Genomic DNA, 288,358 nt, shown 5'->3' with positions numbered 1-288,358 from the left:
CTCTGCACACACTACCCCGCACCATATTATCCTGCCCCATTACTCTGCACACACTACACTACCCTGCAAAATATTATCCTGCCCCCATTACTATACACACACTACACTACCCTGCACCATATTATCCTGCCCCCATTACTCTGTACACACTACACTACCCTGCACCATATTATCCTGCCCCCATTACTATGCACACACTACACTACCCTGAACCATATTATCCTGCCCCATTACTCTGCACACACTACACTACCCTGCACCATATTATACTGCCCCCATTACTCTGCACACACTACACTACGTAGCACCATATTATCCTGCCCCCATTACTCTGCACACACTACCCCACACCATATTATCCTGCCCCATTACTCTGCACACACTACACTACCCTGCAAAATATTATCCTTCCCCCATTACTATACACACACTACACTACCCTGCACCATATTATCCTGCCCCCATTACTCTGTACACACTACACTACCCTGCACCATATTATCCTGCCCCCATTACTATGCACACACTACACTACCCTGCACCATATTATCCTGCCCCATTACTCTGCACACACTACACTACCCTGCACCATATTATACTGCCCCCATTACTCTGCACACACTACACTACCTAGCACCATATTATCCTGCCCCCATTACTCTGCACACACTACACTACCCTGCAACATATTAACCTGCCCCCATTACTCGGAACACACTACACTACCCTGCACCATATTATCCTGCCCCCTTTACTATTCACACACTACACTACCCTGCACCATATTATCCTGCCCCCATTACTATGCACACACTACACTACCCTGCACCATATTATCCTGCCCCATTACTCTGCACACACTACACAGCACCATATTATCCTGCCCCCATTACTCTGCACACACTACACAGCAACATATTATCCTGCCCCATTACTCTGCACACACTACACTACCCCGCACCATATTATCCTAACCCCATTACTCTGCACACACTACACTACCCTGCACCATATTATCCTGTCCCCATTACTCTGTACACACTACACCACAACATATTATCCTGCCCCATTACTCTGCACACACTACACTACCCTGCAAAATATTATCCTTCCCCCATTACTATACACACACTACACTACCCTGCACCATATTATCCTGCCCCCATTACTCTGTACACACTACACTACCCTGCACCATATTATCCTGCCCCCATTACTATGCACACACTACACTACCCTGCACCATATTATCCTGCCCCATTACTCTGCACACACTACACTACCCTGCACCATATTATACTGCCCCCATTACTCTGCACACACTACACTACCTAGCACCATATTATCCTGCCCCCATTACTCTGCACACACTACACTACCCTGCAACATATTAACCTGCCCCCATTACTCGGAACACACTACACTACCCTGCACCATATTATCCTGCCCCCTTTACTATTCACACACTACACTACCCTGCACCATATTGTCCTGCCCCCATTACTATGCACACACTACACTACCCTGCACCATATTATCCTGCCCCATTACTCTGCACACACTACACAGCACCATATTATCCTACCCCCATTACTCTGCACACACTACACAGCACCATATTATCCTGCCCCATTACTCTGCACACACTACACTACCCCGCACCATATTATCCTAACCCCATTACTCTGCACACACTACACTACCCTGCACCATATTATCCTGTCCCCATTACTCTGTACACACTACACTACCCCGCACCATATTATCGTGCTCCCATTACTCTGCACACACTACACTACCCTGCACCATATTATCCTGTCCCCTTTACTCTGCACAAACTACACTACCCCGCACCATATTATCCTGCCCCCATTACTCTGCACACACTACACTACCCCGCACCATATTATCCTGCCCCCATTACTCTGCACACACTACACTACCCCGCACCATATTATCCTGCCCCCATTACTCTGCACACACTACACTACCCCGCACCATATTATCCTGCCCCCATTACTCTGCACACACTACACTACCCCGCACCATATCCTGCCCCCATTACTCTGCACACACTACACTACCCCGCACCATATTATCCTGCCCCCATTACTCTGCACACACTACCCCGCACCATATTATCCTGCCCCATTACTCTGCACACACTACACTACCCTGCAAAATATTATCCTGCTCCCATTACTCTGCACACACTACACTACCCTGCACCATATTATCCTGCCCCCATTACTCTGTACACACTACACTACCCAGCACCATATTATCCTGCCCCATTACTCTGCACACACTACACTAGCCCGCACCATATTATCCTGCCCCATTACTCTACACACACTACACTACCCTGCAAAATATTATCCTGCTCCCATTACTCTGCACACACTACACTACCCTGCACCATATTATCCTGCCCCCATTACTCTGTACACAGTACCCAGCACCAAATTATCCTGCCCCCATTACTCTGTACACAGGCTACACTAGCCCGCACCATATTATCCTGCCCCATTACTCTGCACACACTACACTACCCTGCAAAATATTATCCTGCTCCCATTACTCTGCACACACTACACTACCCTGCACCATATTATCCTGCCCCCATTACTCTGCACACACTACACTAACCAGCACCATATTATCCTGCCCCCATTACTCTGCACACACTACACTACCCTGCACCATATTATCCTGCCCCCATTACTCTGCACACAGGCTACACTACCCTGCACCATATTATCCTGCCCCCATTACTCTGCACACACTACACTACCCAGCACCATATTATCCTGCCCCCAATTCTCTGCACACACTACACTACCCAGCACCATATTATCCTGCCCCCATTACTCTGCACACAGGCTACACTACCCTGCACCATATTATCCTGCCCCCATTACTCTGCACACAGGCTACACTACCCTGCACCATATTATCCTGCCCCCATTACTCTGCACACACTACACTACCCAGCACAATATTATCCTGCCCCCATTACTCTGCACACAATACACTACCCAGCACCATATTATCCTGCCCCCATTACTCTGCACACACTAACTACCCAGCACCATATTATCCTGCCCCCATTACTCTGTACACACTACACTACCCAGCATCATATTATCCTGCCCCCATTACTCTGCACACACTACACAGCACCATATTATCCTGCCCCCATTACTCTGTACACACTACACTACCCTGCACCATATTATCCTGCCCCATTTACTCTGCACACATTACACTACCCCGCACCATATTATCCTGCCCCCATTACTCTGCACACACTGCACTACCTGCCCCCATTACGCTGCACACACTACACTACCCCGCACCATATTATCCTGCCCCCATTACTCTGCACACACTACACTACCCTGCACCATATTCTCCTGCCCCCATTACTCTGTACACACTACACTACCCCGCACCATATTATCCTAACCCCATTACTCTGCACACACTACACTACCCTGCACCATATTATCGTGCTCCCATTACTCTGCACACACTACACTACCCTGCACCATATTATCCTGTCCCCATTACTCTGCACACACTACACTACCCCGCACCATATTATCCTGCCCCCATTACTCTGCACACACTACACTACCCCGCACCATATTATCCTGCCCCCATTACTCTGCACACACTACACTACTCCGCACCATATTATCCTGCCCCCATTACTCTGCACACACTACACTACCCCGCACCATATTATCCTGCCCCATTACTCTGCACACACTATACTACCCCGCACCATATTATCCTGCCCCCATTACTCTGCACACACTACCCCGCACCATATTATCCTGCCCTCAATACTCTGCACACACTACACAGCACCATATTATCCTGCCCCCATTACTCTGCACACACTACACAGCACCATATTATCCTGCCCCCATTACTCTGCACACACTACACAGCACCATATTATCCTGCCCCCATTACTCTGCACACACTACCCAGCATCATATTATCCTGCCCCCATTACTCTGTACACACTACACTACCCTGCACCATATTATCCTGCCCTCATTACTCTGCACACACTACACAGCACCATATTATCCTGCCCCCATTACTCTGCACACACTACACAGCACCATATTATCCTGCCCCATTACTCTGCACACACTACACTACCCTGCACCATATTATCCTGCCCCCATTACTCTGCACACACTACACTACCCTGCACCATATTATCCTGCCCTCATTACTCTGCACACACTATACTACCCCGCACCATATTATCCTGCCCCCATTACTCTGCACACACTACACTACCCAGCACCATATTATCCTGCCCCCATTACTCTGTACACACTACACTACCCTGCACCATATTATCCTGCCCCCATTACTCTGTACACACACTACACTACCCTGCACCATATTATCCTGCCCCCATTACTCTGCACACAGGCTACACTACCCAGCACCATATTATCCTGCCCCCATTACTGTGCACACACTACACTACCCTGCACCATATTATACTGCACCCATTACTCTGCACACACTAAGCTACCCTGCACCATATTATCCTGCCCCCATTACTCTGCACACACTATACTACCCTGCACCATATTATCCAGCCCCCATTACTCTGCACACACTACACTTCCCTGTGCCATATTATCCTGCCCCCATTACTCTGTACACACTACACTACCCTGCACCATATTATCCTGCCCCCATTACTCTGTACACACTACACTACCCTGCACCATATTATCCTGCCCCCATTACTCTGCACACACTACACTACCCCGCACCATATTATCCTGCCCCCATTACTCTGCACACACTACACTACCCCGCACCATATTATCCTGCCCCCATTACTCTGCACACACTACACTACCCCGCACCATATTATCCTGCCCCCATTACTCTGCACACACTACACTACCCCGCACCATATCCTGCCCCCATTACTCTGCACACACTACACTACCCCGCACCATATTATCCTGCCCCCATTACTCTGCACACACTACCCCGCACCATATTATCCTGCCCCATTACCCTGCACACACTACACTACCCTGCAAAATATTATCCTGCTCCCATTACTCTGCACACACTACACTACCCTGCACCATATTATCCTGCCCCCATTACTCTGTACACACTACACTACCCAGCACCATATTATCCTGCCCCATTACTCTGCACACACTACAATACCCTGCAAAATATTATCCTGCTCCCATTACTCTGCACACACTACACTACCCAGCACCATATTATCCTGCCCCCATTACTCTGTACACAGGCTACACTAGCCCGCACCATATTATCCTGCCCCATTACTCTGCAGACACTACACTACCCTGTAAAATATTATCCTGCTCCCATTACTCTGCACACACTACACTACCCTGCACCATATTATCCTGCCCCCATTACTCTGCACACACTACACTAACCAGTACCATATTATCCTGCCCCCATTACTCTGCACACACTACACTACCCTGCACCATATTATCCTGCCCCCATTACTCTGCACACAGGCTACACTACCCTGCACCATATTATCCTGCCCCCATTACTCTGCACACACTACACTACCCAGCACCATATTATCCTGCCCCCAATTCTCTGCACACACTACACTACCCAGCACCATATTATCCTGCCCCCATTACTCTGCACACAGGCTACACTACCCTGCACCATATTATCCTGCCCCCATTACTCTGCACACACTAACTACCCAGCACCATATTATCCTGCCCCCATTACTCTGTACACACTACACTACCCAGCATCATATTATCCTGCCCCCATTACTCTGCACACACTACACAGCACCATATTATCCTGCCCCCATTACTCTGTACACACTACACTACCCTGCACCATATTATCCTGCCCCCATTACTCTGCACACATTACACTACCCCGCACCATATTATCCTGCCCCCATTACTCTGTACACACTACACTACCCTGCACCATATTATCCTGTCCCCTTTACTCTGCACACACTACACTACCCCGCACCATATCCTGCCCCCATTACTCTGCACACACTACACTAACCAGCACCATATTATCCTGCCCCCATTACTCTGCACACACTACACTACCCTGCACCATATTATCCTGCCCCCATTACTCTGCACACAGGCTACACTACCCTGCACCATATTATCCTGCCCCCATTACTCTGCACACACTACACTACCCAGCACCATATTATCCTGCCCCCAATTCTCTGCACACACTACACTACCCAGCACCATATTATCCTGCCCCCATTACTCTGCACACAGGCTACACTACCCTGCACCATATTATCCTGCCCCCATTACTCTGCACACACTACATTACCCAGCATCATATTATCCTGCCCCCATTACTCTGCACACACTACACAGCACCATATTATCCTGCCCCCATTACTCTGTACACACTACACTACCCTGCACCATATTATCCTGCCCCCATTACTCTGCACACATTACACTACCCCGCACCATATTATCCTGCCCCCATTACTCTGCACACACTACACTACCTGCCCCCATTACGCTGCACACACTACACTACCCCGCACCATATTATCCTGCCCCCATTACTCTGCACACACTACACTACCCTGCACCATATTATCCTGCCCCCATTACTCTGCACACACTACACTACCCCGCACCATATTATCCTGCCCCCATTACTCTGCACACACTACACTACCCCGCACCATATCCTGCCCCCATTACTCTGCACACACTACACTACCCCGCACCATATTATCCTGCCCCCATTACTCTGCACACACTACCCCGCACCATATTATCCTGCCCCATTACTCTGCACACACTACACTACCCTGCAAAATATTATCCTGCTCCCATTACTCTGCACACACTACACTACCCTGCACCATATTATCCTGCCCCCATTACTCTGTACACACTACACTACCCAGCACCATATTATCCTGCCCCATTACTCTGCACACACTACACTAGCCCGCACCATATTATCCTGCCCCATTACTCTACACACACTACACTACCCTGCAAAATATTATCCTGCTCCCATTACTCTGCACACACTACACTACCCTGCAACATATTATCCTGCCCCCATTACTCTGTACACACTACACTACCCAGCACCATATTATCCTGCCCCCTTTACTCTGTACACAGGCTACACTAGTCCGCACCATATTATCCTGCCCCATTACTCTGCACACACTACACTACCCTGCAAAATATTATCCTGCTCCCATTACTCTGCACACACTACACTACCCTGCACCATATTATCCTGCCCCCATTACTCTGCACACACTACACTAACCAGCACCATATTATCCTGCCCCCATTACTCTGCACACACTACACTACCCTGCACCATATTATCCTGCCCCCATTACTCTGCACACAGGCTACACTACCCTGCACCATATTATCCTGCCCCCATTACTCTGCACACACTACACTACCCAGCACCATATTATCCTGCCCCCAATTCTCTGCACACACTACACTACCCAGCACCATATTATCCTGCCCCCATTACTCTGCACACAGGCTACACTACCCTGCACCATATTATCCTGCCCCCATTACTCTGCACACACTAACTACCAAGCACCATATTATAATGCCCCCATTACTCTGTACACACTACACTACCCAGCATCATATTATCCTGCCCCCATTACTCTGCACACACTACACAGCACCATATTATCCTGCCCCCATTACTCTGTACACACTACACTACCCTGCACCATATTATCCTGCCCCCATTACTCTGCACACATTACACTACCCCGCACCATATTATCCTGCCCCCATTACTCTGCACACACTACACTACCTGCCCCCATTACGCTGCACACACTACACTACCCCGCACCATATTATCCTGCCCCCATTACTCTGAACACACTACACTACCCTGCACCATATTCTCCTGCCCCCATTACTCTGTACACACTACACTACCCCGCACCATATTACCCTAACCCCATTACTCTGCACACACTACACTACCCTGCACCATATTATCGTGCTCCCATTACTCTGCACACACTACACTACCCTGCACCATATTATCCTGTCCCCATTACTCTGCACACACTACACTACCCCGCACCATATTATCCTGCCCCCATTACTCTGCACAAACTACACTACCCCGCACCATATTATCCTGCCCCCATTACTCTGCACACACTACACTACTCCGCACCATATTATCCTGCCCCCATTACTCTGCACACACTACACTACCCCGCACCATATTATCCTGCCCCCATTACTCTGCACACACTACACTACCCCGCACCATATCCTGCCCCCATTACTCTGCACACACTACACTACCCCGCACCATATTATCCTGACCCCATTACTCTGCACACACTACCCCGCACCATATTATCCTGCCCTCATTACTCTGCACACACTACACAGCACCATATTATCCTGCCCCCATTACTCTGCACACACTACACAGCACCATATTATCCTGCCCCCATTACTCTGCACACACTACCCAGCATCATATTATCCTGCCCCCATTACTCTGTACACACTACACTACCCTGCACCATATTATCCTGCCCTCATTACTCTGCACACACTACACAGCACCATATTATCCTGCCCCCATTACTCTGCACACTCTACACAGCACCATATTATCCTGCCCCATTACTCTGCACACACTACACTACCCTGCACCATATTATCCTGCCCTCATTACTCTGCACACACTATACTACCCCGCACCATATTATCCTGCCCCCATTACTCTGCACACACTACACTACCCAGCACCATATTATCCTGCCCCCATTACTCTGTACACACTACACTACCCTGCACCATATTATCCAGCCCCCATTACTCTGTACACACACTACACTACCCTGCACCATATTATCCTGCCCCCATTACTCTGCACACAGGCTACACTTCCCAGCACCATATTATCCTGCCCCCATTACTCTGCACACACTACACTACCCTGCACCATATTATACTGCACCCATTACTCTGCACACACTACGCTACCCTGCACCATATTATCCTGCCCCCATTACTCTGCACACACTACACTACCCTGCACCATATTATCCTGCCCCCATTATTCTGCACACACTACACTACCCTGTGCCATATTATCCTGCCCCCATTACTCTGTACACACTACACTACCCTGGACCATATTATCCTGCCCCCATTACTCTGAACACACTACACTACCCTGCACCATATTATCCTGCCCCCATTACTCTGCACACACTACACTACCCCGCACCATATTATCCTGCCCCCATTACTCTGCACACACTACCCTGCACCATATTATCCTACCCCCATTACTCTGTACACACAACACTACCCTGAACCATATTATCCTGCCCCCATTACTCTGCACACACTACACTACCCCGCACCATATTATCCTGCCCCCATTACTCTGCACACACTACACAGCACCATATTATCCTGCCCCCTTTACTCTGTACACACAACACTACCCTGAACCATATTATCCTGCCCCCATTACTCTGCACACACTACACTACCCAGCACCATATTATCCTGCCCCCATTACTCTGCACACACTACGCTACCCTGCACCATATTATCCTGCCCCCATTACTCTGCACACACTACACAGCACCATATTATCCTGCCCCCATTACTCTGTACACAGGCTACACTACCCTGCACCATATTATTCTGCTCCCATTACCCCGCACCATATTATCCTGCCCCCATTACTCTGTACACACTACACTACCCAGCACCATATTATCCTGCACCCATTACTCTGTACACACTACACTACCCCGCACCATATTATCCTACCCCCATTACTCTGCACACAGTACACTACCCTGCACCATATTCTGCCCCCATTACTCTGTTCACAGGCTACACTACACAGCTCCATATTATACTGCTCCCATTACCCCGCAACATATTATCCTGCCCTCATTACTCTGTACACACTACACTACCCTCCACCATATTATCCTGCCCCCATTACTCTGCACACACTAACCTGCACCATATTATCCTGCCCCCATTACTCTGTACACAGGCTACTCTACCCTGAACCATATTATCCTGGCCCCATTACTCTGTACACAGGCTACTCTACCCTGAACCATATTATCCTGCCCCCATTACTCTGCACACACTACACTACCCTGCACCATATTATCCTGCCCCCATTACTCTGTACACAGGCTACTCTACCCTGAACCATATTATCCTGCCCCCATTACTCTGCACACACTACACTACCCTGCACCATATTATCTTTCTCCCATTACTCTGCACACAGGTTACACTACCCCGCACGATATTATCCTGCCCCCATTACTCTGCACACACTACCCTGCACCATATTATCCTGCCCCCATTACTCTGCACACACTACACTACCCTGCACCATATTATCCTGCCCCCATTACTCTGCACACACTACACTAGCCAGCACCATATTATCCTGTCCCCATTACTCTGCACACAGGCTACACTACCCAGCACCATATTATCCTGCCCCCATAACTTTGCACACAGGCTACACTACCCTGCACCATATTAGTCTGCCCCCATTACTCTGTACACACTACACTACCCAGCACCATATTATCCTGCCCCATTATTCTGCACAGAATACTCTACCCCGCACCATATTATCCTGCCCCCATTACGCTGCACACACTACACTACCCCGCACCATATTATCCTGCCCCCTTTACTCTGCACACACTACACTATCCTGCACCATATTATCCTGCCCTCATTACTCTGCACACATTACACTACCCCACACCATATTATCCTGCCCCCATTACTCTGCACACACTACCCCGCACCATATTATCCTGCCCCCATTACTCTGCACACATTACACTACCCCGCACCATATTATCCTGCCCCCATTACTCTGCACACATTACACTACCCCGCACCATATTATCCTGCCCCCATTACTCTGCACACACTACACTATCCTGCACCATATTATCCTAACCCCATTACTCTGCACACACTACACTACCCTGCACCATATTATCCTGTCCCCATTACTCTGCACACACTACACTACCCCGCACCATATTATCCTGCCCCCATTACTCTGCACACACTACACTACCCCGCACCATATTATCCTGCCCCCATTACTCTGCACACACTGCACTACCCCGCACCATATTATCCTGCCCACATTACTCTGCACACACTACCCAGCATCATATTATCCTGCCCCCATTACTCTGTACACACTATACTACCCTGCACCATATTATCCTGCCCTCATTACTCTGCACACACTACACAGCACCATATTATCCTGCCCCCATTACTCTGCACACACTACACAGCACCATATTATCCTGCCCCATTACTCTGCACACACTACACTACCCTGCACCATATTATCCTCCCCTCATTACTCTGCACACACTATACTACCCCGCACCATATTATCCGGCCCCCATTACTCTGCACACACTACACTACCCAGCACCATATTATCCTGCCCCCATTACTCTGTACACACTACACTACCCTGCACCATATTATCCTGCCCCCATTACTCTGTACACTCACTACACTACCCTGCACCATATTATCCTGCCCCCATTACTCTGCACACAGACTACACTACCCAGCACCATATTATCCTGCCCCCATTACTCTGCACACACTACACTACCCTGCACCATATTATACTGCACCCATTACTCGGCACACACTACGCTACCCTGCACCATATTATCCTGCCCCCATTACTCTGCACACACTACACTACCCTGTACCATATTATCCTGCCCCCATTACTCTGCACACACTACACTACCCTGTGCCATATTATCCTGCCCCCATTACTCTGTACACACTACACTACCCTGCACCATATTATCCTGCCCCCATTACTCTGTACACACTACACTGCCCTGCACCATATTATCCTGCCCCCATTACTCTGCACACACTACACTACCCCGCACCATATTATCCTGCCCCCATTACTCTGCACACACTACCCTGCACCACATTATCCTGCCCCCATTACTCTGTACACACTACACTACCCTGAACCATATTATCCTGCCCCCATTACTCTGCACACACTACACTACCCTGCACCATATTATCCTGCCCCCATTACTCTGCACACACTACACAGCACCATATTATCCTGCCCCCATTACTCTGTACACACAACACTACCCTGAACCATATTATCCTGCCCCCATTACTCTGCACACACTACACTACCCAGCACCATATTATCCTGCCCCCATTACTCTGTACACAGGCCACACTACCCCACACCATATTATCCTGCCCCCATTACTCTGCACACACTACACAGCACCATATGATCCTGCCCCCATTACTCTGTACACAGGCTACACTACCCCGCACCATATTATTCTGCTCCCATTACCCCGCACCATATTATCCTGCCCCCATTACTCTGTACACACTACACTACCCAGCACCATATTATCCTGCACCCATTACTCTGTACACACTACACTACCCCGCACCATATTATCCTACCCCCATTACTCTGCACACACTACACTACCCTGCACCATATTCTGCCCCCATTACTCTGTACACAGGCTACACTACCCAGCACCATATTATACTGCTCCCATTACCCCGCACCATATTATCCTGCCCTCATTACTCTGTACACACTACACTACCCTGCACCATATTATCCTGCCCCCATTACTCTGCACACACTACCCTGCACCATATTATCCTGCCCCCATTACTCTGTACACAGGCTACTCTACCCTGAACCATATTATCCTGCCCCCATTACTCTGTACCCAGGCTACTCTACCCTGAACCATATTATCCTGCCCCCATTACTCTGCACACACTACACTACCCTGCACCATATTATCTTGCCCCCATTACTCTGTACACAGGCTACTCTACCCTGAACCATATTATCCTGCCCCCATTACTCTGCACACACTACACTACCCTGCACCATATTATCTTTCTCCCATTACTCTGCACACACTACACTACCCTGCACCATATTATCCTGCCCCCATTATTCTGCACACACTACACTACCCTGCACCATATTATCCTGCCCCCATTACTCTGCACACAGGTTACACTACCCCGCACCATATTATCCTGCCCCCATTACTCTGCACACACTACCCTGCACCATATTATCCTGCCCCCATTACTCTGCACACACTACACTACCCTGCACCATATTATCCTGCCCCCATTACTCTGCACACACTACACTAGCCAGCACCATATTATCCTGCCCCCATTACTCTGCACACAGGCTACACTACCCAGCACCATATTATCCTGCCCCCATTACTTTGCACACAGGCTACACTACCCTGCACCATATTATCCTGCCCCCATTACTCTGTACACACTACACTACCCAGCACCATATTATCCTGCCCTATTATTCTGCACAGAATACACTACCCCGCACCATATTATCCTGCCCCCATTACGCTGCACACACTACACTACCCCGCACCATTTTATCCTGCCCCCTTTACTCTGCACACACTACACTATCCTGCACCATATTATCCTAACCCCATTACTCTGCACACACTACACTACCTCGCACCATATTATCCTGCCCCCATTACTATGCACACATTACACTACCCCGCACCATATTATCCTGCTCCCATTACTCTGCACACACTACACTATCCTGCACCATATTATCCTGCCCTCATTACTCTGCACACATTACACTACCCCACACCATATTATCCTGCCCCCATTACTCTGCACACACTACCCCGCACCATATTATCCTGCCCCCATTACTCTGCACACATTACACTACCCCGCACCATATTATCCTGCCCCCATTATTCTGCACACACTACACTATCCTGCACCATATTATGCTAACCCCATTACTCTGCACACACTACACTACCCTGCACCATATTATCCTGTCCCCATTACTCTGCACACACTACACTACCCCGCACCATATTATCCTGCCCCCATTACTCTGCACACACTACACTACCCCGCACCATATTATCCTGCCCCCATTACTCTGCACACACTGCACTACCCCGCACCATATTATCCTGCCCCCATTACTCTGCACACACTACACTACCCCGCACCATATTATCCTGCCCCCATTACTCTGCACACACTACCCCGCACCATATTATCCTGCCCCATTACTCTGCACACACTACCCTGCACCATATTATCCTGCCCCCATTACTCTGTACACAGGCTACTCTACCCTGCACCATATTATCCTGCCCCATTACTCTGCACTCACTACACTACCCTGCACCATATTATCCTGCCCCCATTACTCTGCACACACTACACTACCTAGCACCATAATATCGTGCCCCCATTACTCTGCACACACTACACTACCCTGCAACATATTATCCTGCCCCCATTACTCTGCACACACTACACTACCCTGCACCATATTATCCTGCCCCCATTACTATGCACACACTACACTACCCTGCACCATATTATCCTGCCCCCATTACTATGCACACACTACACTACCCTGCACCATATTATCCTGCCCCATTACTCTGCACACACTACACAGCACCATATTATCCTGCCCCATTACTCTGCACACACTACCCTGCACCATATTATCCTGCCCCCATTACTCTGTACACAGGCTACTCTACCCTGCACCATATTATCCTGCCCCATTACTCTGCACTCACTACACTACCCTGCACCATATTATCCTGCCCCCATTACTCTGCACACACTACACTACCTAGCACCATATTATCGTGCCCCCATTACTCTGCACACACTACACTACCCTGCAACATATTATCCTGCCCCCATTACTCTGCACACACTACACTACCCTGCACCATATTATCCTGCCCCCATTACTATGCACACACTACACTACCCTGCACCATATTATCCTGCCCCCATTACTATGCACACACTACACTACCCTGCACCATATTATCCTGCCCCATTACTCTGCACACACTACACAGCACCATATTATCCTGCCCCCATTACTCTGCACTCACTACACAGCACCATATTATCCTGCCCCATTACTCTGCACACACTACACTACCCTGCACCATATTATCCTGCCCTCATTATTCTGCACACACTACACTACCCTGCACCATATTATCCTGCCCCCATTACTATGCACACACTACACTACCCTGCACCATATTATCCTGCCCCATTACTCTGCACACACTACACAGCACCATATTATCCTGCCCCCATTACTCTGCACACACTACACAGCACCATATTATCCTGCCCCATTACTCTGCACACACTACACTACCCTGCACCATATTATCCTGCCCCCATTACTCTGCACACACTACACTACCCTGCAACATATTATCTTGCCCCTATTACTATGCACACACTGCACTACCCCGCACCATATTATCCTGCCCCCATTACTCTGCACACACTACACTACCCAGCACCATATTACATAGTTGCCGACTTTCTGGCTGCTCCTTCCGGGAGGGAGCAGCGAAATCGGCAGGACAGCGGGGGCGTGGCCGAAAAAGGGGGCGTGTCCGGATGGGTGCCTGCCGTTTGTAGGCGTCACGGGGGCGGGGTAACGCGATCGCGTCATTTTGGCCCCGCCCCCGTCCACACAATGCCGATAATACAGGCATTGTGAGGCAGGGGGCGGGGTCAAAATGACGTGAATCGCGTCACTGGCTGCCCTCAAAGCGGGGGTTAAGAGTAAGTTGCGGGGGATGTCGGGGGGATCGCCGGCTCCAGGGAGGCTTGCCTGCCTTTCCGGGGGGGCGGGAGCTGCACCCGATTATCGGGAGGCTCCCGCCCAAATCGGGAGGGTAGGCAACCCTGCCATATTATCCTGCACCCATTACTCTGCACACACTACACTACCCTGCACCATATTATCCTGCCCCCATTACTATGCACACAATACACTACCCTGCACCATATTATCCTGCCCCCATTACTATGCACACACTACACTACCCTGCACCATATTATCCTGCCCCATTACTCTGCACACACTAAACAGCACCATATTATCCTGCCCCCATTACTCTGCACACACTACACAGCACCATATTATCCTGCCCCCATTACTCTGCACATGGACTACACTACCCAGCACTATATTATCCTGCCCCATTACTCTGCACACATTACACTACCCCGCACCATATTATCCTGCCCCCATTACTCTGCACACATTACACTACCCCGCACCATATTATCCTGCCCCCATTACTCTGCACACACTACACTACCCTGCACCATATTATCCTGCCCCCATTATTCTGCACACAGGCTACACTACCCAGCACCATATTATCCTGCCCCCATTACTCTGCACACAGGCTACACTACCCAGCACCATATTATCCTGCCCCCATTACTCTGTACACACTACACTACCCTGCACCATATTATCCTGCCCCCATTACTCTGTACACACACTACACTACCCTGCACCATATTATCCTGCCCCCATTACTCTGCACACAGGCTACACTACCCAGCACCATATTATCCTGCCCCCATTACTCTGCACACACTACACTACCCCGCACCATATTATCCTGCCCCCATTACTCTGCACACACTACCCCGCACCATATTATCCTGCCCCATTACTCTGCACACACTACACTACCCTGCAAAATATTATCCTGCTCCCATTACTCTGCACACACTACACTACCCTGCACCATATTATCCTGCCCCCATTATTCTGCACACACTACACTACTCCGCACCATATTATCCTGCCCCCATTACTCTGCACACACTACACTACCCCGCACCATATTATCCTGCCCCCATTACTCTGCACACACTACACTACCCCGCACCATATCCTGCCCCATTACTCTGCACACACTACACTACCCCGCACCATATTATCCTGCCCCCATTACTCTGCACACACTACCCCACACCATATTACCCTGCCCTCATTACTCTGCACACACTACACAGCACCATATTATCCTGCCCCCATTACTCTGCACACCACTACACAGCACCATATTATCCTGCCCCCATTACTCTGCACACCACTACCCAAGCATCATATTATCCTGCCCCCATTACTCTGTACACACTACACTACCCTGCACATATTATCCTGCCCTCATTACTCTGCACACACTACACAGCAACCATATTATCCTGCCCCCATTACTCTGCACACACTACACAGCACCATATTATCCTGCCCCATTACTCTGCACACACTACACTACCCTGCACCATATTATCCTGCCTCATTACTCTGCACACACTATACTACCCGCACCATATTATCCTGCCCCCCATTACTCTGCACACACTACACTACCCAGCACCATATTATCCTGCCCCCCATTACTCTGTACACACTACACTACCCTGCACCATATTATCCTGCCCCCATTACTCTGTACACACACTACACTACCCTGCACCATATTATCCTGCCCCCATTACTCTGCACACAGGCCTACACTACCCAGCACCATATTATCCTGCCCCCATTACTCTGCACAAACTACTCTACCCTGCACCATATTATACTGCACCCATTACTCTGCACACACTACGCTACCCTGCACCATATTATCCTGCCCCCATTACTCTGCACACACTACACTACCCCGCACCATATCCTGCCCCCCATTACTCTGCACACACTACCACTACCCCGCACCATATTAATCCTGCCCCCATTACTCTGCACACACTACCCCGCACCATATTATCCTGCCCTCATTACTCTGCACACACTTACCCCGCACCATATTATCCTGCCCCCATTACTCTGTACACACTACACTACCCTGCACCATATTATCCTGCCCTCATTACTCTGCACACACTACACAGCACCATATTATCCTGCCCCCATTACTCTGCACACACTACCCCGCACCATATTATCCTGCCCTCATTACTCTGCACACACTACACAGCACCATATTATCCTGCCCCCATTACTCTGCACACACTACACAGCACCATATTATCCTGCCCCCATTACTCTGCACACACTACCCAGCATCATATTATCCTGCCCTCATTACTCTGCACACACTATACTACCCCGCACCATATTATCCTGCCCCCATTACTCTGCACACACTACACTACCGTGCACCATATTATCCTGCCCCCATTACTCTGTACACACACTACACTACCCTGCACCATATTATCCTGCCCCCATTACTCTGCACACAGGCTACACTACCCAGCCCCATATTATCCTGCCCCCCATTACTCTGCACACACTACACTACCCTGCACCATATTATACTGCACCCATTACTCTGCACACACTACGCTACCCTGCACCATATTATCCTGCCCCCATTACTCTGCACACACTACACTACCCTGCACCATATTATCCTGCCCCCATTACTCTGCACACACTACACTACCCTGTGCCATATTATCCTGCCCCCATTACTCTGTACACACTACACTACCCTGCACCATATTATCCTGCCCCCATTACTCTGAACACACTACACTACCCTGCACCATATTATCCTGCCCCCATTACTCTGCACACACTACACTACCCCGCACCATATTATCCTGCCCCCAATACTCTGCACACACTACCCTGCACCATATTATCCTGCCCCCATTACTCTGTACACACTACACTACCCTGAACCATATTATCCTGCCCCCATTACTCTGCACACACTACCCAGCACCATATTATCCTGCCCCCTTTACTCTGTACACACAACACTACCCCACACCATATTTTCCTGCCCCCATTACTCTGCACACACTACACAGCACCATATTATCCTGCCCCCATTACTCTGTACACAGGCTACACTACCCCGCACCATATTATTCTGCTCCCATTACCCCGCACCATATTATCCTGCCCCAATTACTCTGTATACACTACACTACCCAGCACCATATTATCCTGCACCCATTACTCTGTACACACTACACTACCCTGCACCATATTATCCTGCCCCCATTACTCTGCACACACTACACTACCCTGCACCATATTCTGCCCCCATTACTCTGTACACAGGCTACACTACCCAGCACCATATTATACAGCTCCCATTACCCCGCACCATATTATCCTGCCCTCATTACTCTGCACACACTAACCTGCACCATATTATCCTGCCCCCATTACTCTGTACACAGGCTACTCTACCCTGAACCATATTATCCTGCCCCCATTACTCTGTACACAGGCTACTCTACCCTGAACCATATTATCCTGCCCCCATTACTCTGCACACACTACACTACCCTGCACCATATTATCTTTCTCCCATTACTCTGCACACACTACACTGCCCTGCACCATATTATCCTGCCCCCATTACTCTGAACACACTACACTACCCTGCACCATATTATCCTGCCCCCATTACTCTGCACACACTAACCTGCACCATATTATCCTGCCCCCATTACTCTGCACACACTACACTACCCTGCACCATATTATCCTGCCCCCATTACTCTGTACACAGGCTACTCTACCCTGAACCATATTATCCTGCCCCCATTACTCTGCACACACTACACTACCCTGCACCATATTATCTTTCTCCCATTACTCTGCACACACTACACTGCCCTGCACCATATTATCCTGCCCCCATTACTCTGCACACACTACACTACCCTGCACCATATTATCCTGCCCCCATTACTCTGCACACAGGTTACACTACCCCGCACCATATTATCCTGCCCCCATTACTCTGCACACACTACCCTGCACCATATTATCCTGCCCCCATTACTCTGCACACACTACACTACCCTGCACCATATTATCCTGCCCCCATTATTCTGCACACACTACACTAGCCAGCACCATATTATCCTGTCCCCATTACTCTGCACACAGGCTACACTACCCAGCACCATATTATCCTGCCCCCATAACTTTGCACACAGGCTACACTACCCTGCACCATATTAGCCTGCCCCCATTACTCTGTACACACTACACTACCCAGCACCATATTATCCTGCCCCATTATTCTGCACAGAATACACTACCCCGCACCATATTATCCTGCCCCCATTACGTTGCACACACTACACTATCCTGCACCATATTATCCTAACCCCATTACTCTGCACACACTACACTACCTCGCACCATATTATCCTGCCCCCATTACTATGCACACATTACACTACCCCGCACCATATTATCCTGCTCCCATTACTCTGCACACACTACACTATCCTGCACCATATTATCCTGCCCTCATTACTCTGCACACATTACACTACCCCACACCATATTATCCTGCCCCCATTACTCTGCACACACTACCCCGCACCATATTATCCTGCCCCCATTACTCTGCACACATTACACTACCCCGCACCATATTATCCTGCCCCCATTACTCTGCACACATTACACTACCCCGCACCATATTATCCTGCCCCCATTACTCTGCACACACTACACTATCCTGCACCATATTATCCTAACCCCATTACTCTGCACACACTACACTACCCTGCACCATATTATCCTGTCCCCATTACTCTGCACACACTACACTACCCCGCACCATATTATCCTGCCCCCATTACTCTGCACACACTACACTACCCCGCACCATATTATCCTGGCCCCATTACTCTGCACACACTGCACTACCCCGCACCATATTATCCTGCCCCCATTACTCTGCACACACTACCCAGCATCATATTATCCTGCCCCCATTACTCTGTACACACTACACTACCCTGCACCATATTATCCTGCCCTCATTACTCTGCACACACTACACAGCACCATATTATCCTGCCCCCATTACTCTGCACACACTACACAGCACCATATTATCCTGCCCCATTACTCTGCACACACTACACTACCCTGCACCATATTATCCTGCCCTCATTACTCTGCACACACTATACTACCCCGCACCATATTATCCGGCCCCCATTACTCTGCACACACTACACTACCCAGCACCATATTATCCTGCCCCCATTACTCTGTACACACTACACTACCCTGCACCATATTATCCTGCCCCCATTACTCTGTACACTCACTACACTACCCTGCACCATATTATCCTGCCCCCATTACTCTGCACACAGACTACACTACCCAGCACCATATTATCCTGCCCCCATTACTCTGCACACACTACACTACCCTGCACCATATTATACTGCAACCATTACTCTGCACACACTACGCTACCCTGCACCATATTATCCTGCCCCCATTACTCTGCACACACTACACTACCCTGCACCATATTATCCTGCCCCCATTACTCTGCACACACTACACTACCCTGCACCATATTATCCTGCCCCCATTACTCTGCACACACTACACTACCCCGCACCATATTATCCTGCCCCCATTACTCTGCACACACTACCCTGCACCACATTATCCTGCCCCCATTACTCTGTACACACTACACTACCCTGAACCATATTATCCTGCCCCCATTACTCTGCACACACTACACTACCCTGCACCATATTATCCTGCCCCCATTACTCTGCACACACTACACAGCACCATATTATCCTGCCCCCATTACTCTGTCACTACCCTGAACCATATTATCCTGCCCCCATTACTCTGCACACACTACACTACCCAGCACCATATTATCCTGCCCCCATTACTCTGTACACAGGCTACACTACCCCACACCATATTATCCTGCCCCCATTACTCTGCACACACTACACAGCACCATATGATCCTGCCCCCATTACTCTGTACACAGGCTACACTACCCCGCACCATATTATTCTGCTCCCATTACCCCGCACCATATTATCCTGCCCCCATTACTCTGTACACACTACACTACCCAGCACCATATTATCCTGCACCCATTACTCTGTACACACTACACTACCCCGCACCATATTATCCCTACCCCCATTACTCTGCACACACTACACTACCCTGCACCATATTCTGCCCCCATTACTCTGTACACAGGCTACACTACCCAGCACCATATTATACTGCTCCCATTACCCCGCACCATATTATCCTGCCCTCATTACTCTGTACACACTACACTACCCTGCACCATATTATCCTGCCCCCATTACTCTGCACACACTACCCTGCACCATATTATCCTGCCCCCATTACTCTGTACCCAGGCTACTCTACCCTGAACCATATTATCCTGCCCCCCATTACTCTGCACACACTACACTACCCTGCACCATATTATCCTGCCCCCATTACTCTGTACACAGGCTACTCTACCCTGAATCATATTATCCTGCCCCCATTACTCTGCATACACTACACTACCCTGCACCATATTATCTTTCTCCCATTACTCTGCACACACTACACTACCCTGCACCATATTATCCTGCCCCCATTACTCTGCACACACTACACTACCCTGCACCATATTATCCTGCCCCCATTACTCTGCACACAGGTTACACTACCCCGCACCATATTATCCTGCCCCCATTACTCTGCACACACTACCCTGCACCATATTATCCTGCCCCCATTACTCTGCACACACTACACTACCCTGCACCATATTATCCTGCCCCCATTACTCTGCACACACTACACTAGCCAGCACCATATTATCCTGCCCCCATTACTCTGCACACAGGCTACACTACCCAGCACCATATTATCCTGCCCCCATTACTTTGCACACAGGCTACACTACCCTGCACCATATTATCCTGCCCCCATTACTCTGTACACACTACACTACCCAGCACCATATTATCCTGCCCCATTATTCTGCACAGAATACACTACCCCGCACCATATTATCCTGCCCCCATTACGCTGCACACACTACACTACCCCGCACCATTTTATCCTGCCCCCTTTAATCTGCACACACTACACTATCCTGCACCATATTATCCTAACCCCATTACTCTGCACACACTACACTACCTCGCACCATATTATCCTGCCCCCATTACTATGCACACATTACACTACCCCGCACCATATTATCCTGCTCCCATTACTCTGCACACACTACACTATCCTGCACCATATTATCCTGCCCTCATTACTCTGCACACATTACACTACCCCACACCATATTATCCTGCCCCCATTACTCTGCACACACTACCCCGCACCATATTATCCTTCCCCCATTACTCTGCACACATTACACTACCCCCGCACCATATTATCCTGCCCCCATTACTCTGCACACATTACACTACCCCGCACCATATTATCCTGCCCCCATTACTCTGCACACACTACACTATCCTGCACCATATTATCCTAACCCCATTACTCTGCACACACTACACTACCCTGCACCATATTATCCTGTTCCCATTACTCTGCACACACTACACTACCCCGCACCATATTATCCTGCCCCCATTACTCTGCACACACTACACTACCCCGCACCATATTATCCTGCCCCCATTACTCTGCACACACTGCACTACCCCGCACCATATTATCCTGCCCCCATTACTCTGCACACACTACACTACCCCGCACCATATTAGCCTGCCCCCATTACTCTGCACACACTACCCCGCACCATATTATCCTGCCCCATTACTCTGCACACACTACACTACCCTGCAAAATATTATCCTGCCCCCATTACTATACACACACTACACTACCCTGCACCATATTATCCTGCCCCCATTACTCTGTACACACTACACTACCCTGCACCATATTATCCTGCCCCCATTACTCTGTACACACTACACTACCCTGCACCAAATTATCCTGCCCCCATTACTATGCACACACTACACTACCCTGCACCATATTATCCTGCCCCATTACTCTGCACACACTACACTACCCTGCACCATATTATCCTGCCCCCATTACTCTGCACACACTACACTACCCAGAACCATATTATCCTGCCCCCATTACTCTGTACACAGGCTACACTACCCCACACCATATTATCCTGCCCCCATTACTCTGCACACACTACACAGCACCATATGATCCTGCCCCCATTACTCTGTACACAGGCTACACTACCCCGCACCATATTATTCTGCTCCCATTACCCCGCACCATATTATCCTGCCCCCATTACTCTGTACACACTACACTACCCAGCACCATATTATCCTGCACCCATTACTCTGTACACACTACACTACCCCGCACCATATTATCCTACCCCCATTACTCTGCACACACTACACTACCCTGCACCATATTCTGCCCCCATTACTCTGTACACAGGCTACACTACCCAGCACCATATTATACTGCTCCCATTACCCCGCACCATATTATCCTGCCCTCATTACTCTGTACACACTACACTACCCTGCACCATATTATCCTGCCCCCATTACTCTGCACACACTACCATGCACCATATTATCCTGCCCCCATTACTCTGTACACAGGCTACTCTACCCTGAACCATATTATCCTGCCCCCATTACTCTGTACCCAGGCTACTCTACCCTGAACCATATTATCCTGCCCCCATTACTCTGCACACACTACACTACCCTGCACCATATTATCCTGCCCCCATTACTCTGTACACAGGCTACTCTACCCTGAATCATATTATCCTGCCCCCATTACTCTGCATACACTACACTACCCTGCACCATATTATCTTTCTCCCATTACTCTGCACACACTACACTACCCTGCACCATATTATCCTGCCCCCATTACTCTGCACACACTACACTACCCTGCACCATATTATCCTGCCCCCATTACTCTGCACACAGGTTACACTACCCCGCACCATATTATCCTGCCCCCATTACTCTGCACACACTACCCTGCACCATATTATCCTGCCCCCATTACTCTGCACACACTACACTACCCTGCACCATATTATCCTGCCCCCATTACTCTGCACACACTACACTAGCCAGCACCATATTATCCTGCCCCCATTACTCTGCACACAGGCTACACTACCCTGCACCATATTATCCTGCCCCCATTACGCTGCACACACTACACTACCCCGCACCATTTTATCCTGCCCCCTTTAATCTGCACACACTACACTATCCTGCACCATATTATCCTAACCCCATTACTCTGCACACACTACACTACCTCGCACCATATTATCCTGCCCCCATTACTATGCACACATTACACTACCCCGCACCATATTATCCTGCTCCCATTACTCTGCACACACTACACTATCCTGCACCATATTATCCTGCCCTCATTACTCTGCACACATTACACTACCCCACACCATATTATCCTGCCCCCATTACTCTGCACACACTACCCCGCACCATATTATCCTTCCCCCATTACTCTGCACACATTACACTACCCCGCACCATATTATCCTGCCCCCATTACTCTGCACACATTACACTACCCCGCACCATATTATCCTGCCCCCATTACTCTGCACACATTACACTACCCCGCACCATATTATCCTGCCCCCATTACTCTGCACACACTACACTATCCTGCACCATATTATCCTAACCCCATTTCTCTGCACACACTACACTACCCTGCACCATATTATCCTGTCCCCATTACTCTGCACACACTACACTACCCCGCACCATATTATCCTGCCCCCATTACTCTGCACACACTACACTACCCCGCACCATATTATCCTGCCCCCATTACTCTGCACACACTGCACTACCCCGCACCATATTATCCTGCCCCCATTACTCTGCACACACTACACTACCCTGCACCATATTAGCCTGCCCCCATTACTCTGCACACACTACCCCGCACCATATTATCCTGCCCCATTACTCTGCACACACTACACTACCCTGCAAAATATTATCCTGCCCCCATTACTATACACACACTACACTACCCTGCACCATATTATCCTGCCCCCATTACTCTGTACACACTACACTACCCTGCACCATATTATCCTGCCCCCATTACTCTGTACACACTACACTACCCTGCACCAAATTATCCTGCCCCCATTACTATGCACACACTACACTACCCTGCACCATATTATCCTGCCCCATTACTCTGCACACACTACACTACCCTGCACCATATTATCCTGCCCCCATTACTCTGCACACACTACACTACCTAGCACCATATTATCGTGCCCCCATTACTCTGCACACACTACACTACCCTGCAACATATTATCCTGCCCCCATTACTCTGCACACACTACACTACCCTGCACCATATTATCCTGCCCCCATTACTATGCACACACTACACTACCCTGCACCATATTATCCTGCCCCCATTACTATGCACACACTACACTACCCTGCACCATATTATCCTGCCCCATTACTCTGCACACACTACACAGCACCATATTATCCTGCCCCATTACTCTGCACACACTACACTACCCTGCACCATATTATCCTGCCCTCATTACTCTGCACACACTACACTACCCTGCACCATATTATCCTGCCCCCATTACTATGCACACACTACACTACCCTGCACCATATTATCCTGCCCCATTACTCTGCACACACTACACAGCACCATATTATCCTGCCCCCATTACTCTGCACACACTACACAGCACCATATTATCCTGCCCCATTACTCTGCACACACTACACTACCCTGCACCATATTATCCTGCCCCCATTACTCTGCACACACTACACTACCCTGCAACATATTATCTTGCCCCTATTACTATGCACCCACTGCACTACCCCGCACCATATTATCCTGCCCCCATTACTCTGCACACACTACACTACCCAGCACCATATTACATAGTTGCCGACTTTCTGGCTGCTCCTTCCGGGAGGGAGCAGCGAGATCGGCAGGGCAGCGGGGGCGTGGCCGAAAAAGGGGGCGTGTCCGGATGGGTGCCTGCCGTTTGTAGGCGTCACGGGGGCGGGGTAACGCGATCGCGTCATTTTGGCCCCGCCCCCTCCACACAATGCCGATAATACAGGCATTGTGAGGCAGGGGGCGGGGTCAAAATGACGTGAATCGCGTCACTGGCTGCCCTCAAAGCGGGGGTTAAGAGTAAGTTGCGGGGGATGTCGGGGGGATCGCCGGCTCCAGGGAGGCTTGCCTGCCTTTCCGGGGGGGCGGGAGCTGCACCCGATTATCGGGAGGCTCCCGCCCAAATCGGGAGGGTAGGCAACCCTGCCATATTATCCTGCACCCATTACTCTGCACACACTACACTACCCTGCACCATATTATCCTGCCCCCATTACTATGCACACACTACACTACCCTGCACCATATTATCCTGCCCCCATTACTATGCACACACTACACTACCCTGCACCATATTATCCTGCCCCCATTACTCTGCACACACTACACAGCACCATATTATCCTGCCCCCATTACTCTGCACACACTACACAGCACCATATTATCCTGCCCCCATTACTCTGCACATGGACTACACTACCCAGCACTATATTATCCTGCCCCATTACTCTGCACACATTACACTACCCCGCACCATATTATCCTGCCCCCATTACTCTGCACACATTACACTACCCCGCACCATATTATCCTGCCCCCATTACTCTGCACATACTACACTACCTGCCCCCATTACGCTGCACACACTACACTACCCCGCACCATATTATCCTGCCCCCATTACTCTGCATACACTACACTACCCTGCACCATTTTATCCTAACCCCATTACTCTGCACACACTACACTACCCCGCACCATATTATCCTGCCCCCATTACTCTGCACACACTACACTACCCTGCACCATATTATCCTGCCCCCATTACTCTGTACACACTACACTACCCCACACCATATTATCCTAACCCCATTACTCTGCACACACTACACTACCCTGCACCATATTATCGTGCTCCCATTACTCTGCACACACTACACTACCCTGCACCATATTATCCTGTTCCCATTACTCTGCACACACTACACTACCCCGCACCATATTATCCTGCCCCTATTACTCTGCACACACTACACTACCCCGCACCATATTATCCTGCCCCCATTACTCTGCACACACTACACTACCCTGCACCATATTATCCTGCCCCCATTACTCTGCACACACTACACTACCCCGCACCATATCCTGCCCCCATTACTCTGCACACACTACACTACCCCGCACCATATTATCCTGCCCCCATTACTCTGCACACACTACCCCGCACCATATTATCCTGCCCCATTACTCTGCACACACTACACTACCCTGCAAAATATTATCCTGCTCCCATTACTCTGCACACACTACACTACCCTGCACCATATTATCCTGCCCCCATTACTCTGTACACACTACACTACCCAGCACCATATTATCCTTCCCCATTACTTTGCACACACTACACTAGCCCGCACCATATTATCCTGCCCCATTACTCTGCACACACTACACTACCCTGCAAAATATTATCCTGCTCCCATTACTCTGCACACACTACACTACCCTGCACCATATTATCCTGCCCCCATTACTCTGTACACACTACACTACCCAGCACCATATTATCCTGCCCCCATTACTCTGTACACAGGCTACACTAGCCCGCACCATATTATCCTGCCCCATTACTCTGCACGCACTACCCTGCAAAATATTATCCTGCTCCCATTACTCTGCACACACTACACTACCCTGCACCATATTATCCTGCCCCCATTACTCTGCACACACTACAGTACCCTGCACCATATTATCCTGCCCCCATTACTCTGCACACAGGCTACACTACCCTGCACCTTATTATCCTGCCCCCTTTACTCTGCACACACTACACTACCCAGCACCATATTATCCTGCCCCCATTACTCTGCACACACTACACTACCCAGCACCATATTATCCTGCCCCCATTACTATGCACACAGGCTACACTACCCTGCACCATATTATCCTGCCCCCATTACTCTGCACACACTAACTACCCAGCACCATATTATCCTGCCCCCATTACTCTGCACACAGGCTACACTACCCTGTACCTTATTATCCTGCCCCCTTTACTCTGCACATACTACACTACCCAGCACCATATTATCCTGCCCCCATTACTCTGCACACACTACACTACCCAGCACCATATTATCCTGCCCCCATTACTATGCACACAGGCTACACTACCCTGCACCATATTATCCTGCCCCCATTACTCTGCACACACTACCCCGCACCATATTATCCTGCCCCATTACTCTGCACACACTACACTACCCTGCACCATATTATCCTGCCCCCATTACTCTGTACACAGGCTACACTAGCCCGCACCATATTATCCTGCCCCATTACTCTGCACACACTACACTACCCTGCAAAATATTATCCTGCTCCCATTACTCTGCACACACTACACTACCCTGCACCATATTATCCTGCCCCCATTACTCTGTACACACTACACTACCCAGCACCATATTATCCTTCCCCATTACTCTGTACACACTACACTACCCAGCATCATATTATCCTGCCCCCATTACTCTGCACACACTACACAGCACCATATTATCCTGCCCCCATTACTCTGTACACACTACACTACCTGCACCATATTATACTGCCCCCATTACTCTGTACACACTACACTACCCTGCACCATATTATCCTGCCCTTAATACTCTGCACACACTACACAGCACCATATTATCCTGCCCCCATTACTCTGCACACACTACACAGCACCATATTATCCTGCCCCCATTACTCTGCACACACTACCCAGCATCATATTATCCTGCCCCCATTACTCTGTACACACTACACTACCCTGCACCATATTATCCTGCCCTCATTACTCTGCACACACTACACAGCACCATATTATCCTGCCCCCATTACTCTGCACACACTACACAGCACCATATTATCCTGCCCCATTACTCTGCACACACTACACTACCCTGCACCATATTATCCTGCCCTCATTACTCTGCACACACTATACTACCCCGCACCATATTATCCTGCCCCCATTACTCTGCACACACTACACTACCCAGCACCATATTATCCTGCCCCCATTACTCTGTACACACTACACTACCCTGCACCATATTATCCTGCCCCCATTACTCTGTACACACACTACACTACCCTGCACCATATTATCCTGCCCCCTTTACTCTGCACACAGGCTACACTACCCAGCACCATATTATCCTGCCCCCATTACTCTGCACACACTACACTACCCTGCACCATATTATACTGCACCCATTACTCTGCACACACTACGCTACCCTGCACCATATTATCCTGCCCCCATTACTCTGCACACATTACACTACCCTGCACCATATTATCCTGCCCCCATTACTCTGCACACACTACACTACCCTGTGCCATATTATCCTGCCCCCATTACTCTGTACACACTACTCTACCCAGCACCATATTATCCTGCCCCCATTACTCTGCACACACTACACTACCCTGCACCATATTATCCTGCCCCCATTACTCTGCACACACTACACTACCCCGCACCAAATTATCCTGCCCCCATTACTCTGCACACACTACACAGCACCATATTATCCTGCCCCCATTACTCTGTACACACTACACTACCCTGAACCATATTATCCTGCCCCCATTACTCTGCACACACTACACTACCCCGCACCATATTATCCTGCCCCCATTACTCTGCACACACTACACAGCACCATATTATCCTGCCCCCATTACTCTGTACACACTACACTACCCTGAACCATATTATCCTGCCCAAATTACTCTGCACACACTACACTACCCAGCACCATATTATCCTGCCCCCATTACTCTGTACACAGGCTACACTACCCCACACCATATTATCCTGCCCCCATTACTCTGCACACACTACACAGCACCATATTATCCTGCCCCCATTACTCTGTACACAGGCTACACTACCCCGCACCATATTATTCTGCTCCCATTACCCCGCACCATATTATCCTTCCCCCATTACTCTGTACACACTACACTACCCAGCACCATATTATCCTGCACCCATTACTCTGTACACACTACACTACCCCGCACCATATTATCCTACCCCCTTTACTCTGCACACACTACACTACCCTGCACCATATTCTGCCCCCATTACTCTGTACACAGGCTACACTACCCAGCACCATATTATACTGCTCCCATAACCCCGCACCATATTATCCTGCCCTCATTACTCTGTACACACTACACTACCCTGCACCATATTATCCTGCCCCCATTACTCTCCACACACTACCCTGCACCATATTATCCTGCCCCCATTACTCTGCACACACTACACTACCCCGCACCATATTATCCTGCCCCCATTACTCTGTACACACTACACTACCCTGTACCATATTATATTGCCCCCATTACTCTGCACACACTACCCTGCACCATAATATCCTGCCCCCATTACTCTGCACACACTACACTACCCTGCACCATATTATCCTGCCCCCATTACTCTGCACACACTACACTAGCCAGCACCATATTATCCTGCCCCCATTACTCTGCACACAGGCTACACTACCCTGCACCATATTATCCTGCCCCCATTACTCTGTACACACTACACTACCCAGCACCATATTATCCTGCCCCATTATTCTGCACAGAATACACTACCCCGCACCATATTATCCTGCCCCCATTACTCTGCACACACTACACTACCCCGCACCATATTATCCTGCCCCCATTACTCTGTACACACTACACTACCCAGCACCATATTATCCTGTCTCCATTACTCTGCACACACTACACTACCCAGCACCATATTATACTGCCTCCATTACTCTGCACCATATTATCCTGCCCCCATTACTCTGCACACACTACACTACACAGCACCATATTATCCTGCCCCCATTACTCTGCACACACTACACTACCCTGCACCATATTATCCTGCCCCCATTACTCTGCACACACTACACTAACCCACGCCATATTATCCTGCCCCCATTACTCTGTACACAGACTACACTACCCCGCACCATATTATCCTGCCCCCATTACTCTGTACATAGGCTACACCACCCAGCACCATATTATCCTGCCCCCATTACTCTGTTCACACTACACTACCCCGCACCATATTATCCTGCCCCCATTACTCTGCACACACTACACTACCCTGCACCATAATTCTCCTGCCCCCATTACTCTGCACACACTACACTACCCCGCACCATATTATCCTGCCCCCATTACTCTGTACACACTACACTACCCTGTACCATATTATCCTGCCCCCATTACTCTGCACACACTACACTACCCTGCACCATATTATCCTGCCCCCATTACTCTGCACACACTACACTACCCAGTACCATATTATCCTGCCCCCATTACTCTGCACACACTACACTACCCTGCACCATATTATCCTGCCCCCGTTACATTGCACACACTACACTACCCTGCACCATATTGTCCTGCCCCCATTACTCTGCACACAGGCTACACTACCCTGCACCATATTATCCTGCCCCCATTACTCTGCACACACTACACTACCCCGCACCATATTATCCTGCCCCCATTACTCTGCACACACTACACTACCCTGCACCATATTATCCTGCCCCCATTACTCTGCACACACTACACTACCCTGCACCATATTATCCTGCCCCCATTACTCTGTACACGCTACACTACCAAGCACCATATTATCCTGCCCCCATTACTCTGCACACACTACACTACCCAGCACCATATTATCCTGCCCCCATTACTCTGCACACACTACACTACCCCGCACCATATTATCCTGCCCCCATTACTCTGCACACACTACACTACCCTGCACCATATTATCCTGCCACCATTACTCTACACACATTACACTACACAGCACCATATTATCCTGCCCCCATTGCTCTGCACACACTACACTACCCAGCACATATTATCCTGCCCCCATTACTTTGCTCGCACTACACTACCCAGCACCATATTATCCTGCCCCCATTACTTTGCACACACTACACTACCGCGCACCATATTATCCTGCCCCCATTACTCTGCACACACTACACAGCACCATATTATCCTGCCCCCATTACTCTGTACACACTACACTACCCTGAACCATATTATCCTGCCCCCATTACTCTGTACACACTACACTACCCCGCACCATATTACCCTGCCCCCATTATTCTGCACACACTACACTACCCCGCACCATATTATCCTGCCCCCATTATTCTGCACACACTACAGTACCCCGCACCATATTTCCCTGCCCCCATTACTCTGCACACACTACACAACCCCGCACTATATTATCTTGCCCCCATTATTCTGCACACACTACGCTACCCCGCACCATATTATCCTGCCCCCATTATTCTGCACACACTACAGTACCCCGCACCATATTCCCCTGCCCCCATTACTCTGCACACATTACACTAGCCCGCACCATATTATCCTGCCCCCATTACACTTCCCCGCACCATATTATCCTGCCCCCATTACTCTGTACATAGGCTACACCACCCAGCACCATATTATCCTGCCCCCATTACTCTGTTCACACTACACTACCCCGCACCATATTATCCTGCCCCCATTACTCTGCACACACTACACTACCCTGCACCATAATTCTCCTGCCCCCATTACTCTGCACACACTACACTACCCCGCACCATATTATCCTGCCCCCATTACTCTGTACACACTACACTACCCTGTACCATATTATCCTGCCCCCATTACTCTGCACACACTACACTACCCTGCACCATATTATCCTGCCCCCATTACTCTGCACACACTACACTACCCAGTACCATATTATCCTGCCCCCATTACTCTGCACACACTACACTACCCTGCACCATATTATCCTGCCCCCGTTACTCTGCACACACTACACTACCCTGCACCATATTGTCCTGCCCCCATTACTCTGCACACAGGCTACACTACCCTGCACCATATTATCCTGCCCCCATTACTCTGCACACACTACACTACCCCGCACCATATTATCCTGCCCCCATTACTCTGCACACACTACACTACCCTGCACCATATTATCCTGCCCCCATTACTCTGCACACACTACACTACCCTGCACCATATTATCCTGCCCCCATTACTCTGTACACGCTACACTACCAAGCACCATATTATCCTGCCCCCATTACTCTGCACACACTACACTACCCAGCACCATATTATCCTGCCCCCATTACTCTGCACACACTACACTACCCCGCACCATATTATCCTGCCCCCATTACTCTGCACAAACTACACTACCCTGCACCATATTATCCTGCCACCATTACTCTACACACATTACACTACACAGCACCATATTATCCTGCCCCCATTGCTCTGCACACACTACACTACCCAGCACCATATTATCCTGCCCCCATTACTTTGCTCGCACTACACTACCCAGCACCATATTATCCTGCCCCCATTACTTTGCACACACTACACTACCGCGCACCATATTATCCTGCCCCCATTACTCTGCACACACTACACAGCACCATATTATCCTGCCCCCATTACTCTGTACACACTACACTACCCTGAACCATATTATCCTGCCCCCATTACTCTGTACACACTACACTACCCCGCACCATATTACCCTGCCCCCATTATTCTGCACACACTACACTACCCCGCACCATATTATCCTGCCCCCATTATTCTGCACACACTACAGTACCCCGCACCATATTACCCTGCCCCCATTACTCTGCACACACTACACAACCCCGCACTATATTATCTTGCCCCCATTATTCTGCACACACTACGCTACCCCGCACCATATTATCCTGCCCCCATTATTCTGCACACACTACAGTACCCCGCACCATATTACCCTGCCCCCATTACTCTGCACACATTACACTAGCCCGCACCATATTATCCTGCCCCCATTACACTACCCCGCACCATATTATCCTGCCCCCATTACTTTGCAAACACTACACTACCCCGCATCATATTATCCTGCCCCCATTACTTTGCAAACACTACACTACTCCGCACCATATTATCCTGCCCCCATTACTCTGAACACACTACACTACCCGGCACCATATTATCCTGCCCCCATTACTCTGCACACACTATACTACTCCGCACCATATTACCCTGCCCCCATTATTCTGCACACACTACACTACCCTGCACCATATTACCCTGCCCCCATTACTATGTACACACTACACTACCCAGCACCATATTATACTGCCCCCATTACTCTGTACACACTACACTACCCAGCACCATATTATCCTGCCCCCATTACTCTGCACACACTACACTACCCTGCACCATATTATACTGCCCCCATTACTCTGCACACACTACGCTACCCTGCACCATATTATCCTGCCCCCATTACTCTGCACACACTACACTACCCAGCACCATATTATACTGCCTCCATTACTCTGCACACACTACACTACCCTGCACCATATTATCCTGCCCCCATTACTCTGCACACACTACACTACCCTGTGCCATATTATCCTGCCCCCATTACTCTGTACACACTACACTACCCCGCACTATATTATCCTGCCCCCATTATTCTGCACACACTACGCTACCCCGCACCATATTATCCTGCCCCCATTATTCTGCACACACTACAGTACCCCGCACCATATTACCATGCCCCCATTACTCTGCACACACTACACTAGCCCGCACCATATTATCCTGCCTCCAATACTCTGTACACACTACACTACCCTGCACCATATTATCCTGCCCCCATTACTCTGCACACACTACACTACCCCGCACCATATTATCCTGCCCCCATTACTCTGCACACACTACACTACCCCGCACCATATTATCCTGCCCCCATTACTCTGCACACACTACACAACCCCGCACTATATTATCTTGCCCCCATTATTCTGCACACACTACGCTACCCCGCACCATATTATCCTGCCCCCATTATTCTGCACACACTACAGTACCCCGCACCATATTACCCTGCCCCCATTACTCTGCACACATTACACTAGCCCGCACCATATTATCCTGCCCCCATTACACTACCCCGCACCATATTATCCTGCCCCCATTACTTTGCAAACACTACACTACCCCGCATCATATTATCCTGCCCCCATTACTTTGCAAACACTACACTACTCCGCACCATATTATCCTGCCCCCATTACTCTGAACACACTACACTACCCGGCACCATATTATCCTGCCCCCATTACTCTGCACACACTACACTACCCAGCACCATATTATCCTTCCCCCATTACTCTGTACACAGGCTACACTACCCCACACCATATTATCCTGCCCCCATTACTCTGCACAGCACCATATTATCCTGCCCCCATTACTCTGTACACAGGCTACACTACCCCGCACCATATTATTCTGCTCCCATTACCCCGCACCATATTATCCTGCCCCCATTACTCTGCACACACTACACTACCCCACACCATATTATCCTAACCCCATTACTCTGCACACACTACACTACCCTGCACCATATTATCGTGCTCCCATTACTCTGCACACACTACACTACCCTGCACCATATTATCCTGTTCCCATTACTCTGCACACACTACACTACCCCGCACCATATTATCCTGCCCCTATTACTCTGCACACACTACACTACCCCGCACCATATTATCCTGCCCCCATTACTCTGCACACACTACACTACCCTGCACCATATTATCCTGCCCCCATTACTCTGCACACACTACCCCGCACCATATCCTGCCCCCATTACTCTGCACACACTACACTACCCCGCACCATATTATCCTGCCCCCATTACTCTGCACACACTACCCCGCACCATATTATCCTGCCCCATTACTCTGCACACACTACACTACCCTGCAAAATATTATCCTGCTCCCATTACTCTGCACACACTACACTACCCTGCACCATATTATCCTGCCCCCATTACTCTGTACACACTACACTACCCAGCACCATATTATCCTTCCCCATTACTCTGCACACACTACACTAGCCCGCACCATATTATCCTGCCCCATTACTCTGCACACACTACACTACCCTGCAAAATATTATCCTGCTCCCATTACTCTGCACACACTACACTACCCTGCACCATATTATCCTGCCCCCATTACTCTGTACACACTACACTACCCAGCACCATATTATCCTGCCCCCATTACTCTGTACACAGGCTACACTAGCCCGCACCATATTATCCTGCCCCATTACTCTGCACACACTGCACTACCCTGCAAAATATTATCCTGCTCCCATTACTCTGCACACACTACACTACCCTGCACCATATTATCCTGCCCCCATTACTCTGCACACACTACAGTACCCTGCACCATATTATCCTGCCCCCATTACTCTGCACACAGGCTACACTACCCTGCACCTTATTATCCTGCCCCCTTTACTCTGCACACACTACACTACCCAGCACCATATTATCCTGCCCCCATTACTCTGCACACACTACACTACCCAGCACCATATTATCCTGCCCCCATTACTATGCACACAGGCTACACTACCCTGCACCATATTATCCTGCCCCCATTACTCTGCACACACTAACTACCCAGCACCATATTATCCTGCCCCCATTACTCTGCACACAGGCTACACTACCCTGTACCTTATTATCCTGCCCCCTTTACTCTGCACACACTACACTACCCAGCACCATATTATCCTGCCCCCATTACTCTGCACACACTACACTACCCAGCACCATATTATCCTGCCCCCATTACTATGCACACAGGCTACACTACCCTGCACCATATTATCCTGCCCCCATTACTCTGCACACACTACCCCGCACCATATTATCCTGCCCCATTACTCTGCACACACTACACTACCCTGCACCATATTATCCTGCCCCCATTACTCTGTACACAGGCTACACTAGCCCGCACCATATTATCCTGCCCCATTACTCTGCACACACTACACTACCCTGCAAAATATTATCCTGCTCCCATTACTCTGCACACACTACACTACCCTGCACCATATTATCCTGCCCCCATTACTCTGTACACACTACACTACCCAGCACCATATTATCCTTCCCCATTACTCTGTACACACTACACTACCCAGCATCATATTATCCTGCCCCCATTACTCTGCACACACTACACAGCACCATATTATCCTGCCCCCATTACTCTGTACACACTACACTACCTGCACCATATTATACTGCCCCCATTACTCTGTACACACTACACTACCCTGCACCATATTATCCTGCCCTTAATACTCTGCACACACTACACAGCACCATATTATCCTGCCCCCATTACTCTGCACACACTACACAGCACCATATTATCCTGCCCCCATTACTCTGCACACACTACCCAGCATCATATTATCCTGCCCCCATTACTCTGTACACACTACACTACCCTGCACCATATTATCCTGCCCTCATTACTCTGCACACACTACACAGCACCATATTATCCTGCCCCCATTACTCTGCACACACTACACAGCACCATATTATCCTGCCCCATTACTCTGCACACACTACACTACCCTGCACCATATTATCCTGCCCTCATTACTCTGCACACACTATACTACCCCGCACCATATTATCCTGCCCCCATTACTCTGCACACACTACACTACCCAGCACCATATTATCCTGCCCCCATTACTCTGTACACACTACACTACCCTGCACCATATTATCCTGCCCCCATTACTCTGTACACACACTACACTACCCTGCACCATATTATCCTGCCCCCTTTACTCTGCACACAGGCTACACTACCCAGCACCATATTATCCTGCCCCCATTACTCTGCACACACTACACTACCCTGCACCATATTATACTGCACCCATTACTCTGCACACACTACGCTACCCTGCACCATATTATCCTGCCCCCATTACTCTGCACACATTACACTACCCTGCACCATATTATCCTGCCCCCATTACTCTGCACACACTACACTACCCTGTGCCATATTATCCTGCCCCCATTACTCTGTACACACTACTCTACCCAGCACCATATTATCCTGCCCCCATTACTCTGCACACACTACACTACCCTGCACCATATTATCCTGCCCCCATTACTCTGTACACACTACACTACCCCGCACCAAATTATCCTGCCCCCATTACTCTGCACACACTACACAGCACCATATTATCCTGCCCCCATTACTCTGTACACACTACACTACCCTGAACCATATTATCCTGCCCCCATTACTCTGCACACACTACACTACCCCGCACCATATTATCCTGCCCCCATTACTCTGCACACACTACACAGCACCATATTATCCTGCCCCCATTACTCTGTACACACTACACTACCCTGAACCATATTATCCTGCCCAAATTACTCTGCACACACTACACTACCCAGCACCATATTATCCTGCCCCCATTACTCTGTACACAGGCTACACTACCCCACACCATATTATCCTGCCCCCATTACTCTGCACACACTACACAGCACCATATTATCCTGCCCCCATTACTCTGTACACAGGCTACACTACCCCGCACCATATTATTCTGCTCCCATTACCCCGCACCATATTATCCTTCCCCCATTACTCTGTACACACTACACTACCCAGCACCATATTATCCTGCACCCATTACTCTGTACACACTACACTACCCCGCACCATATTATCCTACCCCCTTTACTCTGCACACACTACACTACCCTGCACCATATTCTGCCCCCATTACTCTGTACACAGGCTACACTACCCAGCACCATATTATACTGCTCCCATAACCCCGCACCATATTATCCTGCCCTCATTACTCTGTACACACTACACTACCCTGCACCATATTATCCTGCCCCCATTACTCTCCACACACTACCCTGCACCATATTATCCTGCCCCCATTACTCTGCACACACTACACTACCCCGCACCATATTATCCTGCCCCCATTACTCTGTACACACTACACTACCCTGTACCATATTATATTGCCCCCATTACTCTGCACACACTACCCTGCACCATAATATCCTGCCCCCATTACTCTGCACACACTACACTACCCTGCACCATATTATCCTGCCCCCATTACTCTACACACTACACTAGCCAGCACCATATTATCCTGCCCCCATTACTCTGCACACAGGCTACACTACCCTGCACCATATTATCCTGCCCCCATTACTCTGTACACACTACACTACCCAGCACCATATTATCCTGCCCCATTATTCTGCACAGAATACACTACCCCGCACCATATTATCCTGCCCCCATTACTCTGCACACACTACACTACCCCGCACCATATTATCCTGCCCCCATTACTCTGTACACACTACACTACCCAGCACCATATTATCCTGTCTCCATTACTCTGCACACACTACACTACCCAGCACCATATTATACTGCCTCCATTACTCTGCACACACTACACTACACAGCACCATATTATCCTGCCCCCATTACTCTGCACACACTACACTACACAGCACCATATTATCCTGCCCCCATTACTCTGCACACACTACACTACCCTGCACCATATTATCCTGCCCCCATTACTCTGCACACACTACACTAACCCACGCCATATTATCCTGCCCCCATTACTCTGTACACAGACTACACTACCCCGCACCATATTATCCTGCCCCCATTACTCTGTACATAGGCTACACCACCCAGCACCATATTATCCTGCCCCCATTACTCTGTTCACACTACACTACCCCGCACCATATTATCCTGCCCCCATTACTCTGCACACACTACACTACCCTGCACCATAATTCTCCTGCCCCCATTACTCTGCACACACTACACTACCCCGCACCATATTATCCTGCCCCCATTACTCTGTACACACTACACTACCCTGTACCATATTATCCTGCCCCCATTACTCTGCACACACTACACTACCCTGCACCATATTATCCTGCCCCCATTACTCTGCACACACTACACTACCCAGTACCATATTATCCTGCCCCCATTACTCTGCACACACTACACTACCCTGCACCATATTATCCTGCCCCCGTTACATTGCACACACTACACTACCCTGCACCATATTGTCCTGCCCCCATTACTCTGCACACAGGCTACACTACCCTGCACCATATTATCCTGCCCCCATTACTCTGCACACACTACACTACCCCGCACCATATTATCCTGCCCCCATTACTCTGCACACACTACACTACCCTGCACCATATTATCCTGCCCCCATTACTCTGCACACACTACACTACCCTGCACCATATTATCCTGCCCCCATTACTCTGTACACGCTACACTACCAAGCACCATATTATCCTGCCCCCATTACTCTGCACACACTACACTACCCAGCACCATATTATCCTGCCCCCATTACTCTGCACACACTACACTACCCCGCACCATATTATCCTGCCCCCATTACTCTGCACACACTACACTACCCTGCACCATATTATCCTGCCACCATTACTCTACACACATTACACTACACAGCACCATATTATCCTGCCCCCATTGCTCTGCACACACTACACTACCCAGCACATATTATCCTGCCCCCATTACTTTGCTCGCACTACACTACCCAGCACCATATTATCCTGCCCCCATTACTTTGCACACACTACACTACCGCGCACCATATTATCCTGCCCCCATTACTCTGCACACACTACACAGCACCATATTATCCTGCCCCCATTACTCTGTACACACTACACTACCCTGAACCATATTATCCTGCCCCCATTACTCTGTACACACTACACTACCCCGCACCATATTACCCTGCCCCCATTATTCTGCACACACTACACTACCCCGCACCATATTATCCTGCCCCCATTATTCTGCACACACTACAGTACCCCGCACCATATTTCCCTGCCCCCATTACTCTGCACACACTACACAACCCCGCACTATATTATCTTGCCCCCATTATTCTGCACACACTACGCTACCCCGCACCATATTATCCTGCCCCCATTATTCTGCACACACTACAGTACCCCGCACCATATTCCCCTGCCCCCATTACTCTGCACACATTACACTAGCCCGCACCATATTATCCTGCCCCCATTACACTTCCCCGCACCATATTATCCTGCCCCCATTACTCTGTACATAGGCTACACCACCCAGCACCATATTATCCTGCCCCCATTACTCTGTTCACACTACACTACCCCGCACCATATTATCCTGCCCCCATTACTCTGCACACACTACACTACCCTGCACCATAATTCTCCTGCCCCCATTACTCTGCACACACTACACTACCCCGCACCATATTATCCTGCCCCCATTACTCTGTACACACTACACTACCCTGTACCATATTATCCTGCCCCCATTACTCTGCACACACTACACTACCCTGCACCATATTATCCTGCCCCCATTACTCTGCACACACTACACTACCCAGTACCATATTATCCTGCCCCCATTACTCTGCACACACTACACTACCCTGCACCATATTATCCTGCCCCCGTTACTCTGCACACACTACACTACCCTGCACCATATTGTCCTGCCCCCATTACTCTGCACACAGGCTACACTACCCTGCACCATATTATCCTGCCCCCATTACTCTGCACACACTACACTACCCCGCACCATATTATCCTGCCCCCATTACTCTGCACACACTACACTACCCTGCACCATATTATCCTGCCCCCATTACTCTGCACACACTACACTACCCTGCACCATATTATCCTGCCCCCATTACTCTGTACACGCTACACTACCAAGCACCATATTATCCTGCCCCCATTACTCTGCACACACTACACTACCCAGCACCATATTATCCTGCCCCCATTACTCTGCACACACTACACTACCCCGCACCATATTATCCTGCCCCCATTACTCTGCACAAACTACACTACCCTGCACCATATTATCCTGCCACCATTACTCTACACACATTACACTACACAGCACCATATTATCCTGCCCCCATTGCTCTGCACACACTACACTACCCAGCACCATATTATCCTGCCCCCATTACTTTGCTCGCACTACACTACCCAGCACCATATTATCCTGCCCCCATTACTTTGCACACACTACACTACCGCGCACCATATTATCCTGCCCCCATTACTCTGCACACACTACACAGCACCATATTATCCTGCCCCCATTACTCTGTACACACTACACTACCCTGAACCATATTATCCTGCCCCCATTACTCTGTACACACTACACTACCCCGCACCATATTACCCTGCCCCCATTATTCTGCACACACTACACTACCCCGCACCATATTATCCTGCCCCCATTATTCTGCACACACTACAGTACCCCGCACCATATTACCCTGCCCCCATTACTCTGCACACACTACACAACCCCGCACTATATTATCTTGCCCCCATTATTCTGCACACACTACGCTACCCCGCACCATATTATCCTGCCCCCATTATTCTGCACACACTACAGTACCCCGCACCATATTACCCTGCCCCCATTACTCTGCACACATTACACTAGCCCGCACCATATTATCCTGCCCCCATTACACTACCCCGCACCATATTATCCTGCCCCCATTACTTTGCAAACACTACACTACCCCGCATCATATTATCCTGCCCCCATTACTTTGCAAACACTACACTACTCCGCACCATATTATCCTGCCCCCATTACTCTGAACACACTACACTACCCGGCACCATATTATCCTGCCCCCATTACTCTGCACACACTATACTACTCCGCACCATATTACCCTGCCCCCATTATTCTGCACACACTACACTACCCTGCACCATATTACCCTGCCCCCATTACTATGTACACACTACACTACCCAGCACCATATTATACTGCCCCCATTACTCTGTACACACTACACTACCCAGCACCATATTATCCTGCCCCCATTACTCTGCACACACTACACTACCCTGCACCATATTATACTGCCCCCATTACTCTGCACACACTACGCTACCCTGCACCATATTATCCTGCCCCCATTACTCTGCACACACTACACTACCCAGCACCATATTATACTGCCTCCATTACTCTGCACACACTACACTACCCTGCACCATATTATCCTGCCCCCATTACTCTGCACACACTACACTACCCTGTGCCATATTATCCTGCCCCCATTACTCTGTACACACTACACTACCCCGCACTATATTATCCTGCCCCCATTATTCTGCACACACTACGCTACCCCGCACCATATTATCCTGCCCCCATTATTCTGCACACACTACAGTACCCCGCACCATATTACCATGCCCCCATTACTCTGCACACACTACACTAGCCCGCACCATATTATCCTGCCCCCAATACTCTGTACACACTACACTACCCTGCACCATATTATCCTGCCCCCATTACTCTGCACACACTACACTACCCCGCACCATATTATCCTGCCCCCATTACTCTGCACACACTACACTACCCCGCACCATATTATCCTGCCCCCATTACTCTGCACACACTACACAACCCCGCACTATATTATCTTGCCCCCATTATTCTGCACACACTACGCTACCCCGCACCATATTATCCTGCCCCCATTATTCTGCACACACTACGCTACCCAGCACCATATTATCCTGCCCCCATTACTCTGCACACACTACACTACCCTGCACCATATTATACTGCCCCCATTACTCTGCACACACTACGCTACCCTGCACCATATTATCCTGCCCCCATTACTCTGCACACACTACACTACCCAGCACCATATTATACTGCCTCCATTACTCTGCACACACTACACTACCCTGCACCATATTATCCTGCCCCCATTACTCTGCACACACTACACTACCCTGTGCCATATTATCCTGCCCCCATTACTCTGTACACACTACACTACCCCGCACTATATTATCCTGCCCCCATTATTCTGCACACACTACGCTACCCCGCACCATATTATCCTGCCCCCATTATTCTGCACACACTACAGTACCCCGCACCATATTACCATGCCCCCATTACTCTGCACACACTACACTAGCCCGCACCATATTATCCTGCCTCCAATACTCTGTACACACTACACTACCCTGCACCATATTATCCTGCCCCCATTACTCTGCACACACTACACTACCCCGCACCATATTATCCTGCCCCCATTACTCTGCACACACTACACTACCCCGCACCATATTATCCTGCCCCCATTACTCTGCACACACTACACAACCCCGCACTATATTATCTTGCCCCCATTATTCTGCACACACTACGCTACCCCGCACCATATTATCCTGCCCCCATTATTCTGCACACACTACAGTACCCCGCACCATATTACCCTGCCCCCATTACTCTGCACACATTACACTAGCCCGCACCATATTATCCTGCCCCCATTACACTACCCCGCACCATATTATCCTGCCCCCATTACTTTGCAAACACTACACTACCCCGCATCATATTATCCTGCCCCCATTACTTTGCAAACACTACACTACTCCGCACCATATTATCCTGCCCCCATTACTCTGAACACACTACACTACCCGGCACCATATTATCCTGCCCCCATTACTCTGCACACACTACACTACCCAGCACCATATTATCCTTCCCCCATTACTCTGTACACAGGCTACACTACCCCACACCATATTATCCTGCCCCCATTACTCTGCACAGCACCATATAATCCTGCCCCCATTACTCTGTACACAGGCTACACTACCCCGCACCATATTATTCTGCTCCCATTACCCCGCACCATATTATCCTGCCCCCATTACTCTGCACACACTACACTACCCCACACCATATTATCCTAACCCCATTACTCTGCACACACTACACTACCCTGCACCATATTATCGTGCTCCCATTACTCTGCACACACTACACTACCCTGCACCATATTATCCTGTTCCCATTACTCTGCACACACTACACTACCCCGCACCATATTATCCTGCCCCTATTACTCTGCACACACTACACTACCCCGCACCATATTATCCTGCCCCCATTACTCTGCACACACTACACTACCCTGCACCATATTATCCTGCCCCCATTACTCTGCACACACTACCCCGCACCATATCCTGCCCCCATTACTCTGCACACACTACACTACCCCGCACCATATTATCCTGCCCCCATTACTCTGCACACACTACCCCGCACCATATTATCCTGCCCCATTACTCTGCACACACTACACTACCCTGCAAAATATTATCCTGCTCCCATTACTCTGCACACACTACACTACCCTGCACCATATTATCCTGCCCCCATTACTCTGTACACACTACACTACCCAGCACCATATTATCCTTCCCCATTACTCTGCACACACTACACTAGCCCGCACCATATTATCCTGCCCCATTACTCTGCACACACTACACTACCCTGCAAAATATTATCCTGCTCCCATTACTCTGCACACACTACACTACCCTGCACCATATTATCCTGCCCCCATTACTCTGTACACACTACACTACCCAGCACCATATTATCCTGCCCCCATTACTCTGTACACAGGCTACACTAGCCCGCACCATATTATCCTGCCCCATTACTCTGCACACACTGCACTACCCTGCAAAATATTATCCTGCTCCCATTACTCTGCACACACTACACTACCCTGCACCATATTATCCTGCCCCCATTACTCTGCACACACTACAGTACCCTGCACCATATTATCCTGCCCCCATTACTCTGCACACAGGCTACACTACCCTGCACCTTATTATCCTGCCCCCTTTACTCTGCACACACTACACTACCCAGCACCATATTATCCTGCCCCCATTACTCTGCACACACTACACTACCCAGCACCATATTATCCTGCCCCCATTACTATGCACACAGGCTACACTACCCTGCACCATATTATCCTGCCCCCATTACTCTGCACACACTAACTACCCAGCACCATATTATCCTGCCCCCATTACTCTGCACACAGGCTACACTACCCTGTACCTTATTATCCTGCCCCCTTTACTCTGCACACACTACACTACCCAGCACCATATTATCCTGCCCCCATTACTCTGCACACACTACACTACCCAGCACCATATTATCCTGCCCCCATTACTATGCACACAGGCTACACTACCCTGCACCATATTATCCTGCCCCCATTACTCTGCACACACTACCCCGCACCATATTATCCTGCCCCATTACTCTGCACACACTACACTACCCTGCACCATATTATCCTGCCCCCATTACTCTGTACACAGGCTACACTAGCCCGCACCATATTATCCTGCCCCATTACTCTGCACACACTACACTACCCTGCAAAATATTATCCTGCTCCCATTACTCTGCACACACTACACTACCCTGCACCATATTATCCTGCCCCCATTACTCTGTACACACTACACTACCCAGCACCATATTATCCTTCCCCATTACTCTGTACACACTACACTACCCAGCATCATATTATCCTGCCCCCATTACTCTGCACACACTACACAGCACCATATTATCCTGCCCCCATTACTCTGTACACACTACACTACCTGCACCATATTATACTGCCCCCATTACTCTGTACACACTACACTACCCTGCACCATATTATCCTGCCCTTAATACTCTGCACACACTACACAGCACCATATTATCCTGCCCCCATTACTCTGCACACACTACACAGCACCATATTATCCTGCCCCCATTACTCTGCACACACTACCCAGCATCATATTATCCTGCCCCCATTACTCTGTACACACTACACTACCCTGCACCATATTATCCTGCCCTCATTACTCTGCACACACTACACAGCACCATATTATCCTGCCCCCATTACTCTGCACACACTACACAGCACCATATTATCCTGCCCCATTACTCTGCACACACTACACTACCCTGCACCATATTATCCTGCCCTCATTACTCTGCACACACTATACTACCCCGCACCATATTATCCTGCCCCCATTACTCTGCACACACTACACTACCCAGCACCATATTATCCTGCCCCCATTACTCTGTACACACTACACTACCCTGCACCATATTATCCTGCCCCCATTACTCTGTACACACACTACACTACCCTGCACCATATTATCCTGCCCCCTTTACTCTGCACACAGGCTACACTACCCAGCACCATATTATCCTGCCCCCATTACTCTGCACACACTACACTACCCTGCACCATATTATACTGCACCCATTACTCTGCACACACTACGCTACCCTGCACCATATTATCCTGCCCCCATTACTCTGCACACATTACACTACCCTGCACCATATTATCCTGCCCCCATTACTCTGCACACACTACACTACCCTGTGCCATATTATCCTGCCCCCATTACTCTGTACACCCTACTCTACCCAGCACCATATTATCCTGCCCCCATTACTCTGCACACACTACACTACCCTGCACCATATTATCCTGCCCCCATTACTCTGCACACACTACACTACCCCGCACCAAATTATCCTGCCCCCATTACTCTGCACACACTACACAGCACCATATTATCCTGCCCCCATTACTCTGTACACACTACACTACCCTGAACCATATTATCCTGCCCCCATTACTCTGCACACACTACACTACCCCGCACCATATTATCCTGCCCCCATTACTCTGCACACACTACACAGCACCATATTATCCTGCCCCCATTACTCTGTACACACTACACTACCCTGAACCATATTATCCTGCCCAAATTACTCTGCACACACTACACTACCCAGCACCATATTATCCTGCCCCCATTAGTCTGTACACAGGCTACACTACCCCACACCATATTATCCTGCCCCCATTACTCTGCACACACTACACAGCACCATATTATCCTGCCCCCATTACTCTGTACACAGGCTACACTACCCCGCACCATATTATTCTGCTCCCATTACCCCGCACCATATTATCCTTCCCCCATTACTCTGTACACACTACACTACCCAGCACCATATTATCCTGCACCCATTACTCTGTACACACTACACTACCCCGCACCATATTATCCTACCCCCTTTACTCTGCACACACTACACTACCCTGCACCATATTCTGCCCCCATTACTCTGTACACAGGCTACACTACCCAGCACCATATTATACTGCTCCCATAACCCCGCACCATATTATCCTGCCCTCATTACTCTGTACACACTACACTACCCTGCACCATATTATCCTGCCCCCATTACTCTCCACACACTACCCTGCACCATATTATCCTGCCCCCATTACTCTGCACACACTACACTACCCCGCACCATATTATCCTGCCCCCATTACTCTGTACACACTACACTACCCTGTACCATATTATATTGCCCCCATTACTCTGCACACACTACCCTGCACCATAATATCCTGCCCCCATTACTCTGCACACACTACACTACCCTGCACCATATTATCCTGCCCCCATTACTCTGCACACACTACACTAGCCAGCACCATATTATCCTGCCCCCATTACTCTGCACACAGGCTACACTACCCTGCACCATATTATCCTGCCCCCATTACTCTGTACACACTACACTACCCAGCACCATATTATCCTGCCCCATTATTCTGCACAGAATACACTACCCCGCACCATATTATCCTGCCCCCATTACTCTGCACACACTACACTACCCCGCACCATATTATCCTGCCCCCATTACTCTGTACACACTACACTACCCAGCACCATATTATCCTGTCTCCATTACTCTGCACACACTACACTACCCAGCACCATATTATACTGCCTCCATTACTCTGCACCATATTATCCTGCCCCCATTACTCTGCACACACTACACTACACAGCACCATATTATCCTGCCCCCATTACTCTGCACACACTACACTACCCTGCACCATATTATCCTGCCCCCATTACTCTGCACACACTACACTAACCCACGCCATATTATCCTGCCCCCATTACTCTGTACACAGACTACACTACCCCGCACCATATTATCCTGCCCCCATTACTCTGTACATAGGCTACACCACCCAGCACCATATTATCCTGCCCCCATTACTCTGTTCACACTACACTACCCCGCACCATATTATCCTGCCCCCATTACTCTGCACACACTACACTACCCTGCACCATAATTCTCCTGCCCCCATTACTCTGCACACACTACACTACCCTGCACCATATTATCCTGCCCCCATTACTCTGTACACACTACACTACCCTGTACCATATTATCCTGCCCCCATTACTCTGCACACACTACACTACCCTGCACCATATTATCCTGCCCCCATTACTCTGCACACACTACACTACCCAGTACCATATTATCCTGCCCCCATTACTCTGCACACACTACACTACCCTGCACCATATTATCCTGCCCCCGTTACATTGCACACACTACACTACCCTGCACCATATTGTCCTGCCCCCATTACTCTGCACACAGGCTACACTACCCTGCACCATATTATCCTGCCCCCATTACTCTGCACACACTACACTACCCCGCACCATATTATCCTGCCCCCATTACTCTGCACACACTACACTACCCTGCACCATATTATCCTGCCCCCATTACTCTGCACACACTACACTACCCTGCACCATATTATCCTGCCCCCATTACTCTGTACACGCTACACTACCAAGCACCATATTATCCTGCCCCCATTACTCTGCACACACTACACTACCCAGCACCATATTATCCTGCCCCCATTACTCTGCACACACTACACTACCCCGCACCATATTATCCTGCCCCCATTACTCTGCACACACTACACTACCCTGCACCATATTATCCTGCCACCATTACTCTACACACATTACACTACACAGCACCATATTATCCTGCCCCCATTGCTCTGCACACACTACACTACCCAGCACATATTATCCTGCCCCCATTACTTTGCTCGCACTACACTACCCAGCACCATATTATCCTGCCCCCATTACTTTGCACACACTACACTACCGCGCACCATATTATCCTGCCCCCATTACTCTGCACACACTACACAGCACCATATTATCCTGCCCCCATTACTCTGTACACACTACACTACCCTGAACCATATTATCCTGCCCCCATTACTCTGTACACACTACACTACCCCGCACCATATTACCCTGCCCCCATTATTCTGCACACACTACACTACCCCGCACCATATTGTCCTGCCCCCATTACTCTGCACACACTACACTACCCTGCACCATATTATCCTTCCCCATTACTCTGCACACACTACACTAGCCCGCACCATATTATCCTGCCCCATTACTCTGCACACACTACACTACCCTGCAAAATATTATCCTGCTCCCATTACTCTGCACACACTACACTACCCTGCACCATATTATCCTGCCCCCATTACTCTGTACACACTACACTACCCAGCACCATATTATCCTGCCCCCATTACTCTGTACACAGGCTACACTAGCCCGCACCATATTATCCTGCCCCATTACTCTGCACACACTACACTACCCTGCACCATATTATCCTGCCCCCATTACTCTGCTCACACTACAGTACCCTGCACCATATTATCCTGCCCCCATTACTCTGCACACAGGCTACACTACCCTGCACCTTATTATCCTGCCCCCTTTACTCTGCACACACTACACTACCCAGCACCATATTATCCTGCCCCCATTACTCTGCACACACTACACTACCCAGCACCATATTATCCTGCCCCCATTACTATGCACACAGGCTACACTACCCTGCACCATATTATCCTGCCCCCATTACTCTGCACACACTAACTACCCAGCACCATATTATCCTGCCCCCATTACTCTGCACACAGGCTACACTACCCTGTACCTTATTATCCTGCCCCCTTTACTCTGCACACACTACACTACCCAGCACCATATTATCCTGCCCCCATTACTCTGCACACACTACACTACCCAGCACCATATTATCCTGCCCCCATTACTATGCACACAGGCTACACTACCCTGCACCATATTATCCTGCCCCCATTACTCTGCACACACTACCCCGCACCATATTATCCTGCCCCATTACTCTGCACACACTACACTACCCTGCACCATATTATCCTGCCCCCATTACTCTGTACACAGGCTACACTAGCCCGCACCATATTATCCTGCCCCATTACTCTGCACACACTACACTACCCTGCAAAATATTATCCTGCTCCCATTACTCTGCACACACTACACTACCCTGTACCATATTATCCTGCCCCCATTACTCTGTACACACTACACTACCCAGCACCATATTATCCTTCCCCATTACTCTGTACACACTACACTACCCTGCACCATATTATCCTGCCCTCATTACTCTGCACACACTACACAGCACCATATTATCCTGCCCTTAATACTCTGCACACACTACACAGCACCATATTATCCTGCCCCCATTACTCTGCACACACTACACAGCACCATATTATCCTGCCCCCATTACTCTGCACACACTACCCAGCATCATATTATCCTGCCCCCATTACTCTGTACACACTACACTACCCTGCACCATATTATCCTGCCCTCATTACTCTGCACACACTACACAGCACCATATTATCCTGCCCCCATTACTCTGCACACACTACACAGCACCATATTATCCTGCCCCATTACTCTGCACACACTACACTACCCTGCACCATATTATCCTGCCCTCATTACTCTGCACACACTATACTACCCCGCACCATATTATCCTGCCCCCATTACTCTGCACACACTACACTACCCAGCACCATATTATCCTGCCCCCATTACTCTGTACACACTACACTACCCTGCACCATATTATCCTGCCCCCATTACTCTGTACACACACTACACTACCCTGCACCATATTATCCTGCCCCCTTTACTCTGCACACAGGCTACACTACCCAGCACCATATTATCCTGCCCCCATTACTCTGCACACACTACACTACCCTGCACCATATTATACTGCACCCATTACTCTGCACACACTACGCTACCCTGCACCATATTATCCTGCCCCCATTACTCTGCACACATTACACTACCCTGCACCATATTATCCTGCCCCCATTACTCTGCACACACTACACTACCCTGTGCCATATTATCCTGCCCCCATTACTCTGTACACACTACTCTACCCAGCACCATATTATCCTGCCCCCATTACTCTGCACACACTACACTACCCTGCACCATATTATCCTGCCCCCATTACTCTGCACACACTACACTACCCCGCACCAAATTATCCTGCCCCCATTACTCTGCACACACTACACAGCACCATATTATCCTGCCCCCATTACTCTGTACACACTACACTACCCTGAACCATATTATCCTGCCCCCATTACTCTGCACACACTACACTACCCCGCACCATATTATCCTGCCCCCATTACTCTGCACACACTACACAGCACCATATTATCCTGCCCCCATTACTCTGTACACACTACACTACCCTGAACCATATTATCCTGCCCAAATTACTCTGCACACACTACACTACCCAGCACCATATTATCCTGCCCCCATTACTCTGTACACAGGCTACACTACCCCACACCATATTATCCTGCCCCCATTACTCTGCACACACTACACAGCACCATATTATCCTGCCCCCATTACTCTGTACACAGGCTACACTACCCCGCACCATATTATTCTGCTCCCATTACCCCGCACCATATTATCCTTCCCCCATTACTCTGTACACACTACACTACCCAGCACCATATTATCCTGCACCCATTACTCTGTACACACTACACTACCCCGCACCATATTATCCTACCCCCTTTACTCTGCACACACTACACTACCCTGCACCATATTCTGCCCCCATTACTCTGTACACAGGCTACACTACCCAGCACCATATTATACTGCTCCCATAACCCCGCACCATATTATCCTGCCCTCATTACTCTGTACACACTACACTACCCTGCACCATATTATCCTGCCCCCATTACTCTCCACACACTACCCTGCACCATATTATCCTGCCCCCATTACTCTGCACACACTACACTACCCCGCACCATATTATCCTGCCCCCATTACTCTGTACACACTACACTACCCTGTACCATATTATATTGCCCCCATTACTCTGCACACACTACCCTGCACCATAATATCCTGCCCCCATTACTCTGCACACACTACACTACCCTGCACCATATTATCCTGCCCCCATTACTCTGCACACACTACACTAGCCAGCACCATATTATCCTGCCCCCATTACTCTGCACACAGGCTACACTACCCTGCACCATATTATCCTGCCCCCATTACTCTGTACACACTACACTACCCAGCACCATATTATCCTGCCCCATTATTCTGCACAGAATACACTACCCCGCACCATATTATCCTGCCCCCATTACTCTGCACACACTACACTACCCCGCACCATATTATCCTGCCCCCATTACTCTGTACACACTACACTACCCAGCACCATATTATCCTGTCTCCATTACTCTGCACACACTACACTACCCAGCACCATATTATACTGCCTCCATTACTCTGCACCATATTATCCTGCCCCCATTACTCTGCACACACTACACTACACAGCACCATATTATCCTGCCCCCATTACTCTGCACACACTACACTACCCTGCACCATATTATCCTGCCCCCATTACTCTGCACACACTACACTAACCCACGCCATATTATCCTGCCCCCATTACTCTGTACACAGACTACACTACCCCGCACCATATTATCCTGCCCCCATTACTCTGTACATAGGCTACACCACCCAGCACCATATTATCCTGCCCCCATTACTCTGTTCACACTACACTACCCCGCACCATATTATCCTGCCCCCATTACTCTGCACACACTACACTACCCTGCACCATAATTCTCCTGCCCCCATTACTCTGCACACACTACACTACCCTGCACCATATTATCCTGCCCCCATTACTCTGTACACACTACACTACCCTGTACCATATTATCCTGCCCCCATTACTCTGCACACACTACACTACCCTGCACCATATTATCCTGCCCCCATTACTCTGCACACACTACACTACCCAGTACCATATTATCCTGCCCCCATTACTCTGCACACACTACACTACCCTGCACCATATTATCCTGCCCCCGTTACATTGCACACACTACACTACCCTGCACCATATTGTCCTGCCCCCATTACTCTGCACACAGGCTACACTACCCTGCACCATATTATCCTGCCCCCATTACTCTGCACACACTACACTACCCCGCACCATATTATCCTGCCCCCATTACTCTGCACACACTACACTACCCTGCACCATATTATCCTGCCCCCATTACTCTGCACACACTACACTACCCTGCACCATATTATCCTGCCCCCATTACTCTGTACACGCTACACTACCAAGCACCATATTATCCTGCCCCCATTACTCTGCACACACTACACTACCCAGCACCATATTATCCTGCCCCCATTACTCTGCACACACTACACTACCCCGCACCATATTATCCTGCCCCCATTACTCTGCACACACTACACTACCCTGCACCATATTATCCTGCCACCATTACTCTACACACATTACACTACACAGCACCATATTATCCTGCCCCCATTGCTCTGCACACACTACACTACCCAGCACATATTATCCTGCCCCCATTACTTTGCTCGCACTACACTACCCAGCACCATATTATCCTGCCCCCATTACTTTGCACACACTACACTACCGCGCACCATATTATCCTGCCCCCATTACTCTGCACACACTACACAGCACCATATTATCCTGCCCCCATTACTCTGTACACACTACACTACCCTGAACCATATTATCCTGCCCCCATTACTCTGTACACACTACACTACCCCGCACCATATTACCCTGCCCCCATTATTCTGCACACACTACACTACCCCGCACCATATTATCCTGCCCCCATTATTCTGCACACACTACAGTACCCCGCACCATATTTCCCTGCCCCCATTACTCTGCACACACTACACAACCCCGCACTATATTATCTTGCCCCCATTATTCTGCACACACTACGCTACCCCGCACCATATTATCCTGCCCCCATTATTCTGCACACACTACAGTACCCCGCACCATATTCCCCTGCCCCCATTACTCTGCACACATTACACTAGCCCGCACCATATTATCCTGCCCCCATTACACTTCCCCGCACCATATTATCCTGCCCCCATTACTCTGTACATAGGCTACACCACCCAGCACCATATTATCCTGCCCCCATTACTCTGTTCACACTACACTACCCCGCACCATATTATCCTGCCCCCATTACTCTGCACACACTACACTACCCTGCACCATAATTCTCCTGCCCCCATTACTCTGCACACACTACACTACCCCGCACCATATTATCCTGCCCCCATTACTCTGTACACACTACACTACCCTGTACCATATTATCCTGCCCCCATTACTCTGCACACACTACACTACCCTGCACCATATTATCCTGCCCCCATTACTCTGCACACACTACACTACCCAGTACCATATTATCCTGCCCCCATTACTCTGCACACACTACACTACCCTGCACCATATTATCCTGCCCCCGTTACTCTGCACACACTACACTACCCTGCACCATATTGTCCTGCCCCCATTACTCTGCACACAGGCTACACTACCCTGCACCATATTATCCTGCCCCCATTACTCTGCACACACTACACTACCCCGCACCATATTATCCTGCCCCCATTACTCTGCACACACTACACTACCCTGCACCATATTATCCTGCCCCCATTACTCTGCACACACTACACTACCCTGCACCATATTATCCTGCCCCCATTACTCTGTACACGCTACACTACCAAGCACCATATTATCCTGCCCCCATTACTCTGCACACACTACACTACCCAGCACCATATTATCCTGCCCCCATTACTCTGCACACACTACACTACCCCGCACCATATTATCCTGCCCCCATTACTCTGCACAAACTACACTACCCTGCACCATATTATCCTGCCACCATTACTCTACACACATTACACTACACAGCACCATATTATCCTGCCCCCATTGCTCTGCACACACTACACTACCCAGCACCATATTATCCTGCCCCCATTACTTTGCTCGCACTACACTACCCAGCACCATATTATCCTGCCCCCATTACTTTGCACACACTACACTACCGCGCACCATATTATCCTGCCCCCATTACTCTGCACACACTACACAGCACCATATTATCCTGCCCCCATTACTCTGTACACACTACACTACCCTGAACCATATTATCCTGCCCCCATTACTCTGTACACACTACACTACCCCGCACCATATTACCCTGCCCCCATTATTCTGCACACACTACACTACCCCGCACCATATTATCCTGCCCCCATTATTCTGCACACACTACAGTACCCCGCACCATATTACCCTGCCCCCATTACTCTGCACACACTACACAACCCCGCACTATATTATCTTGCCCCCATTATTCTGCACACACTACGCTACCCCGCACCATATTATCCTGCCCCCAATATTCTGCACACACTACAGTACCCCGCACCATATTACCCTGCCCCCATTACTCTGCACACATTACACTAGCCCGCACCATATTATCCTGCCCCCATTACACTACCCCGCACCATATTATCCTGCCCCCATTACTTTGCAAACACTACACTACCCCGCATCATATTATCCTGCCCCCATTACTTTGCAAACACTACACTACTCCGCACCATATTATCCTGCCCCCATTACTCTGAACACACTACACTACCCGGCACCATATTATCCTGCCCCCATTACTCTGCACACACTATACTACTCCGCACCATATTACCCTGCCCCCATTATTCTGCACACACTACACTACCCTGCACCATATTACCCTGCCCCCATTACTATGTACACACTACACTACCCAGCACCATATTATACTGCCCCCATTACTCTGTACACACTACACTACCCAGCACCATATTATCCTGCCCCCATTACTCTGCACACACTACACTACCCTGCACCATATTATACTGCCCCCATTACTCTGCACACACTACGCTACCCTGCACCATATTATCCTGCCCCCATTACTCTGCACACACTACACTACCCAGCACCATATTATACTGCCTCCATTACTCTGCACACACTACACTACCCTGCACCATATTATCCTGCCCCCATTACTCTGCACACACTACACTACCCTGTGCCATATTATCCTGCCCCCATTACTCTGTACACACTACACTACCCCGCACTATATTATCCTGCCCCCATTATTCTGCACACACTACGCTACCCCGCACCATATTATCCTGCCCCCATTATTCTGCACACACTACAGTACCCCGCACCATATTACCATGCCCCCATTACTCTGCACACACTACACTAGCCCGCACCATATTATCCTGCCCCCAATACTCTGTACACACTACACTACCCTGCACCATATTATCCTGCCCCCATTACTCTGCACACACTACACTACCCCGCACCATATTATCCTGCCCCCATTACTCTGCACACACTACACTACCCCGCACCATATTATCCTGCCCCCATTACTCTGCACACACTACACAACCCCGCACTATATTATCTTGCCCCCATTATTCTGCACACACTACGCTACCCCGCACCATATTATCCTGCCCCCATTATTCTGCACACACTACAGTACCCCGCACCATATTACCCTGCCCCCATTACTCTGCACACATTACACTAGCCCGCACCATATTATCCTGCCCCCATTACACTACCCCGCACCATATTATCCTGCCCCCATTACTTTGCAAACACTACACTACCCCGCATCATATTATCCTGCCCCCATTACTTTGCAAACACTACACTACTCCGCACCATATTATCCTGCCCCCATTACTCTGAACACACTACACTACCCGGCACCATATTATCCTGCCCCCATTACTCTGCACACACTACACTACCCAGCACCATATTATCCTTCCCCCATTACTCTGTACACAGGCTACACTACCCCACACCATATTATCCTGCCCCCATTACTCTGCACAGCACCATATTATCCTGCCCCCATTACTCTGTACACAGGCTACACTACCCCGCACCATATTATTCTGCTCCCATTACCCCGCACCATATTATCCTGCCCCCATTACTCTGCACACACTACACTAGCCCGCACCATATTATCCTGCCCCCATTACTCTGTACACACTACACAGCACCATATTATCCTGCCCCCATTACTCTATACACACTACACTACCCTGAACCATATTATCCTGCCCCCATTACTCTGCACACACTACACTACCCAGCACCATATTATCCTTCCCCCATTACTCTGTACACAGGCTACACTACCCCACACCATATTATCCTGCCCCCATTACTCTGCACACACTACACAGCACCATATTATCCTGCCCCCATTACTCTGTACACAGGCTAAACTACCCCGCACCATATTATTCTGCTCCCATTACCCCGCACCATATTATCCTAACCCCATTACTCTGCACACACTACACTACCTCGCACCATATTATCCTGCCCCCATTACTATGCACACATTACACTACCCCGCACCATATTATCCTGCTCCCATTACTCTGCACACACTACACTATCCTGCACCATATTATCCTGCCCTCATTACTCTGCACACATTACACTACCCCACACCATATTATCCTGCCCCCATTACTCTGCACACACTACCCCGCACCATATTATCCTGCCCCCATTACTCTGCACACATTACACTACCCCGCACCATATTATCCTGCCCCCATTACTCTGCACACATTACACTACCCCGCACCATATTATCCTGCCCCCATTACTCTGCACACACTACACTATCCTGCACCATATTATCCTAACCCCATTACTCTGCACACACTACACTACCCTGCACCATATTATCCTGTCCCCATTACTCTGCACACACTACACTACCCCGCACCATATTGTCCTGCCCCCATTACTCTGCACACACTACACTACCCCGCACCATATTATCCTGCCCCCATTACTCTGCACACACTGCACTACCCCGCACCATATTATCCTGCCCCCATTACTCTGCACACACTACCCAGCATCATATTATCCTGCCCCCATTACTCTGTACACACTACACTACCCTGCACCATATTATCCTGCCCTCATTACTCTGCACACACTACACAGCACCATATTATCCTGCCCCCATTACTCTGCACACACTACACAGCACCATATTATCCTGCCCCATTACTCTGCACACACTACACTACCCTGCACCATATTATCCTGCCCTCATTACTCTGCACACACTATACTACCCCGCACCATATTATCCGGCCCCCATTACTCTGCACACACTACACTACCCAGCACCATATTATCCTGCCCCCATTACTCTGTACACACTACACTACCCTGCACCATATTATCCTGCCCCCATTACTCTGTACACTCACTACACTACCCTGCACCATATTATCCTGCCCCCATTACTCTGCACACAGACTACACTACCCAGCACCATATTATCCTGCCCCCATTACTCTGCACACACTACACTACCCTGCACCATATTATACTGCACCCATTACTCTGCACACACTACGCTACCCTGCACCATATTATCCTGCCCCCATTACTCTGCACACACTACACTACCCTGCACCATATTATCCTGCCCCCATTACTCTGCACACACTACACTACCCTGTGCCATATTATCCTGCCCCCATTACTCTGTACACACTACACTACCCTGCACCATATTATTCTGCCCCCATTACTCTGTACACACTACACTACCCTGCACCATATTATCCTGCCCCCATTACTCTGCACACACTACACTACCCCGCACCATATTATCCTGCCCCCATTACTCTGCACACACTACCATGCACCACATTATCCTGCCCCCATTACTCTGTACACACTACACTACCCTGAACCATATTATCCTGCCCCCATTACTCTGCACACACTACACAGCACCATATTATCCTGCCCCCATTACTCTGTACACACAACACTACCCTGAACCATATTATCCTGCCCCCATTACTCTGCACACACTACACTACCCAGCACCATATTATCCTGCCCCCATTACTCTGTACACAGGCTACACTACACCACACCATATTATCCTGCCCCCATTACTCTGCACACACTACACAGCACCATATGATCCTGCCCCCATTACTCTGTACACAGGCTACACTACCCCGCACCATATTATTCTGCTCCCATTACCCCGCACCATATTATCCTGCCCCCATTACTCTGTACACACTACACTACCCAGCACCATATTATCCTGCACCCATTACTCTGTACACACTACACTACCCCGCACCATATTATCCTACCCCCATTACTCTGCACACACTACACTACCCTGCACCATATTCTGCCCCCATTACTCTGCACACACTACCCTGCACCATATTATCCTGCCCCCATTACTCTGTACACAGGCTACTCTACCCTGAACCATATTATCCTGCCCCCATTACTCTGTACCCAGGCTACTCTACCCTGAACCATATTATCCTGCCCCCATTACTCTGCACACACTACACTACCCCATTACTCTGTACACAGGCTACTCTACCCTGAACCATATTATCCTGCCCCCATTACTCTGTACCCAGGCTACTCTACCCTGAACCATATTATCCTGCCCCCATTACTCTGCACACACTACACTACCCTGCACCATATTATCCTGCCCCCATTACTCTGTACACAGGCTACTCTACCCTGAACCATATTATCCTGCCCCCATTACTCTGCACACACTACACTACCCTGCACCATATTATCTTTCTCCCATTACTCTGCACACACTACACTACCCTGCACCATGTTATCCTGCCCCCATTACTCTGCACACACTACACTACCCTGCACCATATTATCCTGCCCCCATTACTCTGCACACAGGTTACACTACCCCGCACCATATTATCCTGCCCCCATTACTCTGCACACACTACCCTGCACCATATTATCCTGCCCCCATCACTCTGCACACACTACACTACCCTGCACCATATTATCCTGCCCCCATTACTCTGCACACACTACACTAGCCAGCACCATATTATCCTGCCCCCATTACTCTGCACACAGGCTACACTACCCAGCACCATATTATCCTGCCCCCATTACTTTGCACACAGGCTACACTACCCTGCACCATATTATCCTGCCCCCATTACTCTGTACACACTACACTACCCAGCACCATATTATCCTGCCCCATTATTCTGCACAGAATACACTACCCCGCACCATATTATCCTGCCCCCATTACGCTGCACACACTACACTACCCCGCACCATTTTATCCTGCCCCCTTTAATCTGCACACACTACACTATCCTGCACCATATTATCCTAACCCCATTACTCTGCACACACTACACTACCTTGCACCATATTATCCTGCCCCCATTACTATGCACACACTACACTACCCCGCACCATATTATCCTGCCCCCATTACTCTGCACACACTGCACTACCCCGCACCATATTATCCTGCCCCCATTACTCTGCACACACTACACTACCCCGCACCATATTATCCTGCCCCCATTACTCTGCACACACTACCCCGCACCATATTATCCTGCCCCATTACTCTGCACACACTACACTACCCTGCAAAATATTATCCTGCCCCCATTACTATACACACACTACACTACCCTGCACCATATTATCCTGCCCCCATTACTCTGTACACACTACACTACCCTGCACCATATTATCCTGCCCCCATTACTCTGTACACACTACACTACCCTGCACCAAATTATCCTGCCCCCATTACTATGCACACACTACACTACCCTGCACCATATTATCCTGCCCCATTACTCTGCACACACTACACTACCCTGCACCATATTATCCAGCCCCCATTACTCTGCACACACTACACTACCTAGCACCATATTATCGTGCCCCCATTACTCTGCACACACTACACTACCCTGCAACATATTATCCTGCCCGCATTACTCTGCACACACTACACTACCCTGCACCATATTATCCTGCCCCCATTACTATGCACACACTACACTGCCCTGCACCATATTATCCTGCCCCATTACTCTGCACACACTACACAGCACCATATTATCCTGCCCCATTACTCTGCACACACTACACTACCCTGCACCATATTATCCTGCCCTCATTACTCTGCACACACTACACTACCCTGCACCATATTATCCTGCCCCCATTACTATGCACACACTACACTACCCTGCACCATATTATCCTGCCCCATTACTCTGCACACACTACACAGCACCATATTATCCTGCCCCCATTACTCTGCACACACTACACAGCACCATATTATCCTGCCCCATTACTCTGCACACACTACACTACCCTGCACCATATTATCCTGCCCCCATTACTCTGCACACACTACACTACCCTGCAACATATTATCTTGCCCCTATTACTATGCACCCATTGCACTACCCCGCACCATATTATCCTGCCCCCATTACTCTGCACACACTACACTACCCAGCACCATATTACATAGTTGCCGACTTTCTGGCTGCTCCTTCCGGGAGGGAGCAGCGAGATCGGCAGGGCAGCGGGGGCGTGGCCGAAAAAGGGGGCGTGTCCGGATGGGTGCCTGCTGTTTGTAGGCGTCACGGGGGCGGGGTAACGCGATCGCGTCATTTTGGCCATGCCCCCTCCACACAATGCCGATAATACAGGCATTGTGAGGCAGGGGGCGGGGTCAAAATGACGTGAATCGCGTCACTGGCTGCCCTCAAAGCGGGGGTTAAGAGTAAGTTGCGGGGGATGTCGGGGGGATCGCCGGATCCAGGGAGGCTTGCCTGCCTTTCCGGGGGGGCGGGAGCTGCACCCGATTATCGGGAGGCTCCCGCCCAAATCGGGAGGGTAGGCAACCCTGCCATATTATCCTGCACCCATTACTCTGCACACACTACACTACCCTGCACCATATTATCCTGCCCCCATTACTATGCACACACTACACTACCCTGCACCATATTATCCTGCCCCCATTACTATGCACACACTACACTACCCTGCACCATATTATCCTGCCCCATTACTCTGCACACACTACACAGCACCATATTATCCTGCCCCCATTACTCTGCACACACTACACAGCACCATATTATCCTGCCCCCATTACTCTGCACATGGACTACACTACCCAGCACTATATTATCCTGCCCCATTACTCTGCACACATTACACTACCCCGCACCATATTATCCTGCCCCCATTACTCTGCACACACTACACTACCCCGCACCATATTATCCTGCCCCCATTACTCTGCACACACTACACTACCCTGCACCATATTATCCTGCCCCCATTACTCTGCACACACTACACTACACAGCACCATATTATCCTGCCCCCATTACTCTGCACATGGACTACACTACCCAGCACTATATTATCCTGCCCCATTACTCTGCACACATTACACTACCCCGCACCATATTATCCTGCCCCCATTACTCTGCACACACTACACTACCCCGCACCATATTATCCTGCCCCCATTACTCTGCACACACTACACTACCCTGCACCATATTATCCTAACCCCATTACTCTGCACACACTACACTACCCCGCACCATATTAACCTGCCCCCATTACTCTGCACACACTACACTACCCTGCACCATATTATCCTGCCCCCATTACTCTGTACACACTACACTACCCCACACCATATTATCCTAACCCCATTACTCTGCACACACTACACTACCCTGCACCATATTATCGTGCTCCCATTACTCTGCACACACTACACTACCCTGCACCATATTATCCTGTTCCCATTACTCTGCACACACTACACTACCCCGCACCATATTATCCTGCCCCCATTAGTCTGCACACACTACACTACCCCGCACCATATTATCCTGCCCCCATTACTCTGCACACACTACACTACCCTGCACCATATTATCCTGCCCCCATTACTCTGCACACACTACACTACCCCGCACCATATCCTGCCCCCATTACTCTGCACACACTACACTACCCCGCACCATATTATCCTGCCCCCATTACTCTGCACACACTACCCCGCACCATATTATCCTGCCCCATTACTCTGCACACACTACACTACCCTGCAAAATATTATCCTGCTCCCATTACTCTGCACACACTACACTACCCTGCACCATATTATCCTGCCCCCATTACTCTGTACACACTACACTACCCAGCACCATATTATCCTTCCCCATTACTCTGCACACACTACACTAGCCCGCACCATATTATCCTGCCCCATTACTCTGCACACACTACACTACCCTGCAAACTATTATCCTGCTCCCATTACTCTGCACACACTACACTACCCTGCACCATATTATCCTGCCCCCATTACTCTGTACACACTACACAACCCAGCACCATATTATCCTGCCCCCATTACTCTGTACACAGGCTACACTAGCCCGCACCATATTATCCTGCCCCATTACTCTGCACACACTGCACTACCCTGCAAAATATTATCCTGCTCCCATTACTCTGCACACACTACACTACCCTGCACCATATTATCCTGCCCCCATTACTCTGCACACACTACACTACCCTGCACCATATTATCCTGCCCCCATTACTCTGCACACAGGCTACACTACCCTGCACCTTATTATCCTGCCCCCTTTACTCTGCACACACTACACTACCCAGCACCATATTATCCTGCCCCCATTACTCTGCACACACTACACTACCCAGCACCATATTATCCTGCCCCCATTACTCTGTACACACTACACAACCCAGCACCATATTATCCTGCCCCCATTACTCTGTACACAGGCTACACTAGCCCGCACCATATTATCCTGCCCCATTACTCTGCACACACTACACTACCCTGCAAAATATTATCCTGCTCCCATTACTCTGCACACACTACACTACCCTGCACCATATTATCCTGCCCCCATTACTCTGCACACACTACACTACCCTGCACCATATTATCCTGCCCCCATTACTCTGCACACAGGCTACACTACCCTGTACCTTATTATCCTGCCCCCTTTACTCTGCACACACTACACTACCCAGCACCATATTATCCTGCCCCCATTACTCTGCACACACTACACTACCCAGCACCATATTATCCTGCCCCCATTACTATGCACACAGGCTACACTACCCTGCACCATATTATCCTGCCCCCATTACTCTGCACACACTACCCCGCACCATATTATCCTGCCCCATTACTCTGCACACACTACACTACCCTGCACCATATTATCCTGCCCCCATTACTCTGTACACAGGCTACACTAGCCCGCACCATATTATCCTGCCCCATTACTCTGCACACACTACACTACCCTGCAAAATATTATCCTGCTCCCATTACTCTGCACACACTACACTACCCTGCACCATATTATCCTGCCCCCATTACTCTGTACACACTACACTACCCAGCACCATATTATCCTTCCCCATTACTCTGTACACACTACACTACCCAGCATCATATTATCCTGCCCCCATTACTCTGCACACACTACACAGCACCATATTATCCTGCCCCCATTACTCTGTACACACTACACTACCTGCACCATATTATACTGCCCCCATTACTCTGTACACACTACACTACCCTGCACCATATTATCCTGCCCTCAATACTCTGCACACACTACACAGCACCATATTATCCTGCCCCCATTACTCTGCACACACTACACAGCACCATATTATCCTGCCACCATTACTCTGCACACACTACCCAGCATCATATTATCCTGCCCCCATTACTCTGCACACACTATACTACCCCGCACCATATTATCCTGCCCCCATTACTCTGCACACACTACACTACCCAGCACCATATTATCCTGCCCCCATTACTCTGTATACACTACACTACCCTGCACCATATTATCCTGCCCCCATTACTCTGTACACAGGCTACACTACCCAGCACCATATTATCCTGCCCCCATTACTCTGCACACACTACACTACCCTGCACCATATTATACTGCACCCATTACTCTGCACACACTACGCTACCCTGCACCATATTATCCTGCCCCCATTACTCTGCACACACTACACTACCCTGCACCATATTATCCTGCCCCCATTACTCTGCACACACTACACTACCCTGTGCCATATTATCCTGCCCCCATTACTCTGTACACACTACACTACCCAGCACCATATTATCCTGCCCCCATTACTCTGCACACACTACACTACCCTGCACCATATTATCCTGCCCCCATTACTCTGCACACACTACACTACCCCGCACCAAATTATCCTGCCCCCATTACTCTGCACACACTACACAGCACCATATTATCCTGCCCCCATTACTCTGTACACACTACACTACCCTGAACCATATTATCCTGCCCCCATTACTCTGCACACACTACACTACCCCGCACCATATTATCCTGCCCCCATTACTCTGCACACACTACACAGCACCATATTATCCTGCCCCCATTACTCTGTACACACTACACTACCCTGAACCATATTATCCTGCCCAAATTACTCTGCACACACTACACTACCCAGCACCATATTATCCTGCCCCCATTACTCTGTACACAGGCTACACTACCCCACACCATATTATCCTGCCCCCATTACTCTGCACACACTACACAGCACCATATTATCCTGCCCCCATTACTCTGTACACAGGCTACACTACCCCGCACCATATTATTCTGCTCCCATTACCCCGCACCATATTATCCTGCCCCCATTACTCTGTACACACTACACTACCCAGCACCATATTATCCTGCACCCATTACTCTGTACACACTACACTACCCCGCACCATATTATCCTACCCCCTTTACTCTGCACACACTACACTACCCTGCACCATATTCTGCCCCCATTACTCTGTACACAGGCTACACTACCCAGCACCATATTATACTGCTCCCATAACCCCGCACCATATTATCCTGCCCTCATTACTCTGTACACACTACACTACCCTGCACCATATTATCCTGCCCCCATTACTCTGCACACACTACCCTGCACCATATTATCCTGCCCCCATTACTCTGCACACACTACACTACCCCGCACCATATTATCCTGCCCCCATTACTCTGTACACACTACACTACCCTGTACCATATTATATTGCCCCCATTACTCTGCACACACTACCCTGCACCATAATATCCTGCCCCCATTACTCTGCACACACTACACTACCCTGCACCATATTATCCTGCCCCCATTACTCTGCACACACTACACTAGCCAGCACCATATTATCCTGCCCCCATTACTCTGCACACAGGCTACACTACCCTGCACCATATTATCCTGCCCCCATTACTCTGTACACACTACACTACCCAGCATCATATTATCCTGCCCCCATTACTCTGCACACACTACACAGCACCATATTATCCTGCCCCCATTACTCTGTACACACTACACTACCTGCACCATATTATACTGCCCCCATTACTCTGTACACACTACACTACCCTGCACCATATTATCCTGCCCTCAATACTCTGCACACACTACACAGCACCATATTATCCTGCCCCCATTACTCTGCACACACTACACAGCACCATATTATCCTGCCCCCATTACTCTGCACACACTACCCAGCATCATATTATCCTGCCCCCATTACTCTGCACACACTATACTACCCCGCACCATATTATCCTGCCCCCATTACTCTGCACACACTACACTACCCAGCACCATATTATCCTGCCCCCATTACTCTGTACACACTACACTAGCCTGCACCATATTATCCTGCCCCCATTACTCTGTACACACACTACACTACCCTGCACCATATTATCCTGCCCCCATTACTCTGCACACAGGCTACACTACCCAGCACCATATTATCCTGCCCCCATTACTCTGCACACACTACACTACCCTGCACCATATTATACTGCACCCATTACTCTGCACACACTACGCTACCCTGCACCATATTATCCTGCCCCCATTACTCTGCACACACTACACTACCCTGCACCATATTATCCTGCCCCCATTACTCTGCACACACTACACTACCCTGTGCCATATTATCCTGCCCCCATTACTCTGTACACACTACACTACCCAGCACCATATTATCCTGCCCCCATTACTCTGCACACACTACACTACCCTGCACCATATTATCCTGCCCCCATTACTCTGCACACACTACACTACCCCGCACCAAATTATCCTGCCCCCATTACTCTGCACACACTACACAGCACCATATTATCCTGCCCCCATTACTCTGTACACACTACACTACCCTGAACCATATTATCCTGCACCCATTACTCTGCACACACTACACTACCCAGCACCATATAATCCTGCACCCATTACTCTGTACACACTACACTACCCCGCACCATATTATCCTACCCCCTTTACTCTGCACACACTACACTACCCTGCACCATATTCTGCCCCCATTACTCTGTACACAGGCTACACTACCCAGCACCATATTATACTGCTCCCATAACCCCGCACCATATTATCCTGCCCTCATTACTCTGTACACACTACACTACCCTGCACCATATTATCCTGCCCCCATTACTCTGCACACACTACCCTGCACCATATTATCCTGCCCCCATTACTCTGCACACACTACACTACCCCGCACCATATTATCCTGCCCCCATTACTCTGTACACACTACACTACCCTGTACCATATTATATTGCCCCCATTACTCTGCACACACTACCCTGCACCATAATATCCTGCCCCCATTACTCTGCACACACTACACTACCCTGCACCATATTATCCTGCCCCCATTACTCTGCACACACTACACTAGCCAGCACCATATTATCCTGCCCCCATTACTCTGCACACAGGCTACACTACCCTGCACCATATTATCCTGCCCCCATTACTCTGTACACACTACACTACCCAGCACCATATTATCCTGCCCCATTATTCTGCACAGAATACACTACCCCGCACCATATTATCCTGCCCCCATTACTCTGCACACACTACACTACCCCGCACCATATTATCCTGCCCCCATTACTCTGTACACACTACACTACCGAGCACCATATTATCCTGTCTCCATTACTCTGCACACACTACACTACCCAGCACCATATTATACTGCCTCCATTACTCTGCACCATATTATCCTGCCCCCATTACTCTGCACACACTACACTACACAGCACCATATTATCCTGCCCCCATTACTCTGCACACACTACACTACCCTGCACCATATTATCCTGCCCCCATTACTCTGCACACACTACACTACCCCACACCATATTATCCTGCCCCCATTACTCTGTACACAGACTACACTACCCAGCACCATATTATCCTGCCCCCATTACTCTGTACATAGGCTACACCACCCAGCACCATATTATCCTGCCCCCATTACTCTGTTCACACTACACTACCCCGCACCATATTATCCTGCCCCCATTACTCTGCACACACTACACTACCCTGCACCATAATTCTCCTGCCCCCATTACTCTGCACACACTACACTACCCCGCACCATATTATCCTGCCCCCATTACTCTGTACACACTACACTACCCTGTACCATATTATCCTGCCCCCATTACTCTGCACACACTACACTACCCTGCACCATATTATCCTGCCCCCATTACTCTGCACACACTACACTACCCAGTACCATATTATCCTGCCCCCATTACTCTGCACACACTACACTACCCTGCACCATATTATCCTGCCCCCGTTACTCTGCACACACTACACTACCCTGCACCATATTGTCCTGCCCCCATTACTCTGCACACAGGCTACACTACCCTGCACCATATTATCCTGCCCCCATTACTCTGCACACACTACACTACCCCGCACCATATTATCCTGCCCCCATTACTCTGCATACACTACACTACCCTGCACCATATTATCCTGCCCCCATTACTCTGCACACACTACACTACCCTGCACCATATTACCTTGCCCCCATTACTCTGTACACGCTACACTACCAAGCACCATATTATCCTGCCCCCATTACTCTGCACACACTACACTACCCAGCACCATATTATCCTGCCCCCATTACTCTGCACACACTACACTACCCCGCACCATATTATCCTGCCCCCATTACTCTGCACACACTACACTACCCTGCACCATATTATCCTGCCACCATTACTCTACACAGCACCATATTATCCTGCCCCCATTGCTCTGCACACACTACACTACCCAGCACCATATTATCCTGCCCCAATTACTTTGCTCGCACTACACTACCCAGCACCATATTATCCTGCCCCCATTACTCTGCACACACTACACAGCACCATATTATCCTGCCCCCATTACTCTGTACACACTACACTACCCTGAACCATATTATCCTGCCCCCATTACTCTGTACACACTACACTACCCCGCACCATATTACCCTGCCCCCATTATTCTGCACACACTACACTACCCCGCACCATATTATCCTGCCCCCATTATTCTGCACACACTACAGTACCCCGCAACATATTACCCTGCCCCCATTACTCTGCACACACTACACAACCCCGCACTATATTATCTTGCCCCCATTATTCTGCACACACTACGCTACCCCGCACCATATTATCCTGCCCCCATTATTCTGCACACACTACAGTACCCCGCACCATATTACCCTGCCCCCATTACTCTGCACACATTACACTAGCCCGCACCATATTATCCTGCCCCCATTACACTACCCCGCACCATATTATCCTGCCCCCATTACTTTGCAAACACTACACTACCCCGCATCATATTATCCTGCCCCCATTACTTTGCAAACACTACACTACTCCGCACCATATTATCCTGCCCCCATTACTCTGAACACACTACACTACCCGGCACCATATTATCCTGCCCCCATTACTCTGCACACACTATACTACTCCGCACCATATTACCCTGCCCCCATTATTCTGCACACACTACACTACCCTGCACCATATTACCCTGCCCCCATTACTATGTACACACTACACTACCCAGCACCATATTATACTGCCCCCATTACTCTGTACACACTACACTACCCAGCACCATATTATCCTGCCCCCATTACTCTGCACACACTACACTACCCTGCACCATATTATACTGCCCCCATTACTCTGCACACACTACGCTACCCTGCACCATATTATCCTGCCCCCATTACTCTGCACACACTACACTACCCAGCACCATATTATACTGCCTCCATTACTCTGCACACACTACACTACCCTGCACCATATTATCCTGCCCCCATTACTCTGCACACACTACACTACCCTGTGCCATATTATCCTGCCCCCATTACTCTGTACACACTACACTACCCCGCACTATATTATCCTGCCCCCATTATTCTGCACACACTACGCTACCCCGCACCATATTATCCTGCCCCCATTATTCTGCACACACTACAGTACCCCGCACCATATTACCATGCCCCCATTACTCTGCACACACTACACTAGCCTGCACCATATTATCCTGCCCCCATTACTCTGTACACACTACACTACCCTGCACCATATTATCCTGCCCCCATTACTCTGCACACACTACACTACCCCGCACCATATTATCCTGCCCCCATTACTCTGCACACACTACACTACCCCGCACCATATTATCCTGCCCCCATTACTCTGCACACACTACACAGCACCATATTATCCTGCCCCCATTACTCTGCACACACTACACAGCACCATATTATCCTGCCCCCATTACTCTGCACATGGACTACACTACCCAGCACTATATTATCCTGCCCCATTACTCTGCACACATTACACTACCCCGCACCATATTATCCTGCCCCCATTACTCTGCACACATTACACTACCCCGCACCATATTATCCTGCCCCCATTACTCTGCACACACTACACTACCTGCCCCCATTACGCTGCACACACTACACTACCCCGCACCATATTATCCTGCCCCCATTACTCTGCATACACTACACTACCCTGCACCATTTTATCCTAACCCCATTACTCTGCACACACTACACTACCCCGCACCATATTATCCTGCCCCCATTACTCTGCACACACACTACACTACCCTGCACCATATTATCCTGCCCCCATTACTCTGTACACACTACACTACCCCACACCATATTATCCTAACCCCATTACTCTGCACACACTACACTACCCTGCACCATATTATCGTGCTCCCATTACTCTGCACACACTACACTACCCTGCACCATATTATCCTGTTCCCATTACTCTGCACACACTACACTACCCCGCACCATATTATCCTGCCCCTATTACTCTGCACACACTACACTACCCCGCACCATATTATCCTGCCCCCATTACTCTGCACACACTACACTACCCTGCACCATATTATCCTGCCCCCATTACTCTGCACACACTACCCCGCACCATATCCTGCCCCCATTACTCTGCACACACTACACTACCCCGCACCATATTATCCTGCCCCCATTACTCTGCACACACTACCCCCGCACCATATTATCCTGCCCCATTACTCTGCACACACTACACTACCCTGCAAAATATTATCCTGCTCCCATTACTCTGCACACACTACACTACCCTGCACCATATTATCCTGCCCCCATTACTCTGTACACACTACACTACCCAGCACCATATTATCCTTCCCCATTACTCTGCACACACTACACTAGCCCGCACCATATTATCCTGCCCCATTACTCTGCACACACTACACTACCCTGCAAAATATTATCCTGCTCCCATTACTCTGCACACACTACACTACCCTGCACCATATTATCCTGCCCCCATTACTCTGTACACACTACACTACCCAGCACCATATTATCCTGCCCCCATTACTCTGTACACAGGCTACACTAGCCCGCACCATATTATCCTGCCCCATTACTCTGCACACACTGCACTACCCTGCAAAATATTATCCTGCTCCCATTACTCTGCACACACTACACTACCCTGCACCATATTATCCTGCCCCCATTACTCTGCACACACTACAGTACCCTGCACCATATTATCCTGCCCCCATTACTCTGCACACAGGCTACACTACCCTGCACCTTATTATCCTGCCCCCTTTACTCTGCACACACTACACTACCCAGCACCATATTATCCTGCCCCCATTACTCTGCACACACTACACTACCCAGCACCATATTATCCTGCCCCCATTACTATGCACACAGGCTACACTACCCTGCACCATATTATCCTGCCCCCATTACTCTGCACACACTAACTACCCAGCACCATATTATCCTGCCCCCATTACTCTGCACACAGGCTACACTACCCTGTACCTTATTATCCTGCCCCCTTTACTCTGCACACACTACACTACCCAGCACCATATTATCCTGCCCCCATTACTCTGCACACACTACACTACCCAGCACCATATTATCCTGCCCCCATTACTATGCACACAGGCTACACTACCCTGCACCATATTATCCTGCCCCCATTACTCTGCACACACTACCCCGCACCATATTATCCTGCCCCATTACTCTGCACACACTACACTACCCTGCACCATATTATCCTGCCCCCATTACTCTGTACACAGGCTACACTAGCCCGCACCATATTATCCTGCCCCATTACTCTGCACACACTACACTACCCTGCAAAATATTATCCTGCTCCCATTACTCTGCACACACTACACTACCCTGCACCATATTATCCTGCCCCCATTACTCTGTACACACTACACTACCCAGCACCATATTATCCTTCCCCATTACTCTGTACACACTACACTACCCAACATCATATTATCCTGCCCCCATTACTCTGCACACACTACACAGCACCATATTATCCTGCCCCCATTACTCTGTACACACTACACTACCTGCACCATATTATACTGCCCCCATTACTCTGTACACACTACACTACCCTGCACCATATTATCCTGCCCTTAATACTCTGCACACACTACACAGCACCATATTATCCTGCCCCCATTACTCTGCACACACTACACAGCACCATATTATCCTGCCCCCATTACTCTGCACACACTACCCAGCATCATATTATCCTGCCCCCATTACTCTGTACACACTACACTACCCTGCACCATATTATCCTGCCCTCATTACTCTGCACACACTACACAGCACCATATTATCCTGCCCCCATTACTCTGCACACACTACACAGCACCATATTATCCTGCCCCATTACTCTGCACACACTATACTACCCCGCACCATATTATCCTGCCCCCATTACTCTGCACACACTACACTACCCAGCACCATATTATCCTGCCCCCATTACTCTGTACACACTACACTACCCTGCACCATATTATCCTGCCCCCATTACTCTGTACACACACTACACTACCCTGCACCATATTATCCTGCCCCCTTTACTCTGCACACAGGCTACACTACCCAGCACCATATTATCCTGCCCCCATTACTCTGCACACACTACACTACCCTGCACCATATTATACTGCACCCATTACTCTGCACACACTACGCTACCCTGCACCATATTATCCTGCCCCCATTACTCTGCACACACTACACTACCCTGCACCATATTATCCTGCCCCCATTACTCTGCACACACTACACTACCCTGTGCCATATTATCCTGCCCCCATTACTCTGTACACACTACACTACCCAGCACCATATTATCCTGCCCCCATTACTCTGCACACACTACACTACCCTGCACCATATTATCCTGCCCCCATTACTCTGCACACACTACACTACCCCGCACCAAATTATCCTGCCCCCATTACTCTGCACACACTACACAGCACCATATTATCCTGCCCCCATTACTCTGTACACACTACACTACCCTGAACCATATTATCCTGCCCAAATTACTCTGCACACACTACACTACCCAGCACCATATTATCCTGCCCCCATTACTCTGTACACAGGCTACACTACCCCACACCATATTATCCTGCCCCCATTACTCTGCACACACTACACAGCACCATATTATCCTGCCCCCATTACTCTGTACACAGGCTACACTACCCCGCACCATATTATTCTGCTCCCATTACCCCGCACCATATTATCCTTCCCCCATTACTCTGTACACACTACACTACCCAGCACCATATTATCCTGCACCCATTACTCTGTACACACTACACTACCCCGCACCATATTATCCTACCCCCTTTACTCTGCACACACTACACTACCCTGCACCATATTCTGCCCCCATTACTCTGTACACAGGCTACACTACCCAGCACCATATTATACTGCTCCCATAACCCCGCACCATATTATCCTGCCCTCATTACTCTGTACACACTACACTACCCTGCACCATATTATCCTGCCCCCATTACTCTCCACACACTACCCTGCACCATATTATCCTGCCCCCATTACTCTGCACACACTACACTACCCCGCACCATATTATCCTGCCCCCATTACTCTGTACACACTACACTACCCTGTACCATATTATATTGCCCCCATTACTCTGCACACACTACCCTGCACCATAATATCCTGCCCCCATTACTCTGCACACACTACACTACCCTGCACCATATTATCCTGCCCCCATTACTCTGCACACACTACACTAGCCAGCACCATATTATCCTGCCCCCATTACTCTGCACACAGGCTACACTACCCTGCACCATATTATCCTGCCCCCATTACTCTGTACACACTACACTACCCAGCACCATATTATCCTGCCCCATTATTCTGCACAGAATACACTACCCCGCACCATATTATCCTGCCCCCATTACTCTGCACACACTACACTACCCCGCACCATATTATCCTGCCCCCATTACTCTGTACACACTACACTACCCAGCACCATATTATCCTGTCTCCATTACTCTGCACACACTACACTACCCAGCACCATATTATACTGCCTCCATTACTCTGCACCATATTATCCTGCCCCCATTACTCTGCACACACTACACTACACAGCACCATATTATCCTGCCCCCATTACTCTGCACACACTACACTACCCTGCACCATATTATCCTGCCCCCATTACTGTGCACACACTACACTAACCCACGCCATATTATCCTGCCCCCATTACTCTGTACACAGACTACACTACCCCGCACCATATTATCCTGCCCCCATTACTCTGTACATAGGCTACACCACCCAGCACCATATTATCCTGCCCCCATTACTCTGTTCACACTACACTACCCCGCACCATATTATCCTGCCCCCATTACTCTGCACACACTACACTACCCTGCACCATAATTCTCCTGCCCCCATTACTCTGCACACACTACACTACCCCGCACCATATTATCCTGCCCCCATTACTCTGTACACACTACACTACCCTGTACCATATTATCCTGCCCCCATTACTCTGCACACACTACACTACCCTGCACCATATTATCCTGCCCCCATTACTCTGCACACACTACACTACCCAGTACCATATTATCCTGCCCCCATTACTCTGCACACACTACACTACCCTGCACCATATTATCCTGCCCCCGTTACATTGCACACACTACACTACCCTGCACCATATTGTCCTGCCCCCATTACTCTGCACACAGGCTACACTACCCTGCACCATATTATCCTGCCCCCATTACTCTGCACACACTACCCCGCACCATATTATCCTGCCCCCATTACTCTGCACACACTACACTACCCTGCACCATATTATCCTGCCCCCATTACTCTGCACACACTACACTACCCTGCACCATATTATCCTGCCCCCATTACTCTGTACACGCTACACTACCAAGCACCATATTATCCTGCCCCCATTACTCTGCACACACTACACTACCCAGCACCATATTATCCTGCCACCATTACTCTACACACATTACACTACACAGCACCATATTATCCTGCCCCCATTGCTCTGCACACACTACACTACCCAGCACCATATTATCCTGCCCCCATTACTTTGCTCGCACTACACTACCCAGCACCATATTATCCTGCCCCCATTACTTTGCACACACTACACTACCGCGCACCATATTATCCTGCCCCCATTACTCTGCACACACTACACAGCACCATATTATCCTGCCCCCATTACTCTGTACACACTACACTACCCTGCACCATATTATCCTGCCCCCATTACTTTGCTCGCACTACACTACCCAGCACCATATTATCCTGCCCCCATTACTTTGCACACACTACACTACCGCGCACCATATTATCCTGCCCCCATTACTCTGCACACACTACACAGCACCATATTATCCTGCCCCCATTACTCTGTACACACTACACTACCCTGAACCATATTATCCTGCCCCCATTACTCTGTACACACTACACTACCCCGCACCATATTACCCTGCCCCCATTATTCTGCACACACTACACTACCCCGCACCATATTATCCTGCCCCCATTATTCTGCACACACTACAGTACCCCGCACCATATTACCCTGCCCCCATTACTCTGCACACACTACACAACCCCGCACTATATTATCTTGCCCCCATTATTCTGCACACACTACGCTATCCCGCACCATATTATCCTGCCCCCATTATTCTGCACACACTACAGTACCCCGCACCATATTACCCTGCCCCCATTACTCTGCACACATTACACTAGCCCGCACCATATTATCCTGCCCCCATTACACTACCCCGCACCATATTATCCTGCCCCCATTACTCTGTACATAGGCTACACCACCCAGCACCATATTATCCTGCCCCCATTACTCTGTTCACACTACACTACCCCGCACCATATTATCCTGCCCTCATTACTCTGCACACACTACACTACCCTGCACCATAATTCTCCTGCCCCCATTACTCTGCACACACTACACTACCCCGCACCATATTATCCTGCCCCCATTACTCTGTACACACTACACTACCCTGTACCATATTATCCTGCCCCCATTACTCTGCACACACTACACTACCCTGCACCATATTATCCTGCCCCCATTACTCTGCACACACTACACTACCCAGTACCATATTATCCTGCCCCCATTACTCTGCACACACTACACTACCCTGCACCATATTATCCTGCCCCCGTTACTCTGCACACACTACACTACCCTGCACCATATTGTCCTGCCCCCATTACTCTGCACACAGGCTACACTACCCTGCACCATATTATCCTGCCCCCATTACTCTGCACACACTACACTACCCCGCACCATATTATCCTGCCCCCATTACTCTGCACACACTACACTACCCTGCACCATATTATCCTGCCCCCATTACTCTGCACACACTACACTACCCTGCACCATATTATCCTGCCCCCATTACTCTGTACACGCTACACTACCAAGCACCATATTATCCTGCCCCCATTACTCTGCACACACTACACTACCCAGCACCATATTATCCTGCCCCCATTACTCTGCACACACTACACTACCCCGCACCATATTATCCTGCCCCCATTACTCTGCACAAACTACACTACCCTGCACCATATTATCCTGCCACCATTACTCTACACACATTACACTACACAGCACCATATTATCCTGCCCCCATTGCTCTGCACACACTACACTACCCAGCACCATATTATCCTGCCCCCATTACTTTGCTCGCACTACACTACCCAGCACCATATTATCCTGCCCCCATTACTTTGCACACACTACACTACCGCGCACCATATTATCCTGCCCCCATTACTCTGCACACACTACACAGCACCATATTATCCTGCCCCCATTACTCTGTACACACTACACTACCCTGAACCATTTTATCCTGCCCCCATTACTCTGTACACACTACACTACCCCGCACCATATTACCCTGCCCCCATTATTCTGCACACACTACACTACCCCGCACCATATTATCCTGCCCCCATTATTCTGCACACACTACAGTACCCCGCACCATATTACCCTGCCCCCATTACTCTGCACACACTACACAACCCCGCACTATATTATCTTGCCCCCATTATTCTGCACACACTACGCTACCCCGCACCATATTATCCTGCCCCCATTATTCTGCACACACTACAGTACCCCGCACCATATTACCCTGCCCCCATTACTCTGCACACATTACACTAGCCCGCACCATATTATCCTGCCCCCATTACACTACCCCGCACCATATTATCCTGCCCCCATTACTTTGCAAACACTACACTACCCCGCATCATATTATCCTGCCCCCATTACTTTGCAAACACTACACTACTCCGCACCATATTATCCTGCCCCCATTACTCTGAACACACTACACTACCCGGCACCATATTATCCTGCCCCCATTACTCTGCACACACTATACTACTCCGCACCATATTACCCTGCCCCCATTATTCTGCACACACTACACTACCCTGCACCATATTACCCTGCCCCCATTACTATGTACACACTACACTACCCAGCACCATATTATACTGCCCCCATTACTCTGTACACACTACACTACCCAGCACCATATTATCCTGCCCCCATTACTCTGCACACACTACACTACCCTGCACCATATTATACTGCCCCCATTACTCTGCACACACTACGCTACCCTGCACCATATTATCCTGCCCCCATTACTCTGCACACACTACACTACCCAGCACCATATTATACTGCCTCCATTACTCTGCACACACTACACTACCCTGCACCATATTATCCTGCCCCCATTACTCTGCACACACTACACTACCCTGTGCCATATTATCCTGCCCCCATTACTCTGTACACACTACACTACCCCGCACTATATTATCCTGCCCCCATTATTCTGCACACACTACGCTACCCCGCACCATATTATCCTGCCCCCATTATTCTGCACACACTACAGTACCCCGCACCATATTACCATGCCCCCATTACTCTGCACACACTACACTAGCCCGCACCATATTATCCTGCCCCCAATACTCTGTACACACTACACTACCCTGCACCATATTATCCTGCCCCCATTACTCTGCACACACTACACTACCCCGCACCATATTATCCTGCCCCCATTACTCTGCACACACTACACTACCCCGCACCATATTATCCTGCCCCCATTACTCTGCACACACTACACAACCCCGCACTATATTATCTTGCCCCCATTATTCTGCACACACTACGCTACCCCGCACCATATTATCCTGCCCCCATTATTCTGCACACACTACAGTACCCCGCACCATATTACCCTGCCCCCATTACTCTGCACACATTACACTAGCCCGCCCCCATTACACTACCCCGCACCATATTATCCTTCCCCCATTACTTTGCAAACACTACACTACCCCGCATCATATTATCCTGCCCCCATTACTTTGCAAACACTACACTACTCCGCACCATATTATCCTGCCCCCATTACTCTGAACACACTACACTACCCGGCACCATATTATCCTGCCCCCATTACTCTGCACACACTACACTACCCAGCACCATATTATCCTTCCCCCATTACTCTGTACACAGGCTACACTACCCCACACCATATTATCCTGCCCCCATTACTCTGCACAGCACCATATTATCCTGCCCCCATTACTCTGTACACAGGCTACACTACCCCGCACCATATTATTCTGCTCCCATTACCCCGCACCATATTATCCTGCCCCCATTACTCTGCACACACTACACTAGCCCGCACCATATTATCCTGCCCCCATTACTCTGTACACACTACACTACCCTGCACCATATTATCCTGCCCCTATTACTCTGCACACACTACACTACCCCGCACCATATTATCCTGCCCCCATTACTCTGCACACACTACACAGCACCATATTATCCTGCCCCCATTACTCTATACACACTACACTACCCTGAACCATATTATCCTGCCCCCATTACTCTGCACACACTACACTACCCAGCACCATATTATCCTTCCCCCATTACTCTGTACACAGGCTACACTACCCCACACCATATTATCCTGCCCCCATTACTCTGCACACACTACACAGCACCATATTATCCTGCCCCCATTACTCTGTACACAGGCTAAACTACCCCGCACCATATTATTCTGCTCCCATTACCCCGCACCATATTATCCTAACCCCATTACTCTGCACACACTACACTACCTCGCACCATATTATCCTGCCCCCATTACTATGCACACATTACACTACCCCGCACCATATTATCCTGCTCCCATTACTCTGCACACACTACACTATCCTGCACCATATTATCCTGCCCTCATTACTCTGCACACATTACACTACCCCACACCATATTATCCTGCCCCCATTACTCTGCACACACTACCCCGCACCATATTATCCTGCCCCCATTACTCTGCACACATTACACTACCCCGCACCATATTATCCTGCCCCCATTACTCTGCACACATTACACTACCCCGCACCATATTATCCTGCCCCCATTACTCTGCACACACTACACTATCCTGCACCATATTATCCTAACCCCATTACTCTGCACACACTACACTACCCTGCACCATATTATCCTGTCCCCATAACTCTGCACACACTACACTACCCCGCACCATATTGTCCTGCCCCCATTACTCTGCACACACTACACTACCCCGCACCATATTATCCTGCCCCCATTACTCTGCACACACTGCACTACCCCGCACCATATTATCCTGCCCCCATTACTCTGCACACACTACCCAGCATCATATTATCCTGCCCCCATTACTCTGTACACACTACACTACCCTGCACCATATTATCCTGCCCTCATTACTCTGCACACACTACACAGCACCATATTATCCTGCCCCCATTACTCTGCACACACTACACAGCACCATATTATCCTGCCCCATTACTCTGCACACACTACACTACCCTGCACCATATTATCCTGCCCTCATTACTCTGCACACACTATACTACCCCGCACCATATTATCCGGCCCCCATTACTCTGCACACACTACACTACCCAGCACCATATTATCCTGCCCCCATTACTCTGTACACACTACACTACCCTGCACAATATTATCCTGCCCCCATTACTCTGTACACTCACTACACTACCCTGCACCATATTATCCTGCCCCCATTACTCTGCACACAGACTACACTACCCAGCACCATATTATCCTGCCCCCATTACTCTGCACACACTACACTACCCTGCACCATATTATACTGCACCCATTACTCTGCACACACTACGCTACCCTGCACCATATTATCCTGCCCCCATTACTCTGCACACACTACACTACCCTGCACCATATTATCCTGTCCCCATTACTCTGCACACACTACACTACCCTGTGCCATATTATCCTGCCCCCATTACTCTGTACACACTACACTACCCTGCACCATATTATTCTGCCCCCATTACTCTGTACACACTACACTACCCTGCACCATATTATCCTGCCCCCATTACTCTGCACACACTACACTACCCCGCACCATATTATCCTGCCCCCATTACTCTGCACACACTACCCTGCACCACATTATCCTGCCCCCATTACTCTGTACACACTACACTACCCTGAACCATATTATCCTGCCCCCATTACTCTGCACACACTACACAGCACCATATTATCCTGCCCCCATTACTCTGTACACACAACACTACCCTGAACCATATTATCCTGCCCCCATTACTCTGCACACACTACACTACCCAGCACCATATTATCCTGCCCCCATTACTCTGTACACAGGCTACACTACCCCACACCATATTATCCTGCCCCCATTACTCTGCACACACTACACAGCACCATATGATCCTGCCCCCATTACTCTGTACACAGGCTACACTACCCCGCACCATATTATTCTGCTCCCATTACCCCGCACCATATTATCCTGCCCCCATTACTCTGTACACACTACACTACCCAGCACCATATTATCCTGCACCCATTACTCTGTACACACTACACTACCCCGCACCATATTATCCTACCCCCATTACTCTGCACACACTACACTACCCTGCACCATATTCTGCCCCCATTACTCTGTACACAGGCTACACTACCCAGCACCATATTATACTGCTCCCATTACCCCGCACCATATTATCCTGCCCTCATTACTCTGTACACACTACACTACCCTGCACCATATTATCCTGCCCCCATTACTCTGCACACACTACCCTGCACCATATTATCCTGCCCCCATTACTCTGTACACAGGCTACTCTACCCTGAACCATATTATCCTGCCCCCATTACTCTGTACCCAGGCTACTCTACCCTGAACCATATTATCCTGCCCCCATTACTCTGCACACACTACACTACCCTGCACCATATTATCCTGCCCCCATTACTCTGTACACAGGCTACTCTACCCTGAACCATATTATCCTGCCCCCATTACTCTGCACACACTACACTACCCTGCACCATATTATCTTTCTCCCATTACTCTGCACACACTACACTACCCTGCACCATGTTATCCTGCCCCCATTACTCTGCACACACTACAATACCCTGCACCATATTATCCTGCCCCCATTACTCTGCACACAGGTTACACTACCCCGCACCATATTATCCTGCCCCCATTACTCTGCACACACTACCCTGCACCATATTATCCTGCCCCCATTACTCTGCACACACTACACTACCCTGCACCATATTATCCTGCCCCCATTACTTTGCACACACTACACTAGCCAGCACCATATTATCCTGCCCCCATTACTCTGCACACAGGCTACACTACCCAGCACCATATTATCCTGCCCCCATTACTTTGCACACAGGCTACACTACCCTGCACCATATTATCCTGCCCCCATTACTCTGTACACACTACACTACCCAGCACCATATTATCCTGCCCCATTATTCTGCACAGAATACACTACCCCGCACCATATTATCCTGCCCCCATTACGCTGCACACACTACACTACCCCGCACCATTTTATCCTGCCCCCTTTAATCTGCACACACTACACTATCCTGCACCATATTATCCTAACCCCATTACTCTGCACACACTACACTACCTTGCACCATATTATCCTGCCCCCATTACTATGCACACACTACACTACCCCGCACCATATTATCCTGCCCCCATTACTCTACACACTGCACTACCCCGCACCATATTATCCTGCCCCCATTACTCTGCACACACTACACTACCCCGCACCATATTATCCTGCCCCCATTACTCTGCACACACTACCCCGCACCATATTATCCTGCCCCATTACTCTGCACACACTACACTACCCTGCAAAATATTATCCTGCCCCCATTACTATACACACACTACACTACCCTGCACCATATTATCCTGCCCCCATTACTCTGTACACACTACACTACCCTGCACCATATTATCCTGCCCCCATTACTCTGTACACACTACACTACCCTGCACCAAATTATCCTGCCCCCATTACTATGCACACACTACACTACCCTGCACCATATTATCCTGCCCCATTACTCTGCACACACTACACTACCCTGCACCATATTATCCAGCCCCCATTACTCTGCACACACTACACTACCTAGCACCATATTATCGTGCCCCCATTACTCTGCACACACTACACTACCCTGCAACATATTATCCTGCCCCCATTACTCTGCACACACTACACTACCCTGCACCATATTATCCTGCCCCCATTACTATGCACACACTACACTACCCTGCACCATATTATCCTGCCCCATTACTCTGCACACACTACACAGCACCATATTATCCTGCCCCATTACTCTGCACACACTACACTACCCTGCACCATATTATCCTGCCCTCATTACTCTGCACACACTACACTACCCTGCACCATATTATCCTGCCCCCATTACTCTGCACACATTACACTACCCCGCACCATATTATCCTGCCCCCATTACTATGCACACACTACACTACCCTGCACCATATTATCCTGCCCCATTACTCTGCACACACTACACAGCACCATATTATCCTGCCCCCATTACTCTGCACACACTACACAGCACCATATTATCCTGCCCCATTACTCTGCACACACTACACTACCCTGCACCATATTATCCTGCCCCCATTACTCTGCACACACTACACTACCCTGCAACATATTATCTTGCCCCTATTACTATGCACCCACTGCACTACCCCGCACCATATTATCCTGCCCCCATTACTCTGCACACACTACACTACCCAGCACCATATTACATAGTTGCCGACTTTCTGGCTGCTCCTTCCGGGAGGGAGCAGCGAGATCGGCAGGGCAGCGGGGGCGTGGCCGAAAAAGGGGGCGTGTCCGGATGGGTGCCTGCTGTTTGTAGGCGTCACGGGGGCGGGGTAACGCGATCGCGTCATTTTGGCCCCGCCCCCTCCACACAATGCCGATAATACAGGCATTGTGAGGCAGGGGGCGGGGTCAAAATGACGTGAATCGCGTCACTGGCTGCCCTCAAAGCGGGGGTTAAGAGTAAGTTGCGGGGGATGTCGGGGGGATCGCCGGATCCAGGGAGGCTTGCCTGCCTTTCCGGGGGGGCGGGAGCTGCACCCGATTATCGGGAGGCTCCCGCCCAAATCGGGAGGGTAGGCAACCCTGCCATATTATCCTGCACCCATTACTCTGCACACACTACACTACCCTGCACCATATTATCCTGCCCCCATTACTATGCACACACTACTCTACCCTGCACCATATTATCCTGCCCCCATTACTATGCACACACTACACTACCCTGCACCATATTATCCTGCCCCATTACTCTGCACACACTACACAGCACCATATTATCCTGCCCCCATTACTCTGCACACACTACACAGCACCATATTATCCTGCCCCCATTACTCTGCACATGGACTACACTACCCAGCACTATATTATCCTGCCCCATTACTCTGCACACATTACACTACCCCGCACCATATTATCCTGCCCCCATTACTCTGCACACACTACACTACCCCGCACCATATTATCCTGCCCCCATTACTCTGCACACACTACACTACCCTGCACCATATTATCCTGACCCCATTACTCTGCACACACTACACTACACAGCACCATATTATCCTGCCCCCATTACTCTGCACATGGACTACACTACCCAGCACTATATTATCCTGCCCCATTACTCTGCACACATTACACTACCCCGCACCATATTATCCTGCCCCCATTACTCTGCACACACTACACTACCCCGCACCATATTATCCTGCCCCCATTACTCTGCACACACTACACTACCCTGCACCATATTATCCTAACCCCATTACTCTGCACACACTACACTACCCCGCACCATATTAACCTGCCCCCATTACTCTGCACACACTACACTACCCTGCACCATATTATCCTGCCCCCATTACTCTGTACACACTACACTACCCCACACCATATTATCCTAACCCCATTACTCTGCACACACTACACTACCCTGCACCATATTATCGTGCTCCCATTACTCTGCACACACTACACTACCCTGCACCATATTATCCTGTTCCCATTACTCTGCACACACTACACTACCCCGCACCATATTATCCTGCCCCCATTACTCTGCACACACTACACTACCCCGCACCATATTATCCTGCCCCCATTACTCTGCACACACTACACTACCCTGCACCATATTATCCTGCCCCCATTACTCTGCACACACTACACTACCCCGCACCATATCCTGCCCACATTACTCTGCACACACTACACTACCCCGCACCATATTATCCTGCCCCCATTACTCTGCACACACTACCCCGCACCATATTAACCTGCCCCATTACTCTGCACACACTACACTACCCTGCAAAATATTATCCTGCTCCCATTACTCTGCACACACTACACTACCCTGCACCATATTATCCTGCCCCCATTACTCTGTACACACTACACTACCCAGCACCATATTATCCTTCCCCATTACTCTGCACACACTACACTAGCCCGCACCATATTATCCTGCCCCATTACTCTGCACACACTACACTACCCTGCAAACTATTATCCTGCTCCCATTACTCTGCACACACTACACTACCCTGCACCATATTATCCTGCCCCCATTACTCTGTACACACTACACAACCCAGCACCATATTATCCTGCCCCCATTACTCTGTACACAGGCTACACTAGCCCGCACCATATTATCCTGCCCCATTACTCTGCACACACTGCACTACCCTGCAAAATATTATCCTGCTCCCATTACTCTGCACACACTACACTACCCTGCACCATATTATCCTGCCCCCATTACTCTGCACACACTACACTACCCTGCACCATATTATCCTGCCCCCATTACTCTGCACACAGGCTACACTACCCTGCACCTTATTATCCTGCCCCCTTTACTCTGCACACACTACACTACCCAGCACCATATTATCCTGCCCCCATTACTCTGCACACACTACACTACCCAGCACCATATTATCCTGCCCCCATTACTCTGTACACACTACACAACCCAGCACCATATTATCCTGCCCCCATTACTCTGTACACAGGCTACACTAGCCCGCACCATATTATCCTGCCCCATTACTCTGCACACACTACACTACCCTGCAAAATATTATCCTGCTCCCATTACTCTGCACACACTACACTACCCTGCACCATATTATCCTGCCCCCATTACTCTGCACACACTACACTACCCTGCACCATATTATCCTGCCCCCATTACTCTGCACACAGGCTACACTACCCTGTACCTTATTATCCTGCCCCCTTTACTCTGCACACACTACACTACCCAGCACCATATTATCCTGCCCCCATTACTCTGCACACACTACACTACCCAGCACCATATTATCCTGCCCCCATTACTATGCACACAGGCTACACTACCCTGCACCATATTATCCTGCCCCCATTACTCTGCACACACTACCCCGCACCATATTATCCTGCCCCATTACTCTGCACACACTACACTACCCTGCACCATATTATCCTGCCCCCATTACTCTGTACACAGGCTACACTAGCCCGCACCATATTATCCTGCCCCATTACTCTGCACACACTACACTACCCTGCAAAATATTATCCTGCTCCCATTACTCTGCACACACTACACTACCCTGCACCATATTATCCTGCCCCCATTACTCTGTACACACTACACTACCCAGCACCATATTATCCTTCCCCATTACTCTGTACACACTACACTACCCAGCATCATATTATCCTGCCCCCATTACTCTGCACACACTACACAGCACCATATTATCCTGCCCCCATTACTCTGTACACACTACACTACCTGCACCATATTATACTGCCCCCATTACTCTGTACACACTACACTACATTGCACCATATTATCCTGCCCTCAATACTCTGCACACACTACACAGCACCATATTATCCTGCCCCCATTACTCTGCACACACTACCCAGCATCATATTATCCTGCCCCCATTACTCTGCACACACTATACTACCCCGCACCATATTATCCTGCCCCCATTACTCTGCACACACTACACTACCCAGCACCATATTATCCTGCCCCCATTACTCTGTATACACTACACTACCCTGCACCATATTATCCTGCCCCCATTACTCTGTACACAGGCTACACTACCCAGCACCATATTATCCTGCCCCCATTACTCTGCACACACTACACTACCCTGCACCATATTATACTGCACCCATTACTCTGCACACAATACGCTACCCTGCACCATATTATCCTGCCCCCATTACTCTGCACACACTACAGTACCCTGCACCATATTATCCTGCCCCCATTACTCTGCACACACTACACTACCCTGTGCCATATTATCCTGCCCCCATTACTCTGTACACACTACACTACCCAGCACCATATTATCCTGCCCCCATTACTCTGCACACACTACACTACCCTGCACCATATTATCCTGCCCCCATTACTCTGCACACACTACACTACCCCGCACCAAATTATCCTGCCCCCATTACTCTGCACACACTACACAGCACCATATTATCCTGCCCCCATTACTCTGTACACACTACACTACCCTGAACCATATTATCCTGCCCCCATTACTCTGCACACACTACACTACCCCGCACCATATTATCCTGCCCCCATTACTCTGCACACACTACACAGCACCATATTATCCTGCCCCCATTACTCTGTACACACTACACTACCCTGAACCATATTATCCTGCCCAAATTACTCTGCACACACTACACTACCCAGCACCATATTATCCTGCCCCCATTACTCTGTACACAGGCTACACTACCCCACACCATATTATCCTGCCCCCATTACTCTGCACACACTACACAGCACCATATTATCCTGCCCCCATTACTCTGTACACAGGCTACACTACCCCGCACCATATTATTCTGCTCCCATTACCCCGCACCATATTATCCTGCCCCCATTACTCTGTACACACTACACTACCCAGCACCATATTATCCTGCACCCATTACTCTGTACACACTACACTACCCCGCACCATATTATCCTACCCCCTTTACTCTGCACACACTACACTACCCTGCACCATATTCTGCCCCCATTACTCTGTACACAGGCTACACTACCCAGCACCATATTATACTGCTCCCATAACCCCGCACCATATTATCCTGCCCTCATTACTCTGTACACACTACACTACCCTGCACCATATTATCCTGCCCCCATTACTCTGCACACACTACCCTGCACCATATTATCCTGCCCCCATTACTCTGCACACACTACACTACCCCGCACCATATTATCCTGCCCCCATTACTCTGTACACACTACACTACCCTGTACCATATTATATTGCCCCCATTACTCTGCACACACTACCCTGCACCATAATATCCTGCCCCCATTACTCTGCACACACTACACTACCCTGCACCATATTATCCTGCCCCCATTACTCTGTACACAGGCTACACTACCCAGCACCATATTATCCTGCCCCCATTACTCTGCACACACTACACTACCCTGCACCATATTATACTGCACCCATTACTCTGCACACAATACGCTACCCTGCACCATATTATCCTGCCCCCATTACTCTGCACACACTACAGTACCCTGCACCATATTATCCTGCCCCCATTACTCTGCACACACTACACTACCCTGTGCCATATTATCCTGCCCCCATTACTCTGTACACACTACACTACCCAGCACCATATTATCCTGCCCCCATTACTCTGCACACACTACACTACCCTGCACCATATTATCCTGCCCCCATTACTCTGCACACACTACACTACCCCGCACCAAATTATCCTGCCCCCATTACTCTGCACACACTACACAGCACCATATTATCCTGCCCCCATTACTCTGTACACACTACACTACCCTGAACCATATTATCCTGCCCCCATTACTCTGCACACACTACACTACCCCGCACCATATTATCCTGCCCCCATTACTCTGCACACACTACACAGCACCATATTATCCTGCCCCCATTACTCTGTACACACTACACTACCCTGAACCATATTATCCTGCCCAAATTACTCTGCACACACTACACTACCCAGCACCATATTATCCTGCCCCCATTACTCTGTACACAGGCTACACTACCCCACACCATATTATCCTGCCCCCATTACTCTGCACACACTACACAGCACCATATTATCCTGCCCCCATTACTCTGTACACAGGCTACACTACCCCGCACCATATTATTCTGCTCCCATTACCCCGCACCATATTATCCTGCCCCCATTACTCTGTACACACTACACTACCCAGCACCATATTATCCTGCACCCATTACTCTGTACACACTACACTACCCCGCACCATATTATCCTACCCCCTTTACTCTGCACACACTACACTACCCTGCACCATATTCTGCCCCCATTACTCTGTACACAGGCTACACTACCCAGCACCATATTATACTGCTCCCATAACCCCGCACCATATTATCCTGCCCTCATTACTCTGTACACACTACACTACCCTGCACCATATTATCCTGCCCCCATTACTCTGCACACACTACCCTGCACCATATTATCCTGCCCCCATTACTCTGCACACACTACACTACCCCGCACCATATTATCCTGCCCCCATTACTCTGTACACACTACACTACCCTGTACCATATTATATTGCCCCCATTACTCTGCACACACTACCCTGCACCATAATATCCTGCCCCCATTACTCTGCACACACTACACTACCCTGCACCATATTATCCTGCCCCCATTACTCTGCACACACTACACTAGCCAGCACCATATTATCCTGCCCCCATTACTCTGCACACAGGCTACACTACCCTGCACCATATTATCCTGCCCCCATTACTCTGTACACACTACACTACCCAGCATCATATTATCCTGCCCCCATTACTCTGCACACACTACACAGCACCATATTATCCTGCCCCCATTACTCTGTACACACTACACTACCTGCACCATATTATACTGCCCCCATTACTCTGTACACACTACACTACCCTGCACCATATTATCCTGCCCTCAATACTCTGCACACACTACACAGCACCATATTATCCTGCCCCCATTACTCTGCACACACTACACAGCACCATATTATCCTGCCCCCATTACTCTGCACACACTACCAAGCATCATATTATCCTGCCCCCATTACTCTGCACACACTATACTACCCCGCACCATATTATCCTGCCCCCATTACTCTGCACACACTACACTACCCAGCACCATATTATCCTGCCCCCATTACTCTGTACACACTACACTACCCTGCACCATATTATCCTGCCCCCATTACTCTGTACACACACTACACTACCCTGCACCATATTATCCTGCCCCCATTACTCTGCACACAGGCTACACTACCCAGCACCATATTATCCTGCCCCCATTACTCTGCACACACTACACTACCCTGCACCATATTATACTGCACCCATTACTCTGCACACACTACGCTACCCTGCACCATATTATCCTGCCCCCATTACTCTGCACACACTACACTACCCTGCACCATATTATCCTGCCCCCATTACTCTGCACACACTACACTACCCTGTGCCATATTATCCTGCCCCCATTACTCTGCACACACTACACTACCCAGCACCATATTATCCTGCCCCCATTACTCTGCACACACTACACTACCCTGCACCATATTATCCTGCCCCCATTACTCTGCACACACTACACTACCCCGCACCAAATTATCCTGCCCCCATTACTCTGCACACACTACACAGCACCATATTATCCTGCCCCCATTACTCTGTACACACTACACTACCCTGAACCATATTATCCTGCCCCCATTACTCTGCACACACTACACTACCCCGCACCATATTATCCTGCCCCCATTACTCTGCACACACTACACTACCCTGAACCATATTATCCTGCCCAAATTACTCTGCACACACTACACTACCCAGCACCATATTATCCTGCCCCCATTACTCTGTACACAGGCTACACTACCCCACACCATATTATCCTGCCCCCATTACTCTGCACACACTACACAGCACCATATTATCCTGGCCCCATTACTCTGTACACAGGCTACACTACCCCGCACCATATTATTCTGCTCCCATTACCCCGCACAATATTATCCTGCCCCCATTACTCTGTACACACTACACTACCCAGCACCATATAATCCTGCACCCATTACTCTGTACACACTACACTACCCCGCACCATATTATCCTACCCCCTTTACTCTGCACACACTACACTACCCTGCACCATATTCTGCCCCCATTACTCTGTACACAGGCTACACTACCCAGCACCATATTATACTGCTCCCATAACCCCGCACCATATTATCCTGCCCTCATTACTCTGTACACACTACACTACCCTGCACCATATTATCCTGCCCCCATTACTCTGCACACACTACCCTGCACCATATTATCCTGCCCCCATTACTCTGCACACACTACACTACCCCGCACCATATTATCCTGCCCCCATTACTCTGTACACACTACACTACCCTGTACCATATTATATTGCCCCCATTACTCTGCACACACTACCCTGCACCATAATATCCTGCCCCCATTACTCTGCACACACTACACTACCCTGCACCATATTATCCTGCCCCCATTACTCTGCACACACTACACTAGCCAGCACCATATTATCCTGCCCCCATTACTCTGCACACAGGCTACACTACCCTGCACCATATTATCCTGCCCCCATTACTCTGTACACACTACACTACCCAGCACCATATTATCCTGCCCCATTATTCTGCACAGAATACACTACCCCGCATCATATTATCCTGCCCCCATTACTCTGCACACACTACACTACCCCGCACCATATTATCCTGCCCCCATTACTCTGTACACACTACACTACCGAGCACCATATTATCCTGTCTCCATTACTCTGCACACACTACACTACCCAGCACCATATTATACTGCCTCCATTACTCTGCACCATATTATCCTGCCCCCATTACTCTGCACACACTACACTACACAGCACCATATTATCCTGCCCCCATTACTCTGCACACACTACACTACCCTGCACCATATTATCCTGCCCCCATTACTCTGCACACACTACACTACCCCACACCATATTATCCTGCCCCCATTACTCTGTACACAGACTACACTACCCAGCACCATATTATCCTGCCCCCATTACTCTGTACATAGGCTACACCACCCAGCACCATATTATCCTGCCCCCATTACTCTGTTCACACTACACTACCCCGCACCATATTATCCTGCCCCCATTACTCTGCACACACTACACTACCCTGCACCATAATTCTCCTGCCCCCATTACTCTGCACACACTACACTACCCCGCACCATATTATCCTGCCCCCATTACTCTGTACACACTACACTACCCTGTACCATATTATCCTGCCCCCATTACTCTGCACACATTACACTACCCTGCACCATATTATCCTGCCCCCATTACTCTGCACACACTACACTACCCAGTACCATATTATCCTGCCCCCATTACTCTGCACACACTACACTACCCTGCACCATATTATCCTGCCCCCGTTATTCTGCACACACTACACTACCCTGCACCATATTGTCCTGCCCCCATTACTCTGCACACAGGCTACACTACCCTGCACCATATTATCCTGCCCCCATTACTCTGCACACACTACACTACCCCGCACCATATTATCCTGCCCCCATTACTCTGCACACACTACACTACCCTGCACCATATTATCCTGCCCCCATTACTCTGCACACACTACACTACCCTGCACCATATTATCCTGCCCCCATTACTCTGTACACGCTACACTACCAAGCACCATATTATCCTGCCCCCATTACTCTGCACACACTACACTACCCAGCACCATATTATCCTGCCCCCATTACTCTGCACACACTACCCCGCACCATATTATCCTGCCCCCATTACTCTGCACACACTACACTACCCTGCACCATATTATCCTGCCACCATTACTCTACACAGCACCATATTATCCTGCCCCCATTGCTCTGCACACACTACACTACCCAGCACCATATTATCCTGCCCCAATTACTTTGCTCGCACTACACTACCCAGCACCATATTATCCTGCCCCCATTACTTTGCACACACTACACTACCGCGCACCATATTATCCTGCCCCCATTACTCTGCACACACTACACAGCACCATATTATCCTGCCCCCATTACTCTGTACACACTACACTACCCTGAACCATATTATCCTGCCCCCATTACTCTGTACACACTACACTACCCCGCACCATATTACCCTGCCCCCATTATTCTGCACACACTACACTACCCCGCACCATATTATCCTGCCCCCATTATTCTGCACACACTACAGTACCCCGCAACATATTACCCTGCCCCCATTACTCTGCACACACTACACAACCCCGCACTATATTATCTTGCCCCCATTATTCTGCACACACTACGCTACCCCGCACCATATTATCCTGCCCCCATTATTCTGCACACACTACAGTACCCCGCACCATATTACCCTGCCCCCATTACTCTGCACACATTACACTAGCCCGCACCATATTATCCTGCCCCCATTACACTACCCCGCACCATATTATCCTGCCCCCATTACTTTGCAAACACTACACTACCCCGCATCATATTATCCTGCCCCCATTACTTTGCAAACACTACACTACTCCGCACCATATTATCCTGCCCCCATTACTCTGAACACACTACACTACCCGGCACCATATTATCCTGCCCCCATTACTCTGCACACACTATACTACTCCGCACCATATTACCCTGCCCCCATTATTCTGCACACACTACACTACCCTGCACCATATTACCCTGCCCCCATTACTATGTACACACTACACTACCCAGCACCATATTATACTGCCCCCATTACTCTGTACACACTACACTACCCAGCACCATATTATCCTGCCCCCATTACTCTGCACACACTACACTACCCTGCACCATATTATACTGCCCCCATTACTCTGCACACACTACGCTACCCTGCACCATATTATCCTGCCCCCATTACTCTGCACACACTACACTACCCAGCACCATATTATACTGCCTCCATTACTCTGCACACACTACACTACCCTGCACCATATTATCCTGCCCCCATTACTCTGCACACACTACACTACCCTGTGCCATATTATCCTGCCCCCATTACTCTGTACACACTACACTACCCCGCACTATATTATCCTGCCCCCATTATTCTGCACACACTACGCTACCCCGCACCATATTATCCTGCCCCCATTATTCTGCACACACTACAGTACCCCGCACCATATTACCATGCCCCCATTACTCTGCACACACTACACTAGCCCGCACGATATTATCCTGCCCCCATTACTCTGTACACACTACACTACCCTGCACCATATTATCCTGCCCCCATTACTCTGCACACACTACACTACCCCGCACCATATTATCCTGCCCCCATTACTCTGCACACACTACACTACCCCGCACCATATTATCCTGCCCCCATTACTCTGCACACACTACACAGCACCATATTATCCTGCCCCCATTCCTCTGTACACACTACACTACCCTGAACCATATTATCCTGCTCCCATTACTCTGCACACACTACACTACCCAGCACCATATTATCCTTCCCCCATTACTCTGTACACAGGCTACACTACCCCACACCATATTATCCTGCCCCCATTACTCTGCACAGCACCATATTATCCTGCCCCCATTACTCTGTACACAGGCTACACTACCCCGCACCATATTATTCTGCTCCCATTACCCCGCACCATATTATCCTGCCCCCATTACTCTGCACACACTACACTAGCCCGCACCATATTATCCTGCCCCCATTACTCTGTACACACTACACTACCCTGCACCATATTATCCTGCCCCTATTATTCTGCACACACTACACTACCCCGCACCATATTATCCTGCCCCCATTACTCTGCACACACTACACTACCCCGCACCATATTATCCTGCCCCCATTACTCTGCACACACTACACAGCACCATATTATCCTGCCCCCATTACTCTGCACACACTACCCTGAACCATATTATCCTGCCCCCATTACTCTGCACACACTACACTACCCAGCACCATATTATCCTTCCCCCATTACTCTGTACACAGGCTACACTACCCCACACCATATTATCCTGCCCCCATTACTCTGCACACACTACACAGCACCATATTATCCTGCCCCCATTACTCTGTACACAGGCTTAACTACCCCGCACCATATTATTCTGCTCCCAATACCCCGCACCATATTATCCAGCCCCCATTACTCTGTACACACTACACTACCCTGCACCATATTATCCTGCCCCTATTACTCTGCACACACTACACTACCCCGCACCATATTATCCTGCCCCCATTACTCTGCACACACTACACTACCCCGCACCATATTATCCTGCCCCCATTACTCTGCACACACTACACAGCACCATATTATCCTGCCCCCATTACTCTATACACACTACACTACCCTGAACCATATTATCCTGCCCCCATTACTCTGCACACACTACACTACCCAGCACCATATTATCCTTCCCCCATTACTCTGTACACAGGCTACACTACCCCACACCATATTATCCTGCCCCCATTACTCTGCACACACTACACAGCACCATATTATCCTGCCCCCATTACTCTGTACACAGGCTAAACTACCCCGCACCATATTTTTCTGCTCCCATTACCCCGCACCATATTATCCTGCCCCCATTACTCTGTACACACTACACTACCCAGCACCATATTATCCTGCCCCCATTACTCTGTACACAGGCTACTCTAGCCCGCACCATATTATCCTGCCCCATTACTCTGCACACACTACACTACCCTGCAAAATATTATCCTGCTCCCATTACTCTGCACACACTACACTACCCTGCACCATATTATCCTGCTCCCATTACTCTGCACACACTACACTACCCAGCACCATATTATCCTGCCCCCATTACTCTGCACACACTACACTACCCTGCACCATATTATCCTGCCCCCATTACTCTGCACACAGGCTACACTACCCTGCACCATATTATCCTGCCCCCATTACTCTGCACACACTACACTACCCAGCACCATATTATCCTGCCCCCATTACTCTGCACACACTACATTACCCAGCACCATATTATCCTGCCCCCATTACTCTGCACACAGGCTACACTACCCTGCACCATATTATCCTGCCCCCATTACTCTGCACACACTAACTACCCAGCACCATATTATCCTGCCCCCATTACTCTGTACACACTACACTACCCAGCATCATATTATCCTGCCCCCATTACTCTGCACACACTACACAGCACCATATTATCCTGCCCCCATTACTCTGTACACACTACACTACCCTGCACCATATTATACTGCCCCCATTACTCTGTACACACTACACTACCCTGCACCATATTATCCTGCCCTCATTACTCTGCACACACTACACTGCACCATATTATCCTGCCCCCATTACTCTGCACACACTACACAGCACAATATTATCCTGCCCCCATTACTCTGCACACACTACCCAGCATCATATTATCCTGCCCCCATTACTCTGTACAAACTATACTACCCTGCACCATATTATCCTGCCCTCATTACTCTGCACACACTACCCTGCACCATATTATCCTACCCCCATTACTCTGCACACACTACACTACCCTGCACCATATTCTGCCCCCATTACTCTGTACACAGGCTACACTACCCAGCACCATATTATACTGCTCCCATTACCGCGCACCATATTATCCTGCCCTCATTACTCTGTACACACTACACTCCCAGCACCATATTATCCTGCCCCCATTACTCTGCACACACTACCCTGCACCATATTATCCTGCCCCCAATTACTCTGTACACAGGCTACTCTACCCTGAACCATATTATCCTGCCCCCATTACTCTGTACACAGGCTACTCTACCCTGAACCATATTATCCTGCCCCCATTACTCTGCACACACTACACTACCCTGCACCATATTATCTTTCTCCCATTACTCTGCACACACTACACTACCCTGCACCATATTATCCTGCCCCCATTACTCTGCACACACTACACTACCCTGCACCATATTATCCTGCCACCATTACTCTGCACACAGGTTACACTACCCCGCACCATATTATCCTGCCCCCATTACTCTGCACACACTACACTACCCTGCACCATATTATCCTGCCCCCATTACTCTGCACACACTACACTACCCTGCACCATATTATCCTGCCCCCATTACTCTGCACACACTACACTAGCCCGCACCATATTATCCTGCCCCCATTACTCTGTACACACTACACTACCCTGCACCATATTATCCTGCCCCCATTACTCTGCACACACTACACTACCCTGCACCATATTATACTGCCCCCATTACTCTGCACACACTACGCTACCCTGCACCATATTATCCTGCCCCCATTACTCTGCACACACTACACTACCCTGCACCATATTATACTGCCCCCATTACTCTGTACACACTACACTACCCTGCACCATATTATCCTGCCCCCATTACTCTGCACACACTACACTACCCTGCACCATATTATACTGCCCCCATTACTCTGCACACACTACACTACCCTGCACCATATTATCCTGCCCCCATTATTCTGCACACACTACACTACCCTGAACCATATTATCCTGCCCCCATTACTCTGTACACACTACACTACCCTGAACCATATTATCCTGCCCCCATTACTCTGTACACACTACACTACCCCGCACCATATTACCCTGCCCCCATTATTCTGCACACACTACACTACCCCGCACCATATTATCCTGCCCCCATTACTCTGCACACACTACACTACCCAGTACCATATTATCCTGCCCCCATTACTCTGTACACAGACTACACTACCCCGCACCATATTATCCTGCCCCCATTACTCTTTACACAGGCTACACAGCACCATATTATCCTGCCCCCATTACTCTGTACACAGGCTACACTACCCCGAACCATATTATTCTGCTCCCATTACCCCGCACCATATTATCCTGACCCCATTACTCTGTACACACTACACTACCCAGCAGCATATTATCCTGCACCCATTACTCTGTACACACTACACTACCCCGCACCATATTATCCTGCTCCCATTACTCTGCACACACTACACTACCCAGCACCATATTATCCTGCCCCCATTACTCTGCACACACTACACTACCCTGCACCATATTATCCTGCCCCCATTACTCTGTACACACTACACTACCCAGCACCATATTATCCTGCCCCATTATTGTGCACAGAATACACTACCCCGCACCATATTATCCTGCCCCCATTACTCTGCACACACTACACTACCCCGCACCATATTATCCTGCCCCCATTACGCTGTACACACTACACTACCCTGTACCATATTATATTGCCCCCATTACTCTGCACACACTACCCTGCACCATAATATCCTGCCCCCATTACTCTGCACACACTACACTACCCTGCACCATATTATCCTGCCCCCATTACTCTGCACACACTACACTAGCCAGCACCATATTATCCTGCCCCCATTACTCTGCACACAGGCTACACTCCCCAGCACCATATTATCCTGCCCCCATTACTCTGCACACACTACACTACCCCACACCATATTATCCTGCCCCCATTACTCTGTACACAGGCTACACTACCCCGCACCATATTATCCTGCCCCCATTACTCTGTACACAGGCTACACCACCCAGCACCATATTATCCTGCCCCCATTACTCTGTTCACACTACACTACCCCGCACCATATTATCCTGCCCCCATTACTCTGCACACACTACACTACCCTGCACCATAATTCTCCTGCCCCCATTAATCTGCACACACTACACTACCCCGCACCATATTATCCTGCCCCCATTACTCTGTACACACTACACTACCCTGTACCATATTATCCTGCCCCCATTACTCTGCACACACTACACTACCCTGCACCATATTATCCTGCCCCCATTACTCTGCACACACTACACTACCCAGTACCATATTATCCTGCCCCCATTACTCTGCACACACTACACTACCCTGCACCATATTATCCTGCCCCCGTTACTCTGCACACACTACACTACCCTGCACCATATTGTCCTGCCCCCATTACTCTGCACACAGGCTACACTACCCTGCACCATATTATCCTGCCCCCATTACTCTGCACACACTACACTACCCCGCACCATATTATCCTGCCCCCATTACTCTGCACACACTACACTACCCCGCACCATATTATCCTGCCCCTATTACTCTGCACACACTACACTGCCCTGCACCATATTATCCTGCCCCCATTACTCTGCACACACTACACTACCCTGCACCATATTATCCTGCCCCCATTACTCTGTACACGCTACACTACCAAGCACCATATTATCCTGCCCCCATTACTCTGCACACACTACACTACCCAGCACCATATTATCCTGCCCCCATTACTCTGCACACACTACACTACCCCGCACCATATTATCCTGCCCCCATTACTCTGCACACACTACACTACCCTGCACCATATTATCCTGCCACCATTACTCTACACACATTACACTACACAGCACCATATTATCCTGCCCCATTTGCTCTGCACACACTACACTACCCAGCACCATATTATCCTGCCCCCATTACTTTGCACGCACTACACTACCCAGCACCATATTATCCTGCCCCCATTACTTTGCACACACTACACTACCCCGCACCATATTATCCTGCCCCCATTACTCTGCTCACTCTACACAGCACCATATTATCCTGCCCCCATTACTCTGTACACACTACACTACCCTGAACCATATTATCCTGCCCCCATTACTCTGTACACACTACCCCGCACCATATTACCCTGCCCCCATTATTCTGCACACACTACACTACCCCGCACCATATTATCCTGCCCCCATTATTCTGCACACACTACAGTACCCCGCACCATATTACCCTGCCCCCATTACTCTGCACACACTACACTACCCCGCACTAAATTATCTTGCCCCCATTATTCTGCACACACTACGCTACCCCGCACCATATTATCCTGCCCCCATTATTCAGCACACACTACAGTACCCCGCACCATATTACCCTGCCCCCAATACTCTGCACACACTACACTAGCCCGCACCATATTATCCTGCCCCCATTACTTTGCACACACTACACTACCCCGCACCATATTATCCTGCCCCCATTACTTTGCAAACACTACACTACCCCGCATCATATTATCCTGCCCCCATTACTTTACAAACACTACACTACCCCGCACCATATTATCCTGCCCCCATTACTCTGAACACACTACACTACCCGGCACCATATTATCCTGCCCCCATTACTCTGCACACACTACACTACCCCGCACCATATTACCCTGCCCCCATTATTCTGCACACACTACACTACCCTGCACCATATTACCCTGCCCCCATTACTCTGTACACACTACACTACCCAGCACCATATTATACTGCCCCCATTACTCTGTACACACTACACTACCCTGCACCATATTATCCTGCCCCCATTACTCTGCACACACTACACTACCCTGCACCATATTATACTGCCCCCATTACTCTGCACACACTACGCTACCCTGCACCATATTATCCTGCCCCCATTACTCTGCACACACTACACTACCCAGCACCATATTATACTGCCTCCATTACTCTGCACACACTACACTACCCTGCACCATATTATCCTGCCCCCATTACTCTGCACACACTACACTACCCTGTGCCATATTATCCTGCCCCCATTACTCTGTACACACAACACTACCCCGCACTATATTATCCTGCCCCCATTATTCTGCACACACTACGCTACCCCCGCACCATATGATCCTGCCCCCATTATTCTGCACACACTACAGTACCCAGCACCATATTACCCTGCCCCCATTACTATGCACACACTACACTAGCCCGCACCATATTATCCTGCCCCCATTACTCTGTACACACTACACTACCCTGCACCATATTATCCTTCCCCCATTACTCTGCACACACTACACTACCCCGCACCATATCATCCTGCCCCCATTATTCTGCACACACTACACTACCCCGCACCATATTATCCTGCCCCCATTACTCTGCACACACTACACAGCACCATATTATCCTGCCCCCATTACTCTGTACACACTACACTACCCTGAACCATATTATCCTGCCCCCATTACTCTGCACACACTACACTACCCAGCACCATATTATCCTTCCCCCATTACTCTGTACACAGGCTACACTACCCCACACCATATTATCCTGCCCCCATTACTCTGCACACACTACACAGCACCATATTATCCTGCCCCCATTACTCTGTACACAGGCTACACTACCCCGCACCATATTATTCTGCTCCCATTACCCCGCACCATATTATCCTCCCCCCATTACTCTGCACACACTACACTAGCCCGCACCATATTATCCTGCCCCCATTACTCTGTACACACTACACTACCCTGCACCATATTATCCTGCCCCCATTACTCTGCACACACTACACTACCCCGCACCATATTATCCTGCCCCCATTACTCTGCACACACTACACTACCCCGCACCATATTATCCTGCCCCCATTACTCTGCACACACTACACAGCACCATATTATCCTGCCCCCATTACTCTGTACACACTACACTACCCTGAACCATATTATCCTGCCCCCATTACTCTGCACACACTACACTACCCAGCACCATATTATCGATCCCCCATTACTCTGTACACAGGCTACACTACCCCACACCATATTATCCTGCCCCCATTACTCTGCACACACTACCCAGCACCATATTATCCTTCCCCCATTACTCTGTACACAGGCTACACTACCCCGCACCATATTATTCTGCTCCCATTACCCCGCACCATATTATCCTGCCCCCATTACTCTGCACACACTACACTACCCTGCAAAATATTATCCTGCTCCCATTACTCTGCACACACTACACTACCCTGCACCATATTATCCTGCTCCCATTACTCTGCACACACTACACTACCCAGCACCATATTATCCTGCCCCTATTACTCTGCACACACTACACTACCCTGCACCATATTATCCTGCCCCCATTACTCTGCACACAGGCTACACTACCCTGCACCATATTATCCTGCCCCCATTACTCTGCACACACTACACTACCCAGTACCATATTATCCTGCCCCCATTACTCTGCACACACTACACTACCCAGCACCATATTATCCTGCCCCCATTACTCTGCACACAGGCTACACTACCCTGCACCATATTATCCTGCCCCCATTACTCTGCACACACTAACTACCCAGCACCATATTATCCTGCCCCCATTACTCTGTACACACTACACTACCCAGCATCATATTATTCTGCCCCCATTACTCTGCACACACTACACAGCACCATATTATCCTGCCCCCATTACTCTGTACACACTACACTACCCTGCACCATATTATACTGCCCCCATTACTCTGTACACACTACACTACCCTGCACCATATTATCCTGCCCTCATTACTCTGCACACACTACACAGCACCATATTATCCTGCCCCCATTACTCTGCACACACTACACAGCACCATATTATCCTGCCCCCATTACTCTGCACACACTACCCAGCATCATATTATCCTGCCCCCATTACTCTGTACACACTACACTACCCTGCACCATATTATCCTGCCCTCATTACTCTGCACACACTACACAGCACCATTTTATCCTGCCCCCATTACTCTGCACACACTACACAGCACCATATTATCCTGCCCCATTACTCTGCACACACTACACTACCCTGCACCATATTATCCTGCCCTCATTACTCTGCACACACTATACTACCCCACACCATATTATCCTGCCCCCATTACTCTGCACACACTACACTACCCAGCACCATATTATCCTGCCCCCATTACTCTGTACACACTACACTACCCTGCACCATATTATCCTGCCCCCATTACTCTGTACACACAGTACACTACCCTGCACCATATTATCCTGCCCCCATTACTCTGCACACAGGCTACACTACCCAGCACCATATTATCCTGCCCCCATTACTCTGCACACACTACACTACCCTGCACCATATTATACTGCACCCATTACTCTGCACACACTACGCTACCCTGCACCATATTATCCTGCCCCCATTACTCTGCACACACTACACTACCCTGCACCATATTTTCCTGCCCCCATTACTCTGCACACACTACACTACCCTGTGCCATATTATCCTGCCCCCATTACTCTGCACACACTACACAGCACCATATTATCCTGCCCCCATTACTCTGTACACACTACACTACCCTGAACCATATTATCCTGCCCCCATTACTCTGCACACACTACACTACCCCGCACCATATTATCCTGCCCCCATTACTCTGCACACACTACACAGCACCATATTATCCTGCCCCCATTACTCTGTACACAGGCTACACTACCCCGCACCATATTATTCAGCTCCCATTACCCCGCACCATATTATCCTGACCCCATTACTCTGTACACACTACACTACCCAGCACCATATTGTCCTGCACCCATTACTCTGTACACACTACACTACCCCGCACCATATTATCCTACCCCCATTACTCTGCACACACTAACTACCCTGCACCATATTCTGCCCCCATTACTCTGCACACACTACCATGCACCTTATTATCCTGCCCCCATTACTCTGTACACAGGCTACTCTACCCTGAACCATATTATCCTGCCCCCATTACTCTGTACACAGGCTACTCTACCCTGAACCATATTATCCTGCCCCCATTACTCTGCACACACTACACTACCCTGCACCATATTATCCTGCCCCCATTACTCTGCACACACTACACTACCCAGCACGATATTATCCTGCCCCCATTACTCTGTACACAGGCTACACCACCCAGCACCATATTATCCTGCCCCCATTACTCTGCACACACTACACTACCCCGCACCATATTATCCTGCCCCCATTACTCTGCACACACTACACTACCCCGCACCATATTATCCTGCCCCTATTACTCTGCACACAGGCTACACTACCCTGCACCATATTATCCTGCCCCCATTACTCTGCACACACTACACTACCCTGCACCATATTATCCTGCCCCCATTACTCTGCGCACACTACACTACCCTGCACCATATTATCCTGCCCCCATTACTCTGTACACACTACACTACCCAGCACCATATTATCCTGCCCCATTATTGTGCACAGAATACACTACCCCGCAACATATTATCCTGCCCCCTTTACTCTGCACACACTACACTACCCCGCACCATATTATCCTGCCCCCATTACTCTGTACACACTACACTACCCTGTACCATATTATATTGCCCCCATTGCTCTGCACACACTACCGTGCACCATAATATCCTGCCCCCATTACTCTGCACACACTACACTACCCTGCACCATATTATCCTGCCCCCATTACTCTGCACACACTACACTAGCCAGCACCATATTATCCTGCCCCCATTACTCTGCACACAGGCTACACTACCCAGCACCATATTATCCTGCCCCCATTACTTTGCACACAGGCTACACTACCGTGCACCATATTATCCTGCCCCCATTACTCTGTACACACTACACTACCCAGCACCATATTATCCTGCCCCATTATTCTGCACAGAATACACTACCCCGCACCATATTATCCTACCCCCATTACTCTGCACACACTACACTACCCCGCACCATATTATCCTGCCCCCATTACTCTGTACACACTACACTACCCAGCACCATATTATCCTGTCTCCATTACTCTGCACACACTACACTACCCAGCACCATATTATACTGCCTCCATTACTCTGCACACACTACACTACCCTGCACCATATTATCCTGCCCCCATTACTCTGCACACACTACACTACACAGCACCATATTATCCTGCCCCCATTACTCTGCACACACTACACTACCCTGCACCATATTATCCTGCCCCCATTACTCTGCACACACTACACTACCCGACACCATATTATCCTGCCCCCATTACTCTGTACACAGGCTACACTACCCCGCACCATATTATCCTGCCCCCATTAATCTGTACACAGGCTACACCACCCAGCACCATATTATCCTGCGCCCATTACTCTGTTCACACTACACTACCCCGCACCATATTATCCTGCCCCCATTACTCTGCACACACTACACTACCCTGCACCATAATTCTCCTGCCCCCATTACTCTGCACACACTACACTACCCCGCACCATATTATCCTGCCCCCATTACTCTGTACACACTACACTACCCTGTACCATATTATCCTGCCCCCATTACTCTGCACACACTACACTACCCTGCACCATATTATCCTGCCCTCATTACTCTGCACACACTACACTACCCTGCACCATATTGTCCTGCCCCCATTACTCTGCACACAGGCTACACTACCCCGCACCATATTATCCTGCCCCCATTACTCTGCACACACTACACTACCCCGCACCATATTATCCTGCCCCCATTACTCTGCACACACTACACTACCCCGCACCATATTATCCTGCCCCCATTACTCTGCACACACTACACTACCCTGCACCATATTATCCTGCCCCCATTACTCTGTACACACTACACTACCCAGCACCATATTATCCTGCCCCCATTACTCTGCACACACTACACTACCCCGCACCATATTATCCTGCCCCCATTACTCTGCACACACTACACTACCCTGCACCATATTATCCTGCCACCATTACTCTACACACATTACACTACACAGCACCATATTATCCTGCCCCCATTGCTCTGCACACACTACACTACCCAGCACCATATTATCCTGCCCCCATTACTTTGCACGCACTACACTACCCAGCACCATATTATCCTGCCCCCATTACTCTGTACACAGGCTACACTAGCCCGCACCTTATTATCCTGCCCCCATTACTCTGCACACACTACACTACCCTGCAAAATATTATCCTGCTCCCATTACTCTGCACACACTACACTACCCTGCACCATATTATCCTGCCCCCATTACTCTGCACACACTACACTAACCAGCACCATATTATCCTGCCCCCATTACTCTGCACACACTACACTACCCTGCACCATATTATCCTGCCCCCATTACTCTGCACACAGGCTACACTACCCTGCACCATATTATCCTGCCCCCATTACTCTGCACACACTACACTACCCAGCACCATATTATCCTGCTCCCATTACTCTGCACACAGGCTACACTACCCTGCACCATATTATCCTGCCCCCATTACTCTGCACACACTAACTACCCAGCACCATATTATCCTGCCCCCATTACTCTGTACACACTACACTACCCAGCATCATATTATCCTGCCCCCATTACTCTGCACACACTACACAGCACCATATTATCCTGCCCCCATTACTCTGTACACACTACACTACCTGCACCATATTATACTGCCCCCATTACTCTGTACACACTACACTACCCTGCACCATATTATCCTGCCCTCAATACTCTGCACACACTACACAGCACCATATTATCCTGCCCTCATTACTCTGCACACACTACACAGCACCATATTATCCTGCCCCCATTACTCTGCACACACTACCCAGCATCATATTATCCTGCCCCCATTACTCTGTACACACTACACTACCCTGCACCATATTATCCTGCCCTCATTACTCTGCACACACTACACAGCACCATATTATCCTGCCCCCATTACTCTGCACACACTACACAGCACCATATTATCCTGCCCCATTACTCTGCACACACTATACTACCCCGCACCATATTATCCTGCCCCCATTACTCTGCACACACTACACTACCCAGCACCATATTATCCTACCCCCATTACTCTGCACACACTACACAGCACCATAATATCCTGCTCCCATTACTCTGTACACACTACACTACTCTGAACCATATTATCCTGCCCCCATTACTCTGTACACACACTAGACTACCCTGCACCATATTATCCTGCCCCCATTACTCTGCACACAGGCTACACTACCCAGCACCATATTATCCTGCCCCCATTACTCTGCACACACTACACTACCCTGCACCATATTATACTGCACCCATTACTCTGCACACACTACGCTACCCTGCACCATATTATCCTGCCACCATTACTCTGCACACACTACACTACCCTGCACCATATTATCCTGCCCCGATTACTCTGCGCACACTCCACTACCCTGTGCCATATTATCCTGCCCCCATTACTCTGTACACACTACACTACCCTGCACCATATTATCCTGCCCCCATTACTCTGTTCACACTACACTACCCTGCACCATATTATCCTGCCCCCATTACTCTGCACACACTACACTACCGCGCACCATATTATCCTGCCCCCATTACTCTGCACACACTACACAGCACCATAATATCCTGCTCCCATTACTCTGTACACACTACACTACTCTGAACCATATTATCCTGCCCCCATTACTCTGCACACACTACACTACCCCGCACCATATTATCCTGCCCCCATTACTCTGCACACACTACACAGCACCATATTATCCTGCCCCCATTACTCTGTACACACTACACTACCCTGAACCATATTATCCTGCCCCCATTTCTCTGCACACACTACACTACCCAGCACCATATTATCCTGCCCCCATTACTCTGTACACAGGCTACACTACCCCACACCATATTATCCTGCCCCCATTACTCTGCACACACTACACAGCACCATATTATCCTGCCCCCATTACTCTGTACACAGGCTACACTACCCCGCACCATATTATTCTGCTCCCATTACCCCGCACCATATTATCCTGCCCCCATTACTCTGCACACACTACACTACCCTGCAAAATATTATCCTGCTCCCATTACTCTGCACACACTACACTACCCTGCACCATATTATCCTGCCCCCATTACTCTGCACACACTACACTAACCAGCACCATATTATCCTGCCCCCATTACTCTGCACACACTACACTACCCTGCACCATATTATCCTGCCCCCATTACTCTGCACACAGGCTACACTACCCTGCACCATATTATCCTGCCCCCATTACTCTGCACACACTACACTACCCAGCACCATATTATCCTGCCCCCATTACTCTGCACACAGGCTACACTACCCTGCACCATATTATCCTGCCCCCATTACTCTGCACACACTACACTACCCTGCACCATATTATCTTTCTCCCATTACTCTGCACACACTACACTACCCAGCACCATATTATCCTGCCCCCATTACTCTGCACACAGGCTACACTACCCTGCACCATATTATCCTGCCCCCATTACTCTGCACACACTAACTACCCAGCACCATATTATCCTGCCCCCATTACACTGTACACACTACACTACCCAGCATCATATTATCCTGCCCCCATTACTCTGCACACACTACACAGCACCATATTATCCTGCCCCCATTACTCTGTACACACTACACTACCCTGCACCATATTATCCTGCCCTCAATACTCTGCACACACTACACAGCACCATATTATCCTGCCCCCATTACTCTGCACACACTACACAGCACCATATTATCCTGCCCCCATTACTCTGCACACACTACACTACCCAGCACGATATTATCCTGCCCCCATTACTCTGTACACAGGCTACACCACCCAGCACCATATTATCCTGCCCCCATTACTCTGCACACACTACACTACCCCGCACCATATTATCCTGCCCCCATTACTCTGCACACACTACACTACCCCGCACCATATTATCCTGCCCCTATTACTCTGCACACAGGCTACACTACCCTGCACCATATTATCCTGCCCCCATTACTCTGCACACACTACACTACCCTGCACCATATTATCCTGCCCCCATTACTCTGCGCACACTACACTACCCTGCACCATATTATCCTGCCCCCATTACTCTGTACACACTACACTACCCAGCACCATATTATCCTGCCCCATTATTGTGCACAGAATACACTACCCCGCAACATATTATCCTGCCCCCTTTACTCTGCACACACTACACTACCCCGCACCATATTATCCTGCCCCCATTACTCTGTACACACTACACTACCCTGTACCATATTATATTGCCCCCATTGCTCTGCACACACTACCGTGCACCATAATATCCTGCCCCCATTACTCTGCACACACTACACTACCCTGCACCATATTATCCTGCCCCCATTACTCTGCACACACTACACTAGCCAGCACCATATTATCCTGCCCCCATTACTCTGCACACAGGCTACACTACCCAGCACCATATTATCCTGCCCCCATTACTTTGCACACAGGCTACACTACCGTGCACCATATTATCCTGCCCCCATTACTCTGTACACACTACACTACCCAGCACCATATTATCCTGCCCCATTATTCTGCACAGAATACACTACCCCGCACCATATTATCCTACCCCCATTACTCTGCACACACTACACTACCCCGCACCATATTATCCTGCCCCCATTACTCTGTACACACTACACTACCCAGCACCATATTATCCTGTCTCCATTACTCTGCACACACTACACTACCCAGCACCATATTATACTGCCTCCATTACTCTGCACACACTACACTACCCTGCACCATATTATCCTGCCCCCATTACTCTGCACACACTACACTACACAGCACCATATTATCCTGCCCCCATTACTCTGCACACACTACACTACCCTGCACCATATTATCCTGCCCCCATTACTCTGCACACACTACACTACCCGACACCATATTATCCTGCCCCCATTACTCTGTACACAGGCTACACTACCCCGCACCATATTATCCTGCCCCCATTAATCTGTACACAGGCTACACCACCCAGCACCATATTATCCTGCGCCCATTACTCTGTTCACACTACACTACCCCGCACCATATTATCCTGCCCCCATTACTCTGCACACACTACACTACCCTGCACCATAATTCTCCTGCCCCCATTACTCTGCACACACTACACTACCCCGCACCATATTATCCTGCCCCCATTACTCTGTACACACTACACTACCCTGTACCATATTATCCTGCCCCCATTACTCTGCACACACTACACTACCCTGCACCATATTATCCTGCCCTCATTACTCTGCACACACTACACTACCCTGCACCATATTGTCCTGCCCCCATTACTCTGCACACAGGCTACACTACCCAGCACCATATTATCCTGCCCCCATTACTCTGCACACACTACACTACCCCGCACCATATTATCCTGCCCCCATTACTCTGCACACACTACACTACCCCGCACCATATTATCCTGCCCCCATTACTCTGCACACACTACACTACCCTGCACCATATTATCCTGCCCCCATTACTCTGTACACACTACACTACCCAGCACCATATTATCCTGCCCCCATTACTCTGCACACACTACACTACCCCGCACCATATTATCCTGCCCCCATTACTCTGCACACACTACACTACCCTGCACCATATTATCCTGCCACCATTACTCTACACACATTACACTACACAGCACCATATTATCCTGCCCCCATTGCTCTGCACACACTACACTACCCAGCACCATATTATCCTGCCCCCATTACTTTGCACGCACTACACTACCCAGCACCATATTATCCTGCCCCCATTACTCTGTACACAGGCTACACTAGCCCGCACCTTATTATCCTGCCCCCATTACTCTGCACACACTACACTACCCTGCAAAATATTATCCTGCTCCCATTACTCTGCACACACTACACTACCCTGCACCATATTATCCTGCCCCCATTACTCTGCACACACTACACTAACCAGCACCATATTATCCTGCCCCCATTACTCTGCACACACTACACTACCCTGCACCATATTATCCTGCCCCCATTACTCTGCACACAGGCTACACTACCCTGCACCATATTATCCTGCCCCCATTACTCTGCACACACTACACTACCCAGCACCATATTATCCTGCTCCCATTACTCTGCACACAGGCTACACTACCCTGCACCATATTATCCTGCCCCCATTACTCTGCACACACTAACTACCCAGCACCATATTATCCTGCCCCCATTACTCTGTACACACTACACTACCCAGCATCATATTATCCTGCCCCCATTACTCTGCACACACTACACAGCACCATATTATCCTGCCCCCATTACTCTGTACACACTACACTACCTGCACCATATTATACTGCCCCCATTACTCTGTACACACTACACTACCCTGCACCATATTATCCTGCCCTCAATACTCTGCACACACTACACAGCACCATATTATCCTGCCCTCATTACTCTGCACACACTACACAGCACCATATTATCCTGCCCCCATTACTCTGCACACACTACCCAGCATCATATTATCCTGCCCCCATTACTCTGTACACACTACACTACCCTGCACCATATTATCCTGCCCTCATTACTCTGCACACACTACACAGCACCATATTATCCTGCCCCCATTACTCTGCACACACTACACAGCACCATATTATCCTGCCCCATTACTCTGCACACACTATACTACCCCGCACCATATTATCCTGCCCCCATTACTCTGCACACACTACACTACCCAGCACCATATTATCCTACCCCCATTACTCTGCACACACTACACAGCACCATAATATCCTGCTCCCATTACTCTGTACACACTACACTACTCTGAACCATATTATCCTGCCCCCATTACTCTGTACACACACTAGACTACCCTGCACCATATTATCCTGCCCCCATTACTCTGCACACAGGCTACACTACCCAGCACCATATTATCCTGCCCCCATTACTCTGCACACACTACACTACCCTGCACCATATTATACTGCACCCATTACTCTGCACACACTACGCTACCCTGCACCATATTATCCTGCCACCATTACTCTGCACACACTACACTACCCTGCACCATATTATCCTGCCCCGATTACTCTGCGCACACTCCACTACCCTGTGCCATATTATCCTGCCCCCATTACTCTGTACACACTACACTACCCTGCACCATATTATCCTGCCCCCATTACTCTGTTCACACTACACTACCCTGCACCATATTATCCTGCCCCCATTACTCTGCACACACTACACTACCGCGCACCATATTATCCTGCCCCCATTACTCTGCACACACTACACAGCACCATAATATCCTGCTCCCATTACTCTGTACACACTACACTACTCTGAACCATATTATCCTGCCCCCATTACTCTGCACACACTACACTACCCCGCACCATATTATCCTGCCCCCATTACTCTGCACACACTACACAGCACCATATTATCCTGCCCCCATTACTCTGTACACACTACACTACCCTGAACCATATTATCCTGCCCCCATTTCTCTGCACACACTACACTACCCAGCACCATATTATCCTGCCCCCATTACTCTGTACACAGGCTACACTACCCCACACCATATTATCCTGCCCCCATTACTCTGCACACACTACACAGCACCATATTATCCTGCCCCCATTACTCTGTACACAGGCTACACTACCCCGCACCATATTATTCTGCTCCCATTACCCCGCACCATATTATCCTGCCCCCATTACTCTGCACACACTACACTACCCTGCAAAATATTATCCTGCTCCCATTACTCTGCACACACTACACTACCCTGCACCATATTATCCTGCCCCCATTACTCTGCACACACTACACTAACCAGCACCATATTATCCTGCCCCCATTACTCTGCACACACTACACTACCCTGCACCATATTATCCTGCCCCCATTACTCTGCACACAGGCTACACTACCCTGCACCATATTATCCTGCCCCCATTACTCTGCACACACTACACTACCCAGCACCATATTATCCTGCCCCCATTACTCTGCACACAGGCTACACTACCCTGCACCATATTATCCTGCCCCCATTACTCTGCACACACTACACTACCCTGCACCATATTATCTTTCTCCCATTACTCTGCACACACTACACTACCCAGCACCATATTATCCTGCCCCCATTACTCTGCACACAGGCTACACTACCCTGCACCATATTATCCTGCCCCCATTACTCTGCACACACTAACTACCCAGCACCATATTATCCTGCCCCCATTACACTGTACACACTACACTACCCAGCATCATATTATCCTGCCCCCATTACTCTGCACACACTACACAGCACCATATTATCCTGCCCCCATTACTCTGTACACACTACACTACCCTGCACCATATTATCCTGCCCTCAATACTCTGCACACACTACACAGCACCATATTATCCTGCCCCCATTACTCTGCACACACTACACAGCACCATATTATCCTGCCCCCATTAATCTGCACACACTACCCAGCATCATATTATCCTGCCCCCATTACTCTGTACACACTACACTACCCTGCACCATATTATCCTGCCCTCATTTCTCTGCACACACTACACAGCACCATATTATCCTGCCCCCATTACTCTGCACACACTACACTACCCTGCACCATATTATCCTGCCCTCATTACTCTGCACACACTATACTACCCCGCACCATATTATCCTGCCCCCATTACTCTGCACACACTACACTACCCAGCACCATATTATCCTGCCCCCATTACTCTGTACACACTACACTACCCTGCACCATATTATCCTGCCCCCATTACTCTGTACACACACTATACTACCCTGCACCATATTATCCTGCCCCCATTACTCTGCACACAGGCTACACTACCCAGCACCATATTATCCTGCCCCCATTACTCTGCACACACTACACTACCCTGCACCATATTATACTGCACCCATTACTCTGCACACACTACGCTACCCTGCACCATATTATCCTGCCCCCATTACTCTGCACACACTACACTACCCTGCACCATATTATCCTGCCCCCATTACTCTGCGCACACTCCACTACCCTGTGCCATATTATCCTGCCCCCATTACTCTGTACACACTACACTACCCTGCACCATATTATCCTGCCCCCATTACTCTGTACACACTACACTACCCTGCACCATATTATCCTGCCCCCATTACTCTGCACACACTACACAGCACCATATTATCCTGCTCCCATTACTCTGTACACACTACACTACCCTGAACCATATTATCCTGCCCCCATTACTCTGCACACACTACACTACCCCGCACCATATTATCCTGCCCCCATTACTCTGCACACACTACACAGCACCATATTATCCTGCTCCCATTACTCTGTACACACTACACTACCCTGAACCATATTATCCTGCCCCCATTACTCTGCACACACTACACTACCCAGCACCATATTATCCTGCCCCCATTACTCTGTACACAGGCTACACTACCCCACACCATATTATCCTGCCCCCATTACTCTGCACACACTACACAGCACCATATTATCCTGCACCCATTACTCTGTACACACTACACTACCCCGCACCATATTATCCTACCCCCATTACTCTGCACACACTACACTACCCTGCACCATATTCTGCCCCCATTACTCTGAACACAGGCTACACTACCCAGCACCATATTATACTGCTCCCATTACCCCGCACCATATTATCCTGCCCTCATTACTCTGTACACACTACACTACCCTGCACCATATTATCCTGCCCCCATTACTCTGTACACACTACACTACCCCGCACCATATTATCCTGCCCCCATTACTCTGCACACACTACACTACCCTGCACCACATTATCCTGCCACCATTACTCTACACACATTACACTACACAGCACCATATTATCCTGCCCCCATTGCTCTGCACACACTACACTACCCAGCACCATATTATCCTGCCCCCATTACTTTGCACGCACTACACTACCCAGCACCATATTATCCTGCCCCCATTACTCTGTACACAGGCTACACTAGCCCGCACCTTATTATCCTGCCCCCATTACTCTGCACACACTACACTACCCTGCAAAATATTATCCAGCTCCCATTACTCTGCACACACTACACTACCCTGCACCATATTATCCTGCCCCCATTACTCTGCACACACTACACTAACCAGCACCATATTATCCTGCCCCCATTACTCTGCACACACTACACTACCCTGCACCATATTATCCTGCCCCCATTACTCTGCACACAGGCTACACTACCCTGCACCATATTATCCTGCCCCCATTACTCTGCACACACTACACTACCCAGCACCATATTATCCTGCTCCCATTACTCTGCACACAGGCTACACTACCCTGCACCATATTATCCTGCCCCCATTACTCTGCACACACTAACTACCCAGCACCATATTATCCTGCCCCCATTACTCTGTACACACTACACTACCTGCACCATATTATACTGCCCCCATTACTCTGTACACACTACACTACCCTGCACCATATTATCCTGCCCTCAATACTCTGCACACACTACACAGCACCATATTATCCTGCCCCCATTACTCTGCACACACTACACAGCACCATATTATCCTGCCCCCATTACTCTGCACACACTACCCAGCATCATATTATCCTGCCCCCATTACTCTGTACACACTACACTACCCTGCACCATATTATCCTGCCCTCATTACTCTGCACACACTACACAGCACCATATTATCCTGCCCCCATTACTCTGCACACACTACACAGCACCATATTATCCTGCCCCATTACTCTGCACACACTATACTACCCCGCACCATATTATCCTGCCCCCATTACTCTGCACACACTACACTACCCAGCACCATATTATCCTGCCCCCATTACTCTGTACACAGGCTACACTACCCAGCACCATATTATCCTGCCCCCATTACTCTGCACACACTACACTACCCTGCACCATATTATACTGCACCCATTACTCTGCACACACTACGCTACCCTGCATCATATTATCCTGCCACCATTACTCTGCACACACTACACTACCCTGCACCATATTATCCTGCCCCGATTACTCTGCGCACACTCCACTACCCTGTGCCATATTATCCTGCCCCCATTACTCTGTACACACTACACTACCCTGCACCATATTATCCTGCCCCCATTACTCTGTTCACACTACACTACCCTGCACCATATTATCCTGCCCCCATTACTCTGCACACACTACACTACCGCGCACCATATTATCCTGCCCCCATTACTCTGCACACACTACACAGCACCATAATATCCTGCTCCCATTACTCTGTACACACTACACTACTCTGAACCATATTATCCTGCCCCCATTACTCTGCACACACTACACTACCCCGCACCATATTATCCTGCCCCCATTACTCTGCACACACTACACAGCACCATATTATCCTGCCCCCATTACTCTGTACACACTACACTACCCTGAACCATATTATCCTGCCCCCATTACTCTGCACACACTACACTACCCAGCACCATATTATCCTGCCCCCATTACTCTGTACACAGGCTACACTACCCCACACCATATTATCCTGCCCCCATTACTCTGCACACACTACACAGCACCATATTATCCTGCCCCCATTACTCTGTACACAGGCTACACTACCCCGCACCATATTATTCTGCTCCCATTACCCCGCACCATATTATCCTGCCCCCATTACTCTGCACACACTACACTACCCTGCAAAATATTATCCTGCTCCCATTACTCTGCACACACTACACTACCCTGCACCATATTATCCTGCCCCCATTACTCTGCACACAGGCTACACTACCCTGCACCATATTATCCTGCCCCCATTACTCTGCACACACTACACTACCCAGCACCATATTATCCTGCCCCCATTACTCTGCACACAGGCTACACTACCCTGCACCATATTATCCTGCCCCCATTACTCTGCACACACTACACTACCCTGCACCATATTATCTTTATCCCATTACTCTGCACACACTACACTACCCAGCACCATATTATCCTGCCCCCATTACTCTGCACACACTACCCAGCATCATATTATCCTGCCCCCATTACTCTGCACACACTACACTACCGCGCACCATATTATCCTGCCCCCATTACTCTGCACACACTACACAGCACCATAATATCCTGCTCCCATTACTCTGTACACACTACACTACTCTGAACCATATTATCCTGCCCCCATTACTCTGCACACACTACACTACCCCGCACCATATTATCCTGCCCCCATTACTCTGCACACACTACACAGCACCATATTATCCTGCCCCCATTACTCTGTACACACTACACTACCCTGAACCATATTATCCTGCCCCCATTACTCTGCACACACTACACTACCCAGCACCATATTATCCTGCCCCCATTACTCTGTACACAGGCTACACTACCCCACACCATATTATCCTGCCCCCATTACTCTGCACACACTACACAGCACCATATTATCCTGCCCCCATTACTCTGTACACAGGCTACACTACCCCGCACCATATTATTCTGCTCCCATTACCCCGCACCATATTATCCTGCCCCCATTACTCTGCACACACTACACTACCCTGCAAAATATTATCCTGCTCCCATTACTCTGCACACACTACACTACCCTGCACCATATTATCCTGCCCCCATTACTCTGCACACAGGCTACACTACCCTGCACCATATTATCCTGCCCCCATTACTCTGCACACACTACACTACCCAGCACCATATTATCCTGCCCCCATTACTCTGCACACAGGCTACACTACCCTGCACCATATTATCCTGCCCCCATTACTCTGCACACACTACACTACCCTGCACCATATTATCTTTATCCCATTACTCTGCACACACTACACTACCCAGCACCATATTATCCTGCCCCCATTACTCTGCACACACTACCCAGCATCATATTATCCTGCCCCCATTACTCTGTACACACTACACTACCCTGCACCATATTTTCCTGCCCTCATTTCTCTGCACACACTACACAGCACCATATTATCCTGCCCCCATTACTCTGCACACACTACACTACCCTGCACCATATTATCCTGCCCTCATTACTCTGCACACACTATACTACCCCGCACCATATTATCCTGCCCCCATTACTCTGCACACACTACACTACCCAGCACCATATTATCCTGCCCCCATTACTCTGTACACACTACACTACCCTGCACCATATTATCCTGCCCCCATTACTCTGTACACACACTATACTACCCTGCACCATATTATCCTGCCCCCATTACTCTGCACACAGGCTACACTACCCAGCACCATATTATCCTGCCCCCATTACTCTGCACACACTACACTACCCTGCACCATATTATACTGCACCCATTACTCTGCACACACTACGCTACCCTGCACCATATTATCCTGCCCCCATTACTCTGCACACACTACACTACCCTGCACCATATTATCCTGCCCCCATTACTCTGCGCACACTCCACTACCCTGTGCCATATTATCCTGCCCCCATTACTCTGTACACACTACACTACCCTGCACCATATTATCCTGCCCCCATTACTCTGTACACACTACACTACCCTGCACCATATTATCCTGCCCCCATTACTCTGCACACACTACACAGCACCATATTATCCTGCTCCCATTACTCTGTACACACTACACTACCCTGAACCATATTATCCTGCCCCCATTACTCTGCACACACTACACTACCCCGCACCATATTATCCTGCCCCCATTACTCTGCACACACTACACAGCACCATATTATCCTGCTCCCATTACTCTGTACACACTACACTACCCTGAACCATATTATCCTGCCCCCATTACTCTGCACACACTACACTACCCAGCACCATATTATCCTGCCCCCATTACTCTGTACACAGGCTACACTACCCCACACCATATTATCCTGCCCCCATTACTCTGCACACACTACACAGCACCATATTATCCTGCACCCATTACTCTGTACACACTACACTACCCCGCACCATATTATCCTACCCCCATTACTCTGCACACACTACACTACCCTGCACCATATTCTGCCCCCATTACTCTGTACACAGGCTACACTACCCAGCACCATATTATACTGCTCCCATTACCCCGCACCATATTATCCTGCCCTCATTACTCTGTACACACTACACTACCCTGCACCATATTATCCTGCCCCCATTACTCTGTACACACTACACTACCCCGCACCATATTATCCTGCCCCCATTACTCTGCACACACTACACTACCCTGCACCACATTATCCTGCCACCATTACTCTACACACATTACACTACACAGCACCATATTATCCTGCCCCCATTGCTCTGCACACACTACACTACCCAGCACCATATTATCCTGCCCCCATTACTTTGCACGCACTACACTACCCAGCACCATATTATCCTGCCCCCATTACTCTGTACACAGGCTACACTAGCCCGCACCTTATTATCCTGCCCCCATTACTCTGCACACACTACACTACCCTGCAAAATATTATCCAGCTCCCATTACTCTGCACACACTACACTACCCTGCACCATATTATCCTGCCCCCATTACTCTGCACACACTACACTAACCAGCACCATATTATCCTGCCCCCATTACTCTGCACACACTACACTACCCTGCACCATATTATCCTGCCCCCATTACTCTGCACACAGGCTACACTACCCTGCACCATATTATCCTGCCCCCATTACTCTGCACACACTACACTACCCAGCACCATATTATCCTGCCCCCATTACTCTGCACACAGGCTACACTACCCTGCACCATATTATCCTGCCCCCATTACTCTGCACACACTACACTACCCTGCACCATATTATCTTTATCCCATTACTCTGCACACACTACACTACCCAGCACCATATTATCCTGCCCCCATTACTCTGCACACACTACCCAGCATCATATTATCCTGCCCCCATTACTCTGTACACACTACACTACCCTGCACCATATTATCCTGCCCTCATTTCTCTGCACACACTACACAGCACCATATTATCCTGCCCCCATTACTCTGCACACACTACACTACCCTGCACCATATTATCCTGCCCTCATTACTCTGCACACACTATACTACCCCGCACCATATTATCCTGCCCCCATTACTCTGCACACACTACACTACCCAGCACCATATTATCCTGCCCCCATTACTCTGCACACACTACACAGCACCATATTATCCTGCTCCCATTACTCTGTACACACTACACTACCCTGAACCATATTATCCTGCCCCCATTACTCTGCACACACTACACTACCCAGCACCATATTATCCTGCCCCCATTACTCTGTACACAGGCTACACTACCCCACACCATATTATCCTGCCCCCATTACTCTGCACACACTACACAGCACCATATTATCCTGCACCCATTACTCTGTACACACTACACTACCCCGCACCATATTATCCTACCCCCATTACTCTGCACACACTACACTACCCTGCACCATATTCTGCCCCCATTACTCTGTACACAGGCTACACTACCCAGCACCATATTATACTGCTCCCATTACCCCGCACCATATTATCCTGCCCTCATTACTCTGTACACACTACACTACCCTGCACCATATTATCCTGCCCCCATTACTCTGTACACACTACACTACCCCGCACCATATTATCCTGCCCCCATTACTCTGCACACACTACACTACCCTGCACCACATTATCCTGCCACCATTACTCTACACACATTACACTACACAGCACCATATTATCCTGCCCCCATTGCTCTGCACACACTACACTACCCAGCACCATATTATCCTGCCCCCATTACTTTGCACGCACTACACTACCCAGCACCATATTATCCTGCCCCCATTACTCTGTACACAGGCTACACTAGCCCGCACCTTATTATCCTGCCCCCATTACTCTGCACACACTACACTACCCTGCAAAATATTATCCAGCTCCCATTACTCTGCACACACTACACTACCCTGCACCATATTATCCTGCCCCCATTACTCTGCACACACTACACTAACCAGCACCATATTATCCTGCCCCCATTACTCTGCACACACTACACTACCCTGCACCATATTATCCTGCCCCCATTACTCTGCACACAGGCTACACTACCCTGCACCATATTATCCTGCCCCCATTACTCTGCACACACTACACTACCCAGCACCATATTATCCTGCCCCCATTACTCTGCACACAGGCTACACTACCCTGCACCATATTATCCTGCCCCCATTACTCTGCACACACTACACTACCCTGCACCATATTATCTTTATCCCATTACTCTGCACACACTACACTACCCAGCACCATATTATCCTGCCCCCATTACTCTGCACACACTACCCAGCATCATATTATCCTGCCCCCATTACTCTGTACACACTACACTACCCTGCACCATATTATCCTGCCCTCATTTCTCTGCACACACTACACAGCACCATATTATCCTGCCCCCATTACTCTGCACACACTACACTACCCTGCACCATATTATCCTGCCCTCATTACTCTGCACACACTATACTACCCCGCACCATATTATCCTGCCCCCATTACTCTGCACACACTACACTACCCAGCACCATATTATCCTGCCCCCATTACTCTGTACACACTACACTACCCTGCACCATATTATCCTGCCCCCATTACTCTGTACACACACTATACTACCCTGCACCATATTATCCTGCCCCCATTACTCTGCACACAGGCTACACTACCCAGCACCATATTATCCTGCCCCCATTACTCTGCACACACTACACTACCCTGCACCATATTATACTGCACCCATTACTCTGCACACACTACGCTACCCTGCACCATATTATCCTGCCCCCATTACTCTGCGCACACTCCACTACCCTGTGCCATATTATCCTGCCCCCATTACTCTGTACACACTACACTACCCTGCACCATATTATCCTGCCCCCATTACTCTGTACACACTACACTACCCTGCACCATATTATCCTGCCCCCATTACTCTGCACACACTACACAGCACCATATTATCCTGCTCCCATTACTCTGTACACACTACACTACCCTGAACCATATTATCCTGCCCCCATTACTCTGCACACACTACACTACCCCGCACCATATTATCCTGCCCCCATTACTCTGCACACACTACACAGCACCATATTATCCTGCTCCCATTACTCTGTACACACTACACTACCCTGAACCATATTATCCTGCCCCCATTACTCTGCACACACTACACTACCCAGCACCATATTATCCTGCCCCCATTACTCTGTACACAGGCTACACTACCCCACACCATATTATCCTGCCCCCATTACTCTGCACACACTACACAGCACCATATTATCCTGCACCCATTACTCTGTACACACTACACTACCCCGCACCATATTATCCTACCCCCATTACTCTGCACACACTACACTACCCTGCACCATATTCTGCCCCCATTACTCTGTACACAGGCTACACTACCCAGCACCATATTATACTGCTCCCATTACCCCGCACCATATTATCCTGCCCTCATTACTCTGTACACACTACACTACCCTGCACCATATTATCCTGCCCCCATTACTCTGTACACACTACACTACCCCGCACCATATTATCCTGCCCCCATTACTCTGCACACACTACACTACCCTGCACCACATTATCCTGCCACCATTACTCTACACACATTACACTACACAGCACCATATTATCCTGCCCCCATTGCTCTGCACACACTACACTACCCAGCACCATATTATCCTGCCCCCATTACTTTGCACGCACTACACTACCCAGCACCATATTATCCTGCCCCCATTACTCTGTACACAGGCTACACTAGCCCGCACCTTATTATCCTGCCCCCATTACTCTGCACACACTACACTACCCTGCAAAATATTATCCAGCTCCCATTACTCTGCACACACTACACTACCCTGCACCATATTATCCTGCCCCCATTACTCTGCACACACTACACTAACCAGCACCATATTATCCTGCCCCCATTACTCTGCACACACTACACTACCCTGCACCATATTATCCTGCCCCCATTACTCTGCACACAGGCTACACTACCCTGCACCATATTATCCTGCCCCCATTACTCTGCACACACTACACTACCCAGCACCATATTATCCTGCTCCCATTACTCTGCACACAGGCTACACTACCCTGCACCATATTATCCTGCCCCCATTACTCTGCACACACTAACTACCCAGCACCATATTATCCTGCCCCCATTACTCTGTACACACTACACTACCCAGCATCATATTATCCTGCCCCCATTACTCTGCACACACTACACAGCACCATATTATCCTGCCCCCATTACTCTGTACACACTACACTACCTGCACCATATTATACTGCCCCCATTACTCTGTACACACTACACTACCCTGCACCATATTATCCTGCCCTCAATACTCTGCACACACTACACAGCACCATATTATCCTGCCCCCATTACTCTGCACACACTACCCAGCACCATATTATCCTGCCCCCATTACTCTGCACACACTACCCAGCATCATATTATCCTGCCCCCATTACTCTGTACACACTACACTACCCTGCACCATATTATCCTGCCCTCATTACTCTGCACACACTACACAGCACCATATTATCCTGCCCCCATTACTCTGCACACACTACACAGCACCATATTATCCTGCCCCATTACTCTGCACACACTATACTACCCCGCACCATATTATCCTGCCCCCATTACTCTGCACACACTACACTACCCAGCACCATATTATCCTGCCCCCATTACTCTGTACACAGGCTACACTACCCAGCACCATATTATCCTGCCCCCATTACTCTGCACACACTACACTACCCTGCACCATATTATACTGCACCCATTACTCTGCACACACTACGCTACCCTGCATCATATTATCCTGCCACCATTACTCTGCACACACTACACTACCCTGCACCATATTATCCTGCCCCGATTACTCTGCGCACACTCCACTACCCTGTGCCATATTATCCTGCCCCCATTACTCTGTACACACTACACTACCCTGCACCATATTATCCTGCCCCCATTACTCTGTTCACACTACACTACCCTGCACCATATTATCCTGCCCCCATTACTCTGCACACACTACACTACCGCGCACCATATTATCCTGCCCCCATTACTCTGCACACACTACACAGCACCATAATATCCTGCTCCCATTACTCTGTACACACTACACTACTCTGAACCATATTATCCTGCCCCCATTACTCTGCACACACTACACTACCCCGCACCATATTATCCTGCCCCCATTACTCTGCACACACTACACAGCACCATATTATCCTGCCCCCATTACTCTGTACACACTACACTACCCTGAACCATATTATCCTGCCCCCATTACTCTGCACACACTACACTACCCAGCACCATATTATCCTGCCCCCATTACTCTGTACACAGGCTACACTACCCCACACCATATTATCCTGCCCCCATTACTCTGCACACACTACACAGCACCATATTATCCTGCCCCCATTACTCTGTACACAGGCTACACTACCCCGCACCATATTATTCTGCTCCCATTACCCCGCACCATATTATCCTGCCCCCATTACTCTGCACACACTACACTACCCTGCAAAATATTGTCCTGCTCCCATTACTCTGCACACACTACACTACCCTGCACCATATTATCCTGCCCCCATTACTCTGCACACACTACACTAACCAGCACCATATTATCCTGCCCCCATTACTCTGCACACACTACACTACCCTGCACCATATTATCCTGCCCCCATTACTCTGCACACAGGCTACACTACCCTGCACCATATTATCCTGCCCCCATTACTCTGCACACACTACACTACCCAGCACCATATTATCCTGCCCCCATTACTCTGCACACAGGCTACACTACCCTGCACCATATTATCCTGCCCCCATTACTCTGCACACACTACACTACCCTGCACCATATTATCTTTATCCCATTACTCTGCACACACTACACTACCCAGCACCATATTATCCTGCCCCCATTACTCTGCACACAGGCTACACTACCCTGCACCATATTATCCTGCCCCCATTACTCTGCACACACTAACTACCCAGCACCATATTATCCTGCCCCCATTACACTGTACACACTACACTACCCAGCATCATATTATCCTGCCCCCATTACTCGGTACACACTACACTACCTGCACCATATTATACTGCCCCCATTACTCTGTACACACTACACTACCCTGCACCATATTATCCTGCCCTCAATACTCTGCACACACTACACAGCACCATATTATCCTGCCCCCATTACTCTGCACACACTACACAGCACCATATTATCCTGCCCCCATTACTCTGCACACACTACCCAGCATCATATTATCCTGCCCCCATTACTCTGCACACAGGCTACACTACCCTGCACCATATTATCCTGCCCCCATTACTCTGCACACACTACACTACCCAGCACCATATTATCCTGCTCCCATTACTCTGCACACAGGCTACACTACCCTGCACCATATTATCCTGCCCCCATTACTCTGCACACACTAACTACCCAGCACCATATTATCCTGCCCCCATTACTCTGTACACACTACACTACCCAGCATCATATTATCCTGCCCCCATTACTCTGCACACACTACACAGCACCATATTATCCTGCCCCCATTACTCTGTACACACTACACTACCTGCACCATATTATACTGCCCCCATTACTCTGTACACACTACACTACCCTGCACCATATTATCCTGCCCTCAATACTCTGCACACACTACACAGCACCATATTATCCTGCCCCCATTACTCTGCACACACTACCCTGCACCATATTATCCTGCCCCCATTACTCTGCACACACTACCCAGCATCATATTATCCTGCCCCCATTACTCTGTACACACTACACTACCCTGCACCATATTATCCTGCCCTCATTACTCTGCACACACTACACAGCACCATATTATCCTGCCCCCATTACTCTGCACACACTACACAGCACCATATTATCCTGCCCCATTACTCTGCACACACTATACTACCCCGCACCATATTATCCTGCCCCCATTACTCTGCACACACTACACTACCCAGCACCATATTATCCTGCCCCCATTACTCTGTACACACTACACTACCCTGCACCATATTATCCTGCCCCCATTACTCTGTACACACACTAGACTACCCTGCACCATATTATCCTGCCCCCATTACTCTGCACACAGGCTACACTACCCAGCACCATATTATCCTGCCCCCTTTACTCTGCACACACTACACTACCCTGCACCATATTATACTGCACCCATTACTCTGCACACACTACGCTACCCTGCATCATATTATCCTGCCACCATTACTCTGCACACACTACACTACCCTGCACCATATTATCCTGCCCCGATTACTCTGCGCACACTCCACTACCCTGTGCCATATTATCCTGCCCCCATTACTCTGTACACACTACACTACCCTGCACCATATTATCCTGCCCCCATTACTCTGTTCACACTACACTACCCTGCACCATATTATCCTGCCCCCATTACTCTGCACACACTACACTACCGCGCACCATATTATCCTGCCCCCATTACTCTGCACACACTACACAGCACCATAATATCCTGCTCCCATTACTCTGTACACACTACACTACTCTGAACCATATTATCCTGCCCCCATTACTCTGCACACACTACACTACCCCGCACCATATTATCCTGCCCCCATTACTCTGCACACACTACACAGCACCATATTATCCTGCCCCCATTACTCTGTACACACTACACTACCCTGAACCATATTATCCTGCCCCCATTACTCTGCACACACTACACTACCCAGCACCATATTATCCTGCCCCCATTACTCTGTACACAGGCTACACTACCCCACACCATATTATCCTGCCCCCATTACTCTGCACACACTACACAGCACCATATTATCCTGCCCCCATTACTCTGTACACAGGCTACACTACCCCGCACCATATTATTCTGCTCCCATTACCCCGCACCATATTATCCTGCCCCCATTACTCTGCACACACTACACTACACTGCAAAATATTATCCTGCTCCCATTACTCTGCACACACTACACTACCCTGCACCATATTATCCTGCCCCCATTACTCTGCACACACTACACTAACCAGCACCATATTATCCTGCCCCCATTACTCTGCACACAGTACACTACCCTGCACCATATTATCCTGCCCCCATTACTCTGCACACAGGCTACACTACCCTGCACCATATTATCCTGCCCCCATTACTCTGCACACACTACACTACCCAGCACCATATTATCCTGCCCCCATTACTCTGCACACAGGCTACACTACCCTGCACCATATTATCCTGCCCCCATTACTCTGCACACACTACACTACCCTGCACCATATTATCTTTATCCCATTACTCTGCACACACTACACTACCCAGCACCATATTATCCTGCCCCCATTACTCTGCACACAGGCTACACTACCCTGCACCATATTATCCTGCCCCCATTACTCTGCACACACTAACTACCCAGCACCATATTATCCTGCCCCCATTACACTGTACACACTACACTACCCAGCATCATATTATCCTGCCCCCATTACTCTGCACACACTACACAGCACCATATTATCCTGCCCCCATTACTCGGTACACACTACACTACCTGCACCATATTATACTGCCCCCATTACTCTGTACACACTACACTACCCTGCACCATATTATCCTGCCCTCAATACTCTGCACACACTACACAGCACCATATTATCCTGCCCCCATTACTCTGCACACACTACACAGCACCATATTATCCTGCCCCCATTACTCTGCACACACTACCCAGCATCATATTATCCTGCCCCCATTACTCTGTACACACTACAATACCCTGCACCATATTAACCTGCCCTCATTACTCTGCACACACTATACTACCCCGCACCATATTATCCTGCCCCATTACTCTGTACACACTACACTACCCTGCACCATATTATCCTGCCCCCAGTACTCTGTACACACACTATACTACCCTGCACCATATTATCCTGCCCCCATTACTCTGCACACAGGCTACACTACCCAGCACCATATTATCCTGCCCCCATTACTCTGCACACACTACACAACCCTGCACCATATTATACTGCACCCATTACTCTGCACACACTACGCTACCCTGCACCATATTATCCTGCCCCCATTACTCTGCACACACTACACTACCCTGCACCATATTATCCTGCCCCCATTACTCTGCGCACACTCCACTACCCTGTGCCATATTATCCTGCCCCCATTACTCTGTACACACTACACTACTCTGCACCATATTATCCTGCCCCCATTACTCTGTACACACTACACTACCCTGCACCATATTATCCTGCCCCCATTACTCTGCACACACTACACTACCGCGCACCATATTATCCTGCCCCCATTACTCTGCACACACTACACAGCACCATATTATCCTGCTCCCATTACTCTGTACACACTACACTACCCTGAACCATATTATCCTGCCCCCATTACTCTGCACACACTACACTACCCCGCACCATATTATCCTGCCCCCATTACTCTGCACACACTACACAGCACCATATTATCCTGCCCCCATTACTCTGTACACACTACACTACCCTGAACCATATTATCCTGCCCCCATTACTCTGCACACACTACACTACCCAGCACCATATTATCCTGCCCCCATTACTCTGTACACAGGCTACACTACCCCACACCATATTATCCTGCCCCCATTACTCTGCACACACTACACAGCACCATATTATCCTGCACCCATTACTCTGTACACACTACACTACCCCGCACCATATTATCCTACCCCCATTACTCTGCACACACTACACTACCCTGCACCATATTCTGCCCCCATTACTCTGTACACAGGCTACACTACCCAGCACCTTATTATACTGCTCCCATTACCCCGCACCATATTATCCTGCCCTCATTACTCTGTACACACTACACTACCCTGCACCATATTATCCTGCCCCCATTACTCTGCACACACTACCCTGCACCATATTATCCTGCCCCCATTAATCTGTACACAGGCTACTCTACCCTGAACCATATTATCCTGCCCCCATTACTCTGTACACAGGCTACTCTACCCTGAACCTTATTATCCTGCCCCCATTACTCTGCACACACTACACTACCCTGCACCATATTATCTTTCTACCCATTACTCTGCACACACTACACTACCCAGCACCATATTATCCTGCCCCCATTACTCTGCACACAGGCTACACTACCCAGCACCATATTATCCTGCCCCCATTACTTTGCACACACTACACTACCCAGCACCATATTATCCTGCCCCATTATTCTGCACAGAATACACTACCCCGCACCATATTATCCTGCCCCCATTACTCTGCACACACTACACTACCCCGCACCATATTATCCTGCCCCCATTACTCTGTACACACTACACTACCCAGCACCATATTATCCTGTCTCCATTACTCTGCACACACTACACTACCCAGCACCATATTATACTGCCTCCATTACTCTGCACACACTACACAGCACCATATTATCCTTCCCCCATTACTCGGTACACACTACACTACCTGCACCATATTATACTGCCCCCATTACTCTGTACACACTACACTAAACTGCACCATATTATCCTGCCCCCATTACTCTGCACACACTACACTACCCCGCACCATATTATCCTGCCCCCATTACTCTGTACACACTACACTACCCTGTACCATATTATCCTGCCCCCATTACTCTGCACACACTACACTACCCTGCACCATATTATCCTGCCCCCATTACTCTGCACACACTACACTACCCTGCACCATATTGTCCTGCCCCCATTACTCTGCACACAGGCTACACTACCCCGCACCATATTATCCTGCCCCCATTACTCTGCACACACTACACTACCCCGCACCATATTATCCTGCCCCCATTACTCTGCACACACTACACTACCCTGCACCATATTATCCTGCCCCCATTACTCTGCACACACTACACTACCCTGCACCATATTATCCTGCCCCCATTACTCTGTACACGCTACACTACCAAGCACCATATTATCCTGCCCCCATTACGCTGCACACACTACACTACCCAGCACCATATTATCCTGCCCCCATTACTCTGCACACACTACACTACCCCGCACCATATTATCCTGCCCCCATTACTCTGCACACACTACACTACCCTGCACCATATTATCCTGCCACCATTACTCTGCACACACTACACTACCCTGCACCATATTATCCTGCCCCCATTGCTCTGCACACACTACACTACCCAGCACCATATTATCCTGCCCCCATTACTTTGCACGCACTACACTACCCAGCACCATATTATCCTGCCCCCATTACTTTGCACACACTACACTACCCCGCACCCTATTATCCTGCCCCCATTACTCTGCACACACTACACAGCACCAAATTATCCTGCCCCCATTACTCTGTACACACTACACTACCCTGAACCATATTATCCTGCCCCCATTACTCTGTACACACTACACTACCCCGCACCATATTACCCTGCCCCCATTATTCTGCACACACTACACTACCCCGCACCATATTATCCTGCCCCCATTATTCTGCACACACTACAGTACCCCGCACCATATTACCCTGCGCCCATTACTCTGCCCACACTACACTACCCCGCACTATATTATCTTGCCCCCATTATTCTGCACACACTACGCTACCCCGCACCATATTATCCTGCCCCCATTATTCTGCACACACTACAGTACCCCGCACCATATTACCCTGCCCCCATTACTCTGCACACACTACACTAGCCCGCACCATATTATCCTGCCCCCATTTCTTTGAACACACTACCCCGCACCATATTATCCTGCCCCCATTACTTTGCAAACACTACACTACCCCGCATCATATTATCCTGCCCCCATTACTTTGCAAACACTACACTACCCCGCACCATATTATCCTGCCCCCATTACTCTGTACACACTACACTACCCGGCACCATATTATCCTGCCCCCATTACTCTGCACACACTACACTACCGCGCACCATATTACCCTGCCACCATTATTCTGCACACACTACACTACCCTGCACCATATTACCCTGCCCCCATTACTCTGCACACACTACACTACCCAGCACCATATTATACTGCCCCCATTACTCTGTACACACTACCCTACCCAGCACCATATTATCCTGCCCCCATTACTCTGCACACACTACACTACCCAGCACCATATTATACTGCCTCCATTACTCTGCACACACTACACTACCCTGCACCATATTATCCTGCCCCCATTACTCTGCACACACTACACTACCCTGTGCCATATTATCCTGCCCCCATTACTCTGCACACACTACACAGAACCATATTATCCTGCCCCCATTACTCTGTACACACTACACTACCCTGAACCATATTATCCTGCCCCCATTACTCTGCACACACTACACTACCCAGCACCATATTATCCTTCCCCCATTACTCTGTACACAGGCTACACTACCCCACACCATATAATCCTGCCCTCATTACTCTGCACACACTACACAGCACCATATTATCCTGCCCCCATTACTCTGTACACAGGCTACACTACCCCGCACCATATTATTCTGCTCCCATTACCCCGCACCATATTATCCTGCCCCCATTACTCTGCACACACTACACTAGCCCGCACCATATTATCCTGCCCCCATTACTCTGTACACACTACACTACCCTGCACCATATTATTCTGCTCCCATTACCCCGCACCATATTATCCTGCCCCATTACTCTGCACACACTACACTACCCAGCACCATATTATCCTGCCCCCATTACTCTGTACACACTACACTACCCTGCACCATATTATCCTGCCCCCATTACTCTGTACACACACTACACTACCCTGCACCATATTATCCTGCCCCCATTACTCTGTACACACTACACTACCCTGAACCATATTATCCTGCCCCCATTACTCTGCACACACTACACAGCACCATATTATCCTGCCCCCATTACTCTGTACACAGGCTACACTACCCCGCACCATATTATTCTGCTCCCATTACCCCGCACCATATTATCCTGCCCCCATTACTCTGTACACACTACACTACCCAGCACCATATTATCCTGCCCCCATTACTCTGCACACACTACACTACCCTGCAAAATATTATCCTGCTACCATTACTCTGCACACACTACACTACCCTGCACCATATTATCCTGCCCCCATTACTCTGCACACACTACAGTACCCCGCACCATATTATCCTGCCCTCATTACTCTGCACACACTACACTACCCTGCACCATATTATCCTGCCCCCTTTACTCTGCACACACTACAGTACCCCGCACCATATTATCCTGCCCTCATTACTCTGCACACACTACACTACCCTGCACCATATTATCCTGCCCCCATTACTCTGCACACAGGCTACATTACCCTGCACCATATTATCCTGCCCCCATTACTCTGCACACACTACACTACCCAGCACCATATTATCCTGCCCCCATTACTCTGCACACACTACACTACCCAGCACCATATTATCCTGCCCCCATTACTCTGCACACAGGCTACACTACCCTGCACCATATTATCCTGCCCCCATTACTCTGCACACACTAACTACCCAGCACCATATTATCCTGCCCCCATTACTCTGTACACACTACACTACCCAGCATCATATTATCCTGCCCCCATTACTCTGCACACACTACACAGCACCATATTATCCTGCCCCCATTACTCTGTACACACTACACTACCCTGCACCATATTATACTGCCCCCATTACTCTGTACACACTACACTACCCTGCACCATATTATCCTGCCCTGATTACTCTGCACACACTACACAGCACCATATTATCCTGCCCCCATTACTCTGCACACACTACACAGCACCATATTATCCTGCCCCCATTACTCTGCACACACTACCCAGCATCATATTATCCTGCCCCCATTACTCTGTACACACTACACAGCACCATATTATCCTGCCCCATTACTCTGCACACACTACACTACCCAGCACCATATTATCCTGCCCCCATTACTCTGTACACACTACACTACCCTGCACCATATTATCCTGCCCCCATTACTCTGTACACACACTACAGTACCCTGCACCATATTATCCTGCCCCCATTACTCTGCACACAGGCTATACTACCCAGCACCATATTATCCTGCCCCCATTACTCTGCACACACTACACTACCCTGCACCATATTATACTGCACCCATTACTCTGTACACACTACACTACCCTGCACCATATTATCCTGCCCCCATTACTCTGCACACACTACACTACCCTGCACCATATTATCCTGCCCCCATTACTCTGCACACACTACACTACCCTGTGCCATATTATCCTGCCCCAATTACTCTGTACACACTACACTACCCTGCACCATATTATCCTGCCCCCATTACTCTGTACACACTACACTACCCTGCACCATATTATCCTGCCCCCATTACTCTGCACACACTACACTACCCCGCACCATATTATCCTGCCCCCATTACTCTGCACACACTACACAGCACCATATTATCCTGCCCCCATTACTCTGTACACACTACACTACCCTGAACCATATTATCCTGCCCCCTGTACTCTGCACACACTACACTACCCCGCACCATATTATCCTGCCCCCATTACTCTGCACACACTACACAGCACCATATTATCCTGCCCCCATTACTCTGCACACACAACACAGCACCATATTATCCTGCCCCCATTACTCTGTACACAGGCTACACTACCACGCACCATATTATTCTGCTCCCATTACCCCGCACCATATTACCCTGCCCCCATGACTCTGTACACACTACACTACCCAGCACCATATTATCCTGCACCCATTACTCTGTACACACTACACTACCCAGCACCATATTATCCTACCCCCATTACTCTGCACACACTACACTACCCTGCACCATATTCTGCCCCCATTACTCTGTACACAGGCTACACTACCCAGCACCATATTATACTGCTCCCATTACCCCGCACCATATTATCCTGCCCTCATTACTCTGTACACACTACACTACCCTGCACCATATTATCCTGCCCCCATTACTCTGCACACACTACCCTGCACCATATTATCCTGCCCCCATTAGTCTGTACACAGGCTACTCTACCCTGAACCATATTATCCTGCCCCCATTACTCTGTACACAGGCTACTCTACCCTGAACCATATTATCCTGCCCCTATTACTCTGCACACACTACACTACCCTGCACCATATTATATTTCTCCCATTACTCTGCACACACTACACTACCCTGCACCATATTATCCTGCCCCCATTACTCTGCACACACTACACTACCAAGCACCATATTATCCTGCCCCCATTACTCTGCACACAGGTTACACTACCCAGCACGATATTATCCTGCCCCCATTACTCTGTACACAGGCTACACCACCCAGCACCATATTATCCTGCCCCCATTACTCTGTACACACTACACTAGCCAGCACCATATTATCCTGCCCCCATTACTCTGCACACAGGCTACACTACCCAGCACCATATTATCCTGCCCCCATTACTTTGCACACAGGCTACAGTACCCTGCACCATATTATCCTGCCCCCATTACTCTGTACACACTACACTACCCAGCACCATATTATCCTGCCCCATTATTCTGCACAGAATACACTACCCCGCACCATATTATCCTGCTCCCATTACTCTGCACACACTACACTACCCCGCACCATATTATCCTGCCCCCATTACTCTGTACACACTACACTACCCAGCACCATATTATCCTGTCTCCATTACTCTGCACACACTACACTACCCAGCACCATATTATACTGCCTCCATTACTCTGCACACACTACCCTGCACCATATTATCCTGCCCCCATTACTCTGCACACACTACACTACACAGCACCATATAATCCTGCCCCCATTACTCTGCACACACTACACTACCCTGCACCATATTATCCTGCCCCCATTACTCTGCACACACTACACTACCCCACACCATATTATCCTGCCCCCATTACTCTGTACACAGGCTACACTACCCCGCACCATATTATCCTGCCCCCATTACTCTGTACACAGGCTACACCACCCAGCACCATATTATCCTGCTCCCATTACTCTGTTCACACTACACTACCCCGCACCATATTATCCTGCCCCCATTACTCTGCACACACTACGCTACCCTGCACCATATTATCCTGCCCCCATTACTCTGCACACACTACACTACCCAGCACCATATTATACTGCCTCCATTACTCTGCACACACTACACTACCCTGCACCATATTATCCTGCCCCCATTACTCTGCACACACTACACTACCCTGTGCCATATTATCCTGCCCCCATTACTCTGTACACACTACACTACCGCGCACCATATTATCCTGCCCCCATTGCTATGCACACACTACGCTACCCCGCACCATATTATCCTGCCCCCATTATTCTGCACACACTACAGTACCCCGCACCATGTTACCCTGCCCCCATTACTCTGCACACACTACACAGCACCATATTATCCTGCCCCCATTACTCTGCACACACTACACAGCACCATATTATCCTGCCCCATTACTCTGCACACACTACACTACCCTGCACCATATTATCCTGCCCTCATTACTCTGCACACACTACACTACCCAGCACCATATTATCCTGCCCCCATTACTCTGTACACACTACACTACCCTGCACCATATTATCCTGCCCCATTATTCTGCACACACTACGCTACCCTGCACCATATTATCCTGCCCCCATTACTCTGCACACACTACACTACCCTGCACCATATTATCCTGCCCCCATTACTCTGTACACACTACACTACCCCGCACCATATTATCCTGCCCCCATTACTCTGCACACACTACACTACCCTGAACCATATTATCCTGCCCCCATTACTCTGCACACACTACACTACCCCGCACCATATTATCCTGCCCCCATTACTCTGCACACACTACACAGCACCATATTATCCTGCCCCCATTACTCTGTACACACTACACTACCCTGAACCATATTATCCTGCCCCCATTACTCTGCACACACTACACTACCCAGCACCATATTATCCTGCCCCCATTACTCTGCACACACTACACAGCACCATATTATCCTGCCCCCATTACTCTGTACACAGGCTACACTACCCCGCACCATATTATTCTGCTCCCATTACCCCGCACCATATTATCCTGCCCCCATTACTCTGTACACACTACACTACCCAGCACCATATTATCCTGCACCCATTACTCTGTACACACTACACTACCCCGCACCATATTATCCTACCACCATTACTCTGCACATAGGCTACTCTACCCTGAACCATATTATCCTGCCCCCATTACCCCGCACACAGGCTACTCTACCCTGAACCATAATATCCTGCCCCCATTACTCTGCACACACTACACTACCCTGCACCATATTATCTTTCTCCCATTACTCTGCACACACTACACTACCCTGCACCATATTATCCTGCCCCCATTACTCTGCACACACTACACTACCCTGCACCATATTATCCTGCCCCAATTACTCTGCACACAGGTTACACTACCCCGCACCATATTATCCTGCCCCCATTACTCTGCACACACTACACTACCCTGCACCATATTATCCTGCCCCCATTACTCTGCACACACTACACTACCCTGCACCATATTATCCTGCCCCCATTACTCTGCACACACTACACTACCCAGCACGATATTATCCTGCCCCCATTACTCTGTACACAGGCTACACCACCCAGCACCATATTATCCTGCCCCCATTACTCTGTACACACTACACTACCCAGCACCATATTATCCTGCCCCATTATTTTGCACAGAATACACTACCCCGCACCATATTATCCTGCCCCCATTACTCTGCACACACTACACTACCCCGCACCATATTATCCTGCCCCCATTACTCTGCACACACTACACTACCCCGCACCATATTATCCTGCCCCCATTACTCTGTACACACTACACTACCCTGTACCATATTATATTGCCCCCATTACTCTGCACATACTACCCTGCACCATAATATCCTGCCCCCATTACTCTGCACACACTACACTACCCTGCACCTTATTATCCTGCCCCCATTACTCTGCACACACTACACTAGCCAGCACCATATTATCCTGCCCCCATTACTCTGCACACAGGCTACACTACCCAGCACCATATTATCCTGCCCCCATTACTTTGCACACAGGCTACACTACCCTGCACCATATTATCCTGCCCCCATTACTCTGTACACACTACACTACCCAGCACCATATTATCCTGCCCCATTATTCTGCACAGAATACACTACCCCGCACCATATTATCCTGCCCCCATTACTCTGTACACACTACTCTACCCAGCACCATATTATCCTGTCTCCATTACTCTGCACACACTACACTACCCAGCACCATATTTTACTGCCTCCATTATTCTGCACACACTACACTACCCTGCACCATATTATGCTGCCCCCATTACTCTGCACACACTACACTACACAGCACCATATTATCCTGCCCCCATTACTCTGCACACACTACACTACCCTGCACCATATTATCCTGCCCCCATTACTCTGCACACAATACACTACCCCACACCATATTATCCTGCCCCCATTACTCTGTACACAGGCTACACTACCCCGCACCATATTATCCTGCCCCTATTACTCTGTACACAGGCTACACCACCCAGCACCATATTATCCTGCCCCCATTACTCTGTTCACACTACACTACCCCGCACCATATTATCCTGCCCCCATTACTCTGCACACACTACACTACCCTGCACCATAATTCTCCTGCCCCCATTACTCTGCACACACTACACTACCCCGCACCATATTATCCTGCCCCCATTACTCTGTACACACTACACTACCCTGCACCATATTATCCTGCCCCCATTACTCTGCACACACTACACTACCCAGCACGATATTATCCTGCCCCCATTACTCTGTACACAGGCTACACCACCCAGCACCATATTATCCTGCCCCCATTACTCTGTACACACTACACTACCCAGCACCATATTATCCTGCCCCCATTACTCTGCACACACTACGCTACCCTGCACCATAATTCTCCTGCCCCCATTACTCTGCACACACTACACTACCCCGCACCATATTATCCTGCCCCCATTACTCTGTACACACTACACTACCCCGCACCATATTATCCTGCCCCCATTACTCTGCACACACTACACTACCCAGCACCATATTATCCTGCACCCATTACTCTGTACACACTACACTACCCCGCACAATATTATCCTGCCCCCATTACTCTGCACACACTACACTACCCTGCACCATATACTGCCCCCATTACTCTGTACACAGGCTACACTACCCAGCACCATATTATACTGCTCCCATTACCCCGCACCATATTATCCTGCCCACATTACTCTGTACACACTACACAGCACCATATTATCCTGCCCCCATTACTCTGTACACACTACACTACCCTGAACCATATTATCCTGCCCCCATTACTCTGCACACACTACACTACCCCGCACCATATTATCCTGCCCCCATTACTCTGCACACACTACACAGCACCATATTATCCTGCCCCCATTACTCTGTACACACTACACTACCCTGCACCATATTATCCTGCCACCATTACTCTGCACACACTACACTACCCTGCACCATATTGTCCTGCCCCCATTACTCTGCACACAGGCTACACTACCCCGCACCATATTATCCTGCCCCCATTAATCTGCACACACTACACTACCCTGTGCCATATTATCCTGCCCCCATTACTCTGTACACAATACACTACCCCGCACTATATTATCCTGCCCCCATTATTCTGCACACACTTCGCTACCCCGCACCATATTATCCTGCCCCCATTATTCTGCACACACTACAGTACCCCGCACCATATTACCCTGCCCCCATTACTCTGCACACACTACACTAGCCTGCACCATATTATCCTGCCTCCATTACTCTGTACACACTACACTACCCTGCACCATATTATCCTGCCCCCATTACTCTGCACACACTACACTACCCCGCACCATATTATCCTGCCCCCATTACTCTGCACACACTACACTACCCCGCACCATATTATCCTGCCCCCATTACTCTGCACACACTACACAGCACCATATTATCCTGCCCCCATTACTCTGTACACACTACACTACCCTGAACCATATTATCCTGCCCCCATTACTCTGCACACACTACACTACCCAGCACCATATTATCCTTCCCCCATTACTCTGTACACAGGCTACACTACCCAGCACCATATTATACTGCTCCCATTACTCCGCACCATATTATCCTGCCCCCATTACTCTGTACACACTACACAGCACCATATTATCCTGCCCCCATTAATCTGTACACACTACACTACCCTGAACCATATTATCCTGCCCCCATTACTCTGCACACACTACACTACCCCGCACCATATTATCCTGCCCCCATTACTCTGCACACTACACAGCACCATATTATCCTGCCCCCATTACTCTGTACACACTACACTACCCTGAACCATATTATCCTGCCCCCATTACTCTGCACACACTACACTACCCAGCACCATATTATCCTGCCCCCATTACTCTGCACACACTACCCTGCACCATATTATCCTGCCCCCATTACTCTGTACACAGGCTACACTACCCAGCACCATATTATACTGCTCCCATTACCCCGCACCATATTATCCTGCCCTCATTACTCTGTACACACTACACTACCCTGCACCATATTATCCTGCCCCCATTACTCTGCACACACTACCCTGCACCATATTATCCTGCCCCCATTAGTCTGTACACAGGCTACTCTACCCTGAACCATATTATCCTGCCCCCATTACTCTGCACACAGGCTACTCTACCCTGAACCATAATATCCTGCCCCCATTACTCTGCACACACTACACTACCCTGCACCATATTATCTTTCTCCCATTACTCTGCACACAATACACTACCCTGCACCATATTATCCTGCCCCCATTACTCTACACACACTACACTACCCTGCACCATATTATCCTGCCCCAATTACTCTGCACACAGGTTACACTACCCCGCACCATATTATCCTGCCCCCATTACTCTGCACACACTACACTACCCTGCACCATATTATCCTGCCCCCATTACTCTGCACACACTACACTACCCTGCACCATATTATCCTGCCCCCATTACTCTGCACACACTACACTACCCAGCACCATATTATCCTGCCCCCATTACTCTGTACACACTACACTACCCAGCACGATATTATCCTGCCCCCATTACTCTGTACACACTACACTACCCAGCACCATATTATCCTGTCACCTTTACTCTGCACACACTACACTACCCAGCACCATATTATACTGCCTCCATTACTCTGCACACACTACACTACCCTGCACCATATTATCCTGCCCCCATTACTCTGCACACACTACACTACACAGCACCATATTATCCTGCCCCCATTACTCTGCACACACTACACTACCCCGCACCATATTATCCTGCCCCCATTACTCTGTACACACTACACTACCCTGTACCATATTATATTGCCCCCATTACTCTGCACATACTACCCTGCACCATAATATCCTGCCCCCATTACTCTGCACACACTACACTACCCTGCACCTTATTATCCTGCCCCCATTACTCTGCACACACTACACTAGCCAGCACCATATTATCCTGCCCCCATTACTCTGCACACAGGCTACACTACCCAGCACCATATTATCCTGCCCCCATTACTTTGCACACAGGCTACACTCCCCTGCACCATATTATCCTGCCCCCATTACTCTGTACACACTACACTACCCAGCACCATATTATCCTGCCCCATTATTCTGCACAGAATACACTACCCCGCACCATATTATCCTGCCCCCATTACTCTGCACACACTACACTACCCCGCACCATATTATCCTGCCCCCATTACTCTGTACACACTACACTACCCAGCACCATATTATCCTGTCACCTTTACTCTGCACACACTACACTACCCAGCACCATATTATACTGCCTCCATTACTCTGCACACACTACACTACCCTGCGCCATATTATCCTGCCCCCATTACTCTGCACACACTACACTACACAGCACCATATTATCCTGCCCCCATTAATCTGCACACACTACACTACCCTGTGCCATATTATCCTGCCCCCATTACTCTGTACACAATACACTACCCCGCACTATATTATCCTGCCCCCATTATTCTGCACACACTACGCTACCCCGCACCATATTATCCTGCCCCCATTATTCTGCACACACTACAGTACCCCGCACCATATTACCCTGCCCCCATTACTCTGCACACACTACACTAGCCTGCACCATATTATCCTGCCCCCATTACTCTGTACACACTACACTACCCTGCACCATATTATCCTGCCCCCATTACTCTGCACACACTACACTACCCCGCACCATATTATCCTGCCCCCATTACTCTGCACACACTACACTACCCCGCACCATATTATCCTGCCCCCATTACTCTGCACACACTACACAGCACCATATTATCCTGCCCCCATTACTCTGTATACACTACACTACCCTGAACCATATTATCCTGCCCCCATTACTCTGCACACACTACACTACCCAGCACCATATTATCCTTCCCCCATTACTCTGTACACAGGCTACACTACCCCACACCATATTATCCTGCCCCCATTACTCTGCACACACTACACTACCCTGCACCATATACTGCCCCCATTACTCTGTACACAGGCTACACTACCCAGCACCATATTATACTGCTCCCATTACCCCGCACCATATTATCCTGCCCCCATTACTCTGTACACACTACACTACCCTGCACCATATTATCCTGCCCCCATTACTCTGCACACACTACCCTGCACCATATTATCCTGCCCCCATTACTCTGTACACAGGCTACTCTACCCTGAACCATATTATCCTGCCCCCATTACTCTGTACACAGGCTACTCTACCCTGCACCATATTATCCTGCCCCCATTACTCTGCACACACTACACTACCCTGCACCATATTATCCTGCCCCTATTACTCTGCACACAGGTTACACTACCCCGCACCATATTATCCTGCCCCCATTACTCTGCACACACTACACTACCCTGCACCATATTATCCTGCCCCCATTACTCTGTACACACACTACACTACCCTGCACCATATTATCCTGCCCCCATTACTCTGCACACACTACACTACCCAGCACCATATTATCCTGTCACCTTTACTCTGCACACACTACACTACCCAGCACCATATTATACTGCCTCCATTACTCTGCACACACTACACTACCCTGCACCATATTATCCTGCCCCCATTACTCTGCACACACTACACTACACAGCACCATATTATCCTGCCCCCATTACTCTGCACACACTACACTACCCCGCACCATATTATCCTGCCCCCATTACTCTGTACACACTACACTACCCTGTACCATATTATATTGCCCCCATTACTCTGCACATACTACCCTGCACCATAATATCCTGCCCCCATTACTCTGCACACACTACACTACCCTGCACCTTATTATCCTGCCCCCATTACTCTGCACACACTACACTAGCCAGCACCATATTATCCTGCCCCCATTACTCTGCACACAGGCTACACTACCCAGCACCATATTATCCTGCCCCCATTACTTTGCACACAGGCTACACTCCCCTGCACCATATTATCCTGCCCCCATTACTCTGTACACACTACACTACCCAGCACCATATTATCCTGCCCCATTATTCTGCACAGAATACACTACCCCGCACCATATTATCCTGCCCCCATTACTCTGCACACACTACACTACCCCGCACCATATTATCCTGCCCCCATTACTCTGCACACACTACACTACCCTGCACCATATTATCCTGTCACCTTTACTCTGCACACACTACACTACCCAGCACCATATTATACTGCCTCCATTACTCTGCACACACTACACTACCCTGCGCCATATTATCCTGCCCCCATTACTCTGCACACACTACACTACACAGCACCATATTATCCTGCCCCCATTAATCTGCACACACTACACTACCCTGTGCCATATTATCCTGCCCCCATTACTCTGTACACAATACACTACCCCGCACTATATTATCCTGCCCCCATTATTCTGCACACACTACGCTACCCCGCACCATATTATCCTGCCCCCATTATTCTGCACACACTACAGTACCCCGCACCATATTACCCTGCCCCCATTACTCTGCACACACTACACTAGCCTGCACCATATTATCCTGCCCCCATTACTCTGTACACACTACACTACCCTGCACCATATTATCCTGCCCCCATTACTCTGTACACAGGCTACACTACCCAGCACCATATTATACTGCTCCCATTACCCCGCACCATATTATCCTGCCCCCATTACTCTGTACACACTACACTACCCTGCACCATATTATCCTGCCCCCATTACTCTGCACACACTACCCTGCACCATATTATCCTGCCCCCATTACTCTGTACACAGGCTACTCTACCCTGCACCATATTATCCTGCCCCCATTACTCTGCACACACTACACTACCCTGCACCATATTATCCTGCCCCTATTACTCTGCACACAGGTTACACTACCCCGCACCATATTATCCTGCCCCCATTACTCTGCACACACTACACTACCCTGCACCATATTATCCTGCCCCCATTACTCTGTACACACACTACACTACCCTGCACCATATTATCCTGCCCCCATTACTCTGCACACACTACACTACCCAGCACCATATTATCCTGCCCCCATTACTCTGTACACACTACACTACCCAGCACCATATTATCCTGCCCCCATTACTCTGCACACACTACACTACCCAGCACCATATTATCCTGCCCCCATTACTCTGTACACACTACACTACCGAGCACCATATTATCCTGCCCCATTATTCTGCACACATTACACTACACAGCACCATATTTTCTACTTCAGGGTCCATAGGTGGTCCACAGGGTTGACCTTGGGGTATAGGTTGGGAACCAAATCCGGGCTCCACGCAGTTAAAGCTTTTAGCTCCCAGGATGCACTTGGGTCCACTCTCCCTATAACCCCACCCCCCAGCCAGAGGCACCTCAGTTGAAGTTGGTGCCTAGCCGGAGTCGGGTCACCGTTACTGCAGGGGGGCTGCTTTGCAGCCCCTAAGCTTAATATTTATTTTAAAAATAGTTTTATTTTATTAATTTTTACTACTCTTCAGAGCGGCAGCATCAGACTGTCCAATGGACGTCTAAGCTGCCGCTCCTACACCCCGCCGGCGCTGCGAGGCCAGTACAGATCTGGGGATCACAGCGGGACCCCAGAGTCTGTACTAGCCGGCTCTGGAGGAATCCCTGGGCTGCTGCCTGATCGACGGGGACAGGTAAGTCGCGTGGTCACCGCTTGCGGTGATCCACATGTGTATGCAGCCTTATGCCTCCGGTCTCTGGGGACAGACCAGAGGCGCTAGCGGTGGCGGCAGGCTCCCCCTCCATGGAGGCATACCCCACGTGTCCACTAGCCCACAAGGGATTATAGCGGCAGCGGGAGCCAGCATCCCGGGGGGTTAATTGCTAGCCAGGGGAGGAAGCCTTCCCTGTCTAGCGGCTCCTCCCCTCAGCTCAGCGCGCCTTTCAATGCTACAGTCTGGCGTCGCTGAGCTGCTTCCTCCGCGGGCCACGCTTCTTCTGAGGTCTCCAGCGGCCATTATCTGTCTGTGGTGCTGCAGAACTCTTAGGATAGTAGTGAGCCCAGTCCCCCTGCGTACCTGGCCATTTGGGTGAGTGTACACAGCGCTATAGCCTTCCCAGACACTGAATCTGGGCAGTTGAATGTAGCGACATTGTGCAGTATATTATATGTCATGGAAATGTATGTATATATATTTTTCTGCATTGTATGTGACATATTCTAGTGCTGACTGTCTGCTTTTTCTCTCACCTGTCAGTGTATATCTATCCCTTTTCTTTATCTGCCCTAATACAGGTGTACCTAGGGTGGTTCTGAGACCTCACATATATATACTTGTTAATATTTGTGAGGTTTGTCACATACTGTTGCGTCCTGCACGTTGCCATATTTTAGATGGAACTGTGTGTTGCATACGCTGATAATGGGTCCCTGCAGCTAATCTTAGCGTCAGTCAGGACCGGTATGGCGCTGCTTAATATTTCCGTGAAGATAGTCAAATATATCTGACCAGGAGATTGCACACGATACTGCACCCATTATTGCTATCCTGCAGGTCATGTGCTGCAGGTGTTAGTGCGGAGGATTTGACTCAGAAAGGTTTATGTATGCGGCGCCATCTGGTGCCGGGCCCCTTGCACGACCCCCTTGGGCGGTGTATTTCTCAGGATCCTCTCCTTTGAGGATCGCCGGGCGGGCCTCATTGTCGTAACTCGCTTGTGGTTACTTCACCATACTGCCCTTTTCAACTCGGGGTATGTCGCAATTTCTTGCACTTTACCCCTGTGCAACAGACTATCGCTCCCCGCCGGGGTTTTTCACAGTACATGAATTACCTCCGGTACCACATCGGTCTGTCATTCCCCTTGCAGGGATTACCACAACGGCCACCCTGGTGGATGTCGTTTTCTACGAAATACTAAATGGCGTGATATACGCCCTGTGGTTACTTCCCAGTGGCTCTGCCCGTGAACTGGATGGTGTATTTGTCTCTTTCCCCCTCACATGGGGGGAGCCGATTTCAAGTATTATTATTCCTGCTTTGGGGCTGGTAGCCAGGTTCATTCTGGATATAGAGAATGTCGATCCTGCACCTGTATCATACATTTCCCGTTTCTGCCCAGCGGGTGGATCTCAGGGCGGGAGTCTGGCTGTCGCCAGATACGAGGGGTCACAAAGGCCTCCTGTTTTCCCATTCCCTGAGAGTCCTCACGAGTAATAGAAATCTCCTTCTGAGGTGGATTTAATAATCGTCGGGTTACAGGCATTAATATGCCTCCCATCCCGGCCTGGACGGTTTTTACGGATCCGTAGGTGGTAACTTTGCCTGAAATCAATGTACTCGTTTTCAGGGCCTGTTGCCCGTCCTACCATGGCCATCGCATGGTTGGTTAATACTGTTGCATACTGGGCTGATGCATTTGTAACGTTTTTCCCCTCCAACACGTCATGGGGTTCAAATATCTTTTGCCGCTCACATAAAATATGCAGTTGTCATATGTGGGATTACCTACATTGGATGCCGGGCTTCTAACTTTCAGGTTTTCAGCTGCGACTATATCCGCCGCAATACCCTATGGCTGCGTTATGGGAAAGCAGAGGTGCAGACTCCTTTCATGGGGAAGATCTTGTTTGGTCCTGACCTTGACAAGATTGTTGCATCATTGGCAGTATCACTTTTGGAGAGATACCGTCTTTAGCTACTCCCACTACATTCGGACTAACTCTGTTAAGTCTTTTTGTCCTCAGGGTCAGCCTAAAGGCCTGTTTTTTCCTAGGCTGTAGGCCTCCACGGGGGCCACCATATCCAGTACCGAGCAGTCCTGGACTTCCGGACGACCCTGCTTCTACGCCTGAGGATAAACCTTCAGCCTGACGGGACAGGTCTACATCTGGGGGATTCCAGAGAGAGATACTGATTCTCAACGGCCTCTCAACGCCTGTGAGGAGGCCGCCTGAGCAATGTTACATGGGCCCTTCTTCAGACCCGATCAGGGCCTTACAAACCCAGAAAGCTATACAGTCTTTGCGGTAAGCAGAGCTATTTTGGCCAGCCTCACTATCTTAGCGAGGGACTGGTTGTTCTACTTTCTTTCTGGGGCAGTGACTGACTGGTCCCCATTTGCCTATACTCTCTCAAATCCCTGAATCAGATTCCAAGGGTGCCTGAACTCAGGTGGAATCCTCCATGCTCCATCATCCGAGGTTTGGAGCCTGGGGACTTTACGGTATATCTGAGTATTCAGGATACGTACCTACCTCTCATCTGCATGGGTTCAGGTTTGCTGTGCCACAGCAACACTTGCAAGTTTCGGGCTCTGCCTTTTGGGACTGTCCTCAACGCCACCGGGGTCTACCAGCTTTATGGATTTTCTGACAGTTCACCTGTTCAGTGTATCCGAATGCTCCTTTATCTGGGCGGCCTCCTGCTTTTAGCAGGATCACCGAGGTACTTTACCGCCAGGTCAGGATAACCGTGGCTTCTTCTCGGCACAGATAAATAGTCAACGGAGAAAAAGTCCTCCCTGCCACCACTAACAGGGTATTCTTCATCTGGGAGCACTGCTGGATTCTCAGAATCTGAGAATTTTTCTGGCGTAATACAAGATCTCAGCTCTTCAACTTGGAGTGTGCGGATGTCTACGCAGTCGACATATGTCATTACTCTTGGTGATGCGCGGCCTACCAGAGTGTCTACCTTTTGGTAGGGTGGAATGTGCTCAGTTCCATTCCAGGCCTTGCCATAATAGACTCCTCTCCGGTTGGATCGAGTTTTTTCTATGGGATCGCTGTTCGTACGATGATGCTCTCTCTGGAGGCGAGTCAGTCTCTGTCCGGGTGGCTATGGCCATCTCGTCCAGGGTATTCTTTGCTACAGACAGTGTCTGGTCCGCATTTGTTTCGGGGCAGCTGGACGTCTGTCGCTTCCGCCCTGCCACTTAACTTGTTGGAACTTTAATCTGTCTTGGGCCTTCACTCTGGCCTAACCCATATGTCACGGTAAACCTGAATAGGTTCAATCCGACAGTGTCACCACAGTGGCTTCCATCTAGGCAACACTGTTAGTTGGGTGGCAATGACAGGAATGTCATACATTCTGACATGGTCCAAGGTTCTTCTCCTGGCCAACTCTGCAGTGTTCATTCCCCGAGCTCTCCATTGGGAAGCGGGCTTCCTCAGCCGTCACGACGTGCATCCCGGGGACTAGTCTCTTCTCCAAGAGAGGTTTCAACTCCTGGTGAGCAGAGGGGGCCTCCCTGAGGTGATTGATCTTCATGGCCTTCTGACTCTTTGTCAGTGAAGTGGTCCTTCCACTTTGTGTACCTGTGTCCTCCGGTCTCCCTTCTTCCTCAAGGTCTTCGGAAGTTTAATTTGAGACGGAGGGGCTTTCCTTCTGGGGGCTCCAGTTCGTCCCAGACATCACTGGTACTAAGATTTTCGGAGTCTCCTCATCGATGCTCCGTTCCTACTGCTTCACTATCTGGACCTGTTGTCTCAGGGTCCTTGTTTTTCCCTGGACCTGGATCGTTTGTCTTTGACTGCGCCCCTACTGTGGTCCTAGGGCTTCCCTGGCTCTGTCTTCATTGAGATGTTTAGAGCAGATAGGCCAGACTTTGCTGGGATCTGCCATGGACTGTGGCATACATAATTCTTATGGTATCGTACCTATCGATACGATCCTCCAGTGTCCAGGATTTCCAGATATTCTGGCATTCCTTCCGGCTGGCTTGGGTTTCACCCTCAGCCTGGCCTTCCTGACAGTGCGGATCTCTACACTGTCTGTATGGTTAAAATATGGAATCGCTCCACTCTGGTATCCGGTTCATCCTTTGGAGTGTTTTCTGTATTATGCCTCCATTTGTCCTCCTTAGGGACTCCTTGGGAGTTAGTAGTGGTTCTTTGTTCCCTCCGGGGACAGTCAATGGAACCGCTGGTTGTGATAGCCATTACATGGTCTATTGTTTAAGCTCTCTCTCTCTCAGGGTGTTTATATTAACCAGGAGTGTCTGAATTGGGAGCGTTCTCATGTGCCTCGTTCTTCTGGAGGGCATCATGTCAGGGTGTGAGTTGCTCTCGCCCTGTGTTTCTTCTTAGAGTGGTTTTTAGGTTCCATATTATTCTGGAACTTATGGTACGACCATTCAGTCCCCAATCCTCTCGGCTGGTGTGGTCTCATTGACTGTGGTCCGGCCTCTTTGGCTTTATGTGATCCGTTCAAGTTCCTTATGGAAATCGGACTCCTTATCGGTGGTCTGCGGTTTCTGGTTTTCACAGGAACGGATGGCCGGCCTATAATGAAGTGTTGGCTGGATGGCCTCGTATGACTTCCTCAGGGGCCTACCCATGGGTGGGTATTTCTGTCGTTGAGACTTGTTTTTTCTCGGGCCAGGTAACCCTCGTGTGCGGCTCGCTGTGGCGCCTCGGCTGTTTTGCCTTACTAGGTGACCACGTGGTCTTCTGTCCACACCTTTTTAAGGTTCTAGGCATTGGTTTCCTTTGCCTCTCAGGATGCTTCCTTTTTGGCGACGGATTCTCCTCTCAGCACAGGAGCGTCCCCACCCTTGGTTGAACTGCTTTGGGACATCCCCAAGGTCAACCCTATGGACCCTGAAGTAGAAAACAAGAGATATGGTAAGAACTTACCTTTGTTATCTCTGTTTCTATGACGTCCATAGGGTCCAAAGGGCGCCCGCCCTGATGCACCTGGCTTCATATGGGCTGTGTTACTGGTCACCGGTTTCCAGTCTCCTTTTCTGTGAGTATGGTTCGTGAGTGATCCAGTTTTCTTTCTCTTTTTCTCTCCTCCTCCGGCCTTTGGCTACTTACAAACTGAGGTGCCTCTGGCTGGGGGGCGGGGCTATAGGGAGAGTGGACCCAAGTGCATCCTGGGAGCTAAAAGCTTTAACTGCGTGATGCCCGGATTTGGTTCCCAACCTATACCCCAAGGTCAACCCTGTGGACCCTATGGACTTCGTAGAAAGAGATAACAAAGGTAAGTTCTTACCATATCTCTTGTTATCCTGCCCCCATTACTTTGCACACACTACACTACCCAGCACCATATTATCCTACCCCCGTTACTCTGCACACACTACACTACCCTGCACCATATTATCCTACCCCCGTTACTCTGCACACACTACACTACCCTGCACCATATTATCCTGCCCCTATTACTCTGCACACACTACCCCGCACCATATTATCCTGCCCCCATTACTCTGCACACACTATACTACCCCGCACCATATTATCCTGCCTCCATTACTCTGCACACACTATACTACCCCACACCATATTATCCTGCCCATTACTCTGTACACACTACCCTGCACCATATTATCCTGCCCCCATTACTCTGCACACAGGCTACACTACCCCGCACCATATTATCCTGCCCCCATTACTCTGCACACACTACACTACCCCACCCCAAATTAAACTGCCCCCATTACTCTGTACACAGGCTCCACTACCCAGCACCATATTATCCTGCCCCCATTACTCTGCACCAGGCTACACTACCCTGCACCATATTATCCAATCCCCATTACTCTGCACACAGGCTACACTACCCAGCACCATATTATCCGGGATCTTCACTGCCGGTCTTCCAGCGTCGGGATTCAAACTGCCGATCCCTGAGTTACTGAGTCATGTGTGGAATCTATAAATCTACATAGAAGAATTAAAAAATGGTTTATCTATTTAGTGAAAACAAATAAGGACACTATGGGGTGCATATGTCCCTGTGGTAATAGATCCCCAGTGGCATCACTGAGGGGTTGCGGGAGAAAAAGGAAATCTGTTCTGCACATAGGATGCAACCACGTCAGAGAAAGCCCATCTGACTGCAGTCTCATTCCATGCAACCAGAGAAAACCCACCTGGCTGCAGTCTCATCCCATGCAACCACGTCATTGAAAGCCCACCTGGCTGCAGTCTCATCCCATGCAACCACGCCAAAGAAAGCCCATCTGGCAGCAGTCTCATCCCATGCAACTAGTCAGAAAGCCCATATGGCTGCAATCTCATCCCACGCAACCACGTTAGAGAAAACCCATCTGGCTGCAGTCTCATCCCATGCAACTTCATGAGTTATGTTTAATAAATAGCATTGATTGCACTTCTGGTAGTCTGCCATGCCTGGTCTTGGGACCGTGCTGCATCTTCATGAACGAATGGTCAATCCCCTGCTGTATAGTATCAGTGTTTTTATAGCCTGTGTTCTCTCTGTGTATCAAACCATTTTTACCAACTACCCCACAAAATATTTAATCCAGTGATTGGACCCCTGATTAAGAACTTAGATACAGATGTCACAGGAAAGGTTGTCCTATCTCTGTGAGTGTGGTGCTTTGCTCCACAAACCATCCCCTCCCAATGGGACAGCCATGTGTCTGCCTCTGTTCCTTATGTGACTTACAATGTTCTGTGTATAGGTCTCCAGCGGGCCACTGTGACCTCAGAGCACTATATATGTACCAGATATGTTCCTGTATAATAGTGGGAGAGACCGGGTGTGCTGGTTGTACTCTGATACCATAGCGATAGATGGACAAGTTCTAAGTCACCTTCAGTGGAGGATTCTATAGCAAGATAGAGGTCTGGAGAATGGAGGCCAGGTTGCCTCAGTGGTTTCTTCACTGGAGGCCATAAGAGAACTGCAATACCCCAGTATTGTTCCTTCTCCTCTAACATCTCCCTAGGTAGAACCATACAGACTAAATACAGAAAAGTTACTGGGCCCCGTGTTACTGGTCTGATCAAAGGGAAGACTGGATCCCGAGTCCCTTGTGTAGCGTACACACACACACAACATGAAAAATAAACTGTTTAATAAAGCAAATCACACAAAAAAAACAAAACACAATTGTCCTTAGAAGTCAAACAGTTCGTCCAGAAATATTAATATATCCACCATGTCCCATTGTGGCGGACTCTCCAAATCTTCTACCAACTCCTCTGAAATTGAGAGAGAAAGACAGATGGTTATATTACCTGTGTACATCTGTATGAGGGATGGTGTATGCTGGTTACCTTACCTGAGCACATGTGTATGAGGGATGGTGTATGCTGGTTATATTACCTGAGCACATGTGTATGAGGGATGGTGTATGCTGGTTATATTACCTGAGCACATGTGCATGAGGGATGGTGTATGCTGGTTATATTACCTGTGTATGAGGGATGGTGTATGCTGGTTACATTACCTGAGCATGAGGGATGGTGTATGCTGGCTATATTAACCTGTGTATGAGGGATGGTGTATGCCGGTTACATTACCTGTGTATGAGGGATAGTGTATGCTGGTTATATTACCTGTGTATGAGGGATGGTGTATGCCAGTTATATTACCTGAGCACATGTGTATGAGGAATGGTGTATGCTGGTTATATTACCTGAGCACATGTGTATGAGGGATGGTGTATGCCGGTTATATTACCTGTGTATGAGGGATGGTGCATGCTGGTTACATTACCTGTGTACATGTGTATAAGGGATGGTGTATGCTGGTTATATTACCTGAGCACATGTGTATGAAGGATGGTGTATGCTGGTTATATTACCTGGGTATATGAGGGATGATGTATGCTGGTTATATTACCTGAGCACATGTGTATGAGGGATGGTGTATGCTGGTTACATTACCTGAGCACATGTGTATGAGGGATGGTGTATGCTGGTTATATTACCTGTGTATGAGGGATGGTGTATACTGGTTATATTAACTGAGCACATGTGTATGAGGGATGATGTATGCTGGTTACCTTACCTGAGCACATGTGTATGAGGGATGGTGTATGCCGGTTACATTACCTGAGCACATGTGTATGAGGGATAGTGCATGCTGGTTATATTACTTGAGCACGTGTGTATGAGGGATGGTGTTATGCTGGTTATATTACCTGTGTATGAGGGATGGTGTATGCTGGTTACATTACCTAAGCACATGTGTATGAGGGATGGTGTATGCTGGTTACATTACCTGAGCACATGTGTATGAGGGATGGTGTATGCTGGTTATATTACCTGTGTATGAGGGATGGTGTATACTGGTTATATTACCTGTGTATGAGGGATGGTGTATGCCGGTTATATTACCTGTGTATGAGGGATGGTGTATGCTGGTTATATTACCTGTGTATGAGGGATGGTGTTTGCCGGTTATATTACCTGTGTACATGTGTATGAGGGATAGTGCATGCTGGTTATATTACTTGAGCACGTGTGTATGAGGGATGGTGTATGCTGGTTACAATACCTGAGTACATGTGTATAAGGGATGGTGTATGCTGGTTATATTACCTGAGCACATGTGTATGAAGGATGGTGTATGCTGGTTATATTACCTGGGTATATGAGGGATGATGTATGCTGGTTACCTTACCTGAGCACATGTGTATGAGGGATGGTGTATGCCGGTTACATTACCTGAGCACATGTGTATGAGGGATGGTGTATGCTGGTTATATTACCTGTGTATGAGGGATGGTGTATGCTGGTTATATTACCTGTGTATGAGGGATGGTGTATGCTGGTTATATTACCTGAGCACATGTGTATGAGGGATGGTGTATGCTGGTTACATTACCTGTGTATGAGGGATGGTGTATGCTGGTCATATTACCTGTGTATGAGGGATGGTGTATGCTGGTTATATTACCTGAGCACATGTGTATGAGGGATGGTGTATGCCGGTTATATTACCTGAGCACATGTGTATGAGGGATGGTGTATGCCGGTTACATTACCTGAGCACATGTATATGAGGGATGGTGTATGCTGGTTATAATACCTGTGTATGAGGGATGGTGTATGCCGGTTATATTACCTGTGTATGAGGGATGGTGTATGCTGGTTATATTACCTGAGCACATGTGTATGAGGGATGGTGTATGCTGATTATATTACCTGTGTACATGTGTATGAGGGATAGTGCATGCTGGTTATATTACTTGAGCACGTGTGTATGAGGGATGGTGTATGCTGGTTAGATTACCTGTGTACATGTGTGTAAGGGATGGTGTATGCTGGTTATATTACCTGAGCATGTGTGTATGAGGGATGGTGTATGCTGGTTATATTACCTGTGTATGAGGGATGGTGTTTGCCGGTTATATTACCTGAGCACATGTGTATGAGGGATAGTGCATGCTGGTTATATTACTTGAGCACGTGTGTATGAGGGATGGTGTTATGCTGGTTATATTACCTGTGTATGAGGGATGGTGTATGCTGGTTATATTACCTGGGTATATGAGGGATGATGTATGCTGGTTAGAATACCTGAGCACATGTGTATGAGGAATGGTGTATGCTGGTTATATTACCTGTGTATGAGGGATGGTGTATGCTGGTTACATTATCTGTGTACATGTGTATAAGGGATGGTGTATGCTGGTTATATTACCTGAGCACATGTGTATGAAGGATGGTGTATTCTGGTTATATTACCTGGGTATATGAGGGATGATGTATGCTGGTTATATTACCTGAGCACATGTGTGTATGAGGGATGGTGTATCCTGGTTATATTACCTGTGTACATGTGTATGAGGGATGGGGAATTGGTATGAAATACAGCCGGCCGCATGGTTCGATTCCCATCAGCGGCAGCCCGACAGGAGCAGAGTGCGACGCAGAAGAAGCCCGACAGCGCTGGAAATCCCGATCGTGGATAGGTAAGTATTTACTAAACTAACCCCCCCCTAACCCTAACCCTCCTTAGGGGTGCCTAACCCTAACTTCCCCCCCCAAGTGCCTAACCCTAACCACCCCCTTCCCCGCTGCCTAAACCTAAGTCCCCCGGGGGGGGGGGGGGGGTGCCTAACCCTAATTCCCCCCCGGGGGTGCCTAACCCTAACCCTCCCTCCCCCTAACCTAACCCTCCCGAGGGGGTGCCTAACCCTAAGTCCCCCCCGGGAGCCCTAAACCTAACCCTCCCCCCCGCGGCTGTCCGCTCGCGGCGCCCGGCATCCCTACGATCGGGATGCCTACAGTCGGGATGCCGGGCGCCGGTTTCCCGGCGTCGGGGAAATGCGGGCGTCTACATCTAGATGCCCGGCATTTCACCCTTGCCGGGAAATGGCAGTCGGGAAGCCGGCTGCCGGTATTTAGGCAGTCGGATTCCCGATTGCCTCCCAGGGATGGTGTATGCTGGTTATATTACCTGTGTATGAGGGATGGTGTATGCTGGTTATATTACCTGTGTACATGTGTATGAGGGATGGTGTATGCTGGTTATATTACCTGTGTATGAGGGATGGTGTATGCTGGTTATATTACCTGTGTATGAGGGATGGTGTATGCTGGTTATATTACCTGAGCACATGTGTATGAGGGATGATGTATGCTGGTTATATTACCTGAGCATGTGTGTATGAGGGATGGTGTATGCTGGTTACATTACCTGTGTACATGTGTATGAGGGATGGTGTATGCCGGTTATATTACCTGTGTATGAGGGATGGTGTTATGCTGGTTATATTACCTGTGTATGAGGGATGATGTATACTGGTTACATTACCTGAGCACATGTGTATGAGGGATGGTGTATGCTGGTTATATTACCTGTGTATGAGGGATGGTGTATGCTGGTTATATTACCTGTGTACATGTGTATGAGGGATGGTGTATGCCGGTTATATTACCTGAGCACATGTGTATGAGGGATGGTGTATGCTGGTTATATTACCTGTGTACATGTGTAATAGGGATGGTGTATGCTGGTTATATTACCTGTGTATGAGGGATAATGTATGCTGGTTATATTACCTGTGTATGAGGGATGGTGTATGCCGGTTATATTACCTGAGCACATGTGTATGAGGGATGGTGTATGCTGGTTACATTACCTGTGTATGAGGGATGGTGTATACTGGTTATATTACCTGAGCACATGTGTATGAGGGATGGTGTATGCTGGTTACATTAACTGTGTATGAGGGATGGTGTATGCCGGTTATATTACCTGAGCACATGTGTATGAGGGATGGTGTATGCTGGTTATATTACCTGAGCACATGTGTATGAGGGATGATGTATGCTGGTTATATTACCTGAGCATGTGTGTATGAGGGATGGTGTATGCTGGTTATATTACCTGTGTATGAGGGATGGTGTGTGCTGGTTATATTACCTGAGCACATGTGTATGAGGGATGGTGTATGCCGGTTATATTACCTGTGTATGAGGGATGGTGTATGCCGGTTATATTACCTGTGTATGAGGGATGGTGTATGCTGGTTATTTTACCTGTGTATGAGGGATGGTGTATGCCGGTTATATTACCTGAGCACATGTGTATGAGGGATGGTGTATGCCGATTATATTACCTGTGTACATGTGTATAAGGGATGGTGTATGCTGGTTACATTACCTGAGCACATGTGTATGAGGGATGGTGTATGCTGGTTATATTACCTGAGCACATGTGTATGAGGGATGGTGCATGCTGGTTATATTACCTGTGTATGAGGGATGGTGTATGCCGGTTATATTACCTGAGCACATGTGTATGAGGAATGGTGTATGCTGGATATATTACCTGTATATGAGGGATGGTGTATGCCGGTTATATTACCTGTGTATGAGGGATGGTGTATGCCGGTTATATTACCTGTGTATGAGGGATGATGTATGCTGGTTATATTACCTGAGCACATGTGTATGAGGGATGGTGTATGCCGATTATATTACCTGTGTACATGTGTATAAGGGATGGTGTATGCTGGTTACATTACCTGAGCACATGTGTATGAGGGATGGTGTATGCTGGTTATATTACCTGAGCACATGTGTATGAGGGATGGTGTATGCTGGTTATATTACCTGTGTATGAGGGATGGTGTATGCCGGTTATATTACCTGAGCACATGTGTATGAGGAATGGTGTATGCTGGTTATATTACCTGAGCACATGTGTATGAGGGATGGTGTATGCTGGTTACATTACCTGAGCACATGTGTATGAGGGATGGTGTATGCTGGTTATATTACCTGTGTATGAGGGATGGTTTATGCCGGTTATATTATCTGAGCACATGTGTATGAGGAATGGTGTATGCTGGATATATTACCTGTATATGAGGGATGGTGTATGCCGGTTATATTACCTGTGTATGAGGGATGGTGTATGCCGGTTATATTACCTGTGTATGAGGGATGGTGTATGCCGGTTATATTACCTGAGCACATGTGTATGAGGGATGGTGTATGCCGGTTATATTACCTGAGCACATGTGTATGAGGGATGGTGTATACTGGTTATATTACCTATGCACATGTGTATGAGGGATGGTGTATGCTGGTTATATTACCTGTGTATGAGGGATGGTGTATACTGGTTATATTACCTGAGCACATGTGTATGAGGGATGGTGCATGCTGGTTATATTACCTGTGTATGAGGGATGGTGTATGCCGGTTATATTACCTGAGCACATGTGTATGAGGAATGGTGTATGCTGGATATATTACCTGTATATGAGGGATGGTGTATGCCGGTTATATTACCTGTGTATGAGGGATGGTGTATGCCGGTTATATTACCTGTGTATGAGGGATGATGTATGCTGGTTATATTACCTGAGCACATGTGTATGAGGGATGGTGTATGCTGGTTACATTACCTGAGCACATGTGTATGAGGGATGGTGTATGCTGGTTATATTACCTGTGTATGAGGGATGGTGTATACTGGTTATATTACCTGAGCACATGTGTATGAGGGATGGTGTATGCCGGTTATATTACCTGTGTATGAGGGATGGTGTTATGCTGGTTATATTACCTGTGTATGAGGGATGATGTATGCTGGTTATATTACCTGAGCACATGTGTATGAGGGATGGTGTATGCTGGTTACATTACCTGAGCACATGTGTATGAGGGATGGTGTATGCTGGTTATATTACCTGTGTATGAGGGATGGTGTATACTGGTTATATTACCTGAGCACATGTGTATGAGGGATGATGTATGCTGGTTACATTACCTGTGTATGAGGGATGGTGTATACTGGTTATATTACCTGAGCACATGTGTATGAGGGATGGTGTATGCTGGTTACATTACCTGTGTATGAGGGATGGTGTATGCTGGTTATATTACCTGTGTATGAGGGATGGTTTATGCCGGTTATATTATCTGAGCACATGTGTATGAGGAATGGTGTATGCTGGATATATTACCTGTATATGAGGGATGGTGTATGCCGGTTATATTACCTGTGTATGAGGGATGGTGTATGCCGGTTATATTACCTGTGTATGAGGGATGGTGTATGCCGGTTATATTACCTGAGCACATGTGTATGAGGGATGGTGTATGCTGGTTATATTACCTGAGCACATGTGTATGAGGAATGGTGTATGCTGGTTATATTACCTGAGCACATGTGTATGAGGGATGGTGTATGCCGGTTATATTACCTGTGTATGAGGGATAGTGTATGCTGGTTATATTACATGTGTATGAGGGATGGTGTATGCCGGTTATATTACCTGAGCACATGTGTATGAGGAATGGTGTATGCTGGTTATATTACCTGAGCACATGTGTATGACGGATGGTGTATGCCGGTTATATTACCTGTGTATGAGGGATGGTGTATGCTGGTTACATTACCTGTGTACATGTGTATGAGGGATGGTGTATGCTGGTTATATTACCTGTGTATGAGGGATGGTGTATGCTGGTTATATTACCTGTGTATGAGGGATGGTGTATGCTGGTTACATTACCTGAGCAAATGTGTATGAGGGATGGTGCATGCTGGTTATATTACCTGTGTATGAGGGATGGTGTATGCCGGTTACATTACCTGTGTATGAGGGATGGTTTATGCCGGTTATATTATCTGAGCACATGTGTATGAGGAATGGTGTATGCTGGATATATTACCTGAGCACATGTGTATGAGGGATGGTGTATGCCGGTTATATTACCTGAGCACATGTGTATGAGGAATGGTGTATGCTGGTTATATTACCTGAGCACATGTGTATGAGGGATGGTGTATGCTGGTTATATTACCTGTGTATGAGGGATGGTGTATGCCGGTTATATTACCTGAGCACATGTGTATGAGGGATGGTGTATGCTGGTTATATTACCTGAGCACATGTGTATGAGGGATGGTGTATGCTGGTTATATTACCTGTGTATGAGGGATGGTGTATACTGGTTATATTACCTGAGCACATGTGTATGAGGGATGGTGTATACTGGTTATATTACCTGAGCACATGTGTATGAGGGATGGTGTATGCTGGTTACATTAACTGTGTATGAGGGATGGTGTATGCCGGTTATATTACCTGAGCACATGTGTATGAGGAATGGTGTATGCTGGTTAAATTACCTGAGCACATGTGTATGAGGGATGGTGTATGCTGGTTATATTACCTGTGTATGAGGGATGGTGTATGCCGGTTATATTACCTGTGTATGAGGGATGGTGTATGCCGGTTATATTACCTGTGTATGAGGGATGGTGTATGTCGGTTATATTACCTGTGTATGAGGGATGGTGTATGCCGGTTATATTACCTGTGTATGAGGGATGGTGTATGCCGGTTATATTACCTGAGCACATGTGTATGAGGGATGGTGTATGCCGGTTATATTACCTGAGCACATGTGTATGAGGGATGGTGTATACTGGTTATATTACCTATGCACATGTGTATGAGGGATGGTGTATGCTGGTTATATTACCTGTGTATGAGGGATGGTGTATGCTGGTTATATTACCTGAGCACATGTGTATGAGGAATGGTGTATGCTGGTTATATTACCTGAGCACATGTGTATGAGGGATGGTGTATGCCGGTTATATTACCTGTGTATGAGGGATGGTGTATGCTGGTTATATTACCTGTGTATGAGGGATGGTGTATACTGGTTATATTACCTGAGCACATGTGTATGAGGGATGATGTATGCTGGTTACCTTACCTGAGCACATGTGTATGAGGGATGGTGTATGCTGGTTACATTACCTGTGTATGAGGGATGGTGTATGCTGGTTATATTACCTGTGTATGAGGGATGGTTTATGCCGGTTATATTATCTGAGCACATGTGTATGAGGAATGGTGTATGCTGGATATATTACCTGAGCACATGTGTATGAGGGATGGTGTATGCCGGTTATATTACTTGAGCACATGTGTATGAGGGATGGTGTATGCTGGTTATATTACCTGTGTATGAGGGATGGTGTATGCCGGTTATATTACCTGAGCACATGTGTATGAGGAATGGTGTATGCTGGTTATATTACCTGCGCACATGTGTATGAGGGATGGTGTATGCCGGTTATATTACCTGTGTATGAGGGATAGTGTATGCTGGTTATATTACATGTGTATGAGGGATGGTGTATGCCGGTTATATTACCTGAGCACATGTGTATGAGGGATGGTGTATACTGGTTATATTACCTATGCACATGTGTATGAGGGATGGTGTATGCTGGTTATATTACCTGTGTATGAGGGATGGTGTATGCTGGTTATATTACCTGAGCACATGTGTATGAGGAATGGTGTATGCTGGTTATATTACCTGAGCACATGTGTATGACGGATGGTGTATGCCGGTTATATTACCTGTGTATGAGGGATGGTGTATGCTGGTTACATTACCTGTGTACATGTGTATGAGGGATGGTGTATGCTGGTTACATTACCTGTGTATGAGGGATGGTGTATGCTGGTTATATTACCTGTGTATGAGGGATGGTGTATGCTGGTTACATTACCTGAGCAAATGTGTATGAGGGATGGTGCATGCTGGTTATATTACCTGTGTATGAGGGATGGTGTATGCCGGTTACATTACCTGTGTATGAGGGATGGTTTATGCCGGTTATATTATCTGAGCACATGTGTATGAGGAATGGTGTATGCCGGTTATATTACCTGAGCACATGTGTATGAGGAATGGTGTATGCTGGTTATATTACCTGAGCACATGTGTATGAGGGATGGTGTATGCTGGTTATATTACCTGTGTATGAGGGATGGTGTATGCCGGTTATATTACCTGAGCACATGTGTATGAGGAATGGTGTATGCTGGTTATATTACCTGAGCACATGTGTATGAGGGATGGTGTATGCTGGTTATATTACCCGTGTATGAGGGATGGTGTATACTGGTTATATTACCTGAGCACATGTGTATGAGGGATGGTGTATGCTGGTTACATTAACTGTGTATGAGGGATGGTGTATGCCGGTTATATTACCTGAGCACATGTGTATGAGGGATGGTGTATGCTGGTTATATTACCTGAGCACATGTGTATGAGGGATGGTGTATGCTGGTTATATTACCTGTGTATGAGGGATGGTGTATGCCGGTTATATTACCTGTGTATGAGGGATGGTGTATGCCGGTTATATTACCTGTGTATGAGGGATGGTGTATGTCGGTTATATTACCTGTGTATGAGGGATGGTGTGTGCTGGTTATATTACCTGAGTATGAGGGATGGTGTGTGCTGGTTATATTACCTGAGCACATGTGTATGAGGGATGGTGTATGCCGGTTATATTACCTGTGTATGAGGGATGGTGTATGCCGGTTATATTACCTGTGTATGAGGGATGGTGTATGCCGGTTATATTACCTGAGCACATGTGTATGAGGGATGGTGTATGCCGGTTATATTACCTGAGCACATGTGTATGAGGGATGGTGTATACTGGTTATATTACCTGAGCACATGTGTATGAGGGATGGTGTATACTGGTTATATTACCTGAGCACATGTGTATGAGGGATGGTGTATACTGGTTATATTACCTATGCACATGTGTATGAGGGATGGTGCATGCTGGTTATATTACCTGTGTATGAGGGATGGTGTGTGCTGGTTATATTACCTGAGCACATGTGTATGAGGGATGGTGTATGCCGGTTATATTATCTGTGTATGAGGGATGGTGTATGCCGGTTATATTACCTGTGTATGAGGGATGGTGTATGCTGGTTATTTTACCTGTGTATGAGGGATGGTGTATGCCGGTTATATTACCTGAGCACATGTGTATGAGGGATGGTGTATGCCGATTATATTACCTGTGTACATGTGTATAAGGGATGGTGTATGCTGGTTACATTACCTGAGCACATGTGTATGAGGGATGGTGTATGCTGGTTATATTACCTGAGCACATGTGTATGAGGGATGGTGTATGCTGGTTATATTACCTGTGTATGAGGGATGGTGTATGCCGGTTATATTACCTGAGCACATGTGTATGAGGAATGGTGTATGCTGGTTCTATTACCTGAGCACATGTGTATGAGGGATGGTGTATGCCGGTTATATTACCTGTGTATGAGGGATGGTGTATGCTGGTTACATTACCTGTGTACATGTGTATAAGGGATGGTGTATGCTGGTTATATTACCTGAGCACATGTGTATGAAGGAAGGTGTATGCTGGTTATATTACCTGGGTATATGAGGGATGATGTATGCTGGTTATATTACCTGAGCACATGTGTATGAGGGATGGTGTATGCTGGTTACATTACCTGAGCACATGTGTATGAGGGATGGTGTATGCTGGTTACATTACCTGTGTACATGTGTATAAGGGATGGTGTATACTGGTTATATTACCTGAGCACATGTGTATGAGGGATGGTGTATGCCGGTTACATTACCTGAGCACATGTGTATGAGGGATGGTGTATGCTGGTTATATTACCTGTATATGAGGGATGGTGTAAGCTGGTTATATTACCTGTGTATGAGGGATGGTGTATGCCGGTTATATTACCTGTGTATGAGGGATGGTGTTATGCTGGTTACATTACCTGTGTATGAGGGATGGTGTATGCTGGTTACATTACCTAAGCACATGTGTATGAGGTATAGTGCATGCTGGTTATATTACTTGAGCACGTGTGTATGAGGGATGGTGTTATGCTGGTTACATTACCTGTGTATGAGGGATGGTGTATGCTGGTTATATTACCTGTGTATGAGGGATGGTGTATACTGGTTATATTACCTGAGCACATGTGTATGAGGGATGGTGTATGCCGGTTATATTACCTGTGTATGAGGGATGGTGTTATGCTGGTTATATTACCTGTGTATGAGGGATGGTTTATGCCGATTATATTACCTGTGTACATGTGTATAAGGGATGGTGTATGCTGGTTACATTACCTGAGCACATGTGTATGAGGGATGGTGTATGCTGGTTATATTACCTGTGTACATGTGTATAAGGGATGGTGTATGCTGGTTACATTACCTAAGCACATGTGTATGAGAGATGGTGCATGCTGGTTACATTACCTGTGTATGAGGGATGGTGTATGCTGGTTACATTACCTGTGTACATGTGTATAAGGGATGGTGTATGCTGGTTATATTACCTGAGCATGTGTGTATGCTGGTTATATTACCTGAGCACATGTGTATGAGGGATGGTGTATGCTGGTTATATTACCTGTATATGAGGGATGGTGTATGCTGGTTATATTACCTGAGCACATGTGTATGAGCGATGGTGTATGCCGGTTATATTACCTGTGTATGAGGGATGGTGTATACTGGTTACATTACCTGTGTACATGTGTATAAGGGATGGTGTATGCTGGTTATATTACCTGAGCACATGTGTATGGAGGATGGTGTATGCTGGTTATATTACCTGGGTATATGAGCGATGATGTATGCTGGTTATATTACCTGAGCACATGTGTATGAGGGATGGTGTATGCTGGTTACATTACCTGAGCACATGTGTATGAGGGATGGTGTATGCTGGTTATATTACCTGTGTATGAGGGATGGTGTAAACTGGTTATATTACCTGAGCACATGTGTATGAGGGATGATGTATGCTGGTTACCTTACCTGAGCACATGTGTATGAGGGAAGGTGTATGCCGGTTACATTACCTGAGCACATGTGTATGAGGGATGGTGTATGCTGGTTACATTACCTGAGCACATGTGTATGAGGGATGGTGTATGCTGGTTATAATACCTGTGTATGAGGGATGGTGTATGCCGGTTATATTACCTGTGTATGAGGGATGGTGTATGCTGATTACATTACCTGTGTACATGTGTTTAAGGGATGGTGTATGCTGGTTATATTACCTGAGCACATGTGTATGAGGAATGGTGTATGCCGGTTATATTACCTGAGCACATGTGTATGAGAGATGGTGTATGCTGGTTATATTACCTGAGCACATGTGTATGAGGGATGGTGTATGCTGGTTACATTACCTGTGTACATGTGTATAAGGGATGGTGTATGCTGTTTATATTACCTGAGCACATGTGTATGAGGGATGGTGTATGCCGGTTAAATTACCTGAGCACATGTGTATGAGGGATGGTGTATGCTGATTATATTACCTGAGCACATGTGTATGAGGGATGGTGTATGCCGGTTATATTACCTGTTTACGTGTGTATGAGGGATGGTGTATGCTGGTTACATTACCTGAGCACATGTGTATGAGGGATGGTGTATGCTGGTTATATTACCTGTGTATGAGGGATGGTGTATGCCGGTTATATTACCTGTGTATGAGGGATGGTGTTTGCCGGTTATATTACCTGAGCACATGTGTATGAGGGATGGTGTATGCCGGTTATATTACCTGTGTCCATGTGTATGAGGGATAGTGCATGCTGGTTATATTACTTGAGCACGTGTGTATGAGGGATGGTGTATGCTGGTTACATTACCTGTGTACATGTGTATAAGGGATGGTGTATGCTGGTTATATTACCTGGGTATATGTGTATGAGGGATGATGTATGCTGGTTATTATACCTGAGCACATGTGTATGAGGAATGGTGTATGCTGGTTATAATACCTGTGTATGAGGGATGGTGTATGCTGGTTACATTACCTGTGTACATGTGTATAAGGGATGGTGTATTCTGGTTATATTACCTGGGTATATGAGGGATGATGTATGCTGGTTATATTACCTGAGCACATGTGTGTATGAGGGATGGTGTATGCCGGTTATATTACCTGAGCACATGTGTATGAGGGATGGTGTATGCTGGTTATATTACCTGTGTACATGTGTATGAGGGATGGTGTATGAAGGTTATATTACCTGTGTATGAGGGATAATGTATGCTGGTTATATTACCTGTGTATGAGGGATGGTGTATGCCGGTTATATTACCTGAGCACATGTGTATGAGGGATGGTGTATGCTGGTTACATTACCTGTGTATGAGGGATGGTGTATACTGGTTATATTACCTGAGCACATGTGTATGAGGGATGGTGTATACTGCTTATATTACCTGAGCACATGTGTATGAGGGATGGTGTATGCTGGTTACATTAACTGTGTATGAGGGATGGTGTATGCCGGTTATATTACCTGAGCACATGTGTATGAGGGATGGTGTATGCTGGTTATATTACCTGAGCACATGTGTATGAGGGATGGTGTATGCTGGTTATATTACCTGTGTATGAGGGATGGTGTATGCCGGTTATATTACCTGTGTATGAGGGATGGTGTATGCCGGTTATATTACCTGTGTATGAGGGATGGTGTATGCTGGTTATATTACCTGTGTATGAGGGATGATGTATGCTGGTTACATTACCTGAGCACATGTGTATGAGGGATGGTGTATGCTGGTTACATTACCTGAGCACATATGTATGAGGGATGGTGTATGCCGGTTACATTACCTGAGCACATGTATATGAGGGATGGTGTATGCTGGTTATATTACATGTGTATGAGGGATGGTGTATGCCGGTTATATTACCTGAGCACATGTGTATGAGGGATGGTGTATGCTGGTTATATTACCTGTGTATGAGGGATGGTGTATACTGGTTATATTACCTGAGCACATGTGTATGAGGGATGGTGTATGCTGGTTACATTACCTGTATATGAGGGATGGTGTATACTGGTTATATTACCTGAGCACATGTGTATGAGGGATGGTGTATACTGGTTATATTACCTGAGCACATGTGTATGAGGGATGGTGTATGCTGGTTACATTAACTGTGTATGAGGGATGGTGTATGCCGGTTATATTACCTGAGCACATGTGTATGAGGGATGGTGTATGCTGGTTATATTACCTGAGCACATGTGTATGAGGGATGGTGTATGCTGGTTATATTACCTGTGTATGAGGGATGGTGTATGCCGGTTATATTACCTGTGTATGAGGGATGGTGTATGCCGGTTATATTACCTGTGTATGAGGGATGGTGTATGCCGGTTATATTACCTGTGTATGAGGGATGGTGTATGTCGGTTATATTACCTGTGTATGAGGGATGGTGTGTGCTGGTTATATTACCTGAGAATGAGGGATGGTGTGTGCTGGTTATATTACCTGAGCACATGTGTATGAAGGAAGGTGTATGCTGGTTATATTACCTGGGTATATGAGGGATGATGTATGCTGGTTATATTACCTGAGCACATGTGTATGAGGGATGGTGTATGCTGGTTACATTACCTGAGCACATGTGTATGAGGGATGGTGTATGCCGGTTATATTACCTGTGTATGAGGGATGGTGTATGCCGGTTATATTACCTGAGCACATGTGTATGAGGGATGGTGTATGCCGGTTATATTACCTGAGCACATGTGTATGAGGGATGGTGTATACTGGTTATATTACCTGAGCACATGTGTATGAGGGATGGTGTATACTGGTTATATTACCTGAGCACATGTGTATGAGGGATGGTGCATGCTGGTTATATTACCTGTGTATGAGGGATGGTGTGTGCTGGTTATATTACCTGAGCACATGTGTATGAGGGATGGTGTATGCCGGTTATATTACCTGTGTATGAGGGATGGTGTATGCCGGTTATATTACCTGTGTATGAGGGATGGTGTATGCTGGTTATTTTACCTGTGTATGAGGGATGGTGTATGCCGGTTATATTACCTGAGCACATGTGTATGAGGGATGGTGTATGCCGATTATATTATCTGTGTACATGTGTATAAGGGATGGTGTATGCTGGTTACATTACCTGAGCACATGTGTATGAGGGATGGTGTATGCTGGTTATATTACCTGAGCACATGTGTATGAGGGATGGTGTATGCTGGTTATATTACCTGTGTATGAGGGATGGTGTATGCCGGTTATATTACCTGAGCACATGTGTATGAGGAATGGTGTATGCTGGTTATATTACCTGAGCACATGTGTATAAGGGATGGTGTATGCTGGTTATATTACCTGAGCACATGTGTATGAAGGAAGGTGTATGCTGGTTATATTACCTGGGTATATGAGGGATGATGTATGCTGGTTATATTACCTGAGCACATGTGTATGAGGGATGGTGTATGCTGGTTACATTACCTGAGCACATGTGTATGAGGGATGGTGTATGCTGGTTATATTACCTGTGTATGAGGGATGGTGTATACTGGTTATATTACCTGAGCACATGTGTATGAGGGATGGTGTATGCCGGTTACATTACCTGAGCACATGTGTATGAGGGATGGTGTATGCTGGTTATATTACCTGTATATGAGGGATGGTGTATGCTGGTTATATTACCTGAGCACATGTGTATGAGCGATGGTGTATGCCGGTTATATTACCTGTGTATGAGGGATGGTGTATGCCGGTTATATTACCTGTGTATGAGGGATGGTGTATGCTGGTTATATTACCTGTGTACATGTGTATAAGGGATGGTGTATGCTGGTTATATTACCTGAGCACATGTGTATGAAGGAAGGTGTATGCTGGTTATATTACCTGGGTATATGAGGGATGATGTATGCTGGTTATATTACCTGAGCACATGTGTATGAGGGATGGTGTATGCTGGTTACATTACCTGAGCACATGTGTATGAGGGATGGTGTATGCTGGTTATATTACCTGTATATGAGGGATGGTGTATGCTGGTTATTTTACCTGTGTATGAGGGATGGTGTATGCTGGTTACATTACCTAAGCACATGTGTATGAGGGATGGTGCATGCTGGTTACATTACCTGTGTATGAGGGATGGTGTATGCTGGTTACATTACCTGTGTACATGTGTATAAGGGATGGTGTATGCTGGTTATATTACCTGAGCATGTGTGTATGCTGGTTATATTACCTGAGCACATGTGTATGAGGGATGGTGTATGCTGGTTATATTACCTGTATATGAGGGATGGTGTATGCTGGTTATATTACCTGAGCACATGTGTATGAGCGATGGTGTATGCCGGTTATATTACCTGTGTATGAGGGATGGTGTATGCCGGTTATATTACCTGTGTATGAGGGATGGTGTATGCCGGTTATATTACCTGTGTATGAGGGATGGTGTAAACTGGTTATATTACCTGAGCACATGTGTATGAGGGATGATGTATGCTGGTTACCTTACCTGAGCACATGTGTATGAGGGAAGGTGTATGCCGGTTACATTACCTGAGCACATGTGTATGAGGGATGGTGTATGCTGGTTATATTACCTGAGCACATGTGTATGACGGATGGTGTATGCCGGTTATATTACCTGTGTATGAGGGATGGTGTATGCTGGTTACATTACCTGTGTACATGTGTATGAGGGATGGTGTATGCTGGTTATATTACCTGTGTATGAGGGATGGTGTATGCTGGTTATATTACCTGAGCACATGTGTATGGAGGATGGTGTATGCTGGTTATATTACCTGGGTATATGAGGGATGATGTATGCTGGTTATATTACCTGAGCACATGTGTATGAGGGATGGTGTATGCTGGTTACATTACCTGAGCACATGTGTATGAGGGATGGTGTATGCTGGTTATATTACCTGAGCACATGTGTATGACGGATGGTGTATGCCGGTTATATTACCTGTGTATGAGGGATGGTGTATGCTGGTTACATTACCTGTGTACATGTGTATGAGGGATGGTGTATGCTGGTTATATTACCTGTGTATAAGGGATGGTGTATGCTGGTTATATTACCTGAGCACATGTGTATGGAGGATGGTGTATGCTGGTTATATTACCTGGGTATATGAGGGATGATGTATGCTGGTTATATTACCTGAGCACATGTGTATGAGGGATGGTGTATGCTGGTTACATTACCTGAGCACATGTGTATGAGGGATGGTGTATGCTGGTTATATTACCTGTGTATGAGGGATGGTGTAAACTGGTTATATTACCTGAGCACATGTGTATGAGGGATGATGTATGCTGGTTACCTTACCTGAGCACATGTGTATGAGGGAAGGTGTATGCCGGTTACATTACCTGAGCACATGTGCATGAGGGATGGTGTATGCTGGTTATATTACCTGTATATGAGGGATGGTGTAAGCTGGTTATATTACCTGAGCACATGTGTATGAGGGATGGTGTATGCTGGTTACATTACCTGTGTATGAGGGATGGTGTATGCTGGTTATATTACCTGTGTATGAGGGATTGTGTATGCTGGTTACATTACCTAAGCACATGTGTATGAGGGATAGTGCATGCTGGTTATATTACTTGAGCAGGTGTGCATGAGGGATGGTGTTATGCTGGTTACATTACCTGTGTATGAGGGACGGTGTATGCTGGTTATATTACCTGTGTATGAGGGATGGTGTATACTGGTTATATTACCTGAGCACATGTGTATGAGGGATGATGTATGCTGGTTATATTACCTGAGCATGTGTGTATGAGGGATGGTGTATGCTGGTTATATTACCTGAGCACATGTGTATGAGGGATGGTGCATGCTGGTTATATTACCTGTGTATGAGGGATGGTGTATGCCGGTTATATTACCTGTGTATGAGGGATGGTGTATGCTGGTTACATTAACTGTGTATGAGGGATGGTGTATGCCGGTTATATTACCTGAGCACCTGTGTATGAGGGATGGTGTATGCTGGTTATATTACCTGAGCACCTGTGTATGAGGGATGGTGTATGCTGGTTATATTACCTGTGTATGAGGGATGGTGTATACTGGTTATATTACCTGAGCACATGTGTATGAGGGATGATGTATGCTGGTTATATTACCTGAGCATGTGTGTATGAGGGATGGTGTATGCTGGTTATATTACCTGAGCACATGTGTATGAGGGATGGTGCATGCTGGTTATATTACCTGTGTATGAGGGATGGTGTATGCCGGTTATATTACCTGTGTATGAGGGATGGTGTATGCTGGTTACATTAACTGTGTATGAGGGATGGTGTATGCCGGTTATATTACCTGAGCACCTGTGTATGAGGGATGGTGTATGCTGGTTATATTACCTGAGCACATGTGTATGAGGGATGATGTATGCTGGTTATATTACCTGTGTATGAGGGATGGTGTATACTGGTTATATTACCTGTGTATGAGGGATGGTTTATGCCGGTTATATTACCTGAGCACCTGTGTATGAGGGATGGTGTATGCTGGTTATATTACCTGTGTATGAGGGATGGTGTATACTGGTTATATTACCTGAGCACATGTGTATGAGGGATGATGTATGCTGGTTATATTACCTGAGCATGTGTGTATGAGGGATGGTGTATGCTGGTTATATTACCTGAGCACATGTGTATGAGGGATGGTGTATGCTGGTTATATTACCTGTATATGAGGGATGGTGTATGCTGGTTATATTACCTGAGCACATGTGTATGAGCGATGGTGTATGCCGGTTATATTACCTGTGTATGAGGGATGGTGTATACTGGTTACATTACCTGTGTACATGTGTATAAGGGATGGTGTATGCTGGTTATATTACCTGAGCACATGTGTATGAAGGATGGTGTATGCTGGTTATATTACCTGAGCACATGTGTATGAGCGATGGTGTATGCCGGTTATATTACCTGTGTATGAGGGATGGTGTATGCCGGTTATATTACCTGTGTATGAGGGATGGTGTATGCCGGTTATATTACCTGTGTATGAGGGATGGTGTAAACTGGTTATATTACATGAGCACATGTGTATGAGGGATGATGTATGCTGGTTACCTTACCTGAGCACATGTGTATGAGGGAAGGTGTATGCCGGTTACATTACCTGAGCACATGTGTATGAGGGATGGTGTATGCTGGTTATATTACCTGAGCACATGTGTATGACGGATGGTGTATGCCGGTTATATTACCTGTGTATGAGGGATGGTGTATGCTGGTTACATTACCTGTGTACATGTGTATGAGGGATGGTGTATGCTGGTTATATTACCTGTGTATGAGGGATGGTGTATGCTGGTTATATTACCTGTGTACATGTGTATAAGGGATGGTGTATGCTGGTTATATTACCTGAGCACATGTGTATGGAGGATGGTGTATGCTGGTTATATTACCTGGGTATATGAGGGATGATGTATGCTGGTTATATTACCTGAGCACATGTGTATGAGGGATGGTGTATGCTGGTTACATTACCTGAGCACATGTGTATGAGGGATGGTGTATGCTGGTTATATTACCTGTGTATGAGGGATGGTGTAAACTGGTTATATTACCTGAGCACATGTGTATGAGGGATGATGTATGCTGGTTACCTTACCTGAGCACATGTGTATGAGGGAAGGTGTATGCCGGTTACATTACCTGAGCACATGTGCATGAGGGATGGTGTATGCTGGTTATATTACCTGTATATGAGGGATGGTGTAAGCTGGTTATATTACCTGAGCACATGTGTATGAGGGATGGTGTATGCTGGTTACATTACCTGTGTATGAGGGATGGTGTATGCTGGTTATATTACCTGTGTATGAGGGATTGTGTATGCTGGTTACATTACCTAAGCACATGTGTATGAGGGATAGTGCATGCTGGTTATATTACTTGAGCAGGTGTGCATGAGGGATGGTGTTATGCTGGTTACATTACCTGTGTATGAGGGACGGTGTATGCTGGTTATATTACCTGTGTATGAGGGATGGTGTATACTGGTTATATTACCTGAGCACATGTGTATGAGGGATGATGTATGCTGGTTATATTACCTGAGCATGTGTGTATGAGGGATGGTGTATGCTGGTTATATTACCTGAGCACATGTGTATGAGGGATGGTGCATGCTGGTTATATTACCTGTGTATGAGGGATGGTGTATGCCGGTTATATTACCTGTGTATGAGGGATGGTGTATGCTGGTTACATTAACTGTGTATGAGGGATGGTGTATGCCGGTTATATTACCTGAGCACCTGTGTATGAGGGATGGTGTATGCTGGTTATATTACCTGAGCACCTGTGTATGAGGGATGGTGTATGCTGGTTATATTACCTGTGTATGAGGGATGGTGTATACTGGTTATATTACCTGAGCACATGTGTATGAGGGATGATGTATGCTGGTTATATTACCTGAGCATGTGTGTATGAGGGATGGTGTATGCTGGTTATATTACCTGAGCACATGTGTATGAGGGATGATGTATGCTGGTTATATTACCTGAGCATGTGTGTATGAGGGATGGTGTATGCTGGTTATATTACCTGAGCACATGTGTATGAGGGATGGTGCATGCTGGTTATATTACCTGTGTATGAGGGATGGTGTATGCCGGTTATATTACCTGTGTATGAGGGATGGTGTATGCCGGTTATATTACCTGAGCACCTGTGTATGAGGGATGGTGTATGCTGGTTATATTACCTGAGCACATGTGTATGAGGGATGATGTATGCTGGTTATATTACCTGTGTATGAGGGATGGTGTATACTGGTTATATTACCTGTGTATGAGGGATGGTTTATGCCGGTTATATTACCTGAGCACCTGTGTATGAGGGATGGTGTATGCTGGTTATATTACCTGTGTATGAGGGATGGTGTATACTGGTTATATTACCTGAGCACATGTGTATGAGGGATGATGTATGCTGGTTATATTACCTGAGCATGTGTGTATGAGGGATGGTGTATGCTGGTTATATTACCTGAGCACATGTGTATGAGGGATGGTGTATGCTGGTTATATTACCTGTATATGAGGGATGGTGTATGCTGGTTATATTACCTGAGCACATGTGTATGAGCGATGGTGTATGCCGGTTATATTACCTGTGTATGAGGGATGGTGTATACTGGTTACATTACCTGTGTACATGTGTATAAGGGATGGTGTATGCTGGTTATATTACCTGAGCACATGTGTATGAAGGATGGTGTATGCTGGTTATATTACCTGGGTATATGAGGGATGATGTATGCTGGTTATATTACCTGAGCACATGTGTATGAGGGATGGTGTATGCTGGTTACATTACCTGAGCACATGTGTATGAGGGATGGTGTATGCTGGTTATATTACCTGTGTATGAGGGATGGTGTATACTGGTTATATTACCTGAGCACATGTGTATGAGGGATGGTGTATGCTGGTTATATTACCTGTGTATGAGGGATGGTGTATGCTGGTTATATTACCTGTGTACATGTGTATGAGGGATGGTGTATGCTGGTTATATTACCTGTGTACATGTGTATGAGGGATAGTGTATGCTGGTTATATTACCTGTGTATGAGGGATAATGTATGCTGGTTATATTACCTGTGTATGAGGGATGGTGTATGCCGGTTATATTACCTGTGTATGAGGGATGGTGTATGCTGGTTACATTAACTGTGTATGAGGGATGGTGTATGCCGGTTATATTACCTGAGCACCTGTGTATGAGGGATGGTGTATGCTGGTTATATTACCTGAGCACATGTGTATGAGGGATGATGTATGCTGGTTATATTACCTGTGTATGAGGGATGGTGTATACTGGTTATATTACCTGTGTATGAGGGATGGTTTATGCCGGTTATATTACCTGAGCACCTGTGTATGAGGGATGGTGTATGCTGGTTATATTACCTGTGTATGAGGGATGGTGTATACTGGTTATATTACCTGAGCACATGTGTATGAGGGATGATGTATGCTGGTTATATTACCTGAGCATGTGTGTATGAGGGATGGTGTATGCTGGTTATATTACCTGAGCACATGTGTATGAGGGATGGTGTATGCTGGTTATATTACCTGTATATGAGGGATGGTGTATGCTGGTTATATTACCTGAGCACATGTGTATGAGCGATGGTGTATGCCGGTTATATTACCTGTGTATGAGGGATGGTGTATACTGGTTACATTACCTGTGTACATGTGTATAAGGGATGGTGTATGCTGGTTATATTACCTGAGCACATGTGTATGAAGGATGGTGTATGCTGGTTATATTACCTGGGTATATGAGGGATGATGTATGCTGGTTATATTACCTGAGCACATGTGTATGAGGGATGGTGTATGCTGGTTACATTACCTGAGCACATGTGTATGAGGGATGGTGTATGCTGGTTATATTACCTGTGTATGAGGGATGGTGTATACTGGTTATATTACCTGAGCACATGTGTATGAGGGATGGTGTATGCTGGTTATATTACCTGTGTATGAGGGATGGTGTATGCTGGTTATATTACCTGTGTACATGTGTATGAGGGATGGTGTATGCTGGTTATATTACCTGTGTACATGTGTATGAGGGATAGTGTATGCTGGTTATATTACCTGTGTATGAGGGATAATGTATGCTGGTTATATTACCTGTGTATGAGGGATGGTGTATGCCGGTTATATTACCTGAGCACATGTGTATGAGGGATGGTGTATGCTGGTTACATTAACTGTGTATGAGGGATGGTGTATGCCGGTTATATTACCTGAGCACATGTGTATGAGGGATGGTGTATGCTGGTTATATTACCTGAGCACATGTGTATGAGGGATGATGTATGCTGGTTATATTACCTGAGCATGTGTGTATGAGGGATGGTGTATGCTGGTTATATTACCTGTGTATGAGGGATGGTGTATACTGGTTATATTACCTGAGCACATGTGTATGAGGGATGGTGTATGCTGGTTATATTACCTGTGTATGAGGGATGGTGTATGCTGGTTATATTACCTGTGTATGAGGGATGGTTTATGCCGGTTATATTACCTGAGCACATGTGTATGAGGGATGGTGTATGCTGGTTATATTACCTGTATATGAGGGATGGTGTATGCTGGTTATATTACCTGAGCACATGTGTATGAGCGATGGTGTATGCCGGTTATATTACCTGTGTATGAGGGATGGTGTATACTGGTTACATTACCTGTGTACATGTGTTTAAGGGATGGTGTATGCTGGTTATATTACCTGAGCACATGTGTATGAAGGATGGTGTATGCTGGTTATATTACCTGGGTATATGAGGGATGGTGTATGCTGGTTACATTACCTGAGCACATGTGTATGAGGGATGGTGTATGCTGGTTATATTACCTGTGTATGAGGGATGGTGTATGCTGGTTATATTAACTGTGTACATGTGTATGAGGGATGGTGTATGCTGGTTACATTACCTGTGTATGAGGGATGGTGTATGCTGGTTACATTACCTGTGTACATGTGTATGAGGGATGGTGTATGCTGGTTATATTACCTGTGTATGAGGGATGGTGTATGCTGGTTACCTTACCTGAGCACATGTGTATGAGGGATGGTGTATGCTGGTTATATTACCTGAGCACATGTGTATGAGGAATGGTGTATGCTGGTTATATTACCTGAGCACATGTGCATGAGGGATGGTGTATGCTGGTTATATTACCTGTGTATGAGGGATGGTGTATGCTGGTTACATTACCTGAGCATGAGGGATGGTGTATGCTGGCTATATTAACCTGTGTATGAGGGATGGTGTATGCCGGTTACATTACCTGTGTATGAGGGATAGTGTATGCTGGTTATATTACCTGTGTATGAGGGATGGTGTATGCCAGTTATATTACCTGAGCACATGTGTATGAGGAATGGTGTATGCTGGTTATATTACCTGAGCACATGTGTATGAGGGATGGTGTATGCCGGTTATATTACCTGTGTATGAGGGATGGTGCATGCTGGTTACATTACCTGTGTACATGTGTATAAGGGATGGTGTATGCTGGTTATATTACCTGAGCACATGTGTATGAAGGATGGTGTATGCTGGTTATATTACCTGGGTATATGAGGGATGATGTATGCTGGTTATATTACCTGAGCACATGTGTATGAGGGATGGTGTATGCTGGTTACATTACCTGAGCACATGTGTATGAGGGATGGTGTATGCTGGTTATATTACCTGTGTATGAGGGATGGTGTATACTGGTTATATTAACTGAGCACATGTGTATGAGGGATGATGTATGCTGGTTACCTTACCTGAGCACATGTGTATGAGGGATGGTGTATGCCGGTTACATTACCTGAGCACATGTGTATGAGGGATGGTGTATGCTGGTTATATTACCTGTGTATGAGGGATGGTGTATGCTGGTTATATTACCTGTGTATGAGGGATGGTGTATGCCGGTTATATTACCTGTGTATGAGGGATGGTGTTATGCTGGTTACATTACCTGTGTATGAGGGATGGTGTTATGCTGGTTACATTACCTGTGTATGAGGGATGGTGTTATGCTGGTTACATTACCTGTGTATGAGGGATGGTGTATGCTGGTTACATTACCTAAGCACATGTGTATGAGGGATAGTGCATGCTGGTTATATTACTTGAGCACGTGTGTATGAGGGATGGTGTTATGCTGGTTATATTACCTGTGTATGAGGGATGGTGTATGCTGGTTACATTACCTAAGCACATGTGTATGAGGGATGGTGTATGCTGGTTACATTACCTGAGCACATGTGTATGAGGGATGGTGTATGCTGGTTATATTACCTGTGTATGAGGGATGGTGTATGCTGGTTACATTACCTGTGTACATGTGTATGAGGGATGGTGTATGCTGGTTATATTACCTGTGTATGAGGGATGGTGTATGCTGGTTACCTTACCTGAGCACATGTGTATGAGGGATGGTGTATGCTGGTTATATTACCTGAGCACATGTGTATGAGGAATGGTGTATGCTGGTTATATTACCTGAGCACATGTGCATGAGGGATGGTGTATGCTGGTTATATTACCTGTGTATGAGGGATGGTGTATACTGGTTATATTACCTGAGCACATGTGTATGAGGGATGGTGTATGCTGGTTATATTACCTGTGTATGAGGGATGGTGTATGCTGGTTATATTACCTGTGTACATGTGTATGAGGGATGGTGTATGCTGGTTATATTACCTGAGCACATGTGTATGAGGGATGGTGTATGCTGGTTATATTACCTGTGTATGAGGGATGGTGTATGCTGGTTACATTACCTGTGTACATGTGTATGAGGGATGGTGTATGCTGGTTATATTACCTGTGTATGAGGGATGGTGTATGCTGGTTACCTTACCTGAGCACATGTGTATGAGGGATGGTGTATGCTGGTTATATTACCTGAGCACATGTGTATGAGGAATGGTGTATGCTGGTTACATTACCTGTGTATGAGGGATGGTGTATGCTGGTTATATTACCTGTGTATGAGGGATGGTGTATACTGGTTATATTACCTGAGCACATGTGTATGAGGGATGGTGTATGCTGGTTATATTACCTGTGTATGAGGGATGGTGTATGCTGGTTATATTACCTGTGTATGAGGGATGGTTTATGCCGGTTATATTACCTGAGCACATGTGTATGAGGGATGGTGTATGCTGGTTATATTACCTGTATATGAGGGATGGTGTATGCTGGTTATATTAACCTGTGTATGAGGGATGGTGTATGCCGGTTACATTACCTGTGTATGAGGGATAGTGTATGCTGGTTATATTACCTGTGTATGAGGGATGGTGTATGCCAGTTATATTACCTGAGCACATGTGTATGAGGAATGGTGTATGCTGGTTATATTACCTGAGCACATGTGTATGAGGGATGGTGTATGCCGGTTATATTACCTGTGTATGAGGGATGGTGCATGCTGGTTACATTACCTGTGTACATGTGTATAAGGGATGGTGTATGCTGGTTATATTACCTGAGCACATGTGTATGAAGGATGGTGTATGCTGGTTATATTACCTGGGTATATGAGGGATGATGTATGCTGGTTATATTACCTGAGCACATGTGTATGAGGGATGGTGTATGCTGGTTACATTACCTGAGCACATGTGTATGAGGGATGGTGTATGCTGGTTATATTACCTGTGTATGAGGGATGGTGTATACTGGTTATATTAACTGAGCACATGTGTATGAGGGATGATGTATGCTGGTTACCTTACCTGAGCACATGTGTATGAGGGATGGTGTATGCCGGTTACATTACCTGAGCACATGTGTATGAGGGATGGTGTATGCTGGTTATATTACCTGTGTATGAGGGATGGTGTATGCTGGTTATATTACCTGTGTATGAGGGATGGTGTATGCTGGTTATATTACCTGAGCACATGTGTATGAGGGATGGTGTATGCTGGTTACATTACCTGTGTATGAGGGATGGTGTATGCTGGTCATATTACCTGTGTATGAGGGATGGTGTATGCTGGTTATATTACCTGAGCACATGTGTATGAGGGATGGTGTATGCCGGTTATATTACCTGAGCACATGTGTATGAGGGATGGTGTATGCCGGTTACATTACCTGAGCACATGTATATGAGGGATGGTGTATGCTGGTTATAATACCTGTGTATGAGGGATGGTGTATGCCGGTTATATTACCTGTGTATGAGGGATGGTGTATGCTGGTTATATTACCTGAGCACATGTGTATGAGGGATGGTGTATGCTGATTATATTACCTGTGTACATGTGTATGAGGGATAGTGCATGCTGGTTATATTACTTGAGCACGTGTGTATGAGGGATGGTGTATGCTGGTTAGATTACCTGTGTACATGTGTATAAGGGATGGTGTATGCTGGTTATATTACCTGAGCATGTGTGTATGAGGGATGGTGTATGCTGGTTATATTACCTGTGTATGAGGGATGGTGTTTGCCGGTTATATTACCTGAGCACATGTGTATGAGGGATAGTGCATGCTGGTTATATTACTTGAGCACGTGTGTATGAAGGATGGTGTATGCTGGTTATATTACCTGGGTATATGAGGGATGATGTATGCTGGTTAGAATACCTGAGCACATGTGTATGAGGAATGGTGTATGCTGGTTATATTACCTGTGTATGAGGGATGGTGTATGCTGGTTACATTATCTGTGTACATGTGTATAAGGGATGGTGTATGCTGGTTATATTACCTGAGCACATGTGTATGAAGGATGGTGTATTCTGGTTATATTACCTGGGTATATGAAGGATGATGTATGCTGGTTATATTACCTGAGCACATGTGTGTATGAGGGATGGTGTATCCTGGTTATATTACCTGTGTACATGTGTATGAGGGATGGGGAATTGGTATGAAATACAGCCGGCCGCATGGTTCGATTCCCATCAGCGGCAGCCCGACAGGAGCAGAGTGCGACGCAGAAGAAGCCCGACAGCGCTGGAAATCCCGATCGTGGATAGGTAAGTATTTACTAAACTAACCCCCCCCTAACCCTAACCCTCCTTAGGGGTGCCTAACCCTAACTTCCCCCCCCAAGTGCCTAACCCTAACCACCCCCTTCCCCGCTGCCTAAACCTAAGTCCCCCGGGGGGGGGGGGGGTGCCTAACCCTAATTCCCCCCCGGGGGTGCCTAACCCTAACCCTCCCTCCCCCTAACCTAACCCTCCCGAGGGGGTGCCTAACCCTAAGTCCCCCCCGGGAGCCCTAAACCTAACCCTCCCCCCCGCGGCTGTCCGCTCGCGGCGCCCGGCATCCCTACGATCGGGATGCCTACAGTCGGGATGCCGGGCGCCGGTTTCCCGGCGTCGGGGAAATGCGGGCGTCTACATCTAGATGCCCGGCATTTCACCCTTGCCGGGAAATGGCAGTCGGGAAGCCGGCTGCCGGTATTTAGGCAGTCGGATTCCCGATTGCCTCCCAGGGATGGTGTATGCTGGTTATATTACCTGTGTATGAGGGATGGTGTATGCTGGTTATATTACCTGTGTACATGTGTATGAGGGATGGTGTATGCCGGTTATATTACCTGTGTATGAGGGATGGTGTATGTCGGTTATATTACCTGTGTATGAGGGATGGTGTATGCTGGTTATATTACCTGTGTACATGTGTAATAGGGATGGTGTATGCTGGTTATATTACCTGTGTATGAGGGATAATGTATGCTGGTTATATTACCTGTGTATGAGGGATGGTGTATGCCGGTTATATTACCTGAGCACATGTGTATGAGGGATGGTGTATGCTGGTTACATTACCTGTGTATGAGGGATGGTGTATACTGGTTATATTACCTGAGCACATGTGTATGAGGGATGGTGTATGCTGGTTACATTAACTGTGTATGAGGGATGGTGTATGCCGGTTATATTACCTGAGCACATGTGTATGAGGGATGGTGTATGCTGGTTATATTACCTGAGCACATGTGTATGAGGGATGATGTATGCTGGTTATATTACCTGAGCATGTGTGTATGAGGGATGGTGTATGCTGGTTACATTACCTGTGTATGAGGGATGGTGTGTGCTGGTTATATTACCTGAGCACATGTGTATGAGGGATGGTGTATGCCGGTTATATTACCTGTGTATGAGGGATGGTGTATGCCGGTTATATTACCTGTGTATGAGGGATGGTGTATGCTGGTTATTTTACCTGTGTATGAGGGATGGTGTATGCCGGTTATATTACCTGAGCACATGTGTATGAGGGATGGTGTATGCCGATTATATTACCTGTGTACATGTGTATAAGGGATGGTGTATGCTGGTTACATTACCTGAGCACATGTGTATGAGGGATGGTGTATGCTGGTTATATTACCTGAGCACATGTGTATGAGGGATGGTGCATGCTGGTTATATTACCTGTGTATGAGGGATGGTGTATGCCGGTTATATTACCTGAGCACATGTGTATGAGGAATGGTGTATGCTGGATATATTACCTGTATATGAGGGATGGTGTATGCCGGTTATATTACCTGTGTATGAGGGATGGTGTATGCCGGTTATATTACCTGTGTATGAGGGATGATGTATGCTGGTTATATTACCTGAGCACATGTGTATGAGGGATGGTGTATGCCGATTATATTACCTGTGTACATGTGTATAAGGGATGGTGTATGCTGGTTACATTACCTGAGCACATGTGTATGAGGGATGGTGTATGCTGGTTATATTACCTGAGCACATGTGTATGAGGGATGGTGTATGCTGGTTATATTACCTGTGTATGAGGGATGGTGTATGCCGGTTATATTACCTGAGCACATGTGTATGAGGAATGGTGTATGCTGGTTATATTACCTGAGCACATGTGTATGAGGGATGGTGTATGCTGGTTACATTACCTGAGCACATGTGTATGAGGGATGGTGTATGCTGGTTATATTACCTGTGTATGAGGGATGGTTTATGCCGGTTATATTATCTGAGCACATGTGTATGAGGAATGGTGTATGCTGGATATATTACCTGTATATGAGGGATGGTGTATGCCGGTTATATTACCTGTGTATGAGGGATGGTGTATGCCGGTTATATTACCTGTGTATGAGGGATGGTGTATGCCGGTTATATTACCTGAGCACATGTGTATGAGGGATGGTGTATGCCGGTTATATTACCTGAGCACATGTGTATGAGGGATGGTGTATACTGGTTATATTACCTATGCACATGTGTATGAGGGATGGTGTATGCTGGTTATATTACCTGTGTATGAGGGATGGTGTATACTGGTTATATTACCTGAGCACATGTGTATGAGGGATGGTGCATGCTGGTTATATTACCTGTGTATGAGGGATGGTGTATGCCGGTTATATTACCTGAGCACATGTGTATGAGGAATGGTGTATGCTGGATATATTACCTGTATATGAGGGATGGTGTATGCCGGTTATATTACCTGTGTATGAGGGATGGTGTATGCCGGTTATATTACCTGTGTATGAGGGATGATGTATGCTGGTTATATTACCTGAGCACATGTGTATGAGGGATGGTGTATGCTGGTTACATTACCTGAGCACATGTGTATGAGGGATGGTGTATGCTGGTTATATTACCTGTGTATGAGGGATGGTGTATACTGGTTATATTACCTGAGCACATGTGTATGAGGGAGTGTGTATGCCGGTTATATTACCTGTGTATGAGGGATGGTGTTATGCTGGTTATATTACCTGTGTATGAGGGATGATGTATGCTGGTTATATTACCTGAGCACATGTGTATGAGGGATGGTGTATGCTGGTTACATTACCTGAGCACATGTGTATGAGGGATGGTGTATGCTGGTTATATTACCTGTGTATGAGGGATGGTGTATACTGGTTATATTACCTGAGCACATGTGTATGAGGGATGATGTATGCTGGTTACATTACCTGTGTATGAGGGATGGTGTATACTGGTTATATTACCTGAGCACATGTGTATGAGGGATGGTGTATGCTGGTTACATTACCTGTGTATGAGGGATGGTGTATGCTGGTTATATTACCTGTGTATGAGGGATGGTTTATGCCGGTTATATTATCTGAGCACATGTGTATGAGGAATGGTGTATGCTGGATATATTACCTGTATATGAGGGATGGTGTATGCCGGTTATATTACCTGTGTATGAGGGATGGTGTATGCCGGTTATATTACCTGTGTATGAGGGATGGTGTATGCCGGTTATATTACCTGAGCACATGTGTATGAGGGATGGTGTATGCCGGTTATATTACCTGAGCACATGTGTATGAGGGATGGTGTATACTGGTTATATTACCTATGCACATGTGTATGAGGGATGGTGTATGCTGGTTATATTACCTGTGTATGAGGGATGGTGTATACTGGTTATATTACCTGAGCACATGTGTATGAGGGATGGTGCATGCTGGTTATATTACCTGTGTATGAGGGATGGTGTATGCCGGTTATATTACCTGAGCACATGTGTATGAGGAATGGTGTATGCTGGTTATATTACCTTAGCACATGTGTATGAGGGATGGTGTATGCTGGTTATATTACCTGTGTATGAGGGATGGTGTATGCCGGTTATATTACCTGAGCACATGTGTATGAGGAATGGTGTATGCTGGTTATATTACCTGAGCACATGTGTATGAGGGATGGTGTATGCTGGTTATATTACCTGTGTATGAGGGATGGTGTATGCCGGTTATATTACCTGAGCACATGTGTATGAGGAATGGTGTATGCTGGTTATATTACCTGAGCACATGTGTATGAGGAATGGTGTATGCTGGTTATATTACCTGAGCACATGTGTATGAGGGATGGTGTATGCCGGTTATATTACCTGTGTATGAGGGATAGTGTATGCTGGTTATATTACATGTGTATGAGGGATGGTGTATGCCGGTTATATTACCTGAGCACATGTGTATGAGGAATGGTGTATGCTGGTTATATTACCTGAGCACATGTGTATGACGGATGGTGTATGCCGGTTATATTACCTGTGTATGAGGGATGGTGTATGCTGGTTACATTACCTGTGTACATGTGTATGAGGGATGGTGTATGCTGGTTATATTACCTGTGTATGAGGGATGGTGTATGCTGGTTATATTACCTGTGTATGAGGGATGGTGTATGCTGGTTACATTACCTGAGCAAATGTGTATGAGGGATGGTGCATGCTGGTTATATTACCTGTGTATGAGGGATGGTGTATGCCGGTTACATTACCTGTGTATGAGGGATGGTTTATGCCGGTTATATTATCTGAGCACATGTGTATGAGGAATGGTGTATGCTGGATATATTACCTGAGCACATGTGTATGAGGGATGGTGTATGCCGGTTATATTACCTGAGCACATGTGTATGAGGAATGGTGTATGCTGGTTATATTACCTGAGCACATGTGTATGAGGGATGGTGTATGCTGGTTATATTACCTGTGTATGAGGGATGGTGTATGCCGGTTATATTACCTGAGCACATGTGTATGAGGGATGGTGTATGCTGGTTATATTACCTGAGCACATGTGTATGAGGGATGGTGTATGCTGGTTATATTACCTGTGTATGAGGGATGGTGTATACTGGTTATATTACCTGAGCACATGTGTATGAGGGATGGTGTATACTGGTTATATTACCTGAGCACATGTGTATGAGGGATGGTGTATGCTGGTTACATTAACTGTGTATGAGGGATGGTGTATGCCGGTTATATTACCTGAGCACATGTGTATGAGGAATGGTGTATGCTGGTTAAATTACCTGAGCACATGTGTATGAGGGATGGTGTATGCTGGTTATATTACCTGTGTATGAGGGATGGTGTATGCCGGTTATATTACCTGTGTATGAGGGATGGTGTATGCCGGTTATATTACCTGTGTATGAGGGATGGTGTATGTCGGTTATATTACCTGTGTATGAGGGATGGTGTATGCCGGTTATATTACCTGTGTATGAGGGATGGTGTATGCCGGTTATATTACCTGAGCACATGTGTATGAGGGATGGTGTATGCCGGTTATATTACCTGAGCACATGTGTATGAGGGATGGTGTATACTGGTTATATTACCTATGCACATGTGTATGAGGGATGGTGTATGCTGGTTATATTACCTGTGTATGAGGGATGGTGTATGCTGGTTATATTACCTGAGCACATGTGTATGAGGAATGGTGTATGCTGGTTATATTACCTGAGCACATGTGTATGAGGGATGGTGTATGCCGGTTATATTACCTGTGTATGAGGGATGGTGTATGCTGGTTATATTACCTGTGTATGAGGGATGGTGTATACTGGTTATATTACCTGAGCACATGTGTATGAGGGATGATGTATGCTGGTTACCTTACCTGAGCACATGTGTATGAGGGATGGTGTATGCTGGTTACATTACCTGTGTATGAGGGATGGTGTATGCTGGTTATATTACCTGTGTATGAGGGATGGTTTATGCCGGTTATATTATCTGAGCACATGTGTATGAGGAATGGTGTATGCTGGATATATTACCTGAGCACATGTGTATGAGGGATGGTGTATGCCGGTTATATTACTTGAGCACATGTGTATGAGGGATGGTGTATGCTGGTTATATTACCTGTGTATGAGGGATGGTGTATGCCGGTTATATTACCTGAGCACATGTGTATGAGGAATGGTGTATGCTGGTTATATTACCTGCGCACATGTGTATGAGGGATGGTGTATGCCGGTTATATTACCTGTGTATGAGGGATAGTGTATGCTGGTTATATTACATGTGTATGAGGGATGGTGTATGCCGGTTATATTACCTGAGCACATGTGTATGAGGGATGGTGTATACTGGTTATATTACCTATGCACATGTGTATGAGGGATGGTGTATGCTGGTTATATTACCTGTGTATGAGGGATGGTGTATGCTGGTTATATTACCTGAGCACATGTGTATGAGGAATGGTGTATGCTGGTTATATTACCTGAGCACATGTGTATGACGGATGGTGTATGCCGGTTATATTACCTGTGTATGAGGGATGGTGTATGCTGGTTACATTACCTGTGTACATGTGTATGAGGGATGGTGTATGCTGGTTATATTACCTGTGTATGAGGGATGGTGTATGCTGGTTATATTACCTGTGTATGAGGGATGGTGTATGCTGGTTACATTACCTGAGCAAATGTGTATGAGGGATGGTGCATGCTGGTTATATTACCTGTGTATGAGGGATGGTGTATGCCGGTTACATTACCTGTGTATGAGGGATGGTTTATGCCGGTTATATTATCTGAGCACATGTGTATGAGGAATGGTGTATGCCGGTTATATTACCTGAGCACATGTGTATGAGGAATGGTGTATGCTGGTTATATTACCTGAGCACATGTGTATGAGGGATGGTGTATGCTGGTTATATTACCTGTGTATGAGGGATGGTGTATGCCGGTTATATTACCTGAGCACATGTGTATGAGGAATGGTGTATGCTGGTTATATTACCTGAGCACATGTGTATGAGGGATGGTGTATGCTGGTTATATTACCCGTGTATGAGGGATGGTGTATACTGGTTATATTACCTGAGCACATGTGTATGAGGGATGGTGTATGCTGGTTACATTAACTGTGTATGAGGGATGGTGTATGCCGGTTATATTACCTGAGCACATGTGTATGAGGGATGGTGTATGCTGGTTATATTACCTGAGCACATGTGTATGAGGGATGGTGTATGCTGGTTATATTACCTGTGTATGAGGGATGGTGTATGCCGGTTATATTACCTGTGTATGAGGGATGGTGTATGCCGGTTATATTACCTGTGTATGAGGGATGGTGTATGTCGGTTATATTACCTGTGTATGAGGGATGGTGTGTGCTGGTTATATTACCTGAGTATGAGGGATGGTGTGTGCTGGTTATATTACCTGAGCACATGTGTATGAGGGATGGTGTATGCCGGTTATATTACCTGTGTATGAGGGATGGTGTATGCCGGTTATATTACCTGTGTATGAGGGATGGTGTATGCCGGTTATATTACCTGAGCACATGTGTATGAGGGATGGTGTATGCCGGTTATATTACCTGAGCACATGTGTATGAGGGATGGTGTATACTGGTTATATTACCTGAGCACATGTGTATGAGGGATGGTGTATACTGGTTATATTACCTGAGCACATGTGTATGAGGGATGGTGTATACTGGTTATATTACCTATGCACATGTGTATGAGGGATGGTGTATGCTGGTTATATTACCTGTGTATGAGGGATGGTGTATACTGGTTATATTACCTGAGCACATGTGTATGAGGGATGGTGCATGCTGGTTATATTACCTGTGTATGAGGGATGGTGTGTGCTGGTTATATTACCTGAGCACATGTGTATGAGGGATGGTGTATGCCGGTTATATTATCTGTGTATGAGGGATGGTGTATGCCGGTTATATTACCTGTGTATGAGGGATGGTGTATGCTGGTTATTTTACCTGTGTATGAGGGATGGTGTATGCCGGTTATATTACCTGAGCACATGTGTATGAGGGATGGTGTATGCCGATTATATTACCTGTGTACATGTGTATAAGGGATGGTGTATGCTGGTTACATTACCTGAGCACATGTGTATGAGGGATGGTGTATGCTGGTTATATTACCTGAGCACATGTGTATGAGGGATGGTGTATGCTGGTTATATTACCTGTGTATGAGGGATGGTGTATGCCGGTTATATTACCTGAGCACATGTGTATGAGGAATGGTGTATGCTGGTTATATTACCTGAGCACATGTGTATGAGGGATGGTGTATGCCGGTTATATTACCTGTGTATGAGGGATGGTGTATGCTGGTTACATTACCTGTGTACATGTGTATAAGGGATGGTGTATGCTGGTTATATTACCTGAGCACATGTGTATGAAGGAAGGTGTATGCTGGTTATATTACCTGGGTATATGAGGGATGATGTATGCTGGTTATATTACCTGAGCACATGTGTATGAGGGATGGTGTATGCTGGTTACATTACCTGAGCACATGTGTATGAGGGATGGTGTATGCTGGTTATATTACCTGTGTATGAGGGATGGTGTATACTGGTTATATTACCTGAGCACATGTGTATGAGGGATGGTGTATGCCGGTTACATTACCTGAGCACATGTGTATGAGGGATGGTGTATGCTGGTTATATTACCTGTATATGAGGGATGGTGTAAGCTGGTTATATTACCTGTGTATGAGGGATGGTGTATGCCGGTTATATTACCTGTGTATGAGGGATGGTGTTATGCTGGTTACATTACCTGTGTATGAGGGATGGTGTATGCTGGTTACATTACCTAAGCACATGTGTATGAGGTATAGTGCATGCTGGTTATATTACTTGAGCACGTGTGTATGAGGGATGGTGTTATGCTGGTTACATTACCTGTGTATGAGGGATGGTGTATGCTGGTTATATTACCTGTGTATGAGGGATGGTGTATACTGGTTATATTACCTGAGCACATGTGTATGAGGGATGGTGTATGCCGGTTATATTACCTGTGTATGAGGGATGGTGTTATGCTGGTTATATTACCTGTGTATGAGGGATGGTTTATGCCGATTATATTACCTGTGTACATGTGTATAAGGGATGGTGTATGCTGGTTACATTACCTGAGCACATGTGTATGAGGGATGGTGTATGCTGGTTATATTACCTGTGTACATGTGTATAAGGGATGGTGTATGCTGGTTACATTACCTAAGCACATGTGTATGAGAGATGGTGCATGCTGGTTACATTACCTGTGTATGAGGGATGGTGTATGCTGGTTACATTACCTGTGTACATGTGTATAAGGGATGGTGTATGCTGGTTATATTACCTGAGCATGTGTGTATGCTGGTTATATTACCTGAGCACATGTGTATGAGGGATGGTGTATGCTGGTTATATTACCTGTATATGAGGGATGGTGTATGCTGGTTATATTACCTGAGCACATGTGTATGAGCGATGGTGTATGCCGGTTATATTACCTGTGTATGAGGGATGGTGTATACTGGTTACATTACCTGTGTACATGTGTATAAGGGATGGTGTATGCTGGTTATATTACCTGAGCACATGTGTATGGAGGATGGTGTATGCTGGTTATATTACCTGGGTATATGAGCGATGATGTATGCTGGTTATATTACCTGAGCACATGTGTATGAGGGATGGTGTATGCTGGTTACATTACCTGAGCACATGTGTATGAGGGATGGTGTATGCTGGTTATATTACCTGTGTATGAGGGATGGTGTAAACTGGTTATATTACCTGAGCACATGTGTATGAGGGATGATGTATGCTGGTTACCTTACCTGAGCACATGTGTATGAGGGAAGGTGTATGCCGGTTACATTACCTGAGCACATGTGTATGAGGGATGGTGTATGCTGGTTACATTACCTGAGCACATGTGTATGAGGGATGGTGTATGCTGGTTATAATACCTGTGTATGAGGGATGGTGTATGCCGGTTATATTACCTGTGTATGAGGGATGGTGTATGCTGATTACATTACCTGTGTACATGTGTTTAAGGGATGGTGTATGCTGGTTATATTACCTGAGCACATGTGTATGAGGAATGGTGTATGCCGGTTATATTACCTGAGCACATGTGTATGAGAGATGGTGTATGCTGGTTATATTACCTGAGCACATGTGTATGAGGGATGGTGTATGCTGGTTACATTACCTGTGTACATGTGTATAAGGGATGGTGTATGCTGTTTATATTACCTGAGCACATGTGTATGAGGGATGGTGTATGCCGGTTAAATTACCTGAGCACATGTGTATGAGGGATGGTGTATGCTGATTATATTACCTGAGCACATGTGTATGAGGGATGGTGTATGCCGGTTATATTACCTGTTTACGTGTGTATGAGGGATGGTGTATGCTGGTTACATTACCTGAGCACATGTGTATGAGGGATGGTGTATGCTGGTTATATTACCTGTGTATGAGGGATGGTGTATGCCGGTTATATTACCTGTGTATGAGGGATGGTGTTTGCCGGTTATATTACCTGAGCACATGTGTATGAGGGATGGTGTATGCCGGTTATATTACCTGTGTCCATGTGTATGAGGGATAGTGCATGCTGGTTATATTACTTGAGCACGTGTGTATGAGGGATGGTGTATGCTGGTTACATTACCTGTGTACATGTGTATAAGGGATGGTGTATGCTGGTTATATTACCTGGGTATATGTGTATGAGGGATGATGTATGCTGGTTATTATACCTGAGCACATGTGTATGAGGAATGGTGTATGCTGGTTATAATACCTGTGTATGAGGGATGGTGTATGCTGGTTACATTACCTGTGTACATGTGTATAAGGGATGGTGTATTCTGGTTATATTACCTGGGTATATGAGGGATGATGTATGCTGGTTATATTACCTGAGCACATGTGTGTATGAGGGATGGTGTATGCCGGTTATATTACCTGAGCACATGTGTATGAGGGATGGTGTATGCTGGTTATATTACCTGTGTACATGTGTATGAGGGATGGTGTATGAAGGTTATATTACCTGTGTATGAGGGATAATGTATGCTGGTTATATTACCTGTGTATGAGGGATGGTGTATGCCGGTTATATTACCTGAGCACATGTGTATGAGGGATGGTGTATGCTGGTTACATTACCTGTGTATGAGGGATGGTGTATACTGGTTATATTACCTGAGCACATGTGTATGAGGGATGGTGTATACTGCTTATATTACCTGAGCACATGTGTATGAGGGATGGTGTATGCTGGTTACATTAACTGTGTATGAGGGATGGTGTATGCCGGTTATATTACCTGAGCACATGTGTATGAGGGATGGTGTATGCTGGTTATATTACCTGAGCACATGTGTATGAGGGATGGTGTATGCTGGTTATATTACCTGTGTATGAGGGATGGTGTATGCCGGTTATATTACCTGTGTATGAGGGATGGTGTATGCCGGTTATATTACCTGTGTATGAGGGATGGTGTATGCTGGTTATATTACCTGTGTATGAGGGATGATGTATGCTGGTTACATTACCTGAGCACATGTGTATGAGGGATGGTGTATGCTGGTTACATTACCTGAGCACATATGTATGAGGGATGGTGTATGCCGGTTACATTACCTGAGCACATGTATATGAGGGATGGTGTATGCTGGTTATATTACATGTGTATGAGGGATGGTGTATGCCGGTTATATTACCTGAGCACATGTGTATGAGGGATGGTGTATGCTGGTTATATTACCTGTGTATGAGGGATGGTGTATACTGGTTATATTACCTGAGCACATGTGTATGAGGGATGGTGTATGCTGGTTACATTACCTGTATATGAGGGATGGTGTATACTGGTTATATTACCTGAGCACATGTGTATGAGGGATGGTGTATACTGGTTATATTACCTGAGCACATGTGTATGAGGGATGGTGTATGCTGGTTACATTAACTGTGTATGAGGGATGGTGTATGCCGGTTATATTACCTGAGCACATGTGTATGAGGGATGGTGTATGCTGGTTATATTACCTGAGCACATGTGTATGAGGGATGGTGTATGCTGGTTATATTACCTGTGTATGAGGGATGGTGTATGCCGGTTATATTACCTGTGTATGAGGGATGGTGTATGCCGGTTATATTACCTGTGTATGAGGGATGGTGTATGCCGGTTATATTACCTGTGTATGAGGGATGGTGTATGTCGGTTATATTACCTGTGTATGAGGGATGGTGTGTGCTGGTTATATTACCTGAGAATGAGGGATGGTGTGTGCTGGTTATATTACCTGAGCACATGTGTATGAAGGAAGGTGTATGCTGGTTATATTACCTGGGTATATGAGGGATGATGTATGCTGGTTATATTACCTGAGCACATGTGTATGAGGGATGGTGTATGCTGGTTACATTACCTGAGCACATGTGTATGAGGGATGGTGTATGCCGGTTATATTACCTGTGTATGAGGGATGGTGTATGCCGGTTATATTACCTGAGCACATGTGTATGAGGGATGGTGTATGCCGGTTATATTACCTGAGCACATGTGTATGAGGGATGGTGTATACTGGTTATATTACCTGAGCACATGTGTATGAGGGATGGTGTATACTGGTTATATTACCTGAGCACATGTGTATGAGGGATGGTGCATGCTGGTTATATTACCTGTGTATGAGGGATGGTGTGTGCTGGTTATATTACCTGAGCACATGTGTATGAGGGATGGTGTATGCCGGTTATATTACCTGTGTATGAGGGATGGTGTATGCCGGTTATATTACCTGTGTATGAGGGATGGTGTATGCTGGTTATTTTACCTGTGTATGAGGGATGGTGTATGCCGGTTATATTACCTGAGCACATGTGTATGAGGGATGGTGTATGCCGATTATATTATCTGTGTACATGTGTATAAGGGATGGTGTATGCTGGTTACATTACCTGAGCACATGTGTATGAGGGATGGTGTATGCTGGTTATATTACCTGAGCACATGTGTATGAGGGATGGTGTATGCTGGTTATATTACCTGTGTATGAGGGATGGTGTATGCCGGTTATATTACCTGAGCACATGTGTATGAGGAATGGTGTATGCTGGTTATATTACCTGAGCACATGTGTATAAGGGATGGTGTATGCTGGTTATATTACCTGAGCACATGTGTATGAAGGAAGGTGTATGCTGGTTATATTACCTGGGTATATGAGGGATGATGTATGCTGGTTATATTACCTGAGCACATGTGTATGAGGGATGGTGTATGCTGGTTACATTACCTGAGCACATGTGTATGAGGGATGGTGTATGCTGGTTATATTACCTGTGTATGAGGGATGGTGTATACTGGTTATATTACCTGAGCACATGTGTATGAGGGATGGTGTATGCCGGTTACATTACCTGAGCACATGTGTATGAGGGATGGTGTATGCTGGTTATATTACCTGTATATGAGGGATGGTGTATGCTGGTTATATTACCTGAGCACATGTGTATGAGCGATGGTGTATGCCGGTTATATTACCTGTGTATGAGGGATGGTGTATGCCGGTTATATTACCTGTGTATGAGGGATGGTGTATGCTGGTTATATTACCTGTGTACATGTGTATAAGGGATGGTGTATGCTGGTTATATTACCTGAGCACATGTGTATGAAGGAAGGTGTATGCTGGTTATATTACCTGGGTATATGAGGGATGATGTATGCTGGTTATATTACCTGAGCACATGTGTATGAGGGATGGTGTATGCTGGTTACATTACCTGAGCACATGTGTATGAGGGATGGTGTATGCTGGTTATATTACCTGTATATGAGGGATGGTGTATGCTGGTTATTTTACCTGTGTATGAGGGATGGTGTATGCTGGTTACATTACCTAAGCACATGTGTATGAGGGATGGTGCATGCTGGTTACATTACCTGTGTATGAGGGATGGTGTATGCTGGTTACATTACCTGTGTACATGTGTATAAGGGATGGTGTATGCTGGTTATATTACCTGAGCATGTGTGTATGCTGGTTATATTACCTGAGCACATGTGTATGAGGGATGGTGTATGCTGGTTATATTACCTGTATATGAGGGATGGTGTATGCTGGTTATATTACCTGAGCACATGTGTATGAGCGATGGTGTATGCCGGTTATATTACCTGTGTATGAGGGATGGTGTATGCCGGTTATATTACCTGTGTATGAGGGATGGTGTATGCCGGTTATATTACCTGTGTATGAGGGATGGTGTAAACTGGTTATATTACCTGAGCACATGTGTATGAGGGATGATGTATGCTGGTTACCTTACCTGAGCACATGTGTATGAGGGAAGGTGTATGCCGGTTACATTACCTGAGCACATGTGTATGAGGGATGGTGTATGCTGGTTATATTACCTGAGCACATGTGTATGACGGATGGTGTATGCCGGTTATATTACCTGTGTATGAGGGATGGTGTATGCTGGTTACATTACCTGTGTACATGTGTATGAGGGATGGTGTATGCTGGTTATATTACCTGTGTATGAGGGATGGTGTATGCTGGTTATATTACCTGAGCACATGTGTATGGAGGATGGTGTATGCTGGTTATATTACCTGGGTATATGAGGGATGATGTATGCTGGTTATATTACCTGAGCACATGTGTATGAGGGATGGTGTATGCTGGTTACATTACCTGAGCACATGTGTATGAGGGATGGTGTATGCTGGTTATATTACCTGAGCACATGTGTATGACGGATGGTGTATGCCGGTTATATTACCTGTGTATGAGGGATGGTGTATGCTGGTTACATTACCTGTGTACATGTGTATGAGGGATGGTGTATGCTGGTTATATTACCTGTGTATAAGGGATGGTGTATGCTGGTTATATTACCTGAGCACATGTGTATGGAGGATGGTGTATGCTGGTTATATTACCTGGGTATATGAGGGATGATGTATGCTGGTTATATTACCTGAGCACATGTGTATGAGGGATGGTGTATGCTGGTTACATTACCTGAGCACATGTGTATGAGGGATGGTGTATGCTGGTTATATTACCTGTGTATGAGGGATGGTGTAAACTGGTTATATTACCTGAGCACATGTGTATGAGGGATGATGTATGCTGGTTACCTTACCTGAGCACATGTGTATGCCGGTTACATTACCTGAGCACATGTGCATGAGGGATGGTGTATGCTGGTTATATTACCTGTATATGAGGGATGGTGTAAGCTGGTTATATTACCTGAGCACATGTGTATGAGGGATGGTGTATGCTGGTTACATTACCTGTGTATGAGGGATGGTGTATGCTGGTTATATTACCTGTGTATGAGGGATTGTGTATGCTGGTTACATTACCTAAGCACATGTGTATGAGGGATAGTGCATGCTGGTTATATTACTTGAGCAGGTGTGCATGAGGGATGGTGTTATGCTGGTTACATTACCTGTGTATGAGGGACGGTGTATGCTGGTTATATTACCTGTGTATGAGGGATGGTGTATACTGGTTATATTACCTGAGCACATGTGTATGAGGGATGATGTATGCTGGTTATATTACCTGAGCATGTGTGTATGAGGGATGGTGTATGCTGGTTATATTACCTGAGCACATGTGTATGAGGGATGGTGCATGCTGGTTATATTACCTGTGTATGAGGGATGGTGTATGCCGGTTATATTACCTGTGTATGAGGGATGGTGTATGCTGGTTACATTAACTGTGTATGAGGGATGGTGTATGCCGGTTATATTACCTGAGCACCTGTGTATGAGGGATGGTGTATGCTGGTTATATTACCTGAGCACCTGTGTATGAGGGATGGTGTATGCTGGTTATATTACCTGTGTATGAGGGATGGTGTATACTGGTTATATTACCTGAGCACATGTGTATGAGGGATGATGTATGCTGGTTATATTACCTGAGCATGTGTGTATGAGGGATGGTGTATGCTGGTTATATTACCTGAGCACATGTGTATGAGGGATGGTGCATGCTGGTTATATTACCTGTGTATGAGGGATGGTGTATGCCGGTTATATTACCTGTGTATGAGGGATGGTGTATGCTGGTTACATTAACTGTGTATGAGGGATGGTGTATGCCGGTTATATTACCTGAGCACCTGTGTATGAGGGATGGTGTATGCTGGTTATATTACCTGAGCACATGTGTATGAGGGATGATGTATGCTGGTTATATTACCTGTGTATGAGGGATGGTGTATACTGGTTATATTACCTGTGTATGAGGGATGGTTTATGCCGGTTATATTACCTGAGCACCTGTGTATGAGGGATGGTGTATGCTGGTTATATTACCTGTGTATGAGGGATGGTGTATACTGGTTATATTACCTGAGCACATGTGTATGAGGGATGATGTATGCTGGTTATATTACCTGAGCATGTGTGTATGAGGGATGGTGTATGCTGGTTATATTACCTGAGCACATGTGTATGAGGGATGGTGTATGCTGGTTATATTACCTGTATATGAGGGATGGTGTATGCTGGTTATATTACCTGAGCACATGTGTATGAGCGATGGTGTATGCCGGTTATATTACCTGTGTATGAGGGATGGTGTATACTGGTTACATTACCTGTGTACATGTGTATAAGGGATGGTGTATGCTGGTTATATTACCTGAGCACATGTGTATGAAGGATGGTGTATGCTGGTTATATTACCTGAGCACATGTGTATGAGCGATGGTGTATGCCGGTTATATTACCTGTGTATGAGGGATGGTGTATGCCGGTTATATTACCTGTGTATGAGGGATGGTGTATGCCGGTTATATTACCTGTGTATGAGGGATGGTGTAAACTGGTTATATTACCTGAGCACATGTGTATGAGGGATGATGTATGCTGGTTACCTTACCTGAGCACATGTGTATGAGGGAAGGTGTATGCCGGTTACATTACCTGAGCACATGTGTATGAGGGATGGTGTATGCTGGTTATATTACCTGAGCACATGTGTATGACGGATGGTGTATGCCGGTTATATTACCTGTGTATGAGGGATGGTGTATGCTGGTTACATTACCTGTGTACATGTGTATGAGGGATGGTGTATGCTGGTTATATTACCTGTGTATGAGGGATGGTGTATGCTGGTTATATTACCTGTGTACATGTGTATAAGGGATGGTGTATGCTGGTTATATTACCTGAGCACATGTGTATGGAGGATGGTGTATGCTGGTTATATTACCTGGGTATATGAGGGATGATGTATGCTGGTTATATTACCTGAGCACATGTGTATGAGGGATGGTGTATGCTGGTTACATTACCTGAGCACATGTGTATGAGGGATGGTGTATGCTGGTTATATTACCTGTGTATGAGGGATGGTGTAAACTGGTTATATTACCTGAGCACATGTGTATGAGGGATGATGTATGCTGGTTACCTTACCTGAGCACATGTGTATGAGGGAAGGTGTATGCCGGTTACATTACCTGAGCACATGTGCATGAGGGATGGTGTATGCTGGTTATATTACCTGTATATGAGGGATGGTGTAAGCTGGTTATATTACCTGAGCACATGTGTATGAGGGATGGTGTATGCTGGTTACATTACCTGTGTATGAGGGATGGTGTATGCTGGTTATATTACCTGTGTATGAGGGATTGTGTATGCTGGTTACATTACCTAAGCACATGTGTATGAGGGATAGTGCATGCTGGTTATATTACTTGAGCAGGTGTGCATGAGGGATGGTGTTATGCTGGTTACATTACCTGTGTATGAGGGACGGTGTATGCTGGTTATATTACCTGTGTATGAGGGATGGTGTATACTGGTTATATTACCTGAGCACATGTGTATGAGGGATGATGTATGCTGGTTATATTACCTGAGCATGTGTGTATGAGGGATGGTGTATGCTGGTTATATTACCTGAGCACATGTGTATGAGGGATGGTGCATGCTGGTTATATTACCTGTGTATGAGGGATGGTGTATGCCGGTTATATTACCTGTGTATGAGGGATGGTGTATGCTGGTTACATTAACTGTGTATGAGGGATGGTGTATGCCGGTTATATTACCTGAGCACCTGTGTATGAGGGATGGTGTATGCTGGTTATATTACCTGAGCACCTGTGTATGAGGGATGGTGTATGCTGGTTATATTACCTGTGTATGAGGGATGGTGTATACTGGTTATATTACCTGAGCACATGTGTATGAGGGATGATGTATGCTGGTTATATTACCTGAGCATGTGTGTATGAGGGATGGTGTATGCTGGTTATATTACCTGAGCACATGTGTATGAGGGATGGTGCATGCTGGTTATATTACCTGTGTATGAGGGATGGTGTATGCCGGTTATATTACCTGTGTATGAGGGATGGTGTATGCTGGTTACATTAACTGTGTATGAGGGATGGTGTATGCCGGTTATATTACCTGAGCACCTGTGTATGAGGGATGGTGTATGCTGGTTATATTACCTGAGCACATGTGTATGAGGGATGATGTATGCTGGTTATATTACCTGTGTATGAGGGATGGTGTATACTGGTTATATTACCTGTGTATGAGGGATGGTTTATGCCGGTTATATTACCTGAGCACCTGTGTATGAGGGATGGTGTATGCTGGTTATATTACCTGTGTATGAGGGATGGTGTATACTGGTTATATTACCTGAGCACATGTGTATGAGGGATGATGTATGCTGGTTATATTACCTGAGCATGTGTGTATGAGGGATGGTGTATGCTGGTTATATTACCTGAGCACATGTGTATGAGGGATGGTGTATGCTGGTTATATTACCTGTATATGAGGGATGGTGTATGCTGGTTATATTACCTGAGCACATGTGTATGAGCGATGGTGTATGCCGGTTATATTACCTGTGTATGAGGGATGGTGTATACTGGTTACATTACCTGTGTACATGTGTATAAGGGATGGTGTATGCTGGTTATATTACCTGAGCACATGTGTATGAAGGATGGTGTATGCTGGTTATATTACCTGGGTATATGAGGGATGATGTATGCTGGTTATATTACCTGAGCACATGTGTATGAGGGATGGTGTATGCTGGTTACATTACCTGAGCACATGTGTATGAGGGATGGTGTATGCTGGTTATATTACCTGTGTATGAGGGATGGTGTATACTGGTTATATTACCTGAGCACATGTGTATGAGGGATGGTGTATGCTGGTTATATTACCTGTGTATGAGGGATGGTGTATGCTGGTTATATTACCTGTGTACATGTGTATGAGGGATGGTGTATGCTGGTTATATTACCTGTGTACATGTGTATGAGGGATAGTGTATGCTGGTTATATTACCTGTGTATGAGGGATAATGTATGCTGGTTATATTACCTGTGTATGAGGGATGGTGTATGCCGGTTATATTACCTGAGCACATGTGTATGAGGGATGGTGTATGCTGGTTACATTAACTGTGTATGAGGGATGGTGTATGCCGGTTATATTACCTGAGCACATGTGTATGAGGGATGGTGTATGCTGGTTATATTACCTGAGCACATGTGTATGAGGGATGATGTATGCTGGTTATATTACCTGAGCATGTGTGTATGAGGGATGGTGTATGCTGGTTATATTACCTGTGTATGAGGGATGGTGTATACTGGTTATATTACCTGAGCACATGTGTATGAGGGATGGTGTATGCTGGTTATATTACCTGTGTATGAGGGATGGTGTATGCTGGTTATATTACCTGTGTATGAGGGATGGTTTATGCCGGTTATATTACCTGAGCACATGTGTATGAGGGATGGTGTATGCTGGTTATATTACCTGTATATGAGGGATGGTGTATGCTGGTTATATTACCTGAGCACATGTGTATGAGCGATGGTGTATGCCGGTTATATTACCTGTGTATGAGGGATGGTGTATACTGGTTACATTACCTGTGTACATGTGTATAAGGGATGGTGTATGCTGGTTATATTACCTGAGCACATGTGTATGAAGGATGGTGTATGCTGGTTATATTACCTGGGTATATGAGGGATGGTGTATGCTGGTTACATTACCTGAGCACATGTGTATGAGGGATGGTGTATGCTGGTTATATTACCTGTGTATGAGGGATGGTGTATACTGGTTATATTACCTGAGCACATGTGTATGAGGGATGGTGTATGCTGGTTATATTACCTGTGTATGAGGGATGGTGTATGCTGGTTATATTAACTGTGTACATGTGTATGAGGGATGGTGTATGCTGGTTACATTACCTGTGTATGAGGGATGGTGTATGCTGGTTACATTACCTGTGTACATGTGTATGAGGGATGGTGTATGCTGGTTATATTACCTGTGTATGAGGGATGGTGTATGCTGGTTACCTTACCTGAGCACATGTGTATGAGGGATGGTGTATGCTGGTTATATTACCTGAGCACATGTGTATGAGGAATGGTGTATGCTGGTTATATTACCTGAGCACATGTGCATGAGGGATGGTGTATGCTGGTTATATTACCTGTGTATGAGGGATGGTGTATGCTGGTTACATTACCTGAGCATGAGGGATGGTGTATGCTGGCTATATTAACCTGTGTATGAGGGATGGTGTATGCCGGTTACATTACCTGTGTATGAGGGATAGTGTATGCTGGTTATATTACCTGTGTATGAGGGATGGTGTATGCCAGTTATATTACCTGAGCACATGTGTATGAGGAATGGTGTATGCTGGTTATATTACCTGAGCACATGTGTATGAGGGATGGTGTATGCCGGTTATATTACCTGTGTATGAGGGATGGTGCATGCTGGTTACATTACCTGTGTACATGTGTATAAGGGATGGTGTATGCTGGTTATATTACCTGAGCACATGTGTATGAAGGATGGTGTATGCTGGTTATATTACCTGGGTATATGAGGGATGATGTATGCTGGTTATATTACCTGAGCACATGTGTATGAGGGATGGTGTATGCTGGTTACATTACCTGAGCACATGTGTATGAGGGATGGTGTATGCTGGTTATATTACCTGTGTATGAGGGATGGTGTATACTGGTTATATTAACTGAGCACATGTGTATGAGGGATGATGTATGCTGGTTACCTTACCTGAGCACATGTGTATGAGGGATGGTGTATGCCGGTTACATTACCTGAGCACATGTGTATGAGGGATGGTGTATGCTGGTTATATTACCTGTGTATGAGGGATGGTGTATGCTGGTTATATTACCTGTGTATGAGGGATGGTGTATGCCGGTTATATTACCTGTGTATGAGGGATGGTGTTATGCTGGTTACATTACCTGTGTATGAGGGATGGTGTTATGCTGGTTACATTACCTGTGTATGAGGGATGGTGTTATGCTGGTTACATTACCTGTGTATGAGGGATGGTGTATGCTGGTTACATTACCTAAGCACATGTGTATGAGGGATAGTGCATGCTGGTTATATTACTTGAGCACGTGTGTATGAGGGATGGTGTTATGCTGGTTATATTACCTGTGTATGAGGGATGGTGTATGCTGGTTACATTACCTAAGCACATGTGTATGAGGGATGGTGTATGCTGGTTACATTACCTGAGCACATGTGTATGAGGGATGGTGTATGCTGGTTATATTACCTGTGTATGAGGGATGGTGTATGCTGGTTACATTACCTGTGTACATGTGTATGAGGGATGGTGTATGCTGGTTATATTACCTGTGTATGAGGGATGGTGTATGCTGGTTACCTTACCTGAGCACATGTGTATGAGGGATGGTGTATGCTGGTTATATTACCTGAGCACATGTGTATGAGGAATGGTGTATGCTGGTTATATTACCTGAGCACATGTGCATGAGGGATGGTGTATGCTGGTTATATTACCTGTGTATGAGGGATGGTGTATACTGGTTATATTACCTGAGCACATGTGTATGAGGGATGGTGTATGCTGGTTATATTACCTGTGTATGAGGGATGGTGTATGCTGGTTATATTACCTGTGTACATGTGTATGAGGGATGGTGTATGCTGGTTATATTACCTGAGCACATGTGTATGAGGGATGGTGTATGCTGGTTATATTACCTGTGTATGAGGGATGGTGTTATGCTGGTTACATTACCTGTGTATGAGGGATGGTGTTATGCTGGTTACATTACCTGTGTATGAGGGATGGTGTATGCTGGTTACATTACCTAAGCACATGTGTATGAGGGATAGTGCATGCTGGTTATATTACCTGTGTATGAGGGATGGTGTAAACTGGTTATATTACCTGAGCACATGTGTATGAGGGATGATGTATGCTGGTTACCTTACCTGAGCACATGTGTATGAGGGAAGGTGTATGCCGGTTACATTACCTGAGCACATGTGCATGAGGAATGGTGTATGCTGGTTACATTACCTGTGTATGAGGGATGGTGTATGCTGGTTATATTACCTGTGTATGAGGGATGGTGTATACTGGTTATATTACCTGAGCACATGTGTATGAGGGATGGTGTATGCTGGTTATATTACCTGTGTATGAGGGATGGTGTATGCTGGTTATATTACCTGTGTATGAGGGATGGTTTATGCCGGTTATATTACCTGAGCACATGTGTATGAGGGATGGTGTATGCTGGTTATATTACCTGTATATGAGGGATGGTGTATGCTGGTTATATTAACCTGTGTATGAGGGATGGTGTATGCCGGTTACATTACCTGTGTATGAGGGATAGTGTATGCTGGTTATATTACCTGTGTATGAGGGATGGTGTATGCCAGTTATATTACCTGAGCACATGTGTATGAGGAATGGTGTATGCTGGTTATATTACCTGAGCACATGTGTATGAGGGATGGTGTATGCCGGTTATATTACCTGTGTATGAGGGATGGTGCATGCTGGTTACATTACCTGTGTACATGTGTATAAGGGATGGTGTATGCTGGTTATATTACCTGAGCACATGTGTATGAAGGATGGTGTATGCTGGTTATATTACCTGGGTATATGAGGGATGATGTATGCTGGTTATATTACCTGAGCACATGTGTATGAGGGATGGTGTATGCTGGTTACATTACCTGAGCACATGTGTATGAGGGATGGTGTATGCTGGTTATATTACCTGTGTATGAGGGATGGTGTATACTGGTTATATTAACTGAGCACATGTGTATGAGGGATGATGTATGCTGGTTACCTTACCTGAGCACATGTGTATGAGGGATGGTGTATGCCGGTTACATTACCTGAGCACATGTGTATGAGGGATGGTGTATGCTGGTTATATTACCTGTGTATGAGGGATGGTGTATGCTGGTTATATTACCTGTGTATGAGGGATGGTGTATGCTGGTTATATTACCTGAGCACATGTGTATGAGGGATGGTGTATGCTGGTTACATTACCTGTGTATGAGGGATGGTGTATGCTGGTCATATTACCTGTGTATGAGGGATGGTGTATGCTGGTTATATTACCTGAGCACATGTGTATGAGGGATGATGTATGCCGGTTATATTACCTGAGCACATGTGTATGAGGGATGGTGTATGCCGGTTACATTACCTGAGCACATGTATATGAGGGATGGTGTATGCTGGTTATAATACCTGTGTATGAGGGATGGTGTATGCCGGTTATATTACCTGTGTATGAGGGATGGTGTATGCTGGTTATATTACCTGAGCACATGTGTATGAGGGATGGTGTATGCTGATTATATTACCTGTGTACATGTGTATGAGGGATAGTGCATGCTGGTTATATTACTTGAGCACGTGTGTATGAGGGATGGTGTATGCTGGTTAGATTACCTGTGTACATGTGTATAAGGGATGGTGTATGCTGGTTATATTACCTGAGCATGTGTGTATGAGGGATGGTGTATGCTGGTTATATTACCTGTGTATGAGGGATGGTGTTTGCCGGTTATATTACCTGAGCACATGTGTATGAGGGATAGTGCATGCTGGTTATATTACTTGAGCACGTGTGTATGAAGGATGGTGTATGCTGGTTATATTACCTGGGTATATGAGGGATGATGTATGCTGGTTAGAATACCTGAGCACATGTGTATGAGGAATGGTGTATGCTGGTTATATTACCTGTGTATGAGGGATGGTGTATGCTGGTTACATTATCTGTGTACATGTGTATAAGGGATGGTGTATGCTGGTTATATTACCTGAGCACATGTGTATGAAGGATGGTGTATTCTGGTTATATTACCTGGGTATATGAGGGATGATGTATGCTGGTTATATTACCTGAGCACATGTGTGTATGAGGGATGGTGTATCCTGGTTATATTACCTGTGTACATGTGTATGAGGGATGGGGAATTGGTATGAAATACAGCCGGCCGCATGGTTCGATTCCCATCAGCGGCAGCCCGACAGGAGCAGAGTGCGACGCAGAAGAAGCCCGACAGCGCTGGAAATCCCGATCGTGGATAGGTAAGTATTTACTAAACTAACCCCCCCCTAACCCTAACCCTCCTTAGGGGTGCCTAACCCTAACTTCCCCCCCCAAGTGCCTAACCCTAACCACCCCCTTCCCCGCTGCCTAAACCTAAGTCCCCCGGGGGGGGGGGGGGGTGCCTAACCCTAATTCCCCCCCGGGGGTGCCTAACCCTAACCCTCCCTCCCCCTAACCTAACCCTCCCGAGGGGGTGCCTAACCCTAAGTCCCCCCCGGGAGCCCTAAACCTAACCCTCCCCCCCGCGGCTGTCCGCTCGCGGCGCCCGGCATCCCTACGATCGGGATGCCTACAGTCGGGATGCCGGGCGCCGGTTTCCCGGCGTCGGGGAAATGCGGGCGTCTACATCTAGATGCCCGGCATTTCACCCTTGCCGGGAAATGGCAGTCGGGAAGCCGGCTGCCGGTATTTAGGCAGTCGGATTCCCGATTGCCTCCCAGGGATGGTGTATGCTGGTTATATTACCTGTGTATGAGGGATGGTGTATGCTGGTTATATTACCTGTGTACATGTGTATGAGGGATGGTGTATGCCGGTTATATTACCTGTGTATGAGGGATGGTGTATGTCGGTTATATTACCTGTGTATGAGGGATGGTGTATGCTGGTTATATTACCTGTGTACATGTGTAATAGGGATGGTGTATGCTGGTTATATTACCTGTGTATGAGGGATAATGTATGCTGGTTATATTACCTGTGTATGAGGGATGGTGTATGCCGGTTATATTACCTGAGCACATGTGTATGAGGGATGGTGTATGCTGGTTACATTACCTGTGTATGAGGGATGGTGTATACTGGTTATATTACCTGAGCACATGTGTATGAGGGATGGTGTATGCTGGTTACATTAACTGTGTATGAGGGATGGTGTATGCCGGTTATATTACCTGAGCACATGTGTATGAGGGATGGTGTATGCTGGTTATATTACCTGAGCACATGTGTATGAGGGATGATGTATGCTGGTTATATTACCTGAGCATGTGTGTATGAGGGATGGTGTATGCTGGTTACATTACCTGTGTACATGTGTATGAGGGATGGTGTATGCCGGTTATATTACCTGTGTATGAGGGATGGTGTTATGCTGGTTATATTACCTGTGTATGAGGGATGATGTATGCTGGTTACATTACCTGAGCACATGTGTATGAGGGATGGTGTATGCTGGTTATATTACCTGTGTATGAGGGATGGTGTATACTGGTTATATTACCTGAGCACATGTGTATGAGGGATGATGTATGCTGGTTACATTACCTGTGTATGAGGGATGGTGTATACTGGTTATATTACCTGAGCACATGTGTATGAGGGATGGTGTATGCTGGTTACATTACCTGTGTATGAGGGATGGTGTATGCTGGTTATATTACCTGTGTATGAGGGATGGTTTATGCCGTTTATATTATATGAGCACATGTGTATGAGGAATGGTGTATGCTGGATATATTACCTGTATATGAGGGATGGTGTATGCCGGTTATATTACCTGTGTATGAGGGATGGTGTATGCCGGTTATATTACCTGTGTATGAGGGATGGTGTATGCCGGTTATATTACCTGAGCACATGTGTATGAGGGATGGTGTATGCCGGTTATATTACCTGAGCACATGTGTATGAGGGATGGTGTATACTGGTTATATTACCTATGCACATGTGTATGAGGGATGGTGTATGCTGGTTATATTACCTGTGTATGAGGGATGGTGTATACTGGTTATATTACCTGAGCACATGTGTATGAGGGATGGTGCATGCTGGTTATATTACCTGTGTATGAGGGATGGTGTATGCCGGTTATATTACCTGAGCACATGTGTATGAGGAATGGTGTATGCTGGTTATATTACCTTAGCACATGTGTATGAGGGATGGTGTATGCTGGTTATATTACCTGTGTATGAGGGATGGTGTATGCCGGTTATATTACCTGAGCACATGTGTATGAGGAATGGTGTATGCTGGTTATATTACCTGAGCACATGTGTATGAGGGATGGTGTATGCTGGTTATATTACCTGTGTATGAGGGATGGTGTATGCCGGTTATATTACCTGAGCACATGTGTATGAGGAATGGTGTATGCTGGTTATATTACCTGAGCACATGTGTATGAGGAATGGTGTATGCTGGTTATATTACCTGAGCACATGTGTATGAGGGATGGTGTATGCCGGTTATATTACCTGTGTATGAGGGATAGTGTATGCTGGTTATATTACATGTGTATGAGGGATGGTGTATGCCGGTTATATTACCTGAGCACATGTGTATGAGGAATGGTGTATGCTGGTTATATTACCTGAGCACATGTGTATGACGGATGGTGTATGCCGGTTATATTACCTGTGTATGAGGGATGGTGTATGCTGGTTACATTACCTGTGTACATGTGTATGAGGGATGGTGTATGCTGGTTATATTACCTGTGTATGAGGGATGGTGTATGCTGGTTATATTACCTGTGTATGAGGGATGGTGTATGCTGGTTACATTACCTGAGCAAATGTGTATGAGGGATGGTGCATGCTGGTTATATTACCTGTGTATGAGGGATGGTGTATGCCGGTTACATTACCTGTGTATGAGGGATGGTTTATGCCGGTTATATTATCTGAGCACATGTGTATGAGGAATGGTGTATGCTGGATATATTACCTGAGCACATGTGTATGAGGGATGGTGTATGCCGGTTATATTACCTGAGCACATGTGTATGAGGAATGGTGTATGCTGGTTATATTACCTGAGCACATGTGTATGAGGGATGGTGTATGCTGGTTATATTACCTGTGTATGAGGGATGGTGTATGCCGGTTATATTACCTGAGCACATGTGTATGAGGGATGGTGTATGCTGGTTATATTACCTGAGCACATGTGTATGAGGGATGGTGTATGCTGGTTATATTACCTGTGTATGAGGGATGGTGTATACTGGTTATATTACCTGAGCACATGTGTATGAGGGATGGTGTATGCTGGTTATATTACCTGTGTATGAGGGATGGTGTATACTGGTTATATTACCTGAGCACATGTGTATGAGGGATGGTGTATACTGGTTATATTACCTGAGCACATGTGTATGAGGGATGGTGTATGCTGGTTACATTAACTGTGTATGAGGGATGGTGTATGCCGGTTATATTACCTGAGCACATGTGTATGAGGAATGGTGTATGCTGGTTAAATTACCTGAGCACATGTGTATGAGGGATGGTGTATGCTGGTTATATTACCTGTGTATGAGGGATGGTGTATGCCGGTTATATTACCTGTGTATGAGGGATGGTGTATGCCGGTTATATTACCTGTGTATGAGGGATGGTGTATGTCGGTTATATTACCTGTGTATGAGGGATGGTGTATGCCGGTTATATTACCTGTGTATGAGGGATGGTGTATGCCGGTTATATTACCTGAGCACATGTGTATGAGGGATGGTGTATGCCGGTTATATTACCTGAGCACATGTGTATGAGGGATGGTGTATACTGGTTATATTACCTGAGCACATGTGTATGAGGGATGGTGTATGCCGGTTATATTACCTGTGTATGAGGGATGGTGTATGCCGGTTATATTACCTGTGTATGAGGGATGGTGTATGCTGGTTATATTACCTGTGTATGAGGGATGGTGTATACTGGTTATATTACCTGAGCACATGTGTATGAGGGATGATGTATGCTGGTTACCTTACCTGAGCACATGTGTATGAGGGATGGTGTATGCTGGTTACATTACCTGTGTATGAGGGATGGTGTATGCTGGTTATATTACCTGTGTATGAGGGATGGTTTATGCCGGTTATATTATCTGAGCACATGTGTATGAGGAATGGTGTATGCTGGATATATTACCTGAGCACATGTGTATGAGGGATGGTGTATGCCGGTTATATTACTTGAGCACATGTGTATGAGGGATGGTGTATGCTGGTTATATTACCTGTGTATGAGGGATGGTGTATGCCGGTTATATTACCTGAGCACATGTGTATGAGGAATGGTGTATGCTGGTTATATTACCTGAGCACATGTGTATGAGGGATGGTGTATGCCGGTTATATTACCTGTGTATGAGGGATAGTGTATGCTGGTTATATTACATGTGTATGAGGGATGGTGTATGCCGGTTATATTACCTGAGCACATGTGTATGAGGGATGGTGTATACTGGTTATATTACCTATGCACATGTGTATGAGGGATGGTGTATGCTGGTTATATTACCTGTGTATGAGGGATGGTGTATGCTGGTTATATTACCTGAGCACATGTGTATGAGGAATGGTGTATGCTGGTTATATTACCTGAGCACATGTGTATGACGGATGGTGTATGCCGGTTATATTACCTGTGTATGAGGGATGGTGTATGCTGGTTACATTACCTGTGTACATGTGTATGAGGGATGGTGTATGCTGGTTATATTACCTGTGTATGAGGGATGGTGTATGCTGGTTATATTACCTGTGTATGAGGGATGGTGTATGCTGGTTACATTACCTGAGCAAATGTGTATGAGGGATGGTGCATGCTGGTTATATTACCTGTGTATGAGGGATGGTGTATGCCGGTTACATTACCTGTGTATGAGGGATGGTTTATGCCGGTTATATTATCTGAGCACATGTGTATGAGGAATGGTGTATGCCGGTTATATTACCTGAGCACATGTGTATGAGGAATGGTGTATGCTGGTTATATTACCTGAGCACATGTGTATGAGGGATGGTGTATGCTGGTTATATTACCTGTGTATGAGGGATGGTGTATGCCGGTTATATTACCTGAGCACATGTGTATGAGGAATGGTGTATGCTGGTTATATTACCTGAGCACATGTGTATGAGGGATGGTGTATGCTGGTTATATTACCTGTGTATGAGGGATGGTGTATACTGGTTATATTACCTGAGCACATGTGTATGAGGGATGGTGTATGCTGGTTACATTAACTGTGTATGAGGGATGGTGTATGCCGGTTATATTACCTGAGCACATGTGTATGAGGGATGGTGTATGCTGGTTATATTACCTGAGCACATGTGTATGAGGGATGGTGTATGCTGGTTATATTACCTGTGTATGAGGGATGGTGTATGCCGGTTATATTACCTGTGTATGAGGGATGGTGTATGCCGGTTATATTACCTGTGTATGAGGGATGGTGTATGTCGGTTATATTACCTGTGTATGAGGGATGGTGTGTGCTGGTTATATTACCTGAGTATGAGGGATGGTGTGTGCTGGTTATATTACCTGAGCACATGTGTATGAGGGATGGTGTATGCCGGTTATATTACCTGTGTATGAGGGATGGTGTATGCCGGTTATATTACCTGTGTATGAGGGATGGTGTATGCTGGTTATTTTACCTGTGTATGAGGGATGGTGTATGCCGGTTATATTACCTGAGCACATGTGTATGAGGGATGGTGTATGCCGATTATATTACCTGTGTACATGTGTATAAGGGATGGTGTATGCTGGTTACATTACCTGAGCACATGTGTATGAGGGATGGTGTATGCTGGTTATATTACCTGAGCACATGTGTATGAGGGATGGTGTATGCTGGTTATATTACCTGTGTATGAGGGATGGTGTATGCCGGTTATATTACCTGAGCACATGTGTATGAGGAATGGTGTATGCTGGTTAGAATACCTGAGCACATGTGTATGAGGAATGGTGTATGCTGGTTATATTACCTGTGTATGAGGGATGGTGTATGCTGGTTACATTATCTGTGTACATGTGTATAAGGGATGGTGTATGCTGGTTATATTACCTGAGCACATGTGTATGAAGGATGGTGTATTCTGGTTATATTACCTGGGTATATGAGGGATGATGTATGCTGGTTATATTACCTGAGCACATGTGTGTATGAGGGATGGTGTATCCTGGTTATATTACCTGTGTACATGTGTATGAGGGATGGGGAATTGGTATGAAATACAGCCGGCCGCATGGTTCGATTCCCATCAGCGGCAGCCCGACAGGAGCAGAGTGCGACGCAGAAGAAGCCCGACAGCGCTGGAAATCCCGATCGTGGATAGGTAAGTATTTACTAAACTAACCCCCCCCTAACCCTAACCCTCCTTAGGGGTGCCTAACCCTAACTTCCCCCCCCAAGTGCCTAACCCTAACCACCCCCTTCCCCGCTGCCTAAACCTAAGTCCCCCGGGGGGGGGGGGGGTGCCTAACCCTAATTCCCCCCCGGGGGTGCCTAACCCTAACCCTCCCTCCCCCTAACCTAACCCTCCCGAGGGGGTGCCTAACCCTAAGTCCCCCCCGGGAGCCCTAAACCTAACCCTCCCCCCCGCGGCTGTCCGCTCGCGGCGCCCGGCATCCCTACGATCGGGATGCCTACAGTCGGGATGCCGGGCGCCGGTTTCCCGGCGTCGGGGAAATGCGGGCGTCTACATCTAGATGCCCGGCATTTCACCCTTGCCGGGAAATGGCAGTCGGGAAGCCGGCTGCCGGTATTTAGGCAGTCGGATTCCCGATTGCCTCCCAGGGATGGTGTATGCTGGTTATATTACCTGTGTATGAGGGATGGTGTATACTGGTTATATTACCTGAGCACATGTGTATGAGGGATGGTGTATGCTGGTTATATTACCTGTGTATGAGGGATGGTGTATGCTGGTTATATTACCTGTGTACATGTGTATGAGGGATGGTGTATGCCGGTTATATTACCTGAGCACATGTGTATGAGGGATGGTGTATGCTGGTTATATTACCTGAGCACATGTGTATGAGGGATGGTGTATGCTGGTTATATTACCTGTGTATGAGGGATGGTGTATGCCGGTTATATTACCTGAGCACATGTGTATGAGGAATGGTGTATGCTGGTTATATTACCTGAGCACATGTGTATGAGGGATGGTGTATGCCGGTTATATTACCTGTGTATGAGGGATAGTGTATGCTGGTTATATTACATGTGTATGAGGGATGGTGTATGCCGGTTATATTACCTGAGCACATGTGTATGAGGAATGGTGTATGCTGGTTATATTACCTGAGCACATGTGTATGACGGATGGTGTATGCCGGTTATATTACCTGTGTATGAGGGATGGTGTATGCTGGTTACATTACCTGTGTACATGTGTATGAGGGATGGTGTATGCTGGTTATATTACCTGTGTATGAGGGATGGTGTATGCTGGTTATATTACCTGTGTATGAGGGATGGTGTATGCTGGTTACATTACCTGAGCAAATGTGTATGAGGGATGGTGCATGCTGGTTATATTACCTGTGTATGAGGGATGGTGTATGCCGGTTACATTACCTGTGTATGAGGGATGGTTTATGCCGGTTATATTATCTGAGCACATGTGTATGAGGAATGGTGTATGCTGGATATATTACCTGAGCACATGTGTATGAGGGATGGTGTATGCCGGTTATATTACCTGAGCACATGTGTATGAGGAATGGTGTATGCTGGTTATATTACCTGAGCACATGTGTATGAGGGATGGTGTATGCTGGTTATATTACCTGTGTATGAGGGATGGTGTATGCCGGTTATATTACCTGAGCACATGTGTATGAGGGATGGTGTATGCTGGTTATATTACCTGAGCACATGTGTATGAGGGATGGTGTATGCTGGTTATATTACCTGTGTATGAGGGATGGTGTATACTGGTTATATTACCTGAGCACATGTGTATGAGGGATGGTGTATGCTGGTTATATTACCTGTGTATGAGGGATGGTGTATACTGGTTATATTACCTGAGCACATGTGTATGAGGGATGGTGTATACTGGTTATATTACCTGAGCACATGTGTATGAGGGATGGTGTATGCTGGTTACATTAACTGTGTATGAGGGATGGTGTATGCCGGTTATATTACCTGAGCACATGTGTATGAGGAATGGTGTATGCTGGTTAAATTACCTGAGCACATGTGTATGAGGGATGGTGTATGCTGGTTATATTACCTGTGTATGAGGGATGGTGTATGCCGGTTATATTACCTGTGTATGAGGGATGGTGTATGCCGGTTATATTACCTGTGTATGAGGGATGGTGTATGTCGGTTATATTACCTGTGTATGAGGGATGGTGTATGCCGGTTATATTACCTGTGTATGAGGGATGGTGTATGCCGGTTATATTACCTGAGCACATGTGTATGAGGGATGGTGTATGCCGGTTATATTACCTGAGCACATGTGTATGAGGGATGGTGTATACTGGTTATATTACCTGAGCACATGTGTATGAGGGATGGTGTATGCCGGTTATATTACCTGTGTATGAGGGATGGTGTATGCCGGTTATATTACCTGTGTATGAGGGATGGTGTATGCTGGTTATATTACCTGTGTATGAGGGATGGTGTATACTGGTTATATTACCTGAGCACATGTGTATGAGGGATGATGTATGCTGGTTACCTTACCTGAGCACATGTGTATGAGGGATGGTGTATGCTGGTTACATTACCTGTGTATGAGGGATGGTGTATGCTGGTTATATTACCTGTGTATGAGGGATGGTTTATGCCGGTTATATTATCTGAGCACATGTGTATGAGGAATGGTGTATGCTGGATATATTACCTGAGCACATGTGTATGAGGGATGGTGTATGCCGGTTATATTACTTGAGCACATGTGTATGAGGGATGGTGTATGCTGGTTATATTACCTGTGTATGAGGGATGGTGTATGCCGGTTATATTACCTGAGCACATGTGTATGAGGAATGGTGTATGCTGGTTATATTACCTGAGCACATGTGTATGAGGGATGGTGTATGCCGGTTATATTACCTGTGTATGAGGGATAGTGTATGCTGGTTATATTACATGTGTATGAGGGATGGTGTATGCCGGTTATATTACCTGAGCACATGTGTATGAGGGATGGTGTATACTGGTTATATTACCTGAGCACATGTGTATGACGGATGGTGTATGCCGGTTATATTACCTGTGTATGAGGGATGGTGTATGCTGGTTACATTACCTGTGTACATGTGTATGAGGGATGGTGTATGCTGGTTATATTACCTGTGTATGAGGGATGGTGTATGCTGGTTATATTACCTGTGTATGAGGGATGGTGTATGCTGGTTACATTACCTGAGCAAATGTGTATGAGGGATGGTGCATGCTGGTTATATTACCTGTGTATGAGGGATGGTGTATGCCGGTTACATTACCTGTGTATGAGGGATGGTTTATGCCGGTTATATTATCTGAGCACATGTGTATGAGGAATGGTGTATGCCGGTTATATTACCTGAGCACATGTGTATGAGGAATGGTGTATGCTGGTTATATTACCTGAGCACATGTGTATGAGGGATGGTGTATGCTGGTTATATTACCTGTGTATGAGGGATGGTGTATGCCGGTTATATTACCTGAGCACATGTGTATGAGGAATGGTGTATGCTGGTTATATTACCTGAGCACATGTGTATGAGGGATGGTGTATGCTGGTTATATTACCTGTGTATGAGGGATGGTGTATACTGGTTATATTACCTGAGCACATGTGTATGAGGGATGGTGTATGCTGGTTACATTAACTGTGTATGAGGGATGGTGTATGCCGGTTATATTACCTGAGCACATGTGTATGAGGGATGGTGTATGCTGGTTATATTACCTGAGCACATGTGTATGAGGGATGGTGTATGCTGGTTATATTACCTGTGTATGAGGGATGGTGTATGCCGGTTATATTACCTGTGTATGAGGGATGGTGTATGCCGGTTATATTACCTGTGTATGAGGGATGGTGTATGTCGGTTATATTACCTGTGTATGAGGGATGGTGTGTGCTGGTTATATTACCTGAGTATGAGGGATGGTGTGTGCTGGTTATATTACCTGAGCACATGTGTATGAGGGATGGTGTATGCCGGTTATATTACCTGTGTATGAGGGATGGTGTATGCCGGTTATATTACCTGTGTATGAGGGATGGTGTATGCCGGTTATATTACCTGAGCACATGTGTATGAGGGATGGTGTATGCCGGTTATATTACCTGAGCACATGTGTATGAGGGATGGTGTATACTGGTTATATTACCTGAGCACATGTGTATGAGGGATGGTGTATACTGGTTATATTACCTGAGCACATGTGTATGAGGGATGGTGTATACTGGTTATATTACCTATGCACATGTGTATGAGGGATGGTGTATGCTGGTTATATTACCTGTGTATGAGGGATGGTGTATACTGGTTATATTACCTGAGCACATGTGTATGAGGGATGGTGCATGCTGGTTATATTACCTGTGTATGAGGGATGGTGTGTGCTGGTTATATTACCTGAGCACATGTGTATGAGGGATGGTGTATGCCGGTTATATTACCTGTGTATGAGGGATGGTGTATGCCGGTTATATTACCTGTGTATGAGGGATGGTGTATGCTGGTTATTTTACCTGTGTATGAGGGATGGTGTATGCCGGTTATATTACCTGAGCACATGTGTATGAGGGATGGTGTATGCCGATTATATTACCTGTGTACATGTGTATAAGGGATGGTGTATGCTGGTTACATTACCTGAGCACATGTGTATGAGGGATGGTGTATGCTGGTTATATTACCTGAGCACATGTGTATGAGGGATGGTGTATGCTGGTTATATTACCTGTGTATGAGGGATGGTGTATGCCGGTTATATTACCTGAGCACATGTGTATGAGGAATGGTGTATGCTGGTTAGAATACCTGAGCACATGTGTATGAGGAATGGTGTATGCTGGTTATATTACCTGTGTATGAGGGATGGTGTATGCTGGTTACATTATCTGTGTACATGTGTATAAGGGATGGTGTATGCTGGTTATTTTACCTGAGCACATGTGTATGAAGGATGGTGTATTCTGGTTATATTACCTGGGTATATGAGGGATGATGTATGCTGGTTATATTACCTGAGCACATGTGTGTATGAGGGATGGTGTATCCTGGTTATATTACCTGTGTACATGTGTATGAGGGATGGGGAATTGGTATGAAATACAGCCGGCCGCATGGTTCGATTCCCATCAGCGGCAGCCCGACAGGAGCAGAGTGCGACGCAGAAGAAGCCCGACAGCGCTGGAAATCCCGATCGTGGATAGGTAAGTATTTACTAAACTAACCCCCCCCTAACCCTAACCCTCCTTAGGGGTGCCTAACCCTAACTTCCCCCCCCAAGTGCCTAACCCTAACCACCCCCTTCCCCGCTGCCTAAACCTAAGTCCCCCGGGGGGGGGGGGGTGCCTAACCCTAATTCCCCCCCGGGGGTGCCTAACCCTAACCCTCCCTCCCCCTAACCTAACCCTCCCGAGGGGGTGCCTAACCCTAAGTCCCCCCCGGGAGCCCTAAACCTAACCCTCCCCCCCGCGGCTGTCCGCTCGCGGCGCCCGGCATCCCTACGATCGGGATGCCTACAGTCGGGATGCCGGGCGCCGGTTTCCCGGCGTCGGGGAAATGCGGGCGTCTACATCTAGATGCCCGGCATTTCACCCTTGCCGGGAAATGGCAGTCGGGAAGCCGGCTGCCGGTATTTAGGCAGTCGGATTCCCGATTGCCTCCCAGGGATGGTGTATGCTGGTTATATTACCTGTGTATGAGGGATGGTGTATACTGGTTATATTACCTGAGCACATGTGTATGAGGGATGGTGTATGCTGGTTATATTACCTGTGTATGAGGGATGGTGTATGCTGGTTATATTACCTGTGTACATGTGTATGAGGGATGGTGTATGCCGGTTATATTACCTGAGCACATGTGTATGAGGGATGGTGTATGCTGGTTATATTACCTGTGTACATGTGTAATAGGGATGGTGTATGCTGGTTATATTACCTGTGTATGAGGGATAATGTATGCTGGTTATATTACCTGTGTATGAGGGATGGTGTATGCCGGTTATATTACCTGAGCACATGTGTATGAGGGATGGTGTATGCTGGTTACATTACCTGTGTATGAGGGATGGTGTATACTGGTTATATTACCTGAGCACATGTGTATGAGGGATGGTGTATGCTGGTTACATTAACTGTGTATGAGGGATGGTGTATGCCGGTTATATTACCTGAGCACATGTGTATGAGGGATGGTGTATGCTGGTTATATTACCTGAGCACATGTGTATGAGGGATGATGTATGCTGGTTATATTACCTGAGCATGTGTGTATGAGGGATGGTGTATGCTGGTTACATTACCTGTGTACATGTGTATGAGGGATGGTGTATGCCGGTTATATTATCTGTGTATGAGGGATGGTGTTATGCTGGTTATATTACCTGTGTATGAGGGATGATGTATGCTGGTTATATTACCTGAGCACATGTGTATGAGGGATGGTGTATGCTGGTTACATTACCTGAGCACATGTGTATGAGGGATGGTGTATGCTGGTTATATTACCTGTGTATGAGGGATGGTGTATACTGGTTATATTACCTGAGCACATGTGTATGAGGGATGATGTATGCTGGTTACATTACCTGTGTATGAGGGATGGTGTATACTGGTTATATTACCTGAGCACATGTGTATGAGGGATGGTGTATGCTGGTTACATTACCTGTGTATGAGGGATGGTGTATGCTGGTTATATTACCTGTGTATGAGGGATGGTTTATGCCGGTTATATTATCTGAGCACATGTGTATGAGGAATGGTGTATGCTGGATATATTACCTGTATATGAGGGATGGTGTATGCCGGTTATATTACCTGTGTATGAGGGATGGTGTATGCCGGTTATATTACCTGTGTATGAGGGATGGTGTATGCCGGTTATATTACCTGAGCACATGTGTATGAGGGATGGTGTATGCCGGTTATATTACCTGAGCACATGTGTATGAGGGATGGTGTATACTGGTTATATTACCTATGCACATGTGTATGAGGGATGGTGTATGCTGGTTATATTACCTGTGTATGAGGGATGGTGTATACTGGTTATATTACCTGAGCACATGTGTATGAGGGATGGTGCATGCTGGTTATATTACCTGTGTATGAGGGATGGTGTATGCCGGTTATATTACCTGAGCACATGTGTATGAGGAATGGTGTATGCTGGTTATATTACCTTAGCACATGTGTATGAGGGATGGTGTATGCTGGTTATATTACCTGTGTATGAGGGATGGTGTATGCCGGTTATATTACCTGAGCACATGTGTATGAGGAATGGTGTATGCTGGTTATATTACCTGAGCACATGTGTATGAGGGATGGTGTATGCTGGTTATATTACCTGTGTATGAGGGATGGTGTATGCCGGTTATATTACCTGAGCACATGTGTATGAGGAATGGTGTATGCTGGTTATATTACCTGAGCACATGTGTATGAGGAATGGTGTATGCTGGTTATATTACCTGAGCACATGTGTATGAGGGATGGTGTATGCCGGTTATATTACCTGTGTATGAGGGATAGTGTATGCTGGTTATATTACATGTGTATGAGGGATGGTGTATGCCGGTTATATTACCTGAGCACATGTGTATGAGGAATGGTGTATGCTGGTTATATTACCTGAGCACATGTGTATGACGGATGGTGTATGCCGGTTATATTACCTGTGTATGAGGGATGGTGTATGCTGGTTACATTACCTGTGTACATGTGTATGAGGGATGGTGTATGCTGGTTATATTACCTGTGTATGAGGGATGGTGTATGCTGGTTATATTACCTGTGTATGAGGGATGGTGTATGCTGGTTACATTACCTGAGCAAATGTGTATGAGGGATGGTGCATGCTGGTTATATTACCTGTGTATGAGGGATGGTGTATGCCGGTTACATTACCTGTGTATGAGGGATGGTTTATGCCGGTTATATTATCTGAGCACATGTGTATGAGGAATGGTGTATGCTGGATATATTACCTGAGCACATGTGTATGAGGGATGGTGTATGCCGGTTATATTACCTGAGCACATGTGTATGAGGAATGGTGTATGCTGGTTATATTACCTGAGCACATGTGTATGAGGGATGGTGTATGCTGGTTATATTACCTGTGTATGAGGGATGGTGTATGCCGGTTATATTACCTGAGCACATGTGTATGAGGGATGGTGTATGCTGGTTATATTACCTGAGCACATGTGTATGAGGGATGGTGTATGCTGGTTATATTACCTGTGTATGAGGGATGGTGTATACTGGTTATATTACCTGAGCACATGTGTATGAGGGATGGTGTATGCTGGTTATATTACCTGTGTATGAGGGATGGTGTATACTGGTTATATTACCTGAGCATATGTGTATGAGGGATGGTGTATACTGGTTATATTACCTGAGCACATGTGTATGAGGGATGGTGTATGCTGGTTACATTAACTGTGTATGAGGGATGGTGTATGCCGGTTATATTACCTGAGCACATGTGTATGAGGAATGGTGTATGCTGGTTAAATTACCTGAGCACATGTGTATGAGGGATGGTGTATGCTGGTTATATTACCTGTGTATGAGGGATGGTGTATGCCGGTTATATTACCTGTGTATGAGGGATGGTGTATGCCGGTTATATTACCTGTGTATGAGGGATGGTGTATGTCGGTTATATTACCTGTGTATGAGGGATGGTGTATGCCGGTTATATTACCTGTGTATGAGGGATGGTGTATGCCGGTTATATTACCTGAGCACATGTGTATGAGGGATGGTGTATGCCGGTTATATTACCTGAGCACATGTGTATGAGGGATGGTGTATACTGGTTATATTACCTATGCACATGTGTATGAGGGATGGTGTATGCTGGTTATATTACCTGTGTATGAGGGATGGTGTATGCTGGTTATATTACCTGAGCACATGTGTATGAGGAATGGTGTATGCTGGTTATATTACCTGAGCACATGTGTATGAGGGATGGTGTATGCCGGTTATATTACCTGTGTATGAGGGATGGTGTATGCCGGTTATATTACCTGTGTATGAGGGATGGTGTATGCTGGTTATATTACCTGTGTATGAGGGATGGTGTATACTGGTTATATTACCTGAGCACATGTGTATGAGGGATGATGTATGCTGGTTACCTTACCTGAGCACATGTGTATGAGGGATGGTGTATGCTGGTTACATTACCTGTGTATGAGGGATGGTGTATGCTGGTTATATTACCTGTGTATGAGGGATGGTTTATGCCGGTTATATTATCTGAGCACATGTGTATGAGGAATGGTGTATGCTGGATATATTACCTGAGCACATGTGTATGAGGGATGGTGTATGCCGGTTATATTACTTGAGCACATGTGTATGAGGGATGGTGTATGCTGGTTATATTACCTGTGTATGAGGGATGGTGTATGCCGGTTATATTACCTGAGCACATGTGTATGAGGAATGGTGTATGCTGGTTATATTACCTGAGCACATGTGTATGAGGGATGGTGTATGCCGGTTATATTACCTGTGTATGAGGGATAGTGTATGCTGGTTATATTACATGTGTATGAGGGATGGTGTATGCCGGTTATATTACCTGAGCACATGTGTAAAAGGGATGGTGTATACTGGTTATATTACCTATGCACATGTGTATGAGGGATGGTGTATGCTGGTTATATTACCTGTGTATGAGGGATGGTGTATGCTGGTTATATTACCTGAGCACATGTGTATGAGGAATGGTGTATGCTGGTTATATTACCTGAGCACATGTGTATGACGGATGGTGTATGCCGGTTATATTACCTGTGTATGAGGGATGGTGTATGCTGGTTACATTACCTGTGTACATGTGTATGAGGGATGGTGTATGCTGGTTATATTACCTGTGTATGAGGGATGGTGTATGCTGGTTATATTACCTGTGTATGAGGGATGGTGTATGCTGGTTACATTACCTGAGCAAATGTGTATGAGGGATGGTGCATGCTGGTTATATTACCTGTGTATGAGGGATGGTGTATGCCGGTTACATTACCTGTGTATGAGGGATGGTTTATGCCGGTTATATTATCTGAGCACATGTGTATGAGGAATGGTGTATGCCGGTTATATTACCTGAGCACATGTGTATGAGGAATGGTGTATGCTGGTTATATTACCTGAGCACATGTGTATGAGGGATGGTGTATGCTGGTTATATTACCTGTGTATGAGGGATGGTGTATGCCGGTTATATTACCTGAGCACATGTGTATGAGGAATGGTGTATGCTGGTTATATTACCTGAGCACATGTGTATGAGGGATGGTGTATGCTGGTTATATTACCTGTGTATGAGGGATGGTGTATACTGGTTATATTACCTGAGCACATGTGTATGAGGGATGGTGTATGCTGGTTACATTAACTGTGTATGAGGGATGGTGTATGCCGGTTATATTACCTGAGCACATGTGTATGAGGGATGGTGTATGCTGGTTATATTACCTGAGCACATGTGTATGAGGGATGGTGTATGCTGGTTATATTACCTGTGTATGAGGGATGGTGTATGCCGGTTATATTACCTGTGTATGAGGGATGGTGTATGCCGGTTATATTACCTGTGTATGAGGGATGGTGTATGTCGGTTATATTACCTGTGTATGAGGGATGGTGTGTGCTGGTTATATTACCTGAGTATGAGGGATGGTGTGTGCTGGTTATATTACCTGAGCACATGTGTATGAGGGATGGTGTATGCCGGTTATATTACCTGTGTATGAGGGATGGTGTATGCCGGTTATATTACCTGTGTATGAGGGATGGTGTATGCCGGTTATATTACCTGAGCACATGTGTATGAGGGATGGTGTATGCCGGTTATATTACCTGAGCACATGTGTATGAGGGATGGTGTATACTGGTTATATTACCTGAGCACATGTGTATGAGGGATGGTGTATACTGGTTATATTACCTGAGCACATGTGTATGAGGGATGGTGTATACTGGTTATATTACCTATGCACATGTGTATGAGGGATGGTGTATGCTGGTTATATTACCTGTGTATGAGGGATGGTGTATACTGGTTATATTACCTGAGCACATGTGTATGAGGGATGGTGCATGCTGGTTATATTACCTGTGTATGAGGGATGGTGTGTGCTGGTTATATTACCTGAGCACATGTGTATGAGGGATGGTGTATGCCGGTTATATTATCTGTGTATGAGGGATGGTGTATGCCGGTTATATTACCTGTGTATGAGGGATGGTGTATGCTGGTTATTTTACCTGTGTATGAGGGATGGTGTATGCCGGTTATATTACCTGAGCACATGTGTATGAGGGATGGTGTATGCCGATTATATTACCTGTGTACATGTGTATAAGGGATGGTGTATGCTGGTTACATTACCTGAGCACATGTGTATGAGGGATGGTGTATGCTGGTTATATTACCTGAGCACATGTGTATGAGGGATGGTGTATGCTGGTTATATTACCTGTGTATGAGGGATGGTGTATGCCGGTTATATTACCTGAGCACATGTGTATGAGGAATGGTGTATGCTGGTTATATTACCTGAGCACATGTGTATGAGGGATGGTGTATGCCGGTTATATTACCTGTGTATGAGGGATGGTGTATGCTGGTTACATTACCTGTGTACATGTGTATAAGGGATGGTGTATGCTGGTTATATTACCTGAGCACATGTGTATGAAGGAAGGTGTATGCTGGTTATATTACCTGGGTATATGAGGGATGATGTATGCTGGTTATATTACCTGAGCACATGTGTATGAGGGATGGTGTATGCTGGTTACATTACCTGAGCACATGTGTATGAGGGATGGTGTATGCTGGTTATATTACCTGTGTATGAGGGATGGTGTATACTGGTTATATTACCTGAGCACATGTGTATGAGGGATGGTGTATGCCGGTTACATTAACTGTGTATGAGGGATGGTGTTATGCTGGTTACATTACCTGTGTATGAGGGATGGTGTATGCTGGTTACATTACCTAAGCACATGTGTATGAGGTATAGTGCATGCTGGTTATATTACTTGAGCACGTGTGTATGAGGGATGGTGTTATGCTGGTTACATTACCTGTGTATGAGGGATGGTGTATGCTGGTTATATTACCTGTGTATGAGGGATGGTGTATGCTGGTTACATTACCTAAGCACATGTGTATGAGAGATGGTGCATGCTGGTTACATTACCTGTGTATGAGGGATGGTGTATGCTGGTTACATTACCTGTGTACATGTGTATAAGGGATGGTGTATGCTGGTTATATTACCTGAGCATGTGTGTATGCTGGTTATATTACCTGAGCACATGTGTATGAGGGATGGTGTATGCTGGTTATATTACCTGTATATGAGGGATGGTGTATGCTGGTTATATTACCTGAGCACATGTGTATGAGCGATGGTGTATGCCGGTTATATTACCTGTGTATGAGGGATGGTGTATACTGGTTACATTACCTGTGTACATGTGTATAAGGGATGGTGTATGCTGGTTATATTACCTGAGCACATGTGTATGGAGGATGGTGTATGCTGGTTATATTACCTGGGTATATGAGCGATGATGTATGCTGGTTATATTACCTGAGCACATGTGTATGAGGGATGGTGTATGCTGGTTACATTACCTGAGCACATGTGTATGAGGGATGGTGTATGCTGGTTATATTACCTGTGTATGAGGGATGGTGTAAACTGGTTATATTACCTGAGCACATGTGTATGAGGGATGATGTATGCTGGTTACCTTACCTGAGCACATGTGTATGAGGGAAGGTGTATGCCGGTTACATTACCTGAGCACATGTGTATGAGGGATGGTGTATGCTGGTTACATTACCTGAGCACATGTGTATGAGGGATGGTGTATGCTGGTTATAATACCTGTGTATGAGGGATGGTGTATGCCGGTTATATTACCTGTGTATGAGGGATGGTGTATGCTGATTACATTACCTGTGTACATGTGTTTAAGGGATGGTGTATGCTGGTTATATTACCTGAGCACATGTGTATGAGGAATGGTGTATGCCGGTTATATTACCTGAGCACATGTGTATGAGAGATGGTGTATGCTGGTTATATTACCTGAGCACATGTGTATGAGGGATGGTGTATGCTGGTTACATTACCTGTGTACATGTGTATAAGGGATGGTGTATGCTGTTTATATTACCTGAGCACATGTGTATGAGGGATGGTGTATGCCGGTTAAATTACCTGAGCACATGTGTATGAGGGATGGTGTATGCTGATTATATTACCTGAGCACATGTGTATGAGGGATGGTGTATGCCGGTTATATTACCTGTTTACGTGTGTATGAGGGATGGTGTATGCTGGTTACATTACCTGAGCACATGTGTATGAGGGATGGTGTATGCTGGTTATATTACCTGTGTATGAGGGATGGTGTATGCCGGTTATATTACCTGTGTATGAGGGATGGTGTTTGCCGGTTATATTACCTGAGCACATGTGTATGAGGGATGGTGTATGCCGGTTATATTACCTGTGTCCATGTGTATGAGGGATAGTGCATGCTGGTTATATTACTTGAGCACGTGTGTATGAGGGATGGTGTATGCTGGTTACATTACCTGTGTACATGTGTATAAGGGATGGTGTATGCTGGTTATATTACCTGGGTATATGTGTATGAGGGATGATGTATGCTGGTTATTATACCTGAGCACATGTGTATGAGGAATGGTGTATGCTGGTTATAATACCTGTGTATGAGGGATGGTGTATGCTGGTTACATTACCTGTGTACATGTGTATAAGGGATGGTGTATTCTGGTTATATTACCTGGGTATATGAGGGATGATGTATGCTGGTTATATTACCTGAGCACATGTGTGTATGAGGGATGGTGTATGCCGGTTATATTACCTGAGCACATGTGTATGAGGGATGGTGTATGCTGGTTATATTACCTGTGTACATGTGTATGAGGGATGGTGTATGAAGGTTATATTACCTGTGTATGAGGGATAATGTATGCTGGTTATATTACCTGTGTATGAGGGATGGTGTATGCCGGTTATATTACCTGAGCACATGTGTATGAGGGATGGTGTATGCTGGTTACATTACCTGTGTATGAGGGATGGTGTATACTGGTTATATTACCTGAGCACATGTGTATGAGGGATGGTGTATACTGCTTATATTACCTGAGCACATGTGTATGAGGGATGGTGTATGCTGGTTACATTAACTGTGTATGAGGGATGGTGTATGCCGGTTATATTACCTGAGCACATGTGTATGAGGGATGGTGTATGCTGGTTATATTACCTGAGCACATGTGTATGAGGGATGGTGTATGCTGGTTATATTACCTGTGTATGAGGGATGGTGTATGCCGGTTATATTACCTGTGTATGAGGGATGGTGTATGCCGGTTATATTACCTGTGTATGAGGGATGGTGTATGCTGGTTATATTACCTGTGTATGAGGGATGATGTATGCTGGTTACATTACCTGAGCACATGTGTATGAGGGATGGTGTATGCTGGTTACATTACCTGAGCACATATGTATGAGGGATGGTGTATGCCGGTTACATTACCTGAGCACATGTATATGAGGGATGGTGTATGCTGGTTATATTACATGTGTATGAGGGATGGTGTATGCCGGTTATATTACCTGAGCACATGTGTATGAGGGATGGTGTATGCTGGTTATATTACCTGTGTATGAGGGATGGTGTATACTGGTTATATTACCTGAGCACATGTGTATGAGGGATGGTGTATGCTGGTTACATTACCTGTATATGAGGGATGGTGTATACTGGTTATATTACCTGAGCACATGTGTATGAGGGATGGTGTATACTGGTTATATTACCTGAGCACATGTGTATGAGGGATGGTGTATGCTGGTTACATTAACTGTGTATGAGGGATGGTGTATGCCGGTTATATTACCTGAGCACATGTGTATGAGGGATGGTGTATGCTGGTTATATTACCTGAGCACATGTGTATGAGGGATGGTGTATGCTGGTTATATTACCTGTGTATGAGGGATGGTGTATGCCGGTTATATTACCTGTGTATGAGGGATGGTGTATGCCGGTTATATTACCTGTGTATGAGGGATGGTGTATGCCGGTTATATTACCTGTGTATGAGGGATGGTGTATGTCGGTTATATTACCTGTGTATGAGGGATGGTGTGTGCTGGTTATATTACCTGAGAATGAGGGATGGTGTGTGCTGGTTATATTACCTGAGCACATGTGTATGAGGGATGGTGTATGCCGGTTATATTACCTGTGTATGAGGGATGGTGTATGCCGGTTATATTACCTGAGCACATGTGTATGAGGGATGGTGTATGCCGGTTATATTACCTGAGCACATGTGTATGAAGGATGGTGTATACTGGTTATATTACCTGAGCACATGTGTATGAGGGATGGTGTATACTGGTTATATTACCTGAGCACATGTGTATGAGGGATGGTGCATGCTGGTTATATTACCTGTGTATGAGGGATGGTGTGTGCTGGTTATATTACCTGAGCACATGTGTATGAGGGATGGTGTATGCGGGTTATATTACCTGTGTATGAGGGATGGTGTATGCCGGTTATATTACCTGTGTATGAGGGATGGTGTATGCTGGTTATTTTACCTGTGTATGAGGGATGGTGTATGCCGGTTATATTACCTGAGCACATGTGTATGAGGGATGGTGTATGCCGATTATATTATCTGTGTACATGTGTATAAGGGATGGTGTATGCTGGTTACATTACCTGAGCACATGTGTATGAGGGATGGTGTATACTGGTTATATTACCTGAGCACATGTGTATGAGGGATGATGTATGCTGGTTATATTACCTGAGCATGTGTGTATGAGGGATGGTGTATGCTGGTTATATTACCTGAGCACATGTGTATGAGGGATGGTGTATGCTGGTTATATTACCTGTATATGAGGGATGGTGTATGCTGGTTATATTACCTGAGCACATGTGTATGAGCGATGGTGTATGCCGGTTATATTACCTGTGTATGAGGGATGGTGTATACTGGTTACATTACCTGTGTACATGTGTATAAGGGATGGTGTATGCTGGTTATATTACCTGAGCACATGTGTATGAAGGATGGTGTATGCTGGTTATATTACCTGGGTATATGAGGGATGATGTATGCTGGTTATATTACCTGAGCACATGTGTATGAGGGATGGTGTATGCTGGTTACATTACCTGAGCACATGTGTATGAGGGATGGTGTATGCTGGTTATATTACCTGTGTATGAGGGATGGTGTATACTGGTTATATTACCTGAGCACATGTGTATGAGGGATGGTGTATGCTGGTTATATTACCTGTGTATGAGGGATGGTGTATGCTGGTTATATTACCTGTGTACATGTGTATGAGGGATGGTGTATGCCGGTTATATTACCTGAGCACATGTGTATGAGGGATGGTGTATGCTGGTTATATTACCTGTGTACATGTGTATGAGGGATAGTGTATGCTGGTTATATTACCTGTGTATGAGGGATAATGTATGCTGGTTATATTACCTGTGTATGAGGGATGGTGTATGCCGGTTATATTACCTGAGCACATGTGTATGAGGGATGGTGTATGCTGGTTACATTAACTGTGTATGAGGGATGGTGTATGCCGGTTATATTACCTGAGCACATGTGTATGAGGGATGGTGTATGCTGGTTATATTACCTGAGCACATGTGTATGAGGGAAGATGTATGCTGGTTATATTACCTGAGCATGTGTGTATGAGGGATGGTGTATGCTGGTTATATTACCTGTGTATGAGGGATGGTGTATACTGGTTATATTACCTGAGCACATGTGTATGAGGGATGGTGTATGCTGGTTATATTACCTGTGTATGAGGGATGGTGTATGCTGGTTATATTACCTGTGTATGAGGGATGGTTTATGCCGGTTATATTACCTGAGCACATGTGTATGAGGGATGGTGTATGCTGGTTATATTACCTGTATATGAGGGATGGTGTATGCTGGTTATATTACCTGAGCACATGTGTATGAGCGATGGTGTATGCCGGTTATATTACCTGTGTATGAGGGATGGTGTATACTGGTTACATTACCTGTGTACATGTGTATAAGGGATGGTGTATGCTGGTTATATTACCTGAGCACATGTGTATGAAGGATGGTGTATGCTGGTTATATTACCTGGGTATATGAGGGATGGTGTATGCTGGTTACATTACCTGAGCACATGTGTATGAGGGATGGTGTATGCTGGTTATATTACCTGTGTATGAGGGATGGTGTATACTGGTTATATTACCTGAGCACATGTGTATGAGGGATGGTGTATGCTGGTTATATTACCTGTGTATGAGGGATGGTGTATGCTGGTTATATTACCTGTGTACATGTGTATGAGGGATGGTGTATGCCGGTTATATTACCTGAGCACATGTGTATGAGGGATGGTGTATGCTGGTTATATTACCTGTGTACATGTGTATGAGGGATGGTGTATGCTGGTTATATTACCTGTGTATGAGGGATAATGTATGCTGGTTATATTACCTGTGTATGAGGGATGGTGTATGCCGGTTATATTACCTGAGCACATGTGTATGAGGGATGGTGTATGCTGGTTACATTAACTGTGTATGAGGGATGGTGTATGCCGGTTATATTACCTGAGCACATGTGTATGAGGGATGGTGTATGCTGGTTATATTACCTGAGCACATGTGTATGAGGGATGATGTATGCTGGTTATATTACCTGAGCATGTGTGTATGAGGGATGGTGTATGCTGGTTATATTACCTGAGCACATGTGTATGAGGGATGGTGTATGCTGGTTATATTACCTGTATATGAGGGATGGTGTATGCTGGTTATATTACCTGAGCACATGTGTATGAGCGATGGTGTATGCCGGTTATATTACCTGTGTATGAGGGATGGTGTATACTGGTTACATTACCTGTGTACATGTGTATAAGGGATGGTGTATGCTGGTTATATTACCTGAGCACATGTGTATGAAGGATGGTGTATGCTGGTTATATTACCTGGGTATATGAGGGATGATGTATGCTGGTTATATTACCTGAGCACATGTGTATGAGGGATGGTGTATGCTGGTTACATTACCTGAGCACATGTGTATGAGGGATGGTGTATGCTGGTTATATTACCTGTGTATGAGGGATGGTGTATACTGGTTATATTACCTGAGCACATGTGTATGAGGGATGATGTATGCTGGTTACCTTACCTGAGCACATGTGTATGAGGGATGGTGTATGCTGGTTACATTACCTGTGTATGAGGGATGGTGTATGCTGGTTATATTACCTGAGCACATGTGTATGAAGGATGGTGTATGCTGGTTATATTACCTGGGTATATGAGGGATGATGTATGCTGGTTATATTACCTGAGCACATGTGTATGAGGGATGGTGTATGCTGGTTACATTACCTGAGCACATGTGTATGAGGGATGGTGTATGCTGGTTAAATTACCTGTGTATGAGGGATGGTGTATACTGGTTATATTACCTGAGCACATGTGTATGAGGGATGATGTATGCTGGTTACCTTACCTGAGCACATGTGTATGAGGGATGGTGTATGCTGGTTACATTACCTGTGTATGAGGGATGGTGTATGCTGGTTATATTACCTGTGTATGAGGGATGGTTTATGCCGGTTATATTATCTGAGCACATGTGTATGAGGAATGGTGTATGCTGGATATATTACCTGAGGACATGTGTATGAGGGATGGTGTATGCCGGTTATATTACCTGAGCACATGTGTATGAGGAATGGTGTATGCTGGTTATATTACCTGTGTATGAGGGATGGTGTATGCCGGTTATATTACCTGAGCACATGTGTATGAGGAATGGTGTATGCTGGTTATATTACCTGAGCACATGTGTATGAGGGATGGTGTATGCCGGTTACATTACCTGTGTACATGTGTATAAGGGATGGTGTATGCTGGTTATATTACCTGAGCACATGTGTATGAGGGATGGTGTATGCCGGTTATATTACCTGAGCACATGTGTATGAGGAATGGTGTATGCTGGTTATATTACCTGAGCACATGTGTATGAGGAATGGTGTATGCTGGTTATATTACCTGAGCACATGTGTATGAGGGATGGTGTATGCCGGTTATATTACCTGTGTATGAGGGATAGTGTATGCTGGTTATATTACCTGTGTATGAGGGATGGTGTATGCCGGTTATATTACCTGAGCACATGTGTATGAGGAATGGTGTATGCTGGTTATATTACCTGAGCACATGTGTATGAGGAATGGTGTATGCTGGTTATATTACCTGAGCACATGTGTATGACGGATGGTGTATGCCGGTTATATTACCTGTGTATGAGGGATGGTGTATGCTGGTTACATTACCTGTGTACATGTGTATGAGGGATGGTGTATGCTGGTTATATTACCTGTGTATGAGGGATGGTGTATGCTGGTTATATTACCTGTGTATGAGGGATGGTGTATGCTGGTTACATTACCTGAGCAAATGTGTATGAGGGATGGTGCATGCTGGTTATATTATCTGTGTATGAGGGATGGTGTATGCCGGTTACATTACCTGTGTATGAGGGATGGTTTATGCCGGTTATATTATCTGAGCACATGTGTATGAGGAATGGTGTATGCTGGATATATTACCTGAGCACATGTGTATGAGGGATGGTGTATGCCGGTTATATTACCTGAGCACATGTGTATGAGGAATGGTGTATGCTGGTTATATTACCTGAGCACATGTGTATGAGGGATGGTGTATGCCGGTTATATTACCTGAGCACATGTGTATGAGGAATGGTGTATGCTGGTTATATTACCTGAGCACATGTGTATGAGGGATGGTGTATGCTGGTTATATTACCTGAGCACATGTGTATGAGGGATGGTGTATGCTGGTTATATTACCTGTGTATGAGGGATGGTGTATACTGGTTATATTACCTGAGCACATGTGTATGAGGGATGGTGTATGCTGGTTATATTAACTGTGTACATGTGTATGAGGGATGGTGTATGCTGGTTACATTACCTGTGTATGAGGGATGGTGTATACTGGTTATATTACCTGAGCACATGTGTATGAGGGATGGTGTATGCTGGTTATATTACCTGTGTATGAGGGATGGTGTATGCTGGTTATATTACCTGTGTACATGTGTATGAGGGATGGTGTATGCCGGTTATATTACCTGAGCACATGTGTATGAGGGATGGTGTATGCTGGTTATATTACCTGTGTACATGTGTATGAGGGATGGTGTATGCTGGTTATATTACCTGTGTACATGTGTATGAGGGATGGTGTATGCTGGTTATATTACCTGTGTATGAGGGATAATGTATGCTGGTTATATTACCTGTGTATGAGGGATGGTGTATGCCGGTTATATTACCTGAGCACATGTGTATGAGGGATGGTGTATGCTGGTTACATTACCTGTGTATGAGGGATGGTGTATACTGGTTATATTACCTGAGCACATGTGTATGAGGGATGGTGTATACTGGTTATATTACCTGAGCACATGTGTATGAGGGATGGTGTATGCTGGTTACATTAACTGTGTATGAGGGATGGTGTATGCCGGTTATATTACCTGAGCACATGTGTATGAGGGATGGTGTATGCTGGTTATATTACCTGAGCACATGTGTATGAGGGATGGTGTATGCTGGTTATATTACCTGAGCATGTGTGTATGAGGGATGGTGTATGCCGGTTATATTACCTGAGCACATGTGTATGAGGGATGGTGTATGCTGGTTACATTACCTGTGTATGAGGGATGGTGTATGCTGGTTATATTACCTGTGTATGAGGGATGGTTTATGCCGGTTATATTATCTGAGCACATGTGTATGAGGAATGGTGTATGCTGGATATATTACCTGAGCACATGTGTATGAGGGATGGTGTATGCCGGTTATATTACCTGAGCACATGTGTATGAGGAATGGTGTATGCTGGTTATATTACCTGAGCACATGTGTATGAGGAATGGTGTATGCTGGTTATATTACCTGAGCACATGTGTATGAGGGATGGTGTATGCCGGTTATATTACCTGTGTATGAGGGATGGTGTATGCTGGTTATATTACCTGTGTATGAGGGATGGTGTATGCCGGTTATATTACCTGAGCACATGTGTATGAGGAATGGTGTATGCTGGTTATATTACCTGAGCACATGTGTATGAGCGATGGTGTATGCCGGTTATATTACCTGTGTATGAGGGATGGTGTATACTGGTTACATTACCTGTGTACATGTGTATAAGGGATGGTGTATGCTGGTTATATTACCTGAGCACATGTGTATGAAGGATGGTGTATGCTGGTTATATTACCTGTGTATGAGGGATGGTGTATGCTGGTTACATTACCTGAGCAAATGTGTATGAGGGATGGTGCATGCTGGTTATATTACCTGTGTATGAGGGATGGTGTATGCCGGTTACATTACCTGTGTATGAGGGATGGTTTATGCCGGTTATATTATCTGAGCACATGTGTATGAGGAATGGTGTATGCTGGATATATTACCTGAGCACATGTGTATGAGGGATGGTGTATGCCGGTTATATTACCTGAGCACATGTGTATGAGGAATGGTGTATGCTGGTTATATTACCTGAGCACATGTGTATGAGGGATGGTGTATGCTGGTTATATTACCTGTGTATGAGGGATGGTGTATGCCGGTTATATTACCTGAGCACATGTGTATGAGGAATGGTGTATGCTGGTTATATTACCTGAGCACATGTGTATGAGGGATGGTGTATGCTGGTTATATTACCTGAGCACATGTGTATGAGGGATGGTGTATGCCGGTTATATTACCTGTGTATGAGGGATAGTGTATGCTGGTTATATTACCTGTGTACATGTGTATGAGGGATGGTGTATGCTGGTTATATTACCTGTGTATGAGGGATGGTGTATGCTGGTTATATTACCTGTGTATGAGGGATGGTGTATGCTGGTTACATTACCTGAGCAAATGTGTATGAGGGATGGTGCATGCTGGTTATATTATCTGTGTATGAGGGATGGTGTATGCCGGTTACATTACCTGTGTATGAGGGATGGTTTATGCCGGTTATATTATCTGAGCACATGTGTATGAGGAATGGTGTATGCTGGATATATTACCTGAGCACATGTGTATGAGGGATGGTGTATGCTGGTTATATTACCTGAGCACATGTGTATGAGGGATGGTGTATGCTGGTTATATTACCTGTGTATGAGGGATGGTGTATACTGGTTATATTACCTGAGCACATGTGTATGAGGGATGGTGTATGCTGGTTATATTAACTGTGTACATGTGTATGAGGGATGGTGTATGCTGGTTACATTACCTGTGTATGAGGGATGGTGTATACTGGTTATATTACCTGAGCACATGTGTATGAGGGATGGTGTATGCTGGTTATATTACCTGTGTATGAGGGATGGTGTATGCTGGTTATATTACCTGTGTACATGTGTATGAGGGATGGTGTATGCCGGTTATATTACCTGAGCACATGTGTATGAGGGATGGTGTATGCTGGTTATATTACCTGTGTACATGTGTATGAGGGATGGTGTATGCTGGTTATATTACCTGTGTACATGTGTATGAGGGATGGTGTATGCTGGTTATATTACCTGTGTATGAGGGATAATGTATGCTGGTTATATTACCTGTGTATGAGGGATGGTGTATGCCGGTTATATTACCTGAGCACATGTGTATGAGGGATGGTGTATGCTGGTTACATTACCTGTGTATGAGGGATGGTGTATACTGGTTATATTACCTGAGCACATGTGTATGAGGGATGGTGTATACTGGTTATATTACCTGAGCACATGTGTATGAGGGATGGTGTATGCTGGTTACATTAACTGTGTATGAGGGATGGTGTATGCCGGTTATATTACCTGAGCACATGTGTATGAGGGATGGTGTATGCTGGTTATATTACCTGAGCACATGTGTATGAGGGATGGTGTATGCTGGTTATATTACCTGAGCATGTGTGTATGAGGGATGGTGTATGCTGGTTATATTACCTGAGCACATGTGTATGAGGGATGGTGTATGCTGGTTATATTACCTGTATATGAGGGATGGTGTATGCCGGTTATATTACCTGAGCACATGTGTATGAGGAATGGTGTATGCTGGTTATATTACCTGAGCACATGTGTATGAGGGATGGTGTATGCTGGTTATATTACCTGAGCACATGTGTATGAGGGATGGTGTATGCTGGTTATATTACCTGTGTATGAGGGATGGTGTATGCCGGTTATATTACCTGAGCACATGTGTATGAGGGATGATGTATGCTGGTTACCTTACCTGAGCACATGTGTATGAGGGATGGTGTATGCTGGTTACATTACCTGTGTATGAGGGATGGTGTATGCTGGTTATATTACCTGTGTATGAGGGATGGTTTATGCCGGTTATATTATCTGAGCACATGTGTATGAGGAATGGTGTATGCTGGATATATTACCTGAGCACATGTGTATGAGGGATGGTGTATGCCGGTTATATTACCTGAGCACATGTGTATGAGGAATGGTGTATGCTGGTTATATTACCTGAGCACATGTGTATGAGGAATGGTGTATGCTGGTTATATTACCTGAGCACATGTGTATGAGGGATGGTGTATGCCGGTTATATTACCTGTGTATGAGGGATGGTGTATGCTGGTTATATTACCTGTGTATGAGGGATGGTGTATGCTGGTTATATTACCTGTGTATGAGGGATGGTGTATGCCGGTTATATTACCTGAGCACATGTGTATGAGGAATGGTGTATGCTGGTTATATTACCTGAGCACATGTGTATGAGCGATGGTGTATGCCGGTTATATTACCTGTGTATGAGGGATGGTGTATACTGGTTACATTACCTGTGTACATGTGTATAAGGGATGGTGTATGCTGGTTATATTACCTGAGCACATGTGTATGAAGGATGGTGTATGCTGGTTATATTACCTGTGTATGAGGGATGGTGTATGCTGGTTACATTACCTGAGCAAATGTGTATGAGGGATGGTGCATGCTGGTTATATTACCTGTGTATGAGGGATGGTGTATGCCGGTTACATTACCTGTGTATGAGGGATGGTTTATGCCGGTTATATTATCTGAGCACATGTGTATGAGGAATGGTGTATGCTGGATATATTACCTGAGCACATGTGTATGAGGGATGGTGTATGCCGGTTATATTACCTGAGCACATGTGTATGAGGAATGGTGTATGCTGGTTATATTACCTGAGCACATGTGTATGAGGGATGGTGTATGCTGGTTATATTACCTGTGTATGAGGGATGGTGTATGCCGGTTATATTACCTGAGCACATGTGTATGAGGAATGGTGTATGCTGGTTATATTACCTGAGCACATGTGTATGAGGGATGGTGTATGCTGGTTATATTACCTGAGCACATGTGTATGAGGGATGGTGTATGCCGGTTATATTACCTGTGTATGAGGGATAGTGTATGCTGGTTATATTACCTGTGTACATGTGTATGAGGGATGGTGTATGCCGGTTATATTACCTGTGTATGAGGGATAGTGTAATGCTGGTTATATTACCTGTGTATGAGGGATGGTGTATGCCGGTTATATTACCTGAGCACATGTGTATGAGGAATGGTGTATGCTGGTTATATTACCTGAGCACATGTGTATGAGGGATGGTGTATGCCGGTTATATTACCTGAGCACATGTATATGAGGGATGGTGTATGCTGGTTATATTACATGTGTATGAGGGATGGTGTATGCCGGTTATATTACCTGTTTACGTGTGTATGAGGGATGGTGTATGCTGGTTACATTACCTGAGCACATGTGTATGAGGGATGGTGTATGCTGGTTATATTACCTGTGTATGAGGGATGGTGTATGCCGGTTATATTACCTGAGCACATGTGTATGCCGGTTATATTACCTGTGTACATATGTATGAGGGATAGTGCATGCTGGTTATATTACTTGAGCACGTGTGTATGAGGGATGGTGTATGCTGGTTACAATACCTGTGTACATGTGTATAAAGGATGGTGTATGCTGGTTATATTACCTGAGCACATGTGTATGAAGGATGGTGTATGCTGGTTATATTACCTGGGTATATGAGGGATGATGTATGCTGGTTACCTTACCTGAGCACATGTGTATGAGGGATGGTGTATGCCGGTTACATTACCTGAGCACATGTGTATGAGGGATGGTGTATGCTGGTTATATTACCTGTGTATGAGGGATGGTGTATGCTGGTTATATTACCTGTGTATGAGGGATGGTGTATGCTGGTTATATTACCTGAGCACATGTGTATGAGGGATGGTGTATGCTGGTTATATTACCTGTGTATGAGGGATGGTGTATGCTGGTTATATTACCTGTGTATGAGGGATGGTGTATGCTGGTTATATTACCTGTGTATGAGGGATGGTGTATGCTGGTTACATTACCTGAGCACATGTGTATGAGGGATGGTGTATGCTGGTTACATTACCTGTGTATGAGGGATGGTGTATGCTGGTCATATTACCTGTGTATGAGGGATGGTGTATGCCGGTTATATTATCTGAGCACATGTGTATGAGGAATGGTGTATGCCGGTTATATTACCTGAGCACATGTGTATGAGGGATGGTGTATGCCGGTTATATTACCTGAGCACATGTGTATGAGGGATGGTGTATGCTGGTTACATTACCTGAGCACATGTGTATGAGGGATGGTGTATGCCGGTTACATTACCTGAGCACATGTATATGAGGGATGGTGTATGCTGGTTATATTACATGTGCATGAGGGATGGTGTATGCCGGTTATATTACCTGTGTACGTGTGTATGAGGGATGGTGTATGCTGGTTACATTACCTGAGCACATGTGTATGAGGGATGGTGTATGCTGGTTATAATACCTGTGTATGAGGGATGGTGTATGCCGGTTATATTACCTGTGTATGAGGGATGGTGTATGCTGGTTACATTACCTGTGTACATGTGTTTAAGGGATGGTGTATGCTGGTTATATTACCTGAGCACATGTGTATGAGGAATGGTGTATGCTGGTTATATTACCTGAGCACATGTGTATGAGGGATGGTGTATGCTGGTTATATTACCTGAGCACATGTGTATGAGGGATGGTGTATGCTGGTTACATTACCTGTGTACATGTGTATGAGGGATGGTGTATGCCGGTTAAATTACCTGAGCACATGTGTATGAGGGATGGTGTATGCTGATTATATTACCTGAGCACATGTGTATGAGGGATGGTGTATGCCGGTTATATTACCTGTGTCCATGTGTATGAGGGATGGTGTATGCCGGTTATATTACCTGTGTCCATGTGTATGAGGGATAGTGCATGCTGGTTATATTACTTGAGCACGTGTGTATGAGGGATGGTGTATGCTGGTTACATTACCTGTGTACATGTGTATAAGGGATGGTGTATGCTGGTTATATTACCTGAGCATGTGTGTATGAGGGATGGTGTATGCTGGTTATATTACCTGAGCACATGTGTATGAGGGATGGTGTATGCTGGTTATATTACCTGGGTATATGAGGGATGATGTATGCTGGTTATAATACCTGAGCACATGTGTATGAGGAATGGTGTATGCTGGTTATATTACCTGTGTATGAGGGATGGTGTATGCTGGTTACATTACCTGTGTACATGTGTATAAGGGATGGTGTATGCTGGTTATATTACCTGAGCACATGTGTATGAAGTATGGTGTATTCTGGTTATATTACCTGGGTATATGAGGGATGATGTATGCTGGTTATATTACCTGAGCACATGTGTGTATGAGGGATGGTGTATCCTGGTTATATTACCTGAGCACATGTGTATGAAGGATGGTGTATTCTGGTTATATTACCTGAGCACATGTGTATGAAGGATGGTGTATTCTGGTTATATTACCTGGGTATATGAGGGATGATGTATGCTGGTTATATTACCTGAGCACATGTGTGTATGAGGGATGGTGTATCCTGGTTATATTACCTGTGTACATGTGTATGAGGGATGGGGAATTGGTATGAAATACAGCCGGCCGCATGGTTCGATTCCCGTCAGCGGCAGCCCGACAGGAGCAGAGTGCGACGCAGAAGAAGCCCGACAGCGCTGGAAATCCCGATCGTGGATAGGTAAGTATTTACTAAACTAACCCCCCCTAACCCTAACCCTCCTTAGGGGTGCCTAACCCTAACTTCCCCCCCCAAGTGCCTAACCCTAACCACCCCCTTCCCTGCTGCCCAAACCTAAGTCCCCCGGGGGGGGGGGTGCCAAACCCTAATTCCCCCCCGGGGGTGCCTAACCCTAACCGTCCCTCCCCCTAACCTAACCCTAACCCTCCCGAGGGGGTGCCTAACCCTAAGTCCCCCCCGGGAGCCCTAAACCTAACCCTCCCCCCGCGGCTGTCCGCTCGCGGCGCCTGGCATCCCTACGATCGGGATGCCTACAGTCGGGATGCCGGGCGCCGGTCTCCCGGCGTCGGGGAAATGCGGGCGTCTACATCTAGATGCCCGGCATTTCACCCTTGCCGGGAAATGGCAGTCGGGAAGCCGGCTGCCGGTATTTAGGCAGTCGGATTCCCGATTGCCTCCCAGGGATGGTGTATGAAGGTTATATTACCTGTGTATGAGGAATAATGTATGCTGGTTATATTACCTGTGTATGAGGGATGGTGTATGCCGGTTATATTACCTGAGCACATGTGTATGAGGGATGGTGTATGCTGGTTACATTACCTGTGTATGAGGGATGGTGTATACTGGTTATATTACCTGAGCACATGTGTATGAGGGATGGTGTATACTGCTTATATTACCTGAGCACATGTGTATGAGGGATGGTGTATGCTGGTTACATTAACTGTGTATGAGGGATGGTGTATGCCGGTTATATTACCTGAGCACATGTGTATGAGGGATGGTGTATGCTGGTTATATTACCTGAGCACATGTGTATGAGGGATGGTGTATGCCGGTTATATTACCTGTGTATGAGGGATGGTGTATGCCGGTTATATTACCTGTGTATGAGGGATGGTGTATGCCGGTTATATTACCTGTGTATGAGGGATGGTGTATGCTGGTTACATTACCTGAGCACATATGTATGAGGGATGGTGTATGCCGGTTACATTACCTGAGCACATGTATATGAGGGATGGTGTATGCTGGTTATATTACATGTGTATGAGGGATGGTGTATGCCGGTTATATTACCTGAGCACATGTGTATGAGGGATGGTGTATGCTGGTTATATTACCTGTGTATGAGGGATGGTGTATACTGGTTATATTACCTGAGCACATGTGTATGAAGGATGGTGTATGCTGGTTACATTACCTGTATATGAGGGATGGTGTATACTGGTTATATTACCTGAGCACATGTGTATGTGGGATGGTGTATGATGGTTACATTAACTGTGTATGAGGGATGGTGTATGCCGGTTATATTACCTGAGCACATGTGTATGAGGGATGGTGTATGCTGGTTATATTACCTGAGCACATGTGTATGAGGGATGGTGTATGCTGGTTATATTACCTGTGTATGAGGGATGTTGTATGCCGGTTATATTACCTGTGTATGAGGGATGGTGTATGCCGGTTATATTACCTGTGTATGAGGGATGGTGTATGTCGGTTATATTACCTGTGTATGAGGGATGGTGTGTGCTGGTTATATTACCTGAGTATGAGGGATGGTGTGTGCTGGTTATATTACCTGAGCACATGTGTATGAGGGACGGTGTATGCCGGTTATATTACCTGTGTATGAGGGACGGTGTATGCCGGTTATATTACCTGTGTATGAGGGATGGTGTATGCCGGTTATATTACCTGAGCACATGTGTATGAGGGATGGTGTATGCCGATTATATTACCTGTGTACATGTGTATAAGGGATGGTGTATGCTGGTTACATTACCTGAGCACATGTGTATGAGGGATGGTGTATGCTGGTTATATTACCTGAGCACATGTGTATGACGGATGGTGTATGCTGGTTATATTACCTGTGTATGAGGGATGGTGTATGCCGGTTATATTACCTGAGCACATGTGTATGAGGAATGGTGTATGCTGGTTATATTACCTGAGCACATGTGTATGAGGGATGGTGTATGCCGGTTATATTACCTGTGTATGAGGGATGGTGTATGCTGGTTACATTACCTGTGTACATGTGTATGAGGGATGGTGTATGCTGGTTACATTACCTGAGCACATGTGTATGACGGATGGTGTATGCTGGTTATATTACCTGTGTATGAGGGATGGTGTATGCCGGTTATATTACCTGAGCACATGTGTATGAGGGATGGTGTATGCCGGTTATATTACCTGTGTATGAGGGATGGTGTATGCCGGTTATATTACCTGTGTATGAGGGATGGTGTATGCCGGTTATATTACCTGAGCACATGTGTATGAGGGATGGTGTATGCCGGTTATATTACCTGAGCACATGTGTATGAGGGATGGTGTATACTGGTTATATTACCTGAGCACATGTGTATGAGGGATGGTGTATACTGGTTATATTACCTGAGCACATGTGTATGAGGGATGGTGCATGCTGGTTATATTACCTGTGTATGAGGGATGGTGTGTGCTGGTTATATTACCTGAGCACATGTGTATGAGGGATGGTGTATGCCGGTTATATTACCTGTGTATGAGGGATGGTGTATGCCGGTTATATTACCTGTGTATGAGGGATGGTGTATGCCGGTTATATTACCTGTGTATGAGGGATGGTGTAAACTGGTTATATTACCTGAGCACATGTGTATGAGGGATGATGTATGCTGGTTACCTTACCTGAGCACATGTGTATGAGGGAAGGTGTATGCCGGTTACATTACCTGAGCACATGTGTATGAGGGATGGTGTATGCTGGTTATATTACCTGAGCACATGTGTATGACGGATGGTGTATGCCGGTTATATTACCTGTGTATGAGGGATGGTGTATGCCGGTTATATTACCTGAGCACATGTGTATGAGGAATGGTGTATGCTGGTTATATTACCTGAGCACATGTGTATGAGGGATGGTGTATGCCGGTTACATTACCTGTGTACATGTGTATAAGGGATGGTGTATGCTGGTTATATTACCTGAGCACATGTGTATGAAGGAAGGTGTATGCTGGTTATATTACCTGGGTATATGAGGGATGATGTATGCTGGTTATATTACCTGAGCACATGTGTATGAGGGATGGTGTATGCTGGTTACATTACCTGAGCACATGTGTATGAGGGATGGTGTATGCTGGTTATATTACCTGTGTATGAGGGATGGTGTATACTGGTTATATTACCTGAGCACATGTGTATGAGGGATGGTGTATGCCGGTTACATTACCTGAGCACATGTGTATGAGGGATGGTGTATGCTGGTTATATTACCTGTATATGAGGGATGGTGTATGCTGGTTATATTACCTGAGCACATGTGTATGAGCGATGGTGTATGCCGGTTATATTACCTGTGTATGAGGGATGGTGTATGCTGGTTATATTACCTGTGTATGAGGGATGGTGTATGCTGGTTACATTACCTAAGCACATGTGTATGAGGGATGGTGCATGCTGGTTACATTACCTGTGTATGAGGGATGGTGTATGCTGGTTACATTACCTGTGTACATGTGTATAAGGGATGGTGTATGCTGGTTATATTACCTGAGCATGTGTGTATGCTGGTTATATTACCTGAGCACATGTGTATGAGGGATGGTGTATGCTGGTTATATTACCTGTATATGAGGGATGGTGTATGCTGGTTATATTACCTGAGCACATGTGTATGAGCGATGGTGTATGCCGGTTATATTACCTGTGTATGAGGGATGGTGTATGCCGGTTATATTACCTGTGTATGAGGGATGGTGTATGCCGGTTATATTACCTGTGTATGAGGGATGGTGTAAACTGGTTATATTACCTGAGCACATGTGTATGAGGGATGATGTATGCTGGTTACCTTACCTGAGCACATGTGTATGAGGGAAGGTGTATGCCGGTTACATTACCTGAGCACATGTGTATGAGGGATGGTGTATGCTGGTTATATTACCTGAGCACATGTGTATGACGGATGGTGTATGCCGGTTATATTACCTGTGTATGAGGGATGGTGTATGCTGGTTACATTACCTGTGTACATGTGTATGAGGGATGGTGTATGCTGGTTATATTACCTGTGTATGAGGGATGGTGTATGCTGGTTATATTACCTGTGTACATGTGTATAAGGGATGGTGTATGCTGGTTATATTACCTGAGCACATGTGTATGGAGGATGGTGTATGCTGGTTATATTACCTGGGTATATGAGGGATGATGTATGCTGGTTATATTACCTGAGCACATGTGTATGAGGGATGGTGTATGCTGGTTACATTACCTGAGCACATGTGTATGAGGGATGGTGTATGCTGGTTATATTACCTGTGTATGAGGGATGGTGTAAACTGGTTATATTACCTGAGCACATGTGTATGAGGGATGATGTATGCTGGTTACCTTACCTGAGCACATGTGTATGAGGGAAGGTGTATGCCGGTTACATTACCTGAGCACATGTGTATGAGGGATGGTGTATGCTGGTTATATTACCTGTATATGAGGGATGGTGTAAGCTGGTTATATTACCTGAGCACATGTGTATGAGGGATGGTGTATGCTGGTTACATTACCTGTGTATGAGGGATGGTGTATGCTGGTTATATTACCTGTGTATGAGGGATTGTGTATGCTGGTTACATTACCTAAGCACATGTGTATGAGGGATAGTGCATGCTGGTTATATTACTTGAGCAGGTGTGCATGAGGGATGGTGTTATGCTGGTTACATTACCTGTGTATGAGGGACGGTGTATGCTGGTTATATTACCTGTGTATGAGGGATGGTGTATACTGGTTATATTACCTGAGCACATGTGTATGAGGGATGATGTATGCTGGTTATATTACCTGAGCATGTGTGTATGAGGGATGGTGTATGCTGGTTATATTACCTGAGCACATGTGTATGAGGGATGGTGCATGCTGGTTATATTACCTGTGTATGAGGGATGGTGTATGCCGGTTATATTACCTGTGTATGAGGGATGGTGTATGCTGGTTACATTAACTGTGTATGAGGGATGGTGTATGCCGGTTATATTACCTGAGCACCTGTGTATGAGGGATGGTGTATGCTGGTTATATTACCTGAGCACCTGTGTATGAGGGATGGTGTATGCTGGTTATATTACCTGTGTATGAGGGATGGTGTATACTGGTTATATTACCTGAGCACATGTGTATGAGGGATGATGTATGCTGGTTATATTACCTGAGCATGTGTGTATGAGGGATGGTGTATGCTGGTTATATTACCTGAGCACATGTGTATGAGGGATGGTGCATGCTGGTTATATTACCTGTGTATGAGGGATGGTGTATGCCGGTTATATTACCTGTGTATGAGGGATGGTGTATGCTGGTTACATTAACTGTGTATGAGGGATGGTGTATGCCGGTTATATTACCTGAGCACCTGTGTATGAGGGATGGTGTATGCTGGTTATATTACCTGAGCACATGTGTATGAGGGATGATGTATGCTGGTTATATTACCTGTGTATGAGGGATGGTGTATACTGGTTATATTACCTGAGCACGTGTATGAGGGATGGTGTATGCTGGTTATATTACCTGTGTATGAGGGATGGTGTATGCTGGTTATATTACCTGTGTATGAGGGATGGTTTATGCCGGTTATATTACCTGAGCACCTGTGTATGAGGGATGGTGTATGCTGGTTATATTACCTGTGTATGAGGGATGGTGTATACTGGTTATATTACCTGAGCACATGTGTATGAGGGATGATGTATGCTGGTTATATTACCTGAGCATGTGTGTATGAGGGATGGTGTATGCTGGTTATATTACCTGAGCACATGTGTATGAGGGATGGTGTATGCTGGTTATATTACCTGTATATGAGGGATGGTGTATGCTGGTTATATTACCTGAGCACATGTGTATGAGCGATGGTGTATGCCGGTTATATTACCTGTGTATGAGGGATGGTGTATACTGGTTACATTACCTGTGTACATGTGTATAAGGGATGGTGTATGCTGGTTATATTACCTGAGCACATGTGTATGAAGGATGGTGTATGCTGGTTATATTACCTGGGTATATGAGGGATGATGTATGCTGGTTATATTACCTGAGCACATGTGTATGAGGGATGGTGTATGCTGGTTACATTACCTGAGCACATGTGTATGAGGGATGGTGTATGCTGGTTATATTACCTGTGTATGAGGGATGGTGTATACTGGTTATATTACCTGAGCACATGTGTATGAGGGATGGTGTATGCCGGTTATATTACCTGTGTACATGTGTATGAGGGATAGTGTATGCTGGTTATATTACCTGTGTATGAGGGATAATGTATGCTGGTTATATTACCTGTGTATGAGGGATGGTGTATGCCGGTTATATTACCTGAGCACATGTGTATGAGGGATGGTGTATGCTGGTTACATTAACTGTGTATGAGGGATGGTGTATGCCGGTTATATTACCTGAGCACATGTGTATGAGGGATGGTGTATGCTGGTTATATTACCTGAGCACATGTGTATGAGGGATGATGTATGCTGGTTATATTACCTGAGCATGTGTGTATGAGGGATGGTGTATGCTGGTTATATTACCTGTGTATGAGGGATGGTGTATACTGGTTATATTACCTGAGCACATGTGTATGAGGGATGGTGTATGCTGGTTATATTACCTGTGTATGAGGGATGGTGTATGCTGGTTATATTACCTGTGTATGAGGGATGGTTTATGCCGGTTATATTACCTGAGCACATGTGTATGAGGGATGGTGTATGCTGGTTATATTACCTGTATATGAGGGATGGTGTATGCTGGTTATATTACCTGAGCACATGTGTATGAGCGATGGTGTATGCCGGTTATATTACCTGTGTATGAGGGATGGTGTATACTGGTTACATTACCTGTGTACATGTGTATAAGGGATGGTGTATGCTGGTTATATTACCTGAGCACATGTGTATGAAGGATGGTGTATGCTGGTTATATTACCTGGGTATATGAGGGATGGTGTATGCTGGTTACATTACCTGAGCACATGTGTATGAGGGATGGTGTATGCTGGTTATATTACCTGTGTATGAGGGATGGTGTATACTGGTTATATTACCTGAGCACATGTGTATGAGGGATGGTGTATGCTGGTTATATTACCTGTGTATGAGGGATGGTGTATGCTGGTTATATTACCTGTGTACATGTGTATGAGGGATGGTGTATGCCGGTTATATTACCTGAGCACATGTGTATGAGGGATGGTGTATGCTGGTTATATTACCTGTGTACATGTGTATGAGGGATGGTGTATGCTGGTTATATTACCTGTGTATGAGGGATAATGTATGCTGGTTATATTACCTGTGTATGAGGGATGGTGTATGCCGGTTATATTACCTGAGCACATGTGTATGAGGGATGGTGTATGCTGGTTACATTAACTGTGTATGAGGGATGGTGTATGCCGGTTATATTACCTGAGCACATGTGTATGAGGGATGGTGTATGCTGGTTATATTACCTGAGCACATGTGTATGAGGGATGATGTATGCTGGTTATATTACCTGAGCATGTGTGTATGAGGGATGGTGTATGCTGGTTATATTACCTGAGCACATGTGTATGAGGGATGGTGTATGCTGGTTATATTACCTGTATATGAGGGATGGTGTATGCTGGTTATATTACCTGAGCACATGTGTATGAGCGATGGTGTATGCTGGTTATATTACCTGAGCACATGTGTATGAGGGATGATGTATGCTGGTTATATTACCTGAGCACATGTGTATGAGGGATGGTGTATGCTGGTTATATTACCTGTGTATGAGGGATGGTGTATACTGGTTACATTACCTGTGTACATGTGTATAAGGGATGGTGTATGCTGGTTATATTACCTGAGCACATGTGTATGAGGGATGGTGTATGCTGGTTATATTACCTGTGTATGAGGGATGGTGTATACTGGTTATATTACCTGAGCACATGTGTATGAGGGATGATGTATGCTGGTTACCTTACCTGAGCACATGTGTATGAGGGATGGTGTATGCTGGTTACATTACCTGTGTATGAGGGATGGTGTATGCTGGTTATATTACCTGAGCACATGTGTATGAAGGATGGTGTATGCTGGTTATATTACCTGGGTATATGAGGGATGATGTATGCTGGTTATATTACCTGAGCACATGTGTATGAGGGATGGTGTATGCTGGTTACATTACCTGAGCACATGTGTATGAGGGATGGTGTATGCTGGTTATATTACCTGTGTATGAGGGATGGTGTATACTGGTTATATTACCTGAGCACATGTGTATGAGGGATGATGTATGCTGGTTACCTTACCTGAGCACATGTGTATGAGGGATGGTGTATGCTGGTTACATTACCTGTGTATGAGGGATGGTGTATGCTGGTTATATTACCTGTGTATGAGGGATGGTTTATGCCGGTTATATTATCTGAGCACATGTGTATGAGGAATGGTGTATGCTGGATATATTACCTGAGCACATGTGTATGAGGGATGGTGTATGCCGGTTATATTACCTGAGCACATGTGTATGAGGAATGGTGTATGCTGGTTATATTACCTGTGTATGAGGGATGGTGTATGCCGGTTATATTACCTGAGCACATGTGTATGAGGAATGGTGTATGCTGGTTATATTACCTGAGCACATGTGTATGAGGGATGGTGTATGCCGGTTACATTACCTGTGTACATGTGTATAAGGGATGGTGTATGCTGGTTATATTACCTGAGCACATGTGTATGAGGGATGGTGTATGCCGGTTATATTACCTGAGCACATGTGTATGAGGAATGGTGTATGCTGGTTATATTACCTGAGCACATGTGTATGAGGAATGGTGTATGCTGGTTTTATTACCTGAGCACATGTGTATGAGGGATGGTGTATGCCGGTTATATTACCTGTGTATGAGGGATAGTGTATGCTGGTTATATTACCTGTGTATGAGGGATGGTGTATGCCGGTTATATTACCTGAGCACATGTGTATGAGGAATGGTGTATGCTGGTTATATTACCTGAGCACATGTGTATGAGGAATGGTGTATGCTGGTTATATTACCTGAGCACATGTGTATGACGGATGGTGTATGCCGGTTATATTACCTGTGTATGAGGGATGGTGTATGCTGGTTACATTACCTGTGTACATGTGTATGAGGGATGGTGTATGCTGGTTATATTACCTGTGTATGAGGGATGGTGTATGCTGGTTATATTACCTGTGTATGAGGGATGGTGTATGCTGGTTACATTACCTGAGCAAATGTGTATGAGGGATGGTGCATGCTGGTTATATTATCTGTGTATGAGGGATGGTGTATGCCGGTTACATTACCTGTGTATGAGGGATGGTTTATGCCGGTTATATTATCTGAGCACATGTGTATGAGGAATGGTGTATGCTGGATATATTACCTGAGCACATGTGTATGAGGAATGGTGTATGCTGGTTATATTACCTGAGCACATGTGTATGAGGGATGGTGTATGCCGGTTATATTACCTGAGCACATGTGTATGAGGAATGGTGTATGCTGGTTATATTACCTGAGCACATGTGTATGAGGGATGGTGTATGCTGGTTATATTACCTGAGCACATGTGTATGAGGGATGGTGTATGCTGGTTATATTACCTGTGTATGAGGGATGGTGTATACTGGTTATATTACCTGAGCACATGTGTATGAGGGATGGTGTATGCTGGTTATATTAACTGTGTACATGTGTATGAGGGATGGTGTATGCTGGTTACATTACCTGTGTATGAGGGATGGTGTATACTGGTTATATTACCTGAGCACATGTGTATGAGGGATGGTGTATGCTGGTTATATTACCTGTGTATGAGGGATGGTGTATGCTGGTTATATTACCTGTGTACATGTGTATGAGGGATGGTGTATGCCGGTTATATTACCTGAGCACATGTGTATGAGGGATGGTGTATGCTGGTTATATTACCTGTGTACATGTGTATGAGGGATGGTGTATGCTGGTTATATTACCTGTGTACATGTGTATGAGGGATGGTGTATGCTGGTTATATTACCTGTGTATGAGGGATAATGTATGCTGGTTATATTACCTGTGTATGAGGGATGGTGTATGCCGGTTATATTACCTGAGCACATGTGTATGAGGGATGGTGTATGCTGGTTACATTACCTGTGTATGAGGGATGGTGTATACTGGTTATATTACCTGAGCACATGTGTATGAGGGATGGTGTATACTGGTTATATTACCTGAGCACATGTGTATGAGGGATGGTGTATGCTGGTTACATTAACTGTGTATGAGGGATGGTGTATGCCGGTTATATTACCTGAGCACATGTGTATGAGGGATGGTGTATGCTGGTTATATTACCTGAGCACATGTGTATGAGGGATGGTGTATGCTGGTTATATTACCTGAGCATGTGTGTATGAGGGATGGTGTATGCCGGTTATATTACCTGAGCACATGTGTATGAGGGATGGTGTATGCTGGTTACATTACCTGTGTATGAGGGATGGTGTATGCTGGTTATATTACCTGTGTATGAGGGATGGTTTATGCCGGTTATATTATCTGAGCACATGTGTATGAGGAATGGTGTATGCTGGATATATTACCTGAGCACATGTGTATGAGGGATGGTGTATGCCGGTTATATTACCTGAGCACATGTGTATGAGGAATGGTGTATGCTGGTTATATTACCTGAGCACATGTGTATGAGGAATGGTGTATGCTGGTTATATTACCTGAGCACATGTGTATGAGGGATGGTGTATGCCGGTTATATTACCTGTGTATGAGGGATGGTGTATGCTGGTTATATTACCTGTGTATGAGGGATGGTGTATGCTGGTTATATTACCTGTGTATGAGGGATGGTGTATGCCGGTTATATTACCTGAGCACATGTGTATGAGGAATGGTGTATGCTGGTTATATTACCTGAGCACATGTGTATGAGCGATGGTGTATGCCGGTTATATTACCTGTGTATGAGGGATGGTGTATACTGGTTACATTACCTGTGTACATGTGTATAAGGGATGGTGTATGCTGGTTATATTACCTGAGCACATGTGTATGAAGGATGGTGTATGCTGGTTATATTACCTGTGTATGAGGGATGGTGTATGCTGGTTACATTACCTGAGCAAATGTGTATGAGGGATGGTGCATGCTGGTTATATTACCTGTGTATGAGGGATGGTGTATGCCGGTTACATTACCTGTGTATGAGGGATGGTTTATGCCGGTTATATTATCTGAGCACATGTGTATGAGGAATGGTGTATGCTGGATATATTACCTGAGCACATGTGTATGAGGGATGGTGTATGCCGGTTATATTACCTGAGCACATGTGTATGAGGAATGGTGTATGCTGGTTATATTACCTGAGCACATGTGTATGAGGGATGGTGTATGCTGGTTATATTACCTGTGTATGAGGGATGGTGTATGCCGGTTATATTACCTGAGCACATGTGTATGAGGAATGGTGTATGCTGGTTATATTACCTGAGCACATGTGTATGAGGGATGGTGTATGCTGGTTATATTACCTGAGCACATGTGTATGAGGGATGGTGTATGCTGGTTATATTACCTGAGCACATGTGTATGAGGGATAGTGTATGCTGGTTATATTACCTGTGTACATGTGTATGAGGGATGGTGTATGCTGGTTATATTACCTGTGTATGAGGGATGGTGTATGCTGGTTATATTACCTGTGTATGAGGGATGGTGTATGCTGGTTACATTACCTGAGCAAATGTGTATGAGGGATGGTGCATGCTGGTTATATTATCTGTGTATGAGGGATGGTGTATGCCGGTTACATTACCTGTGTATGAGGGATGGTTTATGCCGGTTATATTATCTGAGCACATGTGTATGAGGAATGGTGTATGCTGGATATATTACCTGAGCACATGTGTATGAGGGATGGTGTATGCTGGTTATATTACCTGAGCACATGTGTATGAGGGATGGTGTATGCTGGTTATATTACCTGTGTATGAGGGATGGTGTATACTGGTTATATTACCTGAGCACATGTGTATGAGGGATGGTGTATGCTGGTTATATTAACTGTGTACATGTGTATGAGGGATGGTGTATGCTGGTTACATTACCTGTGTATGAGGGATGGTGTATACTGGTTATATTACCTGAGCACATGTGTATGAGGGATGGTGTATGCTGGTTATATTACCTGTGTATGAGGGATGGTGTATGCTGGTTATATTACCTGTGTACATGTGTATGAGGGATGGTGTATGCCGGTTATATTACCTGAGCACATGTGTATGAGGGATGGTGTATGCTGGTTATATTACCTGTGTACATGTGTATGAGGGATGGTGTATGCTGGTTATATTACCTGTGTACATGTGTATGAGGGATGGTGTATGCTGGTTATATTACCTGTGTATGAGGGATAATGTATGCTGGTTATATTACCTGTGTATGAGGGATGGTGTATGCCGGTTATATTACCTGAGCACATGTGTATGAGGGATGGTGTATGCTGGTTACATTACCTGTGTATGAGGGATGGTGTATACTGGTTATATTACCTGAGCACATGTGTATGAGGGATGGTGTATACTGGTTATATTACCTGAGCACATGTGTATGAGGGATGGTGTATGCTGGTTACATTAACTGTGTATGAGGGATGGTGTATGCCGGTTATATTACCTGAGCACATGTGTATGAGGGATGGTGTATGCTGGTTATATTACCTGAGCACATGTGTATGAGGGATGGTGTATGCTGGTTATATTACCTGAGCATGTGTGTATGAGGGATGGTGTATGCTGGTTATATTACCTGAGCACATGTGTATGAGGGATGGTGTATGCTGGTTATATTACCTGTATATGAGGGATGGTGTATGCCGGTTATATTACCTGAGCACATGTGTATGAGGAATGGTGTATGCTGGTTATATTACCTGAGCACATGTGTATGAGGGATGGTGTATGCTGGTTATATTACCTGAGCACATGTGTATGAGGGATGGTGTATGCTGGTTATATTACCTGTGTATGAGGGATGGTGTATGCCGGTTATATTACCTGAGCACATGTGTATGAGGGATGATGTATGCTGGTTACCTTACCTGAGCACATGTGTATGAGGGATGGTGTATGCTGGTTACATTACCTGTGTATGAGGGATGGTGTAAGCTGGTTATATTACCTGTGTATGAGGGATGGTTTATGCCGGTTATATTATCTGAGCACATGTGTATGAGGAATGGTGTATGCTGGATATATTACCTGAGCACATGTGTATGAGGGATGGTGTATGCCGGTTATATTACCTGAGCACATGTGTATGAGGAATGGTGTATGCTGGTTATATTACCTGAGCACATGTGTATGAGGAATGGTGTATGCTGGTTATATTACCTGAGCACATGTGTATGAGGGATGGTGTATGCCGGTTATATTACCTGTGTATGAGGGATGGTGTATGCTGGTTATATTACCTGTGTATGAGGGATGGTGTATGCTGGTTATATTACCTGTGTATGAGGGATGGTGTATGCCGGTTATATTACCTGAGCACATGTGTATGAGGAATGGTGTATGCTGGTTATATTACCTGAGCACATGTGTATGAGCGATGGTGTATGCCGGTTATATTACCTGTGTATGAGGGATGGTGTATACTGGTTACATTACCTGTGTACATGTGTATAAGGGATGGTGTATGCTGGTTATATTACCTGAGCACATGTGTATGAAGGATGGTGTATGCTGGTTATATTACCTGTGTATGAGGGATGGTGTATGCTGGTTACATTACCTGAGCAAATGTGTATGAGGGATGGTGCATGCTGGTTATATTACCTGTGTATGAGGGATGGTGTATGCCGGTTACATTACCTGTGTATGAGGGATGGTGTATACTGGTTACATTACCTGTGTACATGTGTATAAGGGATGGTGTATGCTGGTTATATTACCTGAGCACATGTGTATGAGGGATGGTGTATGCTGGTTATATTACCTGTGTATGAGGGATGGTGTATGCCGGTTATATTACCTGTGTATGAGGGATGGTGTATGCTGGTTACATTACCTGTGTACATGTGTATAAGGGATGGTGTATGCTGGTTATATTACCTGAGCACATGTGTATGAAGGATGGTGTATGCTGGTTATATTACCTGTGTATGAGGGATGGTGTATGCTGGTTAATTACCTGTGTACATGTGTATGAAGGATGGTGTATGCTGGTTATATTACCTGGGTATATGAGGGATGATGTATGCTGGTTATATTACCAGAGCACATGTGTATGAGGAATGGTGTATGCTGGATATATTACCTGTGTATGAGGGATGGTGTATGCTGGTTATATTACCTGTGTATGAGGGATGGTGTATGCTGGTTATATTACCTGAGCACATGTGTATGAGGGATGGTGTATGCAGGTTATATTACCTATGTATGAGGGATGATGTATGCTGGTTACATTACCTGAGCACAGGTGTATGAGGGATGGTGTATGCTGGTTACATTACCTGAGCACATGTGTATGAGGGATGGTGTATGCCGGTTACATTACCTGAGCACATGTATATGAGGGACGGTGTATGCTGGTTATATTACCTGTGTATGAGGGATGGTGTATGCTGGTTACATTACCTAAGCACATGTGTATGAGGGATAGTGCATGCTGGTTATATTACTTGAGCACGTGTGTATGAGGGATGGTGTTATGCTGGTTACATTACCTGTGTATGAGGGACGGTGTATGCTGGTTATATTACCTGTGTATGAGGGATGGTGTATGCTGGTTACATTACCTAAGCACATGTGTATGAGGGATGGTGCATGCTGGTTATATTACATGTGTATGAGGGATGGTGTATGCCGGTTATATTATCTGTGTATGAGGGATGGTGCATGCTGGTTATATTACCTGTGTATGAGGGATGGTGTATGCTGGTTATATTACCTGTGTATGAGGGATGGTGTATGCCGGTTATATTACCTGTGTACATGTGTATGAGGGATAGTGCATGCTGGTTATATTACTTGAGCACGTGTGTATGAGGGATGGTGTTATGCTGGTTACATTACCTGTGTATGAGGGATGGTGTATGCTGGTTACATTACCTGTGTACATGTGTATAAGGGATGGTGTATGCTGGTTATATTACCTGAGCACATGTGTATGAGGGATGGTGTATGCAGGTTATATTACCTATGTATGAGGGATGATGTATGCTGGTTACATTACCTGAGCACAGGTGTATGAGGGATGGTGTATGCTGGTTACATTACCTGAGCACATGTGTATGAGGGATGGTGTATGCTGGTTATATTACCTGTATATGAGGGATGGTGTATGCTGGTTATATTACATGAGCACATGTGTATGAGCGATGGTGTATGCCGGTTATATTACCTGTGTATGAGGGATGGTGTATACTGGTTACATTACCTGTGTACATGTGTATAAGGGATGGTGTATGCTGGTTATATTACCTGAGCACATGTGTATGAAGGATGGTGTATGCTGGTTATATTACCTGGGTATATGAGGGATGATGTATGCTGGTTATATTACCTGAGCACATGTGTATGAGGGATGGTGTATGCTGGTTACATTACCTGAGCACATGTGTATGAGGAATGGTGTATGCTGGTTATATTACCTGAGCACATGTGTATGAGGGATGGTGTATGCCGGTTATATTACCTGTGTATGAGGGATAGTGTATGCTGGTTATATTACCTGTGTATGAGGGATGGTGTATGCCAGTTATATTACCTGAGCACATGTGTATGAGGAATGGTGTATGCTGGTTATATTACCTGAGCACATGTGTATGAGGAATGGTGTATGCTGGTTATATTACCTGAGCACATGTGTATGAGGGATGGTGTATGCCGGTGATATTACCTGTGTATGAGGGATTGTGTATGCTGGTTACATTACCTGTGTACATGTGTATGAGGGATGGTGTATGCTGGTTATATTACCTGTGTATGAGGGATGGTGTATGCTGGTTACATTACCTGAGCAAATGTGTATGAGGGATGGTGCATGCTGGTTATATTACCTGTGTATGAGGGATGGTGTATGCCGGTTATATTACCTATGTATGAGGGATGGTGTATGCTGGTTATATTACCTGTGTATGAGGGATGGTGTATGCCGGTTATATTACCTGTGTATGAGGGATGGTGTATGCCGGTTATATTACCTGAGCACATGTGTATGAGGGATGGTGTATGCCGGTTATATTACCTGTGTATATGTGTATGAGGGATGGTGCATGCTGGTTATATTACTTGAGCACGTGTGTATGAGGGATAGTGCATGCTGGTTATATTACCTGTGTATGAGGGATGGTGTATGCTGGTTACATTATCTGTGTACATGTGTATAAGGGATGGTGTATGCTGGTTATATTACCTGAGCATGTGTGTATGAGGGATGGTGTATGCTGGTTACATAACCTGTGTATGAGGGATAGTGTATGCTGGTTATATTACCTGTGTATGAGGGATGGTGTATGCCGTTTATATTACCTGAGCACATGTGTATGAGGAATGGTGTATGCTGGTTATATTACCTGAGCACATGTGTATGAGGGATGGTGTATGCTGGTTATATTACCTGGGTATATGAGGGATGATGTATGCTGGTTATATTACCTGAGCACATGTGTATGAGCGATGGTGTATGCCGGTTATATTACCTGTGTATGAGGGATGGTGTATGCTGGTTACATTACCTGTGTACATGTGTATAAGGGATGGTGTATGCTGGTTATATTACCTGAGCACATGTGTATGAAGGATGGTGTATGCTGGTTATATTACCTGTGTATGAGGGATGGTGTATGCTGGTTAATTACCTGTGTACATGTGTATAAGGGATGGTGTATGCTGGTTATATTACCTGAGCACATGTGTATGAAGGATGGTGTATGCTGGTTATATTACCTGGGTATATGAGGGATGATGTATGCTGGTTATATTACCAGAGCACATGTGTATGAGGAATGGTGTATGCTGGTTATATTACCTGAGCACATGTGTATGAGGGATGGTGTATGCAGGTTATATTACCTATGTATGAGGGATGATGTATGCTGGTTACATTACCTGAGCACAGGTGTATGAGGGATGGTGTATGCTGGTTACATTACCTGAGCACATGTGTATGAGGGATGGTGTATGCTGGTTATATTACCTGTATATGAGGGATGGTGTATGCTGGTTATATTACCTGAGCACATGTGTATGAGGGATGGTGTATGCTGGTTATATTACCTGTGTATGAGGGATGGTGTATGCTGGTTATATTACCTGTGTATGAGGGATGGTGTATGCTGGTTATATTACCTGAGCACATGTGTATGAGGGATGGTGTATGCTGGATATATTACCTGTGTATGAGGGATGGTGTATGCTGGTTATATTACCTGTGTATGAGGGATGGTGTATGCTGGTTATATTACCTGTGTATGAGGGATGGTGTATGCTGGTTACATTACCTGAGCACATGTGTATGAGGGATGGTGTATGCTGGTTATATTACCTGAGCACATGTGTATGAGGGATGGTGTATGCTGGTGATATTACCTGTGTATGAGGGATGGTGTATGCCGGTTATATTATCTGAGCACATGTGTATGAGGAATGGTGTATGCTGGTTATATTACCTGAGCACATGTGTATGAGGGATGGTGTATGCCGGTTATATTACCTGAGCACATGTGTATGAGGAATGGTGTATGCTGGTTATATTACCTGAGCACATGTGTATGAGGGATGGTGTATGCTGGTTATATTACCTGTGTATGAGGGATGGTGTATGCCGGTTATATTACCTGTGTATGAGGGATGGTGTATGCTGGTTACATTACCTGTGTACATGTGTATAAGGGATGGTGTATGCTGGTTATATTACCTGAGCACATGTGTATGAAGGATGGTGTATGCTGGTTATATTACCTGTGTATGAGGGATGGTGTATGCTGGTTAATTACCTGTGTACATGTGTATAAGGGATGGTGTATGCTGGTTATATTACCTGAGCACATGTGTATGAAGGATGGTGTATGCTGGTTATATTACCTGGGTATATGAGGGATGATGTATGCTGGTTATATTACCAGAGCACATGTGTATGAGGAATGGTGTATGCTGGTTATATTACCTGAGCACATGTGTATGAGGGATGGTGTATGCAGGTTATATTACCTATGTATGAGGGATGATGTATGCTGGTTACATTACCTGAGCACAGGTGTATGAGGGATGGTGTATGCTGGTTACATTACCTGAGCACATGTGTATGAGGGATGGTGTATGCCGGTTACATTACCTGAGCACATGTATATGAGGGACGGTGTATGCTGGTTATATTACCTGTGTATGAGGGATGGTGTATGCTGGTTACATTACCTAAGCACATGTGTATGAGGGATAGTGCATGCTGGTTATATTACTTGAGCACGTGTGTATGAGGGATGGTGTTATGCTGGTTACATTACCTGTGTATGAGGGACGGTGTATGCTGGTTATATTACCTGTGTATGAGGGATGGTGTATGCTGGTTACATTACCTAAGCACATGTGTATGAGGGATGGTGCATGCTGGTTATATTACATGTGTATGAGGGATGGTGTATGCCGGTTATATTACCTGTGTATGAGGGATGGTGTATGCTGGTTATATTACCTGTGTATGAGGGATGGTGTATGCCGGTTATATTACCTGTGTACATGTGTATGAGGGATAGTGCATGCTGGTTATATTACTTGAGCACGTGTGTATGAGGGATGGTGTTATGCTGGTTACACTACCTGTGTATGAGGGATGGTGTATGCTGGTTACATTACCTGTGTACATGTGTATAAGGGATGGTGTATGCTGGTTATATTACCTGAGCACATGTGTATGAGGGATGGTGTATGCAGGTTATATTACCTATGTATGAGGGATGATGTATGCTGGTTACATTACCTGAGCACAGGTGTATGAGGGATGGTGTATGCTGGTTACATTACCTGAGCACATGTGTATGAGGGATGGTGTATGCTGGTTATATTACCTGTATATGAGGGATGGTGTATGCTGGTTATATTACATGAGCACATGTGTATGAGCGATGGTGTATGCCGGTTATATTACCTGTGTATGAGGGATGGTGTATACTGGTTACATTACCTGTGTACATGTGTATAAGGGATGGTGTATGCTGGTTATATTACCTGAGCACATGTGTATGAAGGATGGTGTATGCTGGTTATATTACCTGGGTATATGAGGGATGATGTATGCTGGTTATATTACCTGAGCACATGTGTATGAGGGATGGTGTATGCTGGTTACATTACCTGAGCACATGTGTATGAGGGATGGTGTATGCTGGTTATATTACCTGTGTATGAGGGATGGTGTATGCCGGTTATATTACCTGAGCACATGTGTATGAGGGATGATGTATGCTGGTTACCTTACCTGAGCACATGTGTATGAGGGATGGTGTATGCCGGTTATATTACCTGTGTATGAGGGATGGTGTATGCCGGTTATATTACCTGTGTATGAGGGATGGTGTATGCTGGTTATATTACCTGTGTATGAGGGATGGTGTATGCCGGTTATATTACCTGAGCACATGTGTATGAGGGATGGTGTATGCCGGTTATATTACCTGAGCACATGTGTATGAGGGATGGTGTATGCTGGTTATATTACCTGAGCATGTGTGTATGAGGGATGGTGTATGCTGGTTATTTTACCTGAGCACATGTGTATGAGGGATGGTGTATGCTGGTTACATTACCTGTGTATGAGGGAAGGTGTATGCTGGTTACATTACCTGTGTATGAGGGATGGTGTATGCTGGTTATATTACCTGTGTATGAGGGATGGTGTATACCGGTTACATTACCTGAGCACATGTGTATGAGGGATGGTGTATGCTGGTTATATTACCTGTGTATGAGGGATGGTGTATACCGGTTACATTACCTGAGCACATGTGTATGAGGGATGGTGTATGCTGGTTATATTACCTGTGTATGAGGGATGGTGTATACTGGTTACATTACCTGTGTACATGTGTATGAGGGATGGTGTATGCTGGTTATATTACCTGAGCATGTGTGTATGAAGAATGGTGTATGCTGGTCATATTACCTGAGCACATGTGTATGAGGGATGGTGTATGCTGGTTATATTACCTGAGCAAATGTGTATGAGGGATGGTGTATGCTGGTTACATTACCTGAGCACATGTGTATGAGGGATGGTGTATGCCGGTAATATTACCTGAGCACATGTGTATGAGGGATGGTGTATGCTGGTTACATTACCTGAGCTCATGTGTATGAGGGATGGTGAATGCTGGTTATATTACCTGTGTATGAGGGATGGTGTATGCTGGTTATATTACCTGTGTATGAGGGATGGTGTATGCCGGTTATATTACCTGAGCACATGTGTATGAGGGATGGTGTATGCTGGTTATATTACCTGTGTATGAGGGATGGTGTATGCTGGTTACATTACCTGTGTATGAGGGATGGTGTATGCTGGTTACATTACCTGTGTATGATCGATGGTGTATGCTGGTTATATTACCTGTGTATGAGGGAGTGTATACTGGTTATATTACCTGAGCACATGTGTATGAGGGATGTTGCATGCTGGTTATATTACCTGAGCACATGTGTATGAGGGGTGATGTATGCTGGTTATATTGCCTGAGCACATGTGTATGAGGGATGGTGTATACTGGTTATATTACCTGAGCACATGTGTATGAGGGATGGTGTGTGCTGGTTATATTACCTGAGCACATGTGTATGAGGGATGGTGTATGCTAGTTATATTATCTGTGTATGAGGGATGGTGTATGCCGGTTATATTACCTGTGTATGAGGGATGGTGTATGCCGGTTATATTACCTGTGTATGAGGGATGGTGTATGCCGGTTATATTACCTGTGTATGAGGGATGGTGTATGCCGGTTATATTACCTGAGCACATGTGTATGAGGGATGGTGTATGCCGGTTATATTACCTGAGCACATGTGTATGAGGGATGGTGTATGCTGGTTATATTACCTGAGCATGTGTGTATGAGGGATGGTGTATGCTGGTTATTTTACCTGAGCACATGTGTATGAGGGATGGTGTATGCTGGTTACATTACCTGTGTATGAGGGATGGTGTATGCTGGCTACATTACCTGTGTATGAGGGATGGTGTATGCTGGTTATATTACCTGTGTATGAGGGATGGTGTATACTGGTTACATTACCTGAGCACATGTGTATGAGGGATGGTGTATGCTGGTTATATTACCTGTGTATGAGGGATGGTGTATACTGGTTACATTACCTGTGTACATGTGTATGAGGGATGGTGTATGCTGGTTATATTACCTGAGCATGTGTGTATGAAGAATGGTGTATGCTGGTCATATTACCTGAGCACATGTGTATGAGGGATGGTGTATGCTGGTTATATTACCTGAGCACATGTGTATGAGGGATGGTGTATGCTGGTTACATTACCTGAGCACATGTGTATGAGGGATGGTGTATGCCGGTAATATTACCTGAGCACGTGTATGAGGGATGGTGTATGCTGGTTACATTACCTGAGCTCATGTGTATGAGGGATGGTGAATGCTGGTTATATTACCTGTGTATGAGGGATGGTGTATGCTGGTTATATTACCTGTGTATGAGGGATGGTGTATGCTGGTTACATTACCTGTGTACATGTGTATGAGGGATGGTGTATGCTGGTTACATTACCTGTGTAGGAGGGTTGGTGTATGCTGGTTATATTACCTGTGTATGAGGGTTGGTGTATGCTGGTTACATTACCTGTGTATGAGGGATGGTGTATGCCGGTTATATTACCTGAGCACATGTGTATGAGGGATGGTGTATGCCGGTTATATTACCTGTGTATGAGGGATGGTGTATGCCGGTTATATTACCTGAGCACATGTGTATGAGGGGTGGTGTATGCTGGTTACATTACCTGAGCACATGTGTATGAGGGATGGTGTATGCCGGTAATATTACCTGAGCACATGTGTATGAGGGATGGTGTATGCTGGTTACATTACCTGTGTATGAGGGTTGGTGTATGCTGGTTATATTACCTGTGTATGAGGGATGGTGTATGCCGGTTATATTACCTGAGCACATGTGTATGAGGGATGGTGTATGCCGGTTATATTACCTGTGTATGAGGGATGGTGTATGCCGGTTATATTACCTGAGCACATGTGTATGAGGGATGGTGTATGCCGGTTATATTACCTGTGTATGAGGGATGGTGTATGCCGGTTATATTACCTGAGCACATGTGTATGAGGGATGGTGTATGCTGGTTACATTACCTGTGTATGAGGGATGGTGTATTCTGGTTATGTTACCTGAGCACATGTGTATGAGGGATGGTGTATGCTGGTTACATTACCTGAGCACATGTGTATGAGGGATGGTGTATGCTGGTTACATTACCTGTGTTTGAGGGATGGTGTATACTGGTTACATTACCTGAGCACATGTGTATGAGGGATGGTGTATGCCGATTATATTACCTGAGCACATGTGTATGAGGGATGGTGTATGCTGGTTATTTTACCTGTGTATGAGGGATGGTGTATACTGGTTATATTACCTGAGCACATGTGTATGAGGGATGGTGTATGCTGGTTATATTACCTGAGCACATGTGTATGAGGGATGGTGTATACTGGTTATATTACCTGAGCACGTGTGTATGAGGGATGGTGTATGCTGGTTATATTACCTGAGCACGTGTGTATGAGGGATGGTGTATGCTGGTTATATTACCTGAGCACATGTGTATGAGGGATGGTGTATACTGGTTATATTACCTGAGCACGTGTGTATGAGGGATGGTGTATGCTGGTTATATTACCTGAGCACGTGTGTATGAGGGATGGTGTATGCTGGTTATATTACCTGAGCACATGTGTATGAGGGATGGTGTATGCCGGTTATATTACCTGTGTATGAGGGATGGTGTATGCCGGTTATATTACCTGAGCACATGTGTATGAGGGATGGTGTATGCCGGTTATATTACCTGTGTATGAGGGATGGTGTATGCCGGTTATATTACCTGAGCACATTTGTATGAGGGATGGTGTATGCTGGTTACATTACCTGTGTATGAGGGATGGTGTATTCTGGTTATGTTACCTGAGCACATGTGTATGAGGGATGGTGTATGCTGGTTACATTACCTGAGCACATGTGTATGAGGGATGGTGTATGCTGGTTACATTACCTGAGCACATGTGTATGAGGGATGGTGTATGCTGGTTATTTTACCTGTGTATGAGGGATGGTGTATACTGGTTATATTACCTGAGCACATGTGTATGAGGGATGGTGTATGCTGGTTATATTACCTGAGCACATGTGTATGAGGGATGGTGTATACTGGTTATATTACCTGAGCACGTGTGTATGAGGGATGGTGTATGCTGGTTATATTACCTGAGCACATGTGTATGAGGGATGGTGTATGCTGGTTATATTACCTGAGCACATGTGTATGAGGGATGGTGTATGCTGGTTATTTTACCTGTGTATGAGGGATGGTGTATACTGGTTATATTACCTGTGTATGAGGGTTGGTGTATGCTGGTTACATTACCTGTGTATGAGGGATGGTGTATGCTGGTTATATTACCTGTGTATGAGGGATGGTGTATACTGGTTATATTACCTGAGCACATGTGTATGAGGGATGGTGTATGCTGGTTACATTACCTGTGTTTGAGGGATGGTGTATACTGGTTACATTACCTGAGCACATGTGTATGAGGGATGGTGTATGCCGGTTATATTACCTGTGTATGAGGGATGGTGTATGCCGGTTATATTACCTGAGCACATGTGTATGAGGGATGGTGTATGCCGGTTATATTACCTGTGTATGAGGGATGGTGTATGCCGGTTATATTACCTGAGCACATGTGTATGAGGGATGGTGTATGCCGGTTATATTACCTGTGTATGAGGGATGGTGTATGCCGGTTATATTACCTGAGCACATTTGTATGAGGGATGGTGTATGCTGGTTACATTACCTGTGTATGAGGGATGGTGTATTCTGGTTATGTTACCTGAGCACATGTGTATGAGGGATGGTGTATGCTGGTTACATTACCTGAGCACATGTGTATGAGGGATGGTGTATGCTGGTTACATTACCTGAGCACATGTGTATGAGGGATGGTGTATGCCGATTATATTACCTGAGCACATGTGTATGAGGGATGGTGTATGCTGGTTATTTTACCTGTGTATGAGGGATGGTGTATACTGGTTATATTACCTGAGCACATGTGTATGAGGGATGGTGTATGCTGGTTATATTACCTGAGCACATGTGTATGAGGGATGGTGTATACTGGTTATATTACCTGAGCACGTGTGTATGAGGGATGGTGTATGCTGGTTATATTACCTGAGCACGTGTGTATGAGGGATGGTGTATGCTGGTTATATTACCTGAGCACATGTGTATGAGGGATGGTGTATACTGGTTATATTACCTGAGCACATGTGTATGAGGGATGGTGTATGCTGGTTATATTACCTGAGCACATGTGTATAAGGGATGGTGTATGCTGGTTATATTACCTGAGCACATGTGTATGAGGGATGGTGTATGCTGGTTATATTACCTGAGCACATGTGTATGAGGGATGGTGTATACTGGTTACATTACCTGTGTACGAGGGATGGTGTATACTGGTTATATTACCTGAGCACATGTGTATGAGGGATGGTGTATGCTGGTTATATTACCTGAGCATGTGTGCGGGTGACAATTTTGCCGAACAGTTTTACACCAGTGTGGAGGATGAATATGGGGCGGGAATTACAGTTGCTTGGGCTTTAGTAGTGTCAGAGTGATCAATGTCACCATCAAGATTATGATATTTGTGCTGGGAAAGTTTATCTGAGCGGAGGTGTGGCCGGAGGCCAGCCACACAGGGGTAATGGCTGCCGCGACACTGAAGGGGTTAACCCCTGTGCTATGGCGCCATTTTTAAATGGACAAAGGGGCGCTAGGCGTCATGTTAAAATGTATTACCGGCGCTAGGCGCCGGGTGTGTGGGGGGACTGTCTGAAGCACTGCATGCTGCCGGAGTTGAGCTCCGGCCGAGCGGCGATGGCAGGTTTAACCCCTGGTGCGCATTGCTGAGAGAGGGCAGTATGGAGCGCTCACAGCCAGAGTTCTGTGCTGCTGCGCTCAGGAGGATTAACCCCTGGTGGAGCCCCAGCAGTCCAGGACTGCAGAAATAAGGGAGCTGAGCACAGTATAAATAGCACAGATGTACATGTGGTTATAACACACAATGTATATAAAATGTATGTGCAGCACTGAGCCAGAACAGGAGGTCCTAGGCTGATGCTGGGCACAGGCACAAACGGTGAATGTATTTAAAGTGTTTAAATGTATAATTTAAGTAAAGTGCACTTATCTGTGATGCTCTGGACAGCCAGGGGATCCAGAGTCCTCCGTGGGCTGCTGGGTTCCAGCCCCTTCCAGAGGAGATAAAATGTCCTCCTATGCAGCCTCATGCCTGGAGGTGGTATGAGGGGTGCATAGGGAGCTGGCTAGGGCAGCCAGATAACCATTTCCGGGAGCTTCAAAATACCTTCCCTTCCATGGCCAGGACACCGTGCCCGGGGGACCCTGCTTTCCCACCTCTGGAGCTCAGATTCAGGCAAAGGTGGTTGGGCTGGTCCCTTAGCAGATTCCTGGAAGGATGGTTTCTTGGGGAAACCTCCCCCGGCCCTAGACGAGCTGACTCCTGGGTGGTGACCAAAACACCAGGTAGGCTCAGGCTCAGGGGAGTGACCACTCCCCACAGGGGACAATGTTATATGTGCATGTGGCTAGCACAGGTCATGCACTTAAGGTGATTGGTTGGAAACCACAGGGCAGACTTACCCCCTGTGGAAGTGTGTGTTAGAATGACATAAAAAGAGGGGCTGTGAGCCCTGTATTGTGGTACAACCCTGTAACTTCTATGAGGAGGAGACCTGCTGATAAGATTCCTGTATGTGGTACATCTTTGACAATCCTTTGTGGAGAATTGCTGTTTGATTTCTGTGTGATATTCCCCTTCAGACAGAAGGTTGAGTCTTCTTTAAGACTTTGAGCAAATAAACACCGTTTGCCTTTACTTCAATTGCCTCAATCTTGCGACCAACAGAATTGCGCCAAAACGCTATTCCGTTCTCCTGCTGTTCTGGGTAAGAGCTCCGTGTCTCCAAGTTCAAGCCCTCTGCCAGCTACCGTGCAGACCTGGTCCATTGCGAGGGATCAGGTGGGAACAGCCGACACCAAACAGGAGGTGTGTCCGCAGTTAGTCAAACGCATACGCAGCAGAAGCGGTTCCAGGTTTCCGAGGCAGGAGCTTAAGTGCACCTAATAAGCGGTTCCAAACGCCGATGGTAGAGTTTGGTGGTGACAGCATCGTTAAACGCCCACGGCGCAGTGGGCGGAGTCAGTGACAGGCGGTCACTGACGGTGAGTGGGAGTCCAAAAGCGCTAACCCGTGACCAGGGACGGCCTAGGCGAAAGGCGTCCGGTCACAGGAGGTAACGTGGTCAATACAAGGGAGAGAAGAACAAGAGATGATATTTGTGATGGGAAGTTTTATCTGAGTGGAGGTAACGTGGTCAATACAAGGGAGAGAAGAGATATTTGTGATGAGAAGGTTTATCTGAGCGGAGGTAGCGTGGTCAATACAAGGGAGAGAAGAGATGATATTTGTGATGGGAAGGTTTATCTGAGCGGAGGTAACGTGGTCAATACAAGGGAGAGAAGAGATGATATTTGTGATGGGAAGGTTTATCGGAGTGGAGGTAACGTGGTCAATACAAGGGAGAGAAGAGATGATAATTGTGATGGGAAGGTTTATCTGAGTGGAGGTAACGTGGTCAATACAAGGGAGAGAAGAGATGATATTTGTGATGAGAAGGTTTATCTGAGCGGAGGTAACGTGGTCAATACAAGGGAGAGAAGAGATGATATTTGTGATGAGAAGGTTTCTCTGAGCGGAGGTAACGTGGTCAATACAAGGGAGAGAAGAGATGATATTTGTGATGGGAAGGTTTCTCTGAGCGGAGGTAACGTGGTCAATACAAGGGAGAGAAGAGATGATATTTGTGATGAGAAGGTTTATCTGAGCGGAGGTAACGTGGTCAATACAAGGGAGAGAAGAGATGATATTTGTGATGGGAAGGTTTATCTGAGCGGAGGTAGCGTGGTCAATACAAGGGAGAGAAGAGATGATATTTGTGATGGGAAGGTTTATCTGAGCGGAGGTAACGTGGTCAATACAAGGGAGAGAAGAGATGATATTTGTGATGGGAAGGTTTATCGGAGTGGAGGTAACGTGGTCAATACAAGGGAGAGAAGAGATGATAATTGTGATGGGAAGGTTTATCTGAGTGGAGGTAACGTGGTCAATACAAGGGAGAGAAGAGATGATATTTGTGATGAGAAGGTTTATCTGAGCGGAGGTAACGTGGTCAATACAAGGGAGAGAAGAGATGATATTTGTGATGAGAAGGTTTATCTGAGCGGAGGTAACGTGGTCAATACAAGGGAGAGAAGAGATGATATTTGTGATGGGAAGGTTTCTCTGAGCGGAGGTAACGTGGTCAATACAAGGGAGAGAAGAGATGATATTTGTGATGAGAAGGTTTATCTGAGCGGAGGTAACGTGGTCAATACAAGGGAGAGAAGAACAATAGTCGTGTATTTTGGGACGCAATTCGGTGGCAGGTACTTTACAGAAGTTATACAGGTCGTCATAATAGGTTTCTGAAGAGGTCTTTGATTTTAAAGGATTATATTGAAGAATGCCTTTAGTGTCCCGAATCGTAGGTATGGTGCACAAGCTTTGCGAGCCTATAAAGCGCTAGCTTAGTGTGCACAGACCAAGCACATGGTGGACAGGATATTCAGGGATGTGCAATGGCCTCCTGAGCTAGGTGGGCATATGCCAAAATGGCAGCTTATCCCAGGAAGACTAATCGCAGGCCCACAATTCCAGCATTATCAGACCCCCTGAGAAAAGAAACTCTAAAGAGAGGAACCAGGAGGGCACGATGGGCGCACATAGGAACGTAGGAGTGCGAGCTTGCGGCACATCAGGGCGATGGGGTCTAGGAAATAAGAGATTCCTGGAAACGGCAGATTTGTTTATGGAACAAGCTCCTGACTGAGCAGACTGACAGGACAAGGACAGAGCTCAGTGTCAGCGCTATAAGGAGGAGGCTGCTTTGTCTGTCTACAAGTTCCTGTCCAGACTATTTCCCGCTGTGACCTACAGACAAGAGCTAACACTCTATCCCCGGCTGTCCTTGTAGAGCCTGCAGTCCTACCCAGAGTAAGTAGCCAGTAGGATCCAACCACAGACACCAGCAAAGAGGCGCTGCAGCAGGTACCCAACACCCAGGGGCCAGCGATTCCAGGTGCCGACTGTAGCTACTCTCCTACAATAAGGCACAGATTCATTGTAATAATAATGATATAACAACATTTTGTAGCCGGTGGCTTGAATAATAATTATACAGCATTGTGTAGCCAGATGTGAGTATTATAGTGCGGTGTGCACCCAGGCCTTGATGTCACTATTATATTGTGTATGTGGGCTGTGAATAACGCAGTCTGGGCAATACTATTATATACAGTGCTGTGCGGCCCACGTCAGTTTATTACACAGCGTCACACACCTGGGCAGTGAATCTGCAGTTCCATGTCCAGCTCGTCCTCCAGTAATGCCCTCTCTGTCCAATCTGCAGCAACAAGACAACATATAAATGTATCAGGGGTATAACTCCCCAATATAGCAGACAATGCACATTAGAGCGCAGCTATACCTGAGCCCCATCATAGAGACCCGCCCCCATCAGTGATATCACATGGGTCCTCCCCCTTCTCACCTGTGTGCACGCCGCTCTCTCTCCCCGACTCCTCTGTGAGCGGATGTGCCCTGATACAGGGGTCCTCTCCTCTCTCAATCCTGGATAAAATCTCCGGCTGCCCTGATGGAAACAGAAGAGGGTGCCAATGACAATGGGCACAGGGGACGCCCCCGATCTATGGCGCAGGTCGCAGATAGCTGGAGCATTATATAGAGACATTTACATAAATCACGGTGCTAAGTAACTGCTTGTACCATATAATATCCCTCACGGTGCATTTACCCGTCTGCTATTCCTCAGAGTTCCCCAGTCAGCACCCGGCACAGGAGCTGCAGGAACCTGGTGAGTGACCACACAGAGGACAATGCCTAATAATACAGAACAAACAAGGGCGCCTCCTAGTGCGCTAAGGTGACGGAGAGAACACCGTCAGCGCAATAATGCGTAGGTGTATCAGCCACGGGACAAATACTGGAATAAAATCAGCTTATCTGAACCAAAGTTATTTTCCATTTCTCTCCATAGAAATGAACTGAGAACAAAGTGTAACCCTGATTTACATGATAACCGCTATTACAAGGGGCACAAGAATCTCATGTATAATATAAAAGCAACGAGCCAATATGACAGCGATATGACCCAACCAGATTCATTGGGGCGTTATACGTCAGCCCGACATCCTGAATAATCACTAAGACCATGAAACGTACCCAACGATAACAGCGCAAATTTATCATGGTCTATAGAGCCTCCACCACTGAAATGAGCCCAGAAAACGCAGCGCAGCCCCAGCCAGCAAAGCGCCACTCGGGAGCCACGAGGTCTCTAACAGCGGCAGGAGAGGGTCTGCTGCCCCTGGTCACCCAACATCTGGAGCGGGTCTCCTGGAAGTGTTTTTGTGAAGAATGTTTAGTTACAGCGGGTTGGGTATAATATGCCGGCAGCTGAAAGCTGAATAGCCATCGGTTCAGATCCCGACGCTGGAGCCCGATCAGTGAAGATCCTGACAGGGGTAGTAAGTACTCTAACCCTTCCCCCTCACCCCCCCCCCCCCAAAACCCTAGCCTCCCCCTGGTTGTGCCTAACCCTAGCCTCCCCCCGGTGGTGCCTAACCCTAGCCTCCCCCCGGTGGTGCCTAACCCTAGCCTCCCCCATCCCCAGGGAAACTCATATACTTACCCGGTTCCTAACGTTAGGGATTCCGGCATTCGGGATGCAGATACCAGTATCCTGATCTCCTTTCGGGATAGTGGTGTCAGAATATTGGCGAAAAGCGAGATTCCGGCGCCGGTATATCGGCAGTCGACATCCCATCTGCCGGCATATTAACTACATCCCGCTACAGCTTATCGTGTTTGCTTAGCATTTATTAATATTGCCATTTTAAACCTACCGGTAAAAGCTGCTCTCTCCATGAGACCACAGTAGAACACATCACCATTATTTGTACTAGGGCGTCTGATGTGTAATGTATTTATTTATAAGTATTGCGCCACAGCGTCGGGACCAAGTACTACAGCTGCAGCACTACAGAGATGTGCTGGGGATAATGGGTTTAAAATGTACATGTAATAACATTGTACTTATATAACACATCCTGAGACCATTCATGTGTGGGGTTGCATCTCAGCCAAGGAAATGGGCTCACTCACAATTTTGCCTAATAACACAGCCATGAATAAAGAATGGGACCAAAACATCCTCCAAGAGCAACTTCTCCCAACCATCCAAGAAAAGGTTGGGGATGAACAATGCCTTTTCCAGCATGATGGAGCACCTTGCCATAAGGCAAAAGTGATAGTCAAGTGGCTCGGGGAATCCTCAAGAGGCGGGTGGACAAACAAAAACCCCACAAACTCTGACAAACTCCAAGCATTGATTAGGTAAGAATGGGCGGCCATCAGTCAGTATGTGGCCAGAAGGTGAGTGACAGCATGCCAGGGCGAATTGCAGAGGTCTTGTAAAAGAAGGGTCAGCACTGCAAATATTCACACTGCATAAACTTAATGTAATTGTCAATAAAAGCCTTTGACACGTATGTAATGCTATAATGTTACCTCAGTATACCATAGTAACATCTGACACTTATGTAATGCTGTAATGTTACCTCAGTATACCATAGTAACATCTGACACTTATGTAATGCTGTAATGTTACCTCAGTATACCATAGTAACATCTGACACTTATGTAATGCTGTAATGTTACCTCAGTATACCATAGTAACATCTGACACTTATGTAATGTGACCTCAGTATACCATAGTAACATCTGACACTTATGTAATGCTGTAATGTTACCTCAGTATACCATAGTAACATCTGACACTTATACTGAAGTAACATTACAGCATTACATAAGTGTCAGATGTTACTATGGTATACTGAGGTAACATTACAGCATTACATAAGTGTCAGATGTTACTATGGTATACTGTGGTAACATTACATAAGTGTCAGATGTTACTATGGTATACTGAGGTAACATTACATAAGTGTCAGATGTTACTATGGTATACTGAGGTAACATTACAGGCATTACTAAGTGTCAGATGTTACTATGGTATACTGAGGTAACATTACAGGCATTAAATAAGTGTCAGATGTTACTATAGTATACTGTGGTAACATTACATTAGTGTCAGATGTTACTATGGTATACTGAGGTAACATTACAGCATTACATACCATAGTAACATCTGACACTTACGTCATGCTGTAATGTTACCTCCGTATACTATAGTAACATCTGACACTTATGTAATGCCTGTAATGTTAAAGGGGCATGGCCATATCGTAAAGGGGCCGTGGTCTGAAGACACAACCCCGTTTACATCACTAATGGGGTGTGCCCAGCATCTCCGAGATGCTGGGCTACCCCCAGGCTTCACCCGTACTGTGAATAGATGCTGTGCGCATGCGCACAGCATCTATTCTCGCTCTGCATACCCTCTGCATAGCAGAGCAGCGGTGAATGCTTCCCCCAACTTCCCCCCCCCACCGCGGGACACTGTGGCCCGCGGGCGGGACAGTCCCAAAAAAACGGGCCTGTCCCGCTAAATGCGGGACAGTAGGGAGGTATGGTATACCATAGTAACATCTGACACTTATGTAATGCTGTAATGTTACCTCAGTATACCATAGTAACATCTGACACTTATGTAATGCTGTAATGTTACCTCAGTATACCATAGTAACATCTGACACTTATGTCATGCTGTAATGTTACCTCAGTATACCATAGTAACATCTGACACTTATGTAATGCTGTAATGTTACCTCAGTATACCATAGTAACATCTGACACTTATGTAATGCTGTAATGTTACCTCAGTATACCATAGTAACATCTGACACTTATGTCATGCTGTAATGTTACCTCAGTATACCATAGTAACATCTGACACTTATGTCATGCTGTAATGTTACCTCAGTATACCATAGTAACATCTGACACTTATGTCATGCTGTAATGTTACCTCAGTATACCATAGTAACATCTGACACTTATGTAATGCTGTAATGTTACCTCAGTATACCATAGTAACATCTGACAAAAAGGGCTAAAAACACAGAAGCAGCAAACTTTGTGAAAACCAATAGTTGTGTCATTCTCATAACGATTGGCCATGGCTGTGTAATTTTAAAGAAAGTAACATTTTCATGACATAAGCAAATGGTAAGTTATTGAGACAACAAATCTGCTGATCTAGATAGAATGGCGCCACCTTGTGTACAAGATTGTTTACAGTGATTCTTCTGCAAGCATTCAAAATGTTCTTAAACACTTGTAAATTATCAGTGGTAAATTTCTATTGAGATGTTTGCATACATGTCACGATTATGGTCTAATTGAGATAATTAGGAAAATACTTAATTAATGTGGTCAAGGCTCTTCCGGGGCCTCCCAGGGATCTGCGTTGTATACAATGGTAAATCACTGGCAATAAACAAGAGGTTAATGCACGGTTTCCCAAACTCTGCCCTCAAAGCACTCCGTGGGGGGCGATTCAATTGTTGCTCTGTTCGGACGCCTAAAGCTGCAGGGGAATAATTTCTTCTCGTAGCATCCGGCGGTGCGAGAAGAAATGTGGGCAAAAGCCGTTGGTTTGGGCGCCCTAACCACTTCTTCAGACAGGTTTAGCCACTTTGCGCAACTAAATCCAGTGCTTGTAGCAGCGTTAAATATTAATGGACGCCCGAACTGAGAAACAAATGAATTGCTCCGTCGGGTGCCTATTCCTATAGACGCCCAGCAAGGGGCGCGCAGAACATTTGAAACGCCCCCTAACAGTCCAGGTTTGCAAACTGCCTGAGGCACAAATTAGGTCACTTGTGCTTAAGTATAGATATCCTTAAAACCTGGACTGTTAGGGTTCCTTGAGGACGGTTAATGAATGTTTCAGAGGCCTCCTCTGTCACTGGAGATACTGTGTCTCACACCCATTAACTATGGCTTATTGCCCAGAGATACTAAAAGATGGGAAATTCCTTTGGACAGAAAGGACAATATATGTGGTCACTCCAAGTGTCTGTGTGTTCTATAAAGGGGAAAATACATAACCCATTTTTGGAGAGACCTCATAACCAGTGGAAGTAGCCATCTGAAGTGTGTCATCGATAGATATAGGCCACATTAGAAAGCCCTAAAAGATATTCTCCCAAGGAATCCATATAACATAATCATGTTTCCTATGCATATGTGTATAAAATCCTTCCCTGTTAAGTGGACTTAATGTCATCAGTCTGCTATTCTCTAGGAGAAAGTTATAATATTAATAAAACCCAGGACAAAGTCTGTTCTAAACACAGGGCAATAAAACAGAGCAACATACCTGCACACCTCTAGCTGCCTTGTCACAAAGAAGGTTTGGGTAACAAAGAATGTTTAAAAATGCTGAATTTTTTTTTTAGGAATTGTCAGTTCTTGGGGCTTGGTCTTTATCGGATGCATCATCCATATAGAAGTTACTAAACAGCGTACGTGAGTGTGCTATGACTGCTGATGTGCTAATTTGTTGTATGCGAATACAATTTTTTTAGATTTTTTTGTGTCAATTATCATCATCATTTATTTATATGGCGCCACAAGTGTTCCGCAGCGCCTTACACAGTACATGAACAAATAAGTAACCAGCGACTTACAGTACAATACAATGCAGGACACTGACAATAAACATAGCTATACATTAGCGACCTTTACACCCACATAAGCAGCCGAGTGTTAGTTGCTCTAGTGGGGAGTAAGAGATAAATGAAAATACAGTAGGGAGAAGCACTAGAGGGTAGAGGGCCCTGCTCGAAAGAGCTTACGTTCTAAAAGAATCACAATTTTTATTCAATAAGCATTGTGGCTTGGGCCCTAGGCGAGAGTAAAGCAAAAAAAAGAGCAAATAACTGTGCACCTTGGAAAAACCAAGCTGCGCTACAAATGGGGTAGGTGTAAAATAAACTGAGGGATTTAGATTTGGGAGGGGCGTGTCCAAAGTGACATCTAAAATCGCAGTATAAGAATACAACTGCCCAGAATGTGTGGGCTACATACAGAGGCAGCCAGGATTTACCCTGCACGCAAAACAAATAAATGCGTTTGCACCCCTTGCATTGCAAAATGGTGTGTCCTGGTACACAGTTATACCGCTATTCCACCAAAATCCCAGGTCTGACCCGGGATTTGAAACACGGTTCAAAGCCGTGTCAAACCCGGGATTTACCCCATTCCCACTGCGACGCTGGAATAGCTCAGGTTGGCGCCGTTCACACTGCACACGGGTGAAAGTACCGACGCCTGGAGATGCTGTCATCACCAAGCGCTGGAAACTCCAGCTCTCCCTGAACACCTGGCCGGCGACCAGGGCAGGGGTCTATTCAGGAGGCTGTCTGATGTCACAGCTGTCACCGGGGAGAGAGATTACATCCTCCCAGTATGAAGCAGGGATGGGGTAAAAACCGAACGGTCCAGACCACATGGGGAGTATTCTCTCCCTCACCGGTGACAGCTGTCACAGACAGCTTCCGATTTCAGCCAATCACTACGCTGTAAACGGGCCACGGGTCGGAAGACCTGGGTTACCCATTTCCACGGAGCCTGACCTGGATTTACCTGCGTAAAACCCTGCTCGAGACCCAGGAAGAAATGCCGGGTCAATCGACCTGGGATTTTTTCCTAGGAGCCTTTTCCACTGAGCTGCTACTCGTGCTGACACAGCAATAACCCGGGTATTTTGGCCAGTACAAAAGGGGTATCACTTGCTCTTTTTAGATTTACTCCCAGCTCATAATCAGGTAATTTGTGTCATACTAAACCCTATTTAATAATGTTCTGTGTTTGTGTTCTTAAAAAATCCAGGTGACAGGCATGGCTTTAATAACGACACATTTATGCAGGAACTTGTTTGGTTAACAGTACTGATTACAATTCCATATGGGGAGAAGTAAGATTTAGGAGAGAAGACAGAAAATACTGCAATACTCAGGTAAGTGCCCGGGAGGATAAAGGTAACAATACTGCAGAGCAAATCGGGTAATGGGCACTCACCCACATACACCAGTGTCTGGTAATTTTCCTTCATCACATCCTTGTAGAGCTCTTTCTGCCATTCCTCTAAGCTCCGCCACTCGTCCTCTGTGAAATACACAGCGACATCGTCAAAATGGACAGGTACCTGTAGAACCAAAGAGAAAGAATAGTAAGACACTCCTACTGCCAGGGCATCCGTCTCTACTGCACCCTCTCCTGTCTCTGCCATCACACCCCCCCCCTCCCCCACCATCCCTTGTGGGAAGTACAGTCTCTACTGCATCCTCTCCAACCCTGTCTCTGCTGCCGCGCCCCTCACCACTGCACCCACCATCCCCTGGGGGAATCCGGTCTCTACTGCACCACCTCTCTCCACCGCTGCACCCCAGTCTCTGTTGGCTGCACCCACTGACTAATGCACCCACCATCCCTGTGGAGGATCTGGCTTCTACTGGACCCCCAACTTTACAGCTGTATCGAGTCTCTGCTGCTGCACCCCCTCCCCCTGTAGGGGCCTTAGCCTCTATTATTGCACTCCCACCCTCTATTGCAGCCCCTTGCCTCTACTGTCACACCCCAGCCTCTATTGCAGCCCCTTGCCTCTACTGTCACACCCCAGCCTCTATTGCAGCCCCTTGCCTCTACTGTCACACCCCAGCCTCTATTCTTGCAGCCCCTTGCCTCTACTGTCACACCCCAGCCTCTATTATTGCACTCCGACCCTCTATTGCAGCCCCATGCCTCTACTGTCACACCCCAGCCTCTAATATTACACTCCCACCCTCTATTGCAGCCCCTTGCCTCTACTGTCACACCCCAGCCTCTATTATTGCACTCCCACCCTCTATTGCAGCCCCTTGCCTCTACTGTCACACCCCAGCCTCTATTATTGCAGCCCCTTGCCTCTACTGTCACACCCCAGCCTCTATTATTGCACTCCCACCCTCTATTGCAGCCCCTTGCCTCTACTGTCACACCCCAGCGTCAATTATTTCACTCCCACCCTCTATTGCAGCCCCTTGCCTCTACTGTCATACCCCAGCCTCTAATATTGCACTCTCACCCTCTACCGTCACACCCTAGCCTCTATTATTGCACTCCCACTCTCTATTGCTGCCCCTTGCCTCTTCCGTCACACCCCAGCCTCTAATATTGCACCCCCACCCTCTATTACAGCCCCTTGCCTCTACTGTCACACCCCAGCCTCTAATATTGCACTCCCACCCTCTATTGCAGCCCCTTGCCTCTTCTGTCACACCCAGCCTCTAATATTACACTCCCACCCTCTATTGCAGCCCCTTGCCTCTACTGTCACACCCCAGCCTCTAATATTGCACTCCCACCCTCTATTACAGCCCCTTGCCTCTACTGTCACAACCCAGCCTCTAATATTGCACTCCCACCCTCTATTGCAGCCCCTTGCCTCTACTGTCACACCCCAGCCTCTATTATTGTACTCCCACCCTCTACTATCACAGCCCAGCCTCTATTATTGCACTCCCATCCTCTATTGCAGCCCCTTGCCTCTACCATCACACCCCAGCCTCTAATATTGCACACCCAACAAATAATAAAAAAACAGTGTTGTACTCCTCGCGCCCTAACGGCAGCTTAGGTTGGATATCCTGAAGAGAGGGTATCCGTCCTCTCAAATATCAATATAGAACAACGTGGATAGCATACCCCACCTTAGCGCCTGTTTAAAATACACACTAAAAATACATAGCTTTTATGTATCACATATGTTGAAATATAACATGTATATATATGCTGAGACGTAAGAAAAAAATAGAAAAATCTGGTGCAGAATGTAATATAATCTTCTATACAATCCCTCACAACAGAATTCTTATTTGTACGGCAAAATGAACCGTATCTTGTAAGTGCTTATATTAAAAAACACATTTATTTGAACAAAAAGGAAATCGCATAAATATAAATCTGATAAAATTGAGGAAGTTGCTCCAAAAGCGATGAAGCTTCCGTAAACATACAACAGGTACATCATTTGTCACAGGTGAAGTTGTCCTCCTACCAGAATCCAGAGTAACAGATGTGTAATAATAACTGGAAAGAGGTGTTTAACCCGGGTGAAGCCTCAGCTATCGCTCCTCATCTGTCCCACAATGATTGTGGATAGGTCCTGTGATATCTCTCCTCTGTCACAGGACCTATCCAGAGTCATCAAGATACGGTGCCTTTTGCCGTACAAATAAGAATTCTGTTGTGAGGGATTGTATGGAAGATTATATTACATTCTGCACCAGATTATTCTATTTTTTTCTTAGGTCTCAGCATATAACAAGAGATATGGTAAGAACTTACCTTTGTTATCTCTGTTTCTACGAAGTCCATAGGGTCCACAGGGTTGACCTTGGGGTATAGGTTGGGAACCAAATCCGGGCACCACGCAGTTAAAGCTTTTAGCTCCCAGGATGCACTTGGGTCCACTCTCCCTATAACCCCACCCCCAAGCCAGAGGCACCTCAGTTTGTAAGTAGCCAAAGGCCGGAGGAGGAGAGAAAAAGAGAGAAAACTGGAACACTCGATAACCATACTCACAGAAATGGGAGACGGAAAACCGGTGACCAGTCACACAGCCCATTTGAAGCCAGGTGCGTCAGGGCGGGCGCCCTGTGGACCCTATGGACTTCGTAGAAACAGAGATAACAAAGGTAAGTTCTTACCATATCTCTTGTTTTCTACTTCAGGGTCCATAGGGGGTCCACAGGGTTGACCTTGGGGATGTCCCAAAGCAGTTCAACCAAGGGAGGGGACGCTCCTGTGCTGAGAGGAGAATCCGCCGCCAAAAAGGAAGCATCCGGAGAGGCAAAGGAAACAAATGCCTAGAACCTTAAAAAGGTGTGGACAGAAGACCACGTGGCCATCTAGCAAGGCAAAACAGCCAAGGCGCCACAGCAAGCCACCCACGAGGGTTACATGGCCCGAGAAAAAACAAGCATCAATAACAGAAAGGCCTACCCATGGGTAGGCCCCTGAAGAAGACATACGAGGCCGTCCAGCCAACATTTGGCCATAGGCCGGCCATCCTTTCCTGTTAAAACCAGAAATTTCAGACCACCAATAAGGAGTCCGATTTCCGTCAGGAACCTGAACGGATCACATAAATCCACAGAGGCCGGACCACAGTCAATGAGGTCACACCAGCCGAGAGGACTGGGGACTGAATGGCCTCACCATAAGTTCCAGAATAATATGGAACCTAAAAATCACTAAGAAGAAACACAGGGTGAGAGCAACTCACACCCTGACAAGATGCCCTCCAGAAGAGGGAGCCACATGAGAACGCTCCCAATTCCGACACTCACCTGGGTGATATAAACTCCCTGAGAGAAAGAGAGAAAGCCAAAGCAATAGACCATGTAATGGCTATCACAACCAGCGGTTCCATTAACTTTCCCCGGAGTTAACGAAGAACCACTACTAACTCCCAAGGAGTCCCTAGGGAGGACAAATGGAGGCATAATCCAGAAAACACTCCAAAGGATGAACTGGATATCAGAGCGGAGCAATTCCATATCTTAATCATACTGACAGTGTAGAGATCCGCACTGTCAGGAAGGCCAGGCCGAGGGTGAAACCCAAGCCAGCCGGAAGGAATGCCAGAATATCTGGAAATCCTGGACCCCAGAGGATCATATCGACAGGTATAATACCATAAGAATTATGGCTGCCACAGTTTGTGGTAGGTCCCAGCAAAAGCTGATCCATGTGTTCTAATCATTCCAACGATGACAAAGCCAGGGAAGCCGTAAGACCACTGTAGGGACGCAGTCAAAGACAAACTACCCAGGTCCAAGGCAAACCCCAGGACCCTGAGACAACAGGTCCGGGTAGTGAAGCATCAGGAATGGAGTATCGATGGAGAGACTCCGAAAAACCAAGTACCCCTGACATCTGGGGCAATCAGGAGCCACCAGCAGGAAAGCATCTCCGTCTCGATTGAAACACTTCCCTCGAGGAAGAATGGAGACCGGAGAACACAGGTACGCAAATTGGAAGAACCACTTCACCGACAAAGAGTCACTGAAGGTTGCTTCAGAATCCCCAGAGTTGGACTGTAACACCAAAGTGTGATAGAGTCAGAAGGCCATGAGGGTCACCTCAGGAGGACCCCCCCCCCCCCTGCTCACCAGGAGATGAAACCTCTCTTGGGGAAGACACTAGTCCCCTGGATGCACGTCGTGACGGCTGAGGACTCCCGCTTCCCAATGGAGAGCACCTGAAATGAACACTGTCTAGATGGTCGGGAGGAGACCCTCAGACAATGTCCGAATGTATGACATACCTGACATTGCCACCCAACGAACAGTATTGCTAAAAAGAAAGCCACTGTTCTGACCCTGTCGGACTGAACTTTTTCAGGTTCACCGGGAAACAAGGGCTATGCCAGAGTGAAGGCCCAAGACAGGCTAAAGTTCCAACAAGTTAATTGACAGGGTGGAATCGGCAGACATCCAACTGCACTGAAATGGATGCGAACCAGACACTGTCCTTAGCAAAGAATACCCTGGACGAGATGGCCATAGTCACCCGAAAAGGGACCGACTTGCCTCCGGGGAGAGCATCATCGTTTGAACAGTGATCAGACAGAAAAAACTTGTTCCATCTGGAGATAAGCCAATTATGGAAAGGCCTGGAATGGAACTAAGCCCATTCCACCCTTCCAAAGGCAGACACTGAATAGTGGACCATGCATCCCAGAGTGTAAAGACATATGTCGACTGCGCAGACATCCATGTACTCCTAATGGAAGAGTGGAGATGCCGTCTTACGCCAGAAGAATTCTCAGATTCTGAGAATCCAGCAGGGCTCCTAGGTGAAGAATACCCAGAAAGGGATGCAGGGAGGACTTTTTCCCCATTGATTAAACGTCTGCACCCGGAAGAAGCCACAGTCAACCTGACCCGGCTGTAAAGTACCCCGGTGATCCTTCTAAGAGCAGGAGGCCATCCAGGTACAGGAGCATTGGGATATACTGAACAGAAGAACTGTCAGAAAATCCAAAACGCTGGTAAACCCCTGTGGGGCTGAGAGCAGTCTCGACAGGCAGAGCCCGAAAAATCGTAAGTGCTGTGATACAGCAAACCTCAGTCCATGCTGAGGTAAGGTCTCTGTAAGTACCCGTAGGCACGCGTCCTGTATATCCAGTGATACCATAAAGTCCCCAGGTTCCAAACATAGTATGATGGAGCATAGGGATTGCCTCCTGAGCCCAGGTAGCTTTAGGAACTGGTTCAGGGAAATGAGACAGAGAATAGGCCAAAGAGGACCATTCAGCCACCGCACCAGAAAGAAAGCAGAACAACCAGTCCCTCGCTGAGAAAGTGGGGATGGCCCAATTAGCTCCGCTTACCGCAACAACTGTATAGCTTTCTGGATTTGTAAGGCCCTGTTCCGAATAAGGGCCTGAGTACCATCACATGGAAATAGGCCGCCTGAGCAAAGAGAGTGCGTACCCCCCTACCCACGTAGCCGCGGCAACTAGACACTAGTACCGGGCAAACTGAGAAAATCGCCATCTCCCAGTGGTAGGCCTGTCTCGTCAGGCTGACGATATATCCGTAGGTTCAGAAGCAAGATCGGCTGGCAGTCCAGGCCTGCTCGGAACTGGATATGTCGGCCCTTGTAAAGGTCGACAGTCTATGAAGAAACAGACCTTTAGGCTGACCCAGAGGACAAAAAGACTTAATAGTCTGAGGCCCTATAGTGAGCATTGCTGAAGGCGGGAAATTTGTAGTGCCACTGTCAAGGTCAGGACCCAACAAGATATACCCTATAGATGGTATCTGCACCTCTGCATTCCCAGAGCGCAGCCATAGGGTATTACGGAGGATACCGTCGCAGCCGGAACTCTGAAAGTTAGGAGCTGGTATCCAATATAGGCATGTCCACCTATGACAACTGCATATATTACGTGAGCGACCAAATACATTTGAACCCCAGACGTGTTGGAGGGGAAAAAACATTACAAATGCATCAGCTCAGTATGCAATAGTATTAACCAACCATGCTATAGCCATGGTAGGATGGGTAACAACCCCTGAAAGCGAGTATACTGATTTCAGGCAGAGTTACCACCTACGGATCAGAAGAATCCGACCACGCAGGAATGGGAGGCGTAGTAACGTTTGTAATCAGACGAGTAACAAGCCCATCCACCCCAGGAGGGGCTCAGGATGACCCTCAGGGAATTTGGGACAGGAGACCAAACACTGTTGTAATACCTCATATCTGGCAACAGCCAGAGTCCCGCTATGTGATCCACCCGCAAGTCAGCAACAGGGAACCAGAAGGCACGTAATACTGAGGGTGTTGATACAGGTGCAGGTCAACATTCACTCTAACCAGAATGGACCTGCCACCAGCCCAAAGCAGGGATAATAATACTTGAGATAGGCTTCCCCCCGTGTAAGAGGGAAAGAGCCCAAAACAGTACCCAGTTCACGGTAGAGCCAAGTGGGAAGTAACCACAGAGCGTCAACCACGCCAATTTGCGTTTCATAGAAAAACGACATCCACCCAGTGTGGCTGTTGTGGCAATCCCTGCAAGGGGCATGACAGACTATTGTGGCACCAGGGGGAATTCATATACTGCGAAAAACCCCTGTAGGGAGCGGTAGTCTGTGTCACAGGGGAAGAGTGCAAGAAGCTGCGAGATACCCTGAGATGAAAAGGGCAGTATGGTGAAGTAACCCCAAGTGAGGTACAACAATGGGGCCCGCCCGGCGATCTGCAATTAAGAGGATCCCGAGAAAACAAACCGCCCAAGGGGGTCGTGAAAGGGGCCGGCACCCGATGACGCCACATACAGAACCCTTTAAGAGTTAAATCCTCCGCACTAACACCTGCAGCACATGGCTTGCAGGATAGTAAAAATGGGTGCAGTATAACGCTCTATCTCCTGGTCAGACATATCTGACCAAGCCTTGTGATCAAGCAGCGCTATACTGGTCCTGACTGAAACTAAAAATTAGCTGCAGGGACCCATTTTCAGCGTATGCAACACACAGTTCCACTCAAAATATGGCAACGTGCAGCACGCAACAGTATGTGACAAACCTCACAAATATTAACAAGTATATAAATGTGAGGTCTCAGAACCACCCTAAGTACAGCTGTATTAGGGCAGATAAGGAAAGGGATAGATATACACTGACAGGTGAGAGAATACAGACAGTCAGCACTAGCATAAGTCACATACAATGCAGATATATACATATATACATAAACATGTCATATAATATACTGCACTATTACACTGCATGCAACTTACCCAGATTCAGTGTCTGGGAAGGCTACAGCGCTGAGTACACTGACCTGATGGTGAGGTACGCAGGGGGACTGGACTCACTGCCATCTCCGGAGCTCTGCTGCTGCACCACAAGAAAATGGCCACTGGAGACCTCAGAAGAAGCGTGGCCCGCGGAGGAAGCAGCTCAGCGACGCCAGACTATGGATACTGAAAGGCGCGCTGAGCTGAGGGGAGGAGCCGCTGTAACAGGGAAAGCTTCCTCCCCTGGCCGGCTATTAACCCCTGGGACGCCGGCTCCCTACACCGAACACTAAGTCCCTGGTGGTCTAGTGGACACACGGGGTATGGGGGGCCCGCCGCCACTGCCGGCGCCTCCGGTCTGTCCCCAGAGACCGGAGGCACAGGACTGCATTTCAAATGCGCGGATCACCGCAAGCGGTGATCCGCGACCTTACCTGCTCCCCGTGGATCCGGCAGCAGTCCTGGGCGCCCGCAGAGTCCGGCTAGTACAGACTCTGGGGTCCCGCTGAGATCCCCAGATCTGTACTGGCGTCTCAGCGCCAGCGGGGTGACGGAGCGGCAGCTTAGACGTCCTATGGACAGTCTGACGCTGCCGCTCTGAAGAATCCAAAGGAAAAATAAAAAACTCTGTACTTTAGAAAAAATAAAGCTTAGGGGCTGCTAATCAGCTCCCCACTGCACTAAACGGTGACCCGACTCCGGTCGGGCACCAACTTAAACTGAGGTGCCTCTGGCTTGGGGGTGGGGTTATAGGGAGAGTGGACCCAAGTGCATCCTGGGAGCTAAAAGCTTTAACTGCGTGGTGCCCGGATTTGGTTCCCAACCTATACCCCAAGGTCAACCCTGTGGACCCCCTATGGACCCTGAAGTAGAAATGTTATATTTCAACATCATTTGGAAGTGAACTATAAGACTTCATGTGATACATAACAGCTAAGTATTTTTAGGCGCTAAGGTGGGGTATGCTCTCCACATTGTTCTATATTGCACTCCCACCCTCCACCCTCCCTGTTAGTCCCCAGATTACACTGCTCCCCCCTGCTTGGTCCCAGGCTACAAAGCCCCCCATACATGGTCCCAGGTTGTAATGTACCTCCTGCAGAGTCCCCACACTCCAGCACACCCCCTGCAGGGCAATAGACTATGCACTCCCTGCAGTACCCCACACACCAAAGCCCCCCCATACAGGGGCCCAGGTTGTAATGTACCTCCTGCAGAGTCCCCACACTCCAGCACACCCCCTGCAGGGCAATAGACTATACACTCCCTGCAGTACCCCACACACCAAAGCCCCCCATACAGGGGCCCAGGTTGTAATGTACCTCCTGCAGAGTCCCCACACTCCAGCACACCCCCTGCAGGGCAATAGACTATGCACTCCCTGCAGTACCCCACACACCAAAGCCCCCCATACAGGGGCCCAGGTTGTAATGTACCTCCTGCAGAGTCCCCACACTCCAGCACACCCCCTGCAGGGCAATAGACTATACACTCCCTGCAGTACCCCACACACCAAAGCCCCCCATACATGGTCCCAGGTTGCAATGTACCTCCTGCAGAGTCCCCACACTCCAGCACACCCCCTGCAGGGCAATAGACTATGCACTCCCTGCAGTACCCCACACACCAAAGCCCTCCATACAGGGGCCCAGGTTGTAATGTACCTCCTGCAGAGTCCCCACACTCCAGCACACCCCCTGCAGGGCAATAGACTATGCACTCCCTGCAGTACCCCACACACCAAAGCCCCCCATACATGGTCCCAGGTTGCAATGTACCTCCTGCAGAGTCCCCACACTCCAGCACACCCCCTGCAGGGCAATAGACTATGCACTCCCTGCAGTACCCCACACACCAAAGCCCCCCATACAGGGGCCCAGGTTGTAATGTACCTCCTGCAGAGTCCCCACACTCCAGCACACCCCCTGCAGGGCAATAGACTATGCACTCCCTGCAGTACCCCACACACCAAAGCCCCCCATACAGGGGCCCAGGTTGTAATGTACCTCCTGCAGAGTCCCCACACTCCAGCACACCCCCTGCAGGGCAATAGACTATGCACTCCCAGCAGTACCCCACACACCAAAGCCCCCCATACATGGTCCCAGGTTCTACTGCACCCGGTGCAGGCCCCCACACTCTATCATGCACTCTGCAGGACCCCCACTCTCTGCCATACCCCCTGCAGAACCCCCACTCTACCACTCCTCCTGTAAGTCTCTATTGCATACCTAAAGGACCCCAGACTCCAAAGCACCCCATGTAGGGTCGCAGGATCTATCACGCCCCCTACAGGGCCACCATTGTACTGCACCCCGTGTAGGGCCTCCGCTCTCCCGTGCCCATCACGCCCCTGCAGTCTCACCTGGGACACGAGCATGGCTGGCAGCCCCCGGCCTCAGACCTGTCCCCTCTCCCATAATATCACACGGACACACACCGAGCTGCTAGCGGCGCCGCATCCCGGGCACCGCCGCACTGCACGCCGGGACATGTAGTCCGAGCTCAACGCACTTCCGGCCGCATCAGGGCCCTGGGAACTACAACTCCCGGCGTGCACTGCGCGCCGCCATCTGCCTGCTCCCTGCCTGCCCCCTCATTGAGGGCACACATAATCCCTCTCTACCTTATCCCTACATTCCCTCATCTCCCCCTCACTGACTGACCAGCACACATAATCCCTATATGATCCCTACATTCCCTCACCTTCCCCTCACTGACTGACCAGCACACATAATCCCTATATGATCCCTACATTCCCTCATCTCCCCCTCACTGACTGACCAGCACACATAATCCCTATATGATCCCTACATTCCCTCATCTTCCCCTCACTGACTGACCAGCACACATAATCCCTATATGATCCCTACATTCCCTCATCTTCCCCTCACTGACTGACCAGCACACATAATCCCTGTATGATCCCTACATTCCCTCATCTTCCCCTCACTGACTGACCAGCACACATAATCCCTACATTCCCTCACCTCCCCCTCACTGACTGACCAGCACACATAATCCCTATATGATCCCTACATTCCCTCATCTCCCCCTCACTGACTGACCAGCACACATAATCCCTATATGATCCCTACATTCCCTCACCTCCCCCTCACTGACTGACCAGCACACATAATCCCTATATGATCCCTACATTCCCTCACCTCCCCCTCACTGACTGACCAGCACACATAGGGCCTAATTCAGACCCGCTCGCGAGCGCTGAGTGCTCGCAAGCGGGTTGATGTTGGCCCAGTGTGCATGCGCATGAGGGAGCCGGCTCTGTCGTGCGCATGCGCGAGACTCGGATAGCGACGGCTTGGGTCTCGCTACAAAGGGGGCGTGCTGTCGATGGTGAGTGACAGCACGCCCCCTTTGGTGGGCGTGCCGGGGGCGTGGCTGGCCAGACGGAGGCGTTCCCATGGGAACGCCTACCGTCTGGGGCCGGCCACACTGACATCACTAGTGATGTCAGTGGGAGTGCTCTTGGCTCTGATAGAGCCGAAAGCACTCCAGGGCTTGCGGCAACGAGACCCTACCACAAGGGTCTTGTCGCAAGCCAGATGGTAGCGATGGTCTTGACCATCGCGACCATCTTTTTGGCCGCTTGCTATAGCTGTGGTTGGTCACCTACAGCTATGCGAGTGACCAAGAGGCCGCTCTAAAAATTAAGAAGGACGGCCCTGATTCAGAGCGAGCACTCTGTCAGAGCGTCCGGCTCTGACTCAGGGCCATAGTCCCTATATTATATCTACATTCCCTCATCTCCCCCTCACTGACTGACCAGCACACATTGGCCCTGATTCAGATCCAGACGCTCTGACCAGAGCGCTCGCTCTGAATCAGGGCCCACCTCCATTAATATGGAGCGTCCTCCTGGACGCTCGTATAGCTGTGGGTCACCACCCACAGCATATACGAGCGTGCAGGATGATGGTCGCGATGGTCTTGACCATCGCGACCATCGAAACTGCAAGCAAAAGCCTGCGGTTGAGTTTTTCAACCGCAAGGCCAGGAGTGATTTTGGCTCTATCAGAGCCAAAATCACTCCCACTGACATCACTAGTGATGTCAGTGGGGCCGGCTTCAGACGGTAGGCGCTCCCTTAGGAACGCCTCCGTCTGGCAGGCACGCCCACCAAAGGGGGCGTGCTGTCAGTCAACATCGACAGCACGCTCCCTTTGATGAGACACTCCGAGCGAAGGAAAGTCCTTCGCTCGTCACGCGCATGCGCACGACGGAGCTCCCTCCGTCGTGTGCATGCGCAGTGCAGACCATCGACCCACTTGCGAGCGGACAGCCGCTCGCGAGTGGGTCTGAATGAGGGCCATAATCCCTACAATCCCTCATCTCCCCCTCACTGACTGACCAGCACACATAGGGCCGTATTCAATTAGGAACAAAAACCCGTTATTGGCGATACTTTTTCGCCGATGACGTAATTTTCCCCGAATTCATTTATTTATTTCAGAGGTGCCACTCTACCCTTTGTACACCCCCCTTGATGCCAACTGCATCAAAAAAACGCAAAAAAACCCCCCACAATGGACACCCCAAAAGGCAGTTTGAAAAAGTGGGCAAAAAAAAATCTAAGTGGGTGTACAAATTCAAAAACTATCGAAATAGCCTTTGGGGGGTCTGCAATTATGGGGAAGGTATATTATGGATTCCAGGTGCTTGCTGAAGGTGCGTTTTTCGCGCTTTTTAATGCTTGACTTTAGCAATTTTAAAATATGCTTGCACCCATTTTCTTGTACCCCAAGTTTGATGGGACTACTTATTTTCTCCCAAAAAAGTGGCTAAGTGCTATTCTTCACCACTGTCCCAAAGGCGCTAAATAGTGCCTATTGAGACTATTGAAAGAACCCAAATAGCATTTGCAGGGTTATTCGGGGGTACCCATAGTGAACCCCCATGTCAGAGCAGGTTTTGGGGAGTGTCAGGCTGACTTCCACAAAAATAAAAAAAAATTCTGCTCATTTCATTTTCGCAGGGTCCTGTTTTCACCGATTTGAAATCGAATATGGGGATACGCAGGGACGCGTGCGATACTTTTCAACGGCAAAACCT

At 47.0% G+C, this 288,358-nt stretch overlaps 1 protein-coding gene across 1 annotated transcript; it reads right to left on the bottom strand.

Annotated features, from left to right (window-relative positions):
* Window positions 1-155,289: 155,289 nt before the first annotated feature.
* LOC148443340 (zinc finger protein 777-like) lies at window positions 155,290-285,795 on the bottom strand. The gene is made up of 5 exons (XM_088462955.1): window positions 285,651-285,795; window positions 276,007-276,133; window positions 269,489-269,590; window positions 269,279-269,341; window positions 155,290-155,433 (listed from the first exon to the last, which is right to left on the bottom strand). Exons 1-5 carry the CDS (start codon window positions 285,663-285,665, stop codon window positions 155,348-155,350), a joined length of 393 nt encoding a protein of 130 aa, XP_088319081.1. The 5' UTR covers window positions 285,666-285,795; the 3' UTR covers window positions 155,290-155,347.
* Window positions 285,796-288,358: the final 2,563 nt, after the last annotated feature.

Source organism: Taudactylus pleione, unplaced genomic scaffold (assembly GCF_031769625.1).
Source record: "Taudactylus pleione unplaced genomic scaffold, aTauple2 ptg001297l, whole genome shotgun sequence".
Taxonomy (NCBI): Eukaryota; Metazoa; Chordata; class Amphibia; order Anura; family Myobatrachidae; genus Taudactylus; species Taudactylus pleione.
This window is presented reverse-complemented; position numbering and strand designations above follow the sequence as displayed.

Bases quoted from the DNA above. Each gene is read 5' to 3' on its own strand.
- LOC148443340 (XM_088462955.1), bottom strand. The intron at 269,591-276,006 runs GTGAGTGCCCAT...TGTTTCCATCAG, and splicing joins CCAGACACTGGTGTATGTGG to GGCAGCCGGAGATTTTATCC. The intron at 269,342-269,488 runs GTGAGAAGGGGG...TTGTTGCTGCAG, and splicing joins AGAGAGCGGCGTGCACACAG to ATTGGACAGAGAGGGCATTA.